General features: G+C 37.2%; 9 protein-coding genes and 1 long non-coding RNA gene across 23 annotated transcripts; 4 read left to right on the top strand and 6 right to left on the bottom strand.

Moving 5' to 3' along the window:
• Positions 1-3053: 3053 nt before the first annotated feature.
• On the bottom strand, positions 3054-40265 carry LOC129270237 (DNA (cytosine-5)-methyltransferase 3A-like). Of its 3 annotated transcripts, none has more exons than XM_064105429.1 (21): positions 40165-40265; positions 35205-35270; positions 34820-34921; positions 31081-33465; positions 29787-29897; positions 28303-28389; positions 27332-27493; positions 26443-26550; positions 24471-24663; positions 23445-23537; positions 21725-21769; positions 19688-19767; positions 18996-19043; positions 17942-18061; positions 16966-17179; positions 15592-15737; positions 13568-13807; positions 12949-13034; positions 9056-9131; positions 7726-7844; positions 3054-7068 (listed from the first exon to the last, which is right to left on the bottom strand). In XM_064105429.1, the coding sequence occupies exons 2-21, from the start codon at positions 35223-35225 to the stop codon at positions 6915-6917; spliced, it is 4590 nt and encodes a 1529-aa protein (XP_063961499.1). In that variant the 5' UTR covers positions 35226-35270; positions 40165-40265; the 3' UTR covers positions 3054-6914. The 3 variants fall into 3 exon arrangements, with proteins under 3 accessions (XP_063961499.1, XP_063961500.1, XP_063961501.1); XM_064105430.1 differs by having other exon boundaries at positions 40171-40255; XM_064105431.1 differs by lacking the exon at positions 34820-34921 and having other exon boundaries at positions 40165-40253.
• Positions 40266-48333: 8068 nt separating this feature from the next.
• Positions 48334-48920, bottom strand: LOC129269167 (histone H3, embryonic). Its single transcript, XM_054906631.2, has one exon. It carries the CDS (start codon positions 48906-48908, stop codon positions 48498-48500), a length of 411 nt encoding a protein of 136 aa, XP_054762606.1. The 5' UTR covers positions 48909-48920; the 3' UTR covers positions 48334-48497.
• Positions 48921-49934: 1014 nt separating this feature from the next.
• On the top strand, positions 49935-51010 carry LOC129269897 (histone H4). The gene has a single exon (XM_054907353.2). The coding sequence runs from the start codon at positions 49962-49964 to the stop codon at positions 50271-50273; it is 312 nt and encodes a 103-aa protein (XP_054763328.1). The 5' UTR covers positions 49935-49961; the 3' UTR covers positions 50274-51010.
• A 2851-nt stretch (positions 51011-53861) lies between these two features.
• LOC129269896 (late histone H2B.L3) lies at positions 53862-57445 on the top strand. Its single transcript, XM_054907351.2, has 2 exons — positions 53862-54273; positions 57227-57445. Exons 1-2 carry the CDS (start codon positions 53906-53908, stop codon positions 57372-57374), a joined length of 516 nt encoding a protein of 171 aa, XP_054763326.2. The 5' UTR covers positions 53862-53905; the 3' UTR covers positions 57375-57445.
• A 1225-nt stretch (positions 57446-58670) lies between these two features.
• LOC129269166 (rRNA methyltransferase 2, mitochondrial-like) lies at positions 58671-67456 on the top strand. The gene is made up of 3 exons (XM_054906630.2): positions 58671-59591; positions 61608-61761; positions 63032-67456. Exons 1-3 carry the CDS (start codon positions 59385-59387, stop codon positions 63472-63474), a joined length of 804 nt encoding a protein of 267 aa, XP_054762605.2. The 5' UTR covers positions 58671-59384; the 3' UTR covers positions 63475-67456.
• Positions 64260-119552, bottom strand: LOC129269165 (regulatory-associated protein of mTOR-like). 8 transcript variants are annotated; one of them, XR_010294824.1, is made up of 33 exons: positions 119194-119548; positions 112518-112620; positions 110772-110854; positions 109873-110031; positions 108479-108625; positions 107382-107560; positions 105947-106006; positions 105091-105191; positions 104192-104336; positions 103345-103519; positions 102845-102928; positions 101910-102020; positions 101220-101294; positions 100112-100177; positions 99420-99611; positions 98833-98973; positions 97917-98049; positions 88608-88696; positions 87427-87567; positions 86550-86656; positions 85130-85319; positions 82920-83021; positions 81176-81284; positions 80040-80154; positions 78627-78751; positions 78268-78375; positions 77588-77694; positions 76304-76434; positions 75544-75633; positions 74738-74854; positions 69849-69978; positions 66498-69228; positions 64260-66341 (listed from the first exon to the last, which is right to left on the bottom strand). XR_010294824.1 is itself a non-coding variant. In XM_054906622.2 (33 exons), exons 1-33 carry the CDS (start codon positions 119329-119331, stop codon positions 69163-69165), a joined length of 3969 nt encoding a protein of 1322 aa, XP_054762597.2. In that variant the 5' UTR covers positions 119332-119542; the 3' UTR covers positions 64260-69162. The 8 variants fall into 8 exon arrangements, 7 of the variants coding, with proteins under 7 accessions (XP_054762597.2, XP_054762599.2, XP_054762600.2 ...); XM_054906622.2 differs by adding an exon at positions 94110-94220 and having other exon boundaries at positions 64260-69228; positions 97878-98049; positions 119194-119542; XM_054906624.2 differs by adding an exon at positions 94110-94220 and having other exon boundaries at positions 64260-69228; positions 88608-88693; positions 97878-98049; positions 119194-119542.
• Positions 119553-123737: 4185 nt separating this feature from the next.
• On the bottom strand, positions 123738-130203 carry LOC129269164 (small ribosomal subunit protein uS4). Of its 3 annotated transcripts, none has more exons than XM_054906621.2 (4): positions 130155-130203; positions 126466-126690; positions 125877-126063; positions 123738-124106 (listed from the first exon to the last, which is right to left on the bottom strand). In XM_054906621.2, the coding sequence occupies exons 2-4, from the start codon at positions 126674-126676 to the stop codon at positions 123929-123931; spliced, it is 576 nt and encodes a 191-aa protein (XP_054762596.1). In that variant the 5' UTR covers positions 126677-126690; positions 130155-130203; the 3' UTR covers positions 123738-123928. The 3 variants fall into 3 exon arrangements, with proteins under 3 accessions (XP_054762596.1, XP_063961496.1, XP_063961495.1); XM_064105426.1 differs by lacking the exon at positions 130155-130203 and adding an exon at positions 129807-129920; XM_064105425.1 differs by lacking the exon at positions 130155-130203 and adding an exon at positions 128654-128766.
• An 869-nt stretch (positions 130204-131072) lies between these two features.
• LOC129269894 (equilibrative nucleoside transporter 4-like) lies at positions 131073-152666 on the top strand. Of its 2 annotated transcripts, none has more exons than XM_054907349.2 (8): positions 131073-131547; positions 139977-140567; positions 143960-144034; positions 145588-145814; positions 146714-146879; positions 147805-147992; positions 148399-148639; positions 149728-152666. In XM_054907349.2, the coding sequence occupies exons 2-8, from the start codon at positions 140069-140071 to the stop codon at positions 149895-149897; spliced, it is 1566 nt and encodes a 521-aa protein (XP_054763324.2). In that variant the 5' UTR covers positions 131073-131547; positions 139977-140068; the 3' UTR covers positions 149898-152666. The 2 variants fall into 2 exon arrangements, with proteins under 2 accessions (XP_054763324.2, XP_063961492.1); XM_064105422.1 differs by lacking the exon at positions 131073-131547 and adding an exon at positions 139239-139431.
• A 15134-nt stretch (positions 152667-167800) lies between these two features.
• Positions 167801-181153, bottom strand: LOC129269892 (UDP-GlcNAc:betaGal beta-1,3-N-acetylglucosaminyltransferase-like protein 1). Of its 2 annotated transcripts, none has more exons than XM_064105423.1 (11): positions 181112-181153; positions 178334-178430; positions 177528-177592; positions 177139-177204; positions 176755-176850; positions 176188-176283; positions 174672-174796; positions 172813-172948; positions 171747-171815; positions 170448-170522; positions 167801-170067 (listed from the first exon to the last, which is right to left on the bottom strand). In XM_064105423.1, exons 1-11 carry the CDS (start codon positions 181130-181132, stop codon positions 169987-169989), a joined length of 927 nt encoding a protein of 308 aa, XP_063961493.1. In that variant the 5' UTR covers positions 181133-181153; the 3' UTR covers positions 167801-169986. The 2 variants fall into 2 exon arrangements, with proteins under 2 accessions (XP_063961493.1, XP_063961494.1); XM_064105424.1 differs by lacking the exon at positions 181112-181153 and having other exon boundaries at positions 168595-169710; positions 169959-170067; positions 178334-178424.
• Positions 181154-198031: 16878 nt separating this feature from the next.
• LOC135155852 (uncharacterized) lies at positions 198032-207329 on the bottom strand. The gene is made up of 3 exons (XR_010294976.1): positions 207144-207329; positions 199679-200129; positions 198032-199515 (listed from the first exon to the last, which is right to left on the bottom strand). It is a non-coding gene; the product is annotated as an uncharacterized LOC135155852 (long non-coding RNA).
• Between the last annotated feature and the right edge of the window lie 15773 nt (positions 207330-223102).

Below are 223102 nucleotides of genomic sequence, written 5' to 3'. Positions count from 1 at the left end.
ACATGCAATCGATCGCAAGTTCTCTTACGCCACCGCATATGAGCAATTGAGATGATCGGGGAGAAGAAATGCAATGTGATACAGTACAGGGGCCATGGGGGGGGGGGTGGTAACAGAGGGAGGGTAGGAGGATTGACACAGGACAATGTGTGCATTTTTTAGTACATGGGCACAAGTTGCCCCCTCGTGATGGCACCCTTTCGCGGTATTCCAGAGAGACCGGTTGTAAACGGTGTACTTGTCACCATGTAGTAATAATCAGCATGTTTCTCTTAAAGTGATGAAAAACCTCAAAAGAACAATTACAGTTTTTGTGAGATCCCCTATCCCATGTATTACAAATGGAGAGGAAAAATGAAAGGGGGGGGGTTGACATCTAGAGGTGTGGTGTAAGACGTGAATGAGGGGGGGGGGACAGATGAAGGCTAAATGGGGTGTGGTGCAAGACTTGAATGAAAGGGGGGGGGGTGATGGGTTAAATGGGGGTATGGTGTAAGACTTGAATGACAGGTGACAGGCTGAATGGGGATATGGTGTAAGACTTGAATGACAGGAGGGGGGGTGACGGGCTGAATGGGGATATGGTGTAAGACTTGAATGACAGGAGAGGGGGGGTATGCCAGAGGACGGCTCAATTGGGGTGTGGTGTAAGACTTGAATTAGGGATGGGGGCGGTAACAGAGACGGGCTCAATGGGGGTGTTGGTGCAAGGAGAGAGATTTAGGAAAAGGACTGAAAGATTTCAAGGATAAGAGAGAGAGGGAACGATGTCATGCGCGTCCAAGAAAACGGGCAAAATATTTGTTTTTGTTTTTTTATTTGAAATGTGTAATTATGTATTTCATGTTAAAGGGGTCCTTTAGTGCTAGTTTTCAACAAATAAGGGTGCTCTTTGAGCTCTACATTACAGTGGTAGAACATGGAAAAAAATTGGATGAATTTTCCATTCTGGCAAAATATTGAGACCCAAACATTTTGGGATTTTTTCAGGAAGTGGCACACTGCATAATTAAAAAAAATCCTACTAATTCAATCTAAAAGTAACTTTTTCTAAATCTAAAACTTACTTTGGAATTGAACAAGGTCTCCCATAAATTTTGTAATATCATTCAATCATTTGTACTTCAGATTGAATTGATTTGAATAACTTTTATTGTCCATAAAGGAAATTCTGTTTTCACTGGTTTACACACCTACAATGGCAGGGTTACAGACTTTACAGAGAGTTGTGATTGATCCGATCAACCACAACTATGGAAAGCCAGCGACGCCAGCGTGTAAAATGCGTTTGTTCAAAATATTTTCTAGATATGATGTATATATACATACATCCATCATTTTCTTGAAAATTCAGAGTGCTTATCTGTATTTACAAAGGACGATGTGCAAATTTCCTGTAGAAAAAAATTATGATGGATTTCCATATAGTTGAGAATGATCAGATCAATAATTTTACTCCATGTAATAAATTGAAGCATGTGAAAAAAAAATCACAACTACAAAACTCTTATTACAGCTATCCATTAAATCTTGCTCTTCTTTTACAAAGGTTTTGGCATTATCCTGGTTTAAGTCACCACTCCATTCACTGCCGTTTATTTCGTCAGCGGCGATGACTTCTTTCCTCTCCCATTGACTTTGTACACAACGAGCGCACACACACGAGAAGAGAGGTGACTTATTTCAGGATAAGGCCAAGGTTTCTTTACCAAGATCAGTTGTTATCCTTTGACACTATCTGAGTAGATCATGATGATATAAAATCATTCATGTTTTAGACCCGACTTCTGGTTATTTGTACAAATGATCTTAAGAATTAACTTCCACAAAATAACTTACAGTGTCTGGAAATGATCCGCTCACTGGAACTGCAGGCTGTCTACCATGCCTGCCCTGGCATCAAGGGCATATGTCCAACTAGTTAACTATTTCTTATTTTAATTGGTAACGACCTGGTATCAGAGCAAAAGCAAGGTGGTGCTTCCACATTAGCTCTGTGCATGCATTCCCAGAGCTTGCCGAACCTAGCAGAGATTCACTCTACCATGACATAACAAGAGAGTCTGACTATAGAAAAAGCTTATATAGCCCCATGGAAGGCTAAGAATCTCAATCACCTGCTATACATGCCTATCAGTTGAAGAGCTTGGATTGTTGGAATGTAAAACCAAGGGCCAAATTCTTTATTAGCCCGGGCTCTGTAATACAAAGGTTTGCGATGAATTGCAAGTATGAACGAACCGCATCGATTGGTTCCCGGTCAGTATTTTAAACAGAGTGCGCGTGCAACGACAATCTTGATTGGTCATTGGTATTTAGTGATTGATTGCAAACCTTTGTGTTACAGAGCCCTGGTTAGGCCAATTGTTCTTAAGAATTTCATCTTGTTTAAATTTTTGTTTTATTCACAACATATTTTTGTGGGTTGACCTTAGCCTTAAAGCATGTATAAACAAGGTAGTCTCACCCGATTTCGCGATCAATAAAATATGCAAGTTGATCTTTTGACCCCTAGATGACCTTTTATCATCATCAAGAACACATGTGTGGTATTACCCAGGGATCATATGTACCAAGTGTGAACATAATTGATGCACAAATAAAGAAACGAGAGCAAGTTGAACCAAAACTTGACCTTCTGACCCTTAGATGACCTTTGACCCATCATCTTCAACAAGACACATGCGGTATTCCCAAGGATCCTTTGAAACAAATGTGGTCAAAATTGATGCAGAAATAAAAAAATGAGAGCAAGTTACACAAAAACTTCAAAAAGAGATGAACATGACCTCATATCATTTGACCCCTAGATGACTAATCGACTAACAGGAAAAGTGATTTCTCGGTCTCTGCCGAACTTTGTTCAGGTTAGGAAAAATCATCATCTCATTTTGCCTTGTTCCTATCAAAACTTCTTTAGTAATTCATTTTCAATTTTCATAACGTAATATATCTCCGAGATGCAGAGCCCCTTGAAGATTACAGCAGATGATGATGAATAACCCATTCATGGACAATTCAAGAATGCGACACCCATACAGGAAATACATGTAGTTCTAATCATATATTATTTCTTTATTAGAAAACTATAAACATAAAAATCTTCTTGAAAATAAAGCTATGGATAAACAAGTTAACAAAACAGGAAAACACAGAAAATAACCTTTTCAAGTTATGGATTTCAACAGAAAGTAAAACAAAAATAAACTTAAAACAATATCACAAGTCTTGACTGTCTCATATCAAAGAGGGCAATGTAGGTGATATGCCCCCCCCCCCCCCCCCCCCCCGTTCATGACAGACAAAACCAAAGCAACAAGGTATCGGCTAAAGACACCTGTTATTATATAATAAAGGTTTTTTTTTAAGATGGATTGATAAAAACATTAGAAACATGAATCACACATGTTAAGAAAGTGATTCTTTTATGGCAAGATGACAAAATGTTATGTTTAAACCAGAGAAGAATTGTTTATACTTATCTTTAAAGATACTAGATATTGTTTCTCAATCAAGATTATCAATGTGGTGTTTGCTGACAAGGTTAAAATGCAACCTTTTGTAGAAAACTTTGGGGGTGATGCAAGAAAATATTTGCAATCAATTTCAAATATATTGTTGGAATGTTATAAGTGACAGATCACTATTTGCTGTAGCAAATCAGATTTCACTCCTTTTTTTCAAAAAGCCGATTAGCAAGCAATCGCAAATTTGTCATTAATTACAAGACAAATGATTGATTCATGGACTGAAAAGACTTGCTATTGATTGCAAGTTTCTTGTAGCTCCCCATTAGTTTAACAATGGTCAGTCACCTAGACAGCATATTCAATTAATGCTATGTAAAACTCGCATCAACTATAAACTTTACAGAGCTGCCAACTTTGCAATTCACAGAGAATTTACAGAAATCAGGGAGATATTGAATATAAGGGATTCTTCTCTGAAATAAATTATCAAAGGGCTTTCCTGATTCTCACATAGACAAATAAACACCATGGTCTAACAATGACCTAAAATTATGGGAAGCCAAATGTCACAATTTTGTTTAAATTGTATACCTTTTTTTAATGCATCTCTTTCTAATTCTTTAATGGTGAAAACAACTCTTATTTCTCAATTTCAGACAGTTTAATGATTTGCCCGTCAAATGAGCTGATACATTGAACCCTTACTGTTAAAGATTTATGTCACCAATGGCTATCCATAGATAATCCAAAACTTTAAACCAGAGTTTACATTAAACCTGACTTCAGAATATGGTCCCATAGAACTATGCATGTATGACATGTATCAATCGTCTACCATCATCGAAAAAGTAATTACTGTGCGAAGATAAATGGTGACTTTGGTGTCTTACAAAGGAAGAAGCAATACCAAACCTCTAGACATGAATCAAGGCATTGTATGAATTTTCAAGGTAAAATATAGCATATTTCTTTCTCATAGTACTGATTGAAGTATCAACAAACATCACAAAAATATTGATTTTTATTTTCTTACGAAATTCCCACACACAAAAAAAATGATTTCAGTAACAGTTACTGTTGATTGCACAAATTAATAAAAAAAGAAATTTACGATGAAAAAGTCAATCAATCAAAATGATTAGCAGGATCAGAACTTTTGATTTCCTACTCTCAGTCCACACTTTGGCATGGCTTAGATGATAGTAATTGGTATATAAATAGTTCAAGCTATTTCAATCATAGAAGAGTTTTTAGAACCTCTACAATGTTTATTAAAATTAACGTCATAGGCCCGTATTCTGAAGTCAGGTTTAACTTAGATCATGGTCTAACTCTGTGCTAATATTATGGGAAGCCATAAGTGTCAAAATTTTTATTAAGTTGTATGTTTCTTATGTTTACTGTGCTCTTTCCTGATTCATCGGAGGTGAAGTATTTATACTTCCTAGACAATTATGAAAGATTTAAGAGCCAAATGAGATGAAATATGATATCTCTATGATTAATGATTTATGTAACAATTGGCTATCCATACTTAAACCCCGACTTCAGAATAAGGGCCATTAGGTTTATGAGGAGTCCCATGAGGTCCAAATAAATGAAACATCATAAAAACATCTGTGTCATATATTGGACTAATTTGGCCTGCATTATAATGAAAACAGAAAACTTAATAAAAAACTAAAACATCCTTCACTCCAACTTATTTCAGCATGCAAGTGTATATGTTACAGGAAGGTTAAAAGGAAAAAGAAATCGTCATATATTCAACGCAATAATACTTTAAAAAAGAACACAATCAAGTTTAAAAGAAAAGAAAAAAAATAACTGATTTCAATTTCTTAGGAAACAGAAACAAAAACTATTATGTATATGTGAAAGAAAATAAAAAACCCACAGTTAGGAACATGAAGACAAATCATAAAACATAACTTCAGTTTCAGGGCAAAAAGTGCATCAATTTCTTCAGGGTGTTATGATGCTTCAGTTGCTGCAGATTTGGACTGCTTTGAAATTCAGGAGAGATTTGGAATCCGTATCATTTGGAAATGATCTCTGCATTCTTACAGAATGACTCAAACTTATTCAAGCTTTTAGTTGTAACAATACAACCATTACAATGTCCAAGTAAATCAATCTTTAAATAATTATACATATCAAAAGAACCAAGTATTTTCTTACAGACACATACATTATTATTGCTTTACATGATATATCTTATGTCTTTAAGATTTTAATTGTTACATGTAAAAGCATTTAGTTCTTAAACAGAGATCTGATCACATAATCTGTTTCTATTATCAGAAATAAAACCTTTTCTGTGTGCGTGTGTGTGCACCCCATATCTAATTTACATATTTTGATACTAACATGGGCTGCATACTCATATTTATTGCACAATCAGTTATTTAGTTGCAATGAAAGATACATGTACATGTTTAATATTCTGGTATTATTAAAAAGATTTTTATTATTTTGTTCTTGTGACTGTTCCACGGCAAGATGGCCAATCTCCAGACAGCAATAAGCTCTTGAGTAGAAATCACACTAACAAGTAATTAAAAAAAAATTTTATTCCCAAAGATGGATGATATTTTAAAGCATATTTCATGCCCTCTAAGTCCTAAATAAAGATCATTGACACTAAAATTTGAAAAATATAATTACTGTCTGTTTATAGTTCCATGCATGTACCTAACATCTCAAACCCAGAGGTCTTGTGAAGTAGTAACTTATCGATTTCCATTTTTCTTGAGGTACTGTAAAGATTTGTTTTTCTATAATCAATACGCTAATCAGTTTTTTTTCCTAATAGCTATATTACTATATGTTGGCAAGATAGTCATACCACATAACAGTTAGCTCTTGCACAGAAATCCCACCAACATATTTGGTAAACAATTAACTGCAGATTCCATTGTCCTGAAGTTTGAAGAATTGAATGTACACTTGCTAAACCCTTTTTACTAGAAACATCAATTGCCATCCACTGCATGCATCTAAAGTGGGACAAAAATCAAACACGGACTTCGTGAGAACTAGACTTCATTTACCTGAAGTTTAGTGGGATTGAAAGTATACGCGCTGAACACTTTGTACTTGAAAAGTCCTTGACACTGGAAGACTTCAGAACTTTGAATACTCCACTGGCATCAAAAGTGGGACACATATCAAACCCATTTAATTTCCTGAGGTTCATTCAAAGTACAAATAGATAGTTATCCCTTCCACAATCATATGCTCAAATCTACTAATACAGGATGAATAACCTTTAACCTTGTTCTTCCTGTCTGCTGCATATAAACCGGTCTTTGAGTAGTGCAGTAATCAAATCCACATTTTATTTGAAACGGATTCTCTTTTCCAAAGTTTAGTGAAAGCAAATATATGGATACTTGGTATCCATGTTCAAATCCAAACACTCAGGATGAACAACCTTTGACCTTATTCTTTCTGTCCGCTGCATGCGAAGTAGTCTTTGAGCGGCGCCATCAGGTGTCTGATGACGGGAACACTCCATGCCTTACCGAGGAGTTTCTGACGAGCCGCGCGACCAAGGTTGCCGACATCGGTGTAATGGTCCGGGAATCCAAACAATCTGAAATGAAGACAAGAAAGTTTTCTTTTTTTAAAATCCATATCTTATTGTTCAAAAAAGTAATCTGAAATAATAGAAATACTTCAAAAATTAATTTTCCCTAAATGATCATGAGCCCAGCAGCCACTGTGCAATGCCAGATCAATGAAGCTCTATCCCTTCTTCTTCCTTATACTGCCAAAATATGAAGTTGGCAAAAAGAAGCTGCTGAAAACTGCTTATCTAATAAAAGAGAGCCAATGGAGTAAATTAGAAAGTCAAAAGGGGCCTAAGCTTTCGATCCTAGCAGAATCTTCGTCGGAGGCAAAATGACCAAAATGAAGTTGTAAAGTTGAATAAAAGACAAGATACAAGAGTTTCTTTGACACCCTTTTCTGCAGACTGCTTGGAAGTTTCATTGACATTGCACATTCTGTTCATCTCATGCTTGAGTGAATCAATCTCAACTTCAAACCTTGTTGAATTTCTTCTGCATTCAATCCATTACTTGGGTGGGATATTGCTAATCGATTCTGATAAGTTATTTATCATTTTAAAGCTTAGGACATGCTACATGTATTTCAAGATGAATGAAAATCTCAAAATTCATTTTGGGTGACTTATTGTTTGGTTTGGGGTGGCAGGTCAAAAATGAAATAATAATAATAATTGAATTACCTTTCTAACTCTGTTGACCATAGTCCGTCTTCTCTGCCGTTCATAATAACAGGCAAGATTGCATCTTTGGTCTGCCAGATGGAGTTGGCGTTGGTCGTGATAGTCCCAACCTTGGAGAACTGCCAAAAACACAACATTGTGAAATACAGTCAAACCTGTGTTAGTGGCCACATCTCTATAACAGCCACCTACCTATAGTGATCACTAGAACCAATTCCCATGGGGGTTGATTGTATGGGTAAGAACCTGTCTATAGCAGCCACCTGTCTATAGTGACCACTAGAACTGATTCCCATGGAGGCAGATTGTGTGTATAAGAACCTGTCTATAGCAGCCACCTGTCTATAGTGACCACTAAAACAGATTCCAATAGAGGCAGATTGTGTGTATAAGAACCTGTCTATAACAGCTACCTGCCTATAGTGACCACTAAAACAGATTCCAATAGAGGCAGATTGTGTGTATAAGAACCCGTCTATAACAGCCACCTGCCTATAGTGACCACTAAAACTGATTCCAATGGAGGCAGGTTGTGTATATAAAAACTGAATATCATTAAAATGGATTATTGGTTTTTTTAATGTTATTTCTGAATGACCGTTATTTTTCCACTTCTATCACAAAAAGACAACATCTGCAATATTATGATCATCGACTACAAATATAATACATACCATAACTTTCAATAGGCAAATATAATATTGATCTTGGGCCGGTCGCACAAAGAGGCGCAATGAATTGCATATTCAAAAATCTAATGCAACTTGATTTTTAAACCAATCAGAAGAGCGTATTTAGAAATTGCATTTGATATCTTACATTGCAATCAAACACAACTCCCTCTGCAGAGGACCCCTTGTCAAATAACTGTTCTGGTGCAGTCACGCCAACAAATCTAACTCCAAATTTTGCCAGTGGTTAGCCATTCAACTTAACGTCATAGCTTTGATCGGTCTGGAGTCAGTCTTATTGGTGTGACTGCCTGCAAAGGGTTTGGAGGGATTACAAACTCTTGCTATACATGTCAGTACCAGAGATTGTCTACCACAGAGTGGTTCAAGGCATTTTTGAAGGCGTAGGGAATTGTCCAGTATTTTGGGGTTAGAGGATCACACAGTCTTGCTACATACCTAAGCCTGCTTATCACAGTGTGGCTCAAAGCATTCTTGAAGGCATAGGGTTTTGTCAAGTAACTGTTAGTTTAGAGGATCACAAAATGTTGCTACATACCTGAACTTGTCTATCATTATGAGGCTCAAGACATTCTTGAAGGCATAGGGGTTTGTCAAGTAACTGTTAGTTTAGAGGATCACAAAATCTTGTTACATACCTGAGCTTGTCTATCACAGTGTGGCTCCAGACACTCTTGAAGGCATAGGGGATTGTCAGCTCCAGCCACATATGGCCTGAAAGAAACAGTACACCATACAAGTATCGTGTTTAGATCTCATGCTTAGAAATACAAGCTTTCTTGCCTCCAAATTAGCAAAACTTACTTATTCTATGAGCAAATATTGCATTTTCTGTTTGCATTTTCAGTACAATTCTACTCCTAATCTCAAGATATGAATAAGACCTTCCAAAGTTTCTTATCAATGGACAAATTTACATTTTTCCACGTTGTTAAGCCAATCTCTATGACAAGTGAGTTGTAAATTAATCAGGGAATCAATTCCTGTCGGGTACCCTCTCACCTCACCTGGGTTGAGTGCAGCACAATTTGGATAAAACTTCTTACTGAGGAAAACAACGCCATGCCTGGGATTCAAACCCATGTTCCTCTTAATTGAGAGAGTGATGAAATTTGTCGAGGTAAGTAAAGCTTAAACCTCAAAATCCAAAATTTTGAAGAAAAAAAACAACATATTTTTTAATTTATGACACGGGTAGCAATCTTCTGTTGCCTAGAAACAATTCTCTACATGAATTAGGAGACTGTTTTAAGACAATGTGGCCTGAATTCACAAAGGTGGTTTTAAAAACCCACAGTTGAGTCCATGGTTTATGCAGATTTCCTGTATGAATTACGTTTATTTTACTGCATATATTACAAGAATTTCAATGCTGATAGGGGCATTTTCACGGTAACTGACATTACACGGCACAATGTTTTCACACCTTTCATTGTGTGTATCTCTAAAACAACAAATGATGGGAGTTTGCTTTTGATAGAGTTAATAAAGTGAACCTTGCTGTATACTCTGATACTAAGTTTTCCTATGTAACCACATTTTTTTACGCATCAGCAAGCAAAAATGTGTCGGTAACTGACATTACGCAAAAGGATATGCAATTTCAGGGTGTTCATTAAAATTGAAATATCTCATGTCCCTGAGTAGATAGAGTAATAATTTGAATATGTAAATATACCTCCGTTAGTAGGTTAAGATGTGTAAAAATATTAAACAATTCGTTTTTGTCTTTTGGGGGCTATGATAATTTTTCCACAACCATGCTGGTAACTGACATTACGGTAACTGACATTACACTTAATTTGCCATAGAGATAACACATGGAAGTCAAATGTGTGGAATCATTGCATTGTATCTTCTGTGCAGGGCTTCACATGAAAGTGAGCTTGATGTGGAAGTATACCAGAGTCTCTAGGAACATTTCAATGAAAAAACTTTTTCTTTTTCTTAATTCCTTTCTTTGATTTGAACATTTTTATCATTACTTGTCGGTAACTGACAATACACATTAACATTTACCAGCGCTACATGATTTCCAAAGGCATAATTTTCTTGGTACTTAAATGTAAGGCTTTTTAAAATCATAAAAGTTTCATAATACTTCACATTTTTAATTATCAAAAGATAAGAAATGTATGTTTTACTTACTCGGGGGGGGGGGGGGGGTTTGGTGGGGTCATAGCAGCTACATGTTTTCCTATAGTAATCTAATATTGCATTGACTGTACACATGGATTTTTCTGACTATACACCCATAATATATTCATCAGTTTTATATTGACTTTTTAAACCTTTTCCTTCTCCAACCTCCCCCTCCCCTCAAAAAAGGCAAAATGAATAAGGGTCTCCTCCCCTAGGCTACACGTACCCCTCCCCCGAATCTCATGCAGCCATGTAGTTTTATTGATTTCTATTCTGGTCAGTGCAAGCAATGCTTGTTCATATCTGTCCGATTTCAATTCTCTTCATAATTTGTTTAATCATTTTCTTTGCTAATTTCTTTTTTTAGCTGTCAACAAAAAATAAAAAATAAACTCCAGCTTCTAAACTGAAACTGAACTATTTGTAAATTAAAAAAAAAAACAGTTTTAGTAGATCCATGCAACATTGCTCAGAACTGTCAAATTTCACTTTTCATCTATACTTGTAAACCAAAAACAAAATTGTATCACACATCCACACTAACAGGTATAAAAACCAGGAATTTACTTTTAGCGAGGCAATGCTCAAAAGAATCCTAGAAACTAAAAAAGGGACCCTGGAAATCCCCTTCATCACAATGTTAAGCTTGAAAATGTTGCAGATTTAGGCAATAGGTTGGGAAAAGTACCCCTTACCCCCCCCCCCGAAAACCAAACAAAAAATTGTCTGATACAAACAATTAAGTACTTGGTAGTTGGTAAGTGCATGTACAAAACAATTTCATAGTAATTTTTTTTTGCACGATGGGAATGCAACTTCCTTCATAATTTTATATAGTATTCCTTGTGAACTATACCTTTTAAAAGTCAATAGCAAGCTCCTTCTGGTGTGACTTTTAAAGTGAGACTTAAATAACAAGTGTACAATATTTCTTCTCCATAAAATTGACCACATATTTGCATTTCAATATTGGTAACCAACGTTTTATCATGGTAACTGACATTACATTCTCCACTTGGTAACTGACATTACATATATTTAATGGTACCGTATGGCTTCATTGTTAATTGGTAATCTTTAATTTTGGTGTAGAAGGGAGGGGTGTTACCTAGAGAGGAAATCTACCAAGTTTCATATTATATATCCTCTTTTCCAGGAAATGAGAAAAAAAAGTTCATGTTTTCGGTAACTGACATTACATACCATATCACATACTTCATCAATGTTTTTTTATCAGATGAATGAATTACTGGTGTTTCTTTCTGTGGGATTTTAAAAAGTGTTATAATAGCAAGCTAAATCACAGGCGAAAACATCATGATCAAACCTGTTCTTTAAAAATCTGTCAAAACAAAATATGTATCAATACGCTATTTTCAACACTAATTTGTATCCATACTTTGGCAGCCATTTTGAAATAAAAAATGGCTGCCAGAGTCGGAAAAATTTGTGTCTCAGAAACTTCAGGTCTTGTTTTATTAAAAAACATAAAGCATTTGACATGAATATCAACTTGATTTTTTTGCCTCTGTGTCCATCTGTGGTGAAAATGCCCATATGCGCTTTTGTCACAGTGCGCCAAATTGACGCCTGTTGCAGACCTGCCAAACTCTGGAAATGAAAAATTGTATTCTGTAATAAAAAAAACTGTATTTTTCCCCCAAAAAAGTGTACTTCATAATAAAATGCATGGCGCACTCACTCATCGCGCACTTAAGCTGCATGCAAGCTAAAATGCGCACTGCTCTTGCAGATGGAAAAAAAACATTGAAACATGTGTATAACTCACCCTGGTTTTAACAAAATGATTGAAAAAAAAAACAAGTTACCTGAAATTACATTGATCTAATAACCATATTTGTGTAAGTTTTATAAAATAGAGACATATAGAGATGATTTTTCTCAATAAATTACAATTTTATTTTTTACAAAAACTTATTTTTTTAAAGAAAAACGTACTGCCGTATTTTGGTTGTAAAAACGTACTAAATACGCAAAAAACGTACTGGTTGGCAGGTCTGCTGCTGCTGTGGTTATCCACTCTGTTTTATTCATGAATCCACTGTTTTGAATTAAGCAGTCCACTCTTCAAACAGTGGACTCATTAATGAAATAGCATATCTAACCATGGTAACAGGCGTCAATTTGGCGCACTGTGACAAAATCGCGCATCACCATTGGAAATTTTTTATACATGCACCCGATACACCCTAAATTAAGCGTAATTTATACAGGAAATCTGCATAAACCATGGATTTAACCGTGGGTTTTCAAAACCACCTTTGTGAATTCGGGCCTATGAGTTTGCCACTATTTTCATATCAGCTCTAAAATATATATTTTTTAATTAAATGGTTTCAACAGCTCAGCACCAATTGAAGTTTCTTACCGATGCATTCCTGGTAGGTTTCCCCAGTAGTACCTGGCTCTGTGGGTGGGCGACATGTGACGGGAATCTATCATCACAGGATTACACTGAGAAACATGAACAAATAGTGATGGTTATTATAACTCACGCAGGGCAAACATGCTAAGTTATAAAGCAGAGGACTTATGGCTTTGATTCCTTACCAAGAGACCCGGCAATGGGGATCAATGCCTAACCACAGGGCCTATTAAGCACATTGGGTTAAAGGATGTGAGCATTGGAAATGGTAGACTAGCTTTCAGCTGGGGTGATAGAGAGAGAGGAGTGCCTTGAGCACCCAACAAGTTGGATATATGTGCTATACAAATACCCATTATTTTTTAAATTATCGTTATGGAATTACTAAAAAAAAAAAAAAAAAAAATTTGATTACTTTTCTTGTAGCGTTACTAGATGGGATTTGATAAAAAATGTGATACTTATCTAAAATGGGCACATTTGGAAAAAAAATTGTGTTTTCTATAGCTGAAAAATATGCTGAAAATTTAGAATGACAACTTTGATTGGTAAAGCAGAAAATTCCTAAACAAAACACAGGTAAAGAAATATGAGTTACACATGAATAGACAAAAACACACACCTGAAGGAACCTGCAGATGGCAAGCTTATCCTTGCGTCCCATGAACACTACGTTCTCAAACAGCCAGAAGAAAGGTCGAGGGTCATCTGGAAGGGGCTGAAGGTCACGCAAGATCCGGTAGAACTCAAAGAAGAGGAGGCCCGTCCCTCCACCGAGGCCCTTTCGGGCAGGATTGACAATGGAGAGGTCGTTGCATGGGCTACCCCCAATGAGAAGGTCAAAGGGTCCCCACGATTTGAGCTGTACACAAAATTCAAAATCACCATCAATATGGGAACAAGCACATCACACTAACCGGTGTGTTGGCTCAGTTGGTAGGGCGTCCGTCTCACAACCCGGAGGTCGGGGGTTTGAAATTCCAGCCACGTCAGATCAAAATACGTAAATAGATGGGAGTTGCCCTGTTTGGCGTTGAACATTTTAAGGGATATAGCCTCGTCGATCTGGCACTGCACAGTGGCTGCAGAGCCCACAATCATTTTATTTTTTGAATATCTCTATTCTCAGATTTCTATTTCTAACAATAAAATATGGATTTTTCATATTCATTTGAATCTTTACCAAATGATTTGAGTTTGAGTTTATTTATTTACTTAACAACAATAACAATAACGATAACAATGTGTTAACATCACAGCACAAACGTAACTATTCTAGTATACAGATGTAATTGCTAACATTATAAAGGATAAAATGAGAATACAAAACGATAAATCTGAATACATAAAATGTGACGTGCGTGTATAAACCTAAAACAAATGTTTTAACATTTTTTAAGATCCCAGTCACAGTTTCCAATATTGATAATCTATCAAAAAGATACGTATATGGTTGAATGTTGTTAAGAAGGAACCAGAAGGTAGCACAAGTGCTAGTCGAGACTGATTCCTTCAAATCTTTGGTATTTTTACATAAAATACGTGTGAACAGTGAATAATACTATAAATAATGTCTCTTGGTCTATAGACTGCCTAACTAACATAAGAACTAAATTCATCTTGCTACAAATATAAATCAAAATCAAGGGCCATACATACACATTTCTTTTACAAATATGAATTCCAATGGATGGAAATTCAAATATGTCGTGCTGGATAAGTCTCTGAGACTCTTACGAAAATCCTTGATACTTGTCACAAAGCCTTTAGATATTGTAGTAAATTCTATTTATGTTGTTACCACTTGGATCACACTCATACACAGCATGCTGTGATGCTCATGATGCTTCAGGGGCCTGTTGCAGAAAGAGTTGCGTTTAAACGCAGGTTAAAATATCAAGCGCAAGTAATAAATACGAGTGCTTCATTGGCTGAAAATCAAGTTGCTCAATATTTTTTTAGTTGCGTATGATCGTAACTTTTTCTGCAACGGGCCCCAGAGCTGGTAACTTGAGCTTGAGCATATCAGGGCCCTGTCTAAAAAGAATTACAATTGATTAGGAGTTATGATTGATTGATCCAATCAATCGTAACTCTTTGGAATTCCATCAGTGTCAAAAACATTTCTACAGGAAATTTGCAAAATGTCCTTTGTGAACAAAGGAGAACACATCAAATTATCAAGAAATCACTGAATTTATGGATATACAGTCATATCTAAAAATAATTTGAACAAACATGCATTTTATATCTTGACTTTGCTGGCTTTCCATAGTTGCGATTGATCGGATCAATCGCAACTCTTTGTAAGACGGACCCCAGGTACCCATTTACACCTGGCAAATGTAGACAAATGCTTTGCTACAGGACATCAAAGCCAAGGTGGGATTTGAGCCCTGTGCCTCTTGGTTCAAAGTTTAAGAACTTTTTTTTACTTCACACAGCAGTAGCGTGAATAACCCTTGTGGTATCATCGGAGACTTGTCAAAATGAATATCTTATTTCTTGTCGTTTTCACCCAACAAATTAATCATTCCAATTGAACTTTTTAATTGTTCCATAAAACATTTGTATCTAATGTTTGAGTAATATCAGACTGCTGCTACTCTCTCTCTAAAATAAGATTTTTTTTACTGTTTATCGTACCTCCTTAGGGGTGATCTTCTGAACATCGCCAATCTGTTTGATCTGTCCCTTCAGGCGTACAGTAGACACAGTGATGGCCTCCTCACTCACTTCAGATGCATAGTAACACTCCACATCAAAACCAAGCTCCTTCAACACAAGCATACCTGGCAAGGTCAAAGGTGAAAAGTCATGAACATTTGGTTGATCTGTCCCTCGTAATGTACAACAGACCCAGTGACAGCCTTCTCACTCAAACAAAGCAAGCTCCTTATAACAATAACATACCTAGCAATATTAAGGTCAAAGGTCAAGAAGGAAAGGTCATATGGATATTTGCGTGATTTGTCCTTTAAGAGGTACAGTAGACACAGACACACCCCAAATATATCGAGTTAAAATAGCAGTTACATTGGGAGAGACCTGCAGGTCACAGTGTTTCAGTTCGCTTTTTGCAGCCAGGCACTGGGGACGCAAAAAAAATGATTGCAAGTTGCAAGGTCAAAGGAATAGATCAAGTGAAAAATACATATATGCTGTTCTTCCACTGATAAACCACTGATTATTCAAGCAACAATAAAATATAATATTCATTTGCAGTGTCATATAGCCTTACATATTCATTATTACTAATAAATGTATCCTTACAGATTACAATAGTGGCATACAACATTTACAATTACAATATCATAATACATGCGACATCCGTAATAAAATATCCAAATTTGATTACTGCTTTGATAACTTAAGTTTGGTTGACTTTAGTTGATTTCATTTTATTTCTGCATTCACATAAGTATCAGAATTTCAAAATATACAATATACAAAAGTAATATATAACAAAACAATAATAAAAGTCATAACAGAAACAGTGAAAATAGATATCAACAAGATGTATTATAGTACATTTCGCAAATATCCATAAAACCCAAATTAGAGGAATAAAAGCAATATAGCTATATGAAGCTGATTGCTACTGTTCAACTGGTATCGTCTAACATCCAAGAACCACAAGACGATGAAACCTACATTTCTGGCTGAAAGGGGCTCTAAAAAATTGTTAATTTAAGTAAAATCACCTTTTAACTATACAAATCATGGTTTAAAAATACTAATTTTAGGAAAAACAAGTAGCCTGCCCCCCAATTACATATGAATAGATAACCAAAACCAGAGAAAAAGACCACCAAATAAAGCAGTTGTGACCAAAAATGTGATGGGGGGGGGGGGGGTTTAGGCGGCCATTTTGGATTTTGACCCGGCACACTTTTTTCTCGGACCCACAACAAAAAATATTGCCAGTTGAGATAAGGTAAAAGGAACACAAAATACCCCCAAAATCATCCATTTATAGCCCATTCCTAATGATACATTTTACAAAAAGTTACAGGCTACCTGTGCCTAGTCCATCGAAAAGAGACAAGACTCTGATTGGTCTACGCTCAGCTAGGAGGAGGGGCTTGTACATTCGCAGGGGTTCAAAATCGGCGATCTGATCGCGGTTGAAAAACTCCACCAGCTGCTCCTGCCAGTCGTCTCGGCGTGTCAAGTAACCATGGCAACGGTCACCCGAACAGAGGTAGCAGGACCAAGGATCTTGGTTGGATACCTTGAGGTTTATAAGTGGGAAGAAAGAGTCAAGTTTAAAAGTACTTCACATCGTAGCATTCAATGCATTCTTATAGTATATGAAATAGAAGTAAATTTCACCCTTCTTTGCCATTTGCTGAACTTAACAAATCCACCATTTTTTATAAAGGACCTGCTATATTGTAGAAAAATCTTTAGACTGTAAACAAGTTACTTATATTGCCATATGTAAATGTTTTCAGTATACTTTTTATACATTGCTGTCATTTTGTTTTGTGTATTCATTGTTAATTTCTAGTATAATTTTAGTGTGATTATTTTATACCTTGTTCTACTCTCTATACATAATTATCTGTTCTTTGTTCCATCTAGCTTTATCTCTGTATGTCTGTCTTGATGTATACTTTGTTTGTTTATATGGACCTTTGCTTATGCAGCTGTGTCTGGAATAAAGTCTTGAATTGAATTGAAGTGTAAAGTTATGTGAACAATTCAATTACAATTACAAACGTTTTACTGCAATTGCAACAACCCCTTTCTATGTTATATCTTACAAACAACTCAATTAAAATTAAAACAACCTCTTTCTCTTGACGAGTAATCTTAGCCACTCTCTTTCCATCTTTCATGTTTCATTTCATGCGATTTGTTGACTATAAAACAGGAAAATGCATTTTTAAAATTGTTTTGAGGTACTCAACCAAATTACAACATATAGTATTCATACATTTCAGTGTTCTAACGATGAATTTTCGATCAGAAAAAAAAGTTTCTTACTCACCCTGTTTGATTCTTGTGGCGCAACAAGATAATCCATGCAAGCTGTGCAGTAAGAGTGATAGCAACCTTGATTATCACAAAGCGTGATCTTGTCACCCTCGGCACAGATACAACAATGAGCCTGCAGGAAAATAAAACAATGAATCGCCTAAGTGTAACAGATTCAATTTTGATGGATAATCTGCTGTCTTGGGATAACACTCACTACATCTCACTCCAGTGACATTGGATGAGGCAAAAAAGCTTCTGCACACCTTATGACTGGTCCACAATGCGACTTTGGAACAAATCACATTTTGTTTATTTTCTGAAAATGTGAATGAAAACTATTTTTCATTTCAAATTTACTGTAAGAATACTAATATAACAAATTGAATGATTGCAAACCTTTTTTTGGAGTAAAGTCAAAATAAGTTTCATATTGGAGGCAAATTGCTTTTATCCTCATAAGGATGGTAGCACAGTCACAAATTTGTAAGTATAAAAAGATTTAGAAATTTTATATAGTAAGATGTTCCATTTGTCAATATTCGCATCAAATTTTAGTACGATTTATTCCCAAATCGGGTCACAGACCAATAGTAAGGTGTGCAGTAGCATTAATGGGACAAGTTTTTGATATTCCTGAAATTTGGAAGAGCGAAGCAAACAGGCAGTAAAATCTTGGACACATGTAAGAAATGGTTATTCCATCTTTTCCTGTAATTGTTTTGTAGACAACATAGTAAAATAAGTAAGGTACACTTTGATAATGCAGACAAATGCAATACAATAATGTTCACACCAAAAATATACATTTTGTGTGACAATATTTTGTGGGGGGGGGGGGTTACCACCACATCAGCAACTATGCTGATGCCTTTTCTCTCTATTCATAACTTGTGGCTGCAAGAACAGGGCTTTAATAAAGTAATTTTAAATACCTTATTTTCTGCCTAACACAGTTCACTATGTTTATGCATAATATACATTTTCCTCATAAAATATATTTCTGAAGAATGAAACGATAAAAACTTTTATTGATCATGATAAAACTAAATAGTAAAATGAAATACCTGGTACCCTTCACAGTCATACAGGTAGGCTACTTCCAAGTACTCAATCTGCAAAAAAAAAATCTGTATAATCAGAAATCAAATAAAAAAGACCGTAAAAATAATTATATAAATTTAGTAATCAAAAGTAAAGTTTATTGAAAAATTATCATCTTCATCATTATCATAACATCAATTTCTGAATCATCACCACCACTACGAAGATGAACATCAATACCATGTACCACCACCATCATGAACGACATTATTATCACTACCATGATAATGATCATCATTGACATCAACACCATCATGATGACCATCATCATCATAATCATCAGCAGCACAATCACCACCATCATCATCATCATCATGATCCTCACCATCAACATCATCATCACCATCATCAACATCATCATCACCATCACCACCACCATCATCATCATCATCATCATCATCATCCTCATCATCACGATCCTCATCATCACGATCCTAATCCTCCTCCTCATCATCATCATCACCATCATCCTCATATCATCATCATCATCATCATCATCATCATCATCATCAAAGTCCTCATTCTTACGACTATTACCATCATCAAATTCACCATCATTACCACCACCACCATCACCAAATCTATCATCTCCATCAATGTTCTCCTCATCATTATCATCATTACTGCCATTATCATCCTCATGACTTTGTCTTACCCTACAGACTTCACAAAGGCCTCCTACAAAGAGTGGATGTTTGGCAGCCAGGCTGGTACTACCGCATCCAATGCAGATATCTACGAGAAGATATACATAATAATAATAATAACATTCCACTTTTACATAGTGCTTAATACATTAGAATAAAATCTCTAATACCGCTTTCAGTAACTCGCTGGTCCGGACCAGGCCCACGCTAAGTCGTAAAATTTTGAGTTTATGAATGGCGCAGGCTAAAATAGCTCGCACCTGGGCCAGGCTATTTTGGTGCTGCTTTTATGAGCACCAGACCAGCGCTGGGCCTGCACCAGGCGCCAACCAAAGAGTTTATGAACGATAGCAGCACCACGCCCCGGCCAAAATTCCTCGTACGGACAATGGTAACACCACGGAGCACTTCTAATCTGTCATCGGATCCTGGCATGCCTGCACACAATGTATGCACTTTCTCCACTCCCCATAGAGCATTCCAACAAGAGTCCTAAGGCTCGGTAAATAGGCATACTACATAGACTTTCACATCCCTACCAGGTACCCATTTAACACCTGGGCTCCGTAACACAAAGGTTTGCGATGAATTTCAAGTACGAAAGAACCGCACTGATTGGTTCCCAGTCAGTATTTTAAACAGAGTGCGTGTGCAACAACGATCTTGATTGGCCATTGGTATTTAGCGATTGATTGCAAACCTTTGTGTTACGGAGCCCTGGGTGGATAGTGGTAAAGTGTATATCTACGCCTTGCCAAAGGATGCGAGGCTGATACATAACAGACATTGGAAGACTATCCTTTTCTTGTCTCACTAGTATACATGTACTTTGCGTATGGGCAATTCCATGAAATATGTACGTCGGACCCCCCATATGTGTGGGACCTTCATGAAATTTTCTGTCTCTGATTTCATGTTCTTTTGACAGTCTGAAATGTTATCAAAGGACAATGACTTGATCAGTTTATAAAAAGTAAGACCTGAGAAAAATAGGGGTCGGACGTACAAAAAGGTCGATCATTTTATGGCATTGCCCGCATATAAATGAAATTTCTTACATTATTAGGCTAATCCTAAAAATAGGGATAAAGATAATGTGTGATCTGCCACCCCAAAACCAACAATAAGTGGCTCATAATTAATTAGAGATTTTATACTGAGCTTGACAGAGCAAACCCTAAGCTTTAAAATGATTTTAATTTGTCAAAATTCACCAACATTAACCCACATTTACTTGATTGAATAAAGGGAGAAATTTGGTGATGTTCAAAGAATAAGGAGAAAACATGGTTTTAAAGTTTTGGGTTCACTCAAGCTTGAGGTTTGCACACTACAATCTCGATTTTCAAGCTGTCCAGGAAAAAACAGTAAAAAAACCACCTCCTGTATCTTGTGTTTCATTTAACTTCACAACTTCAACTTTTTACAGTATGAAGAAGAAGTGTTACTCTTTCACATAAGCAAATTGCCTTATTTTTATTTTTTGAAGACCAAATTAATGCTTTAACTATTTAATAGAACCTTCCCTTATATTATTTATATTATATATGGGGCGTTGCAAGAAACTTGCGATCAGTTGCAAGTCTATTTTCCGTGCCTAAATCAATCACATCTCTTTAAATCAAATGTAAATTTGTGATTGATTGCTGAACTGCTTCTTTTATGAAGAAGTGTGATCAGATTTACTACAGCTAAAATTGATCTATTCATTGTAAAATTACAACAGAATATTGGCGATTGATTGCAAATAATTTCTTCCAACACCCCCTTATTGTTGGGATTTCGGTTTGCTGGTCACATGTAAAACCATATCAGCTTAGTGACACAAAATGCATAAATGTTCCCAATTTCAAATATGCGACATAATTAAAGAATTAATTCAAGACTAGTATACAAGATAATGCAATAATACTGTAGAAAGGCAATGAATCACAATAATGACAAAAATGATATGCCGATGATTAAAATGATGATAATATTGATGAGATATTCAAACAGTATTTTGAATGCAACTTAAGAAATGATGCATGCCAAATACATCATACCTTCAACTGTCACTTTCCCAGCCCTTACATTCTTCATACTCTCTCCTGAAATGAGAAAAATGTCAAAATGAGCTTCAATACACTGTACTACAAACTCAAAATATTTTATACCTTACTATTTTATTATGTACTATTTCTGGTGTCTATATGAGAAGCAAACCAACACCAATGCCTACACAACCGGTCAGCTGCAGTATTCTTAGAGAAATAACAGCACAACTCTCTCACCCCATGTACGTTCAGTACCTCATGTAATTGTTTTACAATGTCACTTGCAGAATCCCCTCCCCCCATACTCCTCAAACCCCTCTTATGGCCCCCTTACAGGGAGAGTAAAATGACCAATACTTTGTGTGGTCTCCAATTGTCTATGTATTATAAATAACTAGTCTTAAAAATTAACATTTTGAGATAACCATCAAGAATAGGGAGAATGAATTAGCCTATAACGTTATTCATACAGAAAACTGAAATTGTTTTTTTTTTAGAGGAAAGTAATTGCTTTGCTTCTTTGGAGCATAGTTAGTGTGGCATGAATGTATTTGGTGGTGAATGCTGCTGTCAGGGCCCTGTCTTCCAAAGAGTTGTGATTAATCCGATCAACCTCACCTATGGACGGCCAGCGACGTCAACATCTAACATGCAAATTTGTTTAAATATTTTCTAGATATGATGTATATTCATACGTTCATCATTCTCTTGAAGATTCAGTGTGATTCTCTTTGTTTACTAAGGAGATACAGCTAATTTCCTGTAGAAAAAAATTATGGTATGGATGGATTTCCATACAATTGAGATTGATTGGATCAATCGTAACTCTTTGTCAGATGGGGCCCGGATGAGAGTAGTTGAGGATTTTAGGTGAGACTATCAAGGCTGCTGGTTCATTTCTGTTTAAATAGAAAATAATAATAATAATAACATGCAACATTTATATATCGCTTAATACAAATGTTTCTGTATACTATTCATATATCATACAGCCCAACCTCTCTTATCTGGACACGTTGGGACCGGCACCAATCCGGATAAGGGATTTATCTTGATCTGGGAGACCCAATATTAAATACATGCAGCTGCTGCCTCAGCCTCCCAATGGCAGTAGCTACACGTTATCTATTGTAGTGGGCGCGCGTACAGACAGTATTCACTGCAGCGTCAGTGCAAATTATAGGCGGTATTTTTACGGAAATGAAATCGATCGATGGCCAAAACTGTTGGATAATTTACCTGCTAAAATGGTTGAGGTTTACATCGAGCATACCTCGAAAGAAAATGACTCGATGAAATAAAGTTTTACAATTAGATCATCGCGGCAGGTATTGCAGCTTCGCAATGTCAGCCTAGCGTTAGCTAGCGAGACATGTGTTGTTTTTCCCGGGAAACAAAAAGAGAACATGATGAAATGTTTGCGCTGCGCCCTGATTTACTGGAAAATTATCCTGCCTAAGTTCTTTCGGTGATTTGGGTGAGATATTTTCATGAAAAATAATGTTGTTGTATGTAGACTATATTGGAAAATATATGTAATCAAAGTGAGTTTGCATACAGGATTGAGTTTAGATTGAAATCTCATTTCCTCACGTACTAGATTGAATTGGAAAAAAAAAATCTCGGCAAGTGTGCATCCGGATAATAGAGAGATCTGGATAAGGGGAGGCCGGATAAGAGAGGTCGGACTGTATTCATATTCACATCATATATCGTATTCATATCATACCTCGTTTATCTTCAAATGATTCCTTTTGATCAGGTTTCTTTTTCTCTGGGCTGGGGGTGGGTGACTTTGGGATAGGGGGTGTTTTCTTCTCCTCTAAAAAAAGGAAAAAAAAAACCCCGAACAATATACTAATTGGGAAACTCACAGGGTAACTCTAATAAAAATATTTTTAATAATAATAATAGTCAGTTCTTGTATAGCGCATAAAACATTATGAATAACGTCTCTATGTGCTTCAAAAGGACTTGAATATTATTACCCCGGCTGTAGCTCAAGCAGCTGGCTTCCAGCGTTCGGCATTTCAAGGAATAAATTCCTGCCAACAGGTACCCATTTACCTCACCTGGGTCGAGTGCAGCACAATGTGGATAAATTTCTTGCTGAAGGAAACTACGCCATGGCTGGGATTTGAACCCACGACCCTCTGTTTCAAAGTCCGGAGACTAATCCACTGGGCCACAACGCTCCACATTTTTAGAGTCTGTATGTGTTTTGTGTCTTGTCTTATTTTCACAATTTAATACAAGGATACGGTTGTTCTATTACCTATTTCATTCTAACAATTTTCTTCTTTGGTTCTTCATCGTGGTAATGGAATAAAATGAATAATTAAACAGAACAAACAAGTAATAAATAATTGGGCATGCACTGTACCAATGCCAACTATCAGGTCTAGATTCCTGCTTCTATCAGCTTTGTTAATCCAGGCTTCAGTTTCAGGCCCAGCAGTTTGATCATTAATAGTATAAATATGACGATGATCATTTTTTCTCATAAGGGACTGCCTATATACATGGTATACCTATCTTCATAGTGATACAAAGAAGCCTCTCTTATTTTTCCTTATCTTTGCTTCAGAAAAAGAGCTCAGGTACTTCAAAATTGCCTACAGAATGACTTTGTACTTTCACTGACACCAAGTTGCAGATCAAGGGCAAGGGGGCAGGCAGAATCCCCCCCAACCCTTATCCTAGACCTACCCCTGCACTTGTCAGTGATCATTTGCTAATAATTATGAATCATTACCTTCCGATGGTTGGATGCTTTCTGGTCCTTCAGGGTTGAACCGGTCGAAAGCCCAGTCTTGCATCACCTTACATCTCTCCAGCATCTTAGCCTTATACTCCTGTCTCTCCTTGATAGAACATGGGGCTGTCGGAGGGGTCGGTGGAATTGGCTCGGCAATGTCGAATTCCTTGCCGGCTCGCTTTGCTGCAAGCTAAACATTATCAGAATTGAACAATGAAGACAATGTAAACTTGAATAATATACACGCACATCATTTGAGGTGAGTAGGTAGTTAGGTACCCGGTAGGACTTCGCCCTTGAATGCTTTAGCGCCTATATGGTGGCTCAGCTACTGCCGGGGTAATAATATGATACCAAGTATCAAGCGTAGTTGCGTATAGTAGCTGTGCTATATAAATGGACCATATTATCATTATCATTAATCTCATTTCCGAATGAGCCAATGTAATTAAAAGGTCAAGGGTGTATGAAGAGTTTTTCTGAAATTGCAAATGACAGATTTTAACTGCCTCAATACAAGTTTTTACGATTGTAAAATATTTATAATGAGTTTTATAGAAACTATGTAGTTCTGTGCATTCTTCTCCTTTCTTCATCTGGTGATATCATTGGCTCGTGTTCTGAAGTCAGGTTTAATTCAAACTCTGGTTTGAAGTTGTGGTTTAACTATAGAAAGCCAATTATGACATGAATATCTAACAGTACAGGTTAATAATCAGCTCCTTGGCACTCATATCATTCACAACTGTCTTGGGATGGTAAATGAGTCAATTGTCTACATCATTATAAAATTAGGAAAGAGCAAAGGTAACATGAGAATCATACAAATTTAAGAAAATTTTGACATCTTTGGCTTCCCATTAGTTTACTACAGGGTCAGACCATGGTTAAACTCGACTTCAGAATAGGCCCATTATCTCCCAAATTTTGGCCAAATATTTGCTGCATCCAGCAATGGAAGATTTGTAATCTAATTCAATGATAATAAATATTATTACAAGTATCATTATTACATTATCATAATTATCTTATTACTATTATTATTATCATAGAATTATCATCATATAATCATTATTATACAGTGCGTATAAAAAAAAAGTTTACACTTTGAAAAAGCCCTAGGAATTAAAAAATATACAACATGTGGGTAATTTTTTCACATATATTCTTGGGTTTGGGTCTCATCTATCCAATGAAAGTAAAAGTTATGACAGAATGTTACACTTGAGTGAGCACTGTCCATTATTGTAAAACTCGCGAAAATATGTTTGCGCAGAAATGCTCGTTTTCATGCTGTGTCAAGGGGAAAGGGCGAAATCAAACTTACCCTGCGAAACATTTCTCATACATTTCCCTTGCACTTTTCGTCAATTGAAATAGAACGGATACATTCAAGCATTTTGTAACAATTTTGCCACCCAAATTGAAATTTCAACACTTAGTATGCACTCTTCCAAGTGTTTTGGGCAAGGAAACAAGTTAAAAAGGTAAAAGATATCTTCAAATCAATTTTACTAGCTAAATTCCATGTGTTCTTCATGATTAAGGTCAACTTTTATTCGCATCACTATTTCAAAGTTCTGCGCAAATCATTTTTCACTAACTTTTCAAAAGTAAGTGGTGCTCACTCAGGCGGAAATATTTTTCGACAGTTATATCGTCATTTGCTTAAATGGATCTGTACCAATGTTGAAATGTGGAAAAATCTTCAGGATATTACAAATGTATAATTTTATAGGATTTTTTCTAAGTGTAAACTTTTTTTGATACGCACTGTATAATTACCTTAGAGTCATTATTACGGTACTAAAATAATAATCATCATTATTAATTAGCCAAGTCCTAAACGTCAGTATAGGTATGTTACGGCAATTTCCATTGCTTCGCAGAGTTTCATCAAATTGTTAATTTATGGAATCTAAGGAAGGTAAAAACAGAATATCTTGAAGATGCAAAGATTTTGACCTACATTAAGAGCTTCATAGCAAGCTTTCTGGTACAGGGATAGCTTCTGGAAGGTAGATGAACTGAACAAGGTTGGGAACTCTTCAAAGCCTGCAACCTGACTGAGGCTCAGCTGAAAGATGAATGAACATTGACAATGTCAAAAAATCAACACTGCTAACAGATGTCCTATGACCCTAATCGTAATCTGACAAAAATTCCTTTCAGATGCTTTTTTAACAATGAGAAATTGAATCAAGATAGATATTTTAACTTGACCGTTTATCTGGGACCAGTAACACAAAGTATAGCATTCATCGCAAAACATTTTTCTACAATTGATTGCATTGACTACAATGTACAATCAATCGTAAAAATCAAGCATACGATTAATCGCTAACCTTTGTGTTACGGGATCCTGGTGGGATTCAAAATTATTGGTTGCACAGCACATCGTTGTTTTATAGTTGCATTGCTATTCATATTTAGAAATGCATTTGTCCTTTAGACTCTTGTACATGTATAATCTTTAGGGTTAGGTTTAGGAGGATAATGATCCACAGCATTCACAATGCAGTCATTCCCTTTCAATTATTTATATTACAATTTGATAATTGTCTATTGTAATGTTATGTTATCAATTTTTGTATATACTTCAAATGTGATTATATGTTACTATGTCAATTGTATCATAATTGTAAATACGAAATTGAAAGTGAAAGTGAAAGTGGAAAATAAAACAATTGAAATGAATGGAATTGAATTATGCAATGTGAAATATCATCATCCATGTGAGGTTTCACACGCCTACGTGAACCCTTACTAATGTGCCACTCTGTCTTATCTTGCTCTACATCGTTTAACTTTTTATGGATACATTTTTATGGTGATGTAAGTATTTTTGAAGATGTTACCAGTGTAAACTTCCCATCTCCAAACCACTGGATCCATCTGGTCAGGGGAGGAGGAAGTTCCCGGATGTTCCTCTCATAGTGATGGACAATCTGACCAGGCCACCAGCAGAAACCTTTCAATTTACCAAACACCAACTGTCCTCTGCAGAATGCATCTGTAGACTGGAAAGAAAATACAAAATAGCTATGATTAAAAAGATGGAATTGATCTAAACGAGTGCACAAATACTGGGGGTGCCATTTAGAAATGATTTTTTTTTTAAGTCTGAAAATCATCTAGAGTTATCCTTTTCCTAAAACAAAAAGGTGATTTCTATGGCCCGAAAATGTGTTGAAAACATCCAAATTCAAACTTTAGTGTGAAAAGTGGCATCCCTGGATAATCTATTCAATTATTTCTACTGATCAATGCATGTTAAAAAAGAAAAAAAATCACTTCTGGAGGGTACTCATTTCATGATCAGTGATTTCCACTGGCAAATCTGCCTAAGCCATTCAGATGCAAGGATAAAATGCACCCCAGGAAATTTAGAATTTGAGAGGGCAGACATACTTTTTCTTAATACTTTGCAATGGTAACGTAAATCCCTGGTGTGACTAATGGCAGAAAAATCAGTATTTGACATTATAAAATCCCTTCTTGATAATTCCACAAAACTGACGAACATGACACAGCCGCATGAAAATGTCAAAATAAAATAACTCTTTTCCTTTTTCTCCTCCTTCCTCTTTTCATTCTCACAACTTCCCTTCTGCTCATGTCCATTCCCTTCTTTCCTCCCCTCTCTCTCTTCCCTTCCTCCTTCCTCCTCTTCTTCTTTTCCCTCCCCTCTCCTCCTCCTTCATCTTCTTCTCATTTTCTAACTTCTGTTATCCATCTTCTTCACCTTCAAAAATCTCTATTTGGCCCAAAACCTTCTTCTATTTCCCCTATAAAATCTATCTCAATACCAAGCTTTCTAGTTACTTACATCATTTTCTTTACCATCCTGAACTTTGACCTTTGTTTTTCTGCCTGCTTCCTTTCCATCACTTTCTTTTTCATCCAGAGGAGGTGGCTATCAATTTGAGAATTGAAAAAAAATCACTTTTATGGAAAACAAACCTGTAATTTATCATTGTCACATCAAATGGATGCTATTGCTTCAAGCAGTTCTCTGCTTAAAATAGCTATCTCAAGCATTTCATCCAACTTACTAGTTTACATGCCTTATGTATAATATAATTCTCAGTCTTAGTCAATATTATTTATCTCGTTGATTGTTACATTTAAATGTAGTTTATAATTTCTATCATATGAAATTTTAATTTATTAATGATTTGTCGATAAAGTGCAGAAACTCCTGCAACCTCCCCCCCCCCCCCAAAAAAAAAAAAACCCATAAATTTAGCTTGAATGAACATACAGGTAACTGCACAAGTAAAATATTTTGGAACAGTATTAGAAATCTGTAGGACTTAGGAGAAATGTAATTTTATAGTTGGGGAGGTATACAACACTTGGATGAACATTCAACTCCTGCAAATTTATCTGGAAACAAAAAAAGGCACTTCACCAAGGTTTCATTTCAACAGGACAACTGGGTTTTTAAAAGTTGCTTATATTCATAAAACTGTGAAGGGCATAAAAAGGCAGGTACACAAATAATTTAGCCGTCGAATCTCACTCCAATCCTCTTGTATTTCAACATTTTGTTCAGTAAGTTGAAACAGGTAAAGTTGTCATTGTTTATTATTGTCCTACATGTATAACATAGCAAAATGTTTTTATTCTGCATCTGTTTTTGCAATAAAAAAGATAAGAGCTCATGAATTAGCAGCTGAAGAATACATTTCTCTGCAAATTTAATCTTTGATCCAAAACATTAAAATAAAATGATATTTATAAAAAAAATAGTTCAATATATGGCTAATAATAAAAGATAACTTCTCCCAAACATGTTGGAACAATCACTTCAGTCTTTTCATATTTTTTTTTCTTTCAATTCCATTCAAAGTTTTTCAAACATTGTATTTATTGATGATCTACGTTTTGTTTGCTGCTAAGTTTGTTAATGTTTCGTTTTACATTCAAATCCTAATGTGAATCTTAATGCCGTAACATTCTGTACATACGTTATGCATTTTGTAAATATGTTTATTGTTATTCAGGGCCCCATGGAAGACCACTTCTTATTGGTGAATGGGCTACCCTGTCATAATATCAGAAATAAATAAATATAATAAATCTACCATGTTCCATTACACATGCAAAAAAATAGCCGCAGCTGGATCTTTCTTGTAATAGTTTGTAGGCACAATAAATGAAATCATAAATAACATAAAAAGATATACATTAACATAGCTCATGCACCAGTTGAGTGAAATGCATAAAAGACAATGAATGCATAACACGATAACATTTTAAACAGCAGACTTAAAGGAGAGAAGAAAAAAAAGGAGTATAGATAATTACCATAGCAACAGCTCTCTGTTCTTTTTTTCTCCATCTCCTGATCCTATTTGTAGAGAGAGCAGCAAGGGAGGAGCCAACGTCATCCGAAGCCTCTTTTGATGATGGTTGCATCTAAAAGGGTGGCATATCACAAGATAGATATTGAAAAAATAAAAATTTGAAGAAAAAAAAACATATTTGACTTAAAGTATTTCTTTACCCCTTCCCCCAATGTTGGATCAGTCATTTCTAAAATATGTTATCACTGAAATATTAGCATTATCTCATCAAAATATAGCTAGAAATATAACACTATCTCCCATCAAATATTATTTGTTTTTGATAGTAAGCAAATAATCACCGTTGGTGAAGGTGATGGGCAAACTATCACTTTTGAGGTAAGCTGGATGTAGTTATCTTTTCAAAGCAAAGCTGCAGAAAAATAGCAAGTACATCCAGCTTGCCGAGGAAGTGATAGTTTGCCTTGTCACCTGAAATCAAGAGGGGATTATATGCTTTATATTCTGTATCAGAAAACCACTATAAACGAAGAAAAAACCAATATCAATATGTGTCCAGAACAACTTTTTTTTTAAAATCAAGATTTCCTTTGAAAAAAATCCATCGAGACGATTATGATTGCTTTATTGCTAGCGCACGTATGCAAACTGTGCGCAAGCATCCGAGATCAAGCAAGATTGTGACCTCACAAAAGAATTTTAGTGTCACAACAAAACAATCGAGGGGCAATGCATTTTTATTTTGTGCAAAGTTTTACTGCTGGCGCGTATGTAGGCCCACACTCCGCGCGCCCACCTAGATCTTTCTCGATCGTGACTGCAGAAGATGGAGAAAGATGGACCCAAAATCGAGCGGCACTGACCTCTTCATTTTTTCCGTAATCAAACTAATTCATAACGTGTTATGACCCTATGGGCGGAAAAAAGATCCCCAAACAAAAGAGGTCCATCACGGCAAGTGAAGATTGATGAGGAAACTACCCTATGTCATGTGACCGACTTCTGACCAATCCTATAGCAAGATTCTTATATGCGGAATACAATTCACAATATTTTCCATCAAAATGTCATGCAGCTTCAAAGGAAGTACTGTGGCCAATTAGTCAAGGCATCTGGTAAAGACATGAAAAGTCTGAGGTTCAATTCCCTTCCATGGCATCTTGGGGAAGGCATATACTTATGCAGTGCTATTTTATCATACAAGAATTAAATGAAATTCTTAAAGCCATATTTGTATCAACAGAAGCACCTGTTTTTTTTTGCTTTTTTTAATGAAAATTACTTATACTCCTCACCATAGAATGACCATACTGCAGGAGGCTCTGGGACCTATCCTTCTTTGGTGATACCTTCTGTGCTCCTTTCTTTGGTGTCTTAGAATCCCCGCCAACCTGGAACAGTTTGACCATCTGAGGGCGCTGTCTCAGCGAATGCTCCCATCCACCTGCTCCTCGTGCAACGTCTCCATGAGGCTTTCTGGATCGAACAGCTTTCTTTATGTTTTCTGGTTTATGTTTCTTCACATCCTTCTCAACTGACGGGTTATCAATCCCTTCATCCTTTTCAACTGGTAGAATTTCGGTCATTTCCTCCAACTTTTTGATACTGACAACTTGATTACTGGCCTTTTGTCCTCTGATAGAAGCCTGAGAAGAACATTCTGTGCTTGAGTCATGTCCTACAGCTGGGCTTTGATAACCTTCTTGACCAGAGGGTGAGCTTTGTCCTTCCACTATGCTGCTGCTGCTAGGTTGATTGTCTTCCCTATTAGCCCGTAAGGATTCTTCTCTCTCTTCAAGGCTGCCAAGATCCATTGAGGTGCCAAGTGGCTCATCCAACTCCTTGACAGTATGCCCACTCTGTTCATGTACTTGGACACCAGAACACTGATCTGCTGATCCAATCACAGTTTCTACTTCTATTACATCCTCTACTCGATAGACTTCTACCTCTTCTGAGCCTACTTCAGGAACAGCAGTGTTTTCCTCATTACCTTGTCTTGCAGGCTGCTTCAGTTGAGTGTTGGTTACATAGTCCACTAGCTGGACACGGCAAGGCGATGTGACTGGATTCTCAAGGCTGGACCAATCACTAGTGGGCAGAATTCTTCCAAAGACAGGACTCTTGGGCAGTGGTGAATATTTGTTAGAGGATACATCTTTAGATTTCGTCTTACGTTTAGGACGTGATTTCTCCTTTTGTCCTTTGGTCTTGTGTTTCTTGTGAAACTGATCTACAGTTTCCACTGAACTGCGATTGTCAATATTCATATCTATCTGCGTTGAACTTGATGATCTCTTACTTTTTTTAGGTGATTTGTACTTGTGCTTCTTGACCTTGTGGGATTTGCCTGCATTTCCTAGTGAGTTGAAATCATTGTTGGCCTGAGAATCATCTTCTTCGGGATTTTTATCACCAAAAACAGCCATATCTAATCGTCTCGCACTACAGGATTTCTTACTCTTTTTAGGTGACTTGCCTTTGTGCCTCTTGACCTTGCTTGACTTGTCTACCTTCTCCTGAGAGCTGCAAGCCTTCTCATCATTAGAATTGCCCTCTGCAGCTGCTCTTTCAACATGCCGCAAGTTTAAGCCTGGCAACAAGTTGTCAAGGCAATCATCAGGTACACTTTCATCCAACAAAGAACTATTCACCACATCTGCAAGCCCGTCTCCAAGCAAAGGAGGGTTTCCCTGGCTTGATTCTCCAGTGTTGTTCTTTTCAGTAAAGCCTTGAATGCTCTCAAACCTACATGTAAGACCTGGGAAAGGGACAGTTCCTGTGTCTCCTTGTGAAGAAGATGGAACAACAGTTTGGTCTGAACCACAAGAATAGTTTCCTTCTGCAAGCATGGGGTCTTGATCTATGAACAGTTTCAACTGGCCGGATTCTCCATCAGACTCCACAACTGATGGACTTTGTGATCTTACGGAAGTAATCCCTGTACACCTCAACAGCATCACCTTTTCTGGTTCAAGAACCCCACCGTGTTTCTGACCGGACTCCAGAACCTCCCCTTCATCTGTAGGTATGCTCATTTCACTGTCTTCTGCCTGGGTTTGCAATTCTTCCTGCAAGTAATTCCCTAACACACTTCCTTCTTCTGGCGCCACCTTACGTAGAACCTTTCTTGGTTGCAGTGATTTGCGCTTGTTTCTCCAAAGTGGCCCAGGCTTCTGGAGCTCATAGTTCAACTCGAACTCTCTGTCAAAAGTAGCACTCGACTCACTGCTGGACAACGATGCTTGTTCCCCTGGTGCCTTTGGATTTCCCTGGAACGATTCATTCTGAGGTCCTAAAGTGGATGACACAGTACTATCATCGATCAGTCCATCCTTGCTACTGGCTGGACCTTGCAGGGGTACATACTGCATCTTCTGACCTAGTGGAAAGTCACTGGGTCCACTCTTTGTGCCACTCAGAAGAGTCGACGTGCTCTGGGAAGATACTGTTTCAGTTCTCATGAGATTTGTTGCATTTTCTGGTTGCAATTCCTGCTCTTTTATCATCTTATCTTCATCTTTCATCAGAATATTTGATGACACCTCTCCCTGATCTTCTTGAGCTCTCTTGAACCTCTTATTCTCTCGTCTATCATCACCAGGAGACAGCTTATGCTTTCCTTTGAATACCCTGCTTGGAGATCCTTTCCGCTGTGATATTCTTTGAGATGACCCACTCTGAGATGGAAATAGATAATAGGGTCACAAATATATTAGAATGCTGATCTTGATAGTGATCTATCTTTATATCATGGAAAATATAATAAATGATCTAGCCATACATAGAATCAAGTTAATAAATCTACAGGACCTTCTTGTCTCCAGAATTTGTCATCACCCCACACATCTTTTGTCAGTAGCCTGTTTGATATAAAATAAAATGTAACCTTGTAAATCATAAAAAGTGTCCTTGTTATTCAGCCCCCCTTGTGATCTCAGGCATTGATCGCGAAAAAATTGGCTTGTGCCTTACCCATGGCATAATCTACAAAAATATTAGATCAAATTCTGTGAGAAATCTCATTGCTAATTAATGCGTAAAATCAAAGGTTTGCCCTTACTAAATAATGCCCCTAAAATGCTAATTTTTGGTTTAAAGACTTTTTATAAGAATCTGATCAAATGCAACAAATTTCAACATCACATTTACTTTCTTATGTATTTTATTGATTATAAATTTCTTATGTATTTCTTTGTTTTTCTACATGTACTTTTTGTTTTAATGCTTTTTTTCAATGGAAATTATCAGGGACTTTATTTAAACTATAAACAAGATGAAATTAATTGATTTTAATCAGTAAAAGGAAAAGTAATAATACATTTATGAACTTTAGCTGGATTTGTACACAAATTCACATTTTTGCGCAAGTTTGGGTCAGCATGCACATACGAAATGTTGCGTGATTTCGGAATTGCGTATCAGGGGTCGCAATTTTGGTTTCAAAAGTTTGCGAGACTTGAAACTAAAGTCAGCCCGCAACGTGGTCAACAAAATTTGCGCAGTGGATTTATCTAAAAAATGTCATGGTCTTATTAGGGCTAAAGGTCTTATCAGCAAAACAAAACACTGAGATCAGGCATTCTGATACTGAGGACAACAAATACAAACTAAATCATGAGCAAAAGCTAAAAATTGCATATAAAAAAAGCTGTCAAAGTGCAAGCTTTTACTGCAATAACACACTTCAAGTGTTATCTAGGCATTGTCTCTAACAAACTCAAAGAATTGTTATTTGGGAGGGGGGCTGAATTTGAGGATTATTGCTTCAAAATTAGGAACTATTATTACTAAAATATTTCCATCTGCCCGATTAAAAAAGTATTAAGTATCGATCCTGACTTATCATCAAATGCTGATACCTACATTCAGTACCCTTCGAAATTTATTTGGTTAGGACGTTAGTACAACATAAATAATTACTTTTAAACCCTGCAATGAATTTAGAGAGCTAACATGTCACTAGATATTTAGCTGAACTGATATCAATCATTATACTCTTACCCTTACCCTTAACAATCATTATAATCTTACCCTAAGAAGACGGAGAAAAGCAAGACCATGCTTGAGTGAGATACGAGCCGACATACGTTTTTGTTTGGTTGCATCCCATGTACTGTAGGTCCGCAGGAGCTCCTATAAGATTCAATCACAATAGGCATTTGAAATATTATCACATTGGTTACTTTCCTATGTGTTCCATGCAGGCCTTGATAACTCTAGTAAAGCACTATTCTTGGCACAGCAATTCATATTCATACAATTTTGGATGTTGTACCAATATCAGGTATAGCCCCCCCCCCACCCCCACCCTCCACAGGCAAAAATATTTCCTCCCTTTAAACTTCATTTAAACTTGATTTCTCACACAGATGTATAATTCTTTTGAAGAAGAAAAAAACAAAAAAACATTAAGTACCTGTTTGCTTGGGAGTCTCATATTGTCTTCAGTGTTATGGTCTCATACACTGACGTAGAACATTGGCTGCAGAAGAGAATGACAAAAGGAAATTTTGCTTACTTTGAAAATTTGTGTGAGGTTATGAAATAAAACGGATTATTAATTATACAAGGCATTTTTAGATAAATGTCATATTTCGCTTGCTACTTTCAATCCGAGACCAACGGGGTAAACATTTGCCATGTTGCCCTCCCCATGCTTTGCCCATAGGAAAATTGTACAAAAACAGAGGGCAATATTGGCCATATTTTTGCAGTACACTTGCGCAGTAGGAGTTGATTATGATCGCTAATTTCAGTATTTGCCCTTAAGGACGTTCCACAGTTAAAATGAAATCCATGTCATTTTCACCAAACTTTGCTCATAGATACTTTAGACCCTTAATATTCGAAATATGCAAAAATTAACATAGGTCCATGTGCTTGATTTTTTGCTACAGAGCTTCAAAGTTCACCCAAATTGATGTTCTTAAGAATTGCGCATTCAAAAGAATTTGGCATTTTTAGACCGCCCAAGATTACTACAATGAGTTTAAACCTCTATTACCCAGTCAAAATACATGAAAAAGTCATCAAATTTCGCAAGAGAGTTAATAATTGTATCGTTAGAATGGAGAATCTATTTACAGTGCTATTTATTTGCAATTTTAAGTTTAACAGCACTGCCAGTTCTTAAAAATGACGTAAAAGATAACAAAATCCCAATCTAAAAAATGTGAAATTTCAGTAACAAACTACAAACGTACAATATATGCTGCACTTTATTCAAAATCCATGTCATTTTCACCAAAATTTGCAGAGATGTAGAGGAAGGTATACCTAAGAGGTACAAACATTAAAAGATAGGGGTTCATGTGCTTGTTTTTAAACTATCAGAATTTTTATTAGAGCAAATGTGCTTTTTAAAACACCAAAAATGCGCCGAATGCTTTGTGTCTATGTGAAGAAAAAATCAAAACCACTCTACCATTTATTCAAACTCGGGGTAATATTCGTGATTCTTGGCAGCACTGCAGAGTAAAGTATTTTGAAATTGTAGAGAATTTTTTTTTGAATGGTCCATGGAATAATTCCATTTTTTAGTTTCAAGAAATAACACATATGATCTGCAGTTAAAGTGCAGAAGATGAAAAAAATCAGCTCAAACCTGCAGCTAATTAATCACCTGTTCATTCATTGTGACGTCAGCGCGCAGAGTGTAAAATATGCGCAGATCATATTGCGCACAAACATAACTGTGGAACGTCCTTAAAAGACCCATATTGCCCTCGTCTAAAGACTCGGGCCAATATGATTCTTTTACTGGCAATATATTTGATGTTCCCCTCAAGGCCAGTCAATATTATATAAATATCTACTTCCTACTAAAGGGTTTAAAGGGGGTGTTGCAAGAAAATTAGCAATCAATTGCAAATTTCTATTGCTAATTTATATAAACTAGTAAGATTTACTTTTTTTTAATTGTCAGGGTGATTCTCACAAAACAATTTGGCCTTATCATGAAATTCAGAGAAAAATACAATACAAAAACTAGCACATTAATGATGTTGAGCTCATCCGGCATCTCGCAACGAAATTTAACACAATTTTAATTTCAGCCCAGTTGACACTGTAGTGAATTACATTGGTGACATAAATTGAGGATATAGAATTGAAATTGATGAAGAAATGACATAGAAGCATTTTCTGTGATCTATGAATAAATTTCATATAAATTAAGCATAAATAATTTTGGTGAACCTCATGAAGTTCTACCAGATGGAAGAAAAAAATCAAAATCGGTCGACAATTAAAGAAGAAGCATTTTATCTGAATTTTTAAAAATACGCATAAATTAGCATATTTTATGAGTTTCAAAATTCTGTGTAGGAGTTTTGAATCCCCCACCTAATGATATCATATAAAGCAAACAGAATTGATATCAGACATGAAATGATGAAGAAGAAGCATTTTGAAATTCAGTCAACAAATAAAGAGGCATTTTCTGTGATTTATGAATTTTGCATAAATTAGCATAAATAATTTTCTACTCCAAATTGAACAATTCTGTGTAGAAGTTTGGTGAACCTCATGAAGCTCTCTACCAGATGGAAGAAAAAAAAATCAAAATCGGTCAACAAATAAAGAAGAAGCATTTTATGTGAATTTTAAAAAATATGCATAAATTAATTTTGCATATCTCTTTTTTTAGCATAAAAATTGTTCTAGTCAAAATTTCAAAATTCTGTGTAGAAGTTTGGTAAACCTCATTAAGCTCTACCAGATGGAAGCAAAAAATTCAAAATCGGTCAATAAATAAAGAAGCATTTTTGGGAATTTTGAAAAATTTAATGAGTTTCAAAATTCTGTGTAGAAGTTTTGAATCTCCACCTAGTGCTATCATATAAAGCAAACAAAATTGAAATCAGACTTGAAATGGCGAAGAAGAAGCATTTTTAAATGGTGGACGAACGCCAGATGATGGACGCCACGCCACGCCATGGCATAAGCTCATCTGGCCCTTCGGGCCGGATGAGCTAAAAATCAAAATTGTATCGAATATAACATTATAAGACCAAGGGCAAGAATGAGAGAAGGGAGTGAGGAATCACCTTACAGGTCAATATGGTAAGCAAACCTTGTTTATTTATCCAATATTTTTTAAGAATTAATATTAAGCCTTATAGGCCGGTGTATTTTCAACCTAATACAGTCTGCAGACTCTTCCAACACATACTACTATTACTAGTTTCTATTTCTGGTAGTAGGCTAGATCTACATCTACTAGGCCTAGATCTAGACTATCTGCATTGTCATAGAATGACATATAGTATGAAATTCAGATATTGTTGCTTTTCGAAATAATTGTGTTTTATTGCATGTACTTGAGTTTAATAACTCCTTCAAGTTCAAAGCAAGGTCACAGCTAAAACAAGACCATTCAAACTTCAAAGGTACATAGACCTTGCTCGATCCCGAGTTTTCTTTGTTTTTTAATACAAAACTGAAAGTATGTTAATACTGTTCGATTGATATTACAGTGTAGTTTATGCTCGATTCCTACACATATTTCTTTAATGTATTTAAGGTGATAAGGGTCAATTTTAGGCGTCTTAAAAGATGGATAATGGAAAACTACGTAATACAAACGTGTTTAAGACGTCAGCGACCGAGTGAAAGTGCAAGTTTGATTCATGGAAATTTGTTGTTAATGTTATTAAAGGCAAATGAGAGAAACAAAAATGTCTCATGATAGTTTGTCAATTATTTGAAAACAATCATTATTTTGCTTAATGTGGTTCAAAAACTCATAAATTCGAGGTTAAATATGAGACCTTTTTTTCTTACACTAATTACATTGAAACCCATGCAGTTGTACGGACAATTACCTGCGCACGTTTTCAAAGCGGAGGAATATTTTCTGATGATTCTTTGGTGATTCAACTTTAAGCTAGTTTCGATTAAGTCGCTTTTTGACAAATATTACGATACGTTGCTAAACACTTAACAAATAAAGAAACTGAATAGTGCAGTTTGATTATAAATAATAGATGTTTGTGTAATTTTCAGAAACAAAACAAATGACATTTCAAACACATTTCAATGAAAAAGAAGCGTTTGTTTTAATGATAGATAAACACAAGTGTGTATATAAAAGTGTAATGATCAATAATAACATACAAAGATACAGTATTACAATGGAAAAGTGAAAGAAGTATGAATATAATTTTCAAGTTTATAACCCATTCCCGGGGGGGCCACTTACATTGACGAGTGGATACCATGCGCGACCAAAAAAACACGTAAAAAGGATGTCCTTTTCACGATAGGGCACGTTACGTACGTAACGTGATAAGGGTGTCAAAAACACAAAAATAATGAAAAAAGGGTGTCTATTTCGCTAGTAAAATTACGTGTTTAGGGTCGAATTTGCGGGAATGATAAAACAAAATTAAAATGTTTTATAAAGGATGTCCATTTTGCCCCAACACTTTGTGTTTAGAGTCCGATTTCGCGAGGTGTAGAAGGTGGGGTCGTACTAAACCAAATAAGGTAAAGCCGACGACCGAAGGACCCGTAACAATAAAACATTCCTGTACTTGTTTAGGGGATCATATCAAGGAATATTTGCCAAGAGTATCGTTTTGTTTCCAATACTTGTTAAGGGTAGGTTTTCACACGCCAATACTTGTTAAGGGGGGCATTTTCAGAATATGGAAATTACGTGTTTAGGGTGCTTTTCGAGACCCCATGGTCGCGCATGGTATCCACTCGTGAATGGAAGTGGCCCCCCCGGGAACCCATTGTAACAAGTATGTGAAAGGAACAATAGTATTTGATCAAGAGTCTAAATCTTTGTTTAATTCTTATTTGCTACACACAGTTGTTGAATATAAAGTTTAATATACTTCCAAGTATTGAAGGATATTAAAAGGAAGCTATCTTTAGAAAACGCATCCTCTGTGGTTGTTGTGACGTGGTACTGGTACTGACATGGTCTCAACAACATGCATCATAGTCATACACAAAAATTCAATAAAATCTTTTGAAACTCACTGAATCACTCTTTTTAAATTTTAGTTAATTATTTAATGACCTCGAATAATGGAGGAATTTAGCTTCTGCAAGTGGCCCATGGAATTGTGACAATCTCACTGGATACGTGTGTGTATTTTTTCTATCACATGCGCTACTGGTGGAAACGGCCTCAATCCAGCCAGTGCACGTGCTGCAAATGTTACGAGACTGATCGAGACTCCAGCTAAGACTTAGTTAGAGCATGGACCTAGTACTAGGTCCATGGTTAGAGTTAGATTAGACTTTGAAACCACAACACCAGCGAGACCAAAAATCAACATGAAACCCCACATGCATGTATAACAAAATAACTCAATGTAACTTAATTAGGACACATCACTTCTTCTCACTGATGTTCTTACCAATACCATTGATTGAATTCCTCAATGAAATCCCGACAGTCTTTAACTTGATTTCCACAGTCTGGTTTCCAGCGCAGCTTCAGTATTCAACGACAACATGCACCGTATACCGGCGCGGCACACCGTTACCGCCCGTGCATGCATAGCGCATGAGCTCATCGAGATCGAGCTCGGGTAAATTCCACGTGGTACAGGTACGTGCCTGGTAATTTTTGTTTACAAATAAAGTACGACCCCTGTACGACTCGTCCATTATGTACACAGGTTAAAGTATACACACAAAGAAAATTCACGAAAGTGATGATTATAGACAAATTATATATGAATGGAAAGGTCTTGTCTTTTTATACACAAATATGTCACTAAAAAGTCTTATCGATGTCGTGGAAATGCAAGAAATGAAATTATTAGAGACCATTCTAAGCCCCCCAGCCGCCCCCCAGACCGACAGTTCACGCAGTGAAAACAGTCGAGAATAATGACGTCACACAATAATCGAGCTCATCATCCCTAGCCCTCTGTGCATAATACACTGAATCACCTTACTGACCTCTTCAATATCTTCCGAATTTACCGTTTTCTTCATGTAATGTGACATCCGAATTCTGTTTTCGACAACTTCAGACTATAAGGGAACCAGAACTGTGTTATTTTGCCCGTTTTTTATTGAATTGTGAACTGGAAAGATCGATTTTGTCCACTCGACAGTCTTCGTTGTGTTGCTCTACTAACTATTGAAAAACTCCAAGCTGCACGGTCCCATTCACTTGCTCCCGATGCATGTTGCAGGCTACGCTGTTTGATCCAGTCAAAAGTCAAGGTAAGCATGTTTGGAAACTGTACTTGTTCTGACGATGCATTCAGGTCAGATGACAGATACAGATCTGATATAAGTTTAGAATCATGCATTTTGGCATAACTACTATTAAAATTAAAAAGTTTTTATTTTAGAAATAATGTTTTTGTACAATTCCACCCAAGGCAAGGGTTCATTACATGCCGCCACGCACAGAAAAATCAAGCCATAGAAGTCGTGTGTTGTGGACCCAAGAAGTGAGATCCCAGACGCCTCCAGGCTAAGCACGCGCGACCCACTAGTTAGAAATCCACTGCCAAACGCGGTTCGTGGTGCGGGGTTAGTATACTTAATACGTGTGAGTGGCACAATTCCAGCAGATTTTTTCTTCAGATTTCTAAAACTGGTCAGGACTCAGGCAGGCAATTAAATTATTTAGGATCACTGAGTGGTATGGACCATGGCTGAAAATCTGCTGTTTCAGAGGAATGTTTAAGTTTTTATTATACACAGAATTATATCACCATGATGCCGATGTCATGAAGCCAGACAAATTTTCAGCAGTGATTACCCTGATTCCTGGCCAAAATCACTCACACGTATTGCGAGGTTAGTATTAGTATACTACTAGTACGTATTGCGAGGTTAGTATTAGTATACTAACCACGAACCGCGTTTGGCAGTGGATTTCTAACTAGTGGGTCGCGCGTGCTGGGATCTCACTTCTTGGGTCCACGACTTCTATTGCTTGAATTTTCTGTGCGCGGCGGCATGTAATGAACCCTTGGGTGGGCCAAAATTAGAGTCTGGTGTTTCTTTCTGATTAGAGTGTTGCTGCATATATGTATGCGTAATGCCTTCAACAATGAAGATAAATGCAATCTTTGTAATGACACAGAGACTCAGAGAGCACCGTACCTCAAGTGATGTTCGTGTAGTCTCCACTTCACTACTGGAGTACTGCTACAGCCTACACTACGCTACACACTTACCCGGGTAGGTGTGGCGTACATGTACGGTAGTGTAGCGGTAGTGAAGTGGAGTGGGGCCTACACAAACATCACTTGAGGTAGAGCTCCAGTGTTCTGAGTGGAACTTTTCAGGTGTCTAAACCTACTATCATTTGTTGTTGACCGGGAATTACATGCCACCGCACGTCATCAATCATCACGATAATTAAATTCATACTTTGATTTGATTATTTAAACTATTTCTTTTTTTCTCTCTTCTACACACAGATCTGCACAATTGCTAACTCTGGTGACTTCTGGTCTCTGCTTGCTACCTCAATCTGGGAGATTCCATCATGTCCTTTTACTATGATTTGGATATAGCCATTTTTTTCTTCACTCTTTCCAGGACCTACGGTTTGCAAGTTGTGGAATGATAATGATACAAAAGAAAAAATTTCTTTATCAATCTTGGAAACAATTTTGAGCACAGTTTTGGAGAGAACTAAGAAATTTTACTCGGACAGGAATACAGCTTGTCAAAAATAATAACACACAATTTAAAACGAAAGAACAATTTTAATGTTACTAGGGCATTTTGCGAGAAATGTTATACTCAATCACACGTCCCAAATCAAGGGAAAGTCCTTTGATTAAACATGTAGTTGAATTGCGATTGCAACTCGACCTTATTACGCTTAAATTTGAATTTAAGACTTACGCTTGATTTGCAATTGAACATAAGTTTCTTGCAGTGCCCCATAATTATGTTTTGTTATCAGATATTTAACGTGCTGATTTTTCTCGAAAGGTATAATATATTTGTCCTTTTAAACGGTATTTGAATATGGGTACGCCTTTTATTTGTTTTCCACAATATTTATTGCATGTATGAACAGAAGTGAAATATTTATTGTGAAGCACTGTGAATGTTGTGTGATGGTTCATCATCAGACTGAAAGCCTGGTGGATGTGAGGAAGTGGCCTGGATGAAAGAAAAGTGAACATGTGTCCAATTACTGATTTGCATATTCTAAGACAATTTTGTTTCTGGATAAATTTTGCTATGCATTCCCTACATTAAGAGTAAAGGAGAAGTCCACGCAATCAAAAATTCATTTGAATTTAAAGAAAAATAACAAGATATTGCAGGAAATTTCATAAAAACTTTGATTCAAATTTATATAATTACTATTTTAACAGTTCCGTAAATATAACCTATTGTGATCAGATGAAGAGTTTCCTATCGTCAAATCTGCAAAGAATAAAAAACAAAATGCCACAAAAAATATAGAAACGAATGTGATGTGAGTGACAACTCTAATTTGCATATCATTGTTTTGTGTATATGACTGTTTTGAGTAAAAACAACAAGGGAAATCACTCTATTCAAATAATTTTTAGTTGATGTGGACTTGACTTTTAACTCTACCCCTCCCATCCCAAATAAGAGTAGAAATAATCTAATCAAGAACTTGAAAATCAAAAGCAGCAATTAAGAAGCAAGATTTGATAAATACAGGTCTGAATAGAATTTCACAAGAAAATAAAAAGAGAAAAAAAAGATGGGTAGGGACGGGGAAGGAATAAAAAAAAAATACCCAGAAAAAAAAATCCGAGTTTCGAACCAGGGTCCTCGCACATGACAAAACAATGGCCAACGCATTTGGCCACAGACCATCGCCCTAACAGGAAGGCATTTTTAAGATATATGAAAGAAAGTCCGCTCGCCGCCGTTTCCTAATAATGCTTCGGCAATTCAACTGCAATTTCAGTCATTTCGCGATGGATATTGCCGTGTTTTTTTTGTGATTCCTGACTTTGCTACTTAATGAAATTTCATAATTTTTGTTCAGTCATAAAGAAGAATGTCTATGCTTTATATTGACTATAACATCAATGTGACGCAAGTGTGATTTCTACGTGAAAATATGCTTTGTTTATTCACCTATATTTCTTGGAAAAAAAAAAATTCTAAGCTAAATATCGGTCACCAAAATACGTTAAATGTGCACTTTTTTTCACTGTTCAGTAAATTCAAACTTTTATCTATATAACAAGACCAATCTTAAGAGGAATAAACAATTCTAAGAGCAAAAAACGCTGATTGGAAAGATCGTCTCCAATGGGCTGCTGTCAGCTCAGCTGCTCACTGCTCATTGTGTGACGTCACTCAGCTGGAGCTCGCAAGAGGACCGGTGGAAGGCAGAAATATGGCATGAAAATAAATCATTTTTGAGAGCTGATTTCTGCAATCTCTGATCACTATTTTGAAAAGTGAAGTTATATATCTGATTAGTAATACTTCCCCTTTACAATGATGACCACATAAAGTCATTATAAAATACTTTTGATTCTTTGGATGTATACTTTAAAGACATTTTAATATTAAAATGTTAAACATTTGTCATTTTCATTAATAAGAAACAAATTTGAACACTTCAAACAAATTTTTCAATCAATAAATTAATTCTCAACATATGGCCTATACATGTACTTATAAATCCATCAGCAGTGGCGTAGGCCTATATACGGGGGGGGGGGGGCAAATGCAGCATGCCCCCCCCCCCTGGCGGATACTAAATTTCACCGAGAAGAAAAAACGGGAAAAGGAGAAAAGGGAAGGAGAAAGAAAGGAAAAGGGGAAGGAAGTCCAAGGAAGGGGTAAGGTGAGGAAAAGGGAAAGCTATAGGGAATTAAAAGTTAAGAAAAAACGTAAAAAATGGAAAACGGAAGGAATAAGCGGGAAAAGGAACGAAAGAAGAGCATATGTGAAAAAAAAGAACAAATTAATTCCGAAATAGTACATTAGCATGATAATGAAGGGGAAAAAATGAAGATGACGAAATGGCAAACAAAAGCGGGAAATAAAGGTAGAATGAGCCAAATCAGGGGCGGCGATCGGGGGGGGGGTACAGTGCCCCCACTTTATGAAGTACTGAAAAGTTGCCCTTTTTACATAAGAAAAAATGCCCCCTCATGATAGTGTATACTGTACGTGCCCCTTTCACCTGAGTAGAACCCGTTAAGTGCATTTCCAATTTTTACCCCAAAAATGACCCCTTAATTTCAAATATGTCCTGTGTCCTACCTGAGAAGGACCCGTTTTATTTGTGAGCATAATATGCGCCCCCTTGCCTTAATTCTTGTAAGTGCCCTTTTTCGAATCAGTACCCATTTTTACCCAAGAAAAGTGCCCCTCACGCGTACCTGTTATAAGTACCCTTTTCACCATAAGCAGTGGTGTATCTAGGGAGGGGCAGGGGGGTCACGTACCCCGGCCGGGCGCCAATTTCAGGGGGTGCAAATAAAGAAAGGGGAATGAAGAAAAAACTGCAAAGGAATGATCATTGAAGGATAACCATATGTCCTGTTCTATTTCCACGGTAATGCAGTTTCCAACTCAATTTGAAAATTAATCTTGCATGTCTTTACCCAGGGATATATTCGTGCCAACTTTTAAGTGATAAACTTATACTCTTCAAGAATTCCAGCCAAACAGTCCTTACCTATTTCTTTTTCAAACGCAAATATCATAACTTTTCATCTCTTGCTGCGGGTTTGCATGCTCTTCATCAATTTTTAAAAACAGTTCTGAAAATTTTCTGGTTTAATTGTTAAAGTCTTTCATCAAGCGCTGATTTGATAAGGGAGATACAAACCCTCTTCATTAATATTTACAAAATCATTAAAATTACCCTTTTTAGGTGAAGATATATATATATATATATATATATATATATATATATATATATATATATATATATATATATATATATATATATATATATATATATATATATATAATATATATATAATAATCAAACTAAATGAAGAATAGTCAAAGAATGCTCAAATATTCCACTATAACTAGTTTCGTTTTTAATTCTTCAAAAAGACGAAACTAGTTAAAGTTGATTATTTGAGCATTCTTTTATACTATTCTTCATTTAGTTTGATTATTATTTTCTTTCCGTGACGGGGGACATACTTCGTTATTTCATCGTGTGTATATAATTATATATATATGTATATATCCATTTCTTTCACACAATATTTAAATATAAAAGAGTTGCCAAAGCTGTAGTACATGTATAACTTCACACATAATGTATATATATATATATATATATATATATATATATAATAGCTTCGCGCTCGCATTACGCCGATGAGATACGTTTACTTTTCATGAATTCATACAAATAGTCCTTAAAATTTTCCCGTTTCATGTTAGTACATCAAAAATTTCAGCTCACCCCTTATATACGCATCGTGGGATTACTTCTCCCTTGAATTCCCGATTTCAGGTCTAAATATAAATAATTTTCTGCTCACGCTTTGCGCTCGCATTAATTGTTTAGATATGCATCATTTTTAACGATTGCAAAAGGTGCTTGGAATATTCAGTCTTTAGATCCTAATACTGAAAAAAGAGGCCCGCGCTTCGCCCTCGTATTATGTGAATTTATTTAATGAGAATTTCTAAAAAGGGACTTTTTATATGTTCCTTTTTCTTGTATGATATCAATAATTTTCAGCTCGCGCTTCGAGCTCGCATTCATTGTTAAGTCAGATACGAACTTTATGATGACAAAAAATAGAACATTCTGTCTTAACGTCTTGATATTGAAAACATATTTGCACTCTCATTGGTATTATATGTTTTATTTTGTCTGGTCGTGTGTTTATATATTATATACTTTGAAAAGGGCGCGATATTAGCTACTTGTCCCGGGCGCTGTTTGTCCTAGATACGCCACTGACCATAATTATATAAGTGCCAGTTTTTACAAAAAATGCCCCATCTCGAACGTGTTCTGTGCCCCTTTCACCTGAGTAGGACCCATGTTATATGTGAGCAAGTGTCCCCTTGCCTTCTTGTAGGTGCCCTTTTCTCGAATCAGTACCTTTTTTACCCCCCAAAAGTGTCCCTCAAGAACGTGTTCTGTGCCTCTTTCATACCTGAGAAGGACCCGTTCTATGGGAATGGGGGAATGAGCTGGTAGGTATTTTAGTGAGAGGAGGCGGCTAAAATATGTGTGGGAGGGGCTGATCGAAGGAGAAGGATTTGAATTAATTTTCGTTTTGTGTTGGGATGTTGCATTGGCGGCAGAAGCCAAAAATTTTAGGGGGGACCACAATAAAATTTGACGAGCAAAAAAAAAAAAAGGTTATCAACCAACAATTTTAGGGGGGACGCAAGCAAAAAAAAAAAAAAAAAAAAAAAAAGGTTATCAACAAAACATTTAGGGGGGACCGTCCCCCACCTAAAATTTCCGCCGCCTATGGCTGTCTTTCCCCCTTTTTCACATTTATTTTCTTAATCATTCTTTCATTTAAAGAGAAGTAGGAATGTGCCAGAGAAGTTATATTCATTGAAGTGGTTTATAAATCTTATCTCGGGGGTCTATATGGCTGTATATATGGACATTTATCAATTCTTTGTTCTGTGTGATATGCATGTAAATGAAGTGGTCATTTTTTAATTTCATGTTCATTTCACTGTTTATTTGTTTTTTGCGAATGTTGATGTCGCTGGAAGAATAAAAATATTCAATAAATAAAAAAAAAAAAAAAAAAAATATCGTTTCACCCCGGCCCCGAGTATGCTATTTTTATAGCCACTGAGTATTCAGATCAGGGAATATAGCGCCGTTTCATTTGTGCATAGGCAGCAGAACAAGGGGGCGCACTTGAAAATAGTTGTTTTCATATAATTATGGAAGAGAAATTGGGCAGTTAATTTCATGTGTAATATTCTGAAAATTTGTAATCTCATTGATATATTTCTTTATGTCGTATGCATGTACAAAATCTTGATATATTTATGAATTGTGTTTGTAAACTTATTGATTTGAAAGAGAAGAAATTAAAATATTTTTTAAAACAATTTTTTCTCTTCTCGATGTATCACGCTCCCCCCCGCAGCCTCTGATCCCACATGCTATAGTTTCATCACGGACTGTCACCTAATGGTTTCATGAATGCGTTCTGTTATTAAAACATGGGGGAATGGTATACAACCTGCTACCGTCCCCTTCTTTTTATACAGATTTGGACTGGACGTTGTAGAAAATTGAAACTTTCGCGTGACGTCAAAAAAATGCGAGCGATGAGAAAAGTATGCAAATTTCTCTTACCCTTTCTCTGCCTCTTTTTTTAACCAACCTAGATATCAGCCCGGGATATCATGATCACTCACCGTGCCATTGCCTAATTGGCGATGAGCCAAAATTATTGATTTTGACTCTGAGGGGGCTATAGCCTAGACTGATATATTGCGTATCGCGTGAAATTTACTTCGTGTGAGAAAGCAAAATCAAACTTTTTATAATTTTATTACAAAATTCCATTTGTCAAAATCACGAAATGTGATAGGGACCTACTGATATTTAAAAAAATAAATTTCACCCCTTTCTTACTCACTGATTGACATTTATTATGATGCCCATCATTTCAAGAATTAATTTTTATTAAAAAGTTATTCATGAACACTAGTCTTAATAAAAATCAGATTGTGTCTTTCTTGTAAAATTAGTGGCTCTGAAAAGAGCCGGTTTTGCGTTCAAACAAGGTTAAACGACTTAGGCACGCTCGCCACGGATACGGCGGGCAAGCTGGATGTCCTTTGGCATGATGGTGACACGCTTAGCGTGGATGGCACACAGGTTGGTGTCCTCGAAAAGACCGACCAAGTAAGCTTCGCTGGCCTCCTGGAGAGCCATGACAGCGGAGCTCTGGAAGCGGAGCTCGGTCTTGAAGTCCTGAGCGATTTCACGGACCAGACGCTGGAAGGGGAGCTTGCGGATGAGAAGCTCGGTGCTCTTCTGGTAGCGACGGATCTCACGGAGAGCGACGGTTCCGGGCCTGTAACGATGGGGCTTCTTGACTCCGCCGGTGGCTGGGGCGGATTTGCGGGCAGCCTTGGTGGCGAGCTGCTTGCGTGGAGCCTTTCCTCCAGTAGATTTACGTGCGGTCTGCTTGGTACGGGCCATTTTGTTGATTGATCGTTGATGAGACGAAAACTGACGTTTCAAAATTCCCGGCTGATCTTTATAGCTATGGTATCGTGCGCGTTGATTGGATAGTGAAACTGTCCAGTCCCATTGGTTCACTAGAGTTGACCAATCATGATGTTCCACTCACGATCGTGGCAACCATCGTCTGCGTGTCGTCTGACACGAATCTAGGAATTAATTTACCATTTTCAGAGTCATTTCTCACTAATTTACTATGAAATTAACTTAATACGATGTAAAATTATATTAAGTAGGCTATGATGTCTAATACTAACGTTTTTGTTGAGGATTTTATTTGTAAATGTAAGTTAACCAGAGTCTTCAACGCTATACACCTGCCGCTAGAACCGATTACGTATGCAAATGTTTTTAAGCCCCGCCTCTGAAATGTATGTCAACCAATGTAAAGCCGGGACATGAATATGGCGTTCGAAAGGTTCGAAACATGTTTCGGTACATATAAATAATAATATTGCTATAATTTTTGCCTGGTTTCATATTTTGATATTTTAAACGATAGAGAATGTGTATATTGACACGTGATTTAAGCGAATCGAAGTTGAATTAAAAAAAAAAAGAAAAAAATGCGAAAACTAAGAATAGAATATGTATTACGAAAATTTATGCAAATATCCCAGTTGCTCGTGAGGATATCCCGGTCTTCTTTTTGAGTGATACACATACATATTTTACTAAATATTTAAAATTCAGAATTCAAATGATAAGAATGTTGGTATAAAACAATGCGAAACTGTCATTTGTACTGTGCGTTTACAACATTTTTGCTAATTCTAACATTTCGAGCATTATAACTCATGTATTTTAGTACTACATTGCTACTTCAAGATACCGTTGATACACGGATGCAAATAACATGTTTTAAAATATCGCCCTCTACGTTTGATGAACAGAGAGAGCTCATTGATCCAGAGAGCATTACTATTCCTTCGACGTCCGGAATAGGGGTATATATACTGGTCGAAATCCTACCACGTCAATTCGACTCGTCGATACTAAAGAAATCTAATCATGTCTGGACGTGGTAAAGGAGGTAAAGGACTCGGAAAGGGAGGCGCCAAGCGTCATCGCAAGGTCTTGCGTGATAACATCCAAGGAATCACCAAGCCAGCCATCCGTCGTCTTGCCCGCCGTGGTGGTGTCAAGCGTATCAGTGGTCTCATCTACGAAGAGACCCGTGGTGTCCTCAAGGTCTTCCTTGAGAATGTTATCCGTGATGCCGTCACCTACTGCGAGCACGCTAAGAGGAAGACCGTCACCGCCATGGACGTCGTCTACGCCCTGAAGAGGCAGGGACGTACCCTCTACGGATTCGGAGGTTAAGAAGTTCATCTCTTCAAACCCATCAACAAAACCGGCTCTTTTCAGAGCCACCAAATATTCAAGAAAGAAACAATTTGAATGTCTCTTTATGTGTTATAATTATGTACGGGCCCTAGTGAGAGGGTTGGGAAGAAATTAAATTAATGAACACACCACAGCTAAGGCTTCCATTTGGTTCCAATAAGGCAATATTGTCTTTAATCAGACTTTACTATAGTCTATAGTTTAGATCATATCCGTAGGGTATTTTTTTTTAATCCTAAAGTAAACTTCCCTGTAGTCGCTCACTAGAATTCCAATGAGATTGGATGTTTAAAAAAAATTCTTAATTCCCAAGAACAAAAACGGTTACCGTTCCAATATTTTAGCAGTGAAGCGCAATAAAACAATAGTTATAGACCCACACGGCCAATATACATAGGTCCATTGTCAGACCTGTAATCTTGACGCCCGAAAGACGCAGACGTGACTTGGATTACAGGCACACGCGACGATTCCCAGTTGAATTTCAGAGAGAAAGAAGAAAAACGGTGATAAACCTATTACAAAAACCATGGACCTATTACGCAATAGGTCCATGCAAAAACCTACACTTCTCATGCAAATGGTCGCATGTCATAAGGTGGTCCAATTTCGCGAACGGTAAAATTGGTCCAAAAAAATGATATGTTATAGGTATTACCATTCTGTAAATAATGACAAAGTTTTAAAGGTCAAGTCCACCCCAGGAAAATGCTGACTTGAATAAAAAGAGAAAAATCAAACTAGCATAGTGCTGAAAATTTCATCAAAATCGGATGTAAAATTAGAAAGTTATGACATTTTAAAGTTTCACTTATTTTTCACAAAACAGTGATATGCACAAATAGGTGAGTCAGTCGATGATGTCCATCACTCACTTTTTCTTTTGTTTTTTATTGTTTGAATTATACAATATTTAATTTGTTATAGATTTGACAATAAGGACCAACTTGACTGAACCATATAGTATTAAACAATGCTAATTTCACCTGTTCAGGGAGGAATTAATCGTTGTATCACTTGACAATGAGGAGAAAATTAGAATATTTCATATTTCGTGTAATAAAATACAAAAGAAATAGTGAGTGGATGACGTCATAGTCTCCTCATTTGCATACCAGCCAGGATGTGCATATAACTGTTTTGTGAAATTAAGCGAAACTTTAAAATGTCATAACTTTCTTATTTTACATCCGATTTTGATGAAATTTTCAGTGTTATGCTTGTTGGATTTTTCTCTTTTTATTCAAATCAACTTTTTGTTGGGGTGGACTTGTCCTTTAAGTCTCAAATACCTTATTTTTTCCTTAAAATGACTAATCAGCTAATTACTACATAGAAGTCGATGTAAATATGAATTTTGAAATGGATTTTTCTCAAATTGGACCTGCTGCACATAAAATGGTGTCAAAAGTTACTGCAACATTGGATCACCCTATAATATTTTGCACTTTTAATCTTGAAACATTAATAATTAAATCTGTAACAAAAAAAATCAAATAATTATCTGTTATTATATGCATATTAAGTACACTAATTAATTAACAATATTTAATTTAACATTTTTGCCCCAATGTATATGCTTGGAAAAATGACTACATCATTGGTATAAATGTTTGTTGCAATGATATTACACAACGTTTGTACTAAAAATTAAGTTTACAAATTAGATAATCAACCAAATATCTCCAGTTTACTAATGATTAGGTTGCAGATCAGAGCTGACATACACATGTATTTCATTCCTTCATATTTTCAAAATTGTCAATTTTATATAACATTTAGTTGTTCCCTGATTTTAAAATGCCTAGAAACATATTACATAATTATTATATCAAGTTGTTATTTAATTAACATTCCATCATTCACCGCATCCACCGGCTCCGCCACCCCTGTTACTTCAAACTTTACGTGCTATATAGTTTTTGTTTCTGATATTGTACTGATCTAATTAATAGTAATATGTTTAGCCTATAGTTCTAGCTTCAAAATAAGATCTTATACTCAATAAATTTGGTCAAGATCTGATGTAGTAACAATTTATCCAAGGCAACGTGGGGAAAATTGTTCATCCGCCACACTTGGCTTTTTGCATACCCAACTTATGAAATGCGACCAAATATCGGGCCAAATATACTAACTGGGGTTGGTGAAAACATATAACATGTATAAAGGCCAGTTTATTCCTTTGCCATTAACTGCAAATTTGCCTTTTAATAAAATCGAAAAACAGCATGATAATTTTGTTCAAAGCTAAATTTTCACTTCGGCGCCATTTTAACGCTACAGGAGTGCAAAATTCTCCTACTTCATAGATTCGGCGATGTTTTGTACGCACGCGGCCATGAATCTTATACGTAAACTATATGCATAGCCCATTTTGACTCCAAATATCAATCATTAATTTTTGACATGTTTGGGCTATATAAAAAAAAATCTCCCGAGTGAGCATGTTACGTGTATAAAATCTGAAATTTGCCATGCAGTATGTGACCCATCTCTCGATCGGGACTTTTGTCTGACATACAACCCAGTTTTTATCACTACCAAAAATATTGATAATGATGAAATTAGTGACGATTTCATGACCTTGATACAATTAAGATACTGTTTTTTAGTTTTGATCAAGGTTTATAGACTTAATTATTGGCCAAAATATATGAATTCTAGTTTCTTTGGTCCTGCCAAAAATTGTTGGTAAATCTAGCTGATCGACCAATGTAATAAGGCCATTATAGCATACAACATTATGAATCTAATTAAGAATTTTGGTTTCAAGAATCCCAGGGTTTCAAGTAGTGTCTTCTTTGGTGTACCTCCAAATCCAGTTGACGAAATCTTCCAAAACCTAGACGAATTTAAAATGTTCTTATCTGATCACATGATTGAAAATGAAATTTCTCAAAATATATAGCTCGATCTTTCCAATATGACTTCAGTCAATTAAACATTTATTCAAAGTGAACATGTATTATAGGCCTATAGTATTGGTAATAGTAGCCCTTCCGATACATGATTGTGGACAAGACCGTCGAGAAGTAAAAAAGACAAAAACAACATGAAACTTGTGTTGTGATACTTAAATTTAAAACATAAGCCCATACATAAATAAAAAATGAAGTTTTAAAAAACAGTCATGTCGACAAAAGTTTTAAGAAATAGAAGATATCACAAATACACAATAACTGCAGAACCCTGCATGTGTGCTTCGATAAATTTGATATATGACTTGATAAAATCATTTCGTTTGACATTTCATAAATGAAATAACTTCAATGCATTTAAAAAGAATATGCATAGCGTTTAATATTTCACACATTATATACCACTCTACCTTTTTTTATCATGGAGCTATATGTTTTTTATACACCACTCAACAACCGAACAAAGGGTAAAACCGTTGGGTATCCCCGCCACCTCTATTTGCATACGTAATTGAACAGCGCTTGCGCACTACACAGCTCTGGGTCACTCGCTGGTCTTGATTGGCGAACGCTAGAGCGCACACGGTCCTAATTTACATACGCACCCGGTGCTTTCGGACCCAGCGTTTGATATAAATACTCGTCGCATTCAGTTGATTGTCAGTATTCGTAAGAATCTTAATCGTCATGCCTGCCAAAGCTCAGACCGCTGGAAAGAAGGGATCGAAGAAGGCTAAGGCCCCCAGGCCTAGCGGAGACAAGAAGAGGAGGAGGAAGCGAAAGGAAAGCTACGGAATCTACATCTACAAAGTTCTGAAGCAGGTTCACCCCGACACTGGTATCTCAAGCCGTGCCATGTCCATCATGAACAGCTTCGTCAACGATGTCTTCGAGCGCATCGCCGGTGAGGCATCCCGTCTTGCCCACTACAACAAGAAGTCCACCATCAGCAGCCGTGAGGTTCAGACCGCTGTCCGTCTCCTCCTCCCCGGTGAATTGGCCAAACACGCCGTCTCTGAGGGCACCAAGGCCGTCACCAAGTACACCACATCCAAGTAAATTTGGTTTGCGCCTTATTTACCAAACGGCTCTTATCAGAGCCACCAAATCTCCAAGAAAGAATCATTTTGATTAATCTCTCGCATAACTTTTTTTATCTCGCTTACAGAAACTTTGAAATAAGTCATGACAAAGCAAGATCCTTAGATTAACTTTATTTGCAATTGAATTATTTGCTAAAGCTTAATCATGTTCATTTGCTGCATTTTTTTTACTCGGTTTCGTATTTTGTCACTCATTAAAATTCGGAACACTTCGGTGACCGAGAAGTCTGGGAAAAGGTAACAATATAATTGTGTATTTCAAATTTCGAACCTAATTAAACTAAGTATAAAAAATGGGAACGTTATTAATTAAAATGAAGTCTTAATGTATGTAGTTTATTTTCTGAATCGATATAATATAGCCTTATAGGGAAGAAACCATACCTCCAAAAAAGAATTATTTTGATTTAAAGCTCTCACCTAACTTTTTATTAAATCTTGTTTACAGAAACTTTGAAACAGTTTAAATTAATTATTAATTAAAGTCATGACAAAGCGAGACCCGTAGAACTTTTTTCATTTGCTGCAGTCTTTTTTGGCTCAGTTCCGTATTTTGTCACTCAGTAAAAATCGGAACATTTCGGAATCGGTGACCGACAAGATAATGGGAAAAAGTAACAAAAATTGTGTATTTCAAATTTCGAATCTAATTAAACTAAGTATCGTGGGAACGTTAATTGGAATGAAGTCTAATGTAGTTTATTTTCTGAACCGATATAATATTACCAAATTGATTAAATAAAACAAGTCTGAGCTATTTCAGAGATACTCCTTCATTGCGTTTAATATAATAATTTTGTGTGGGGATTGATAACACATAATATATGGGTGGGTATAAGGGGCGTTCTGCGAACAACGGGAAAATTACTGTGTTCGCCGCACGCGCATATAGACTCGTGATCGTCACAGATTGAAAAGGGCGTGCGGATCTGATCATAGTGAGGACATTGAAGATTTCTCCATAGAAAGACCGGGCATGAACTGTTAAAATGTGAATATTAACAAGCACAATAATTAATGTACCAAACTATCAATTAAAAGGGTGCATGTACCCGGGGCCCCCGCGGTACCCAAATGATATGTTACGACGATCGGGGCCGGCTGTTCAAGGATGAAAATGCAATGTAAACATAATGCATGGCAATAATTAGGCAGTCATGCTTAATTTTACGTTCCCTGTAATAAAGTGAAATATCACGCACAATTCACAATCTTTAATTCTATGGGGCATCTATGGAAATAATTTAATTCCGTGCACGTGGTACTCTTGGAAATAAAAGAAAGTTTCGTATTTTGCAAAAAAAACTAACGTAAGAGGGGGATATTGTAGTTTCCAGACCGGGTTCCAGACAAAAGCATCTCATCAACACATTGATCTGTATCCAGATTTGAAATTGAACAAGGCATTTACCATACATTTTCAGGGGCAAATAGTGCAAAAATTAATAGTGAAGAAAAAAAAAACAGATGAGAAAAAGAATATATAAAAAACAATGAAAACGGAAGAAATAGAAGAAAGAGAAGAAGAAGAGGAGCATGCAGGGGGGGGGGGAGAAGAAGAACAACGAGGAGGAGCTAGCTCGGGGAGGAGTGATGGAGGAGGAAGGATTTTAGGAAGGAAGGAAGGAGGAAGAAAGGAAGGGAGAGGGAGAAGGAGGAGTAGGAAGAGGAGAAGAAGACGGATGGTTGGAAGGAGGGGGAGGAGGATCGAGGATGAGAAGAAGAAGGAAAAAAAAGAACACCAACAACCCCAACATACTGTATGTCATCTTAGCCCCAGTATCAAAAGACGGCGCCGCTCCTGTATATACTTATATTAAATAAAAATAGATTAGTTACTGATTCATTGAAAAGAAATACTATTACTATGTATGATTTTGTATGGCCTGTATACTCTAAATAAAATAAAAAATAGATCCAACCGAATATTAGTTTTTCGTATTCAACCGTCCGGATTGAATAAAGCTAAAATATTTGAACAGTTTTTAGATTTAAGAGTTAATCCTGATCACTTTTAATAGATAGTTTTGAGATTTAAAAGTTAATTCGTTTGGTCACTATTTACAGCCGATATGAATTAATTTTAATCCTTGAAATGTATACAGTGTATTGTATTCTCAATCATTTTCTGATATTTAGAAGATGAGAAATTATATTTGTCGTTGAGTAGTTTTGGAATAATTAAAAAGAGTTCAAGTTCTTCCACGTTTTCGATAGTTAATTGTGAAGTCAGGTGATAAAATATTACATTCAATAAAGCTTCTTTTTTTTGGGGGGGGGGGGCGCTCGCCAGACATTGTGGTGTTGTTGTCTACATTCAACACAGGAGTGCATTTATTTTGTTGCGGGGTTCACAAATGTTTGATCACAACTGTTTATTATCTACCACACAAATAAAAAACACTTTCATTTTTAAAGATAGAAACTTGTTTTGTATTTATATACACAATATACGGAGGATTTGCATGCTTGTCTCTTATCATAAAATAGAAACTTCAATAATTCATAACTTTATACTTTGGTGGATTTTCATCAAACCTTCCCCAATACTAAATGAGGGTCCGTGAAGATTAGACCGATGTGTTTCTTATTTACAGGCGAGCAAACAGATGCACTCCCGAACAACAACAAAAATATTATGATAAAAAAATATTACCTGTAAGAATGACAATGATAAATTAAACAATGTCAAATTTTAAAAGGGGCAGTACTAACTAATGGGGGAGGGGTATACTGAACTTTTTCTCCAAGGCCGGGGGCACATGGCTCGAGTTTACCCTCGTAGAGTCAGCGCTTAATCATTGATATATAATCGCCTAAAGCGAGGGGTGAGCTTATTATATTATTTATTTAAGTTATAGGACTTGGCATATTCTTTTTTTTTTGCTCTCCCCCTTTACGCCAGGTGGCCCCAATCGAGTCTCCATCTCTGGGACCGCACTTGCACTAATATTGATCCGATGATTAACCTCTTACAGATTATAAGGTATTTTGTTCACAACACAAAAAGTGTGGATCTCAGTTTTGATCCGTTTCTTATATGTTTTCTCTAATCTATTTAAATAACTTTTATCACTCTCTTTGAAATCCCTTGAATATATGGCCTTAAAGTCGAAGTTCACCTTGACAAAAAGTTTATTGTAAAACTAACATAAAAAAATAATAAAAAATATTGCCGAACAAGTTTGAGAAAATTCCAACAAAGAATTAAAAAGTCCTTAAGAATTTTAATTATTTGGTTTGTAACGTCATATGCGAGCAGCTTTATTGCATATCGCATGGTAACAATAAATGAAATGTCCTTTTCTTAGAAAATGGTTTTCACTGCACCTTCAGTATATCAATAGAGAATCATTTCACACCCGTTTCTAAAACATGTAAAAAGAAAACAAAAATAAGTCATAACGAACCATTAGAAAATTGAAATTTATGCATTTCATATTGCATACGAACACATGGGGTATAGCTGCTCGTTTCTGACGTCACAAATCCATAACTTTAAATTTTAATAATTTTCTTAATGTTTAATGTATTTTCCGCAATTAACCTTAATTAATATTTTTTATTATTTTTCCTGCTATTTTTAGAACAAACTTTTGCGTCAGGGTGAATTTCCCCTTTATTATGAACGAACCAACAGCTTAATTAGAGCATCAGCTCAAGTCCACTTGTACATTTTGAGCCGATGTATTCTTGAAATATATGCGCCTGATTAAATTATAACACACTATATTTCACTACATTCATGCCCCAATAATTTTACCAAGTAGCAAACAAAGTACTTTTCCCCTCAATGGAATCATAAGCTTATTTTATTCTCTCCCGGTATTCTCTGTATTACGGTTATCGCAAATAAGGTACATTAAGACTGGTCATTAATAACACAGTATTGGTTCACTCCCCCTTTAAAAGCCATATAATTCGAATGCTTCTAATTGTCAAGTTTTTACTAGACCGGTTGGGCCGGTGGAGGCTAAGTTAGCACGCAACCAGTCCGACTGAGTGGATAGATGATGATAATGACACTGAATGAAGCTGATGATGACCGATGATGATGGTAGTGGTTTGGTGGTGATAATGGTAGTGGCGGTGCGTTGGCGATGACGATGGTGATAGTGGAGGTCATTATAATCATCGTCAGCATCATCATCGTCGTGTCGTCATCATCATGCACCATCATCATCATCATCATCACCATCATCACCACCACCACCACCATCATCATCTTCTTCATCATCATATTCATCGTCGTCGTCATGACCATCTTCATCATCATCATCATCGATCGTCATCATGACCATCATCACATCACTATATCCAACCCTCCGTCTTTCACCTCGATCACCATCATCATCACCTTCGTTAGTCAAATCATATTCATCATTATTACGTACCCTCTCCTTCCTCCTCCTCATCATATTACATCAGTCATCGTCATCATCACCACCGGGCACCACCACCATACTGACCACGTACCACCGCCATCAAAATCACTGCCATCTTCATCATTGTCATCATTGTGGACACGCCCACACCACGCCCACTTCTCACACATGGCCCTTACAAATGCATTAGATACAAGATTGCCGCAAGGGCGTTCATACCGCCAGGTACTTGCTGCCGTTGTTCGGCGAGTCGGTACGCGTTGGATGCATGTTCGGGATTCGCTACAATCCGGAGCGACGCGTCGCAGGCCAAGCCCAAGTTGTTCGTTTAAGGTAGCTCGATAAAACAAAGGATCACATTCACGAGGAACCAGGAAAGCTCAAATATATCTACTGATCTCTTAGAAGTGATGCACTAGACTAGAATCTACTATCATGATGACTAAGTCTTACTACTTACTGCCTGGATTGAATTTGAAAGCATGCCAATTGCCATTGTCCCAGACGTTGGAATTCGTGTCACAGCTAGACGACATGACAATTGAATTTGGAATAGTATTCATTCACTTCAAGTCAGAGGTCGAGGTGGACTAAATTAGATGTCTGTAATTACCAAATTATTGTTTATATCATGATTTTTTTGCTAACAAGGTTTTACCAGTAATCTTTGCCTTGATCATGCAACAGATAAAGAATATCATGTGTTCCCATGCACGGTCGTTGTCACAGCTGCTGATGAGAATGAGATCGAAAGATGCCGATGCAAGATGCATTCATGCGAGCAGTGTCCTGAGAAAGAAGAAACCTGGTCTGAAAAATAAATCACACAGCTCTCAGCAGTGGATCAACAGGCACCTTACTGATCCATTTGTCAAGCAAGCAAGGGTATGATGTAGGCCTAATCCATAGAGGCAAAGACTTCCATGTCCCCTTCACTAACTGAATTTAAAAAAATATGGAGGTTTATTAAAGAATTATCTAACATATATCTAAGAGATTTAGGAAGGAAAAGTTGGATACATACCAAAATATGGCTTTATTCCATCAAAATTTTGAGTGTGTGTAATTCCCAATGGCCTCGGTTTATGTACCGGTAGTTAGAAAATCGGTTGAATATTGGTTGATAACCGTTATGAAACCCATGGCTTTCAACAATTCCTGCTAGCTCAGTGAGTAAGGCAACAAACTGGAGATGCCTCGTTCTGCAGCGAGAGGTTCGAATCCAAATTCCAACCGGAATTATGAAGAAAAAAAAGAGAACGAAAGAAGCTAGGGGGTTTGGGGAGGTATTTTTAAAATTAGTGGAGCTGGAGGGGACATAAGATAAGGAAGTCTTTTCTAAATAGACCCTATATACTGATTGTGATGAGTGTAATTTGCATGAATGATCAGATATTATGTAATGAAGTTGGGAGGTGAGGTCGGAGGAGACGATGTTTTTTATTTTACACATAATTTTTTTTTTACTTTTAGAATACAATGCACATTGATTGTCCACTGTTAAAACGTGACACAGATCTGCTAGATGATAATGATAATAGACTCTAAAATAATCCTGATTCACAGTGTAATTGTAACAAATTATAATCGAAATTATTAAATTTTGTAATAATTTATTTGTAGTTTATTTTGTGTTTAAAGGCATTGCAACACCCTCTTATAGTTGTGTTGTACTCTAAAGGTAAGCCTATTTTGGAGCTATCAAACAATGACGGTGGGCAGTACACATGTTAAAACGGAGCAGCATGTCTTCGTACTTCCCATCCTCGATTACAAACCAAGGGGCATATTAGAAAGCTTAAATCTGTCTGGAGGAGTTTTTTTTTACCTTTTTGTTTTCTCCTCCAACCACTCTAGGAGGTATTGGGACCTCACCGGGACCTCAACAAGGTTGAAAGCTGCCAGAGTAGTCAGACTGCCAAGCACCATTGTTAAAAATCCACAGCTATTTGATCAAAATTTTTGCCTTTGATCAGTATCTAAACTGCAATAAACAGTTACTAATCTCACTCAAAAAAGTTCATGACTAAAAACGAGGGAGAAAAAAAAACTAGACAATTCACCCTGTCGACAAGCCTTGTCGCCATCATTGTGTGCATTTGTGTGACCGCTGGTGCCAATTTTCTACACCCCGTATATGTGCTATCGCCGATAAGGTCAATATGTTTTGACCTCATAGCATAGGTAGTAGTAGTGCCTCCAACATAGAGGGCAAGTCATTGCACAGTGTGAGGGACCTATGCCCCCAAAAGCTCAATTTATTCTTCCTCCATTGAAATGGGGGTTTTGATGTGTAATGATTCTTGTATAAATTGCACCAAATTGGTGTTTATGACTAGATTCTGATTATTTTCATAACTTGAATCATTTATAGACTTATGTTTTAATGAAAATGTACTAAATTGGTATAAAATCAAGAATGAATTTTGTGGACAGGTTCCCTGAACAGTGTAAGAATGGCTTCAGTTTATGGAGGTGGTGTAGTGAAGCAAGACTTATTCCCACGGAACAACCAACGAAACAGAGACTGAAGCTTTGGTCTGGGATAATACAAGGGTGATACAAGGGTTTCTTGTACTGCCACAATATAAATCCCTAAATTCATTATATCTTCATGAATAAATTATGTTCTTTGCATTTGATTAATTTAAACATCTTGTATTATAAGTTTCTTCTGTATGTGTCTGGTTGCAGTGATGTGCATAGTCTTATTCTTTGTACTATATAATTTAGGAAAACCACCAAAACCCTGTGGTGTACCCAATCAGTTATAAATCTGGGCATGAGCATTAATTGAATAAAAAAAAGATATTTGGAAAGTTTTTGTAAATTTTTTTCAGAAAATTACATAAATATGAATAAATAGTGTGATTTTGGGGTGTTTTTTGTTGTTGTTGACAGGCTGACAACTACAGGGCTAGGAGTGCATACAAGCTTTTGGAGATAGACTCCCGGTACAGACTTATGAAGTATGGTCAGACTATTATTGAATGTGGAGCAGCACCCGGCTCATGGACACAAGTGACTGTTGAAAAGACCAATTCTGCTATGCAGAGTAAGTTGTATTTAAATAGAACAGGGACATTTGTTTTTGAAATTTTCATTTGAGAATATTGACTATTCTGAGTTCAGTGAATATGTTTATCACAAAGATGATAATTTTCCTTGTACATCATTTTAATGAAAGATATCTTTTTGACGTCCTCCTAATCTCATATGCTTTTCACACTGCACTTTTTTCCCTTAACCCCAGGAAATTGGTGGGGCTAAGGGGGGGTCTTAGCCCCACCAATTTCCTGGGGTTAAGCTTAGCCCACTTCGTTTTCACACTACGTTTTAGCAAAGTGGGCTAGCACGGTAAATAGTACGGTACTATCTGGCCCTGCAAAAAAGCAGGGTTAGCCGGCTTATTGTGGTGCTAGCACCACAATTGCGGTGCTAAGAGATGCAGTGTGAAACGAAACAGGGCTAAGGAAAAGTGGGGCTAAGCATTAGCCAATCACAGAAGTCGAAATTGCACGTTAATCGCGTTCTGTATGGTGAAATCATCAATATTTATGAGCTGTGTGATTGCCCGGGGTTAAGGCGTTAACCCCGGCTAAGCAAACAGTACGGGGTTAAGAAAGACAGTGTGAATAAAAAAAAAAGATAGTATGGGGTTAAGGATAGTCCAGGGTTAAGGATAGTATGGGGTAAGGAAATGCAGTGTGAAAAGCATATTTGAGATATTTTGCATTTTCCTAATATGAGTATAAACAAGAGTTCTAAGTGTTGGTAGGCCTACACCTTTCATTCAGATAAAAGTCCTTATAATAAAGCACTTTTTTTAAGTTTCAAAGTGCTATACAAAATGGCAAAAACAAACACGATGGGTAAAAAATTGAAATTAAACTACATGAAATGAAACACTAATCAATACTTTACCAAGTCTGTGCAGCGTCTTTTTTCAAGCAAGAATCCCGCTGTAAAGGCCACAGCGTTTTTTTTGCTTTTCTGCGTTCCCCATTGTTTTGTTAATGACAAACGTGAATATTAGTGATGGAAAGATTCTTATGGGAGTCTTGCATGATTGCTGTTGCTTTGATCTTTCTTTTGAATTGAGCACTCCTTGATATTTGACAGTTATTCATGATACATTATTTGCCATAGTGGTTTTTTTTACTAGATATGATTAATACCCAATGCAATATCTTGCAGCCATATTTATTAATATTTCATTTCTTATAAATACTTTGGGTGATTCTGGCTTAATATGAAAGTCAGAATCTACCAGTATAATAATTTCATACAATCTCTCATCCTTTTTTTTTCATGGCACAACACAGACAATGCCAAACCTAGGGGAACCGTCATAGCTGTGGATCTACTTCACATGCAACCTGTAGAGGGCGCTATCATCCTGGATCAGAGTGACTTTACCGACCCTTTCATCCAGGAGGAGATACTGGGTCATTTAGACAACAGACTTCCTGATGCTGTCTTGAGTGACATGGCTCCAAACGCTACAGGAATCCACGCCATGGACCACGAGCAAATCGTCGCCCTCGCACGGACAGCGATGGGCTTCGCGACAAAGGTTTTGTGTGAGAATGGTCACTTCCTGACAAAGTTGTGGGACGGACATGAAACGGGGCTCTTGAAAAAGGACCTTGCAGACTCTTTCCGTTCAGTGAAGGTATTGAGGCCCGAGGCGAGTCGGAAGGAATCTTCCGAAATCTACCTCTTAGCGCGAGGTTTTAAGAGATATCTGGTTCATCCGAAAAGCTGATGTACATTGTATGTAAAGCACCCCTCCCCCCAAAAAAACCCCCCTGATTGTATCTACCAGTATCTGGAGGGGAAACCCAGAAGAAATCTCCAAAAACATACAGCCTGTCCAGAATTTGTTTTTTCTTGATCGACTGTTAAGAAGATATAGTGTCGACTTGACACCTATTTGGTGTCTACCCATTGTGTTCTCTATGAATTTGAGTTGAAATAATTTGATGATCTGGGATTTCATGTTATTTGTGCATTCTTCTTCCCGCATCTTTAAGTCATCGTCTCTCTTTCAGCCTAAAGTCAAGCAGGTGAATGATAAGATTAAATTTGATATTACAATAAAATTGGTCGAGTTCCGAAAAGGTTCCTCCAAACTGACTTGGAAACCGAGTATACTAGGTATTCTGTGGTCGGAAAATTTATCCCAATCATGAGATTCCAGGTATTTTTGCCAGTGGAAAATCAAATTACTTGTTACTATGCCTGAAATTTATTGCTAAATAATTTCCCAGGCCAGAGAGTACGCTGGCAGCGCAGACGCCATAAGGGATTTGGTTGCTTGCTTGGGTAATAATTTTGACTTCTGCACCTCATCAGCTATCGAGACCTTACTCATACATGTATGCTCACAACTCCAAGAACTTTACCCCGTTCAGGTTGTAATGAGTGCAGAAAAATAATTTTCTGATATTTTGAGACCTGAACAAGTTCTTGTTAATTTACAGGTACCTGTATTTTGGTGATCAAATCAGTTTGCAAACACCTCCCTCAATAAATGCAACAAATCCAAGGTTTTTATGTTACGTCAGACATGAATCTTTATTTTGAACAAAGACCATATTGAAGAGTCATGCTTCTTTATACAAATACAGTTTATAACATGCCATCATAGTTTATCTTATATACAATTTTACAAAAGAAATTAGGATTTGCACAATACACATTCAGACAAAGGAAATATAATCTTTATAACTTTTCCCCCTTGAACATCAAGAGGTATGCTTTTTCAAATCAGACAGTAATATTGCCTTTTTTATATCTGTCCTTCAATTCACACTTATGATTTCTGTCAGAGAAAACATCAAAATATATAAATTTTTTTTAATTAAAAGAACAGGGTTTGAGACTTCAGGGCAATACATATATGTCAGTGTGGAATAGGATGAAGATAAAAGCTGTTACAAAGATACTTATAATGTTCCATCTCATTTCAATTATTCTTGTGACTCTTGTCTGTAGCATAGGTTTGACAACTACATTTAAATTCATCTGGAAACCCATATTTAAGACAATGGGTGATTTCAAATTTGGTGTTGACCTTTTTTGGTGATGGTATGTGCCTTAGGATGAAAATCAGCACAGCACCTTAAAATAAAGCTGGTCCTCAAATGAATCTCAATAGGATTTGAGCTATCAATAATATAATTTGGGCCATGATTGTGAACTCGATATAGGTGTTAGTACTCAGGAAGGCAATCTGAATTATTCTTCCAATACTAATACCAACACTGAACAGGTCAGGTACTGGTGCTAAGGCTAGGTAATTTGTGCTTCCAATACCAACATCAATGCTGAACATATTAGGTGTTGGTGCTAGGGAAGGCAATCTAATTTGTGCTTCCAACACCAATGCTGAACATATTAGGTGCTGGTGCTAAGGCAATCTAAGTTCTGCTTCCAACACCCACACTGGACACATTAGGTTCTGGTGCTAGGGAAGGCAATCTGAATTGTGCTTCCAACACCAGCACCAACACCAAAATTGAAATCACCCAATGGGCAAAGATAGGTGTATTACTGGATGCTAACCTAGTACAGGCTTTACAATATTCTGAGGGCTGAAAAGGCATTATTCTGGTGGAAACTTGTCCTGATTGAATCTTTCATCAATAGATGACTGTTATACAATTTGAAGAAAGAATCAAGAATCATTACAAAACACTGCATAGCTCTTGTCCATCTGGTTATCTGTGCTTTCATCACTCAAGTTGAATATTAATGGTAATAAATGAATTATTAGTTATTATGAACTACACTTAGTGACTGATGAGCTCAATGAAATTAAATGTACTAAATATTTTATTATATTATTGCATTTCATGCTGATGTATATATTCCAATACTTTCGGTGGAAAGAGAACAGTGATATTTGGAAATAAAATCTGACCATTATTTCCTTTTCAAGAACTATTGTTTTAATAGGTAATACTTGAAGAACAAATCAAAGGATAGGTATTAGTTATTTGGCCATTTAGTGTATCACGGTGTCACAATGACCAGCCAACTTCTGAATAATTCTGAAATCATATTGGTAATTAAATTTTTTTTCTGATTCCCCCCCCCCCACAAACAAAACCCAAAACAAAACAAAAATCCAAGACATTTTGAAAACAAGAAAGGCCCAATTCACTAAGGAGATGAGCACATAGTCTCTTCAAAATCCGATTTTCCCTTCAATTTACAGTAGCTCTTATTATTATAGCTCCTAAAAAAAAGAAGCTATGCCATTCCTTTCCACAGAAAAATAGCGAAATTTCACGGGCAACATAAAAAAAAATGATCAGATTAATTTGGTTTTATACTGAAGAATAATACATCCTGGGCTGTCTTGCAGGTGTGATAAACCACGCAAATACCCAATTTTCAATTTTTAACTTTTCTTAAAACAGACTTCAGATTACATACGTCAGGGCTTGACAGTAACACAAGATGAACTAGTAGGATAACAAATAAATATAAGAATTGTGGTCACAAATATCTTGAATTTGATCGTACTTCATACATGAACGCTTTTATGGGCGTATCATTGTATACATGTGCATACTTGCCTTGAGCATGAAAGTGACGGTGTCTTATACCTCAGTCACATTTGCTCTATGGCAGCCATACGGCGAGTCAAAAACAGCTGTTTTATGCACTTTTATTCAAAACCACCTATATGTAGCTGGTACAAAAAAAATAAAATGGCTGTTTTCGACTCGCCGTACAGCCGCCGTAGAGCAAATGTGACCAAGGTATTACTGTCATCACATTGGGCAATCTCATGAAATGTGTACAGCTGACACCCAAATAATACTGGTAATGTTTTTTTTTACCCAGGGTAGCCACTTCAGTTGGGAAACTGCTCTACCAGCTGGCCCTGCATAATATAATGATTATTACCCTTTATATCAATATCCAATCTCAATGCTGAGCAAGGCAGAAGGTCCCATTTTTATAAGTCATTGGTATGGCTCAACCAGGGATTGAGCCCATGACCTCCTGTTCATGAGACAAGTGCTCTTCCACTGAGCCACCATGTGTGAGACCTTTCTGAATTGATTTGTCACGATTTTTCTAAAATTGTAATGCTCTTGGCTTAAGCAGATCATAAAATAAGACAAGATTAACGAAAAAATGGAGTCAGATGTACAAAGAAGTTGATAATGTTATGGAACTGATTCATGGTTAATACGTGTATGCATTCATTATAAATGACAACCGTTTTTCTCAATTTCTGATCTTTTCCATGAAAAATATTGTGTGCACTTGTATAATTGGTACAAGAAAAACTATATCTTATCAGCTTGACTAAATAACAATAATAAATTAAAACGAGGTAAGATGATTAATAAATTACAGATATCAATTTACAATTTAAAAATATAGCACCATGCTTTTAATAGCATCCGATCTAAACGAACATGCATGGTTAACTGGTTATTGACCAATCAGAAGAGGGTTCAGGGGTCATGTGGGAGATGCCGATTTCACATGGACACAGACATAAGGAAATTCTTTAACAGGTAAACAAATAGACTGTGACTAATGAGGTTTTCTCCTGTTTTGAATGAGAGTAATAAGTCAACCTTCTGTATCAAGTTTTATATTCTCCTAGGTCGAAACAATTTTTTTTAGACCAGAGTAATACTTCCTGATGCATGACTTTGGGGTAAACCACTAAAAGGTACAAGGTTTGATTAGGTAAGTCATGTGTTATACAAATTCTACTTAGACAAAGTTATGTTTATAGTGCTGAACACTTGCTTTATCTGAAGCTTCTAAGCGCCCGACCATCATTCAGCAAAATTAACATGGCTTCAGCAGATCGCAGCTACATGTATTACACACGTCTCCTTTTCATGGAATAAATTCTGCCAGGCAACCATTTCTCATCTTGGTTGACCAAGTGTAGCACAATATGATTCCTGTTTTTGTTTCTAAAGGAAATCAACGCCTGGGGTAGGATTCAAACCCATGACCCTCTAAATAAGAGACCTTGGTCATAACCACTGTAGCATGATACCTCCAGTGCAGAAAATATATTGTGTCTATATCTCATACAGTGTATATTAGAAACCCATTATGGCCTCAAACTCTGATCAGACTAATATCTTGGTTCGATTCTGATAAAACTGTTGGAAACTCGTTGTGTCGGTGCTAGAATGCCCTTAGCAAAACATTTTCGTACGCCCTTACGCAGTGCACTTATGCACGCTGCTCAGGGCGTTTTTGCGCGCATGCGATGCATGAATGTTTGGTGTTAAGGGCGTTCTTGTACCGACACAGCAAACTAAAAAGTCAAAGGGTCTGTTCACACTGTTTATTTGTATTGACATTACAGTAATCTTTTTCTCATACTTCGAAAGTGATGAACTGTGTTGTAGAGACTTGACTTCCAACTATGAACTACTATTGTTCACTCTTCAGAAAATTTTTTCTTTATTCATTAGTATGAATACTGATCTATTAATCAACCTAAACCCTTCCCGGGATACGACAGCTAAAATACAGTCAGTCTACCCTTCATTTACACCAACAAACTCTGTGGACAGCCAATCCACGGTCATCCTTGAACACTATCACAAAACTCTCCTGTCTAAGTTTTGTATACGTCGTGCATATTGTGATACACCAAGGTATAATCGACTGTATCTCAATCTCTCATCCCATTGAATGGTAGTCTTACTTGTGTAATATCCATTCCTACCTATAATAATTAATAAGAAATTAGTGATAAGAGGGTCACATGTTTAATTTCCACCTCGGCCTAGCATCCTCCTACTACGCATCGATCCACAATTTGCCACTCTCCACCCAGGTGTTTAAAATGGCCATCCTGTAGGATGCAAATGCCAATGGAGTATGTAAAGCAATGGAGTCTGGGCTGTCGTGCTGAAATACTACTCAGGGAGTGGAAAAGGTGCATACATTGTATTAGCTTGCCAGAAACCAGAAAGCACTTAGAAACTTCATTTAGATGTTTTAAATGCTATATAGAAGCAGAAACTTATCATTCTTATAAGTGATATAACGGCAAATCAAAAAAAAAAATCTTCTAAATATTTATCTTTTTCTTTAGATGAACTGTATTTAGTTTTTTTTCTCTGTGCAATGAGTCCATTTGACATGTTATAGTTGATACCATCAAGTCAAAAAAGCTATTTCCAAATGTCACATTAGGTATGAACAAAATGACTTTGAAATTACACGTACATGTAGTGGTCCAAAATTACTGCTTGGATATTTTGAAACAGGATACAAGAACAAACACAAAAAGAGTTAGAGGAAACAATCAGTTTTGTGCACTTTTCCTGGGTAACATTATTATTTGGGCATGAAAAATCTGGACATCAATACAAGACAGACAATGCTAGTTCTCAGAGACATGATTCCAACATGAAATGTGGCTGGCTGTGAACGATGGATGTTTGGGTTATCTCTTCTTGTCAGTGGAGTAGATCGAGAGGAAGGAATCGCGGCAACCAGCTGCTAGATGAAGCTGAAAAGACAAAGTTAGATTAGATAGTAACATTAGAGGTTACTGGCTTTAAAAAGAAAAATCAAATCTCAGAGAAAACAAGATTTTTATCACAATTAAGATTAATATTAACAAATCGCCCTCCACGATTTGAGGGGCTGCTTTCAAAAGGATACCAGTCTCATACCCTCTGTTCCCCATCCCCTCAATAAATCTCCCTGCTCTCTCTTTTTCTTCTCCTCTCATCCCAACTCCACCAAGACCCATTCTCTGCCTATCTCTCTTCCCCCTTCTCCAAGTAGTCCCCTTCTCCTTCCCAAACACATTCTCTGTCTATCTCTCTTCCCCCTTCTTCCAATAGTCCCCCTCTCCTTCCCCTCCCCATGACCCATTCTCTGTCTATCTCTCTTCCCCCCTTTTCCTTCCCCTCCCCAAACCTATTCTCTGTCTATCTCTCTTCCCCCTTCTCCAAGTAGTCCCCCTCTCCTTCCCCTCACCAGATCCATTCTCCCTGCCCTCTCTCTCTTCTTCTCTCTGCCCCTCTCTCTCTTCTCTCACTAACCCTCCTTCTTTATTTCCTTACATTTATATTCCCTTTCCCTTAAATTGTTTCTACCTCTCTCTCTCTCTGTGAATCTTACCTTGTAAGGGTGGAAGGCAAGAGTACTAACTGGTCCAATCCTCTGTCCTATAAATCCTTCATAGTACTTGATCGTGCTGAGTGTATCTCCCATTGTGTTGTACACATTGATCTGTTGGTTCTTGTAACCACTGTTAATAAAAGAAGAAAACAAATAACGATGCTAGACTTCAATAAGGCCTCAATAGTTATATCACTGGAAGTTTGACGTAGTAATCTCTTCTTCAAGTTTATGATTGTTTTAGATATGATCGTGGAGTCTTATTATTGTAATTGACGCACAAAATCAGCAGGAGATAACGATGGATTTTTTAAAAATGCATTTCATTGTATTTTATTTTATATCTCAGTGGAGCATGATGAAAAACATCCATAGCCTGAATTTGGTAGGATAATAATAATATATGAAATTTATATAGCGCATAATAGTCAAAAGACACTATGCGCTTTACAAAATATATTAAGTTACTAAATTATACATTGAACCTAAAAATGATCCAATAAACCTAAACCTTAAACCTAAAATATGTCGTACAAATTAGAACACATTTAATCAAAACATAAAAGTTACATCATTAATTAAAACTTACAATATTTAACAACATACTATATTGAACATTATCAACATTATTTTGAAAATAAGTGAGTTTTAAGCATAGATTTAAATATGGAGAAGGATGGTGCAGTTCTAATATTTAACAGTAGAGAATTCCAGAGTACAGGGGCAGATAGGGAAAGGGCTCTTTGACCATTATGTATTTGTATTTGTGGAGGGAGCAGTGAGAAGATGTCGTGAGGATGATCGAAGGCTAAGGTCTTGGTTTATATGGTTCTATGAGTTCTGATATGTACTGTGGGGAGAGGCAATTCTGGGCTTTATAACTGAGGATGACTATCTTAAAGAGTATACATTTTCCAACAGGCAACCAATGGAGCTTAAACAGTACAGGTAAAATTGGGTCATGTGCGTGAGTGCCTTTTATGAGCCTTGCTGCTGTAATCTGGATTCTTTGTAGACGGTTCAACTGGGTTTGGGTAGGCCATATAATAGAGTATTAAAATTATCAACATGAGATATAATTAGTGAGTAGTGCAACTGATTTCTGATTAAGAAAATGCCTTATCTGACCAATTTTATGAATAGCCATGATAGCCGACTGACAAGTCTTGGTGATATGATCTACTGTTATGTGATGATAAGACATATCTCACATATTCAATAATATATCAATACATAATCAATACTTATTTAATGCTTCTACAGGAAGTATAACAGGAAATCATATGTTTACCAACTTCAACTTTCTTAAGAAAGTATTACTCATTCTTCTTCCAGCTAAACTTCTGACGCACACACATTTCATGGGTTTCTTATTCACTACATTTCATGTTCTCCCTAAAAGGTCAACTCCCCCAATTCAGAGTAAAGTTATGATGTACAAATTGTTTTGGTCAAGCGTCCAAGGTTGACCAACACTTGTTTGGTTGTAGAGAGTCTTGACCAGACCAATTTAAAAGGAGTTTGCTTCTGAACGCAAATCAGATTGCAGAATAGAGTTTTGCAGAATAGAGATTGGAGTTTAGATTAGAGAATGGGTTAGAGATAGAGCTACAGAAGAGTTTACATTTTATATTACATCAGTTTGCAGAGTCTATTTTATATACTTCAGAATAAAGTCACCATCAGACTTACTCATGTATTTATCATTATCATCATCATCAAGTTATCATCTTTAATATGTGAACTCTACATCTTGCATTGATTTGTCTCATTTAAGTCTGGTTGGATATCAACCCAATGACAACACAACACTACCATTGACAGATTGACAGGAATTATATAAACAGGGCCTGAGATATAATCACATATTAAAATACACCTACATGTAATTGCCCCATTGAAGTTGAATGTATTAAGATCAGCCTGTTCTAATCATAAAGTGTTATATCTAATATGTATCTTTACTAGGTTTTGTATATTTATTATTTTTTGTCCTTATAAAAAAAAATATATATCAAAAAGCAAGTCAATCATAATGATTCATAACAAAGCAGAAGAAAGGATGAATTCGAACTTAGGCGGATACAACTGACTTTGTCAAAAACAAGTACATAAAAACAAAACAAATCACAGAACGGAGAGCTTGCAAAGCCATACACTTTACTTGTATGAGAGGCAAGCCCATGAGACTTAGTTTCAACTCTGGAATACACAGTGAAAAGGTAAAAGTTTGCCCAGTAGGTTAAACCCAAAGAGGCATTTTTCTAAACTTTCTTTGCATGTCTCTCTATTTCCTTTGTATCTTGATTCTCTTGGAATGCTGGGATGTTTGAGACAAGAATGAGTTCCTTTCAGATTTTTTTCAAAGAGGTATTTACAAACGGGGCGTGTCCTGCTCAAAATGTTTAAAGGCAGAAACGTGCATTCAAGTAATTCATTCACACAAGGGGTGTTAATGAAGTAGTCAAAGTTCCTATAAAAGAAAACAAGACTTTTGTAGGTTAACTGAAAGTATTGAATGGTCTGGAAGTTTAGAGGATTAAAAGATAATCCATTGGCTAATCTGATATACAATAACATCACAGTACCTCACAAAGTACAAGTCCATTGTTTACTTGAATGAATTTCAGTATTAAAGACTGCACCTAAATCAATTGGGTATATCATGACCCAATATGTAAGCTAAATCCTTGCAATCAAGAGGCAGTCATTTACTGCTAAAAAAACCTCTCCAACTATCCATATATCTATCTATCTATCTATCTAACTATAAAAATATGAAAGGGTAGAACATTGTTTAAATTTACACCTTTTTTGTTCTCTCTGTAGAAATAGTCTCAAATCGTCAATAAACTTAAACAAACAGAGTGCTAAATTATATTCCCAGAATGTCACATAATAGACACTTTAATCACTTTCTAAAATGTTTTTTTTTTATAATGTGATTACCCGTAAGTCCAGATTTGAAACCATTCATGGAAAAGGTATACTTGAAGATAAATGCCCGGGGGGGCCACTTCCATTGACGAGTGGATACCATGCGCGAACATGGGGTCTCAAAAAGCACCCTAAACACGTATTTTCCATATTCTGAAAATGCACCCCTTAACAAGTATTGGCGTGTGAAACCCTACCCTTAACAAGTATTGGAAACAAAACGATACTCTTGGCAAGTATTCCCTGAAATGAACCCCTAAACAAGTACAGCAATATTTTGTTATATTGATCCAATCATTCGTAACTCTATGGAAATCCATTTTTCTACATAGAATTTTTCAAAATGTCCTTTGTAAACAAAGGCGAACACACCAAATTGTCAAGTAAACAATGAATTTATGTAATTTACGTAATTTCTAGAAAACATTTTGAACATTCATGCATTTTATATGTTGACATTGCTGGCCATCCATAGTTGTGATTGATTGGATAAATTCTCGCTACCCCAAATAGGAACAAAAATCTCATAATGCGCGAGACGAGATAATTTTCACTCCGTCGGGTCGTCATCACCACTTCCGGTTCAGAGTAATGCTCGCGCGAGGTTCGCGATACTGAGTTTTCCACCACGCTGAAATCGATGCCAATCAGCGTAATATGTACAGATTGTAATACTTTTTATTTAATTTGGTCAGTTTTGATTCCATTTGAATTATAAATAAAAATATATTTCACGTGAAAATAATTTGTATTCATGTTTTTATTTGGTTATAAAAAAAAATAAAAAAAATGAATTTCTTAAAAAATTTTGCATTTAGCGACCGGCCTGACATCACGATCGTATTCGACTAGACGCTAAATATATACACTACAGCATTCATTCCGTTGAATTTTTCGTCGACCACAAAATGGATAAAAAAATCAGTTTCGGAACTGAAAAAAATCTTAACTGACAGAGGAACACCGTGCAATGGAAAGCGTCGGGCAGAATTAGTGACTTTAGCAGAAAAGGCAGTTAAACTGTATCGTGAAAGAGAGGGTTGTGATCACGAACTTTCCGAGCAAAAGCGACGTTGTGTTGTTGTGGATGACGGCACTGTTGATCTGAAAGGCAAAACTGGCATTGGACTTCCGAACAGGAAGTTGTAATACCGAAAAGCTATCCCATAATGCAATGCGCGTTACAGGGATTTTTCCCGGATCTCGGCGAAATCGCTATTTGGGGTAGCGAGAATTGCAACTCTTTGTAAGACGGGCCAGATCTAGACACACTATGATGTAGTGAATATTAATCTTTTACTTACTTTCTCATAAAACAAAATCAGTATTTAATGGAAGTCATTTCAATTATCCTTTAAAGGCCATGTCCACCCCAGCAAAAAGTTGATTTAAAGAAATAGAGGAAAATCCAACAAGCGTAACACTGAAGATTTCATCAAAATCAGATTTAAAATAAGCAAGTTACGATATTTTAAAGTTTTCACTTAATTTCACAAACAGTTATCTGCACATACTGGTCGGTATGCATGAGGGGACTGATGACATCACCCACTCACTATTTCTTTTGTATTTCATAATATAAAATATTTTAATTTTGAGAAACAAAGATTCATTCCCCCCTAAATAAATGGAATTAACGTCGTTTTAACATTTTGTGGTTTAGTCAAGTTGGTCATTATTGTCAGATTTGTAAAACAATAAAAAACAACAACAAAAGAAATAGTGAGTGAGGAACATCATCAACTCTCTCATTTGAATATCACTGAATTGTGCACGAAACCACTTTGTGAAAAAATAAGCGAAAATTTAATATGTCATAACTTTCTTATTTTACATCCGATTTTGATGAAATGTTCAGTGTTATGCTTGTTGGATTTTTCTGTATTGATTCAAATCAACATTTTTGGGGGTGGACTTGACCTTCAAAAGAAATGATATGAAGTTGTTCTTACCATGCAAAGATCCCGGCATGTGGATGAACAGCCATGGTATTAAGATCTGGAGCTGTGTTGACTACCTTCACAGACTCGGTGAATCGTGGATCCCAAAACCGCACATCACCTCCAAGACTGTTTCATGGATTAGAAAGAGTAATATATAAATTACTCATATTACAATAGGACTCATTTTGATCTAGTTACCCATCATCGTCATTTAGATGTGCCATTAAGAATCATTTTTTGTTCTCATCTTTATTGGTAAAGAAATCTATGCAATGTCATGATCACCATTTTCATTCAAACCACCTACATGTACTGGTATATGTAGCTGGTATGATACAAACATGTTAAAAACGGCTGTTTTCGACTCGCCATTCAGCCGCCATAGGGGAAATGTGGCTGTGCCATAGCAAACTATCATCATTGTCGTCATCCCTTTTACTACCAAAATCATTATCAATCATCACCACCATCACCATGATCATCATTATTGTCAATACCAACATCATCATCATCACCACCATCATTATCAACATCATCATCACCATCATCACCACCATCATTATCAACATCATCATCATCATCATCACCACCACCACCACCACCATCATCATCATGATCATCACCATCATCATCATCATGATCATCATCATCATTATCATCATCATCGTCACCATCACTACCACCAATTTCAATTGACATCATTACCCAAACAGCATTCTCATTGTCATTATCATCACCATCATCACTACCATCTTGATCACCATCATACCCTCATCCTTCTCATCAAAGCTTTGCATCCAATGCAAATACCATACCCAGCACTGATGATCTTGCCATCCCCTGCTCCTTTCTGCAGATGAACGTTGGACACCCAACTTTGGTGTTCTCGTAACGTCATCACTCGACTGTAAAATAGGAAAAATACAATGGAAATCAAGACACACTATCTAATAATAGAATCCAATAAAGTAAGACAGGCACACATCATAATTGTCAAGCCTGGAGGGCGTTTCAAAGAATTTACAAGCAAGTTTATAAAGGACTAATAACCCTTTCTTGTGGTAAAAGATAAACATCAGTAACTTACGAACAGCTTTATGAACCACCCACCGGGGCCACACCTTATGAAGCATTGTGGTAGATTCAAACAAAATTCAAAGTGCATTTGATCTTAATTTCCTACCTTTTACTTACACAATCTAAGATCAATGGTAGTTTGAGTTCCATTTGAATCTATTGCAACTCTTCATTATGCAAAGCTTTACTATACAGCAAAGAGCATTTCCTAGTGAAACATATATCTGGTTCATAATGATCACCTGCTTTTATTGTATCCCTTTAGGCGTTTTCATATACAGGTTTGACTGTATTTATTCTGGTTTGAATCCTGTTCACCTCTTACATGACCTAAAAGGAACACAGCAAATATAAAAAAAAAATCTAAAACAAACCCCTACAAATCCAAAAGGACTTGGTTTCATGTGAAATCTGACATTAAAATAGATATAAAGTCAATGCTGTCTATTATCTAATCCTGATCTTATCTGATCCTAATAATAAGAGTAATGTTCCTACCATTCTTGTGGTGCTAGCCTTCTATCATAGAGCCTGACAGATCCATCTCCGCACCCTGCTATAAGTAAAGACCTTCCAACAGAGTCACACGCAAGGCTTGTTACACAGCTATCAGCTCCAGTTGGTATATCCTGAACAACAGAAGGGGTGAAGTCATGGGTGTGATTAAGCGACCCAATATCAGGTCAAAATCAGGCTTCTGTTACTCATCAGGGCCCCGTTTCATAAAGAGATACAACTGTTGTAACTTTGCCATAATGGCAACTACCACGGTAACCTTGATTGTGATTGGCTGCTGAGCCCTGTTGTCATGGTAGTTGCCATAATGGCAAAGTTACAACAATTGTAAGTCCTTTATGAAATGGGCCCCTGGTTTAAAACATGGTAGTGTCCTTGCAACTTTTTATTAATATACTAATCGTACATTCACTAAAAAGCGCTTTTACGATCAGCGTTAATCAGCATTACCCTATTAAAGAGACAGTTTCTTGGGAAGCATAAATGCACATCACTTCAAAATTTGCTTTGATGAAGTCAATATAAACATGTTTCTGGTTTGGTTGAGATCGCATCATGATACTTATTTTGAAAAGCAACTTAACCTCCCATCCTGGGTGGTTATCTACCAAATAGATTTTCAAATGGTAGGATCAAACTATGTTTACAATCAGTGAAAATACAATTTTTGAAACCCAGTTCAAGCAATGACGACCAATTTTACAATACCAGGGGCTATTTCACTATACAAACTGATATTGAAGTCCATTTCAAGACTTGATGACCCCCCTCCCCCTCCACCAACCTAAACTAATATTGAAATCATACATTCAGACAAATTACCCCCTACAACCACTATTCAAATTTATTCTAAGACTAATTTTAACTGATGACCCTCCCCCTACATACCAGGCATGATATTCCCCTCTGAAAAAAAATCTGAAAAATAGCCAATGGTCGCTAAGTCACCGCTGAAGTCCGAGGCGCCCCGTAGGGGTTACAAACTATTGCATAGTGAGTCTGCATGATAGTTTTATCATTTGACTTAAAAAAGCAGTAAAAACAGCATGAGATTGTTCTTGGGCAAAGGATTTCACCTAAAAATAAAATTAAACATTAAAAACTCTGGAAAAAAGTTTATAAAAAAATAGCAATTCCGATTTTAATCGGGAAAATATCATGCCTGTACATACCTAAAACAATACTTAAATCGGTTCTATTACTGATGTCTACCCCCCAGGGATTGCCCAGGGGTTATTCATAGGGAGATATAACAAAGTTAGAGACCTGTAGTTTGAGTTCTCTCTGAGTATCCCAGACCCGTATCGTTCTGACGTCCCCTGAGGCTAGAAGCATCCCGGATCCCTGCTCCCAATCTAGTACTAATCCAGATCCTGAAACAAATAATAACAACATAAAAAATATCAGGGTGTACCCATGAATTCCAATGAGAGATACAAAATTCTATATACAAGCAAATGCCTGTAACTATTTAACAGTATTTTCTTATGATTTTAGGTTAATTAGTAGTATTATTTATATTTGAAGCTTGATAAAATACAAGAACTCACTGGCGTACAGATGGGAGTGGCTTGGGGTGCCATGAATCCTCTTAATTTTTCACGACCAAAAAAAAAATAAGAGAAAATTAAAGACAAAAAAGAAAAAAGGAAAGAGAGAAGGGTGAAATATTATATCATGTTCTGAATATTACACCAAAATCTATCACAAAATTGGGGTTTGGAAATAAAAATTGTCGAAATTTTTGCTTGCCCGCAACTTTTTACAAATTTTGCCTGATACACCATACCTGGCCCCTCAAAATTTTTTGCTCATTATGCCACTGAAACTGTTACAGAGCTAGAGCCTTGAGTGTCTTTGGGATGGTGTGTATGCCCTTTATCCCTACTGGAACCAGGCATTCCCTGTGTCAGGGACTATTATCGACTGCTTGCATATAACGGTACCTCTATTTGATACTAGCATATCAGACAAGGCTTGCCACGCTGTGACCAGCTCAACAGGTTTGCCCTCTGGGGTCCAGTAATTCCTCCATATACGAACCGATCCATCGTCTGAAATAAAAACAACCACAAGAATATCAGTACAGAGGGCTAAATACAAATAGATATTTGAAACATTAATGACTGATATAACATTTTTGTATGTACATGTAGCTTACAGAAGACTAACAGTTATATTTAATTATTATGATTATATTTTGTGTAATCAAACATATAAACAGCATACAATAGGATAAGCAGGTCTGCAAATGTCATGTGACAAGTCATGTGATCAAGTGAATCATGATTAAATCATTACGTACCTACTCCAGTCATTACTAGTGCTAGATCGTGTGAGTTGAGTATATCCATTGAGGTAATCTTTGTGTGCTTCGGGTTCTTGTTGAGGAAGTAGTTTAACCTTTCACCGCTCTCCCAGTTCCATACACTAAAAGCAAAAAGGGATTTGAATTGTTTCATTTTTTTTCTTTGTTTCAATTTTTTTACGATCTTACCGGCTCTATTATACATGTATTATTGTGAATCTGTATATTTTTTTATATAAACCTTTTGTAAACATTTCAGCCATTTGCTGCCATATGTGTATTTTTGTTTTTTAAATGAATGAACCGTGAATATATTGTTTCATTCAGTTATTTGGGCATGAGTCCATATCTCAATACATGGACTGTTCTTTGTAGGGCTATGGATGCATACAATGTACATGAAAATTGAAAGAAAAAAAATTCCACTCTCAAATTGTTTTGAAAATCATATCCTGATATCAACTCCTGATCAAACTCAGGGTCCAGTTACATAAGGACTTTTTATAATAATAAACACTGACTATCTATAACAAGTTTACTATCAGCCAATCAAATTAAATGATTTCAGTAGCTTTTATTGGCTGTAGTATAAATCTGTTATTTATATGTTTTATGCAACAGGCCTTTGGTGTGATGCTTGCATTGCTCTTGACAGAAGCTTCATAAAATATCAAAATTCCCTTAATTTCCTTCATCTTCCATAGTGGAAAAACTTGTTTTGCATAACTCGTCAAGAAATTGCAGGCAGAGAGCGACGAAAAGAAAGGAGTTAATAATGGCCTCTGATGTGAGGACCTGCTAATTGAAAGAACACTACATGAGAGCAACAGAGTATAATTTGCAAGATTAAACAATAATATACATTTGCAAATCAAAGACAGCACCAAAACACTTACTGTGTGTGTGTGATGATAGATGAGTTTAGATATATTGATCGCTTTAATTCATTGACCATTTACTCCAATCTCATAAATATTCATACAATTATTACAAACAAAATATACATGTACAAATATTAAAATATAAGCGATAATGCACAAAGAATGTTCACTTTACAACAGATTAATGATGGAATTTGGAGAAACCTGATATGGTTTTGAAAAATAAAAGTTCTCATTAAAATACACATGTATATGTAATTCATATTGATAGTTTAGAACATAGATTATACATTATGACGTTACAGGGATAAACAAAAAATAATAATAACAATCGCATAAACTGAGTCAGCCTTTAAAAAGTTGGGTTGGACTTTACCAAACATATTGTTAATGGTATTTTCTTCAGAATATTCAGTTTATTCAGGGGATATAGAATGATAAAAGGCATGTCAGGAGTCTTATATAGCAAAGCAGAATATATACTTCATTGCATAATTTCTGGGATCTATAAATCTATTACTGTACTTACCATACACCTTCCCTATCAGCAACGATGGCATGGGGATTGAATGGATGGAATTTAACTACGTAGGGGACAGCAGAGTTCTTGTTGATGAAGATTTGGTCATCTAAATGGCAAGAATCTGTACAGGATATCAATGCAAGACAAAAACCAGAAATTGTTGATACTATTCTGCTTTGGACTATTTGATATTCGCTATACGAGGGTTCACTTAGAGACAAAAGCATACTTGTTAATAATTGTTAAAATTGTACTATCCAGATTATCAAAATTTGCATATGCCAACTGAAGGGGAAGATTTAAATTTAGTTTGATTGCCTTTAAATTTTTTCTGCTCACTTTGTTAAAGTTTCTTTTCTCACTCTCTTTGTTTCTAACTCATTCCTTCTTCACTCTCTGCTATATCTCAGTCTTTTTCATTTACCCCCCCCCTCTCTCTCTACCTTCCCCTTTCACAATCTTTCCCTCTCTCTTCCTATCTCTCTCTCTCTACCTCCCCCTTTCACTATCTTTCCCTCTCTCATCCCTTTCTCTTCCTCTCTCTCTACCTTCCCTCTCCTACAATCTCTTTTACCCTTTCCCGCACAATTTCCCCTACCTTTCTCTCTTATCACCCTTTCCCTCTCCCCGCTCTCTCTATCTTCATCTCCTCATCTCTCACTCCTTTTCCAGCTCTCTTTCTCTCACCTCCAGGCATGATATTCCCCTCTAAAAAAAATCTCAAAAGTAGCCAAGGGTGGCTAAGTCCCCGCCGAAGTCCGAGACGCCCCGGTCGGGGTTACAAGCTTTTGCATACTAAAGAAATTGAAGTGATTTTTAAGGTGAGTCTGCATGATAGCTTTATCATTCAACTTAAAAAAAAAGCATGAGAATGTTCTTGGGCAAAGGATTTCACGGGAAAAAAATTAAACAAAAAAAAAAAAAAAAAAAAAAAAAAAATAAATAAATAAATAAATAAAAGAATTTGAAAAAAAAAAAAAAAAAAAAAAAAAAAATGGAATTCCGTTTTTGGTCGGGAGAATATCATGCCTTCACCTCTCAACCTTTCCTCAATCACACTGGTTTGTTCTCCCCACTCTGTCTTTCTCACCTCCTCTCTCCCCCACTCCCTCCCTGCATTACCTTCCCCCTCTAATACTTACTGGCTTTCTTGAGTTGTTCCCTTGTTTCATTTCGTATCCTAGCATTGCGTACAAACCTCCATTCTCTCATGTGATGTAAGCCACTGAACGGATCCATCTCTTCCGGCGCCTGTGAATAATGCAATGTGAAGATTGAAATTCCTTCTTTAAACTACAGTGCATATTAGGTATTCCAACCATTTTTTTTAATATCAAGAATACATGATCTATTCTAATGATTTTTATTCTAAATAATTGAGTAACTATCAACTTTAATTTGACAACTTGCTTGCATCACAATTGTGGTAATCAAATCATCTTGTCTCAGGATAATTTGATGGTGACACAACAATTGCTCTGGGCCCCATCTTACAAAGAGTTACGATTGATCCTATCAATCATAACTCTTTGGAAATCCATCAGTGTTATAATGTTTTCTACAGGAGATTTGCAAAATGTCTTTTGTAAACAAAGTAGAGCACACCAAATTGTCAAAATATCAATAAATTTATGGATATTCATTCATGTCAAAAATTTTTTTGAAACAAAAAAGCATTTTAGATATTGACTTTGCTGGCTTTCCATAGTTGCGATTGATTGGATCAATCGCAACTCTTTGTAAGACAGGGCCCAGGTCATAATATCTCTGATGGCATAAGGTTAGAGTTTTTGGTTTGACAGAATAATGCAAAGATAAGGATAAGGGTTTATTCAGTATTGGAGGTGAGATTTCATGTTTGGCTTAACATGCAGATTTTCCATCGGAGCAATTGTCAGTGGATCAAGTGTCTTGTAACCGAAGGGAAGCGGGGTCAAGATGATCAAAAGGTGACGTTTTCTCTTCAATTGAATAACTGGGGTAATACAGAGTTAATTTGTACAGGACAAAGATACGGTATGTCTTTTGATAATGATATTGTTCTTTGTTTTTCTTACTCATATTTTCTTTCCATTTTTTTCCCACTCCCCCAACTATTTGAAAATTCAGAGGGGGGCTGCCCCCTTCCCACCTGTACTGCTGCCCTCTTCTCATTACATAAAAATGAATTTCAAACCATGATTCTCTACTATATATACAACACAATGCTCAATGATTATGAGTACAGATCAACGTTTTACAAACCCATGGGAATATTTTACTTGCACATTTGGTATAGTATTGATGTTCAGAGTGAAATAACAAGGTGGACACATTAGCTGAGTTTTGATTCATGTTTAATGACTGTTAAAGACTGTTCGATCTCCTCTTTACCTGCAGAACATGACCATACATTTTCAGTTTGTGTAAATTTATGGTATGGTATCTTTAAAAAACACAAGAACAAATTAAGACTTGTGATAATACATTTGGGACCAATTTCAAAATTTAGCTCTAATCCATTGGAAATGGGCTACAAAACATATTCCTGGGGCCATTTCATAAAGCTGTTCATAAGTCGGGCATGACTTTCCAAAAGACTGGTAATCCTTTCTCACGCTTAATGATATATCTCTATGTAGCTGACTTTTAAGAGCATGTTCCAGCTGTATGTAAAGTCGTGCATAACTAAACGTAGAATGGCCCTGATGGGTGCTTCATCAAGCTATTCATAATTTCTGAGCGTCTTTACAATGACTGGTTATCCTATATTGTAGTAAACGATACACAACATATTTTCATTAATATTAATCTGGTTCCTAAAAAAGGATCACCAGTCATTTGTAAAGTCATTTGTAACTTACGAACAGCTTTATGAAAAGCCCACCTGGTTAAAATGAAACCTACCTTCATGACTGACTGAGCAAAATACTTGCAACACCAATCAGTGAATTCTGTAGTAATGCTAAGATTCTTGGTTGTCAGTACATCCTCAACCTCCTCATATGTCTGAAAATATGGGCGAAACATTGATATATAAATAACGACCAGTTAAACACAAGGTAAAAGAAATTAGTCATTTCTAAAATTTCAACAGAGCTAATTTTACAGGACTAATCCGTTACCGTGTCTGGAAGGCCTAGGAAATAATGAAAAATGAATATACAACATGAGACAAAATCTTGAGGAAAATAGTCAGGAGACAGCTCTTACTGTGACAACCAACTTATCTAGATATTTTCATATTTCTTCCATGTATTTTAAATATTTTGGGGAATTAAATGACAGAAATCTACTTTCATGAAATTAAATCTATGTTGCTAATAATTATGAAGCATCGCTTGCTATTAAACGTTGTGAATAAAAGAGTTGAGCCCCTCTTTGTTTTCATTTCAGATATATTCATCAGTTAAAAAAAAAAAAAAAAAAAAAATCTTGATGACATAAAAGATATAATGGAAAAGTTTCTTCCTGAAGGAAATACTGTCACGGCTTGGATTTGAAACCATAATCTATAATGGTCATAAGAACAATAATAATAACAAGTGGAGCGCCTCTTGCAGTCTCGCCTGCATTAAATTCAATATAGCAGCAGTGCTGACTTTGAAAATGAATATAGAATGATCATTTACAAAAAACACCATTTATATGATGATAAAATACTATGTTCATTGACCCTAAATGACATTTGAGACATTTGACATATTTGACCTTGATCGTGTGACTGAAGACTTGTACAAGACAATCAGTGATACAAGATCCTGCCACCGCCGTCAGAAAAGCGGCGCCTATAGTCTCGCTCTGCTATGCAGGCAAGACAATTTTAGTTACATTTATATAGCGCTTCATACGTTGTTATCTAAGCGCTTTACATTGTAATTATCATTACCCCGGTCATAGGATCCATCACCTTTCCACATAAAGAGTGCACCATCTCCACTCCCTGGGGAGTATCCTGGCCAGGCAACCGTTTATACCCAGTGCACACATGCCAATCTAATCACACTGACGTTCACATCCTACCGGGAGGGTGTTTCATAAAGCTGTTCGTAAGTTAAGAGCGACTTTAAGAACGACTGGTGATCCTTTCTTGTGGTAAATGGTATTAAATTGGTGATTGTGTAGCGCGTATAAGAAGGGTTCACCGGTTGTTCTTAAAGTCGTTCTTAACTTAAGAACAGCTTTATGAAACGGCCCCCTGGTACCCATTTAACACCTGGGTGGAGAGTGACGAACGTGGATAAGTGCCTTGCCAAAGGACCCTTGGCTTAAGTGTCAAGTAACTGAACCAATACGCCATGACATCTCCAAAATGAAGCAAGGGATGAGTCAAATTCTTAAGATATTGTTTTAGGGTCTTTCTATCACATTGGAGACAATGGGAGTGCAAGGATTCAAACTCACAACCTTACAATCATGAGTCTAATGCTCTTACCACTTGACCACTTGTGGAGCGTTGTGGCCCAGTGGATTAGTCTTCTGACTTTGAAACAGAGGGTCATGGGTTCGAATCCCAGCCATGGCGTAATTTCCTTCAGCATGAAATTTATCCACATTGTGCTGCACTCAACCCAGGTGAGGTGAATGGGTACCCGGCAGGATTAATTCCTTGAATGCACTGAGCGCTGGAAGGCAGCTCGAGCTAAAGCCGGGGTAATAATAACAAACAATGCGCCTCGGAATAGAATATTTCTAGATAGATGGCCCTATACAAATGCCTATTCATATTATTATTACTAAATAGGCTCATTATTGCGGACTGAAATATTGTTCCCGCGTTCGTGCGTACGTACGGTCCTGGGGTTTGGTATAAATAGACTACGTTATCAGATAATTTTCGTCACTTGATAAAGAGTTGCAGCGGCACTCGAAAGCTCGTGAACTTGTAAGCTAGTGAGCACTTTTTGCGAGAGTGATCACGAAATTTCCTAGAAAGCTAGTGAACACTTTTTGCGAGAGTGATCACAAATTTCCTTGTTGACCATAGTAGATTGCGAGACAAAAGAATACCCTCTAGCGATCATATTATTATCATTACCACATGATAAAAATATGTTAGCTAGTGAGTGTAGAACAATAAAAAGCGATAATGTTACATTCTTGTAACAGATACTTACTACACTTGGTCCTTTGTCGTGGAGTTTCCTAGTCCTTGTGAATCGCTGTGAGTGGAGGGTAGGTGAAGGGCCAGGGTACTGGGCGTCGATAGGCCCAGGGTTCTGAGGCCTCTCCGGTGGAGGTTGCTCCCAGGGTTTGATGGGGACGGGTCTCATGATCTCATTGGGGATGTTCAGGGGTGGTGAATCACTGATGATCAGTGAGGAGAGAGAGAGAAAGAGAGCAGCATGAGAAAGAGAGGGGCAGATAGGCAGAGGAGAAAGCAACAGAGAGAAAGAAAGGGAGAAAGACAGACAAATAGACAGATAGAAAGAAGGGATATAGAGAGAAATAGATAGAAATAGAGAGAGAGAGATAACACAGTGAGATAGAAGTCAATTTAAATTATTTCATATGATTTTCTAGGAGATCGTAATAAAATGATTGGCTATTATTGGGTGCAGTCATGTTTGATCCCTTTTCCCCCTTTTCCTTTAAAAATGTCCCGTATTGTAACAACACTGCATGAATTAACAATATAGTGATTGCCAGTCCAAGACAAATAATTCTCGACTATACTTCCTCAAAGCCTGGCAAAATTTGTATACTATCAGAGAGTCCACTAAATGTTGGTTATCATTATAATTAAAGCACTTTACAGCTACATTACCATTCTGGTCATGCACATTCTCCACTCCCAGGGGAGCATTCCAGAAATTTCTTCTGAGCTAAAATGCCAGGTATACTGCTTGCTAACTTACCTCATATCCTGTGGTGGAGATGACTGTGAGTTCCTGGCTTACCTGCACACAATGTATGCACAATCTCCACTCCCAGGGGAGCATTTGAGCAGGGTGCTTCTCAGCTATTAAATGCCAGGCATCCTCCTTACTAACTTACCTCATATCCTGTGGTGGAGATGACGGTGAGTTCCTGGCTTACCTGCACACAATGTATGCACATTCTCCACTCCCAGAGGAGCATTCTAGCAAATCATCTAAGCTAAAATGCCGGGTATACTACTTGCTAACTTACCTCATATCATGTGGTAGAGATGACTGAGTTCCTGGCTTACCTGCACACAATGCATGCACATTCTCCACTCCCAGAGGAGCATTCCAGCAAATCATCTAAGCTAAAATGCCGGGTATACTACTTGCTAACTTACCTCATATCCTGTGGTGGAGATGACAGTGAGTTCCTGGCTTACCTGCACACAATGTATGCACATTCTCCACTCCCAGAGGAGCATTCCAGCAAATCATCTAAGCTAAAATGCCGGGTATACTACTTGCTAACTGACCTCATATCATGTGGTAGAGATGACTGAGTTCCTGGCTTACCTGCACACAATGTATGCACACTCTCCACTCCCAGGGGAGCATTTGCGCAGGGAGCTTCAAAGCTATTGAATGCCAGGCATCCTACTTGCTAACTTACCTCATATCCTGTGGTGGAGATGACTGTGAGTTCCTTGTAGGACTAGACGGTGCAGAGCTTGTCTTTCTGCTATCTCTCACCAGCTGAGGTTTGGCCGAGATGGTTGCCTAGATCACAAACCATACAGATTAAACAGATTCAAATTTATCACATGAAATGTGATTGCAAAATGTCCTGATGGTTACATTGGATAAAAGAATGTATGGTTAACAAGCATCGACATGATAACAGCTAATATATGAAGCAAAGTATATGAAGAAAATGCATGAAAATCATTTCAATGTTCCTAGAATTCAGAGGAAAATACTAAATGGGAGCTCAGCACAATTTTGCCAATGAAATGTTCAAAAGAACCCTGGAAAATCCCCATACAATACAATATTAAAGTTTTCTTTAAATGTTGTAGATTTACGAAGTAAGCCATGAAAAGAAGTCCCCAGATAATAAAAACAAGTGGGGCGCCTCTGGCATTCTCACCTGCATCACACAATTCAATATAGCAGCAGTGCTGACTTTAAAAACAACTATAAAATAATTATTCACAAAAAACACCATTCATATTACAATACAATACTACATTCATTGACACTAAATGACATTTAACTTTGATCATGTGACCTACATGTAAGGCTTGTGCAAGATGATCAGTGATACTTGACTACCCCTATGTCCAAATTTCAAGAACTAGCTCCATAAACTTTCAAAGTTATGATGGTAATTCAACAAATACCCCCAACATGGCCAAAGTTCATTGACCCTAAATGCATTTGACCTTGGTCATGTAACCTGAAACTCCAGCAGGATGTTCAATATACAAATATTGACTGCGCATGAGGATAACTGTGTAAATTATCATTCCCGTAAGAGTATGACCCACCTTGAGGTTGATAGCATTGACCAGGGTCTGGGCTAAATCCTTGACCTTCGGATGGGGGTCTTGGGTCAAGAGTAAAATGACCCTCCATATCTGAACAAAGACATTGGACGCCAAGGAGGAGGTCGATGGCACTCTTGGTAGCTGAAAAAAGAAGAAAAACATAATACATGATAACAATGATTGTGAATTGAGAATATCTTATAAAAATAATAATTCATATTTACCAACCTACAAACAGGGATACCAACCCTGATAACAGTGCTTGTGAATTGAGAATATCTTATAATACATATTTACCAACCTACAAACAGGGATACCAACCTTGTAACACAAATTGCAGTCTTTTTTTGAGGGATGAACAAAAGAAATTGGTAGAAAGAAAGCATTTTCAATTGTCTGAAATAAACATTGTGTACAATATTTTGAAGATTTTTTTTCATGAAACCTGCAGTATTTCAATGTTTGAAACTAGTATAAAAACAAAATAATATACTACAAAAAAGGATCAATTGACATCCCTAAAACAAAAGAAATGATAGGAAAAAAAGCATTTTCAAATGTCTGAAGTAGACACTGTGTACAATATTTTGAACATTTTTTTCATGAAACTTGCAGTATCTCAATTAAAAAAAAAAGAATAAAAACAGAATCAAATACTACCAAAAAAGGAACAATTGACATCCCTGACCATGCATTCCTCAAACCATTTTTGCTGACCCAAGAGGAAAATGATAAAATTCAAGAGAAAATCATTTTAAGCAAATGCTCAAAATCTAGATACTTCTTCCTAGTCTGCAAGCACAGACTCAAATTTGACACTTTTATCAACTATACCATGCCTGGAGTGAAGACTAGACTCCAAACTCTCTGTCTGTAATAGCCACAGTACATCATGAACATAGTCTCACTTCTTCAGACTTTGCATTTTGCACTATGCGAATTTAAAAAATCAAAAAGTCTGTGCCTGCAGACTACATGTAGCTTCTCCCCAAGATCAAGCCCATACATCCCAAAGATGAGGGAGAGTACGTCTCTCAAGTATTGGACTTTCGAGTCTTCCCTAATTTCCGCAAGCCAAGTTTGGCCATATAAACTACACTCTAAAATGAATTAAATACATATTCATTCCCTTAAAAACAGGATAATAAAAAAAAAGCTAAAAATATCAGTTTTGTACTCACTTTTGGATTAGCGCCTGGAATACTGAGAAAGTCGCCACTGCCCGGTGAAGAACCGCTACTTGATGGTGATCTGGCCATGGTAGAACCTGCTGTGAAATGTCAAAGGTCAAGGGTTAATTTTTTATCCCTTCTCACCATTCCAGGTTTTATTAAGTGTGCATGATATGACCTAATGCAAATATGTTATTTATGCAAACTGTTTAATTGTGTTTGTATTTCTAGCAGTGCAAAAATAAACTGATATGGAGCAGCCTCTTAAGGTTTTTGCATGACCCAGATTTCAATGTCTTGATTATGATATGGTACATGTACAGCTGAACCAATACAATAGATGCTGCCAACATTTATCCAACAGCCAAAAAAGTTTGCGTTTTTTGATGAATGCATAAGTTTCAAGGCTGTAGTCGAGGCTTTATAGAAGAACACATTCTCTGTATTTTAGCAGTGTTTTTTGTGATTATTATTAGTATATTATTGTGATATAAATTATAAGGCCTCCGCACACCTTACGACTTGTCTACAATCTGTTTGGAACAAATCGCATTCTGCTTATTTTCTGACAATGTGAATGTAAAGTATCGTTATATTTGAGGTGCAAATTAACTGTAAGAATACTGATATAACAATGTGGATGATTGCAAACCTTTATTTTGGAGCAAGGGTCAAATTGGTTTCAAATCATAGGCAATCATACAATTATGCTATGATGTCATTACGAATACGGTAGATATTAAATTCACTCTTATTCTTATAATGATGAAAGCATAGTCACAGATTTGAACGCAAGTATTTGTACAATGATTTAGAACTTTACACAGTAAGTCATGTCTCAATATACATGTACATGTACATATATAAATTTTATTCCAATATCGGATAGTAGATCAATTGTTAGGTGTGCGGTGGCCTTCACATACAGCTAGATACAAGCATAAATGAAATGTTTTTTTTTTTTATTTACCATTTAGATCAAATTCATTAACATAAAATAGCGGGATGTTTAAAAAAAAGGAGTGAACAGCTAACATCTAAAATTTGATTACTATGGATTAAAACACAAATACGGCTTGACAGTGTACATGTAAAATGCCCCCCCCCCCCCCACAAAAAAAAAAAAAAAAAAAACAATAGCAACATAGAAGTAGAATTCTTCAAACAAAATGACTGATCTGTTTTTGTAAAATAATCAAAATACTGTTCCTCCAGGGTACCATTTTACTGACAGTTACCATGGCAACCAATGATTCTCAGCCAGTCAAAACAAAGGATTTCAATTAAACTGTCTGTGAATAACAAAATGTAAAGTCCGAAATGGTGCCCTGTTCACGGAAGTTAGCACAACTATATTTGCAGATAACCATTCCACAGGAACAAATACAAGTGAACAATAGGCAAAGCTCAAGACAACAATAGCTCAATAGGCATTCAAGACTGTGCACATGTACATGTCTGTGCATAGCATATCATATGTAACATCTAGAAATATGACAATTAAAAATAAAAAACAAACAGTGTCAGTATACCATACTAATAAGAGCACTTCGCAACTCAATGTTACCAAGAGTTTTGTGTTGGTTCAATGCAGTACCACTCATGGGTGCAATCTCGTTATTGTTCTAATGATCAGCATTTTACAGTGGCTGTTTTCAGGTTTGGTGTTGCATGGTGTTGCAATTAATATTTTTATCCCATAGCTTTCAAATATAGGATGAGTTTCAAAAGATTTCATATTACATCAAAAATAGATTTAACACCAAGCACAATTTGTCCAGTAGTACACTACATCTACATGTAGAGTGAGAATATCATTACTTTATAGAGAACTTTGATAAAATTTCCACAAAATAAATGCTAGTGATGGTAAATGTTACAGCAGAAAGCAAAGCAAAGCACAGAATAACGACTAACAAAGCTGTAAATGTACAATGACATTTTCTAACAAGCAAGGCATGCAATGCAGAACTACTCTCAACAAATTTTAACAAAAAGGCCCGAGATATACTATTATTCAAGAGACAGAGATTGAGAAAACAATTGAAAATACATGTAACAGCAGGTGAAAGGTTTTAAAAGCATGCATACAATGCCATAAGACAAGCCAATGCATTTCTATTTCTATAAGCATGTGATCAGAAATGAACACCAAGAATATTTTCAGTCAAACCAAGTTTGTAATTAGATATCTATTTTGAGTATATGATTTATGCCTATTTGCATTGCTTGTATTCATGTTTGAATTCATTTTATATCTATCTTTTATAATGTTTTGTTAATACATGTACCTATGTCACTCAGTTTTTTTTCTATCTAATATATCTGAATTTGAATTGTTTAATGCATTTTTTCTGTACAATGTTAGATATTTACTATGTCAACAGGACCATGTTGAAAAACAGCGTATTCATTATCTGAACATGTTTATCCTGAATAAAGATTTTTAAATACATAAATAAATTATGTATGACTGAAAGTGGATGAAATCAACCGTCTGTGTTCTGTCCATGTAACAAATAAATGAAACACTGATGAGAAATCCAAATAAAATTGGCAGGTCTGTATATGTAGTACTATTTATACTGCTTTATAATATCAAGTCAATTAAGTCTAAACAATTATATAATAATTAATGTGTTATACAACATATACAAAACACAGCAATACAAAAGGTATCAAAGCAAAGAAGCAACAACAACAACAACAACAAAATCTACATTCCGAAGTATTAAAAGCATGTAAATGTAAGGTAAAATTAGACTACATATATACAAGCTTTATTTTTAATTAGTGAATAAAAAGGCGTGGTTTCCGGTTATAATATTGTATAATGGCAGCAAAAATAAAATAGAATAATAAAACATGATTTTTACTTCTGACAAGGGATTAAAGCTTTCATTAAAAAAAAAAAGCCTGTTTGGTATGTTATGTGCATTGCAAGAATAAATATGATAAATAGGGCAATAAATGAAAATTAAAGAGAATATATTAACTGATAATGAAAAGCTAGAAGAAAATAAAGGTATAATATGTAGCTTAGGACAGGGAAGAAAAGGGAAAACTGCATTGTCATATGAAGTATCAAATCAATGATGGAAGAAAATCCTCTGAAAAAAAAATCTTTAAGAAAAGAGGAAAGTAAATTTTAAAAGGATAACAGAGTGGGGGAAGGAGGCAGCGATGAGGAGATTGAAAAGGAGATTTTAATACTTTTTTTCCTTCAAATCACAAAAATGCCATTGGCATCCTTCTGCTGGGATTGAAATAATGTAAAGAAGCTTCTAAAGAGTGAATGTTTGTCATGCATTAAACATGAAGGAAAAGTATACAGTATCAGAAAATTGAGCATCAGGTGATCAAAAGTATTTCAACAGAATTTGGAAGAAAAAATACAACACGGTTGGGAGAAGCGGTTTGTGTGATCTGATGGGGAAACAAATGGTATACATAGTATAAAGTTTGCAAAGAGATAACAAGCACACAGAATATAATTTGCAAAAGAATAAGAATGAAAAATATTAAAATGTAAAATAATGAGAAAATCAAAGGAGAAAAAAAATCAACATTTCATCTATCTATTTATACATTTTGAGATCCAATTTTTTTTTTTGGCCTAAGCTAAATTTCATTCAAAAGATGTTATCTAGGAAACATTTATTGTAGCAGAACTTAATATAAAAAAAAAAGGCAAAGGATGATACTAATTTGGTTCCAAGGAGCAGGTTGACTTAAAAAAAAAATTAACATATAAAAAATAAAGACATTAGTTAGCTGATGATTACAAAGATAACTATGCATCGGTTAGCATGAAGCCAATATTTAAACATGCTTTTAATATAAACTATCTATAGACCATGATAATGACTTATAAATGAGGAATTATAAAGAAGTTAGAAACCAAAATGTAATAAGAGGAGAAGGGATTCGGAATATGACACAAGCTCTGAAAACAAATGCTCCATTATCCAGCCCGGAAAGCATTAGATGGCAGGTTTGAATTCCACTAGTTCAAATTTTTCCTGACTTACGATTTTCATTACAGATCGAGCACAGTGATCTTAAACAAATAGGAGTAATGCCGAAAATGTGTTAACAAATTATAATTTCCTCCTATTCAAGCCTCTTTATTTACAAGCTTTATAATCATCCTACACTTAATCTTTAGGCCAGATAACTTGCAACTTTTTAATGAGTTCAATTGATATTTCATTTCTTACTATCATTATATTTTTATATAATATTTATATATTTCATATATCTCCCTTTAACCTTTAATCTTTCCCCTTTTTTTGGGGGGGGGGTAGGGAGTTCCTAAGATGAGGGCTCTTGAAATTTCTTTTTTTTTCTACCCCCCTATTTATAATTGCCTATGAATCCAGCAACTTGCTTTTCATTCATCTTCTTTTAAATGTATTTGATATGTATTCATTTGTCAGGACAAAAGATTGTGTAGCAAGATACCACCAAGGTGTCTGAAAAGGAAATTCATCCACTCTTTATACATGTATTTTGATATTAAGCCCTCATAGAATTCACCAACCAATAAGAACCACACATTAACCCTACATTTTGACAAAATATGATAAAAACCAAATGCGGTAGAAGCAAAAATTTCCAGAGGGAATGTCAGTAGGGAGAAAGAACAAGAACTAAAAGAAATGATAACGAAGGAACGGTGATACAAATAAGGTGCTGGAGATCATTTTAAAAGAATATTAAACAAGAACGAAATGTGTACAGCCATCCAAAAACCAACAAAGGTCACCCAAAATGAATTCTGATATTTTCATTGAGCTTGAAGAGCACACCCTAAGCTTTGAAATGAGGTAAAACTTGTCAAATTCGATCAACATTAAACCTCAGAAGTACTTGACTGAATGCAGAAGAATTTTAACGTCTGAAACATACATGTACATGGAGAAAAACATGGTTTGAAGTTTGGGGTTAACTCAAGCACGAGATGTGCATCGTGTAATCTCGGTGAAACTTCCAGGCAGTCCGGGGAAAAAGATGTGTCAAAGACGACCCTGCATCTTGTCTTTTATTCTTGACAACAGTGTGAAGAAGATTAATTAGACAAGTCTTTCAGATCAGCTAATTTTCTAATTTTTGTTTTTTTAGGACCATAATACTATGTGGAGCATTGTGGCCCAGTGGATTAGTCTTCGGACTTTGAAACAGAGGGTCGTGGGTTCGAATCCCAGCCATGGCGTAATTTCCTTCAGCAAGAAACTGATCCACAATGTGCTGCACTCAACCCAGGTGAGGTAAATGGGTACCGGTAGGAAGTAATTCCTTAAAAAGCTGTGTGCGCTATGAACGCCTAGCTTAGCCGGGTAATATAGGAGCGCCTTGAGCACCTAACAAGGTGGATATGTGCGCAATATAAATACCCTATATTATATTATTATTATTATTTTGGCTATATACAGAGAACACCTTCCTTGGTGACTTATTGTTGGTTTTAGGGTGGTTGATCACTAATGAGAAAGGACCAGGAGGTGATACCGTTGAGGTGCTGGAGGTTGTTCCCACTGGACGTTCGGGGGAGGAGAGTGATGGACTTCCGGCTGCTGCTGCTACTGCTCATCACTGCCACTGAGGCACGGCGGATTTGGTCTGGAATGGGGGAGGCCACACCCACAATGTAAAACTCATAGTTTACAGGATTAAAGAATAAAATATGCAGAAGAATGAAAAGATGCCTGTTTTCTACCCTCAAGGATTGATTCCCAACTGATATTACCGATTTATGAATTTGTCTATATAGGAATTTTCAATCATATAATTTATATGAAACTCAGATAGCCCCTTCCATCTACACATACAGTATGTATTCATATGTACAATTTCATATAAAGTTTTGATATCTCTTTAAATATTGAATGCAATTATTAACTGCTTTTGAATATGGAATACAAAGTAATTAGAATCTGAAAAAGATCTATTTCATGTAATTTACATGAATCCAGTAAAATACTTGACTTTGCTCACTCTTACAACAAATGGCACAATACCAAACCAAAGAATATGAACATGATGTATGACAAGACAAATCTTAGTGATAAAATAATATAGGAAAATAAGCAATATTTGATTACAATTACATGTAGTATTGACCACTTGTAATTGACAATGGACCATATAGACAGATCTAAGGTGAAAAATCAACTGAAATATGGAAAGATTAGTCACTTGAGCAATTAGAAAAATAGATAAATGATTTCATGAGCTGACAGAAAGGAAATCGATCATCATTAATAAGAAAACAGAATTGACATCAAAATGGAATTAATAGTTAATACTTTTGAAATTATAACAAATATGGTGAAAAGAGATAAATTATATGGAAATCAAAGGATTTAGAGCAGGCATCATAACATGAATAAAGTGTTATTAAATAAACTAACAAATTCTACAAATTGGTAGTATAAATACATTTGCAGTAGCTGAGATTTTATTTCTTTAACAGTAAAAGTATAATATATCAGTGAAAACAGCCCACAGATTTCATTCGTGTGCAGGTATGCTAAAACTGACAGCTACTAATTTTTATTTTAAACTCTGCTTGATCATGCAAGAGATAACTCCAAACACATGCTCTGTCATTTGACTATAGGAGCAAACATGTTAACACTGCAATCAAAGGAAAAGCACACGTCAAACCCATTATAATACTATCAAACATAACATCACATATTAACACCTTGTATTTCAAAATTCAAAAGATTTGAGAGCAGCTCCCAAAAAGCTGTACTTTAGAAATATGGAAAAGGTGGCAGCGTTCCATTGCCTGAAAATAGTCTCCTTATTCCATTTAATAGCCCCAAATCAAGCTTTTTCTGTGATGACCTATTTTGTTATATTTTGAGATACATGTTTTATCATTTGCACATACATCAAACAGGAATAAAATTGATTTAAGATGGGGGGGGGGGGTGTCTGGAACTTTACAATTTTGTCGCCTGCTCTTTTTGTCTTTGTGGAGTATACAATATAGTTGTAATCTTCTTCAATTTTGTACTCTATAATATTGCCTAACATTTTGTAGTAAAAATTTATGAGACTTTGCCTGATAACATTTCCAGATGCTTGTTTAAAATCGATTGTGCGAAAACACAACCTCTATGGACACACAACAACTGATATTGAATGACTATATCAAGCTCCAGCCAGTCTGGAGTATTCAAGGAATAACTTCCTACAAGCTCTTCAGTCTTCAATGATACTACTCATTATGGTGAGTGTATGTAGGGCTTGATAAAGAACGTTAGGTGCCTTGGCAAGAATCGTCCAGCAGAATGCTATCACAATCTAGTGATGTATATCTTGGTGGGTATTTCATAAAGCCCAGTTACGAGTGCTTTTACGAAGGACTGGTGATCCTTTTTTTAGAAGCTCCCTTCACACCAATGTAACACTTGGTGCGCATAACTTACCTTAAGGATCACCAGTCGTTGGTAAAGTCGCTCGTAACTCACGGACAGCTTTATAAGACACCTACCTGGACCACCGGATAGTTTGAACTAGAATACAGATTTCATAAGACTAGTCTAACTAGTCTAAACTAATAGTGGATTCAATAGGGCGGGGGGGGGGGGGGGGGGGGAGGGGTTATTATTCTTCAAATAAAATGGTTGTTCACAGCCTCAACTACTTGTATGTCTACCAACATTCTATGGCTATACCTACATGTATTAATACTCAAATGAAAACCACAAGTGGTAATAAAGCGATTATAGCACAGCCATTGTTGACAGTATGGACAATCACCTTGACCAATCAATCATTTAAATAAAAAACAAAAACATGACATTGGAAATGGAACTAATGGGAATGTCTTTTAATAGCATTACTAAGAATGCAACATTGGTTCACCTACATGCAGCTATGAACTATCTAGAGAAAGCAAGCAGGCAAATACTGCTTTTTATTCTAAACTTTTATAGTAACTGAAGTGAGATGTTTTTATAACAAAAAAGGACATTCGCGGAGATCTGTGTGGCTGTGTGATTGTTCAGTCATTTAAAATTTTGATATTAATATCAATTTGATATTCCTGCAGCTCCTCTGAGATTGAGCCAATCACTTAAACATGCCAGTGAAAGAATGTAATCTCATCTCATTTTCATTGGTCTTTGTTTGGCCATTTTGTGACTTGGGATTCAGAAACCAATTGATGTGAGGGGCTATAGCCTCTCTGCAGTTGAACTAATCTCTTAATTATTGATGTGTGCTTAGTAAAGATTATTGAAGATAGCTGGTGTAAAAATATTGTTCATTTTGACTAAGTGGAATTTGTGCAGTGCCCTTTTCTTTTGGAACCCAATTTATCATGTATCGCTTGTAATATCTTTTAATATCATATGTACTTTTTATAGGCAAAGCCAACAAACAAATTTTTTATATGTTCCAATATAGCTTGATCTGAAGCTGAATTATGTTGCTATATTCTCACTGAATTCAGTAACCTAGATGGGATTTACCTCATGGAATTTGTTTAAATTTCCTCCAGAGAGGATGACATTAAAATTAAACCAATGTTTGTTATGTAACAGCATGGACTGCTTCACATGACAACTGGGGAGCATTTCATGAAACAACAGTGGGTTATAAGCTACTGAAATCCTTGCATCTGATTGGCTCAAAGCAAACTATCCAGTGAAAATCAATGACTATTTGCTTCATGAAACACTCCCCTGGATATCAAAGGAACGCAACAATAAATCTATCTACTTTTTACGTCTAAGAAATCATAATAGAAAAACAGAACCAACTTTGTGATAATGGTTGACGGAGGTTGATGGAATTTTATACAGTTGTTGCTCAAAAGTTATTGAACTCTACTACAAAATGCACTCCTTCATGCTGAGTGTTGAATGTACATGTAGATAACAACAACATTACAATGTTCAGCGAGCCCAGAGAAACTTCACTGAATGTAACATTGTATCACCTGACTTCACAATAAAATACCTAAAACATGGCAGAACTTGAACAAAAATGTGTTCATTTTCTGGTGAAGTTCACTAACTATTGAGCACCACCACCTACATAAATGTATGTATGTGTACAACCTCTTCATAATTTAAAAACTACAATGGAACTAGGTCTACCATATCAACTAAAGTAACAAAGAGGCCTAAATCTAACGAGCTGTCTACTTGAAAGAAATCATAACAGAAAAGCAAACCAAAATCTGTGATGTGATGTGTGTGTCGGCTATGGCGGTTGAGGTGTCAGTGTAATATATTGAGGGTTTATTTCAATCTGTACCATTTGTATTGAGAGAGTCATGGACCACAAGCCACCCACCAGACGTGACGGCGGCGCTACGAGGGGCCAGGTTCTCGTCCGAGCTCTGCTCCTCGTCCAGCAGCTGCCGGGCTATGGTGGCAAACTGGGTCTCCGACTGCTTGATCAGCTGGTAGAGCGCCACCACGAGTTCCTGTTGGGATAATAAAAATGTATGGCAATCATGGCTTCATATTCTGCTTTCTCATTTTAAGAGCAGACTGTTCCTGTATCTGTTTGATGATGATGATCCACAGCATTTGTATTGCTCCATATTTCTGTTAATAATATTCATAGGCACAGACTTGATTTACTCACTTATTCCATGTACCTTGTAGCTAGTAGGATTAATTCACATTGCGGTTGTCATAAAGCTAAACTGGAATATGTAAATTGGAATATTTCGTAGTGGAGCATTGTGGCCCAGAGGATTAGTCTCCAGACTTTGAAATAAAGGGTCATGGGTTCGGATCCCAGCAATGGCATAATTTCCTTTGGCAAAAAAATTGGTCCACCCCACCCAGGTGTCATGAATCTGTGATCCGAGTTTGGCAGAAACAATGTTTTGAATATTTTCTCAAATATAAATAAATAGAATGATCTTACAAGAGGTTATGAATAACTTAATATGAAAATACTAACATAAAAATGTTGATATTCTGTGTGTTTTTGGTTCAGAGTAATGGTCAAATTTCCTAACAATCATAACCGCTTGTACGATTGCTACCATGTCATTACGATTATGAATAGAATAAGCTTTACATATGTAAGGAGGGATGAAATGGCCATAAAAATAAACTTGATTCAGCATTTTGGAAAGTAGTATGGGCCATGGTTTAATTTTGCATAACGAATATTGTTTTAGTCATAAATAGGGTCACAGGCCAATCACAAGGCATGCAGTGGTCTTAAGCCAGAGACACATCATTCCACTTACCTGTCTAACTATTGCACTTCCATCATTGACCACTGATAGTAACGTTACTCCTACATTATGATTGATAGTCAAGGCATGGTCCGTCCTGTCCGTTCCATTGCCTATGAATGTACCTAATGCTACCGTGGCAGCAGCCCGAACCTGCAAAGAAATATGCATGAAGATAAATGTCTTTTGATGTATGAACCTTTCAATTTTTCTCAGTACAGTGAAATTGTTTACGGTTGTTTTACAATCGGGTATATAGTAACATCAAGGAATTCCTTCTCTGCATCATAAATAGAAAAATCTTAGATCTTATGACAGTCATATGACATTTCAATCATGTATCTAACATTACCCAAGGCAATACCTATTCTCACAAGCATATTAGAGAAGTCCTAATATTTTCCTTATATTTATGTCATGTTGATGATAATGATTATAATGTCCAATATTTTTGGTGATTTCATATCTAGCATCATGAGTGATGATTCTCATCAGAAATCATGCATTCAAAATGCTGTTCCTTCTTCTTATCATTATCTTAACTCTACAATCTATAAGGCACTGTTAGGGCGATCCTCCCTCCTCTCAAATCAACATACCTCTGGTATAGGGTCACTGAGTAGCTTGTATAGTTTCTCATGAGCGCTGTCTCGGACACCGCACCACCTGGCTGCGTTATAGTTGGTCCATACCCTGGCTATACATAGGGCTAGCCATTGACGTAGAAGAGGGTGGGGATCGTTCAGCTGTTCCAGGCAGATGGCTATAACATTACCTTGGAAAGCTGCTTCCTGCTCAATGAGAAATTGTAAAGAAGGGGCTAAGATACAAGCATGTTACAAATGTAAAGTGTTTCTACTGTTATCATTATCATTTTCAACATATGTACAATTATTGAATAAGTATTGTTAATATAATCATCATCATCATCATCCCATCATCATCATTGTCATCATCATCCCATCATCATCATCATCATCATCATTATCATCGTCATCATCGTCATCATCGTCATCATCATCATCATCTACATCATCATCATCATCACCATCGTCATTATGCATATCACGATTTGGCCAAAAATCAAAACCTAACAATATCATGTCTCTCTTCCTTACATCCCACTTAGATGAAATTCGCAGTGTTGAAACTGGTTTGACTTGTTATCTATTCATTCATTGAACATTTGGTCCATTTACTACAAGAGTATACTTTCCAAGATCCAATCTTGAATCATACAGACCGACTTCAATGAAACTTGGTAAATGTCTATTAATGGTTAATAACTAACCTGTCCATTTTGATAATCCTCAACAATCATCGCCAACACAAATGCAGCCATTGTTCTGTGCTCAGCCTAAAATTGAAACAAAACAACTTCATAAACAAATACATTAATACTAATTTACATCCAGGCGAAAGAAAACTGTATATAATTTTTTAAGTCATCAACAGAAATAATTTTCTGATACTTCATACTGTCAAGTTGTCATTCACAAACAGTTACCATAGTAAAAGTATTTATGACACTGAATTTCATCCTTTGTGAAACAAATCACTGATGAATAGATATGTTGACCACATATCACCATTTTCATAAAGTTCCACAAGAGACCAAATTCAATGACAATATCACTTTGAAATATAGAAATAGAGATAATGATATACAATAATATCTCTTTGAAATGCACTATTGGATGTTTATTCTCACAAAATTTCAGTCTTTAACAGTCTCACTTGATTTCTTAAATATTATAATAGCATGGTACTAAATCATGTATATTCCATTCCCCAACTTCTAACAGCTACACTTATAACGTGTATATCTCGAAGTTTGTTTCTGTCTGCTAAAACCCTCTTTGGCCAGGTTTATGAACACACTAATAACCCACGGTCATAGAGGAATAATGATGTCAGATAAACATCCACAATCACTATATTTCCACTCACCACCTAGCCTTTAGACAAGGCCCTGTGTCTGTTTAGATGTATATATCAAAATCTTGCAGACTGAAAAAAGACTAATTGCAAAAGGCCGGGTGAATGCAAGCTCAGCGAACCTTACATTGATCATAGTTTCCGACTCGCGATTGCTACCTGAGAGGAACTGGCCAATTAGCGAGTGTATTTTTCGCATCAATGATCTCTGTACCATAGAAGTAAATGTAAACCGGTCCCAAGACATCATCAGCATCGACAAGGCGAATTGGCGCATTGGCTTGCTCGTGAATAATTCATGCATTTATGGCTCTGCCGGAATCCAAAAGGCCTCGCGACTGCGTCGATCGCGCGTTCACCCGGGTATCGGCAATTCTCTCCTAAGACCGCTGGTCTTATCCCAGCCCCTACTTGACGAGGAACATAGCAAAGTCACGAGGCCTTGTCAGAAGGCTACTCACCACCATGTAAGGATCTGCTAAAACTGAGAGGAAGTATTTATGACCCATGTCCTTCACTAGATCAGCTTTACAAGACTAAAGAGGGAGAAAAAAAAAAAAATACATGCATCGATAAGATGGAAAGAAGAACATACAGAACAAGAGAGCGTTTGATGAAACAAACAATGAGTGATTTTCACCGATTGTTATAAGCTACCAAAATCCTTGAATCTGATTGGCTCAGAGCAAATTTGTCAGTGAGAGTCACTTTTCTTTTCATGAAACACTCCACAGATTGGATGAATAATCAGCTTTACATGACTGGATAGGAGAAACAAAAGACATATCAATAAGAACCTTTTGATAGGCACTAACTCTTCTTGAATAAAAAAAAATAGCATTAACAGAAAATGGCTCCATAACAGAAAAGCAGGATTCATTTCAAATATTAAAATAAACACTTGCATTGACCAATAAAGATCAGTATCGCAATCAGAACCATTGATACAGATTTGCCACTGATGATTACAACATCAAGAGATATGGAGGAATATTGAAGAAGCTGGAAATAAAGAGATATTCCTGAATTAAATTGTAGTATTCAAATACTGTTCATAAATATTTACTTATTAATATAAACAGGCTAAATAAAGTGATAATTCATCCATTTTATTATTATTATTTTTTTAACTTCAAAACATGTCCTCTTACCCTATCCACTGCTAGAATTTTTGCCCAGATGAAGACGAGGAGTGGTCTCAACTCCCTGGCTGAACTCTGAAGAAGCTTTAGAACGTAAGGGAAGATACCCACTGACAATGCCTGGATGACAAATAAGAGCATTTTTATTGTTTAAGATAAATGAAAGTAGTCAAAGCATATAATGATTCAATGAGTTGGTCTTTGAAATCAAGGTTAATTGTCACCATATAATCATAGATTTAGATCTACATGTAGTAACCAAAGGTAAAACAACTTTGTGAAATGATTAAATCTAAGCTGAAAAGCAAGAGCACTCAAGATCGCCAACAGACAAGCACATGTGGGACTATGTATTATCATTGTTTAAAAAAGACCCTACATCCAGCAGGAATGTCATTCTCATTTTGCCAATTTCTCAGCAATTCTTCATTTTCTGCCAGAATTATATGGCACATTTATAAGTAACAATAACTTGCACAGTGATTTTATCAGAGTCTGTTCGAAATCAAGTTAAAGTTAACCCAACCCCTTTTGATTTGACTAAAGATCGCACCAAATATTCCCTCAGGTGTCAAATATCCCCCCATATGGTTGCTAAGTAACAGCCCCACCTAGCAACCAATGCATGGAGAGTAAATAATCTTTCTTGAATTTCAGCATTCTAAAATGCTTGTAAGAGCTGAACTACATTGGAGAGGATGAATCTTCCTCACGGTAAATCACTTTTTGTTGGGGAACATTTGATGCAAATTTTAGATAATTGACATGGGTCTGGTTATCAGTTGTCAGAAAATCTGCACTAGTCGCACTGAAACGTTCTTAGCGCTAACAATGCGTTTTTTACATCTTGGACCAAACTTTGACTCACAATCCAAAAGGAGTGACCAGGCTTACTGTTAGTGCTCTGTTCTTTAGACTTACTGAGAACTTGTTGGTATACTTACCAGACTGACAGCCCATGGCCCTAGATCTAGAAACCGACCAAGGAGGTCTAAAGCCCTCGATCTATGTACTTGACTCAACAGAACCTATAACAGGAAAGGAAATGTAATATTTTAGTTATGCTTGAATGCTAATATCTTTTATGTTAAAATGGCGAAGGTAATATAAATGAAACTTAAACATGTAAAAGAAATGTACTAAAAATGATATCTTTAAGACATTTTATAATGCATATATATATATATATATATATATATATATATAAAAGGGCAATTCCATAAAATATGTACGCCCCCCCCCCCCCTATATATGGGACCTTCATGACATTTTCTGTATCTGAATTTTGGTTCTTTTAACAGTCTGTAATGCTGTCAAATGACCATGACTTGGCCAGTTTATTAAGTGAAGTAACACTTCAGAAAAATGGGGCTCGGATGTACAAAAAGGTTCATCATTTTATGGAATTGCCCAAAATAGACAATATATGAGTATTCTTATTTACCTGTAGCACTATTGGGAGTTGTTCTGGTGGTTCTCTTCTCTCTGACCCCATACCAAGCCATACCTGGAAAGCTGTAAGTTGTTCAGCAAAGAACGGACTGTGCTTGTACTCAGCACCTTTGGCTAGGGCTGGTAGCTGGGAGAGACAGGCATCCACTGCTAGATCCCATGCTTGCCTGTAAAGAAATAGAAAAATAGGATTGATTGGTCGATCGCTCGGGGTTTAATAGGTTCCACATCTCTGTCATTGGCCAGCAAAATCAGCAATACTCCCCTCGTATCTTAATCCTCCATCTCAACCTTGACTTTTCATCTTACCTCTCCTCCATTTCCTAAATATTATTTGCCAATTGTTAGAGGTCATGGCCAACTTTAGGCCTCTCTAAAAGTAAACATGCTCCTTCATGATCATCATCGTCGTCATCATCACCTTCAACAATATCATCATTATCATCATCATCAGAACTAACACCATCATCTTCAACAATACCATGAATATTATCATCATCATCATCACCGTCATCATCATCATCACTGTCATTATCATTATCACCATCATCAAAACTATCACCATCATTAACACCATTATCATCACTAATATCACCAGCATTATCATCAAAATCATAATAATCATCATCTTCCTCCTTCTCTTATGCACCATCATCATCATCACCGTCATCATTATAAGCATCATCATTATAAGCATCATCATCACCATCGTCATCATCATCATCATCATCATCAAAATTATAATTATCATCATCTTCCTCTGTCTCTTACGCGTCACTCGACACCATCATCATCATCATAGTCATGGTCACCATCATCATCATTATCTTCAAGCTTACCACATGGGATGCTGGTACGTGGGTGGCAGCCTGGGACTAGACACTGGTGTGCAGTTGTAGGTACGAAGAATTCTTTCCGCCAAGAGGAAATTCCTGAACAGACTGGCTACAAGCAGGTCTTGCCTGAACAGTTTCTGGAACAAATCTGTTTTCAACAAAACAATGAAACATCAGAAAGCGTAATCGCGGAAAAAGGTTAGGGACAATGTTTTATAGACAAACTGCATGAGGCCAATTGGAAATAAACCTTATTTTTTCTTATCTGCCACCCGACACAATATCCAGACAAGGTGGCTCAGTGGTAGAGCGTCCCACCTCATGAGGTGGTCGTTGGTTAAATCCCTGGCCAAGTCAAACAAAAGACTTTAAAAACGGATACTTCTGCATTCTTGTCAGGTGTTCGACATTATAGAATGGAGAAGGGAAAAATAACATAGGAATAGGAAGGTCCCGCTGGGAGAAGAGTTCATAAGAGTTGAAGTGGCTACCCTGGGTAGATAAAAATTATCATTATTATCCATTCCAAACTAAATATAAATGTTTCAATTATCTTCAAAACTAAAACTACATTTCACTGAATTTTAAAAATCGTTTCTGAGGGAATCAATGCATTTGATACAGAGTAAAACTTAGCTTCAAGTGGTCTTCTGAAAATGGCGGATGTGTATGCATAATTTTTTCAACATTTATTCACTCAATTCTTTCATTCGGGTAAATACTCAGTGTTTGTACTTAATCGGTTTTTTTAAGCTATAGAAATGTAACAACAATCATTCTGATTTATCATTATTATCAACCACCTTTCGGGAAGGGGAAATGAACAATTTAATTTTTAAATACATTGTTTACTCCCCCAAGCCCCCTTCTATAAATCACCGATCACTGTGAGACAATCCTACCTCTTGGTAATACATTCCATGCTATTGTATCTGTGATAGCGGTAAAGATCCAGTTAAGTTCACCTAATGGTGTTCTCCTGTCATTTAATCTCCCTGGAATCCTAAAATGAAAGTATATATTCAATTTTTTAAATAACTCTTAAAATCACATCTGTAGAATTTATGTACAATGCATGCAGTGAAGGTTATATTGAGCGCCTAGGCAGCCCATCTGAAGTTTGGGGAATCAGGGGTGGACCCAGGATTTTCCAAAAGGGGGGCACATTTTCCTGAAGAAAATTTGACAAGCAAAAAAAAAACCAAACAAACAAAAAAGGTCCTCACTTTTAAAGGGGGGGGGGGCACATTTGTGTTTATAGAGTGGTATCTTCATTACAGATTTTGATTATGCCTCTCAAAAGGGGGGGGGGCACGGGCCGGATGTGCCCCCCCCCCCCCTTGGATATGCCAGAGGGTAATAATAATAGCAGGGCCTGCTGGGAGGGACAGTTTTCAGAACTGAAGTGGCTACCCTGGGTAAATATGCTGTTAACATTATCATTATTATGATTATTATATTAGGAAAGCATACCACAGAATCCTTGATTTTCATTGGCTGCTGAGCCCTGTTACAATGGTAGTTACCATTATGGCAAAGTTAAGATAAATTCCAAGTCCTTTATAAAACAGTACATGAATTTTTTTTGTGTGCATGCAACAGACATTATTTAAGTTACAGATTTTTTTTAACAATAAAATGAAATTTTTTAATGGAGAGTCTCTCATCTCATCAATCAACTCAAACTTTTTTTTTTCTGATTCACAAAGCCTTTGAAGTTCTGCATAAACCCTGAATATTTGAAGTACATGTACTCACTTATCTACAAGTTCTTGTGTGACCCCTGGCACTAAGTAGCTACTCCTCTGAAAGCAAAACCTGTAAGTGAAAGATGAAGTTAAAAGTAGTGAACTGTGTCATGGATACATTAAAAAAAGCTATAAATTACTTATTTTACATCTGATTTTGATGAAAATTTCCTACGGTTTTATAGTCAAATTAGCTTGTTACTCGGTGGACTTGAAGTTTTTTGTACGGTGGGAAGTATGGTGCGTAATTTCGGAACCGTGTACCCAGGCGATGTAAATTAGGTCTGAAAAGATGTGCAAGACTTGAAAGTAAAAAGTCAGCGAGCTGCACGACAAAACTTTATTATGCGAACCGTTGAGGGAGGGGGGGGGTAGCTCCGAGCCCCCCCCCCACAGTCTAGATAGGGTTAAGACCCATCCTTTATTTGGTCTTATATCACAGGTTTAATACAAGTAGAGTAAAACCTGCATTTTAGGGCCAGCCAAGGGAGGCAGAAAGAGTGATCACTAAAACACATGGCCGTTCATAGACAGGTTCTTTACCACATACTCCTTTCAAATGGGAGACAATTTTAGTGGCCACTAAAGATGAATAAAAGTTGCTGCAAAAAACATCATTTTCACATGAAAGTCTGTAAAACCAAGATTAATTGTCCCTATATCATTGTGGATCGATATCTCGTACAGTTACATAAACTGAACTTTATGAAATCATGAAATCTAAGCTGAAATGGCAACACTGTAGATCACCAACACAGAAAAGCACATGTGGGACTGTGTATTACTACTGATTGGAAAAAAGACCCAACATGCTGCTAAACTCCCATGCCTATTTTTCTAATTCCTCAGAAATTTACACAATATCTTTCAGAATCTTTTTGGCATATATTCTTCATTCATGCAAACAGACATGTGGGTGGTCATATCATTGGATTCTATACAAACTCCTTTCAAAATTGTAACAGAACTGGCATTTATGTTTAAAGAAAAAGTGGAACAATTTACCTACAGACATCAGAAATGCATCAACTTTAAATAACTTGAAGACAAAACTTAAGAAAAAACTTACGTCTGGTCCCTAAATTTTGTGATTTGCCTTATATATTTAGTTGTGGGTTGATTGGTTTGACGATTTATTTTCTGTTTCAAATGACATACTAGTATTTTATATAAAGTTGCCCTGCCCCCCCCCCCATTTCCCCCCTTGTTTTGTATTGTACTCTGTTTAGATAAGCTTCTTTCATGTACTATGTATATTTATTGTTTTTGTCACGGTGCACTCATCACAAGCTGTGCTTTCTGAGTTGCTACCTCCATTGTTTTGTTCAAGTTTATAAAATGTATGTTGCTTTTATTATTGGAAATAAAATAAATGTACTTTTTTTGGGTTTAAATATAGGTTTCCACTATAGACAGGTGGCCACTAAGGACAGGTACATCCTTACCATCTTAATGCTATCTTGATGGGCGTGGTGAGGCATGCTGTAAAGAGATCAGCTGGAAGCTCTGGATTCATAGGAAGCAGTTCATTGGAGCCACACGCAGCCAACTGGATACAATTCTTTGCTGGAGGAGGTAAGGGCACCTGTGATCTGTTTATAGGGGTGGGGTTCATCTGTACCAACTGATAAAGACAGATCAAAATAAGACATGTCTAAGATAATAGAAGTGGACTGGACACTGCAAATTTGATACAATTCTTGGTCATAGAAGCAAACATGGTATTAAAGTGTTGTGACTTATTGTTGTTGAACCAACATTACTAAGAACAAACTATTATGATCCATATAGAATTAATTTTGAACTTTTTTGGCTTTACAAAAAAGATCCTGGAGCATGTTTCACTTGACTATACATGTACATCCATGAACTTTCAATTGAATCATGTTATAATTCTACAATACATGGCTTAAGAAGTTGTTGTAGAAGTTATGACTGTTTAGAGAAACCAACCACCCTGTTAGAACTCTGGAGCAAGTGTCACTTTACTATCAAGTGTACAAGTCCATGAACAACCCATTGAAATAAGTGGTAACTCTCCAATACATGATTCAATGGGTTGTCATAGAAATTTATGACCATTTAGAGAAACCAACTACCATTTTAGGAGTCTGGAGCAAGTTTCACTTGACTATCATAAATACAAGTCCATGAATAACCCATTAAAATAATTGGTAACTCTTATACATGGTTCAATAAGTTGTCATAGAAATTTATGACTGTTTAGAGAAACCAACTACCATTTTAAGAGTCTGAAACAAGTTTCACTTGACTATCATAAATACAGGTTCATAAACATCTCACTGTATCATGGTATAATTTTATAATACAGGTTCAATCAGTTTTCATAGAAAGTTTGGGACTGTTTAGAGAAACCAACTACCTGTTTAGAACTCTGGAGCAAGTTTCACTCAACTATCGTGAATACAAGTCAAAGAACATCCCATTGAATCATGTGATAATTCTACAATCCACGGTTAATATCAAAGTTGTAAGAGAAGTTAGGACTGTTTAGAGCAACCAGCTACCCCCTTGTGCATACCTCTCTGTCCTGTTCCTTCTGTATGGAGAACTGCTCAAAGGATTCCAGTATGAGTCCAGCATTGGAACAGTCATACACAAAGATAGAAGGACTTCCCATCCAAGTCTGGAGGTCATACACAGATAGTGGGATGTACTGGGTGTAATTCTGTTCAAAAGATACAAACAATGAGAGTGTGGGTGTAAAATTCAGAATAAATTGATTGAATAGTATCGTTTCATTAAGAAAATATGCAATCAACATTGCAAGAATGTAAAGAGAATATAAATTCCTTCCTATCTTTCATAAATTGAATTATGACTAGTGATTGGTTCAAAAGGCCTTATGTGGAAAGAACATACAGTCTTATGAATGTCAATAAAACATAACACCCAGGAAGAAATTAACGATGCCATGACATCAATGTGTGGAGCGTCGTGGCCCAGTAGATAAGTCTCCGGACTTTGAAACAGAGGGTTGTGGGTTCAAATCCCAGCCATGGCGTAATTTCCTTCAGCAAGGAATTCATCCACAGTGTGCTGCACTCGACCCAGGCGAGGTAAATGGGTACCGGCAGGAAGTAATTCCTCAAAAAGCTGTGTGCACCTGAATAGGTAGCCTAGCTTAGCCGGGTAATAATAATAATAGCAGGGCCCACTGGGAAAACAGTTTTCGGAACTGAAGTGGCTACCCTGGGTAAATATACCATTATTATTAATGATGGAATAGTGCTTTTATTTATCATTTTTTCATTGAAGGCAGTGAATACTTACAATAGCAAGAACCCTGAATTTTAATGGTACCATGAAAAAAGTGTGCATTCACTATGATAACACTTTCTCAATTAAAGGTGCTGAATTAAGGGTAATTATTAGATGAATTCTGCCATGCATTGAAGTGAAAAATCTCATTCAAAATAACCTTTGTGAATTAATGGAGGTGTTTCACACTGAGTTACATGTAAGTGTGATTGAAAGTCATGCTGGAATGGCAAAAAACACATAATCTTAAAGCATATTCTCACTGATAAGCATGTGCTAGTTTTGCTTCATCAGGGGTCCATCTTACAAAGAGTTGCAATTGATCCGATCAACCTCAACTATATGGAAATCCAACATTGTCATAATGTGTGTCTACAGGAAACTTACACAATGTCCTTTGTGAACAAAGAGAAGCACAATGAATTTTAAAGAAAACAATAAACGTATGAATATACATTATAATCTAGATAATATTTGAGCAAACATGCATATTAGATATTGACGTTGCTGGCTTTCCATAGTTGCAGTTGATCGGATCAATCGCAATCTTTGTTAAGACGGGGCCCTGAGCATGATCTTACAAATGCTGGAAAATCCAGTGTGATTTCAAGTCTTTGTGAAATACCCCTTGGACATAAGAGAGACAACTCCTACCTTATTGAAAACCCAGACCTCTCCATTAGTAGTTGGTCTTGGTACCCCATGGCCGTTGTAGTGAAAGAGAACCCTCTCCTCCTTGGCGTTACGTCTGAGGGAGGTACATAGCTTCTTCACTTCATCCACAGTAGGGTCAAGGGTCTGTTTGTAACGAGCCTGTAAAACACAGGAGGAAGAAACAATTCCATGACATTTGCTCTTGAAAAAACTACTCGTAATCAAATGACTTATTTCAACTAATCAAATGACAAAACTCAACCCCGGATTAAACACTATACCCTACCCTAAACCTACATGCAGAACCTAACATAAAACTCTACTGCAGCCCTAATCCTTCAACTAAATAGACAAAATAAACAACAATAACAATCTGGTGCTCATACCATGCATCATCAAGTAAAACTGCTCTATGCGCTCTAGATATACGGCGCTCCAAATTTAAACAAAGCAAATAGATATGCATGTCGATGTTTTTTAAACGATTCTCCGGATGTACTAGACTGGAGATGAACTGGCAAACTGTTCCACAATTTGGGACCACAAAAAACAAAACGAGTTTCCTCTTTTTTGGAAAACAACTATTGGAATGTGGAAGATTGAAGCGTCTTCACTAAAACAAAGTCTGTAACATGGCCAGTATGGTGATTTAAGTTAACTATAGAGGTACCAGACTTATAAACAGTGCAATCTTGGAAGAAATTCTTTAGTCAACTGGTAACCAGTGCAACTGCTTCAACAAAGGAGTAGCCCTAATATGCTTCCGCGCTTTCATGACGATCCTAGTGGCACGAGTTGAATGCACTGCAACCTGTCAACATTTAAAAACACTTTGTGGCCCTCAGTAAAGAAAAAAAAACACTGCATAAGGAATGGGATGATGGTTCTAGAGATCTTACCCGAGGCTGCCATCTTTCATATTGCTTCTGTAAACTGGTTCCTATGGCCTCAAGAGCCTTGGACGGGCTAAGGGCAAGTGGATCTATGAAAATTAACAATGGGAAAGCACAAATGATACTTTATTTCTTTCCTATTACTTTTGCATTAAATGGTAAAAAAATGCACATAGAAATATTAACCAGCAGCACGAGCTGGAGGGGTCAACTAACAAATTTAGTACATTGTGTATTATGAACAAAATATTTGTGTACATTAGTATTAAGAATAAAATCACATAGCATTAACATTGCGGTGAGTGGGGATTTTCCAGGGCTTTTGAGCATTTTTGGGGGGGGGTGACATTGCCCTGAGCTATTGTGTCATTTTTCTCCTGATATGCACGTTTGAAAGTTTTTTCTCAATATCATGATGTCTACCCATGCATGCATCATCGTCTTGGCAAATTAGCATACTCCTCATTTCTAGATGGATGTATGGGTTTCCAGAGTTAAGATTAACTGGATCAATCTCACCTCTTTGTAAGAACGGGGCCTGGTTGATATAATACACAGACATATCTTATGAAGGAGTAACAATTTGAAAAAGAACTTGAGAGTTGAGACCATTTTAGTTAGACCCTTGACAGTGTTTATTTAAACGATAATCTGAACTCTGTCCATCAAAACTCATCATTAAGTGCTATCATCTTCTTAATGATTCTCATATCCTCTCAACATTAAACCTATAATTAAACAGAAACTGAAAGCCAATACCCACACACGTATACTTCCTGATAATACATGTACATATGGTTCCATCAAGATCCTTGTAAACTACTACAATGCAAAAATACATTTGAATTTTACTAAGAATATGGCTGGTGGTCACCAACCAAATGTGTTTTGTATCTAATATGGAAAAGGTGCACTGTTCTAATGATAGAGGAAATTAGAAGTGAGAGACAAAGTCAAGGTCAGGAGAGACTGGCAGATGGACAAAGAAGAGGGGAAAATTACCACAGATGGGTAGGGGAGGGAGGGGAAGGGGTGGGGGGAAGGGAGGGAGACAGAGTAATGATCAAGTAGAAACTGGCAGATAGACAGAGAAAAGGAGAAGTGGTGTAGCGGTTCTGACTCTCGCATTGTAATCAGAGGGTCGTGTGTTCGAATCCCACCTTGGCCTAGCGTCCTTTGGCAAGGCGTCAATCCACACTTTGCCACTCTCACCCAGGTGCTAATTGGGTACCGGTATAGGAAACAACCGTCATTGTGGTTGGTTTTATAGCAAGTATGCGCCTAACAGGCTGCTTGAAATGCTATGAATCCAGTGACCGGGTAATAATAATTGTGAAGCGCTTTGAGCAGTCGTAGATTCATAAAGCGCTAAATAAATGCCAGTTATTATTATTGTTATTACAATATTAGAAGTTACTTGAGAGATGGAGGGAGTAAGAGGGGAGGAGGGAGGGAGGGGAGGGGGAAAAGGGGAAGGAGGGGAGTGAAACTGAGTCAAAATCCAGAAGAAACTGGCAGGCAGCGAGAGTTGGGGAAATTACTTGAGGGGGAAGGGAAAGGAGGGGGGAGGAAAGAGGGAGGGAGAATGGGGAGAGGCAGTGTCAAAACCAGGAAAACTGTCAGAGAAAGAGTTGGGAAATTACTCGAGAGGTGGGGGGGGGGGGGAGGTAGAGCAATCTGAAAGAAAGATAAAGCGAGAAAGATGGCAACAGACAGACATGGAGGAAAAGATGGGCATAATTACTGTTTTACCTATCCAGCATTCCAGCCTTGCACATGGTGAGGTTTTGACTGTATCCGGTGGATCCACTCCCACATTGAGGCAAATCACCAGAGCTACACTCACTGTCTTCATCTGGGAAACAGAAAGATGAGAGAATACAGTTACCAAAATTTCTAGAAATATTGGTGTATTTTTATAGGGTAAAAACATTTGTTAATGATAGGATATTATTGATGATATAAAATACTCTTGTACTGCCACACATTTCTATTGCAAGGTTTTTGGGGCTACATCTAAAGTGTCAACTACCAATATATTTCTCCTGCAAAAGAAAGCACTGAGTCTGGTTACAGAGACCATACAAATCCCTTATTTGTAAAGCTGAAGTGCTTGAAGGTAGAAGATATACATTTTTTGCAAACTGCCTCATTTATGTTTCGTTTTAATGCCAATATGCTGCCTGACTCATTTTCTTCAATGTTTCAGCCTGACAGCACTGTCCATTCATATAGCGCTAGACAGTCATCGAACATACATTTGGTTAATCCCCACACCGCATTAGCTCATAAATCAATCAGACACCGTGGTTCAGATGTTAGGAATTCTCTTCCACATAATATTCAAAATTCAAAAACCTCACATTCTTTTAAATTGGCTGTAAAGCACAATCTCCTTTCAAAATTACAGAATCTGTAAAGTGCTAGTAACAATACATGTAAGTAATTTTGTTTTCTTTCTTTCTTTTCTTTGTAACTGAAGATAAAGAATTTAACTTTGTTGAATTACTATTACCATATATTCATAACAACTTGAAACTTGATTGTTATAGCTTGGCAGTCTATCACTTTATATTCTTCCCTTTCTTTCCTCTCTTCCTTATTCTTACATTTTTATTTTGTTTTCTTGGATGCAAAACCAGTTTAAAGGTGCTTCAACCAATGTTGCAACACCTCTGTATGTTCATTATTTACTTGTGTTTTATATATATTTATATATTATCTGTGTATTCTTTTACATTGTACATTGTGAACATGCATGAATAAATAAATAAATGAATAGATAACAACAAAAAGCAATATTTCATATCAGTAATATCAGGAACAAATAACTGGTGTGTTGGCTCAGTTGGTAGCATGTCCGTCTCACAACCGGGAGGTCGGGACAGAGTTCAAGCCCCGGCCGCTTAGGACTAAAAGAAGTTTAAAAATGTGAGTTGCTGCTACCCTGTTTGGCATTCAACGATTTACAGGATAGAGCAAAGTTAATCTGGCGCTGCTCATTGGCTGCCGGGCCCATGATAAATTGGGCAAAATGAATTTCTATTTCGAACAATAAAATATGCATTTTCATGTTTAATCATAATGACGAATACAATTAATAAAACAAGGCAGCAGAATGCCTGATATTGTGCTCTTTACACCTTGCACATGAGTTGAGACTAGAATATAGGTTTGCAATCAATCACTAAATGCCAATGACCAATCAAAATCATGGTTGCATGCGCATTATGTTAAAAACAATGACCAGGAACCAATCATAGTGGTCTTTTGAAATTCATCATTAAGACACATACCTTTATGTTTACAGGGGGTGTGAGTGGTCACAAATAAAAATATCTGAAAAAAGCTGAAGAGTGTTGGAAAAGTCTGAGATAGAAAGAGCTCACATACTCTTTGTACAGAGGAAAACCAAAAATAAGCTGAAAATATGAGATCAGCTAAAAATCTGAACTCTCACACCCCTGTGTTTATATGGGGCCCAGAAATGGAAGAATTACCCCAAAGAAATATTTAAGATTACTTATTTTCTCATTTCTATTTCAGTTTCATTTCCATGAACGTGATAGTCACAAGAATTCTGATCATAGTAGTACTACATGTAGTTGCTAAATATGACACTTACTGCTGACTCTTGTATTGAAACCGTTTGAAACCAGTGAGTGACACTGATGAATAACATTGTTTAGACCAAGAAGGGTTTCTTAACCACAAGTTCCATATACTTTAATTGAATCAAGATATTTTATCTAGCATTAATAGTTCTTATCAGGGTATAAAGAACAACATCCAAACATTGCTTAGACCAAGAAAGGTTTCTTTACAACAAATTAAATATTATTTAACTGAATCAAACATCATCCAACATCCAATGGCTCTCATGAAATTGTAAACGATCACTTCCTGACAATGACAATGACAAATAGAAACCTGGGTCCCATAACACAAAGGTTAGCGATTGATCGTGCGCTTGATTTCTACGATTGATTGTACATTGTAGTCTATGGAATCCATCGTAGAAAAATGTTCTACGATCATTGCTAAGTTTTGTGTTACGGGACCCAGATAGGACTATATATTGTGCACTAATGTGAATGCACGGAATAGGACAATTTCCCCCAAACAATTCAAGAGCATACATGTATCTCTCACAGAAGAAGTTCCTCGGAAAACATTTAACCAAAAACAATCAAACTGCCACATCAATATTGTTGATCTGACTATAATACTTTTAGCTGGTTTACAGTAAATCTTTATGGCTGAGGGGACTTCCACGGGCCCAACAGAGCTTAATGATTGACCAAACATTTGTTTTATAAGACTGATTGAATATAATAATCAATTAAATCAATCATAAAATCAGACCTATAATCTATCACTAAGCTATTTGTTAACGGGTCCAGTTTCCTTTGAAAACAGAAAACAAATGATAATGAAGGTACGGCATAAGGTCAAAAAGCCATCAAGGAATATAATAATCAATTGAATCAACCATAAAAATAGCCCTGTGTGATTAATAACTAAGTTTCATGTTAACGGGTCCTGTTTGCTTTGAAGAAAGCGAACAAAATGTTAATGAAAGACAGCATACAAGAAACCAAGGTACATGTATGTAATGATCAATTGAATCAACCATAGAAATAGCCCTACAATCAATCAAGTTTTAAGTTAAAGGGATGGTCCAGGGTGAAAATATTTATAGTTTAATACATAGAGTAGAATTTACTGAGCAAAATGCCGAAAATTTCATCAAAATCGGATAACAAATAATAGTTGTTGAAGTTTAAAGTTTAGCAATATTTTGTGAAAACAGTCGTCATGAATATTCATTAGGTGGGCTGATGTTGTCACATCTCCACTTTCCGTTTTCTTATGTTATTATAAAATCATATTTTTTTCATTATTTCATACTTGTGTGAATAATATGTCTCCCTTATAATGAAATAAGTTGCAGCAATAAATATCTTATGCACTAAATCAGTTGTCAATCCAATTTTTCTAGTTCTTGGAGAAAAAAATTTGAATAAACCTAATTTCATATAATAAAATACAAAAGAACAAGTGGGGATGTGACATCATCAGCCCACCTAATGAATATTCATGACGACTGTTTTCACAAAATATTGCTAAACTTTAAAATTCAATAACTTTGTTATTTGTTATCCGATCTTGATGAAATTCTCAGCATTTTGCTCAGTAAATTCTACTCTATTTATTAAGCTATAAATACGTCCAGCCCGGACCATCCCTTTAATGGGTCCAGTTTGCTTTGAAAAGAGAAAGCAAACAATTGATGATGATATATGATCAGGAAACCATCAAGGTGTGTAGGAAGGAAGACTGGTCATATGTAAACAGAAAACAATGGTGCTATATACACCTACATAAATGTAGATCATCTTTCTAAAAATGATTGTCTCAATATCTTCTGATGATCTTTTCAACTGGGCAGTGTTAATATTGAATAAACTGTACATATTATGTGTGAACATATGAAATGCCCGTCAGACTGTGATAAAACTGGAGGAATAAATTTTGTCAGGAAGCTCCTTCAGGAATTATTAGTTAATTTATACTATAGTTTTTTCCCCCACAAGTAATACATAAGGTTGACATGCACGGAGATATTCTTTCACTAAATTCACGATATCGAACTACCGAAGCTCTTTTTTTTTCTGTTTGTTAAGATATAATTCCCTCCCTTCACACTTTTGCATAATCAGTTCATAATTCATTTTAAAGATTTACATAAATGTATCAGGGTTTATTAATGGGTAAAGAGGGGGGGGGGCGCAATATAATGACATACCACAAAGATTAATTAGTGATATGGTTTGGTTCAAATGTCACCCCCCCCCACAAACCTTGAGATCAATTTACACTACAGTAAAATTTACCGTAAGCATTATTGCAATCCTCCTCTAGACACATCATGAAAAAACAAACAGTATTGTACAGCCTTTCATTGGTTTAAAATTATTCAAGAAATATTCAATCTTCATTTTGAAAAATAACCATAGTTTGGCTCCCTCTATTTCAAAGATAAGCTGGATTTCAACTAAAGGAAGGGGAGGGGAGATTTTTAAACACTGGTGGAAATGTGGGGGAGAGGGCTCGTTTTTTCTACATTGCAGATGTATTGCACATTCAGTGTAACACTGTAAGGTAGATTGTACTGAACATAATGGGATTTATGGGGGCTCATTTCTTTGCATCTTTGCTCTGAAAACATTTTGAAATTACATTATGGCACATGTGCATGCACGTGAAACAAATTTTCTAAATGACTACAATGGCAACATCGATGACTTGTTTTGAGAACTTTGAACTTATAATTGCTTGCTCCAAATATCAATTTGAATTTCTTATCAACTAAAATTCTAAAGTGTCTTCAAATGATTAAAGTACGGATGATGATTTCTGAGCCCAATAATTATCTCCCATATCTAGTATTTCAAGTTCTGATTTAACACTTTTGTGGACCCCCGCTCAAATATCTTCTCTATCTAACTGCAAGTGCTTTTGTGTGTGTGTTTAAAGTAAATCATCAAAGGGTTCTTTTTGTGGGTAAAACCAGGTCATAAGGACAAAACTTCTTAAAAGTATTGTTTCCTAGATTCATACAGTTCATCTTTGAATACATATTCATTCTGTGAACTATATAAGTTTTTCACACAATTAAACACAGAGTATAATTAATACTTTGGAAGTTCAATTTCATAAAAAATGAAATTCTGAACCCACCTTGACAATTATTACATATGATGAGCAGTAAAAATTACATTATAAAGGGGGGGGGGAATTAACCACATGTTCAGTAGGTCTACAGTGTACATGTACATTTGTAGATTGCTGTACACATACATTTAAATGTACACAACCAAAGGTTACCATCACTAAATGCATCATAAATGGTACCTTCTCAGTCACATACTTCCTACAGGAGTGAATTTTACATTCATATACACAAGGCTCCACACAACTTTTTTTCTTGGTGGCCTGGTGGGTGTTTCATAAGGCTGTTCGTAAGATAAGAACGACTACAAGAAGGACTGGTGATCCTTTCTTTTGGTAAATGGTATACACCATAGGGCATGGTTTAGCGCGAAAGAAAGGATCACCAGTCGTTCTTATCTTACGAACAGCTTTATAAAACGGCCCCCAGGTCAGTCCACCAAAATCATTAATTTCATGCATATTTGGTGGCCCTAAGACAATAGAAAAACACTGGGCCACTGCTAATGTTGAGGCGGGGTTGAGGCCTGGGGCCCATTTCATAAAGCCTGCTGAGGCCTGTTGCCATGGCAGTTGCCATTATGGCAAAGTTACAACAGTTGCAAGTCCTTTATGAAACAGGCCCCTGCTTTATCATCAAAGGCCTTCAATGCCTTGGATCCCCCCCCCCTTTATTGGCCTTGGATGATTTGCATTTTGTAACATAAAAATGTATGATAACCAGATGGAAAAGTCCCAAAAATATCAAAATACATATTAAAAGGCCAGCAAGCTTTTAACTCTTAAACCAAATGATTTGGAAAGTGCAGAGAACTGCAGCCAAGCTGATAAAAAACATGCCAATAGCAGGAAATCCAGATTGTCTCTATGCTGGCAAGTGAATTACCTCCAGAAAATTAGAGGGTCAACCCTTTTCCTCTTTTTGTCAGTCAAAAACAGATCTTTTTCATAATTTATGAAACACTTAACACATCAATCTGAACCAGGCCTGGAAAGCAACGTTTTTATGCATTTTTTCTAGTCATACCTGTGTTTGATTGCCTTAAAAAATCTGTTACTCAAAATTCACTTTTTAATAGTTTTAGAAAATTTCCCCCAACATTAGATACGGTACTATATTAGGCCTAGATCTATCGATCTAGGCATAGACCCCTTGACCTGGAATTTCTGGAAAATTGTCTAAAACGTTTACTGAGGATTGAGATGCATGCTTTTTGTATTTTTTCAATAACTTTATTTCATCAGTACGTAAAAGTCATTATATTTATGATCTGATCATGCTGATTAATTCTGATCAGTCTAATACCCCTAACGTTTGACAGTAAGTAAGTTCAACTTAACGTTAGACCGACTAGATTAATAACTTAGTTATTTTAAAAACTGCATCTGCAATTCTGTTCAGGGGAATTATTTCATCAATACCATAACTGAAATTTGTCACTTTATTCAATATAAATTGGGAATAATACAAAATGTCAGTATTCTCTTATCTTGATTATGATCCCAGAAACAGAGAAATTCACGAAAATCATGATTTGATTTTGATGAAGTGTTTATAATTTTTTTTTTTTATTTAGCTGCCTTCATAAAATAGATAACCATTTCTACTTTATGTCATTGAATTAAAGCAGATATGTGCATCAACACAGGAAATTTAAGTTAGTAGATCTACAGAAAAAGAAAATGGAAATACCCGTTCTTTCATTCGCCATGTTTGTGTTTCTGTTTTGCTTCCTTCAATCGGGTCAGTGTGCCGTTTCTTCATGTATGCAAGCGGTAACTGCCAATCACACAGATCGCTCTCCTCAGATTCAGTGATGTCCTCGTACATTTTCGATGTTTTAGTTGTTCTTGCGAAAGTAGAAGCCTCAAAGAAGATATGAACGTCAAAATGTGATGAAACGTTGTAAATACTTTCTTGTGATCAGACAGAATACGTGGCAAAACTTTAATAAAGTGGTTTTAGAAGGGAGTTTTATGATCTACCGACAACTATTGTGGAGAAACATGTGTCGCCATTTTCTTTCATTCATCCAGCGTGTATTTACGAATGACGTCACGTTTACGCCCGGTCGATATTATGGGAATTACCGTAAAAAATTATAAAAAAGGGGGCGGGGAGGTTAACGTTACTCGTGCACCTGTAAAATAATGAAAAATATTGGTGATGGATTGAGGAAAATTCATTAAAGATTAAGAAAGTTATGAGAATTTTCAGTTTTGGATATGTGACGTCATAAACAGGGGCCGCGGGGGCTTCAGCCCCCCCCCCACTTTTTTCCAAAACCATATACAAAAAAAGTAAAAATTACCATATGATTGTGATTTTTTGCATGGTCAGCCCCCCCCCCCCCCCCACTTTTGGCTCAGCCTCCCACTTTGAAAACCGTTCCGCGGCCCATGATAAACGAGCAGCTGCCCCATATCTTATGTAATATAAAATGCATGAATTTCATTTTTTTCATGGTTCGCACTAGCGTACCTACAGGGGGGGGCAGAGGGGGCAGTCTGCCCCCCCCCTGACGAGCCACAACCCATGCAAAGGACGTATCCCTGCCCCCCCTGACGAGCTTGAAAGACCTTTTTTGCCCCCCCCCCCCCCTGACGAGCTTGAAGACCTTTTTTTTTTTTTTTTTTTTTTTTGCTTGTCAAATTTTTTGGCGGACGGTTTTGCCCCCCCTGTGAAAAATCCTAGGTACGCCACTGATGGTTCGTGATGACTTCTGTTCAGTTCCTTTTAGGAACAGGCGTGAAATGATTTGTCTAGTATACCTGAAGGTGCAGTAAAAAGAACATTTTCAATATTCTAAGAAAATGACATTTCATTGATTTTTTACAATACGATATGTAGGAAAGCTGCTCGCATATGACGTCACATATTAAAATTCTAGTAGATTTTTCTCAGACAAATTAAGATTCTAGTAGATTTTTCTCAGACCTTCAGCAATATTTTCATTTTTTTTTCTTCTATTTTTACAATAAACTTTTTGTCAGGGTGACAGATACGTTTTTATCAATTACAACATACCACGCTTTTCAGCCTTAAAGGAGAATGAAACTCTTGGAGCAAGTTAGCTTTTGTGAAAGCAGAAAAATCAAAGAATAAGATCAACAAAAGTTTGAGTAAAATAGGACTAGCAATAGAAGAGTTATGAGCATTTGAATGTCGAGATCACTAATGCTATGGAGATCCTCCCATTGGCAATGCGACCAAGATCTATGATGTCACAGATGAACAACTCTCCCCTTTTTGGACACTGAAAATATACCCCAAAACATCTCTTTTTGCTCATTCTAATCATTATGACAAACGATTCATCAATGATATAATGTTGTGAAACCTCTGTACTTGTCCTCTCAGAAAGAGAACACCTCACCTTGTGATAGACTCTATAAAAGTGAGAATATAAGTGAAATAAGTACTAAAGTAATGAGGGAGTTGTACGTGTGTGACATCACAGATCTTGGTCGCATTGCCAATTGAAGGATCTACATGGCATTAGTGATCTCAATATTCAAATGCTCATAACTTTCTTATTATTCATTCAATCTTCCTCAAACTTTCAACAATGTTTCTTTAATTTTTCTCTTTGATATGGATTCAGCTGGTTTCAAGGGTTTCATTCTCCTTTAATAAATGACCCTTAATGGGGTTGACCTGTGGCTTTACAATTATATCCAATTACTAGTCTAATTGGCTAAGGCAGGGCAATGAACCCCTTTTTTGCGAGGGTGGGGCCCCCGGGGGGAGGCGGGGATAACTGTCCCCATTTCATCACAAAGAGGCGTGTCAGGATGGCCCAAGGACCATGATTCAAGTTTGATTAGAATTTATAATGGGATGTGCCCTCATTTCTATATTCAATACAATGTGAATATGTACATTATCTCTCTCGATATATTTCCTATTTACCAATTTTCTTTGTCCTGTGTAAAGTACTCTATTGAATGTTTTATTGAATGAATACATGTATTGGTTAATACCTAAATCACTTAATCAGTATGGCATCAGGGATGCATGTATTTATAAAGAGGTGCTGCTCTTTCAATGCACAGGAAAATTCATATGTATAATATATCCTTGAATAATTGTTCTCTAAATTTAGATTATCTTTTTTGTGTGGTCAAATTTGATGTAATTGCTTGATCTAATGCCCACTTAATCCAATTCTCCTTTAATCTAATACCCAGTCTGTCTAATTTCCACTTGTTTTACTTCGTAAAATGAAAATTTAGTTCACAAATACATGTAGTTCATCAATACAGACTAAATGGGAATCAAGGCTATGGAAAACGTCGGTAGTCGTAATTAGACCTGAAAGTTATTAGACAAAATGGGATAAGACCATCTTGGATGATACCTTTTGTGACATCCCCCCCCCCCCCCTCCACACCCACTTCTCATAACCCATTACTGTTAATACCTATTGGCTCTTTTTTTATTTCATAGTGGTACACAAATTCATATTAAACTTAATTAAAAAAAAAAAACTGGATGTATATTGTTTTATTACTGTCAGGTCAAATCTGGCCAAGTCTGAAGGCATGTATTCAGACTTGGCAAGACTGACATTCCACGAGCTAGTGGCAAACTAAATTAAAAGGAAATAATCAGGTTCATTAGTTTATCAAGACAGCCATGCATACTTGGTGCAATACATAACATAAGCCACTTTCGTTCACTTCTGAAAACACTGTACAACACGGCAATGCCCACGTCGTCCTCTTCATTCCTTCTTGATCTTCATCTACCTCAACTCGCATGTATCTCTGATAAACCAGACCTTCAACTTCTGGGGAGCATATCATAAAAGGACTCGGACAATTTATCTGACAAGCCGGGTTATATCCGACAGTTACCACAGTAACAGTGCTTCTCAGCCAATCAAAATCAAGGAAAGTTGTCAGATTTGACCACTTGTCGGGACGAAAATGGTGATGAAATGCTCCCCTGGAGTCTGAACACTGCATAATACTAAAATCACACACCATCTTTTTTTCATTCATTTTCTAATGTGCAGTATCTCAGTCTCACTACCTCAAGTTGCACAAATTTCTGATAACCCCTTCTGCCATTTTCATCAACCAATTCTAAACATCATCCAATTGTTCTTTCACTCACAAGCTTTTTATCCATCTCACTGCCTCAACTAGCATGGTATCTCGGATAACCCCAGTCTGCTTCATTATTTGCATGGAGAGGAATTTAGAAACATTTCCCAACTCCACCTTTACCCAAAAGGGGAAACTGGGATTGGTAAAGAGGGATTTTTCATGGAAACCATTAGGATTAGTGGATCATTAGCATTGCAAAAATACTTGATTCTGACCACCTGGGGACCGTTGCAAAATCCAATAGTAACTCCCCGACATCCTTGATTCTGATTGGCCGATTAGCATTGTTACCATGGCAGTTACCATTAGATGGCAAAGTTACCGTAATAGTAACTTTTATGCAACGGGCCCTGTACAGTGGCGTACCTGGGATTTTTCACAGGGGGGGCAAAAAATTTGACAAGCAAAAAAAAAAAAAAAAAAAAAAAGTCTTCAATCACAAATGAAGGATTTCGTACCAGAAAAAAATTTGACAAGCGAAAAAAAAAAAAAAAAAAAAAAAGGTCTTCAATCACAAATGGAGGATTTCGTAACAAAAAAAAATTGACAAGCAAAAAAAAAAAAAAAAAAAAAAAAAAAAAATGTCTTCAATCACAAATGAAGGATTTCGTACCAGATAAAAATTTGACAAGCAAAAAAAAAAAAAAAAAAAGGTCTTCAAGCTCGTCAGGGGGGCCAATAAAGGTCTTCAAGCTCGTTAGGGGGGCAGGGATACGTCTTTTGCATGGGTTGTGGCTCGTCAGGGGGGGCAGACTGCCCCCTCTGCCCCCCCCGTAGGTACGCTAGTGGCCCTGTATAATGACATCGCTCTATTTGACGAAGTCAGACCGTTATCAATGTAAATAGACTACCAATTATTTATATCTGATATAATGAAGTCGGAATCCCCTATGTTCTGTCTTTCCAACCTCCAAATTGTTTTTGTTATTAAAACTTTCACAATCCTGCTTTTCTTGGTTTTTTTTTTTTTAAAGAACTTTCCTTTCCGGTTGGATTCCACTTCAACTTGAAACAGATTCTGTTAAATCCTAATGGATTTCACCGAAAGATAGCATGAAGCAGACTGGATAAGCACTTACAAAAGGAAATAAACTTCATGTAAAAAATGACACTCGAAATTGGTTATATGCAGGATAAGCAAGATGTTTATTTGCTCTGAATTCCAAAGACGATGTTAGTAAAGCATCTATCTATCACACTGTCCACTGTAAGGCTGTGAAGCCTCTTGAATGGTAAATGTTCACATATCAGCAAGATCTTAACACTGTAGTGCATCTAGGCATGACAGACGAGAAGCTCTACCAGTTTCCATCTTAATCTTCATCTTCATCATCTCCTCCTCCACCGCCACCGGAGCCCTTCTTCATGTTCTGGCGCTTGACACGTCCAGGGCGTCCACCACCATACGGTGATCGCAGGGAGAAGTCGATGTGCTTCTGTGAGTCCAGACGAACAATGTATGAGGGGATGTTCACTACTTGTTTGCGGACACTGGAGGAGGGCAACAATGTGGGATAAAACAAAAAAAGCATTAGTTCACAAATAAGTCAAATATACTCAAATCGTCATGAAACAATTAAACAAATTAATGCAAATGAATCTCATGAAGTCTCAACATGCTGCTAGACATCACTATCTGACAAGACAATCTCATGACATTGGAATAATTCATCTGGCACAGTAAGGGTGTGTTGCAAGAAAATATTTGCAATCAATAGCAAAATGTCAGTTGCATATTATTGATGACAAATAAAATTTAAGTAGAGCAAATCAATTTATTCTTGTTGATGCATGTACAGTGTAGCAGACCAGTAATCAATAATAAATTTGCAATTAATTAAAGACTTATAATTGATTTTGGGACTTAACTTAACATGCAATTGACGGTAGGTTTCTTGCAATACCCCATGAGAGAAAGAAAAAGCACCTCATAAGTTTTGCAGTTGCAATAAAGAACTTAGTTTACAATCTGATATTACCAATGAAACAAAGGACCAAGATAGAATCCTTGATAATGGAGTACATTTAAATCAATATGGGAGAGGTGGTCAGATATCAATTGGATGAATGAAGATACTTGGCTAATTATAATGAATTTTATTGCCAACTTTCAAACGACAATGTACCTTTCAATGAATTCCTCTATACACAACATCAATATAAAAAGACGTTAATCGTGGCAAGCATGATTAAGTGGTCTTAAAGAGAACGGATGCACAGATCACTCTGTAGGTCATAGACATAGAGGTATGCAAGCAACCTCCAGTGGTCTGCTATGAATGCCTGGGTCATCATGATCATTATGCCACACAGTTCTGAATGCGCTTTGGCGTGAGACAACATGCAGAAGTCTCAGTGGCCAAACTGAATGAACACTTGAATACTCATCTGGAATAATAATTTGGTAAACAATCACTACTAGGTCTCAATTCTTTTTCTTTTTTATCTTTAAAGGAGGTTGACTCCGTACAAAGGATTTTTACAGCATTCAAACAGAATTTCTTCATCAGGGAAAATAAACATCCAAGCTCTGGGTGAATTTGACCCCGAATAGCCCCCAAGAGCACTGGATAAAAGAGAGAGCCCAAGAAATTAATACAATATAGCAAATTGGGTTGGTGAGCTGAATAAAAAATATATATATATATCATTTCCCGATTTTCCCCTTGATCTCTATCCAACTTGCAGGGTTTTCTTTGATCTTAACTTGCTTTTCTTTGAACTGTGATCAGAATACCCTCCACTTATAATCTCACTACCAAATTTACTAATTTCATATACAAGTATAGAGAAAAAAAGATATTTGAAAAAAAAAATCTTACCATGAATATAAAATCTCATCCCTGATAAATCTTAGGTACAGTGTTGCTCAAAAGTTAGTGAACCCCACGAGAAAATTTACATATTTAACATGTTCAAGTTCTGTATTCTTTAAGTTCTTTATTTAATTGTGAAGTCAGGACTGAAGGTGACAAAACATTACATTCAATAAAATTTGTTTCTCTGGGCTCGCAGAACATTGTGGCGATGTATTCCTCATTCATCACTCACCTTGAAGGAGTGCATTTTGCGGTGTGGTTCATTAACTTTTGAGCACACCTGTACACTATCAATTATTTTCATGGTTTTTTTTTAGTATCCACATGCAATAATACCCATCATGTGACTAGAAGACTGAGGACCGAGAAATATTTGCTTAAGAATTAAGGCAAGGTACCCTTTCTTCTCTACTTTTTCTCTCAATTTAAAGTTGAAACTTACCGGATGTGACGCTGACGGATGAGGACACGAGCATGATGGATACTCTTGGCCAGTCCAAGCTTGAAGACTTGGGTCTGGAGACGGCGCTCCAAGAAATCTTCGATTCTCAGACCGAGGACGTAATCGAGCTTCATCTTGCTCTCATCCAGCACACCGATTCGCACAAGACGACGCAACAGGGCGTTACCTGGGTGAGCAAAATACGAGCGAGTTAGAAATGGCTGGGAAGTTTCATTGTTTGAGTATATATTTTCCAGAACACTTTGGAAAAAAAAGGGAGCTGGAGATTGGTTAGAATTTACCTTGACTATTTTGAATGAACATTATTACAAATTACTTCATTCAATCAAGACCGTTCAATGAAGCCCAATGTTTTGAAGAGAGCCATTAATTCAGTGGTCAAATCCACCTGAACAAAAATATTCATTTGAATAAATGGAGAAATATTTAACAATGACAGAAAATTAAATTGATGTTATTGTAAACTTCTGCTTTTCTGCAAAATATGGTAGCATACACTTCGCACATGATATATAATTGAGAACTGATGAATAATGATATGCGGGCAGTCTACTAGCTCACATCTTACCTTCAAAGAGCCTCTTCGGGTCCTTTTCCTCCCTGGTAAGCAGCTCTCTAGCAGCCTTCCTGATCTTGGCCAGGGTGTACTTCACACGCCATACCTCACGCTTGTTACGCAGTCCATATTCTCCAATGAGCTTCAATTCCTGGTCAAGGCGTTCCTTCTCGAATGGACGACGGGGCGTCACAAAGTTTTTACTACACACCACCTTTGGCATGCTAGTGGATTAACCTATGACATAGAATTTTGAAAACGAAATGAAAGAAAACATGAATATGTGAATAAAACAAGGAAGCCTCACTAGTAGTAGTTTCAAACTACCGGTATACAAGTCTGACAGAAAATTAATATCCGAATAGCACCAAAATCTTTAAAAATGATCTACTGCCATTTCTGCATCGGTAAGATGGGATATTTCTAATCAAACCCATCAATTCAGAGTGCATTGCTCTATATAGTTTGAATTTGAGCTGAAATCGATCTTCAATTCATCAAAGCATAGCTACAGCCTACAAGATTATCAACTGGACTTTTCTTGAGCTCTGAAATGGTAATAAAACACAAAGCTTCTGAAAACTGATGATTTTCTGACAAAAATTTGTGGATCACAAACCATTTATAATAATTTACCATGCGTACATGTAGGCAGTTTGCAACTTTCAAGGTAGCAAGACTACAAGTTCACAAGGTCAAAGACCATTTTTTTCTCTGAAAAGGTAATCAAAATTTCCTGTTTCTAGAAAAATTGTGCAAAATTGGAATCAAGTTTGACAAGAGGTATTTTGCTTGTGGAGGCACCAAGCACCACAATGTCCATGCACAATACTTCAAGAAATTACTGACTTTTCAGAACACCCCACCATCAAGCTGAATAGGCATCAATCAATATTAAGTTTAATTAGTTTATAATTTTGTATCTTAATTAGAAACTGCATAGCCAAGGGAGTTTGTGGTTTATCCCCCCCCCCCCTGGCTATTTATCACACAACCACAGCATAACATGTGCATCACCCACAAGGTATTGTAGGATTGTTATTTTCCTATTTCGTTTATTTCCTTTGACTTGTGTTTTCCTCAGCTGTTTTACATTTCTGTTCCGTCTAGACTGAGTTCATTTTCATTTCTTTTCAGCACTGCCCTTGCAGTCTGAACTTACGTTATTTGAGTTTAATGATATTCAGTTGTCATTCATTCATTCTTCTCTGAATGCCTTTCCTCTGATTCTCTTTTGTTATCTTCATTCCTTCTCTATTCTCTCTTCAGGTGTTCCACTCATTCCATCCCTCACCTGACTCTTAGTTTCTACTTCCAATACATAATCACCAGACATCTTCATCTCATTCCTTATTGGTTTATCTTATGAATTGGGTTCGTACATTATAGTTCGATCCTTCCATTCATTTTATTTTGATTGGTTGAATGTACTTGATTTAAATATTTATGTAAATTATTGTGATACCAAGTTTAGCTCCCGGGGGGGCCACTTACATTGACGAGTGGATACCATGCGCGACCAAAAAAACACGTAAAAAGGATGTCTTTTTCACGATAGGGCACGTTACGTACGTAACGTGATAAGGGTGTCAAAAACACAAAAATAATGAAAAAAGGGTATCTATTTCGCTAGGACAATTACGTGTTTAGGGTCGAATTTGCGGGGATGATAAAACAAAATTAAAATGTTTTATAAAGGATGTCCTTTTTGCCCCAACACTTCGTGTTTAGAGTCCAATTTGCGCGAGGTGAGGAAGGTGGGGTCGTACTAAACCAAATGAGGTAAAGCCGACGACCGAAGGACCCGTAACAATAAAACATTCTTGTACTTGTTTAGGGGTTCATTTCAGGGAATATTTGTCAAGAGTATCGTTTTGTTTCCAATACTTGTTAAGGGTAGGGTTTCACACGCCAATACTTGTTAAGGGGTGCATTTTCAGAATATGGAAATTACGTGTTTAGGGTGCTTTTCGAGACCCCATGGTCGCGCATGGTATCCACTCGTGAATGGAAGTGGCCCCCCCGGGGTTTAGCTGAGGCAAAGTGGCCCAGAGATTAAAGCAGTGCACTACCAGACTTCTTCGGTTGCAGTTCTGTTTATTCGCATCTCAGTTTTTTTCCCATTTGGTTTGATGATTGATTTGAGTTGCTGATTTGAACTTATATTATTTTCTACTACTCTGAACTTTAATTTTCTAACCTTACAACTGGTGGCAGCGGTGGGAATCGAACCCACGCCATCAAAGATGGTGATTATGTAATAATGGAAGTAGAAACTAAGGAGTCGGGTGAGGGATGGAATGAGTGGAACACCTGGAGAGAGAGTAGAAAAGGAATGAAGATAACAAAAGAGAATCAGAGGAAAGGCATTCAGAGAAGAAGTTCAGACTGCAAGGGCAGTGCTGAAAAGAAATGCAAATGAACGCAAGTCTAGATGGAACAGAAATGTAAAACAGCTGAAGAAAACACAAGTCAAAGGAAATAAACAAAATAGGAAAATGACAAAATAACAATTCTACAGTATTTTAAATACGAGTGTAGAGTTGTTACAAAATCATTCAAATTTACTTGCAATTGAACTTGATTTAGGATGAGTAGGAATACAAGAGATTAAGCATTTAGGAAGCGTTATTTAAATTCTAACGTTAATCATCATAAATGTGAATTTTGACAAAATTTTGCATTTTATTATTTTAAAATTATTTTCTGGCATGAAATTAGTATCTCAAATTCTCAATTAGGCCTAAATATTGTCAGTTATACAAGGTTACAATGAAAATGGGCATTTCCTCATGACTGGCCAGGGGCAGGATTTAGTTTTTTGTTCATATTTTCTAAGATTGAGTAAAAAAAGGGGTCACACTCATGCCATGGTCATGGAAAATATGCCTTACCAAAATCTTAAGTGACAAAGACATAAATTTGTTGGCAAAATGAAATTGGTAACTTCAGATTTGTAAAGACCTATTAAAAAAAAAATACTTGTTTAAACTCTCGGATGGAATTGATATCTTTATGGATGATAACGGCAGTCAAATGTATTGCTGTACACACACGTGACCAAGTCCAAGTAATTTCCAAACACCCCCTAAACGAATTTTTCTCTGTGTGCAAAATAACCCACTTAACAAGTTTTTCGCAGGCTTTTAATATTTACACATTTTGGCCCCTAAACAAGTTGTCGCCAAAATATGACCTCGAGGGAAAAAAGCAAGTCTAGGCCTACCCTAAAGGCTAAAGTTTAAACACGTTTGCCCTGTGTTTCATTTAGCCTAGTAAATGCAAACTAGATAATGGGCTCCTATCTTGGATCTGCCGCCATGCAATAATGATAAAGTTAATAAATTTCTCACGTTAAATAGAAATGTAATTTTCCCCTCCCTCTCTCCAATTTCGTACATAGCAAACAGCATGCGCTGCAGCACTTCACCACATAGAAATTTAAAATCTGACCACGTGCATGACGTGTTCAAACTTCACTCAGGGCGCGCCACATCCACGGCATGCCATTGCCTTTTCGACAATATACGATTACGTTTTCTCCCCGTAAAATACAATTAAACAGTTCATCACCATTACAAATCTACACTTCGTGTGATTCTATGATATTTAAAACATCATTACATCAATCAGTACTACCATCAAACATCTTTTATTACGAGAAAATAGTGGTAAAACTTTTAAGATTTTGCGGGACCAACCTCACTGGAGGAATTATGTTGAGAAAAGGAAGAGGTTGATCGATACATGATATATTGGGATATCGATTATATACGTAGTTTTTTTTTGTCCAGTCGCTTTTATAATGACCGAAGTAATATTACGACTTGAAATGAATTTAAAAAAGAAGAAAAATTTCAATTTTAAGGATTAGTATCATAATTTAATTGTTTTTAATAATTGTTATCTACTTGAATATCATTTAATCAGCTTGCGACGTGATTAGTTCACATGCAATTATTTGTAGGGTCTGGCTTTCCAACGTAATCAGCACGCGGATGAATATCACATCTAATCACGTACTGTTTTTCACCAAAAAAATATCAGTTCACACCATATAATAGGCCTATATTCATATGTGGTTAATGATAATGAGCTTGCATTTTTGTAACTTTATGGACAGTGAGGTTATAGAGATGTATTTCAATTATAAATTGGGCTGAGGCTAAGTAAAACTCTCCTGTCCTTATATACGTAAAGCAAAAAAACTGAAAATTTCATCATTTTTGTCACAGTATCGCTCGGACGATCGAGGAATTATCGTGTCCAAAACTCAGCCCTCTCACAATGTTGCCTCATGACGATATCGCAAGCGCTTGGCGCTTTTCAATGGGTTGACAATCGAGTGGCGTAATGAGTCTATATCTTGAGGGGGTACAACAATATGGCATATTCAGGGGAAAACTTTAGAAAGCCCCGAGAAAGCAAAGCAAGTGAAGAAATATATTGACCTAAATGAAAAACTGTGTAATTTTGACATGATCAGTCAATAAAATATAAAAAATAATAATCCTTTTCCCTTTTCTCCTCTTTCAGTTTTTCTTCTCGGTCGTGGAACCTTTTTTTTTTTTGGGGGGGGGGGGGTGGACAGACTCCCTCATGCTTCACCCATCTGTATTGCCAGTAGTGGGGCAATCAATCAGCCTTGAGAGAACTAACGTCGCCCTCAGGGTATACAGGAGAGCTTAATGCGGGAATACTCATTATGCAGCGATTTATTCGCACAATCGTCGTATATAAAACATGCGATGGTTGACAGTATTCGAGATTCTCTGAGCCTCCTCGATATTGGAGCACATCCGATCCTGATATATCATATGCTACATGACTGTACACGATTTGATCATTATTTTGATGTATCACTGCCGTGCATTACGTTGTTGAATATGCCATTGGAACCTTAATATTGCCATGATTATTTTTGTTTGATTAATATCCCAAATTCGGTGTTTCAAGTAAGGATGCTAGAATGATCAATATTTCGATGAATGAGCGGTAGGCCTTCTACGTAAAAATCTTCGAGCTGTGAATCTGCTGATGCCATGTAGCTTGAAGGGCCTCCATAAAATAATACTGGAGAGCATAACCAATGCGGTAAGTAACTCTTTATGATAGCGTTTTGTAACCGAGAATTGAGACTCATATATATAGTTACATTTGAGAGAATTGATATAATGTATCCCATGGCTGCTATACCCGCTGCTTGGGGGATATATCTATGCCCATTTGTAAATACCGTGCTTTCTTCCTCATCTCCGCTCAATGATACTACCTTATTCACGTTATTCTTGATCTTGTAATGTGGTGTCACAAATAAGTCAAAATAACATCACTCATAATCATGATAAGTCGAAGTTTGCATGATCATTGTGAGATATCAATAAAGTACCCCATTAATAACTCATTGCGAATGAGCTTTTTGACTTTGTATGCGGCCGTTTCCCTGAATTCGTGCGTGGACTTTGGAGGAAATGATTCATGTTTGTGTGCCACGGGCTGGCGATGCTTACGCCATGCATGCATTAACCACTGCACTGGTCACTTAGATCGCGGCGCCTTGGCAAGGGCGCCACGAGCTGCGCACGCTGTAATGGTCATTTGAGGTATAGTTACTTTATACCTGGACAAGTCATTGTTAACCATATAAAAATTATGTTGATGAATAATGAAAATAGAAGGGCAGCATGGCGTCAGCGCAGAGGATTATTAGGCCTATTATTATTATTTTATAATTTTTTTTTAATTATTTTTTTTAAATTTATTTATTTAATTAATTAATTAATTTATTTATTACTTTTTTTTCGGGGGGGGGGGGGGGAGACCTCTAATGTTACGTCCCCCAGGGTCCCCCGAACAAAAGATAACTCTCTGCGCTGACGATCATTAAGGACAGAGCTGGCATAACTTGATAAATGAGGAGGGGGGGGGGGTTCTCAAGACTATTTTATCAATAAAATGGGTATTAGTTTCACGTCACAGCCTTCCTCTTCCCAATGCTTTCATTCGCTTCCGGCCAAGTCGGCCTACCATGACGCTATACTCTCTAAGGATATGAAATAAATCCAGGTCTGTTGTGAATACTGACAAGCCAAACAATGGATTTATTTCTAATCCTAAGGATTAACTTGAACATCTCAAAGGTTTAAAAATAAAATCTTCAAAAGTGATAAAATTCAAATCTGCAAGGTTTAAATCTAAACTTTTCGGTTCGGCTGTCACTATTCACGGGCGATCTGGATTTATTTTAAATGTCTGGAATTTATACCCCTGCGCAAACGTTTGATTTTTCTTTAAGTTCAATCAAGATTACTTTTGTTTAAACATGACATTTGTGAGGAATGTATTGCATTTTGGTTACTTAATTTAATACATTAATACATAATTTCTATTGAGATTATTTCAAATCTTTTATAGCAGTCGGTCACTTTGACTCTCAGTGGTAAAGGTGAAAGTTCAGTTCAATGATGTATAAAAAAATTCGAGGCATCACCTCTCCTGCCTTTCAGATTGACAATACATGTATATGAATATTGCAATATCGGCAAATTTCGATATGACTTTTGATTAATAAATGGAAATGCTATATAAAAATTATATTCTTTGCAAGTAGGGGTACATTTTTTATGACTAGTGTAAAACTATTTTAAAATAGTTTCAGCAGTCTTTAAGTTAAATTGAAAATCAGTAACACTACACTACCTCGAAGTGGAATGCATCCCGTGACATTCCATATTTCAGAACAGATTTGTAGCATTCTGAGTGTCACTCCGAATATGACTGACTTCTTTATCTGGGCAAATCACTCATCGAAATGAAATTATTCCCGATCGGTATATGGGTCCATTGTAACAGTAAAATGAGAAGATGTCGGAAGCCATGAAATTGACTTTACCCCCGGGGGTATTAGATTTGCAGCTGCTTTAAGTGCAAGTGTGATTCGTAATTAAGACCCGTTCGTATTCAAAAGTTAGTCGTCCCTTTCTAAATCGAATTGGAATGAGTTGAACTACTATCAAACATAAGACAATAATAATGCAATATTCATGAATTTTACCATAAAAATGTTATGGATATTTTATTCCCCGAGATACTTATGACCAATCTTGAAATGATTTAAACTTGTCAGTTATGAAATTTAAATATGCATATCCAGTTATATCATTATATTCGTTGATTTTCTAATGAATAATTCATTTCATTTTCAATTTTCATTTCAAATAAACATTTATTTTCCTCCATTTTACAGAATTTCTTCATTTTTGTTAACAAGAATTCATATGAAATCAATTACCATAAAGAATATAGATATATACAACTTATGTGTACAGAAGAAGGCGCATTCTTGGATATACATCTATATACATCTACCAGATTGATCACTAGCCAGTGGAAAGCATATTGATAAATAAATTGATGTGAACATGATATTCAGTATTACTGTGCCGTCTGGAAAATGAAACTCAATACCAACTTGTTGCTGTTTGAATATTGAATATCGCTCAAGCATTGCCCTAACAGTGTCAGAAAATGAAAATATTTTCCGAAATAAATGGAAATCATAATTATACTCAGTAAAAATGCTGTTTAATTTGAACTTAACGGTAGTTATTTAATTTTTAATATTTAATCTTCAATAATTTTAACATGGTTGTTTAGAATGAACACTTTTTAAAACTGTTTATACAACTACTGTAAATTCATAGAGTAATTAAAGCGTTGTATACAATTTTTAACAGTGTTAATTCTGCTGTGGTATGTGCGTGCATGGGAGGGATGTACCCCCGTTGGAAAGAACACAATGCTATATAGTGTATTCACATACACACCTCCACAGTCTTAATAATTCACGGCGTGTTCACTTTTTTAGTTGACTATGTGAAAACATGATTAACATTGTTAAACTTGTCGAGTTTAGTGTGAAAATTATTTCCTCCTGTGAACACACAAGAACACACTGAGGACACACTGCTTGAAACAATAGCAGTCAGGAAGGAGGGCTATGGAAATATTGATTTTACATAATACATAAACGATGTCACGAAATAGAAAGTATAAGAAAAATAGAAACTTTGTGGTAAGCAATATGGCTGAAAGAAGTGCAAGTGCGTGCATGGATACATTTATACTTAGAAATAAGAAACTTTTTCAATGAAGCTTAAAAGAGATGAGAGACGCAGACTGCTTGAGAAACAAGATATAGGGTATTTAAAATCTTAGGACGATGGAGAGGGGAACGCTAAACATTTGCAACACATAAATTAGTATTCAGCGGCACGGATTTCCCCCTGAATTTATCTTTAAAATGTAACAAACCAGGCACAATAATCACAAAAATGAGCATCTGAGGCTGCAGCATGACCTTTGAGAATAAAAATGGGGGGGGGGGGGGGGGGAGGACAGGCAAGTTCTATAGGCTGCCAATTTATATACAGTTTATATACAAAGTTGTCAACTGCAAGGGTTCACCCCGCTCCATAAATCCCCAGCTGTAATGATTTTGCATAGAAAACGTGCATTATCAACCCCTTATCGTTTTACTTCATTTTTTGTTTTTTCGTTTCAAAAGCGTTATCCTCTAATCTGTCATTTTATTCGGCATAAAATAACATTTTGTACAATAAATGGGGCACATTTGGAGGGGGGATCTTTGAGAAAAGCCGTGAATCATACGAATGCAGACAATGTCGATATAAGGGAAAAGTTCCGACACTCGTGTCATATGTCAAGATAAACACAGTAAATCTGATACGATGATGCGATAAAAATGTCTTGATTGTCAGCTGTAATAATTGCATTTATTTTTTATTCCCTTTTTACCAAGTGTGATGCCTTAAACTCAGTTCAACTCTGCACTTTCCATCGCTTTGGGTCGAGTAATCTCAAATCGTTATGTTATAGAAAATGTTACCTTGTTCATATTTTGTTATGTACTATGTATTTTCTTTGTTATTTTGTATTTGAAAAGTTGCAGAAAGAATAAATGAAATAAAAACGATTTTTCGAATAATTTATAAGTATATTCATGAACTCATTTTTGAGTGAGTAATTTTGTGTCAGAAAAGGAAGTGTTTTTTACTCTACTATAAAAAATCATGTTCCTCATATCGCTATAATTTCAAAGAGAAATTTCTTTGTGGGCACTTTTTCTTTTCCATCCAAAAAAAGAATGCTTAAAATGGCTTAATTCTCTCCTTTGTTCTTCTTTTGGTGCTTTGGAGCATGGACCTATCATGTTTGGAGGAACATTTTGAAATATGAGATATAAATTTGGAGATGACTGAATCTGAATCTTTTGCCAAGGTAAATGTCATTTGGTTAATCTGAATCACGAGATCACCATAAATCAATCTTCCACATCGTACTCTATGCAAAATTTTATTTTTGTATCTCCTTTGATATGCAGTCACATTCAAGATATCAGATAACCTGCAATTTATAAGCATTATTCATATTTCCTTTCATAAAGCAATTACAAATATCATAAAGCTATTATTAGCGCAGTATAATGGTCAACGCACTTTGATATTTATTTAATCATAGGCCTAAAGAACAAGTATATTCTATTTTCCCTTGATAAAGAACCATTCGGGCGTGAGTTGCGTGTAATATGGGAGTCATTTTGCATGCAGCCCTTAAACAAAAGAAAATCTTTGATACGATTGTTCTTGGTAGATTTAATTAGTGACTCCGTGTAGAGTTAATAACCATCGGTGTATCTCCCGCAGCAAGCAACCGAGTCTCGATCATCATGATACCCGCGATACACAAGCCTTGACAAACATTAATAGTCGAACTTAATTAACCGGGAAGAGAAGAGGGGAGAGGAAGGGAGGGGGTATTATAAACCCCTCTTGTAGGATCCATAATAAGAACGACTGGATCATGTTCTAATGTTACATGCCACATTAATAAAAATTGTAATGAAAAAATCACAGATTTGTTTATTAAAGGTCAAGTCCACCCCAGGAATATGCTGACTTGAATAAATAGAGAAAAATCAAACTAGTATAGGGCTGAAAATTTCATCAAAATTGGATGTAAAATAAGAAAGTTATAACATTTTAAAGTTTCGCTTATTTTTCACAAAACAGTAATATGTACAACTAGGTGACTCAGTCGATGATGTCCATCACTCACTCTTTCTTTTGTTTTTTATTGTTTGAATTATACAATATTTCATTTTTTATAGATTTGACGATAAGGACCAACTTGACTGAACCATATAGTATTTAACAATGCCAATTCCACATGTTCAGGGAGGAATTAATCGTTGTATCACTTGATAATGAGGAGAAAATTAGAATATTTCATATTTCATATAATAAAATATAAAAGAAATAGTGAGTGGATGACGTCATAGTCTCCTCATTTTGCATACCAGCCAGGATGTGCATAAACTGTTTTGTGAAATTAAGCGAAACTTTATAATGCCATAACTTTCTTATTTTACATCCAATTTTGATGAAATTTTCAGTGTTATGCTTGTTGGATTTTTCTCTTTTTATTAAAATCAACTTTTTGTTGGGGTGGACTTGTCCTTTAATCTTTGAGATTATGAAAGAGCATTAATTACTTGGTGTGAATGACTGGGGAATAATCCCCAGACACAATACAAGGGCTGTTGTCGCTTTGCAAAGAAATTCCTGCCAGCATGAAAGGAAAACTGATTATTACTAACGTATGGATAATATTTTTACGTCCAATTGTACGAAAGTGTTTCCGTGGTACACTAAGGGTTAATACAAACAAGGAAATAAATAAATCTCCTTGAGGTTCCTCATCAACATCCATTCTCCTCACTTTTCCAGGGTGTTCTCAGACATTGGGACTGAGTTTCCTACTACAATGACAAATTTTTAACAAACATTAAACTTTGAATAAAAATGGTAGTTAGCAACATGATTTTCAATCTAAAAAATAAAATCGAAGTTTAGCTGATTGGAATTGCCATACATAATTGTTGATATAGCACGTAGCAACGTACCAGTCATTCGTTTACTAAAGTAATGCGAAAATTCATTTGTGAAACATCTCCAATCGAAGCATCATTGACACGAAATTGATATCCTTGATATTCGGTGTTTAATTTTGGAGCATTAGGGTTATTGGTTACAATGCCAACTACTGCTGCAGCTCTCATTTGTGAGATTTAAGAACGATTAACCCAACAAAAATATATTAGTGTTATAACAACTTTGATAGATTTTGCATATAGGATTATTAAACGGAAGCTAGCGAAGATAAAAAAAATCCCATTACGTTGAATAGATTAGATTGGCCAGACCTTGGGTTATAGTTATTTAGTTAACATTTTTCCTTTCCCGCCATCCATGGAACTCTTTATCCTATTGTTTGTATTATGTTGTTTAGGCCTATAATAGATTCAGGCGAATAAAAATAGTAAATTAGGTTGTTAAGAATGTTGTTGTTAAGAAGGAACCAGAAGGTAGCACAAGTGCTAGTCGAGATGGAGGAATGGAGAGAGGTGACTGTAAAGTTATAACATACTAAAACCCAGATTTTGATCTAATTCAGTTTTCTTGCCGAATGTGGTTTATGATAATTTTGGGAAATCGACTGAATCCATTTCCCCTGTAATTGAGAGAAGATTCAGTCCCCATTTTCATCACAATGCTATCCACCTCCTTATAGAGTGATCTCTTTCTTTCTTTCTTTCTTCCTTCCTTTCTTTCTTTCTTTCTTCCTTCCTTCCTTTTTTTCTTTCTTTCTAATTCTAACTTCACCCCTCTCTTTTTTCCCTCTCTCCTTTCCGTTTTCGTCCTTTCTTTTTTGGTACTGGCTGGAAGTTTCAGCTATATGGTTCAAAATCGGTATCCTATATAAATCAATAAGAGCAGATAAAATAAGTTTTATCATAACTAGATTCAAGCTCAATATGCTCCTTTTGCTGGATTCCGTTTACCTTTCTTGGACATCTTAAAAGATTCCACGATTGAAATGGAAACTTCTGGAGAATACCTTGACAGAATCTCTGTTTGACACAATAATACTAAAATCGATGACAAATGCCTCTGATGTCACAAGCTGTGTATAATGCTAATAATGTTTGATTAGTTTACACTAGTCGCGCGACGCTTGTCATGTTGGAAGGCCAAATCAATTTAAAGGGGTTTTCGGGGGGGGGGGTAATGTTTATATGGAGCAGAACACTCATTTTGCTTCCTTTTCTCTCGCTTCTTATTTTTGCGTATATAGTACTGTTGCGAAACTTAATAAAAGTGAAAGCTTTTATGGAAGCAGTAGTGGGGCGGGTGTTATTTTTAGGGGGAAACATTCTCATCACAATCTAGAACTTTCATATTTACCCCAGTATATCATTAGCATGTGTGACCCATCTTGACTCCTCTAGTCAACACATTCTGCTCGAACCCCCCCCCCGTCTTACAGATGGAGTAGAAAGTAGAAAGTGGTGATATTGACATTCACTTTTTAGAAAGGTAGTTTTGTTTACTACCATTCAATAGCAAGCGAGTGACTTTACAATACGCAAAAAGGGCACCCATGTAGTAACCATTGAAAGGCCTCATCGCTCAAACAAAAGTCCGGGACATAAGTAGGCGTTCTCCTATCTAATACTGAAACCAATAAAATGTTAATAAGGCGATCCTAATTTCCTGTTACTACAAGGCTGTATAATGAAATAACTACCATGGAATGGGGAACATGGCTCATTAAGAGTCCTCCGACTCTTGATTTTGTTTACTGAGTGCGTCAGCTTGCTCGCAATTTGCATTATTTACCCCCTATGAAACTATACTTGCCTTGCTACATAACATGGGTCACCAATAAAACACTTGTTTGAAGACGACAATTTTCATTCAGTGGCCACTGAAGTTTACTGCGTGTGGAGTTCCTTTAGCAATAAAATATCGGAATATCCTACTTTAGGAAATACCACGAATCCAACACCATTTGGAGAAAAGCCTTAATTGTGAGCCGTGACATTTCGTGAAACGAGTGAGGAAAACAATTCGATCTTTACTTGTTCATATACAAATTAAACGGGATGAAAAAGGGGGTACTTTGATTTTTATTGTACCTGTTTGAAACGAACACATACTTGTTTATGAATTACATTAACTGGTCTTGTATTTGGATTCAGCTTGCGTTCTGACTCTTTGCACGCTGAATTCCTTTTGGGTGATGATAATGTAATTTTTAAATATTTAATTTTAATCTAGATTTCCATTGCACAAATGTTACTGATAAAATATAGATGTTACCGCGAGAACTGTATCAAAATTAGAATATCTAATTTAAAGGTTGATAAGAAAAATAAATTTAATTGCATACATCTACGAATATGAAAAATTGGAACTTAAGTATGCCAAGCATTTTCAGTGTATCTTGGGCATCTACGGCGTATGATTGTAAAAATTGATATTTGCTTTACTACCTTGAAAATTTGAGTTTGGATTGAAACCCTCTTTATAATTCATTCATTGATCTGTAAACTGTTTTGTAAATGTATACCATAATATATTGCATCTATTTTCATTTAGGTCGTTATTGAAATGGCTTCAGTGCTGAGTGTGAACTTTGCTGTAATGAGGTATAATCCCAAATATTTTGAGACATAATAACATTAAAGACCATGGTGGAAAAACGGAATACTGGTACCATGGCCGTGCCATCAGAGAGTTGGAGTGACGTCAATTGCAACGCTGACGACATCGGCGCGATGTCAGACTCTCCCGACATCATCGATCACCATCGCATACGGGTTCGACGACCACATGATCCCTACAACTGCGTGTACATCTCGTTGCTCCTGGCGGGGACTGGATTCCTTCTCCCCTACAACAGTTTCGTTACGGCAGTCGATTTCTTTCACAGTCACTTTCCCGGCACCACCATCGTCTTCGACATGAGTCTTGTCTACCTACTCGTCGGCTTTGCCGCGGTCTTGCTCAACAACGCACTCGTCGTCAAAATATCGGTGCAGAGAAGGATCCTGCTAGGTCAGGTCATGGCGTTGTCGGCGCTTCTTCTCGCCGCGTTTCTCGTCGTAGGACTGGATTCGAGTCTACCGAAGCAGTTCGGATATGTCGTCACACTTCTTGCTGTGGCTGTGACGTCATTCGGATGTACAAGTAAGTCAAGGGCATGGGTTTGAGTAGTTACTATATATTTATGTGACATTCTCAGACTGATTCCAAATGGAACAAGAGGGTTTTGGAAAATAATGCAATATCAGTTTCTTCGATCATTTTGTTGCGTTTATTGCAACTCAAACAAAATAAGCGCAAGTCCCTATATTATAAGCGCATTTCATTGGTTGAAAGTCAAGTTACATTGATCTTTTGAGTTGTGTTTGATCGCAGCTCTCCCTGCAACGGGTCCCTGGTCAAACCGGGATCTGTTGCAGAAAGAATTGCGTTTGAACACATCTCAAATATTCAAGAGCAAGTAAAACATGCACACATTTTTTTTTTGGTTGAAAATGAATTTGCGTTTGATTTTTAGAGGTGCGTTTGATTGCAAGTTGTTCTGTAACAACGGCCCCTGGGATTTATCTGTCTATACCCATACAACAACACAATAAATAATCTTCCCAAGACTCCCATTGAAAAAAAAAATGATATTAAGACCCATACCTGAAAGTGTAAGAGAAAGAAATATTGTTTCAAATTTGTAAAAAGTAAAATCATTGGCCAATCCTTATTTATTTAATTAAGAGAAGAATTTACTACAAATAAACTGATTAATTCAATAAGTTTCCACACATCCGGATATTGCCTACATCTTTAACGATTTTGAATAAAATATATCCACTTTGATTAAAAGTATAAGCAATTTTTAACAAAAAATGAAGAAAAAAAACAAGATTAGCGTTTTTTAACATTTGAATAGGATCTTACGAGTCCCTGGCAAAGTTATATGGTATTAATTTTTTGTTGTTGCAAAATCGTAGTAATTGCAATAAGATTATCAATATATGTGAAATAACGTAAACGTAACGGCGCTTTTTATAAGCTCATTTAAACTGAGAAAAGTATTTTTAATCGGCCTTGATCCTTCACTGTTGTATGCAAGTTAATGCCTGATACAAGTATAAATAACCTTGTTTAAAAATGAAAAAAAAAAAAGGAAAATAATTATTCAGTCCCTTTTTCGCCGATCTCTCTTCCATGCAGTTTCCTCCATTGCGTACTATTAATATACTGAATACTGTATTATTTACAATAAAACATTATTATAGGTAGGAATGGTAGATTTTCAATATCTACATCGATTCACTCGTCTTCCAATCAACTACTGAACTTTATATAGAAATAAATATGTCTCATATATGGTTGAACTGGGCGCGTCTTTTAGCCATCGTAATTTTGGAAGATGAAGAAAAGACTAAATGAAGGAACAGAATATCGGGGGGGGGGGGGGTTCATACAGATCCGCTGATCAATATTGGTTGCATTTTTTCTACTTTGTTTTCCATAGACTTACAATTACGCTTCATTCTTCAATTTATGTACATTTAATGTTATAGGGCTCAGCTGGAGTATATCATTTAGCTTAATATACGCTTATTGGTATAATTTTTGTTCTATTACAGTAATTTCGTACACCGTATGAAATAATCCATTCCCGGAATCCAATATAATTATTCGAGTCGCAATATTCGACTACCCCGTTTTTTGCTGGTTATCTTTATTCATGCAGTTATATGTAATGAGTCTGATTCTGGTTAATGGAGTTTATATTAGAATGAGAATGTTCTTTTTGACAGTCTGTAATGTTTTTTAAAGGACCATGACTTGACCAGTTTATGAAGTGAAGTAAGACTTGAGAAAAATGGGGGTCGGATTTACAAAGCGGTTGATTATTTTATGGAATTGCCCATATATCTTTAAAACATAGTTCCATGCATTGTCACGATTTGATCACGATTGAAACAGTGGTCTAAATGGTATCAGATCATCAGTCGCGGCAATCGTATTGATCCCGTATTGATCATAGAAAAAGAATGGACTGTTCAGGATTTTCGGCGATCAGCTACACTCTTTAAATGTTGGGCAACATACTGTCCACATAACAATTGTTTAACGAATTTATCAAACTCTACTTTATCAAATTGGAAAACCTTATTGAATTAGACATCGTTTACCGACACTGAAAACTTTTCTAGGTCGAAAACACTAAAGTCCATATAATTATGGACCCACTTCTAGATATAAATTTCTTCCTATAGTAGTTTCCTCCATTGCATAATAAAGATACTGAGTATTTCGAATTAAAAATTTCCATTATGAATTGTTACAATATAATGTGAAGTGTGTTTCCAATGCAGGAATGATATTATAATTTTAGATTTTCACTATCTACATCGTTTGACTGGTCTAAATTTCAAATCAACGATTCAACTGTATTAGGAAATAAACTGTTAAGTCTTATAATCGAATTGGGCGCGTCTTTCAGTCTTCCTAATTTTGGAAGATGAAGAAAATATTCTGAAAAAAATAAAAGAACAAAACATAAGGGAAGGGGAGGGGTAACATTGCGAGATACACTCAACAATATTCAAAATTAGTCGTAACTTTTTTTAACTGAATTTTACAGTGACACTTAATAGTTCAATTTATTGTATATTTATGTTACAGGCCAGCTGGGTATGTATTTAGCATAATATACGCTTACTGACATCTACAAAAATTTGCTCTATTGCAGTAATATCGTACACCGCATGCAATAATCAAACTTAATTGATTCGAGTCGCATTATTCGATAACCCCGTTTTTTGCTGGTTATCTTTATTCATGTAGATTGTATAATTGTAATGAGCCCGATTCTGGTCAATGGAGGTTTGCTACGTCGGCAATGTTTCTGTCGGATGTTTTCATAACTTCCTCCTGAGTTTCATGTATCAGTGACAGATAATGACTGTCAGTCGAATGCATGAAACTACGTCATGACCAGGGGCGGATCCAGGATTTTCAAAGGGGGGGCCGGGGGGCACATTTTCCAAGGAAAAATTTCACAGGCAAAAAAAAAAAGAAAGAAAAAAAAAGGTCTTCACGATCAAAAGGGATGCACACTTCTATTCAAACGGCATGTTTACATCAAAAATTTGAATTGTGCCTCTCAAAGGGGGGGGGGGGGGGGGCACGGACCGGCTTTGCCCCCCTGGATGCGCCAGTGGCCATGACAACCCCTCCCTAAAAACACGAGTGTCAAGAATGCTATGAACGCAGCCGGCATGTAATCTTACTCAATTTCACTCAATATGAATACTGAAAAGAAACTCAAAACAACAGTGATGATAATAAATTTATAAAAATAGTTGTAATATATGAAAACTTAGAACGAGAGGACTACCTTGTAGCCATATACAGAGTAATCAAAATATAACATCTCAACAAAATGCCACAACTAGAATGATATGTTTTGTGTGGCTGTAGGATATAATACAATTTCATATTACCATGTAATATACCTACATGTATATATAGCCTACTGACTTGGTGATTTATTGTATTTTGTTCAGTTCAGCAATCCAGTTTCTATGGTTATGCCGGAATGCTACCAAAGAGGTTTACACAGGCTGTCATGGTAGGAGAAAGTAAGTTTGTATAATTAATTTAGTTACTTTCCGGTGTAGTTAAAAATGATTTAAACAATGCTGTTTACTATGTGAATCGCACAGTAGTTGTTTAAACAAGTGTTTACAATCTTAAACAACCATGCTAAAATTATTGATAATTGAATTTAAACTTTGTTTAAGATTTTAAACACTTGTTTAAAGCATTAAAACAAATACTATGTGAAACATATAGTAAACAACGTTGTTTAAATTATTTTTAACAGTGATACATGTACTGCTTCACTGCTCATTTGAGCTAAATTATAATCTTGTCATGCAGCAGCATCATGGTCATCAGCAACATAATCTTCACCATCTTCCATCATGACCAATATGATGATGATAATGATGATGAATTATCACGATGATCATCATCACTATCCGACTCTCCCTCTTTCTCCTCATTATCACCTTTATTATATCCATAATAATAGTAACCATATTCATCGTCATTGTCATCATCATCATCACCATCACCACCATCATCATCATTACCATCACCACCATCATCATCATCACCATCTTGACCACGATCCTACTCATCATCATCAACATGCATCATCATCATAAACTTCATCATCATCATTACCATCATCACCATTACCACCATCCTCCTCCTCTTCATCATCAGTATATCCAGCTCTCCCTCTTTCTCATCTTCACCTTTGTTATAAACATTATAACAATGATCCGTATTCATCATCATAATCATCATTACCACCTACCCCTCCTCCTCCTCCTCGTCATCATTATTACATCAGTCATCATCAGCATCATCAACTTCAAGTCAATAGTGAATTAATAATAAGTCCATTAATTACACACTGAAATACTTTCTATACAAATACCAATAATTTCTGTAACTTGAACTGAAAAAGGATTCATATATAATTTTCATGATGTCCATCAAACTTAATGTTTGATGAACAGATGAGCAGATTAATCACAACCCATTAATAAGTCGCTACTCTCTGATTCAATCAATATTAATGTGATTGAAAATTTGTTAAATTGCCACTTGGACCCCAAGCTTGGTCTACACTCATCCACTTTGTCTACTTTCCATTTTGTCTAACCTCACATGGTTTCCGTCCATTAACCATTTTGTCTAATTCCTATTCAGCGCTTATTTGCCATTTAGTCTAATTTCCGGATAGACTGTACCAATTTCATCTAATATCAATTTGGTCTTTGTGGAAATTTGTCAGTCTGGGAATTAGACTAAATGAGAATTAGACTAAGTGGGTGTTAGACCGATAACAGCAATTAGATCAAATTGATAATTTATAGACCATAGAGCATGTACTGTCTGACAAGTGGACCAACTGCTTGCCGACTAAAGTGAGTATACAGTAGCGCTCAAAAGTGAACCCCACCACAAAATGCACTCCTTGCTGAGTGTTGACTGCAATGTTCGGCAAGCATGAATGTGATATTTTACCACCTGACTTCACGATTAAATATCTAAAACATGGCAGAATTTGAACAAATAAATTTTGAGCACCACTGTAAACGGATTTATCTTTGCACAGGCACTGCTGGTGTTCTGACATCACTGAACCGAATCATCACCAAACTCCTGGTCTCCAACGAGAAGGTGAACACACTCATTTTTTTCATCCTGTCTGGGATCGTCCTGGTGCTATGTCTGGCAACGCATCAGGTAGCCCGACGGACTCAGCTCGTTAGACATTACACAACAGCGTGTCAGAATGCAGGGCTAGGAGAGGACGAGAGGAGTCTACAACTCAGTACAGAGGTAATTAAATTCACCTTGTCTGCTTGCCTATACACTACTGGATATTCTTCAATTAAGCCCCCCCCCCCCTTTTGAATTTATAGAGGTTTAGATTGTTCTCTTTGCATTTATATGTATTGTAACCGAAATGCATGTTTTGTATTAATTGCTTTTTGGAAAATATGAATGAAATGTTCATTCTTTAGGAATTCTGTTCAACTTTTCTGTATGAATTGGTATATACAACCTGTATACAAGTATATATATATTTTCCTTTTTCAATATTTCAGTGTTTGCTGTAGGTGAAACATGTCTCTTTTCATTAAAGTCACCTGCTATAAAATGTCTCTATCATTCCCATAAGAAATCTTGCTCCTCTGGTCATAAACAGCTAAACGTTCAAAGGACAAATGAAGAAAACGCTTTTACTTCGTCATAACCATGCATCTCTCTGTAATGCTCTTCCACAGAGTGTCCGATCAGTAGAGTTGCTTGAAATATTTAAAAATTGTCCAAAGTTCCTCTTTTCATCTAATTTTTATTTCAAATATCGTGAGGCATATATTTCGAATTCTTTACTTTAACCTTCTTGTCCCTCATAATAGTTTAATAGATAGATGGCACATTATAAATGCTATGTTAAACAGGCGTATACGCAGGGGGGGGGATTACAGGGGTTCAACCCCCCCTCAGATTAAAAAAAAAAAATTTTTTGGCTTGTCAAATTTTCATTCAACTCAACCTCCCCATTTAAAAAATCCTGCTACGCTACTGATGTTAACTTATTTTTTAATATTTCAATATCCTCCACCATCCTGGCTTAAAAATATATTTGCTTAAATGGAGATCATAAAAATCATAAAAAAGTGAGATAAGTTGACTTATTCTTCATAATAAATTTCAACCTGAACGTTCTGCAGGTATCTGGAAGTAGAACAGCAGTGAATGTTGATGACGTCAATCTCCAAGGTGATGATGTAACACCTCACACTGCAGAGGAAGTGAGACCAAATACAGACTCCTTGGAAGGACAGAGGAAACCACGTCAACCAATCACACTCGCATCCTGCTGGCATTCAATAGTTGGTGAGTAAGGAATTAAAAAAAAATCAATTCAATCTTTCATCATAATTTCCTAATACTCCTTTTTCCCCTGTTCAGTATGTGTCTCTTTCTCTGTTTGACTGCCTCTCAATCTTCATGTCTTATCTCTTTCTCTTTTTAAACGATCTCTTTCCCTCTCTCCAAGTCTCCCTCACTTGTCTGTTGTTCTCAGTCCCTCTCTCCCACCCCTTAGTCTTTTTTTTTCTTTTCCTCTCCTCTTTGTCTCTCTCCCTCCTCTTCTTCTCTAGCTGAGTGTCTCTCTCTCTCTCTCCCCCCATCTCACCTGTCTGTTTCTCTAGCTGCCTCTCTCTCTCTCCTCAGCCCCTGTTCTCTCCTCTCCCATAATTTGTCTATTTATCTCTCTCCCTCTCCCCCCACCTTTCTCATTTTTTTCTATCTCCCTCTCCAAACAACATTTATGATGATCAAGATTTTTGTGGTAGATACCTCACTGTGCACAGGTAAAATGCTACTTAGTCCACTTTGTCTACTTTTTGCATGCGAAGGTGGATTTATTCTTGTTCTAGTAAATAGAATTGGGGCTTTATTAGCTCAGTTGAGTGCAGCTTTCGTGATAATTTTTAATGGGGGGGGGGGGGGGAGGGGCTTCAAATAATTCATGAACTGTCATAGCAACAAAGCTGGCTCATTGCATAACCAATTGAAAGTGGCTTTGTTCTACTTTGGAAGCAGGGGTCTCAAGAATCAAGAATCTTAGTTTGCAATTGCATATGACATATGTATTTATACTTCTATGACATATAATCCAATTTTGACAACATATTTGTTGTTTTCTTTTTAAGAATCGGCAATTAAACGGAATGACACCGACATACTTGTGTTAATATGTCATTTAAACGAGTATATTTCTGTATTTGATGAAACAAACATCTTCTTTTTCACTCAGGTGGATTCCATTCTCGCGTGAACCTCTCCCGTCACATCTGGCCGTACATGGTATCCATTGCAGTGACCTACTACATCACCCTGTGTCTGTTCCCGGGGATTGAATCGGAGGTTGTCAACTGTAAGCTGCATGATTGGATGCCCATCATACTCATGGCCATTTTCAATTTCACTGATTTGTGTGGAAAGGTTGGTACTTGGTTTTCCAAACTAGTCTTGTCGGAATTTCAGCTATTAAGTTGTGGTGGTTGAGAGTAGTAATAATAATGAATAAAAAATTGTGGGTATATTAGCCGAGTTTGGTGGATGTTTCAGGTTATAGCCCAATTTAAATTAATTGCTGTGTTTTGTGATTTTTTTAACGGAGAGGGGGGGGGGTTGCTTCAAGTATGCCCAACAATAGATACAGTCATTGTGTTCATGCCTGCAGTTTTCAAGGGAAAAAGTGGAACAGAAGGGAGGAAGGGAGACTGAGTTTTCACCCAATGGGTGAGATTCAGTGACCAAACTTTAGTTAGAGTGGATCAGAACATCAAGTTGCTGAAACTATATTATCCTTGTCTCTAATCACACAAATATTCTGTTCCTACCCTAGCTCTTAGCAGCGTATCCTTATGAGTGGAATACCAGTCGTCTGATGTTGGCCTCTAGCTGCAGAGTAATCCTGGTCCCACTCCTTCTAATCTGTGTGGCGCCCAGGACTCACCCCATACTCTCCCATCCATTCTGGCCCATCCTTCTCTCGGCTATGCTAGGCATCTCCAATGGATACTTTGGCAGTATCCCGATGATCCTGGCTCCAGGCATGGTCCCGGAGGAGAAGAAGGAATTAGCAGGTGAGGATTGCATGACTTGTTCCACAAAGACTTGTCCTGGTGATAGATGGTTAATGTTATATCGGCATTGATTCGGCAGACTCATAACCATACGATAAGGGCTATAACTCTGTTTTGGAGGCCTTGAATCAGACTTTAAATCTTGGAGTAGCATTTTTTCAGAGTCTTGACTCAGTTTAAAAAAAAAGAACTTTGAAAATCATTCCAGGCAAGACTCAAACCTGCGTTGAATCAATGATCTTGACTGCAATAAAATCACAATAGCGCATAATTTTACCGATCGCGCCACACCAGTTGAGTTGATCGATATGTTTGAAATTATGCTATATTCTGTTCCCATGAATATGAGGTGTAGTCTGACTAAATAACCCCATTGGGTACTGAGTCTGCCGAATAGACACCAATATATTTTAACTGTGATAGATCCACTGTATTTCAACATTTAGCCCTTCAATTCAATGGGTAATGACCGATTGGCCTATACACACCTGCATCTGTGTCCCAACCAACATGGTTTATATAGCGCAATCTATCTAGAAATAATCTATTCCGAGGCACACTGTTTATTATCATTACCCCGGCTTCAGCTCGAGCTGCCTTTCAGCGCTCATTCCATTCAAGGAATTTATCCTGCCGGGTACCCATTCACCTCACCTGTGTTGAGTGCAGCACAATATGGATAAATTTCTTGCTATTTTAAAGGAAATTACGCCATGGCTCCTTCCTACTTTGCCGAAATTCTTAAGAGTTTGTCTACTTACCATTTGTTCTAATTAGCCCATTCTCAGAGCTGCCAACCAGAACAAGAACATTTCAGTATTTTAAAAGCTGAAAATAAGTATTTTGGTGAGGAAATCAGTGTTTTCAAAGAAATACCATAGGACAACACATAAAAATTAAACTTTATGAAATAGTATTTTGCATGAAACCATCAGTATATTCTTCTCATTTTTCAGAAATACTGAAAACCAGTACTCGTTGGCAGCTCTGCATTCTCCAATTGTCTAATATTTCCACTTTAAATTTATTCATGATTAAAATCATATCATACATTAAAAAAAATAATTCTGTCTCTTTCCCTCTCTCAGGAAACGTTATGACGGTGTCCTACAACGTTGGCCTAACCCTTGGTGCTATCACTGCCTACTTTCTTAAATTCATTATCGGTCCGTCCCACCCGGGGGTTTCCTGTCATGCTGCAGCCCTCTTGAACATGACTGCCGCCCCCGCCGCAGGAAATAAAATAACCGTCACATGATCTTTCCTTTCAAGCTTTCTTCATGGTGCAATATGGACATGTATATAATCAAAATAAATGTGCATTGTGTGTTTATGTGTGGGAGGGGTGTATTTGTGCCACAGTTCAACTTCAACAAGACATTCCTTTTGATGTGATTGGCAATTTAACCCATTGCCTACTGGAAACAGATGATCCCTGTACAAAACCTATGGGAACCACAGAGTGCAGTAGTCAACAGGTTTACAGAAAGCATTATAAGGATAGATCATAAAATATTGATTGTACATACAGGTAACTCTGCCTAAGTCGTATCTTTTGGGCCACAAAGCTCTGTTCGACTTTCATAAAAATTTGACCTAGAAGAGGTATACAACACATGTTTTGATTAATCTGGTCTGAAAAATTGCTGCGACTTAGGCAAATGTTCGACTTATGGAAGGTCAATTTATTGGCAGAGTTGCAACCATCCCTAAAATTCAGTGTTTCATAAAGCTGTTTGTAATGTTATGCACCACTTTATGCAAGACTGGAGCATGTTCTTAAGTGCTTATTCAGCTACACTGAGATATAACATTTAGTACAAGAAAGGGTCACCAGTTGTTCAAAAGTAATTCGTAACTTACAAAACAGCTTTATGAAACACCCACCTGGATTGGCTATGAGTGTGTGTGGGTCTGAGAAAGGGAAGGAGAGCAAAATGTGTGACAGAAAGAGAAGAATGGGAGTAGGGTAAGGGAGAGAAGTGTGAGATAAAAGACACAAAACTCAAAGAATATGAAAAAAAAAATGCAGAAGGAAAATGGTGGATTGGAATACAATGATATCAGATTGATAAAAAAAAAAATCACTCCCAAAATAAGACTAGTTCTTGGTAACAAGAAAAACAAAATGGAGAGTGAGATTTAGGAGACAGAGACTCTGAGTGATGATAAAAGAAAGAGAGTAAGAAAAGGATGGAGGAGGGGGAGAGGGAGGTAAAAATAAGAGTAAAAGATCCTACAAAAAGGAAATAAAAGCAATGAATTATACAAATTTGTGAACTTAAATATGTATATATATAGCATAGTTCGTTTATGAGGGTGACTTTCAAATGAGTGACTGATAAACTGTTATGCTAACAAGAAATAAAGCACAAAGTATTATTCTTAAAATATTTTTTCATTAAATATTTATTTGACATATGATCTTGCATAATAATACTCACATGAATGAAAAGAAAATTAAAAGTGTCAAACAAATGTTCATTAAAATGCCTGTTTTAGCCTCAAAAGCCTGTATTCTGAAGTTGGGTTTGATTTAAACTCTGGTCTAAAGTTGTGGTTTAACCATGGGGCGCTAATTGTGACATAAATCTCTAACAGTAGAGGTTCAATGTATCAGCTCATATGACTCTCAAATCATCTGTCTGGGAATGGCAAATATTAAAGACAGTTGTCTTCACTTTATAATAATTGGAAAAAGAGTTAAGAAAACATAAGCAACATGCAATGTAAACAAAATTTTGACATTTTTGGCTTCCCATAATTCTATCAGAGTTATAACATGATCTAAGTTAAACCTGACTTTAGAATACTGACTGAAGTTGCTGCATTCATTAGTAATTCATCATACCTATTGTTGATGGGCTGTTCAACATTTTATCTCAACATGTTGGATTTTTGTGGAGAGTTCAGAAAACTTTGATTTTAGAGTTATGACATAAGTGGCAAGCTTGTTTTGCCTAGGAACAGAAATTATGAGACTGTTTCATGAGATCGCCACAAGTGCCATATTTCTAAAATACAGCTTTTTTTCTGTGCTGCTCTCACAATTTTATACAAAATATGGGTAGGCACTCTCATAAAAAGCTGAAGTGTTACCTAAAATCATGCTCACAGTTGCGCTCAAAAGTTAGTGAACCCCAACACAAAATGCCCTCCGTCATGCTGGGTCTTGAAAGAAGACAACACTACAATGTTTGGCAGACCCAGGGAAACAAAATGTAATATTTCATCACCTGACTTCACAATAAAAATACCTAAAACATGGCAGAACTTGAACAAAAATTTGTTCATTTTTGGTGTTGTTCACTAACTTTTGTGCACCGCTGTTTTTCCAAGTAAAGTTGCATGTAGTATTTATCACACATCAACACACCATTAGTCAGTTCATGTTCAATTAAGGTGTCTCAGCATGAATTAATAGGTTACATTTTAATCCCTTTGTGTAATACACCTGAATTGTTTATGTCATCAAACAAATAAACAGTACAACATTTGAAAATTTAACAGTTGTGAATACCTTGAGGATTATTTTTACAACTGAATTGCAACCAAAAGAATGATTCTGGATTTAAACATTTAAATAAATGTACCTCTAGAAATACATAGGGAATGACAAAATTTGTAGAAAAGATAACATTTTGTATAACGTATATATGTCACATATACAAAGTTGTTTCACAAAAAAGTGTTATCATCTACATAGGGGAGCATGTATTAAGTAATAAATGGTAAAAACATTATGAAAGAATCAATCAAATGCTAAGTTGTTAACTATAATTTTGATTGCCACTGATTCCATATTTCTCCAAAGAAATATAAGTTGGGACAGGGTTCCCTATTTTCTCTCTTATTTTATTAAATTATTCATTCACTAATGAATTTATTTAATTACTTTTTTGGGGGTGTATACACCCTGTATGTGTCAACATTCCAGAAGATGGAGCACTAAACTACAAATGTAAATTTAGTAAATCTGTCTTAAACCCGTTAATATTCCAAATAAAAGTGACTCTCGAAACAGGAATTCATCATAGTTGAGTATTTCTTTAAAGTCGTCTGTCCAATAAACCCCTCCATCTGACCTGTACTCTGAATGAATATTGTACTTTGTATTCTATGGTTTACAAATGGGAAACCAAATTTGAGACAAATATCAATGACAGGGTGTTGTGTGATCCAACCTTTTATTTGTGGTATATAACACATCACACATGATATGAAACATAATTATGTTCACAAGAGTGGTCTAGCACTATCATAGGACTTAATAATGGGGTACTCCAGGATTGAATGGATAAAGAAAAAGCTGATGAACGTTTATTTCATCAAAATCAGACAATGAATATAACTTCTGAAGGTTTCCATGGTGAAGAAGAATAGTGTACAGGTTTCATGGTACACCATGTATCTTTCTTGGGCAAGTGTTGGTCCTGAAAAGGGTGGTCCTTTTCAGGACCAACACTTGCCCAAGAAAGATACATGGTGTACTGTGAAACCTAATACACCAGACAATGAATAATTATGACCTTTTTAAATTTGGTACTATTATGTAAAACAGTTCTCATGTTTTCATGATTATGCCATGAGCGAGCTGATGATGCCATATCCCCACTAATATTTTGTATTCTAATGTATGAAAACTGTTTTTTCTCAAATTCTGTTCACCAAGAATTAAAAAAATGGATTGACAAATGATTTAATGTGTAAGATAATCATTGCTGCAACTCATTTTGTAATAACAAGGGAGACATATCATACACACATGTATGAAAATATGAAATAATCATTATTTCATGTTATAACATAAGAAAAGGGAAAGTGGGGATATGACATCAATCCAACTAATGAATATTCATGACATATCGGTTTTCACAAAATATTGCTAAACTTAGTTGAATTTTATCACTCTACGATGCACTTATGTGTTGATGAAAAGGCGCACGTTAGTGAAAGAGAATGTGACGAGGGATGTAGGTCACGAGGTGACCCCTGATGGGTTGCACGCTGTACGTGCCAGGGGTATGCTTAAATGTGGGAGATCTCACCCGTGTTGTTGAGGGTGGGGAGAACAGCAATGTTAAATGGGGGACAAGTGAGTATGCCGATAATGATAGGAAATCATGTGACTTCAGTGGCCAGTTTCACAAAACCATAATCACTCCAATGTTATAAACATTATAAAGAAACAGCTTACTTCTACAGTACATGTAAGCTAGTATTTGGGCAGGACAATACTTGAGTATTAATTTCTAAACTGCTCAAAATAAATTTACAGTCAGGTAAAAAAAGAACAAAACATGTTTGTAAGAGCCTTTACATTCTACTAGTTTCTTCAAAAGGAAGAGTTTAGGACAGCCCATGTGAAGACCTTAAAAGAAAAATAATACCAAGAAAAGCAGCTGTTTTTTGCAGAAGACCTCAGTTAGAGGGCACAGCAGTTGAGGAAGAATGAGATTGACATCAAAAAGGTGAAATCACTGGGAAGAAAATCATTTCTCATGTATCCTGCAAAGCTTGCCTAAGGAATACAGAATACTGGAAAACTGCATTTTGTTTCTTGACATTTAATGAAAGTATAAGACCTACTCTCTGGCTGATTTTGACTTGTATTGTACAATGCATGTACAAGTATCAATATTCAGTAAATATTGTGATTAAATATCATGTGAATGGAAGATCAATGAAAAAAAACAAAAAAAACACCCAAACCTCATAGGTATACAGAATGGGCACTGGTGAGAACTCCTGCCCTACCGACAGCATATAGGAGGTGTGCAAACCACTTCCTGGTGGAGGACATCAGGGTAAACTACTAAAAGATACAGGTTCAAGAATTTTGCTGCAACAGCGCTCACCATGAAGGAAGCACAATGTGACTTTAAAAAACAGGAAAAAGCTTAATAATATCAAAATTGCTTATTGGTCTCCACTGGTCAACAGTGAATGACTATGTTGCCGGTGAGTTCGCCAACGACTCTGGCGAAGAGAAGCAGTTGTGAAAGGTGGAGAAAGCTGCTGCCACAAAGAAAGTGGAGTCTGCCAAGAAGCCGACTCGGACACGATCATGCGCCTATTCTTGCTGTACAACTCAATGAGAGAGAAGCGTCATTTCAACTACTGCCTGAGCAGAGCTAGAATGGTTGTGGAAAATGTATTTGGTCAATTAAAGGACAAATTGGACTGACACATCAAGAACATCGAGGGGAGGGGGAGGCATTGACCTAGCACACTGCGTGCTGCACAACCTGCGTGAATCTTGTGTGTAAAGGATTTAAAATTGCACTGATAAAAAAATATTAAAGGGGTAGTGAACTGTGTGTGGTTTCTCATTGACTGTGTGTAGTCTTAAAATATACTTTTGTTTTAGATATCTACTAATACTACAGAGAATAAATTGACTTAAAATGGTATTTGTATAGAGAAACTAAAATGTTTTGAGAGGAAAAGTAATTATTTTGCTACTTGGTAACATAATTATTGCAGTATAAATGTATTGAGTAGTTAATAAGCATGTTATCATTCAAATGGGTCTATATTACTAGACTATACTAGCATTATAGGTAAGAAAACTGGCCAGGTATGAGTGGTTGAGGACTCGAGATGGTGCTATTGGTTGGTATCTGCTTTAAGCATTAGGATGAATGTGATATGGAAAGGAGCAGGGAGGACAATCAGGGATGCCTAATAAATCACATAATTCTGCTAACTGAAGATTCAGAGACTTTGCAGTCAGAGTTGATCCGTCGATGCAACGAGACAAACAGTTACAATATCTGACAAAATATGTGAGGAGCAGAAGAGGACAGTAAATGAACTTTTGCGGAATACAATGACAGAAAGATAGTAGCGTTGATAAGAAATTCACAGAGCTGCTCGAGCAGTGGCGAAAATAAGCATTGCCAAAACTAATAGAAAATTTGGAATCATTAAGCGAGTCTGTGAAAGACAACATAACTAATGTAAATCATCTTTACTATAGTTAGCATTTGATATTGAACTTCCAGGAGTATGATTGTGTTGTAATGAAAGAATGGAAGAAGGGATCTAGACTATCAAGTGCAACTCTCCTTGATCAAACGCAACTTTGCGTTTGATCAGTGATCATACGCAAGTTGCAGTAAATCCATAGCAACAACATGGCAGCCATAGTAGTAGCAGCTGCAGAAGAAGAGGCTGAGGAAGTTCAGCCACATCCTGGCCGTGTCATAAGAGACAGGGGGCAACCCCTTGACTCTCTCACCGAGACACTTGCTGAAGAGGTACCGATTCGGTCGAGATGCGATTTTCTTCATCATCAATCTTCTTACCCATCAAATCGCACCAACGAACGCAACCAGGCAATCCACCCGACACTCCAAGTTTTAATCAGCCTTAATTTCTTCGCAACCGGATCTGTATTAGAAAGTGATGCCAACATCCATCGCATTCACCGAAGCACTGTATCTAGAGTAATCCACAGGGTCTCTCGAGCCTTGTGTGGTCACAAGAGCCGGGTAATTATTCTTTACTTTTCTACTTTCATCATCATGATCATCATGACTAGATTTCTAGTTTAAAGTTACTATATTAGGTTGCTCATAAGTTAAGACATTAGTTTCAGAGTTTGTCAACTAAAATGCATAAATAAATGAGAGAATTCTAGATTTACATTTCATAGACCAAGACTCTATAGAGTCTAGTAATAGTTTGATTGCCCACTTTGTTCTAAATTTTGTTGCAAGATAGCCAGAGAGTACCCATGACTCAAAAATTCTTCAGGTAATTATGACAGGCTTAGGTTGGAGGCAAACTGTTCTTTATTACGTAGGCCTATAATACATGAGACATTAGGTTAGCTGCAACAACATCACTGCAACCATCTTGGTAGGAGCCAGCTCCTTGGTAGAAGTGGTCACGTGAAATAACATAGAATAGTCTACGCTTGCCGACCTTTATCAGTTATCACCACAGTACTCTTTGGGGGTAAAATAATCAGCATCATTTACATATTAGATTTGTACAATTGTATTCTTGAATTGTATTATTGTACTTAATGTCATAAACTAGATAAATTGCTGTGGACTTCAACTGCCACTTTGCAAATGATCACAGATCTCACGCAATGCATTACAAATCCTTGTTAAAATTTAAAAAATCATTATGGAAAGGAAAATCCAATATCTTCACAAGATAATGCGAACTTAATTGTCACTGACCTTGCTTTGAAAAAGGTTGTGATACAAGCTGAATCTCTATATGGTAAATAAAATGTGACATTCAATGTGCATCAGGTGTGTCACTGTCAGAGTTGATCAGTGCAACGAGACAACTAGTTACAAGTTCTGACAAATATGTGAACAGGGGCAGCAGAAGAGTGTAAATGAACTTCTGCTGAAAATGAAATATACAATGACAGACAGATTTATCTTCGATAAGAAATTCACAAAGCTGCTTGAGTAGTGGCGAAGAGAAGCATTGCTTAAAGTAATGGAACATTGGGGTCCCGTAACACAAAGGTGAGCGATTAATTGTACGCTTGATTTTCACGATTGATAGTGTATTGTAGTCAATGGAATCAATCGTAGAAAAGTGTTTCTGCGATCATTGCTAAGCTTTGTGTTAAGGGCCCTGGGTATCATTAAATGAGCCTGTGAAAGTCAATATGACCATTGTAAATTATTTTTACTGTGGTAAGCATTTGATATTAAACTTCCAGGAATTGTGCACTATTGAAACCGGCTGCGGATGTCTTTGAAGCCCTCGAAGGTTGTGATTCCAACAGCATCTCTGAATGGTAAAGAGAATGTGACATTTAATGTGCATCAGATATGCCACTGGGTAACCTGTGTACATGTACATGGGGACTAGCATCTTCTTTCAGTATTGAAATACAAATCAATTTCTGCTAGAATTGATGCATGGCACACAAGTCATCCTCCAGCAAAACTCGAAACATTTTCTCCTATACAGGACTGCAAAACAGCTTGACAATATTGTTCATGTCAAAAGCATCAGAAGAATGGAAAGACGCTTGAAAAAAAACGCAACATCTTATATCTTATATCCAGGCCTTTAACAGAGTTACATCACAACAATGAACCATTCTTTATCCGTCGTTTGACAGATAAGTCAAAGGCCAAGGAATGTGGAGTGGAATTTCTATGTTACCAACTTATCCTTCAATTGTTGTAAACTGTGTACATGGGGACTAGCATCTTTTCATTTTTGAAATAAAAATTAATTTCAGTAAAATTGATGCATGGAACACAATTCATTCTCCAACAAATGTCACATTTTCTCCTTTACAGTGCTGATAAACAGTTTGACAATACGTGCATGTCAAAAGCATCAGAAGAATGTGTAGACTTGTTTGCTCATCTCCAATACACTGAAGCCTGCAGACACATGCAAAGCAAATCCTTTGACACAGTTCAATTCTTAGGGAAGCCCAAGTTCAAGCAACTAAATTCAGTACACAAGGTTGCAGTGAAGTGCTTTCTTAGACAGAACCCTCATAGCAGCGACTGTTGCTATTTTCAGTGCGCATTATATGAAGGAAGAATCTGGTACGTGTTTGTTTGATTGGACCGACAGAGGCCCATAGAATCCAATATCTATCTGTTTTGCAAAGTTCTGTCAACTCAGGCCAAGAAAAATAAAAGACAATAGGAATGACAAAGCTTGCAGGTTGTCTCTGTGAATACTGTGTAAACCTGAAACTAAGGAGGGACACAATCCACTCTCATCTGGCCAGAAAGCAGACTACAACAATTCCAGATGTGTCCTCATTAAGCAGCACTACCCTCTGTGATAAAGATTCAGGCAGTAAATACCACTTTCCTAATTATGTCCAATGGATTGCCTTGATTGTTGTGTGGATAAGCTAGACAAGATACTAGAAACTCTGATGACTACACCTCAACAGTCCGTTTCTTGGAAAAGATTGTCAAGATTGTCAAGCTTCTTTTAAGTAGAACTTTTATTATATCATACCACATCTCTTTGAACTCATATCATTTAAAGTTTGTTATATTGTTGTAACCTTTACTATTGATTATTTCCATGTGAAAGAACTGTGTAGAGCTGACTATGAGAGGCCTTGATAAAAAATGAGCGAAGGCAGTATCCGTCACTTGATTAAAAAAAAGCTTTGGACTTTGAGATGGCAGCAATCGCAGGAAGAGAAGCAGATAAGCGAAAGGGATTTAGAGATGGCCAATCAGTCATTCTGCTGGAAATTTTGGATATTGCCAGTTAAGGTAACTATAGGCAAGGAAAGACGATTGTAACACAACACCTTCTGTCTTTGTGGAAAGTGATGTTGACACTTTTCCATCCAGGCCTTTAACAGAGTTACATCACAACAATGAACCATTCTTTATCTGTCGTTTGACAGATGAGTCAGAGGCCAAATGTAAGGAATGTGGAGTGGAATTTCTGTTACCAACTGATCCTTCAATTGTTGTAACCTGTGAACATGGGGACTAGCATCTTCTTCATTTTTGAAATAAAAATCAATTTCAGTAAAATTGATGCATGGAACACAATTCATTCTCCAACAAATGTCACATTTTCTCCTTTACAGTGCTGATAAACACTTTGACAATAAGTGCATGTCAAAAGCATCAGAAGAAAGTGTAGACTTGTTTGCTCATCTCCAATACACTGAAGCCTACAGACACAGGCAAAGCAAATTCTTTGACAAAGTTCAGTTCTTAGGGAAGCCCAAGTTCAAGAAACAGCATTCCATAAACAAAGTTGCCTTGGAGTACTTTCTTGGACAAAACCTTCATAGCAGAGACTGTTGCTATTTTCAGTTCTTTTGTGGAAAAGCGAATGTTGTGATCTTCATCACTAAGTAAAATGAAAGGTGTATACGAAGCCTACACATACTGATCAATATTTGGTTTATGACTCGCAACTATCCCGTCAAATGTGAGGATGTGAAGTGCCTTTAGGACAGGGCATCATGCAGGGTCTCCAAATCCTTATGAACTGTACCCAAGACGCAATACATTGCTTCTGTTTGTTTCTAATGGATACTCACTTTCCTCCCTCAAACATGGACCTAAATACTTTGCCTTTGAATTATAATCTGTTCTCTATAATTTTTACTGATATACCGTTAGTCAAGCCTCTAGTATGCTAAAGTTATTACTCAAAGTTATCTTTCTACCTGGCACGAATCCATGTAAATGACTGAAAATTGATTAAGTTGACTGAAGGTAGATGTTAAATTGAATCAATTTGGGCAATATAAAAGACAGACAGAAGGAATTTAACAAAATCTATTTTGGTTTCTACTTAAAAAACATGTTGCAGCTAAACAAAAAAAATCATAATATACATACAGTCTGACATGAAGGAACTGAGCAAACAAAGCAACAATCTAGATGTTTATACTGTTATCATTATTTAAAAAAAAATGCAGGCAACAATCAGGGGACTAGAAGGACTACTGACAACCATCTGTTCCAAACAAATTTCCCAGGCATCCACGCCACAAGCAGCCAACAACCTCCAACAAAACCACAGATATCTATTGTACTACAAGAAGTCCTCAGTCTCCTGCCCAGAAGCCATATATAATCACCGAGGAACACTCATATTCCTCTTCTGTGTCACTTGTTGAGAAGTTTAATGTGTAAATGCAGTAGCTCCAGGATGCTGAAAAAACAAGAACTTAGAGTTTTCAAACAGAAAATTAAGAGAAAGGAAGAAAAAATCAGCTCCTCCTAGACAAAAATGACTTCCTTCAGATATTTCTGACATTATTGGGATATATTTTTCTTTTAATACATGATTATAAGGCAATATGGCAGAGAAAAAAGGAAACGCAAGACAAATAACAGGAATCGAGCCCGCAAGCTACTTTGTCTGCAAATAGCTATCGATCCCAACATCTGTTGTATGTGCCAGAGAGAATACATAGAGGGTGACAAATGGGTCGGATGTGACTTCTGTAATCGATGGATGCATCACAAGAGAGAAGAAAAAAAATAAGGAGAATGGCAGAGAAAAAAGGAAACACAAGGCGTATGAATCAGAGTGGGCTTGGATGTTCCCGAGTTCCGATGAAGAAATAGCCAACAACATACAGGAATTTTACAGAATCGCAGGATTTCCACGAGTAGTAGGGGCAGTTGATGGCACCCATGTGTGCCTTCATGGCTGCCCTTTAGGCCCTGACGAATATGTTTATACAAATAGGAAGGGCAGGTCTTCAATCAACGTGCAACTAGCATGCGATGCGAAATTCCAAATCATCAATGTTGTTGCAAGATGGCCGCGGAGTACCCACGACTCAAGAATTCTTCAGGTAATTATTATAGGCTTAGGTTGAAAGCAAACAACATAGTAGTAGTCAGTTCTTTATAACGTATATACAAGAGACGTTTATTAGGTTAGCTGCAAAAACATCACTGCGACCATCTTGGTAGGAGCCAGGTCCTTGGTAGAAGTGGTCATGATCAATTTCCAGAAGCCGTCTCAAGGGACGCTTCCCTAGTGTTTTTCAGAAGGAGAGAATAAGAAAAAAAAAAGAAAGAAAAAACGACTTGTAGAGCGTCAAAAAGTGAAGGAGGTAAAGGAAGAACTCATACCATTAAGGAGAGAGAAGAGAGAAAAAGAAGCCGAAGAGAAAAGAAAAAAGAAGGAAGGAGAATGGCTTTGTCTTCACGAGTACATCACGTTCCCAAGAGTGGAATATTCTACCAGGAAGAGGCGTGATCAATTTCCAGAAGCCGTCTCAGGGGATGCTTCCCTAGTGTTTTTCAGGAGAGAATAAGAAAAAAAAGAAAGAAAGAACGACTTGTAGAGCGTCAAAAAGTGAAGGAGGTAAAGGAAGAAGTCACACCATTAAGGAGAGAGAAGAGAGATAAAGAAGCCGAAGAGACAAGCAAAAAAAAGATTGAGAATGGCAGAGAAAAAAGGAAACGCGAGGCAAATAACGGGAATCGAGCCCGCAAGCTACTTTGTCTGCAAATAGCTATCGATCCTAACATCTGTTGCATGTGCCAGAGATAATACATAGAGGGTGACAAATGGATCGGATGTGACTTTTGTAATCGATGGATGCATCAAAATAGAGAAGAAAAAAATAAGGAGAATGGCAGAGAAAAAAAGGAAACACAAGGCGTATGAATCAGAGTGGGCTTGGATGTTCCCGAGTTCCGATGAAGAAATAGCCAACAACATACAGGAATTTTACAGAATCGCAGGATTTCCACGAGTAGTAGGGGCAGTTGATGGCACCCATGTGTGCCTTCATGGCTGCCCTTTAGGCCCTGACGAATATGTTTATACAAATAGGAAGGGCAGGTCTTCAATCAACGTGCAACGAGCATGCGATGCAAAATTCCAAATCATCAATGTTGTTGCAAGATGGCCGCGGAGTACCCACGACTCAAGAATTCTTCAGGTAATTATTATAGGCTTAGGTTGAAAGCAAACAACATAGTAGTAGTCAGTTCTTTATAACGTATATACAAGAGACGTTTATTAGGTTAGCTGCAACAACATCACTGCGACCATCTTGGTAGGAGCCAGGTCCTTGGTAGAAGTGGTCATGATCAATTTCCAGAAGCCGTCTCAGGGGACGATTCCCTTGTGTTTTTCAGAAGGAGAGAATAAGAAAAAAAAAGAAAGAAAGAACAACTTGTAGAGCGTCAAAAAGTGAAGGAGGTAAAGGAAGAACTCATCCCATTAAGGAGAGAGAAGAGAGAAAAAGAAGCCGAAGAGAGAAGAAAAAAAAGAGAATGGCAGAGAAAAAAGGAAATGCGAGGCAAATAACGGGAATCGAGCCTGTTACCTACTTTGTCTGCAAATAGCTATCGATCCCAACATCTGTTGTATGTGCCAGAGAGAATACATAGAGGGTAACAAATGGATCGGATGTGACTTCTGTAATCGATCGATGCATCACAAGTGCTCAGAAGTTCGGAGACCTACCGTTGCAGGAATACCAAATTCAGCTGGGACAGTTTATGACATGTATAAGAACAGTATGGTTCCTTTGGCCTTTCCCGATATGTTTTCTCAAAATAACAAAGAAAAAGGAAAGATAATAGCAATGCCAGAGTACGTTCACTATTTTCTGGTATACATGCATTCACAAATTCAGATAAAAAAAACACATCAATTTGACAGAACGTGTATCTATATATGTCCAAAGATGTAGTGCTTCATGAAAGTTTGGAATGCATTCAATATCTTTGATGCTGAAGTTACTAAAATTGTATTGCACATAATCAGTTTTACAGTGAGAGCTAAATTACGTTTGATAGCAATCTATCAATGGACTATATTGCATGGATGATCAGTTTCAAAGCGAGTACGAATTCTCGCAGCGGCGAAGCTTCCAGAAATATGTAGTGCTTCATTACAGATCGAGCATACTGATCTTAAAAAACAAATAGGAGTAATGCCGAAAATTTGTTAACAACTTATAATTTCCTCCTATAAAAAAGCCTCTTAATTTACTATCTATTGTCCACGGCGGACGGTATTTGAATATTAATGAGTCAGAAAGAAGAGGATCGAGGGTATTTGAATTTCAGTTCATCGTGGCTTAGCCGTGAACCAGAATAGCCTGGTGGTTGAGTCGCTGCCCGGAAAGCAGTAGATGGCAGGTTCGAATCCCACTGGTTCCAATTTTTTCTGACTTATGGTCTTATGATTTTCATTACAGATCGAGCATACTGATCTTAAAAAACAAATAGGAGTAATGCCGAAAATTTGTTAACAACTTATAATTTCCTCCTATAAAAAAGCCTCTTAATTTACTATCTATTGTCCACGGCGGACGGTATTTGAATATTAATGAGTCAGAAAGAAGAGGATCGAGGGTATTTGAATTTCAGTTCATCGTGGCTTAGCCGTGAACCAGAATAGCCTGGTGGTTGAGTCGCTGCCCGGAAAGCAGTAGATGGCAGGTTCGAATCCCACTGGTTCCAATTTTTTCTGACTTATGGTCTTATGATTTTCATTACAGATCGAGCATACTGATCTTAAAAAACAAATAGGAGTAATGCCGAAAATTTGTTAACAACTTATAATTTCCTCCTATAAAAAAGCCTCTTAATTTACTATCTATTGTCCACGGCGGACGGTATTTGAATATTAATGAGTCAGAAAGAAGAGGATCGAGGGTATTTGAATTTCAGTTCATCGTGGCTTAGCCGTGAACCAGAATAGCCTGGTGGTTGAGTCGCTGCCCGGAAAGCAGTAGATGGCAGGTTCGAATCCCACTGGTTCCAATTTTTTCTGACTTATGGTCTTATGATTTTCATTACAGATCGAGCATACTGATCTTAAAAAACAAATAGGAGTAATGCCGAAAATTTGTTAACAACTTATAATTTCCTCCTATAAAAAGCCTCTTAATTTACTATCTATTGTCCACGGCGGACGGTATTTGAATATTAATGAGTCAGAAAGAAGAGGATCGAGGGTATTTGAATTTCAGTTCATCGTGGCTTAGCCGTGAACCAGAATAGCCTGGTGGTTGAGTCGCTGCCCGGAAAGCAGTAGATGGCAGGTTCGAATCCCACTGGTTCCAATTTTTTCTGACTTATGGTCTTATGATTTTCATTACAGATCGAGCATACTGATCTTAAAAAGAAAAATAGGAGTAATGCCGAAAATTTGTTAACAACTTATAATTTCCTCCTATAAAAAAGCCTCTTAATTTACTTCCAGAAATAATCGCCCTTTTAAAAACTCCTGCACGGTCAAGATGAATAGAAGCCATCGATGAAAAGCTGATATAAGGTAGAGGGATAATCCTACGTTCAACCAATACATATTAAAGTGTATAGTTGGCACTACCAAGATATCATACATTATCATATGATTCAGTGATGACCATGGGTATTCTTGACCTGCTACCATGTTAAAAAAAAGCACATATGTGCAATAAATTAACAATTTTATTTATACATGTGTTTACAGGACATTTGGCGTGAATCTCTCCGCAACAAGTTTAAGAAAGAGAGAGCTCCTCTAATCAAGGAAGATGACTAAAATCCAAGGGGATTTTCGGCAGAAAAAGAGCAGCACCAAAGCCACCTTCTCCTGTTAAGTATCAAAGGAGGTAATACAATGTGTATATTCGATTGAATAAATGTTATTTTTCTAAATTATTATTAATTTATGTTTGATATGCATTAATTGATCTAAACCAAGTAAAGATATAGAAAAATCCCTTTTTGCGACCCCAAAGTATGCTTGTTTTCTTCATCTCCATCTTCACCAAACAGAGAGTGGACGTAAAAATCAGTTTGTTCTCTTTTGTAGGCCGTGGGCCGAGGGTGTTTTTCGTTTCAAAACGTTTCAGTTGAAACCTGAGGTATTTTTTTTATACATTGAAAAAACAAAAAAAATATATTGACTGGAAAATGTCATGATCCCGCAGTAAACTCGCTGCAGTTAACGAAATATATAATTTAGAACTCCGGTTTCTTTGTACTGCCTAATTATTGCACGAGCCGCACATTTAGCCATGCGCACTGCAATTGCATAGCGGGGAAATGCGAGCGGTACAGTCGATCTTCAAGTCGAGTTCGGTCAATATTGAAATGGTGAGGGTGAGAGGAGAGAGAGAAATAAGAGATTATACAGTGAAAAGAAAAATAGAGACGGAGAAAGATTAACTTGATGTAAATGCATAATATTAATTTTGGTATGTCAACTAAGTTAGACATTCCCAATTTTCAACTGGACACACAATTGTGTATAATTATGCCTTTGTTTGTTGAAATTAATAGGCATTCATCAAGTTGGAAGATTCTTATATGGCCCATTAGCGATAAATACTTGGAATATTTAAACAATTTCTGGTACTTCAGCATCTGCAACAACCAACCCACAGGTAGGTGGCACCGATCCAGGGCCGGTAGGTGGGGCTGTTAACTGCATGTGAGTTTCTGTACCAATCATGTACATCAGCAAGGGGTGGGCCTAACATGATTAGGCTACGCATAAACTTCTTAAAACATAAGAACTTTCATTGAGCCACATTAAACAAATGATCAGTGGTATGTGATGATTCGATTGGTCCGTTTTTGCTTTGGTAGATTAGGGGGCGGACCATAGGGCGGTCTTTAGGAAATATACACCAATGGTAAGTCATTTACATAGATTCGTTTAAAAAAAATTTATCATCAAATCTACACTCGGGTAAGTAAATTGATTCTGTTCACTCCCCATTTGGCTTTAACTGAATTAGGCCTATGAATATTTTGAGTGTAAGGCAGCCAAACATGGATCCTGATCAACAGCCAACATCTTCATGAAAGCAAGGCGGATGGTATCGCCAGCATACCCCACCAACCCATAGTCTCAACTGGGAGGATTTCCAGAACTCATGGGTTTTGTCCGACTTCTTTAGGAAAGACAGTTCAGTATGGATTCCATGACTCATCCACCAAGGAATCCTTCATGGAAGAGGGCTAACATGCCAAAATGTGATTTTCGGAAGTGTGGCAGCAAGAAATGCCAAATTATGCAAGGCAAAATGTGACCTGAAACCACAAAAGCAACTGGATGGTCTGACCTGGCGATGTAGGAAAAATAGCAACCACGAGACATTTGTCAGGATATCATCTTTCTTCAGTAAAATGCATCATACAATTCCAGATGTCTTGATGTTCATCGTAAATTTCCTTGATGGCCATCTGCTTAAAGAATGTGGCCAGAAAGGTGGAATAGCGTATTCCACAGCATGCACTTGGGCGTAGTACTTGTGGGATTTATTTGTTCAATGGACATGGGACGAAGTGGTGATGGGAGGTTACCAATTTCATGGTATCATAGAAATCGATGAAAGAGTCTTTGGCCGGAAGATAAAGTATCATCGCGGTAACCCAAGAGGCCAAGCGAGAATTTGGGTTGTCAGACTGGTAGAAGGAAATTCCGGGAAATGCATATTCTATCCCGAACAGAACCGCTGTACTGAAACACTCATGAAGATCATCCGGCGTCATGTTGCTCCAGGGAGCACGATATATACAGACGGATGGGTAGGACACAGGAAGCTTGACGAGGAAGGATACAAACACTTCACAGTAATCCACACAGAAAGCTTGAAGAAGAAATACGAAACGCAGAGACCGACAAAATCATTGAAGTGGATACTAACTTTATTGAGGTAAGTTGGGCACATGCCAAGCTCCATTTCCATCACATTCATTGGACAACTACTGAGAACTTAGAGGCCCATCTATCAGAAGTAATGTGGAGAAACTTTCATAAAGGCCCCAGACTGTCCAACATTTACAGAGAGTTATTCTCTCTGTTGGCCCAAATCTATTCAGGGATTGGCCTTCCGAGGTTAACAGTAACAAGCCCGCTCTTTGACACCTTCAAACTGGGACCCGGAGGAGATGAAATAAGCATCCACAGGATTTATGATGTGTGTCACGCCCCTTCAGATGAAGACAAGGCAGTACAGACGATCCGCAACGACCAGTTATGCCCTTAAGGACCCCACTGATAAACAATCCTCCATGCCATTTGTAAATATTTCCCCGATATTCTGAATATCATTGACTCATAAATTTTATACATTGTAAATATTTTTCATTATTCCAAACATTTCTGAACACATAATTTGTATAATCGAAATGTTATTGATGATACTAATCCATAATATTAACTGATAATAATTGGGAATATTTCTGATGTCATCTGGTATTATTCTTAGGTTCAATCGGTCATAATTAAAATTAGATTTAATGAATACAAAGTGAAGTCGATTGCAATTTACAATAGATAATTTGTATTTAATTAATTTATTAATTCAGTTATCTGTCAAATTCTTCTGTGTAGCTTAATTTCTTATCTAATCGTAGACAAGCTCTTCCAGAGTGTCCATCAATAATAAAGTAGTCAATTAAGATTCAAAACAGTATGGATATGTAGTACACAATCGAGTCAAATTACTGCATTATTACTTTTTTTTCTTTTCTTTCTTTTATTTATATTGCAATGAATCAATTGAAATGATAATTGCTGATGGATCTATGTTACATTTGTTTCTACAAATTAACTGTTGCCAGTTTCAGTTGTATACTTTTAATTCATATGTTTCTTTTTATATTCTTATTCTGACCTGGATGGAGGTAAAGGGGTGTGGGAAGGAAGACCTGTGGGTCATGGTAATTTGGTTAACCTTTTCCAAACCCAGGCAGCCTGTTCATCTCTACTCCAGGTCCTTTGTATTATGTCACGTATATCCTATTGTTTATGTAATTTATATTGTACTGTAATTTATGTATTTTGAAATGCCAAATAAATAACAATAATAATACCATTCCATTCCATGGATTCAGCAGGTAGACCAAGCACTAGTAAGAAAAAGGGATAGTACATCGATGAGACATGTTTGTATGCCAGACGGCTTTGAAGAAGAAGGATCAGAAGATGACTGTGGAATGCCTGCACGAAAAGGCCAAGAAGGGCCAAATTAGCTATTGTGCCCAGGCGCCATTAGATCCGCCAAGCCGACCAAAATTAACCTCCGAATGCGTGCAAGCGAGAGCTCACCGAGGTGGGTCACGCATGACCGCACATCCACAAAAGGTTGCGATTTGTGTGGAGACGTTCCGGTTCGGTATGTTTCGCAATGCATTCTCTCCGAGCTCCGGGAGCTTGCAAGCTAGAGAAGCTCTTTCTCAAAAGTACAGCGTAGGTATAGACTCTAGTGCTATGGAGGGCTCTCTTTTGGAAATATCGCTTCCATACCAACATTCACTTTATTCTTAAGAAGAAAAACCAGGTAATGACGTTTTTACAATGAAATATTAGGCTATTCATATACCTCAAATGTCGAATTGTATCCAATTTCATGTACATACATGTATCATGATAATTGTGGTTTCAACAAAACACACAATTGAAAAAAGGAAGTAACTGTTAATTAAAGTGGATATAAGTATATAGTGGGATAATCTTATTAACCAATGTAGAAGTGTGTAGTTATCTCCCTCTAAAAACATCATACATTATCATATAATGACCATGAGTTTTCTTTTATTTTTCCCCATGAACAATATTCGTCACATGACCTGCTACCATGGTAAAATAAAGTAACATATGTGTAATATATACACACTTTTATGTCATGTGTTTACAGGACAGTTGGGGTGAATCTCTCCGCAACAAATTTAAGAAAGAAAGGAAGAGGACTAAAATCAAAGGGCAACAACAAGCAACCTTCTCCTGTCAGAAAGGTTCGAGTATCAAAGGAGGTTGTGTATATTTGATTGCATTGATGTTGTTTTTCTTTATATTGTGATTGATGCATTTCTTGCAATCTTAGAAAAAATTGATATTTATGAAATGTGTTCGGCCCTCATTTCCAAAAAATATAGTGCATGTATATATCAATTTAACATTCTATGAGAGCACGTTAGGGGCATATGGTATTGAAAATATATGTATAATTTCCGAAACGTTTTTAAAATACCACTCTGTTTGATTTTACAGGTAGCATATGAAGTTGAAGGGGAAGATGGGACCATCATATTAGTGAATTAAAAAGCTGGCACCATGTAAAATTCCTGGCCCTACCACAATAACAGACAAGCTGGAGAGAGCATATGCTGATTGACAGCAATTCATCAAGGAATACTGTTTATAGAAATCCTGACAAGATATCCTATACTGAAAGAGGAAAACCGGTTAATGAAGCTTTTACAATAAAAGATTAGGCTATATAGATACCTAACAATACCTCGCACGGGGTCAACCTTGGCAACTGCACAAGTTGTGGATCTTGTTATCTGTAAAAGTAGCAGACCTTGTCAACTGCAGAAGTAGCCAACCTTGGCAACTGCAGAAGTAGCCGACCTTGGTAACTGCTGAAGTGAATCTTGTCAACTTCAAAAGTGGTAGATTTTGTCTACTGCAGAAGTAGTAGACCTTGTTGACTTCAGGAGTAGTAGACTGTCAACGGCAGAATTAGTGAACCTTGTCAATTGCAGGAGTAGTAGACCACGTAAACTGCAGAAGTAGATCTTGTTGACTTCAGGAGTAGACTTTGTCAACTGCAGAAGTAGCATACCTATTCAATTGTACGAGTAGTAGAGCTTGTCAACTGCAAAAGAATTAGGCCTTGTCAACTGCATAAGTAGACCTTGTCATCTGCAGAAGTAGTAGACGTTGTCGACTGCAGATGTAATAAACTTCATCAATCCAATCCAATCCAACTAGACCTCGTCAGCGGCAGAAGTAGTAGACTGTCAATGGCAGAAGTAGTGAACCTTGTCAACTGCAGGAGTAGTAGATCATGTCAACTGCAAAAGTAGCAGACCTTGTCAACTCCAGAGAAGTAGACCTTGTCAACTCCAGAGTAGTAGACTCCATCAACTGCAGAAGTAGTAGTCTTTGCCCTCTTGAAGATTCAATGATCCTAGGTTTTTCTCAAAGTCACCTCCTGTAAGATCCTAGAGCAGGATGAAAAGTAAAACATGGAAGCATTATTACATAATTGCTAATACTGCATGAAGTAAATGCAAATTTAGCTGAAATGACAACTACAACACTGTATTGTTTGGGGCATAAATACTTCAGAAAGCAAACACTGCAGAAGTGACCCGATATTTGATCCTCCAGCAATTGCCCCTGCCTCAATATTCCTCTAAGATAGTGGCCGGTATTCTAAAAAAGGCTCTAATTGTATGTTACAAAGTCATTGACTATGCAAATTTTTGTACATAATTATGCTTTTCATCTCATACACTAAAAATCCTGGACTAAGTGACTTAGCTAGGTTTTTAATTTTGAAATAAATTAGGATCAATTACTTTAGACATGACATATATACCTGTTTCATGCATATGATGAAAGGTGGTATCGCATCAGAGAAGTGTACAATTGAAACCCTGGGTTTTGGTGACTTCTACAATAAAAACAAGAATATGATGAAAACCTTAAAGGGGAATCCAACCCAAATAAAAACTTGTTTTTATAAGAAAAAGAAAAATCAGACAAGTTGATAGGTGAAAGTTTGAACAATATTGGACAAACAACACGAAAGTTATGAATCTTTAAAAGTTGTAACTATTGGTAATCACTATACTCATGGAGACTTCAAATTGGCCGCATATGGGATGTCATAGTGATGTAAGGCAAGGACTACTCTTCCTTGTACTCAAATACATATTATGGCTAAAATGTCATTTTTCCCAAAAGTTTTCTTTCAAATTATATTTTTCTTTCATGAGGACATTAAACAATATACTACCTGGGTTATATTTAGATCACTGCCCCAGGGGAATGGGTACTTAGGAGAAAACCACAAATCACTGATAATAAAGTACATGGCCTATGGGAAAGTTGTCCTTGCCCCTTGTCATAATTTACTTACCCAGTTGCCAATTTGAAATCTACATACTATTAATGAACTCAATTTTAAAGCAGCTATAACTTTCTTATTGCTTGTGCGATTTCTTTCAAACTTTCACCATTCTTTTTTATTTATTTTTCTCCATCCCAACACAACATTTTATGGCCAAGGCTGGATTCCCCTTTAAATGTTTACCCAGATATGAGAGCCGAGTTAAAATATAGAGAAAATGTAATCATCACAAAGCTAATACACAATGCAATTTATTAGAAAAGATTACAGTGATCAAAGATAGTACATAAACAGCTCTCGAATTAACTTAAACTTTGTACATTTCTGTGTTTATATATTTGTCACAATACGCTTTCTAAATAATATTCACAACAATATCAAAGCATTCTATCAAAGTATTCTATACATACAAATAACAAATGTATTAGTCTTAATTAAAGTTATTTTTTATTATTATGTACTGTAATTGTTTATGAATTTACAATGTCAGTTATTTATTGTTACTTCAGATAGCCCTAGTCTGATGGAGCATTCAATGACAAGGAGGCAAAAAATATATATAATTTTTTTGGTGGGCTCCTTTTCACATCCTACTGAATAAGTCTGCAATATTGGTTAAGCTTTAACATTGCAATGAATGGGGATTTTCCAGGGCACTGGTTTTTTTTTTCAGGCCTTTTTTAACATTTCGGGGGCAAAATCCTTCCGAGCCCCCGTGTGTAATTTTTTTCACCTGTTGACAAGACAGTAGTAACAATCTCTCACCTTGCTCTCTTCATAGATATAGACTCCTTTCTCAATCTTCTTTTCATCAACATCACAAAATGCAATCACCTGAAATAAAAAAATATACAAGAAAAGAAGAAACTATGAGGTAGGGAGGGGGTAAGGGCAATTACTGCGAATTTGATCACTTGATTGCATATAATAATCAATGTAAATAAGCATAAAAATTCAGCAATACGATCAAGCGCTAAGCTTTGTGTTGCAGGCCCAGGTGAGTGTTTCATAAAGCTGTTCGTAATTTACAAGCGACCTTACCAATGGCTAATGACGCTTTCCTACCAACTGACTCAACAATGAAAGTCTGCTGTAAATTTTTTACAAGAGAGGGTCACCAGTCATTCACAAAGTTGCTCGTAACTTACGATTAGCTTTATGAAACACTCAATGGGACTCAAAATAGAAATCGGTTATTGTATGTTGTTTGTGGTTTTGAAACTTAAGTAAAAAAAATAAAATTGAAGAAAAATTTGCAACTGCATCCACTAACCCACGTTTATTGACATTAAGGAATGAAATCATGCATTCATACAGGTGCCAAGCAATGATGCTAATACAAGCAGAGTGGATATTGTTGTCAACCTTCAAGATAAGAGGTCCTAAGTGCATGCCTGCTAAAGTATCATGTATTCCATAATATTAAGGTTCCATGGCATTTGCTTCGGTGACAATTGCTCTGATGGAAAATCTGCACATTATGCCAAACATAAATCTTAACCTCCAAAACTAAATAAACCCTAATCCTTATCTTTACATTTTTTTAAACCCAAAACTATTTACAATCCTAACTCTAACCCTATGCTCTCTGAGATATTTAGACCAAAGCAAATGTCACAGGAGCAATGTCACAATTCTATATGCACAGCGCACTAAGGTATTATTCAAACAGATGTGTTAACTGTACACTAGCATAACTACCAACTATCGGTGGAAACCATAAGCTCATGATTAAAGAACAAGGTGCAAACTGAAAGGTTGAAAATATACAACTCCACCTGCTCAGGTTGACATTAAAAGAAAATGTTTTACTTATTATTCTTAATAGTACCTTTTGTTTGTTCTCATCCTTGAGCGTTCTGTAGAACCTTCGACCCTGTTTACCAGCATTCCAGATGGTGAATTGATTCCAGCCACAAAGAACTTGCTCTTCAAAGGAAGATACTTGGATCTCCCAGATCGTCTCCCTGTGAGTGAAAGAAAAAAAATTATGTTTGCTGTAGAGGAAGTTCTTGATGGCATGCATCTACGTGTACAGAGCAGCCAGAGTGCTTTATGGGTATTCCATGTCTATACCCAGAGCTGCCAACATTGGGAAGATAGAATCCAGTAGATTTCGCGGAGGTATGATTTTGTGAGGGAGCGGCGGAACGTTGTCCCAAGGATGGGAGTTTTGGGTAGCAAAACACATTAAGAAACAACATTTGATAGTAACTGACAGCTGTCTAAACCATCAGGCATCAAAACTTTTTGCAGATAGATAAATGCACATAAGAGAGATTTCATGAATTGTCATTGACTAAATATATACTTCAGGCAATACAGTATTTTTTAAAAATAATTCATAAAAGAATGCATTCAACATGAAAATACCTTTATCCAGAGGGGGAAGGGGCTGCAGTAGTGGTAAACATGGTATTGGTAAATGAGCTTGCCTGGCCCTGTAAAGACTTATAATTATATGTGGCCTGTTTAAAGTGAGGGATTCCTGTGAAAATTGTCACACAGTCCCATTCCGCTTGAAAATTATCTTTATACTTCGAAAAAATATTTTGTCGTCTTGGTCTTGGATGACTCCATCTCCATAATCTCCATGGTCACTGACGATGCGATTGTACTTGTAGTGTGGATACGTCGTGACGGGGCGTGCTTCGCACAGCTCAGCCAGCCAGCGCCAGGCCAGGCTAGCTCACTCACGAAAGAGAAAATGTTCGAATCCGATCAACCCAAGTGAAAGTACCGTAGGCGAAAAAATCTCCACTTTTCTTCTGTTCTTCAGGATTGTCAATAAAATTATTCCTGAAAGTCGGGGTGTAATAGTAATCCACTTCTTAATCCCATCGTTGATCCAGTTTCAGCTCGAATAAAGCACACAAAAGCTTACGAAAAATGCCTCGCAGTGCTTGTGGACTTCCCTTCTCGTAGCCCCCTGGCGCAGCGCGGCCGACCGGAGACCAGGCAGGCCCGCGCTGGGGCGCATCGGGGGGCATGTGCATGGAGTGCCGCTGAAGTGTTTCCATCACACACGTTGCAGAACCCGGAAATAAAATGGCTTGTTAGACTAAGTCACCAGTCGTTCAGTAAAATTATCTTCATTTACATTGGAAATCAACGTACGATTATACAAAAACTGGTAAAAGTTACTGGGTAAAATGAAAATGTGATAAGGAGGTTCCACGTGGGTGTTAGGGAGTTGAACATGCTAGACTCGTAAAACAGTCGTTTGTATGAATTTTACAATTTAACAGCTAAAAATCCTTATTATCCGGGAGATTTTGGCATGGGGTCGGGAAAACGGGAGATCGGATCGCAATCCAGTATTCTCCCGCAGGATCCGGGAGACTTGGAAGCTCTGCTATACCTAACAAACCCTTCACTCATTTGTTCATTATCTCATCCATTCATTTATTCATTATTTTATTATGGGAATTTTGATGTGATTCCAGATGCTGTAAGACAAGAGACATAAGAGATGTATTAATTCATGCGATCGTTCATTCATTCATTCACTCATTCATGCGATTGTTAGTTCGTTCTTTCATGCTATCGTTCATTCATTCATTCATGCGATCGTTTGTTCGTTCTTTCATTTGATCGTTCGTTCATTCATTCATTCATGGAATCATTCGTTTGTTGTTTCATTTGTTCATTTGTTCAATTATTCATCCATCCATCCATTCGATGTCTAACCTGAGAACGGAGTGAGTAGTAGCTCCAGGATGATACCTATACATCATCAGGATTTCATTCACTCTGTAGAGCTCCCCTCCACCTTTCAAATGTGCCATGAAGAAGATCAGATCTTCCGGTGTACCCTGTGTACATAAAAGGGTATTAATAATTATTGTTAAATTCACAAAAAATGAAATATGCTGCATCTTACAGAGCAGCCAGAGTGCTTTATGGGTATTCCATGTCTATACCCAGAGCTGCCAACATTGGAATTATACATTCCAGTAGATTTCGTGGAGGTATGATTTTGTGAGGGAGCGGCGGAATGTTGTCCCATGGATGGGAGTTTTGGGTAGCAAAACACATTAAGAAACAATATTTGATAGTAACTGACAGCTGTCTTAACCATCAAAATTTTTGGAAATCAATGTACAACTATACAAAAACTGGTAAAAGTTACTGGGTAAAATGAAAATGTGATAAGGAGGTTCCACGTGGGTGTAAGGGAGTTGAACATGCTAGACTCGTAAAACAGTAGTTTGTATGAATTTTACAATTGAACAGCTAAAAATCCTGATTATCCGGGAGATTTTGGCATGGGGTCGGGAGAACAGGAGATTGGATCGCAATCCAGGATCTGGGAGACTTGGAAGCTCTGCATCTTATAATGTTATTCCTGCACAAAATGCATGCACTTTCTCCACTCCCCGGGAGCACTCCAACAAGAGTTCCAAGACTCAATTGCAAGGTATACTGCATAGACTATCCCACCAGCAAAGTGTCAGTGGATTGACACCTTGCCAAGGGATGCTAGGCTGTGATAGGATTCAAACACATTATCCTTCGATTACAAGGCTAGAGTCTGGCTCGCTACAACACGATACTTCCACAATCTTAAATACAAAAGAAATAGTGAGTGTGTAACATTGACTGCTCTATCATTTGATCAAGGACCAAGATGTCCAAAAAACTGTTATGTGAAAACAAGCAAAATATGACATTCTGAGTCTACATCTGTTTGTGACAGTTTTCAGTGTAACAATTGGTTTCATACTATTCTCTTTTTCATCCACATTGGATCTAAAATAAGGTAATGATACTTTAGATATTCTGCTTATTCACACAAAGCAGATTTGAATTTTAAATGGAATACAAACCATCAGCCATAATAGCCCCACCTCAAGTCCTTGACTACTAAGTCTGGCCAGGTTTATTACCCATAATGCAATATCTTAAGCAGTGTAGTCTTATACTACATGTATCTCACTTGAATGACAACACACTAATACACTACTCAATGAATTGGTCCCACAATAACTATGTTACCAAGTAGAAAAACAAGTACTGTTCCACTCAAAACATTTACCTTTTTCTATAGATACAAGTATAATTATTGGCTAATTAATTGTCTGTATTAATTATCAATAGGTTATAATTTCAAAATGTATGTTTCAAGACTAGCTATTTATAGCATACAGTCATAGGTCAGTTCGCATCCCCTATTAAAGATCATCTATAAAGTTTCAGAACTAACCTTTCCACTCTCATCAAACTTTCCAATTTTGTCAAAGACTTCTCTTGAGCAGAACCATGTTGGCATGGCAACCGTTGGACCGTGTGATGTGTAGGCCTGAAAAACAAATTATAGAAAAAAAAATAATAATCATAACAGCAGCAACTACTAAGAAAGTTTTGGGGCACTAGTAAAAGTAGTAGAAATAGTAGCCATAGAAATAGTAATAGTACTTGACAGAAGTAGCAGCAGCATTAGTAGCAGTCATAGCAGTAGTAGCAGTAGAAAAAGTAGTAGTAGTAGTATAGTAGTACTTAAGTACTGTCTACTTATTATTTTTCACTTTGTCAAACAATTTTTTTTTCATAAACACTTCATGTATCCAAAAAAACAAAGTTGATATTAGACAAGATACTATAGCCTAACTGGAAATTATACAGAACGGTTAGGAGGCTAAATGGCAAGTATATCACATGATTAGAGGATGAATTATTGGTCTTAGACAAAGTAAAGTAGGATTAGAGCAAAGGGAAAGTAGACCAAGCGGGTGAAGACCAAATGGCATTTTACCAATAAAACACCGCATACCTGAGTGTACAACTGTTCTTGTTCAAGTCTATTGCACCAATCTGTGAATCGTGGGGTAGAGTCCACAGGGAGACGTCTGAACTGACAACTAACTATCTGAAAAAAGGAGTTACATGTACCAGCAAAGAAATGAGATCCATTCATTTTACAATGAAAGATAAAAGAGATTTCTTAAAACCCTTCAGCTTCAGGGGGTGCTGCCCTCAGAAACCCCTACCGCAGTACCGCCCTTGGACCCCGAAAAGATCTGTGAAATGTTTCTACAAGTATGTACTTCACATTTCTAATGTTGGCAGGTAAGAAACGAATTGAGTTTGGCTTTGTAGTATTAACATTTTTTTTTTGTAATATTCATAATGTATAAATAAACCATAAGCCACTTACAGCACTTGGTCTTGAGACAGCTGCTGCTAACTGCATCTCAATTCTTCTGCTGTCCATTACATCATCCTACAGGAGAAGAATTATCACAAAAAGAGAATCAAACCACCATTCCATAATACAGATGTTTGTAATCATCACTGAATGAAAATTGCCAATCAAGAACATTGTTGAACACACATTTTGTTTGACACACTGACACACAATCAGATTACACTAATCAGAATTCAATATTGCCTATCAAATTCAACGGCTTTCTATTTTTAAAGTTTCCCACAACAATATATGATTATAAATTATTATCACTTCTGTGGTAATCATGAATAACATAGATATGTGTCAGTCATACATGGAAAAAAAAGAAGCTTTAACTCACAAACCAATATACTCACTGCATCAAGAAAGCATAAGAATTGTCCACTGCTTGCTCCAATGGCCCGATTTCTGGCTGCACCCACTGAAAAAAACAAATGGGGAAATATTGAGGCATTCCAAAAGCTCTCTTTCATGATGAAAATTGAATAAGATCTATATACATGTATGCATAAAATTATGCGAAATCTCTCAGATCTTTTTTTTGGGGGGAGGGGGTAATACATGCATGTCTCAAAATGAAGAAAATAAATGGATATGCAGTTTCATGTTAAATAAGAAATGTCAGTAATCTTACATAGAATTTTTACATGAGTCACAAGGATAAAAGTGAACAAGCAAGACTACATAAAAAAGTGTCTGTTCATCTTAAACAGATAAGTGAAAGTATGGAGTAATGGGCTCTACAAATTATAGGTTGGCAATCAATTATTAAATGGCAATGCCAAATCAAATTCATTGTTATACGCACTCTTTATTCAAAACACTGACCAGGAACTACATGTAATGAATATTTGCAAAGCTTAGTGTTATACCTGGTGGGAGTTCCACAAAGCTGTTGGTAACTTATGAGTGACTTAACGAATGACTGGTGATCCTTTCTTCTGGTATATGATATACATCAAATTGTCATTGGTGTGGGTTTAACTCCTAAGAAAGGATCACCAGTCTATCATAAAGTCGCTGATGATAACGTACCATTGCTTTATGTAACACCCACTACAAAACTAAAGTTTACAAGTAATTGAGCTAGACATTGGCAATTTCAAATAAATGTCATAAGAGGCATAATAGTTAGCTGTCTTTATAAAACATCTAGCCTTACCTCCAACAGGTGTGCCATTGTGACCATTTATCAACATGGAGATGCCAGCTTTCTCCATTTTAGATTTGAAGCCTTCAAGAATGGACGCTGTCATGTCCTGAAAACAGGATTGGAATGATTTTTCAGAAATAACATGAATGAAATCCAACACTGGACCAACATTTTACAATACTATCAATGGAATTTAAATTCAACAATATACATGCCTTGACAAGGAGTAGCAACTTGCAATGAAAACCTTACTTTGTGCCATTTTCTCTTAAATTTTAGATTTTCTTGATAAAGCAAAATAACATTTAACCATGAAATACCATGCAATATGGAAGTTTATTCAAGCTTATGAAGAAGTTGAACAACCATTTTCTTCTAATTAAGTATACACTCACATTTCGAGATGTTACCCAGGGTCAGTATATTTTGAGAGTAAAAAAGGAACAAACGATAAAGATATTTCTTATGTTACATATTAGAAGAATTGTAAGAGAAATTAAATTCATCAATTTACTTATTTTTTCTCTAAGGATATTCATTGCATGTGATTAAAGAATATTCCAGAATATCTCAGTAAAACTTTGGTATGTAGGCATGGGACAGAATAATGATTAGTATTTTTGTAATGTACAATGATCTTGGCAGACAATAGGATTAGCTGTTGTTTACATTGAGGTCATTCAAGAGTCTTCTAGAACATGGAGAATTGGACTGTTCTAGAAAGAAGCAAAATGTTCTTTTTAAAGACAATACTAGAAGCTTCCAGTGTAGTGCTAATTAATATATAAAGCTGGCAGTTATAGAATAGTTTACATGTATCTCCAACTGGAATACAACATTAACTTCTGTTTGAATTTATTTTGAGACAGGAATTCTCAGTTCTCATCAAGATTATCAACCTGTTCTAGAGAACATTCTTCAGCCCATGGATTTCTGAAGTCGCCTGTTTATCATCATCAACTTTGTCTTCACGGACATTTCAACTCAACTACATGTACAGTGACTGTATTTATCCATTGCCTTTCAACATCACTTTAACAAGGCAGAAGCGATTTTGTGTCTCGCCCACTGATGAATATAACCAGAAATATCGTGATTTGCGAGGGCACGCAACAGAATTGTATCGAAACTTCATTGTGAAATGACTGGGATGGAATAACACTTGTCATAAGAGCCTTGCACGTAAACTTTAATGTTGACCTGAAAATGACCTTTGACCTTACCATGTGACCTCCGACTGCAGCATAACATGCAGGTTACGTAAGTGCATCTACCATCCAAGTTTTGTTGAAAAGTGACTTACGGTTACGGAGTTAGGTGTCATAAGAGAGTCTTGCATGTAAACTTTAACATTGAATTGAAAATGACCTTTGACCTAACCATGTGACCTCTGACTGCAGCATAACATGCAGGTCCCCCAAGTCGATCAACCATCCAAGTTTGGTTGAAAAGTGACTTAAGGTTGCGGAGTTAGGTGTCAGAAGAGAGTCTTGCATGTAAACTTTAACGTTGACCTGAAAATGACCTTTGACCTTACCATGTGACCTCCGACTGCAGCATAACATGCAGGTCCCCCAAGTCCATCTACCATCCAAGTTTCGTTGAAAAGTGACTTACGGTTGTGGAGTTAGGTGTCATAAGAGAGTCTTGCATGTAAACTTTAATGTTGACCTGAAAATGACCTTTGACCTTACCATGTGACCTCTGACTGCAGCATAACATGCAGGTCCCCCAAGTCCATCTACCATATAAGTTTTGTTGAAAAGTGACTTACGGTTGCGGAGTTAGGTGTCATAAGAGAGTCTTGCATGTAAACTTTAACGTTGACCTGAAAATGACCTTTAACCTTACCATGTGACCTCCCACTGCAGCATAACATGCAGGTCCCCAAAGTCCATCTACCATCCAAGTTTGGTTGAAAAGCGACTTGCGGTTGTCGAGTTATGTGTCATTAGGTTTGTGACGGACGGACGACATTTGGATCCCTAAGTCTCGCCTTCACCTCTGGTGGGCGAGACAAAAAGGATGGACATTACCACATATCATTTGACCTTAGACCCCTAGATGGCCATTATTCCCATCATCCTCAAAGACACACAAGTGGTATTACCCATGGATCATATGTACCATGTGTGAACACAATTGATGCAGAAATAAGGAAATTAGGACAAGTAATTTAACAGAAACTTTACATTTTGACCCCTAGATGACCCAATGACACATCATCCTCACGAACACACATGTGGTATTACCCAAGGATTTGTTGAGCCAAGTGTGATGAAAATTGATGCGCAAGGAAATGTGAGTATGTTGAATAAAAACTTAATAAACAGATGAACATAACCTCACATCATTTGACTCCTAAATTACCATTGGCCCCATCATTCTCATTCCGGAGTGGTCACTCTCCAAATGGACTGCTACCCACCCATGTCCGACAACCTTCAGAAATGCACCCTTAACGGAGTAAACTACATTAACTAAATTTGCAACCCTAAATGGCGTAACTCATGAGAAAAGCCACCCTTAGTGGCGTTAACAGGGTATAAGTGGTATAAACATATCGAAATCGATTAATTTGATACCATACTGATTAATGATGTTAAATTGATGTTACATACAACAGGTATAAATTCCTGGCATTTTTTAAAAGTTATTGCAAGTAAGGCCAGCATATTTTACTCTCAATGACACCTCTCTTAGCCACTTTGAATAGCCCTCTTTTAGCCTAAATTAATGAATGCAGTGAAAATGTTGCTTGCCTTGAATGACTGATGCATCACTTACCATTCGTTTTACCAATTTCATCAAAACTTGAAAGAATGGAATCCATACCTGCTAATGTGTTAAAAAATATACATACATGTACATAAATCCCGGGGGGGCCACTTTCATTGACGAGTGGATACCATGCGCGACCATGGGGTCTTGAAAAGCACCCTTAACACGTATTTTCCATATTCTGAAAATGCACCCCTTAACAAGTATTGGCGTGTGAAACCCTACCCTTAAGAAGTATTGGAAACAAAACAATACTCTTGCCAAGTATTCCCTGAATTGACCCCCTAAACAAGTACAGCGATATTTTTATTGTTATGTCACGGCGGTCGTTGGTTTTAACCTTTACCTACATCATTGGGTTTAGTACAGCCCCACCTCCCACATCTCGCGCAAATTGTACTCTAAACAGTGTTGACTATTGGGGCAAAAAGTGCATCCTTTATAAAACATTTTAGTCTTAATTTTTTACACCCTCGCAAATTTGAACCTAAATACGTAGCTGTCCTTGCGAAAATAAATAGCCTTTTTTCATTATTTTTGTGTTTTTGACACCCTTATTACGTTACGTACGTAACATGCCCTACATGTATCTTGAAAAAGACATCCTTTTTACGTGTTTTTTTGGTCGCGCATGGTATCCACTCGCCAATGTAAGTGGCCCCCCTGGGACATAAATTAAACCTGTATCTTCTTTTTTTTTTTTTAATTGATAATAAAAAAAAAATCAATATAGAAATCCCCCAGTATGAATCAAACAAAATGGTAGACTATAAGCCTAAACCCTAGGCATGCTGCCTAGTATAGAGCCAGGTGTAAGACTATAGAAACTATACTGTAAGGGTTTCTCATAAGTGATGCGCTGGCCGGCGTGTGCGAGGATTGTGTATCCCTTAAAATCACGGCCTTCATGGTGTTTATGGCTGAGATCTGCTCCTGAATCTTCTCAAATTTGCAACCCTAAATGGCGTAGATCTATTCATATTTGCAACCCTAAATGGCATGAAGAGAGAGAGAAAAGGCTACCCCTACACCAGCGAATGGTCCTGAAATGCAACCCTTTTTTGCCAAAGACGTCGACGACGCCCGAGTGCCTGAAACGGGACCCTTTTCGATGCTTTTTCTGGACGCGGGTGCGTAGCAGATGTGTGAGAGTGACCCCCCTGGGATTCTCATGGGCTTGTATTTGGTATTACCCAAGGATCGTTTATGTACCAAGTATGAAATAAAGAAATGAGAGCAGGTTGAACAAAAAAAATGGACAATTTTGTAACAGACCAACAGACTAACAGACGAGATATTAAGTCACCTACGCCATCCAGTGGCAGGACATTGAGAGTAGACGGTGGGGTGAGCGATATTTTTATACAACAGTCCTCACCGGCCAAATAGTAACACATCACAGAAACAAATGCCATCGTGAGGAGGTCGCGTTCATACAACCAAAATTATTTTGGGCTGGAGAGGCAGCGATCAACATCCGGACTTTGACTAGAACATCTGATAATAATCCTGATTAATCCTACAGTGCTTGTGCGATAACCGGATGCTGAACGATTACTGATCGAGTATACTACAGAAATCAATTGCACATGCTAAATGATGCGAATATAAAAAGCCCCCGATGCATCTCTTACCACCAAGCATTGTCCGCCTGATTGTCAATCACATCGGTCAAAAATCAATGCATACCGTTCGGATATCCGTTGGTTAGTGACTAATATCCGAACAGACATTGATTGATAATCGGCCGATGTCTGGCTGAAATCTGCTCTCAAGGACTTGACCTCCAATGCTAGGGACACCAGTTGATTCACGGCTGGACATTGGACGATACTTAAACGATGTGTCAAGGATGGGTGGGCGATAAGAAAGATAGGTGGAGACATCATAAAATTTTATCTCCCAGTATCTTTGTCTGATGACCCCACCGATGCTACTTGAGAGCTCCAGCCATCGTACAAGGACCAAGGGCGTCCCGTCGGCAACCAGTCCAAGATGGCAAAAAAAAAAACACCGCAAGTACATTCTTAAGCTAATCGGACTGGAATGTGAATGAGCTACAACAGACCAAAAGACTAACAGGAAAAGTGATAACTGGTCTCTGCCAAACTTCGTTCAGGCCAGACAAAAGGGGGGAGGGTATAATGAAAGAAAGCCAAACCAAACCCAATAGTTTTGAAAGTCCAATTGAAATGGTGGGTAGAATATGACTTCTACAATACCTATCACCTACAGTTTGACTTTGACTTATAGCACATACATGTAATTCACAGGCCACCATCTCCCAGTTAGAATCTACATAAACTATACAAACTTTTTAAAAATTATATTAAAATCTGAATGGTCAAAGTCCATCACCTACAAATTACAGAGCAAGGTCCTGAAGGCACATAATTCACAGGCCATATACAAGCTAGATATTCATGGGCCATACAAGCTAGGTGTTCACAGGACATCATATAAAAGCTACATATTAAATCTAAGCGATTTATAATCTGACTGGGCGTTGCCATTGCTACTACAGTTTAATGGGCAAAGCCCAACAAATCAACGTAGCGGCCCTATCTTTCACCTAGGCACATACTTTACAGACCACTGTCTCCAAGCCAGAATATTTTTAAATTATGCAAAATATAAAAAAGGGACATTGCCTGGTAGGCACATAATTCACAGGCCACCATCTCCCAGCCAAATTGTATGTAAACTATTAAAAAAGATAAATATTAAAATCTCATATGGTTCACCTACAATTTAACAGGCAGGCCTGTACTAGATATTACCCAATCTATAAAGCTACATGAATCTGTTAACTGGACTGGACGAGGCTGGTCACTTAAATTCATGAAAGGCGTCATTATCCTACACTGTTGGCTGAGGCTGCAGTTTTTAGAAGTCTGATGCTAATTTGCGATAGGTAAGCAATATGTCTGACAAAAAGACTACAAACCATAGCTGCGAAGCTGCCATCCCAATACACTCCGGTCTTGAATTACGGTACTTATTTTTTGTTCACTGAAAATTTCATCAAAATCGGATGTAAAATAAGAAAGCTATGACATTTTAAAGTTTCGCTTAATTTCACAAAACAGTTATATGCATATCCTGGTCTGTATGCAAATGAGGAAACTGATGATGTCATCCACTCACTATTTCTTTTGTATTTTATTATATGAAATACGAAATATTCTTATTTTCTCCTCATTGCCAAGCGAAACAACGATTAATTCCTCCCTGAACATGTGGAATTAGCATTGTTTAATACGATATGGTTCAGTCAAGTTGGTCCGTATTGCCAAATTTGTAAAAAATGAAATATTTCATAATTCAAACAATAAAAAACAAAAGGAATAGTGAGTGAGGGACATCAACGACTATCTTATTTGCATGTCACTCAGTCATGTCAGTTGCGCATATCACTGTTTGGTGAAAAATAATCGAAACTTTAAAATGTCATTACTTTCTTACTTTACATCCGATTTTGATCAAATTTTCAGTGTTGTGCAACTTGTGCTAGTTTGATTTTTCTCTATTTATTCAAATCAACATTTTTCTGGGGTGGACTAGACCTTTAAATAATCAACTTATGTAGTAGCCATGTCTTTAACCTTGACACATACTTCACACATCTTCATCTACTTATTACATGCAGACTATTAAAAAAAATATGACTGGGCATGGCCGTTCAGCTAAACTCACGGGACGTTGCCTGTGGTAGGCACATATGGGGGGTGGGGTAATTCACCGGCCACCATCTCCAAGCCAAAATCTATGAAAAAAAAAAAAAAAATCAGACAGGGTAAGACCACTGCTACTACAGTTTAATAGACAAAACCTAACAATTCAACTGAATAATGGCCCTATCTTTCACCATGGACCTATAAAGAGATGAACACTCATCAAATACTCTATAACCTGTTATTTTCGTGGGGGGTTTATTTCCGCGAATTGCCGATCGGCCGCAAATTTAACAACATGCAAAAAATGTTGACACATTTGATAATCAGTGCCAATATCCCAAATAGCAAAGCTTTGCTATTGCAAACCTGTGTAGTGAAAAAAATGATATGCACCTCTATATGTACAAAAAATAAGGTTTAGAAAGTACAGTTAGTGATTCAAAAAGTTAGCTGGAATTTCACTTTTTTTATTTCTCAAACAAAATCGGAGCCTAAATTATTTCCTGACATGATTTTATCAATATTTATATACTCACTGTAATATTACAATGTATTTTCCATGAAATAATTTGATTTGATAGTCATCTGATGGACTCTATACACACATATTGGCAGGTATTTGCATAATCATCAATATTCATAAGTCACAATTCCAGAGCTTTAAGAGGTCCAAGATTCTGTTCACAAAATTTTACAAACTTTTTTGAAAAATGAATCTAACAAAACATAAATTCCAAAGATGCTTAACACTATGGATTACAGATCAAACTGTGACATGATAAATTTTCAGATCTAAAGGTACAAAATATGAAAATACTGTTATTTTCTTATTTACGAGATAACTGTCCATATCTTCATTTGATTTGCTAGTTCATTACGATTAACTTGCACGCCAAATAAAAGTACACAATTTTTCCTGCGCGCGCGCTGCATCTCCCTACGTACGCACTATCCCAAGATCATCGCGCAAATTGGCGTCCATTTCCTCTTATGAGCCTGAACGCAAGACATGTTGCCATGCAAGGCGAGGGGCCGGTGGAAGGGTTCAAATTAATATATCCAATTATCTCGTAAATAAGAAAATAACGGTAAGTATTTTCATAATTTACTGTCAATAACTGGGATACATTCATTTGATTTGCTAGACCAACCCTGACTTAACATGAAGGGAGGCATATGTCTAGAATAAAAAAAAAGTGTGCAAAAAATAGGGAGATGAAGACACGGAAACCCCTGCCTTAAAGGCAAAGGAGCTAAGCCGAAGGAATGTCCTTTAAGTAAAAGGAAGTGAAGGAATTAGGAGAACGCCAAAGGCAGCTCTCAAGATGTCGTCTAAGATGACTCCATTGAAGAGAGCCCAAGAAGTAGCAATACTTTTAGTATCGTGGGCCCTTGGCCTCGACATTGCGAGAGATCACCCGTGCAGGTGAAGGAGCCGCCAATTTCAAAGATAAGCCCGGCCGTTGCGTAGCGGCGGTCTAGAATGACGGAGTACATGAGGATAAGAACCTGTCATGCTCGGAAACGTATTAATGCAACCTGTAAGGATGCAACGCCCAGCCATGGGTTAGCAAGAGCTTGCCGACATGTTAGGGCTGAGAGCCATATGTCGGAAGCAACTGCATAGAAACAGGGGTCATCGTGTAGGTGAGTGGGCCAGCGATTCAATAAAACGCCGGCAGGAGATGGGCGTTGTGGCGTGCGCCTGTAATCCAAGCTATGTGGGGAAGTTACAAATTGATGCAGAGGTTCGAGCCCTGGTCACGTCTTTCGGATGGTGACGTTAAAGGTCGGTCCCAGACGTAAATAATCATATCTGATTGATACACGTCTGACAAAACTCAAATACACACACACACACGCAGGTGTCTGCTTGATCCGCACGGTGCTTAGCACGGCGGCTGAAGCTGACAGGAAGCGTGGGATGGATGACCGCACTGCTCGTGGGCGTGTGAAGCAACATGAGAATTGCGACGCCTGACCGTCAGTTATCGGAAGTCTGGTGACATACATGTATATGGGGCCCTGGTCAGATAATCGTGAGTTTGACAGGGTCGAGCTCACGTGTCTCTAGCGACTAGGAGCTGGTAGCCCTTTGCTGATGCTCCCTGATGGGGACTGACAAAGCATCAAGCCTAGTCTGTGCCGGGAAAAGAGTCCCGCGCTCTTAACCCGGACTTGTTGGACCCGATAGCCGGTGGGTCAAGCAGCCCTGGAGGAGTGAGGTTTTCTCTACTAGTACATCACTCCCCAAAATAGGTTCAGGTCCCGACGAGGGAGCCTTGGCTATCACCTTTAAGGCACGTGGCCGCAGCGCCAGGGTTCCACCCTAAAAAGCTCAGGCACGTGGGCGAGGTTCCACCCTCTTGGGCACATGGACGCGATTCCACTGCTTAACCCTTCATCTACAGTTCAAGGGGCATTGCCTGGAGGCACATATTTTACAACCCACCATCTTCCAGCCACGTACTTTCCGCCATCCCTGGCAATAATCCAAACAAATCTTTTAAACTGGGTGTGGCAGTTCACCTATAGTTCAAGGGACATTACCCGGTAGGCACATAATTCACAGGCCACCATCTCCCAGCCAAAATATATTGAAACTATGTAATAAAACTATTGAAAAAATCCCTCCCCCTCCCTATCCCATCCCTGGCAACAATCATAAAAACTCATCTGAGTGGATGGGCTTGGCTGTTCATCTACAGCTCAAGGGGTGTTGCCCAGTTGGCACATAATTCACAGTCAGGAATAAATAAAATATTATTGACATCAAACTTAATATTGATTTATTTCAGTTTTATTTACGCAGTGTAGCCCGTTCAGTTATAGAACTGATTTACAAAGAGGCCCTGCAACAATAAAAAGATCATATACATATTTTACAATGGACATATAAATAAGATACAATCATACAATGAAAATAACATTAGGAAACGTATGCATGTAAAAAAAAAAGTGGGGTCTAAACTAAGGCTTCAGCCGAAAGAATTTAAATTAAGTTTTGAATACTTGAAGGGATGATGAATTTCTAAGATAAGAGGGAAGCTTATTTCAGAGAAACAGACCATAATATTGAAAGGACTTTTTCATGATTTCAGTTTTTGGTTTGGGAATAAGGAGAGGGGACTTTAAAGCTATCTGGTTAGTATCAGAGGAGAATGAAATAATATAAGATTCAAAAGATATTCTGGCGCAAGTTTATTTATAACCTTAAACATTTATAAACAAAATTGATAAATGACTCTTTGAGAAACAGACTGCCATTTTAATTTTTCGAGAATAGTGTGAGGAGTTAGAAAGTCAGCATTTAGAATTAAGCGAACATATCAATTTTGAAAGAGTTGAAAACATGTAAACATTCCTCCCCCTCCCACCCCTGGCAACAATCCAAACAAATCATCTGACTGGATGTTGCCTTTCATCTACAGTTCAAGGGACAGTGCCCGGTAGGCACATAATTCACAGGCAATCTCCCAGCAAAAATGTATGTAAACTACATATTTTAATTAATAAAGAACATCCTTACCCCTCCCACCCCTGGCAATAATCCAAACAAACCATTTAACTGGGCGTGGCCGTTCACCTACAGTTTAAGGGACGTTGCCCGGTAGGCACATAATTCACAGGCCACCATCTCCCAGCCAAAATATATTGAAACTACATATTAAAACTATTAAAAAATTCCCTCCCCCTCCCCATCCCACCCCTGGAAACAATCATAAAAACTCATCTGACCGGGCTTGGCTTTTCATCTACAGTCCAAGGGTTGTTGCCCAGTTGGCACATAATTCACAGGCCGCCATCTCCAAGGCAAAATACATGTAAACTAGGGATTAAAACTATTGAAAAAATCCCTCCCCTCCCTGTCCCAACACCCCTGGCAACAATCTAAACAAATCATTTAACTGGGCGTGGCCGTTCACCTACAGTTCAAGGGTCGTTGCCCGGTAGGCACATAATTCACAGGCCACCATCTCCCAGCCAAAATGTGTGTAAACCATGTATTATAACATCCCTCCCCCTCCCTTCCCCCACCCCTGGCAACAATCCAAACAAATCATCTGACCGAGAATGGCTGTTCACCTACAAGGTCAAGTCCACCCCAGAAAAATGTTGATTTGAATAAATAGAGAATAATCAAACAAGCATTATGCTGAAAATTTCATCAAAATCGGATGTGAAATAAGAAAGTTATGACATTTTAAAGTTTCGCTTATTTTTCACAAAACAGCGATATGCGCAACTCAGTGACATGCAAATGAGACAGTCGATGATGTCCCTCACTATTTCTTTTGTTTTTATTGTTTGAATTATACAATATTTCATTTTTAAAAGATTTGACAATAAGGACCAACTTGATTGAACCATTCAGTATTAAACAATGCTAATTGCACATGTTCAGCCCTGGAGGAATAAATCGTTGTTTCACACGACAACAGGGAGAAAATTTGAATATTTCATATTTCATATAATAAAATACAAAAGAAATAGTGAGTGAGTGATGTCATCAGTCTCCTAATTTGCATACCAACAAGGATGTGAATATAGCTGTTTTGTGAAATTAAGTGAAACTTTAAAATGTCATAACTTTCTTATTTTACATCCGATTTTGATGAAATTTTCAGTGTTATGCTTGTTGGATTTTTCTCTATTTATTCGAATCAACTTTTTGTTGGGGTGATATTGTCCTTAAAGCATGAACAATTCAAGGGACATTGCCCAGTAGGCACATAATTTACAGGCCACTACCTTCCAGCAAAAATGTTTATAAACTCTGTACTAAAACTATTCAAAAATATATATCTCTTATACCACGGTCACATTTGCTCCACGGCATCCGTACGGCGAGTCGAAAACAGCCGTTTTATTCATTTTTAGTAAAACCACGTATATGTAGCTGGTACTTAATGTTAAAACGGCTGTTTTTCGACTCGCCGTACGGCCACCGTAGAACGAATGTGACCAATGTATTAATGATCATGCCGATCCCTTACGGTTTGATAGTACTACAGTGTGTAGGCAAGGGCCACTCGACACATAATGAACAGATCACCATCTCCAAGCCAGTTATTAACTGAAGCTACATACATCTTATCTGACTGGCCGAGGCTATTCATCTTAATTAATAAGGGGAATGCAAGGCCTTAAACAAGTGGAATGCCTCTGGCCGTCTCACCTGCATCACGCGATTCAATATAGCAGCAGTGCTGATTTTGAAAACTACTATAACTCGCACAAGATGTTCAGTGATACTTGGTTACTCTTATTTCCACGTTTTATGAACTAGACCAATACACTTATAGAGATATGATGGCAATTCAACAAATACCCCCAACGTGGCCAAAGTTCTTTGACCTTACATGACCTTTGACCTTGATCATGTGACCTGAAACTCGCACAGGATGTTCAGTGATACTTGATTACTATTATGTCCAAGTTTTATGAACTAGACCAACACACTTTCAAATTTATGGCTGTAATTCAACAAATACCCCAATTTGGCCAAAGTTCATTGACCCTAAATGACCTTTGACCTTGATCATGTGACCTGAAACTTGCACAGGATGTTCAGTAATACTTGATTACTATTATGTCCAAGTTTCATGAATCAGATTCATAAACTTTCAAAGTTAGGATGGTAATTCAACAGATACCCCCAATTCGGCCAAAGTTCATTGACCCTAAATGACCTTTGACCTTGGTCATGTGATGTGAAACTCATGCAGGATGTTCAGTGATACTTGATTAACCTTATGTATAAGTTTCATGAACTAGGTCCATATATTTTCTAAGTTATGATGACATTTCAAAAACTTAACCTTAGGTTAAGATTTTGATGTTGATTCCCCCAACATGGTCTAAGTTCATTGACCCTAAATGACCTTTGACCTTGGTCATGTGACATGAAACTCAGGCAGGATGTTCAGTAATACTTGATTAACCTTATGGCCAAGTTTCATGAACTAGGTCCATATACTTTCTAAGTTATGCTGTCATTTCAAAAACTTAACCTCAGGTTAAGATTTGGTGTTGACGCCGCCGCCGCCGTCGCCGTCGGAAAAGCGGCGCCTATAGTCTCACTCTGCTATGCTGGTGAGACAAAAACATCATTAAACTCAAAGAAGCAGAATTAGAGACAGCAGCTTTTGTCTTACATTTACCAGTCTAGTGCTATTTTGGAAAAAGAAAGCAATACGTCTGATGCAGAGGAATTCAAACAGTGGCTGCAAAGGCATCACCATCTACATGTAGTTATTCCGGTAATGCATTACTTTAAATGTCAAGTAGGAATTGGCACACTTTTCCATTACAAAAACCTGCCACTAGACATTCATAAATATAAAAACATTTTGCTGACGATGCACATAAGAGCATCAGACTCATAACTAAGACAAAAGCTGCAGCCTCTTCATAAATTATAGGTTGGCACATCATTCACAGGTCACCATATTCCAGTCAGGGATCAATAAAATACTATTGACATCAAACCTAATAGTAGAACTCAAATAATCCAACTCTTGAAAGCCCCTCATCTCCCTACCTTTCACTCCCCTACCCCACCCTGGCAACAATCCAAACAAATCATCTGACCGGGCATTGCCGTTCATCTACAGTTCAAGGGACAGTGCCTGGAAGGCACGTAATTCACAGGCCATCTCCCAGCCAAAATGTATGTAAACTACATATTCAAACCATTAAAGAACATTCCTCCCCTCCCACCCCTGGCAACAATCCAAACAAATCATCTGACTGGACGTTGCCTTTCATCTACAGTTCAAGGGACGTTGCCCGGTAGGCACATAATTCACAGGCCATCTCCCAGCCAAAATGTATGTAAACTACATATATTAATTAATAAAGAACATCCCTATCCCTCCCACCCCTGGCAATAATCCAAACAAATCATTTAACTGGGCGTGGCCGTTCGCCTACAGTTTAAGGGACGTTGCCCGGTAGGCACATAATTCACAGGCCACCATCTCCCAGCCAAAATATATTGAAACTACATATTAAAACTATTGAAAAAATCCCTCCCCCTCCCCATCCCACCCCTGGCAACAATCATAAAAACTCATCTGACCGGGCTTGGCTTTTCATCTACAGCCCAAGGGTTGTTGCCCAGTTGGCACATAATTCACACGCCACCATCTCCAAGGCAAAAACTAGGGATTAAAACTATTGAAAAACATCCCTCCCCTCCCTGTCCCAACACCCCTGGCAACAATCTAAACAAATCATTTAACTGGGCGTGGCCGTTCACCTACAGTTCAAGGGTCGTTGCCCGGTAGGCACATAATTCACAGGCCACCATCTCCCAGCCAAAATGTGTGTAAACCATGTATTATAACATCCCTCCCCCTCCCTTCCCCCACCCCTGGCAACAATCCAAACAAATCATCTGACCGAGCATGGCTGTTCACCTACAAGGTCAAGTCCACCCCAGAAAAATGTTGATTTGAATAGATTAATTGATTAAGTGAAACTTTAAAATGTCATAACTTTCTTATTTTATATCCGATTTTGATGAAATTTTCAGTGTTATGCTTGTTGGATTTTTCTCTACTTATTGGAATCAACTTTTTGTTGGGGTGGACTTGTCCTTAAAGCATGAACAATTCAAGGGACATTGCCCAGTAGGCACACAATTTACAGGCCACTACCTTCCAGCAAAAATGTTTATAAACTATGTACTAAAACTATTAAAAAATATAATATATCTCTGACTGATCATGCCGATCCCTTACGGTTTGATAGTACTACAGTGTGTAGGCAAGGGCCACTCAACACATAATGAACAGATCACCATCTCCAAGACAGTTATTAACTAAGGCTACATACATATCCTTATCTGACTGGCCGAGGCTATTCATCTTAATTAATAAGAGGCATGCAAGGCCTTACAAAACAACATTAAACTCATCTAAGCAGAATTAGAGAGAGCAGCTTTTGTCTTACATTTACCAGTCTAGTGCTATTTTGCGAAAAGAAAGCAAGACGTCTGATGCAGAGGAATTCAAACAGTGGCTGCAAAGGCACCACCATCTAGTTATTCCAGTACTGCATTAATTTAAATGTAAAGTAGGAATTAGCAGACTTTTCCATTACAAAAACCTGCCACTAGACATTCTTAAATATAAAAACATTTTGCTGACGATTCGCATAAGAGCATCAGACTCATAACCAAGACAAAAGCTGCAGCCTCTTCATAAATTATAGGTTGGCACATCATTCACAGGTCACTATATTCCAGTCAGGGATAAATGAAAATGCTATTGACATCAAACCTAATAGTAGAACTCAAATAATCCAACTCTTGAAAGCCCCTCATCTCCCTACCTTTCACTCCCCTACCCCACCCTGGCAATCCTTCCCCTTCACCTCCCATCCCTGGCAACAATCCAAACACATCATCTGACCGGGCGTTGCCGTTCATCTACAGTTCAAGGTACAGTATCCGGTAGGCACATAATTCACAGGCCATCTCCCAGCCAAAATGTATGTAAACTACATATTTTAATTAATAAAGAACATCCCTACCCCTCCCACCCCTGGCAATAATCCAAACAAATCATTTAACTGGGCGTGGCCGTTCACCTACAGTTTAAGGGACGTTGCCCAGTAGGCACATAATTCACAGGCCACCATCTCCCAGCCAAAATATATTGAAACTACGTATTAAAACTATTGAAAAAATCCCTCCCCTCCCCATCCCACCCCTGGCAACAATCATAAAAACTCATCTGACCGGGCTTGGCTTTTCATCTACAGTCCAAGGGTTGTTGCCCAGTTGGCACATAATTCACAGGCCGCCATCTCCAAGGCAAAATACATGTAAACTAGGGATTAAAACTATTGAAAAACATCCCTCCCCCTCCCTGTCCCAACACCCCTGGCAACAATCTAAACAAATCATTTAACTGGGCGTGGCCGTTCACCTACAGTTCAAGGGTCGTTGCCCGGTAGGCACATAATTCACAGGCCACCATCTCCCAGCAAAAATATGTGTAAACCATGTATTATAACATCCCTCCCCCTCCCTTCCCCCACCCCTGGAAACAATCCAAACAAATCATCTGACCGAGCATGGCTGTTCACCTACAAGGTCAAGTCCACCCCAGAAAAAAGTTGATTTGAATAGATTAATTAATTAAGTGAAACTTTAAAATGTCATAACTTTCTTATTTTATATCCGATTTTGATGAAATTTTCAGTGTTATGCTCGTTGGATTTTTCTTTACTTATTCGAATCAACTTTTTGTTGGGGTGGACTTGTCTCTGCATGAACAATTCAAGGGACATTGCCCAGTAGGCACATAATTTACAGGCCACCACCTCCCAGCAAATATGTTCATAAACTATGTTCTGAAACTATTCAGAAATATATATAACTCTTACTGATCATGCCGTTCCCTTACAGTTTGATAGTACTAGTGTGTAGGCAAGGGCCACTCGACACATAATTTACAGATCACCATCTCCAAGCCAGTTATTAACTAAAGCTACATACATCTCCTTATCTGACTGGCCGAGGCTATTCATCTTAATAAGGGGCATGCAAGGCCTTAAAAAACATCACTAAACTCATCTAAGCAGAATTAGAGACAGCAGCTTTTGTCTTACATTTACTAGTCTAGTGCTTTTTTGCGAAAAGAAAGCAATACGTCTGATGCAGAGGAATACAAACCGTGGCTGCAAAGGCACCACCGTCTAGTTATTGCGGTATTGCATTACTTTATGTCAAGTAGGAATTGGTCACCATATTCCAGTCAGGAATAAATAAAATACTACGGCTATCAAACTTAATAGAAGAATTCAAATAATCCAACTCCTGAAAGCCCCTCATCGCCCTACCTTTCACTCCCCTCCCCCACCCCAACAACAATCCCAACAAATCACACAGCCGAACATCTCCCAGCTATTATGAAAATCATAAGTTTCCTCAATGATTTATAACAAAACAGCTTGAGGTAAAATTGATTGTGTCCTCCAACAACAAGTCATAGGTAACAATTCCCAGTACAGCACTAAGTGCCGAGGAGAAGGGTATAATACTGGGGTTGTTATAGCACAACGGGAGGTTTGCGGCCCCGGGAGACTTGGGTCCGGCTTTGTTTTATTTAAAATATTCACATCACAAAGGAAGATCGAGAATAAATTAAGACCAAGCGTTAAGCAAAAAAGCTATCATGCAAGAGAGAGCGCAGGAAAGCTGTAGGAGGAAAAGACCTTGCATAGACACTGTACAAGCAGTACACTGGGTTAGAAAGGAAGAAGCCAAGCTCAGAGAGCCAAACTAAAAGTACTGAAGCAAAAAAAGTGTAGGCAAATGATTATGGTTGCAAAGAAGCAAGAAAATACGGCCTAAAATTGTATTTAGCTCTTTCAAAAAGTGACTTTCTTGGAGACATATTCACTCAGCGAGAGCAAAAAAGGGGATGTTTATAGTGTGCATGCTAGCATGATATGGGAGTGAACAGAAGTACTTACTGTTGTGCAAAAATCTGTGTACTGTATTCGAGGGCAGTTCATGAAACATAAACTAGCAAAAGTAGATGGCTACATCACGATTATTGAAGTAAATAATCAGCAATACATCCAATGCTGAGGACTACGAATGCTTACAATCCAGTCTTACATTACTTGTTTGTATATCATCTAAGATTTGGTGAGGGATTTTTATTACAAAAAAATGCCACCTGATGTTCGTTTGGTATAAAGACTTATTGCCACCGTTTCGTAAAAACAGCATTAGACCCATAACAAAGTAAAAAGGTGCAGCCTACATCTAGATTATAGGCACATAATTCACTGACCATCATTACCTGCCAGAATATCCTTGATCTATGTAAACTATGAAAATACATAAAACTATACAAGATGGTTCACGAACCATGAGTCTTGCCTGATTTTGCAATCAATAACTTTTATATATATGCAATATGATCTTTTGACCCCTAGATGTCCTCCGACTCCCTCATCCTCATGAACACACATGTGGTATACCCTAAGATCATTTGTACCAAGTGTGAACACAATTGATACAGAAATAAAGAAATGAGAGCAAGTTGACCTTTTGACCCCTAGATGACCTCTGACTCCATGGTCCTCATAGACACACATGGTATTACCCAGTACCAAGTGTAAACAAAATTAATCTGGAAATGAAGAAATATTTGATGTAGAAATGAAGAAATGGGAGCAAGTTGACCTTTTGACCCCTAGATAACCTCTGACCCCATCATCCTCATGGCCACACATGTGGTATTACCCAAGGATCATTTGTACCAGGTGTTGACATAACTGATGGAGAAATTAAAAGAAATGTGAAAGTGTAAACAAAATTGATCTGGAAATTTATAAAGAGAGTTTGAAACAAAACTTGACATTTTGACCCCTTGATGACCATCATCCTGAACAACAGATATGTGGTATTACCAAAGGATCATTTGTACCAAGTGTGAACATGATTGATGCAGAAATTAGGAAATGAGAGCAAATTGAAGAGCGTTGTGGCCAAGTGGATTAGTCTCAGGACTTTGAAACAGAGGGTCATGGGTTGGAATCCCAGCCATGGCGTAATTTCCTTCGGCAAGAAATTTATCCACATTGTGCTGCACTCTACCCAGGTGAGGTTGGATAGCGCCTATTAATATGGCGGCTCAGCTACAGCCGGGGTAATAATATGATACAAAGTATCAAAGCACAGTTGAGCATATGTACATAGTACCTGCGCTATATAAATGGACATATTAAAAATTGAGCAAAAAATTATTATTTTTTAAAGGATGAACATGACCTCATATCATTTCACCTTTTGACCTCTAGATGACCTTTGGCCCACATGTGGTATTACTAAACATATTTCTTAAGCATGAACATAACTGATGCAGAAATAAAGAAATGAGAGCAAGTTGGACAAAAAAATTAACATTTCGAACAGACTAACAGGAAAAGTGATTACTAAATCTCTGCCGAACTTCGTCAAGCAAGACAAAAATTTTTGACTGGGCATGCAGTTCATCTCCCAGCCAAGTGTCAAATAATCTATTAAGCTACATATGTATCTCTTATCTGAATGGACAAGGCCACTCACATGTACAATTTAACAGGAACGAGGCTGTGGGCATATACATGTAGGTCACAGATCCCCATCTCCCAGTCAGGAATGAAGAAGCATAACTGATATAACAGTGAAAAATAATTCCCCCACCCACCATCCAAACAAATCAATTGACTTGGCATAATGTTCACCTTCAATTTCAGAGATGTTGCCCTGTAGGTTCATCATTCGCAAGTCATCATAACCCAGCCAGGAATAAAGGAAACATTATCAATATCAAACTGAAGAAACTCCTCCAACTCCCCTTTAACCCTATCTAGGACGGGTATTTTGGGATATATGGCCAGGGGGGGGGGGGGGGGGCCAAGAGATCTTGGCAGTCAATCGCACAGGAAATTGGCACGCAGGTTGTCTGGCGCATAATCTACAAAATTGTAGAATAACTTACAAGAATTTCATGCAAATTCTTAATAAGTGATTACGCTAATTTATGCATAATTAGTATTTAATCATACTTTTTCCTCTAACTCCCTTAATAAGACTTCAATATTCTAATTTTGGTCATAGAACTCTTTGTGGTGTTCTTAGCAAATGCACATGAAAAAATTACGAAATCAGATTCTTTTAATATGTATTATATTGTTTTTTGCAATTTCTTAATGCATTTCTGTTTTTTGCGACCTTTTGTATCTCACTGTTTTTTCGATGAACTTTGTTGGGGACTCTTTTTGGATCATGAAAAGCATTATATAAATCCATTTAGACCAGCAAATTAAAAAATAATCATACATTTATGATTTTTTATTGAAAACACAAAATCATGTTTGAGCAAGTTTTGGTCTGACATGCACTTACAAAATGTTGCGTAATTTCGGAACCGCATACCGGGTGTTGCAAAATTGGTCTCAAGCGATGCGAAAGCTTTTTAGTTAAAATTCAGTGAGCGGCACGGTCAAAATATTTGCAAGGCGAAAATATTGCGCGAATCATTGAGGGGGCCTCTGAGCTCCCCCCCCCCCCCCCCCGGCCTAGATATGTTTAAAAAAAAACAGTCCAGAGCTCGCAGTGTGACTGTTTCGAAGAGGGGAGTGTATCATCAACATTTTTGTCTGACAAGTTGCCAGATCTGACAACTTTCAATGATGTTAATTGGCTTAGAAGCAGTGTTACTATGGTAACCTTCAGATAAAATGGTACTTGTTGAATAAAACGTATGACAAGTCCTTTCATGAAATGCTCCCCAGGTTCATTATTTTTGTCCAGTAAGAACCGGTTCTGCCAAATGAATGTGAATAGGGTATTAGCAATATATGCATACTTACTAACTGTTCCCTTCTGAAATGGTCTTTAAAAAGTGTGAAATGCCCAAACGTTGAAGACAATCTACTCGAATACCAACTTGTTCTAAGAAATCTCTAAACCATGGCTACTACTGGTTACCAGTATTCGTTTTTAGGGAATGATCTCTTTCTCAGAAAAACAAGAGTAGTTGATCATCTAATAACTAAATAATCAAATGGTGATGATTTAAAGATTTTTAAACAGGCTGACATTTTGATAGGAGATTATCCGTCAGTTTATACCTTGTATACCCGACTACTCTTTTTGCTTCGATTTATTTAATTTCACCTGCTCTCTCACACTCTCCTCAGACTCCCCTTTTTTTCTGAATCTCAATGTCTTGGTCATTCCTTTGTTTTTTCCCCTCTCTGTTAACTGTTCTTCTGTAAAGTGCATACAGTATTCTGTTGACAATATTCAATCATAATGATATGTATTTTGAATTTGATAGAGGCCATCTATTGTGTAGACATTGTTACTACAATTCAAAATTTCTGCTATAGTAATAATGTTATGCATTTTGATAAATTTATATATTACTGTGTAAATAATTTTGTATCTGCTTGCTTGAGATTTCGATAAATAAAATACCATTATTGATTTCATGCTTCTTAAAAAAATGCAATCCATCTACACAGAATCCACATTGCCCCTACATTTCATATTTCCTTGTCACATAATTTCCAAATCCACTCATGGTTTGCATGATGGAAATTCTGCCAATTAAATGAAAAAGTTGAACGCCTCTGGCAGTTTCGCCTGCATTACGCAATTTAATATAGCAGCAGTGCTAACTTTGAAAACTACTATAAAATAATCATTCACAAAAACACCATTCATATAATGACATAATACCACGTTCATTGACCATAAATGACATTTAAACGGTGACCTAAGACTTGTCAACTACACCCATGTCCACATTTCATTCACTCTATCCATAAACTTTCAAAGTTATGATGGCAATTCAACAATTACCCAAACATGGCAAAAGTTTATTGACCTTAACTGACCTTTGACCTTGGTTTTCTGACCTGAAACTCACAGGGGATGTTCAGTGATACTTGATTACTCTGAAATTCCAAGTTTTATGAACTAGATCCATAAACTTTCAGAGTTAGGATGGTAATTTTATACCCCCAACATGGCCAAAGTTCATTGACCTTAAATGACCATTGACCATGGTCATGTGACCTGAAACTCACAGGGGATGTTCAGTGATACTTGATTAACCTAATGTCCAAGTTTCATGAACTAGATCCATAAATTTTCAAAGTTAGGATGGTAATTCAACAAATACCCCCACAATTTGGCCAAAGTTCATTGACCTTAAATGACCATTGACCGTGGTCATGTGACCTGAAACTCGCACAGGATATTCAGTGGTACTTGATTAACCTAATGTCCAAGTTTCATAAACTAGATCCATAAATTTTCAAAGTTATGATGGTAATTCAACAAATACCCCCAACTTGACAAAAGTTCATTGACCCTAAATGACCTTTGACCGTGGTCATGTGACCTGAAACTCGCACAGGATATTCAGTGGTACTTGATTAACCTAATGTCCAAGTTTCATAAACTAGATCCATAAATTTTCAAAGTTATGATAGTAATTCAACAAATACCCCCAACTTGACCAAACTTCATTTACCCTAAATGACCTTTGACCTTGGTCCATATACTTTTTAAGTTATGATGTCATTTCAAAAACTTAACCTTAGGTTAAGATTTGATGTTGATGCCGTCGCCGCCGTCGGAAAAGCGGCGCCTATAGTCTCGCTCTGCTATGCAGGCGAGACAAAAAGTAAGTATGGGTACCTACAGTGCTTGCATCATTGTAGACAGACAGCTCCATAGATCCGTTGAAAGTCTGTGATATGACAGACTCTAGGCATTCTGTTAACCAAGGCTCACCATTATGAACAGGCATAATAATGGACTGAAAAAGAAAGAAAAAAATAATGTTTCAACAGTACGGTAGGACAGTGAACATTGCAGACAAGGTCAACTTAACTTTTCTACAACTTTGCCATTATAAATCAACACTTTGGTTGTGGGAATTAACAGAAAGACAAGTCAAGACATACAGGATAGAAATAAAAGTATGGTTTAGTAATTATTGCTATTCCAAGTCTATTCCAACTGCAGAATTGGAGACTGGATGCAAATATGTGGCCAGGCACCACAAAACCCACAAAAAGTTGCCAGGAATGAATTTTAGTTAAATAGCCCTTCTGAAAGAGGATATTCTAAGCTTTACAGTGATATATAACTCATGCACAATGATTGATTCTAACCCACACAAGTAGAGGAGAATGTTCACTACCATGGAACACCCCTTTTGAGAAAAGGGGGATAAAAAATTACTAGTCTCCCAAATTTTTGCAGTAAATAGGGGAGAGTATACTCTTTCAGAAAACACCCAAATTTGAAATTTGAACATTCTGACCAAAATACTCTTAATTGGCTCCAATTGAAAATCACACAATGTGACTTTTTGTGGTGCTGGGCCACATATAGACTTTTGCGTAGTCAATAGAGGGCGAGGCTATGTCTTCCGATATCTTTCATATCTTTGAATCTTTCCCCCTATCGGCAACGCAAAAGGATAAGGAGGGGGGGGGGGAAAGAAAAGGAAGGATGACAAACAAAGGAAAGAAGAAAAGTGACCCAAATGAGAGGGAATATGGCAAATACATGTACATGAAGCAAACCTCTCAGGTTTCTAAATGAAAATGAATATTCGCGCATCACGCTCGCACTGCCCTTCTAATGAATTCGACGGTGAAACAAAGCTCCTGTAATTACCGTCATACAATTGGTCAACCCTAAAATTTAATTTACCCCTTTGCTATAGTACTGCCATTCAGGCTTGCTTGATTACAAATAATTCGAACTCATTTTCCTTTTAATTAGAAACTGTTTACCATGTTCAGATCCATTCCCCAGAGTTTAGATATTTTCCAGGTCTACATACATGATTAAAGTTTATCTCAGAATCTCGGATGCAATCAGTGTAGGCCCTATTTTAAGACATTCGACAACCATCAATTTTGAAATCCTTCCAATTTACAGAGTTTCAGCTTATTATGAGATACCGTAATATTGGAACTCATTGTTATCCCAGTGAAAAGCGACAAGCCATGATTCATGACTACCAACATAGCAGTTACAATATGGGTCCTCATGTCTCAAACTTTGGATTCCAGGTTTAATAAGTATGCCGTAGTGATGGCCTACTTCCATATAGGGGAATGCTCGCCTATCCGCCCATTCTTTTGATGATCATGCCATTGCCGTGATTCATGGCTCCAGGTAAATGATCACTCATTCAACCTTGTTTTCTAAGATTGCTCAAAGTGCTCGACCTGTATGGGTGCTTTCCATGATAACCAAATTCTGAAATTCTAATATTCAAAATTTCAACACATTAGAGAACCTTTGTAGGTTTAGTAACAATATAGGCTACCCGTATACAGACAGAAAACAACAGATAATTAGGTTTTGGATTGTCCATTCGGATTTAGGTTAAGAAATATATTGTATTACAATGTCAAATCAATGTACACTCGTAGTTGTATCTACATGTATGTAGTTGTAGTGAAATAATCTATGGCTAATCTCTATACATGCATGATAAATTCTCAATGATAGGTACCCAGTATTAGATTTATTGTACCATACTTACAGGTCAAGTCCACCCGAGAAAAATGTTGATTTGAATAAATAGAGAAAAATCAAACTAGCATAACGCTGAAAATTTCTTAAAAATCGGATGTAAAATAAGAAAGTTATGACATTTTAAAGTTTCGTTTAATTTTCACAAAACAATGATATGCACAACTCAGTGGCTTGCAAATTAGTCAGTAGATGATGTCCATGACTCACTTTTTCTTTTGATTTTTTATTGTTTGAATTATACAATATTTCATTTTTTACAAAGTTGACAATATTATAAGAACCAACTTGATTGAAACATATGGTATTCAATAATGCTAATCCCACGTGTTCAGGGAGGAATTAATCGTTGTTTCTCTTGACAATGAGAAAATTAGAATATTTCATATTTGATATAATAAAATACAAAAGAAATAGTGAGTGGATGACATCATCAATCTCCTCATTTGCTTAACGGCCAGGATGTGCATAGAACTGTTTCGTGAAATTAAGCAAAACTTTAAAATGTCATAACTTTCTTATTTTACATCCGATTTCTGTGAAATTTTCAGCATGGTGCTTGTTGGATTTTTCTCTTTTTATTCAAATCAACCTTTTGTTGGGGTGGACTTGTCCTTTAAGTTAAAGGTTCCCTGTAGTTTAAACTATGACTGTTAAGCGTATGTATGTATTGTTACAGGGACTCAGTTTTAAGGGGAGTGAGAGTGATCACTCGCTACCGCTCTCCTTAATCCATTTTTGGTAGAGCGATTTATCACTCGCCTCAGCAAGTGCTTAACAAGAGTGTCAGTCAATGATCAAACTGTTCCAGTCATCCCTGAAAACTTCATTCGCTGTCAAGGTTTTGTAAATAACGCACGATTATATTGTAAGCAATTAAACACACTTGCAAGAATGACATTAAAAAGTTAAATGAGATAAATATTGCATAGATCAGATCTATATCTGATTGTTTGTCTCCTTTGGTTGTGGGTTGTAACTTTATTTAGTGTACATTCCTCCATCCATTTTGAAATCGGATAAGAGAGCTCCCCTTGTATGTCAAAGAAGAGCTTTTTGTAGTGCTCCCCTAATGCTCCCCTTAACATTTTTAGGAGAGCTTTTTATTGCTCCCCTCATAACTATAAAACTGAGTGCCTGATTGTTACCAATGTGAAAAGAAATGAATAAAAAAAAAAAAAAGAAAGAGAAAAGAAAGGAAGAAAAAAAAAGGAAAGAAAATAAGAAATATAATATACAAAAGAAAATGGATGTAAAAAAAAGTATGATTTCAAGAAAAGGAGAAAAGAAAACAAATTGAAAAAAAGAAAAATACAAAAGAAAAAGAATATCAAAGAAGAAAAATATTATTTCAAGAAAATAAGAAATAAACAAAATAAAAAAATAAAAAGAAAGAAAAGAAATCAAATGAAAAAAATAAACAAGAGAACAAAAGAAAATGTAGAAAAAAAAGGTAAATGGACGACATACATGTATGTAACACATGTATCATAAAGTCCTTGCAGGAATATTCTCATTTTATCCTGATATCTGCATTTAAGTGAGATAGTTTGTTAAGTTTAATGTTAAAGTTTCAGTGGAGGTTTATTTTAAATAGGTCTAGATATGATCTATCCTCAATAAGATAGGGAGAAGTGTAGAGACAGGCACTTATTTTATGTACATATATCATGTGAACACCTCCTTTAATCTAGATTGTATGTTGTGTGAACACAGCCTCTACTAGTATAGACATTGCTCTCTTGGCTACAAGTAGGTTAATGACAATGCATCCCTTTCTTTTATGTTAGCATTAAGCTGCTGCATTGGGCAATTTATAGGGGTCTATTGTAATATCATGCCTTGCTCACTGATGCTTGGCAGTGACATAGCAGTAACTCCTAGTAAGGCACAGGGTATAAATAGGAAACACAGTTTATTTAGAGGGTAGTTGTTTAAGTTTGCTTCTAATGGATCCATCGTTGAAAGCATGTATCACCTGTCCTGTGGACGTGATATACCCCGGCAGTATACATCCTCCAGCTAGGACCCAACAGAGCGCTCTGCAACAGTAGCTTCACATCGCTTCTGAGCTTCAACCAGGCCATCGAAGTACTCCGTGATCCATTATTAAGGTTAGATTTAGTAACAAGGCATAAGCACCCACTTATGCAAATAACCAGAAATATCGTGATTTGCGAGGGCATGCAACAGAATTAAATCGAAACTTCATTGTGAAATGACTGGGATGGAATAACACTTGTCATAAGAGTCTTAACATAAACTTTATTGTTGACCTCAAAAGGAACTTTGACCATACCATGTGACCTCCGAACACAATAACATGCAGGTCTCCTAAGTACACCTACATCCAAAGTTTGGTTTAAAAGTTACTTACAGCTGCAGAGCTATGTTTCATATCTTTGACCTTGAAATGACCTTTGACCTTACTATGTGACCTCTGATTGCGCCACGATGTGCAGATCTCCTCAGTACATCTACAACCCAAGTTTGGGTGAAGAGTGACTTACGGTTGCAGATTTGTGTCATAAGAGAGTATTGAACATAAACTTTAACCTGGAAATGACCTTTGACCATACCATGTGACCTATGACTGCAGCATAACATGCAGGTCCCCAAAGTACATCTACCATCCACGTTTGGTCGCAAAGTGACTTACGGTTGCAGAGTTAGGTGTCATAAGAGTGTCTTGCACATAAACTTTAACGTTGACCTGAAAATGACCTTATCATGTGACCTCCAACTGCAGCATGACATGCAGGTCTCCTAACTACATCTACAATCCAAGTTTGGGTGAAAAGTGACTTGCGATTGCAGAGTTAGGTGTCATAAGAGATTCTTGCATGTAAACTTTAACGTTGACCTGAAAATGACCTTTGACCTTACCATGTGACCTGCGACTGCAGCATAACATGCAGGTCCCCAAAGTACATCTACAATCCAAGTTTGGGTGAAAAGTGACTTGCGATTGCAGAGTTAGGTGTCATAAGAGATTCTTGCATGTAAACTTTAACATTGACCTGAAAATGACCTTTGACCTTACCATGTGACCTCTGACTGCAGCATGACATGCAGGTCCCCAAAGTCATCCAAGTTTGGTTGAAAAGTGACTTACGCCGTTGGGGAGTTATGTGACAAAAGGTTTGTGACAGATGGACGACATTTGGACAAAAATAGTACTTGTTTATAGTATAAGTAAGGCTAGGCTACAACTTACAAGAGCTGGGCGTTGTGGCGTGCGCCTGTAATCCAAGCTATGTGGGGAAGTTACAAATTGATGCAGAGGTTCGAGCCCTGGTCACGTCTTTCAGATGGTGACGTTAAGTCCCAGACGTAAATAGTCATATCTGATTGATACATGTCTGACAAAACTCAAATACATACACACACTGTTTTTCGTGGCCGTGGAGGCCAACCGCGTAGCCAGGATTTCATTTTGGAGGGGGCGGTAAATGCACGCAAAGCGTGCCAACACTTACAGAGCGTGCGAAGCGTGCTCCCTAGGGGGTGGGAGCAGGGAGTTTCCCCCTCCCGCGCGAAGCTTTCGGTGTTTCATAAATTAAAATGAAAAGGAGCCATCTCTCTTGTCTCTAGTACCTATATCAGCTCCAATTCAGTTGACTATATTGTGATTTTGAACCTTGTTTTCAAAAGTGATTGTGAACGCACAAAAAAGGGATAAAATGGAAGAAAATATAATATTAACCTCCCGCGCTAAAGCTAAAGCGTTTTACCAATTCTTTTGTAAAGAAAAGGGTCCCGAGAAAAGGGTATTCTCTTAGTTATATTGAATACTTCCCTTGGAAAGATCAGATTTGATTACAAACAATTTAGCGACAGTGCATATCTTAACTCGCAAAACAGAGAAGGATATATGCCGGGAGGAAGACATTCCTCCCCGCGCAGAGCAATGAAACTCTGAAATTTCAAAGGGCGGACGTTTCATCAAATGCAGATATATATCTCCAATACCCGCATCGGCTCTATTGATTTTCTAAGATTAAAAAAAAACTAAAGATAATTGAACTTCATTACAAGGAAAATAGTGTGCAAAAAGTTGAAACTTCTGTGATTTATTGAAATTATATAAAACAGGATGTAGGCCTATAATTTCTTTGACTTATCTTGATGCGCTTCATTTCAAATAATGAAGAAACTTATGTGTCATTCAAAATTTCAATTTGAGGGCGCAAAACAGGACAGGAAATGAATGTGCAGGAAAATGACATGAAGTTTAATAGAATTTGATAAAAATATTGTACTTTTATATTTAATACGACACAAATTTTATACCTTCCTCTTTTTAAATTAGGAACCCGTTTGCCCCCAAATTATGGTTGTTTAGTTATGAGCTGAAAAGCGTTGCCTATAAGGAGGTGCGGCATGAATTAATATAAAGGTTTTACCCGCCCGGAGTCAACCCGACCAAAAGTTGAGCGATCAATAAAAAAAAAAGATAACTTCATAATACTTCGGCCTAACCTTACTCTTATTCCATGCCCAATGTATACATTTGAACTTTATAAACTGGCAAGAAACACATATACTCTATATAGCTGAGGTGGAAAAACAGGGTTAGAGAAAGGGTGAGGGAAACAAAGGAGAACTGCAATGTTATTTAAGTAACCGCGTGCAGCGTGGAAGCAAAATTCATATAAATTTAGAGCAAGAGTGAAGGAGTTTCTTTTTTTATAAAAAAATAAGGAATAAAAAGAAAAACACAAGTCAAAGCTTCCTCTCTTCGCTTTTCCTTTTCTCCTCTCTTTTTTCCCTTCTTTTTGGGGACGTTTTTTGGGGGGGGCGACTGACCCCCCCCCCCCCCCCTGGCTACGCGCCTGGTGGAGGAAAACGGTTGGTATAAAAAAATGGTAAATATAATTATAAAATAATTTTATCATATTCTTAATGCTCATATTTGGAATAGCAAGTGCAAATTTTTCTTTATTGTATTTCCTCTAGTTGTCATTTTTAAAGCACTGAAATAAAGGTGTGAGTGGGAGTGGGACACACTGCCATATGTCAATGACGGTACCGGTATGCCCGATTAGTTCGCATTGACTTTGTTGAATAATTTTTTCGCTCACTTAGCTTAAGAGCCCGTCCGCATTACTGTCGTGTGCAATTTTCTTTTACCATTGAGTGAATAGGCGATATCACCTATCCCTGAAACATGTATTCAATAAGCACATACAAAAAATCACCGATTTCAGCAAAAGCAAATTCAACACGCAATTAGTCTGGCGCGATTCATTGCGTCAAGAAAGCCATAACTTACAACAACAACTCCAGTACTATAATGTGACGACATATCACGATCATCTGTGCCCATTTGTGGTACCAAAAACAAAAACACGCCAACAATAATTTCATAAGAAATCGTGTCTTGTAACTAATGGTTCTTGGAAGTTGTAGTTACGTTGTCGTTGCTGATCAATCATCGAAACTCGTATTCCGCGGTCGTGTGACGTACGGTACGTGCGTGCAGCGCGCGCAGCGCTATATTAACGCAAACCTGCGCAAAAATCAAAATTTACTTGATCAGAGTTGATGATGACCGTTTGGTTCCACAGTTTATCAAATCTCTCTAAGGTAGATATTATAATTATTTACTTTGATAAAGGTTTCAAAATATATCTTAGTGTAATTTTTTATGTAATTTGAATATTATCTTAGAAATAATGATTTCTATAATTCTGTTTAAAAGGATAAATATATTCTATAAATATTTGTTTTGATCAAATGTTTCTATACAGTGGGTCCCAGAAAAAATTAACCGAGATTAAGCGACGATTTATCATAATACAGGGCTGAAATACCTCTTATTAAGACCAACATTTTTAATTTCAGACAGAATTATAGAAATAATCGGTTCTGTGATAAAATTACATTAAAAATTACACCAATATATATACAGTGCGTCCCACAAAAAACGAAACCGAGATTTATCGATGATTTATCATAACTTAATCACAAATGCAATAGACAAATGACCTACCAATGTAAAGCTTAGAATCTCCTCTTTCATCTGATATAACTTAGATTATTCCTCATTCACGCATGAGTGAGCAAAAACAATTTGAAGAAAGGATACCAAAAACTCATTTGGCGGGGGGTATCTGAATTTCAAAAAGAAAATCACATGCCATAAAGTTCAATATCTGCTCTTTCATTTGATACCTTAATCACAAAAAATGGTCAAGAAGTAAAAAAGTTATGCTCCCTCGAAACAATGCTTGTATTTCCATAATTTCATGAAATAAACGTGTTTCACCGATTTCCCACCGAAGCTATCTTCTTCTTCTGTGTTGAATTCCTCCGTTCACCGGAGAACTGCAAGCCTTTAGTTGCAGTACAGCATGGTAAAAATAATGAGCTATTAGTCACTGTTTGCAGCCGCTTGATCAACAAGGCGCTGTCTTGAGAAATGTATATCAAACACAAATTGAAGAGTAACAGGATGAAAGTCAGGAAACTGATACGAGACATTGCCAATGACACCAAGGAGGATAAGTCTGGTTCTTGCAACATGAAGATAGGAGTCTGTATTTGAAAAGCTTGAGAGCACTTTAATGGCATCCTCTTGAAAATGATTCAGAAGATTATTTCTAAGATGGGTATAGGCTATGCATTCACTAACAAAGTGAAAGACAGTTTCCGCAGGTGCATGGCAAGCAGGACAACTTGGGTCGGAAACTAGTCTGGAGATCTTGCACAGTCGACTTTGGGTGAGATAGGTGCTGGTAAGAAGCTGAGCTTTCATATTGATGGCTATCCGGAGATGTGCAGGGTGAATGACGGACGGGAATACAAGATAGGGAAGCACCAAGTCAATATCATGGAACAGAAGAAGGGACGACTTAAGGGAGGTTTCTTCGGAGAGGGATGCAAGGACTTTACTTTCCACTGCATTTGTTACTCTCTTCTTCCATGTCAGATACGAGCAACCTTGCTGCAGGAGATCCGGTAGAGATGGAAGATTGTACTTCTCTAGAAGAACCTTGAGGACTTTAATGGTAGGAATAGTAGGCTCCTGGCAGACAACACTCGAAAAGATCCTGTGCTCAATTCTATCCTGAGGTAGAGAGATAATCTTTCCCAAAAGACGCAGATGTAGGAGATTAATTGAGTCAGATAGAAGGGGAATCCCTGTAAGCAAAGGAACAGCCTCCTGTGCAGTTGTCCTTGGAAGACCAAGTAGCTTTTTGAAAAGGTGGCTCTGCATCACATCCAAGGCCCTCTTATCTCTATCCGGTAGGTTAAGAGCCTCAGTTCCGTACAACATTCTGGGCGTACAGAATGTTTTCCACAGTGAGGAAACAATGACAGGGGACAAACCACTCCGGTAAGCACCAGTACCTGTCAAGCTGTACAGGGCCTTATTACCCTTTTGAAAGATCTCATGGGTGCGATTCAGTTTATTAGAGGAGCGCAAGACACCAAGGTGAGGATGGCAGGCCTGAACAGGAATGATGTCTGAACCAAAGTGCCATTGGAAATCTGCAGAGTTACGTCCTAGGTTGAAAATCACTACAGCACTTTTGGAGGGATTGATGGTGTAGTGCCACTGTTTGGTGTACTCCAAGACAATATCAAGCATACGCTGTAGATCTTCAGGGAGGTTGGCGAGGAGTACTACGTCATCAGCAAGCACAAGAGTTCCTGTGTATCTGGAAAGTACTTTACAGCCTATGCCACTCTTCCTCAGCTTCTGTATGAGTCCATCGATGTAGATCAAATAAAGAAGGGGAGAGAGGATTCCTCCTTGACGTACACCTTGTCGGATAGGAAACCAGTTGCTTTGTCTGTCCTTCCATGCAACAGCTCCAAGAAGACCTTGATACAGCTGAAAAAGGATGTTCCACAGATAACCTGTCACCCCATCATGATAGAGCTTGTAAAGAAGACCATCGTGCCACACTGTGTCAAATGCCTTGGCAGCGTCGAGGAATGATGCATACGTTGTTCTACCATGTTTAGTATTAGCTTCGATGATGAGGTTGAGAGAGGCTGCTGTTAAGGAACAGGAGTGCTCTTCTTGGAAACCACTCTGTAGCTCATCAGGGATCCCTCTTTGATGAAGCTGTTCTATAAGTTTGGGTTTTATAAGCAACTCCAATACTTTGCAGAAAGTAGATGACAGGGTTATTCCTCTGTAACAAGAGGGATATCAGTGAGAGGTTTACCATTCCCCTTGTGTAGTGGTAGAATAATTCCATATTTAAAGGCATCTGGAATGAAGCTGTGAGCAACAAAGGTGTTCATAAGGACTAAAAGAAGATTTCTCGCCTTTTCACCACCAAAGAGCACATGCTCAGCCGATATCTGGTCAGCTCCAGCAGCCTTGTTCTTCTTAAGCTGTCCTACGGCTTTATCTAAGTCCGTTCTTGTGAAAGGTCTTTGGTTCGGAGTACATGTACTGATTACATTAGCCAGTTTCTCCACTGTATCAGTAATGGTTGATTGATAATTATTACCAGGGTTGGGCATGGATAGCATCTTGAAGTACTCTTCAAAACCTTGAATGGTAGCCTTTCCTGTGTAGCTCTTACCATTGACTATGAGTGTGTCCACAGGAGAGGCATCTGCACGAGATCTTCTTTCCTTGATTAACTTATAAAACAGCCTGTCGTCCCCTTTCTTGGCTCTCTCAATTTGTAGAAGCCGGCTGCTCTCTAGGTTATGCCTTTGTTTCCTGAGCTGCTTACGAAAAGCTGCCTTGTCCGATCTATATCTTATCCACAAAGGGTTTGCTTGTGATCTATTTTTGCCACCTAGCTTCCACTTCTTCCGAGAGAGTTTCATGGCCTTGTATGTTGAGTCAACTGATGTGCTCCATTCAGGTTTCTGACGCTTACGCTTCTTACCAGAGGCATATGGCAGATTTCTCATGCTCACATTCAACATCGCTTGAGATAATGTATTAAGCATGTACTCAGCATGTTTTCCTGTCAAGGAGGCTTCATCAGGTAGGCTGGACAAAAGCTGGTCACAGATGTCGTCAATAGCTGTTGAGTATACCTCCTGAATCTCTTGCGAAGAGGCCTGGTTCCACTTAATACGAATATGGTTATACTTGTGGTTTGTCATGTTAATCTCCTGTCTCGCCTCCTTACATGGGTGCAAGTGGGACATGAATGAAGCTTGTATTGGCAGGTGATCTGAGGTATTGAGAGGGTCTTCAGGAACCACCATGTACTCGAAGAATGAGCCTACATTAGCAGAGTGAGTAATGATGTGGTCAATGTAGGATTTCTTTGATCCGTCATCACTCATGTAGGTGTAATCACTGGAATTTTGGTAGATCGTCATCATACTAACCAAACTATTCTCTGTGAGATAATGCTGCAATAGTTGGGCTTTCCTGTTCCAAGAAGAAGGCAATCCTGTGATATCAGCATTAAAGTCTCCCATAAGTATTACTTTAGCACTAGGGTACTGACCAATTAGGGACGAAATTTCTGTCAGGATATCAGCATATTCAGCATGGTCAGCTGCACTACTTCCAGAGGGCATATATACATTCACAAATAGTAAACTCCCAGAACAGTCCTTATCACAAATATGTGCACACAGCAATCTGTTGGATGTGGTATCTACAATGGCACAGGCTGCTTGAAAACGGCGATGAAGGAAAAGGGCTACACCACCTTTTCCACGACGAGTGAGTGATGGGCTGGACAATCCGTTATCAAAAGATTTGGCATAAACAATATGGGTGTCTTTAAGCTCAGTAAGTTTGTGTTCTGAGAAGCTCTGCAGCCAATGCTCCTGTACTGCTACAATATCAACTGACTCTAATAGTTTAAAAAGGTAGAACTTATTTGGTTCAAAACCTCTCATGTTGAACGACAAAATTCTTATACGTGGAGGGGATTGTGTTGATGGCTGCTGGGAGGAGTTGTGAGACTGGTGGGGCGAGATTCTTGATTCAGAAGAAGGGCATGATGTAGAATGACCTGTAGGTGACTCTGTATAAGGAGGCTGTTGACTTGTGGAATAGTTGGGTCTGACAGGACAAGATTTAGGGCAGCTGACGCTGCTCGGAGAATTATCGGTGCAGCTATTTGATTGTTCCGACCGTGCCGAAAAACCTGGTTCGATGGAGGAGACATTGAGTTATCATCTGCACAAAACTTGTTGCCAATTACACTGCTATCTCTCCTTTGTGTGGGTATGGAGTGATTAGAGTATACCTTGTTCCTGTTCAACACGGTTGAGTAGAGGGGGTAGTGTTCCTGTGAAATAGTCGGAGGTGAGGGCTGCTCTGGTGCCAATGAGGGTTGCGGTCTTGGCACCTCTGGTCTTTTTTCCTGTACTGTATGTGACATCCTGTTCCTGTTGGTCTGGGTTGGAGGTGAGGGCTGCTGTGATGCGAATGAGGGTTGTGATCTTGATATTTCTGGTCTTAACGTATGCGAGGTCCTGTTTCTGTTGTTCTGGGGGTTGTGATGACCAGGTCTAGATGGAGGTGTAACTCTTAAATGGGCTCCTGAACCTGTGGGTCTTGGAGTATTCAACCGAGTTCTTTGGTTCTTTGGTGTAGTACACTTCCTTGTTGGTTGTGGTGGAGAGGGGTAACCCCCTTCATGGGATTTTCTACGCCTTTGTTTTGCACCAGTTCTTTGGCTCCTCATCTGAGTTGGCTCCGCATTACAGTCATCACCAGAGAGATCAGAAGCTTCATCCCAGAGGGCTCCAAACCTATTACTTGTGGTAGTGGGAACTGAGTATTTGTCGTAAGTCTTCTTTACATACGGATCTGCTGTAGTCTGTTCTTCACCAAGTACCTCAAGGCCATTGTTAAGGCACAAAGCAGTGAGATGGTCACAACGACATTGAAGAGATTCTGAGGTAAGTCTCAGTTGCTGATTACTATGGATAAGAGCCCGATTACCTTCACTGAGCTGACTCAGCTGACGCCTAACTGTGGTTAGATTATCCTCTGCCTGAGCTAGCTCCTTCTTTAAAAACTTAACAGAGCTCAACAAAGCTTCATTATCTTTCTGCAAGTTCTCATTGACAGTTCGAATCACCTTAATTTCTTGTTGCCGGTTGTTAGCAATACCTTCCAGTTTAGGGCACACTCTACAGGCAGGGGGAGGAGAAGAAGACTGAGTGGATGCATCCACCAGTACACACCTTTCCTTTAAATTTGAAGATACATGTACCTGCGTAAACGCATCAGCTACATGTAGTCTAGGGGATCTTTCCATTATGTTTGAGGTTGTTTGTGTGGACTGATGCTCAGACAGGCTACCAAAGGTTGAGGAAGGTCCAACATTACAGGACTTACATGTTCCAGGAGTAGAAGCTTCTTCCAAAGTCCTTAAAACCTGCATAATTGTTACCTTTGGGTCTTTCGGTGACTGACACACAGTGGCACTGCTATCTTGAAAAGTGGACTCCTTGGAATTAGAGACCGAATCACTTATATTAATAACAGAGCTGACATTGTCAGAGTTCCCACTTGGAGAGTCACATACATGTACAACAGGAGGAGGTGAGGAGCTCCGGGATACCTTTCCAAGAGTAGGATTTTGGTCCAGATTAGAGCAAGCTGAACAGACATAGGATAATGATTTGTTGGCAGAATGCTTGGCTAACTCAGTTTCAGAGAGATGTGAACATTGGAAATGATACCAGGAGTTACAGAGTTCACACTCAATAGTATCTAGGCAGGAATGTGTCAGGCAGGCCGGACAGAGAAGCTTACGGTCATCTTCCAAGCAAGGACATTCCTCTTCAACATCTAAAGTGGACGCTCTTGTCTCATCTGGGTTCCTTTCCTTTGTCTTTGTAACATCTATCCCAGCACTATTGGAGGACACCCTACTTTTTGACGAAGAAGCCGATATTGCCCTCAGTGGAATCTTTGACTCACTATGTCCTGAGGAAGCAACTGCCTTTTGAAGAAGTTCATGAAGATGTGCGTTCTCCTCAGAAATAGAGCGGCTGCCCTTATCAGCAATCTCCTTCAGGATATGAGGGAGATGGTCTTTGAGAAATAGACTAAGGCAACCTCCATTAGCAAGGATACGACTTGAAGTATTATAAAGGTTGATCACATACTTGGTGCGCAGACCAGGGTTTCCTGTTCTAGCAAGCCGATTAGTGATGCGAATAGTGTGCTCCACTTGAAAGCCTTTCTTGTCTTTGATATCTTTTATCTCAACTGCTATTTGTGTATTTCTGCCTTCTAGATCCTTAAAATAAGTGAACATACAAAGTTTAAGAGCTTCATACATTGCTGTGCTACATGTGACAACTAACTGTTTTCCATTGTCTTTAAGTTGGAATATTGTTTCCTTATGACATGAATCCATCTTTTTCCTGATGGCTTTTGTCTCATTGAGAGAGTAATTTCGAGTAGTCGCAACATCTTCACTCACACCCACAGTTGAATCCAGACATGGGGATGAGCAGGCAGAAATAGTACTTGTTAGTGAAGCCATGATTATTTATAAAAGTATACTCGAGATGTATACAGTAGCACACAGAATGTTTATCTCGGAGCCTCTGACAATGGTGACCTCAAAGCATCTGCTTTACATGTATGTGGATATAGCTTGCGTAAATAAAGGTCAGAGATTTCCTGGTTTATTGATACACAGATGCACACCTACAAGTAGCTCAGGCAAATGAATGACAGGTAATAACTGGCTAGTGCTTGTAAGGAATTAAATGAAAGGTAGTGTGAGTAGTAACTCCCAGGTTACTGATGTCCTGTTGCACACAAAAAAGCAGAGCTAGTACTGAAGTGAAGAAAAGTTAATACACAATCTATGTCAGTCTGAAATTTGCTTCTGCTGCACAAAAAAAAAATTCTGGCATAGACGGGCGAAAGGCAGAGATACTGAATGACATTGATCTAGCACAGTTCATCAGTTATTAGTTTCAGTATCACACAACAGGTACTACTGGACTTCACATGTACATCACATCGCATCGCATCGCTATCGCATGGTTAACAAAATACTTAATGCATGGCTGATCGTCAACAAAACGGAGTGTCGATTGAGTTTGAACGCTAGCCTGTAAAACCTCTTCATTTTATGAAATTATTGAAATTCAAGCCTTATTTAAAATAACCAGAACTTTGTTATTTCTTGACCATTTTCTGTAATTGAGGTATCAAATTAAAGAGCAGATATTGAACTTTATAAAAATGTGGTTTTCTTTTTGAAACCCAGATACAGCCCGCCAAATGACTTTTTGGTATCCCCTCTTCAAATTGTTTTTGCTCACTCATGCGTGAATGAGAAATAATCTTAGTAATTTCAGATGAAAGAGGAGATTCTAAACTTTACAATGGTAGGTCATTTGTCTATTGTATTTGTGATTAAGTTATGATAAATCATCGATAAATCTCGGTTTCGTTTTTTGTGGGACGCACTGTATATATCTTGGTGTAATTTTTAATGTAATTTTATCACAGAACCGATTATTTCTATAATTCTGTCTGAAATTAAAAATGTTGGTCTTAATAAGAGGTATTTCAGCCCTGTACACGGTACTAATAGGCTACACTTTATATTGCAGCGCTGGGCGGTTGACATACGGCATCGTACCACGCAGGGGCCGCGGAACGGGGGGGCTGGGGGGCTTCAGCCCCCCACTTTTTTCCAAAACCGTGTACAAAAACGTAAAAATTACCATATGATTGTGATTTTTAGCATGGTCAGCCCCCCACTTTTGGCTCAGCCCCCCCCCCCCACTTTGAAAACCGTTCCGCGGCCCCTGTCACGTCTCTTTTTTTTTAGTTGGAGCTAGTTTTTAAACAATTACACTTTACTTTTTTATTGTAAACATGGACCATGATTTTTTTATCTAATGCGAGGACATCTCGCACTACCTTAGGCATGGGGGTTTCTGTTTGCACACAATACCCCTTTTGACAAATATTATTCTCTGAAAATTGTGTCAAAATCTATATATCACAAATTATATTTTATTAAAGTCAACATTTTGCTAGCTCGCAGCTTAGAAAAATTCGTACACCAAGTCTGCCCCCTCAAAACTTTTGCCTCATTATTCCTCTGGGGTAGATATGTAGTAGACTATTTTCTTTAAAATTGTTCTTTGTTTTAAAGGGGAATCCAGCCTTGGCCATAACATGTTGTGTTGGGAAGGAGAAAAATAAATTAAACAGAATGGTGATAGTTTGAAAGAAATCGGACAAGCATTAAGAAAGTTATAGCTGATTTAAAATTGAGATCACTAATACTATGTAGATTTCAAATTGGCAACTGGGGAAGTAAATTATAACAAGGGGCAAGGACAACTTTCCCATAGGCCATGTACTTTATTATCAGGGATTTGTGGTTTTCTCCTTTAAGTACCCATTCCCCTGGGGCAGTATTCTAAATATAACCCAGGTAGTATATCGTTTTATGTCCACATGAAAGAAAAATATAATTTGAAATAAAACTTTTAGGAAAAATGACATTTTAGCCATAATATGTATTAGAGTACATGAAAGAGTAGTCCTTGCCTTACATCACTATGACATCCCATATGCGGCCAATTTGAAGTCTCCATGGGTATAGTGATTACCAATATTTACAACTTTTAAAAATTCATAACTTTCTTGTTGTTTGTCCAATATTGTTCAAACTTTCACCTATCAACTTGTCCGATTTTTCTTTTCCTTATAAAAACAAGTTTTCATTTGGGTTGGATTCCCCTTTATTAAAGGAGAATGAAACTCTTGGAGCAAGTTAGCTTTTGTGAAAGCAGAAAAATCAAAGAATAAGATCAACAAAACTTTGAGTAAAATAGGACTAGCAATAAAAGAGTTATGAGCATTTGAATGTCGAGATCACTAATGCTATGGAGATCCTCCCATTGGCAATGCGACCAAGATCTGTGATGTCACACACGTACAACTCTCCCATTCGGACACTGAAAATATACCCCAAAACATCTCTTTTTGCTCATTCTAATCATATGACAAACGATTCATCAATGATATAATGTTGTGAAACCTCTGTACTTGTCATCTCATAAAGAAAACACCTAACCTTGTGATAGACTCTATAAAAGTGAGAATATAAGTGAAATAAGTACTAAAGTAATGAGGGAGTTGTACGTGTGTGATATCACAGATCTTGGTCGCAATGCCGATGGGAGGATCTACATGGCACTAGTGATCTCAATATTCAAATGCTCATAACTTTCTTATTATTCATTCAATCTTCCTCAAACTTTCAACAATATGTTTCTTTGATTTTTCTCTTTGATATGGATTCAGCTAGTTTCAAGGGTTTCATTCTCCTTTAAGTTCACTTTTCAAAAGAGGTAGTGCCTCCCTTTTCCCCGTGCCCCTCCCACTTTCGCCGCCCCTGACTATATTATTCTCCTTTTTCTTCATATGTATAAATTTGGTGAAATATATAGCGTGAGAAATGACCCGCGGACAGAACGTCGGTGCCATATATATACTTCAATGATCAGTGAAAAAAAAATGACAATACAAAACTTGTAGCTGCTTAGTATAAATTTGCGCCAAGCTTTGATGATCGTAAGAAGCTACGACCAGGACACCTGTGTGTGTGTGTTTGCTTATGTCAGCACCAACTAAAGCCCCCTCCCCCTCCGAGTTTAAGGTCAATATTGGCGGCCCCTCATTTATACAGGTCAATTTGATGCCCCCTAAGTAAATTAATATCAATTTGCCCCCCCCCCCCCACATGAATGCGCCCCAGGCCAAACATCAAATTGCCGCCAAAAGGTCGAACATTATCAATTCGGCACCTCCTTACAGGTCACCCTTCAAATGGCCGCCCACGCTCTTTTATAACCTTTTTGAATCTCCCCCTTGTCCCCCTTCTTTTTCCTTCCCCCATTAATTCCCTCTTATTTTTCCCCCTTTTCTCATTCATACTTTCCCCCATTTTTTGCGATCTTCTTCGAATCTCCCTTTTTTCTCTCCCTTTTATTTTTATCTATTTCCTTCTCCTTTTAGTTGGCACCTCCTTTTTGGACTACCCGGGGGCCCTCAGCCCCGAAAGCCCCCCCCCCCAAAAAAAAAAATGAAAAACAAAAAATGTGCATGTGTGTTTGTCTCAATGAGGTGTCACTGAGAGTTCCCTGTGTTTTGGCAGTCTTGTTGGACTACAAAGCTTTTAGTTCTTATATTGATATATATTTCTACTTACTTTGTGGGTTTTGGTGAGCGCGCAGCAGTGTTTACCCCGCCCATCCTCAGCACACCAGTCGCCATCCCATCATATTTCTTGCCCGGCCGGTTTCTTACTTGAGTAATGGACATATAGATCTATACAAAATCGAAGTTTACACCCCGAATAGCACTGGCATACAAAGGGAGCACTCGATCAGTGTGAATATGGCTTCGTGGCCCCCCGGGGTGGCCCCACAGAGCTGTAATCAATTGGAACTGTGCTAAAATAAGATTCTCGATCAAATCGGCAACTGTACTGTTCTGTGGGTGTGGTTGATTTGGAGGAGCCAATTGGTTGAAAAGGACCACTGGAATTTCACATTTTTGCTGTAGGGGTGTCAAAGTTGCATGAACGGCGTATAGGAACAAATCGCCTTGTCGGAACAAATCGGCTATGACGATCGCATCACACAACAAAATTCGGAACTAATCGACGGATAAAAGAGCCGAAAGAGCCGCCGATTAGTTCCTCCGGACCCGATCGGCTGCCCGGTCCAATTCGCCTATGACACCATCGGATCGTGTTCCAATTCGGGGGATCGGATCACTGATCTCTCCCCTATCGTTAGTGGAGAGATCAGTGGATCGGATTCAGTACCTTCGGCAGATCAGTAGCGTAACAGGCGGGGGGGGGGGGGGCAATCTGCCCCCTGGCGGATTTCACCGTGAAAATAAAACAAAAAACGGGAAAAAGAGAATAGGGAGAAAGAAAGAAAAAAGAAAGAAAAGAGGAAAAGGGAAAAAGTGAAAAGAAATGGACAAAAAGAGAGAACAGTCATAAACAGGGAAAATGGAAGGAAAGCGGGAAAAGAAATGAACGAACATGTGAGAAATTAAAAAATCTCTAATCACGCGTATGATTAGCAAGAGAGGGATATATAATCGAAAGATGTATATATGACTCAATGACACGGGCACGGTATGGCGGGAAAATGGGAGAAAGAGCAAAAAAAGAACGGGAGATGAATAGCCAAAAGCTAAATTGAAAAATCAGAATAAAAAGAAATTAAGGGACAAGGACAATATAATACAGCCGGGATGACGAGGATGGAAAAAAAAAAGAACAACAATTAAGCAAGAAAGCATACTAAAGTTTATGCAATCAGGGGAAAAAAGTCCTTACCCGAATATCCGTTAGAAATCGATCTTCTTTATTTTCTGTATATTGACCCGTTTGGATGCTAGAAGACCCCTCGGAGCGAAAACGGCTGGTTTGGGGGGCAATATTTGTAAAATACTGATTTTGCTCAATTTTGGACAATTTGTCCAGGTCGCGGATGGGGCGAGAGACCCGAAAATCTGTTCGAAATGGATCTTCTTTTTTTTCTGTATATTGACCCGTTTGGATGCTAGAAGACCCCTCGGAGCGAAGACGGCTGGTTTGGGGGGTTTCGGGGGCAATATTTGGAAAATACTGATTTTGCTCAATTTTGGACAATTTGTCCAGATCGCGGGTGGGGCGAGAGACCCGAAAATCCGTTCGAAATGGATCTTCTTTTTTTTCTGTATATTGACCCGTTTGGATGCTACAAGACCCCTCGGAGCGAAGACGGCTGGTTTGGGGGGTTTCGGGGCAATATTTGGAAAATACTGATTTTGCTCAATTTTGGACAATTTGTCAAGGGCGCGGGTGGGGCGAGAGACCCGAAAATCCGTTCGAAATGGATCTTCTTTTTTTTCTGTATATTGACCCGTTTGGATGCTACAAGACCCCTCGGAGCGAAGACGGCTGGTTTGGGGGGTTTCGGGGGCAATATTTGGAAAATACTGATTTTGCTCAATTTTGGACAATTTGTCAAGGGCGCGGGTGGGGCAAGAGACCCAAAAATCCGTTCGAAATGGATCCTCTTCATGGGTGTCGATCGGTATTCTTGGTTGGGGGGGATGATTCACACAAAAGTTCTTGTGGATGGGGATCTTTCAACATTACCCCCACTAAAATCACAAGTTAGGACATTTTGGAGTAATTGATATGCATGGTGTTCTTGGAAACTCCTTCATTGTTGTAGTGTACTGTACTTATATAATTTTTTTTGAAAATTCAATTTGTGTTACAAGTAAGCCTATTCTAAACTCATACGAAAGAAAAAAATGACAAAAATTGTCTGGACCATGTGCATAGTGATCTGTTTACTGAGCATGATGTATACACAGGGGCGTCGATCCATTTTTCAGATTGGGGGGGGGGGAATCATGAATCAACGTTCCAAAGGCGCTCGATCATACAAAACGAACAAACTCACCCACACACTAGGCCTATATTATATATATATATATGCATACATATATATATGACTCATGAGAAATAGACACATATCTTACCCTCACCAACAATGCGAGCGCGAAGCGCGAGCTGAATTTTTTTAGTATGACACGAAAACAGGAAAAATGTACCTGTTTAGGTTTGTTTGTAGTAACTCATGAGGAGCATAAATACATGAATCTCACTAGAGAGCGAGCTAAAAATTTCTTTATATTCTGACGTGAAAGCTTGATATTCTAAGCATTTTTGGTACCAATGATTAAGATGGGTATCTAGAAGAACAATAGATGCGAGCGCAAAGCGCCAGCTGAAAATTTTGATATTTCGATCTGGAAAAAAAAGACAGTTTAATGGACGCTTTTAATAAAGAACAAGATATATATATCCATCAAAAGATTATTGCAAATCGAAGCGGGAATTCTTTTGAGGTATAGAACTGAAAGCGGGACATTCTATTCACCTATTTAATCATGAAAAGTATGGGGTTTTGGTACAGAAATGATGCAAGCGCGAAGCGCGAGCTGAAAATTTTTATATTCCAATCTGAAAAGCAGACATTTTGAGCACGATTTTAAATCAAAATCGAGTTGGTATCTCAATCTCGCTTGCTGGTTTCAGTGTAGCATTACAATCTTATTTTTTAGTTGCACATGCGGAATTATTGGGAGGTGGCAAAACGATATGTTCCCCCGGCCCAAATATTTTCATTGGTGGGGTGATCGCCCCCCCCCCCCCGAATCGACGCCTCTGTGTATACAATGTCTCTCTTAAATCTAACCCGACTGGCAATATCTTTTTTCTTAATGCATGATGATAACATGCAGATTCGGACCAATTAAGACTAGCACAAATTACAAACTATGTGGCTTCTCGTGCGCCATCGGGCTTACCGTCATTCCATAGAGCTATTACTGTATGTAATAGCTATATGGTCATTCCTTAGACGATTTATCTTGCCCCCTTTTACTCCCGTTTATTGTCCACCCTTTTGAATTAATTGATGTATTAAAATTATTTTTTTCACCACTGGTGGGATGGAACACCGTATCAACAAAAGTTGTTTTTCGTTGGGGTCCTTTTATGTCATGTGTTAAAAATATCATATACAAAAACATTTCACTCTTTTTCATCCTAAACCTCCACCCATCTGTTTAATAGTCCTGAAAAAGAATGTTTTTAATTAATAACAATATACACAAATTGCGAAGGAAACAAACTGATTGATGACATAATCATCACTATAATTATCATGATCAAACTTTTAATTTTTTCATCATCATTATTATAATTTTTCTACCCTAAATTATTGGGGGGGGGATGATAATACAGGCCATCCCCCCACTTGAAATATTGGGGGGGATATATCCCCCCCATCCCCCCCGTGATCGACACCCATGATCCTCTTTTTTTTCTGTATATTGACCCGTTTGGATGCGAGAAGACCCCTCGGAGCGAAGACGGCTGGTTTGGGGGGGTTTCGGGGGCAATATTTGGAAAATACTGATTTTGCTCAATTTTGGACAATTTGTCGAGGGCGCGGGTGGGGCGAGAGACCCGAAAATCCGTTCGAAATGGATCTTCTTTTTTTTCTGTATATTGACCCGTTTGGATGCTAGAAGACCCCTCGGAGCGAAGACGGCTGGTTTGGGAGGGTTTCGGGGGCAATATTTGGAAAATACTGATTTTGCTCAATTTTGGACAATTTGTCGAGGGCGCGGGTGGGGCGAGAGACCCGAATATCCGTTTGAAATGGATCTTCTTTTTTTCTCTGTATATTGACCCGTTTGGATGCTAAAAGACCCCTCGGAGCGAAGACGGCTGGTTTTGGGGGGTTTCGGGGGCAATATTTGGAAAATACAGATTTTGCTCAATTTTGGACAATTTGTCAAGGGCGCGAGAGACCCGAAAATCCGTTCGAAATGGATCTTCTTTATTTTCTGTATATTGACCCGTTGGGATGCTAGAAGACCCCTCGGAGCGAAGACGGCTGGTTTGGGGGGTTTCGGGGGCAATATTTGGAAAATACTGATTTTGCTCAATTTTGGACAATTTGTCAAGGGCGCGGGTGGGGCGAGAGACCCGAAAATCCGTTCGAAATGGATCTTCTTTTTTTTCTGTATATTTACCCGTTTGGATGCTAGAAGACCCCTCGGAGCGAAGACGGCTGGTTTGGGGGGGTTTCGGGGGCAATATTTGGAAAATACTGATTTTGCTCAATTTTGGACAATTTGTCCAGATCGCGGGTGGGGCGAGAGACCCGAAAATCCGTTCGAAATGGATCTTCTTTTTTTTCTGTATATTGACCTGTTTGGATGCTAGAAGACCCCTCGGAGCGAAGACGGCTGGTTTAGGGGGGTTTCGGGGGCAATATTTGGAAAATACTGATTTTGCTCAATTTTGGACAATTTGTCAAGGGCGCGGGTGGGGCGAGAGACCAGAAAATCCATTCGAAATAGATCTTCTTCTTTTTCTGTATATTGACCCGTTTGGATGCTAGAAGACCCCTCGGAGCGAAGACGGCTGGTTTGGGGCGGTTTCGGGGGCAATATTTGGAAAATACTGATTTTGCTCAAATTTGGACAATTTATCAAGGGCGCGGTGGGGCGAGAGACCCGAAAATTTGTTCGAAATGGATCTTTTTTTTTTTTCTGTATATTGACCCGTTTGGATACTAGAAGACCCCTCGGAGCGAAGACGGCCGGTTTGGGGGGGGTTTCGGGGGCAATATTTGGAAAATACTGATTTTGCTCAATTTTGGACAATTTGTCAAGGGTGCGGGTGGGGCGAGAGA

Source organism: Lytechinus pictus, chromosome 10 (genome assembly GCF_037042905.1).
Source record: "Lytechinus pictus isolate F3 Inbred chromosome 10, Lp3.0, whole genome shotgun sequence".
Lineage (NCBI taxonomy): Eukaryota > Metazoa > Echinodermata > Echinoidea > Temnopleuroida > Toxopneustidae > Lytechinus > Lytechinus pictus.
This window is presented reverse-complemented; position numbering and strand designations above follow the sequence as displayed.

Bases quoted from the DNA above. Each gene is read 5' to 3' on its own strand.
- LOC129270237 (XM_064105429.1), bottom strand. From the start codon at position 35,225: ATGAGACTCCCAAGCAAACAG. The intron at 26,551-27,331 runs GTAACATCTTCA...TTCATCTTTCAG, and splicing joins GAGATGGGAAGTTTACACTG to CTGAGCCTCAGTCAGGTTGC. The intron at 9,132-12,948 runs GTAAGAAACTTC...TGTTTCTTTCAG, and splicing joins AACCTACCAGGAATGCATCG to GCCATATGTGGCTGGAGCTG.
- LOC129269167 (XM_054906631.2), bottom strand. From the start codon at position 48,908: ATGGCCCGTACCAAGCAGACCGCACGTAAATCTACTGGAGGAAAGGCT.
- LOC129269897 (XM_054907353.2), top strand. From the start codon at position 49,962: ATGTCTGGACGTGGTAAAGGAGGTAAAGGACTCGGAAAGGGAGGCGCC.
- LOC129269896 (XM_054907351.2), top strand. From the start codon at position 53,906: ATGCCTGCCAAAGCTCAGACCGCTGGAAAGAAGGGATCGAAGAAGGCT. The intron at 54,274-57,226 runs GTAAATTTGGTT...CCTTTACGCCAG, and splicing joins ACCAAGTACACCACATCCAA to GTGGCCCCAATCGAGTCTCC.
- LOC129269166 (XM_054906630.2), top strand. From the start codon at position 59,385: ATGCAACAGATAAAGAATATCATGTGTTCCCATGCACGGTCGTTGTCA. The intron at 59,592-61,607 runs GTATGATGTAGG...TGTTGTTGACAG, and splicing joins CATTTGTCAAGCAAGCAAGG to GCTGACAACTACAGGGCTAG. The intron at 61,762-63,031 runs GTAAGTTGTATT...GGCACAACACAG, and splicing joins GACCAATTCTGCTATGCAGA to ACAATGCCAAACCTAGGGGA.
- LOC129269165 (XM_054906622.2), bottom strand. From the start codon at position 119,331: ATGTACGAGGACATCACTGAATCTGAGGAGAGCGATCTGTGTGATTGG. The intron at 106,007-107,381 runs GTAAGGATGTAC...TTTCACTTACAG, and splicing joins ATCAAGATAGCATTAAGATG to GTTTTGCTTTCAGAGGAGTA. The intron at 98,050-98,832 runs GTAAGTGGAATG...TTATCCCAACAG, and splicing joins GAAGTGCAATAGTTAGACAG to GAACTCGTGGTGGCGCTCTA.
- LOC129269164 (XM_054906621.2), bottom strand. From the start codon at position 126,676: ATGCCAAAGGTGGTGTGTAGTAAAAACTTTGTGACGCCCCGTCGTCCA. The intron at 126,064-126,465 runs GTAAGATGTGAG...TTGCTCACCCAG, and splicing joins CCCGAAGAGGCTCTTTGAAG to GTAACGCCCTGTTGCGTCGT. The intron at 124,107-125,876 runs GTAAGTTTCAAC...GCCCTCCTCCAG, and splicing joins ATCCGTCAGCGTCACATCCG to TGTCCGCAAACAAGTAGTGA.
- LOC129269894 (XM_054907349.2), top strand. From the start codon at position 140,069: ATGGTGGAAAAACGGAATACTGGTACCATGGCCGTGCCATCAGAGAGT. The intron at 145,815-146,713 runs GTAATTAAATTC...AACGTTCTGCAG, and splicing joins GTCTACAACTCAGTACAGAG to GTATCTGGAAGTAGAACAGC. The intron at 148,640-149,727 runs GTGAGGATTGCA...TCCCTCTCTCAG, and splicing joins GGAGAAGAAGGAATTAGCAG to GAAACGTTATGACGGTGTCC.
- LOC129269892 (XM_064105423.1), bottom strand. From the start codon at position 181,132: ATGAAATTGGTAAAACGAATG. The intron at 177,593-178,333 runs GTAAGGCTAGAT...TGTTTTTTTCAG, and splicing joins CAATGGCACACCTGTTGGAG to TGGGTGCAGCCAGAAATCGG. The intron at 176,284-176,754 runs GTATGCGGTGTT...TTTGTTTTTCAG, and splicing joins AAGAACAGTTGTACACTCAG to GCCTACACATCACACGGTCC.